This window comes from Suncus etruscus, chromosome 14 (assembly GCF_024139225.1).
Source record: "Suncus etruscus isolate mSunEtr1 chromosome 14, mSunEtr1.pri.cur, whole genome shotgun sequence".
Lineage (NCBI taxonomy): Eukaryota > Metazoa > Chordata > Mammalia > Eulipotyphla > Soricidae > Suncus > Suncus etruscus.
Genome location: NC_064861.1, coordinates 89,700,883 through 89,959,768, shown reverse-complemented (window position 1 = coordinate 89,959,768; position 258,886 = coordinate 89,700,883). Strand labels below are relative to the sequence as shown.

General features: G+C 54.0%; 14 protein-coding genes and 1 pseudogene across 16 annotated transcripts; 11 read left to right on the top strand and 4 right to left on the bottom strand.

Annotated features, from left to right (window-relative positions):
- The first annotated feature begins 5,087 nt into the window (after nucleotides 1–5,087).
- Nucleotides 5,088–39,284, top strand: NOVA2 (NOVA alternative splicing regulator 2). The gene is made up of 4 exons (XM_049787274.1): nucleotides 5,088–5,230; nucleotides 20,834–20,977; nucleotides 27,445–27,611; nucleotides 37,973–39,284. Exons 1-4 carry the CDS (start codon nucleotides 5,146–5,148, stop codon nucleotides 39,077–39,079), a joined length of 1,503 nt encoding a protein of 500 aa, XP_049643231.1. The 5' UTR covers nucleotides 5,088–5,145; the 3' UTR covers nucleotides 39,080–39,284.
- Nucleotides 39,285–60,207: 20,923 nt separating this feature from the next.
- NANOS2 (nanos C2HC-type zinc finger 2) lies at nucleotides 60,208–61,111 on the top strand. The gene has a single exon (XM_049787315.1). The coding sequence runs from the start codon at nucleotides 60,261–60,263 to the stop codon at nucleotides 60,675–60,677; it is 417 nt and encodes a 138-aa protein (XP_049643272.1). The 5' UTR covers nucleotides 60,208–60,260; the 3' UTR covers nucleotides 60,678–61,111.
- A 4,959-nt stretch (nucleotides 61,112–66,070) lies between these two features.
- On the top strand, nucleotides 66,071–75,510 carry MYPOP (Myb related transcription factor, partner of profilin). 2 transcript variants are annotated; one of them, XM_049787292.1, is made up of 3 exons: nucleotides 66,071–66,105; nucleotides 66,871–67,439; nucleotides 74,305–75,510. In XM_049787292.1, exons 2-3 carry the CDS (start codon nucleotides 66,926–66,928, stop codon nucleotides 74,901–74,903), a joined length of 1,113 nt encoding a protein of 370 aa, XP_049643249.1. In that variant the 5' UTR covers nucleotides 66,071–66,105; nucleotides 66,871–66,925; the 3' UTR covers nucleotides 74,904–75,510. The 2 variants fall into 2 exon arrangements, with proteins under 2 accessions (XP_049643249.1, XP_049643250.1); XM_049787293.1 differs by lacking the exon at nucleotides 66,071–66,105 and having other exon boundaries at nucleotides 66,682–67,439.
- A 3,612-nt stretch (nucleotides 75,511–79,122) lies between these two features.
- IRF2BP1 (interferon regulatory factor 2 binding protein 1) lies at nucleotides 79,123–81,446 on the top strand. The gene has a single exon (XM_049787264.1). It carries the CDS (start codon nucleotides 79,166–79,168, stop codon nucleotides 80,987–80,989), a length of 1,824 nt encoding a protein of 607 aa, XP_049643221.1. The 5' UTR covers nucleotides 79,123–79,165; the 3' UTR covers nucleotides 80,990–81,446.
- Nucleotides 81,447–89,621: 8,175 nt separating this feature from the next.
- Nucleotides 89,622–101,004, bottom strand: FOXA3 (forkhead box A3). Its single transcript, XM_049787295.1, has 2 exons — nucleotides 100,857–101,004; nucleotides 89,622–90,611 (listed from the first exon to the last, which is right to left on the bottom strand). The coding sequence occupies exons 1-2, from the start codon at nucleotides 100,923–100,925 to the stop codon at nucleotides 89,637–89,639; spliced, it is 1,044 nt and encodes a 347-aa protein (XP_049643252.1). The 5' UTR covers nucleotides 100,926–101,004; the 3' UTR covers nucleotides 89,622–89,636.
- Nucleotides 97,208–97,301, bottom strand: LOC126029205 (uncharacterized; annotated as a pseudogene).
- A 1,076-nt stretch (nucleotides 101,005–102,080) lies between the features above and the next one.
- SYMPK (symplekin scaffold protein) lies at nucleotides 102,081–126,058 on the top strand. Of its 2 annotated transcripts, XM_049787239.1 has the most exons (27): nucleotides 102,081–102,220; nucleotides 105,175–105,297; nucleotides 105,389–105,454; nucleotides 106,091–106,144; nucleotides 106,234–106,307; nucleotides 106,479–106,605; nucleotides 107,191–107,440; nucleotides 110,477–110,647; nucleotides 111,281–111,520; nucleotides 112,228–112,382; nucleotides 113,255–113,405; nucleotides 115,728–115,932; nucleotides 116,948–117,098; nucleotides 117,727–117,962; nucleotides 118,832–118,913; nucleotides 119,020–119,133; nucleotides 119,487–119,634; nucleotides 119,977–120,137; nucleotides 120,983–121,091; nucleotides 121,171–121,271; nucleotides 121,481–121,571; nucleotides 121,822–121,923; nucleotides 124,474–124,661; nucleotides 124,930–125,106; nucleotides 125,187–125,282; nucleotides 125,403–125,741; nucleotides 125,837–126,058. In XM_049787239.1, the coding sequence occupies exons 2-27, from the start codon at nucleotides 105,193–105,195 to the stop codon at nucleotides 125,999–126,001; spliced, it is 3,858 nt and encodes a 1,285-aa protein (XP_049643196.1). In that variant the 5' UTR covers nucleotides 102,081–102,220; nucleotides 105,175–105,192; the 3' UTR covers nucleotides 126,002–126,058. The 2 variants fall into 2 exon arrangements, with proteins under 2 accessions (XP_049643196.1, XP_049643197.1); XM_049787240.1 differs by lacking the exon at nucleotides 125,187–125,282.
- Nucleotides 126,059–126,232: 174 nt separating this feature from the next.
- On the top strand, nucleotides 126,233–135,760 carry RSPH6A (radial spoke head 6 homolog A). The gene is made up of 6 exons (XM_049787529.1): nucleotides 126,233–126,813; nucleotides 129,927–130,164; nucleotides 130,977–131,747; nucleotides 132,630–132,774; nucleotides 133,451–133,568; nucleotides 135,488–135,760. The coding sequence occupies exons 1-6, from the start codon at nucleotides 126,233–126,235 to the stop codon at nucleotides 135,723–135,725; spliced, it is 2,091 nt and encodes a 696-aa protein (XP_049643486.1). The 3' UTR covers nucleotides 135,726–135,760.
- Nucleotides 135,761–137,953: 2,193 nt separating this feature from the next.
- On the top strand, nucleotides 137,954–144,816 carry DMWD (DM1 locus, WD repeat containing). The gene is made up of 5 exons (XM_049787252.1): nucleotides 137,954–138,406; nucleotides 140,135–140,317; nucleotides 142,308–143,621; nucleotides 144,081–144,155; nucleotides 144,378–144,816. The coding sequence occupies exons 1-5, from the start codon at nucleotides 137,954–137,956 to the stop codon at nucleotides 144,423–144,425; spliced, it is 2,073 nt and encodes a 690-aa protein (XP_049643209.1). The 3' UTR covers nucleotides 144,426–144,816.
- A 1,014-nt stretch (nucleotides 144,817–145,830) lies between these two features.
- Nucleotides 145,831–154,950, top strand: DMPK (DM1 protein kinase). Its single transcript, XM_049787253.1, has 15 exons — nucleotides 145,831–146,106; nucleotides 147,634–147,725; nucleotides 147,871–147,954; nucleotides 148,053–148,148; nucleotides 148,475–148,623; nucleotides 148,771–148,864; nucleotides 149,492–149,698; nucleotides 149,781–150,044; nucleotides 150,765–150,850; nucleotides 151,838–151,964; nucleotides 152,243–152,550; nucleotides 152,644–152,741; nucleotides 152,874–152,920; nucleotides 153,231–153,320; nucleotides 153,885–154,950. Exons 1-15 carry the CDS (start codon nucleotides 145,947–145,949, stop codon nucleotides 154,035–154,037), a joined length of 2,055 nt encoding a protein of 684 aa, XP_049643210.1. The 5' UTR covers nucleotides 145,831–145,946; the 3' UTR covers nucleotides 154,038–154,950.
- An 871-nt stretch (nucleotides 154,951–155,821) lies between these two features.
- On the top strand, nucleotides 155,822–159,875 carry SIX5 (SIX homeobox 5). The gene is made up of 3 exons (XM_049787251.1): nucleotides 155,822–156,642; nucleotides 157,481–158,250; nucleotides 158,651–159,875. Exons 1-3 carry the CDS (start codon nucleotides 155,822–155,824, stop codon nucleotides 159,247–159,249), a joined length of 2,190 nt encoding a protein of 729 aa, XP_049643208.1. The 3' UTR covers nucleotides 159,250–159,875.
- A 42,658-nt stretch (nucleotides 159,876–202,533) lies between these two features.
- FBXO46 (F-box protein 46) lies at nucleotides 202,534–224,770 on the top strand. The gene is made up of 2 exons (XM_049787262.1): nucleotides 202,534–202,598; nucleotides 222,811–224,770. The coding sequence occupies exon 2, from the start codon at nucleotides 222,881–222,883 to the stop codon at nucleotides 224,768–224,770; it is 1,890 nt and encodes a 629-aa protein (XP_049643219.1). The 5' UTR covers nucleotides 202,534–202,598; nucleotides 222,811–222,880.
- Nucleotides 224,771–230,918: 6,148 nt separating this feature from the next.
- QPCTL (glutaminyl-peptide cyclotransferase like) lies at nucleotides 230,919–236,929 on the bottom strand. The gene is made up of 7 exons (XM_049787289.1): nucleotides 236,510–236,929; nucleotides 235,962–236,093; nucleotides 235,240–235,521; nucleotides 233,365–233,517; nucleotides 233,184–233,283; nucleotides 232,677–232,793; nucleotides 230,919–231,249 (listed from the first exon to the last, which is right to left on the bottom strand). The coding sequence occupies exons 1-7, from the start codon at nucleotides 236,720–236,722 to the stop codon at nucleotides 231,104–231,106; spliced, it is 1,143 nt and encodes a 380-aa protein (XP_049643246.1). The 5' UTR covers nucleotides 236,723–236,929; the 3' UTR covers nucleotides 230,919–231,103.
- A 518-nt stretch (nucleotides 236,930–237,447) lies between these two features.
- On the top strand, nucleotides 237,448–243,095 carry SNRPD2 (small nuclear ribonucleoprotein D2 polypeptide). Its single transcript, XM_049787318.1, has 3 exons — nucleotides 237,448–237,514; nucleotides 241,316–241,495; nucleotides 242,852–243,095. Coding segments are annotated over exons 1-3 (357 nt in total). The 5' UTR covers nucleotides 237,448–237,512; the 3' UTR covers nucleotides 243,027–243,095.
- Nucleotides 243,096–246,028: 2,933 nt separating this feature from the next.
- Nucleotides 246,029–256,447, bottom strand: GIPR (gastric inhibitory polypeptide receptor). The gene is made up of 13 exons (XM_049787528.1): nucleotides 256,376–256,447; nucleotides 255,383–255,482; nucleotides 254,902–255,009; nucleotides 254,368–254,471; nucleotides 252,899–253,002; nucleotides 252,362–252,506; nucleotides 249,808–249,967; nucleotides 249,533–249,593; nucleotides 249,153–249,222; nucleotides 248,915–249,003; nucleotides 248,687–248,825; nucleotides 246,316–246,357; nucleotides 246,029–246,232 (listed from the first exon to the last, which is right to left on the bottom strand). Exons 1-13 carry the CDS (start codon nucleotides 256,445–256,447, stop codon nucleotides 246,029–246,031), a joined length of 1,398 nt encoding a protein of 465 aa, XP_049643485.1.
- Nucleotides 256,448–258,886: the final 2,439 nt, after the last annotated feature.

Sequence of the window (258,886 nt, the reverse complement as noted above, 5' to 3'; positions counted from 1 at the left end):
TCAGGGAACCATGGGATGCCAGAGATTGAACCCTTTTAAGCGTGCAAGGCAAACATCCTCCCTGATACTCCTCCCCCCAAATTCTGCACTCCCCACTGTCCTATCTCTCCAGCCTCTCAACCAGCATTTGGGGGGGGGGGTTGGGCCACACTCAGTGGTGCTCAGGGGTTACTCCTGGCTCTGCGCTCAGAAATTGCTCCTGGCAGGTTTGGGGAAACATATGGGATGCCGGAGATTGAACCCAAGTCTGTCCAGGGTTGGCAGCGTGCAAGGCGAACACCCTATCGCAGTGCTATGGCTCTGGACCCTCAACTAGCATTTTGAGAGAGAAGATCAGAGTCTGTGTACAGCATCTAGACATGGCCCACATGAAGGTTGTCCTGGAGCTTCTATTCCTGCCTTACAGAAAGCATCCACTCATGCGGCAGGTTATTTTTGTTGTTATTTGGGGGCCATATTCTGCAGTGCTCAGGGGTCACTCCTGGTGATGCTGGGGATGGAACCAGGGTCAGCCACACACCAAGCAAGCACCTTTCCGCTGTGCTATTGTTCAGTCCCTATACAGACTAATTTCTGTATGTTGGTTGGTCAGGTTTGGGTTTGGGGGGCCACACCTAGTAGTGCTCACTCTTGTGCTTACTCTTGACTCTGCACTCAGAAATCGCTTCTGGCAGGCATGGGGGACCATATGGGATGCCAGGATTTAAACCACCATTCATCCTGGATCAGCTGTGTGCAAGGCAAACGCCTTACCACTGTGCTCTCTCTCCGGCCCCCACTATAGGCTCTTTTTCATTTCTTCTTTTTGGGTCACATTCAGCGATGTTCAAGGCTGCTTGGCTCTGCTCTCAGGAATCACTCCTGGTGGTGTTAGGGGACCAGATGGGGTGCAAGAGAGCAAACCCATATTGGCTGAATGCAAGGGGATGCTCTACCTGCTGTATAGTCTCTCTATTCCTCCTACACATCCTTAGAGCTGGTAAAATTGACCCACACAGGCTCCCGTCCATCCATCCTTTAAAGCCAGGGTAGCCTGGTTGGCTCATAGTTATATCAATTCAGGTTTAGGACAGTTTTCTTGTCTGCCTCTCTCTCTCTCTCTCTCTCTCTCTCTCTCTTTCTCTCTCTTTCTCTCTCTCTGCTCTCTCTCCTCTCTCTCTTCTCAATCTCTCTCTCTCTCTCTCTCTCTCTCTCTCTCTCTCTCTCTCTCTCTCTCTCTCTCTCTCTCTCTCTCTCTCTCTCTCTCTCGGTTCCCAACCAAAACAGTCTGGCCCACTCTGGCTCCGGGATACCTCACATTACCCACACCCAAAGCACCACTATAATATGTTGCTGATAGATGGAACACTGAGGCTCAGGCTGCCTGGGCTAGATTGCAAAGAGTAGGGCTGGAGTCCCACCTGAAGTCAGTCCTGAGCTTGCTCACCAGCCTGCCCCTTGTCTGTCCCCCCAATCTACTCCCTACCTGCATGGAGTGCTCCACAGGTACCAACTTGTTCTCTGAGGCCCTAAATGCAGCCTATACCCAGCCCTGCTTCCCTTCAGCACCCAAGTCAGCAGGATAGTTCCAACTCCTATTCTTTAGGCTTAGAAAACTTCCCTAAAGATTAGAAAACGGGGGTAGAGCAATAGTACAGTAGGGTGCTTGCTTTACACAAATTTAACCAGGGTTCGAGTCCCAGCATCCCATATGGTCCCTAATTGCTGACAGCCAGGAGTGACCTCTGAGAGCAGAGCCAGGAGTAACACCTGAGCACCCTTGGGTGTGGCCCAAACACACACACGTAAAAGCATACACCCCAAACAAATAACCAAACACCCCCCAAAGATTAGAAAATGTTACCAGCCCCATTCTAGTGCCCTTCTCGAAACTCTCCCCTTTGGAATGTAGGAGAGAGAAATGTCTCAGGATGAATATCTGCATGATTCTCAGGCTGCAAACGGCCAGCTCTGTGTCTCTCAGTTTCTTTCTTTCTTTTTATTTTTGGTTTTTGGGTTACACGCAGCTATGCTCAGCGCTTACCCCTGGCTCTGCTCTCAGAGATCGCTCCTGGTGGGACTCAGGGGACCAGATGGAATGCCGAGGATTGAACCCAAGTTGGCCACTTGCAAGGTAAGCACCCTCCCTGCTGTTACTCCAGCCCCAAGCCCTCAGTTTCTTAGGAATATCTACCCACTCATTGGGCCATGTCGGTGGCTGAACTAGGAAGAAAGAGCATTTGAGAGGGGGCTCTTGTTCTAGCCTGGGTTGGGGGGCTCTTATATCCCTGGCTCTCTCCTACAAAGGTGGCAGCCCCCCTGAAGGTTCTGGACTTGGGCTACTGGGATGGTTTGGATGATTTCAGGGGGTACCAGCCCCTTCCACTGGCCTCTGATTGGGGCTCCGTGATCCCCCAGGATTTGATGCTTAGAAAGCTGACGTTGAGTTGCTATGGCAATGGGTTTGGGGCGGTTGCCATAGCTGCAGAACTAGCCTGGGTTTAAAAATATCTAGGAGGAGGTTTGTGTTTGCGTGTGAGTGTGCGTGCGTGACCGACCATGCTGTTGTGTGTCCAAACTGGAGGACTTGGGCAGAGAGTGGGGAGTTAGGCCCGGGCCATAATATGACTTTTAAGTGGGGGGGGGGGTGGCAGCTGCTGAGTAAGGATGCAGGATTCCATGTGTGTTAGATGTGTCTCGAGGGAACTCAGAGTCCCAGGTACATGCAAGATGGGCTGGAAATGGTGATGTTTAAGATCATTCCCTCCCTAGCGAGGGCCTGAGGGGTGTGTGTCTTTCAGTTCTGTCCACATGTCATTGGCATGTATGTCTTATGTAACATAAAACGGTGTAGGCCTGTGATCGTGTCCTCGTAAGTTCAGGGGTGTGTGGCCATGAGTGGAGGAGTTTGGGCTGAGTCTATGGCCCTGGGACCATCTCCAATGTTTGATGTGTGTCTATTTCCTCTGAATGTGACATCGTGGGGTGCGTGTGTGCATCTGGGCCCAGGGAAGCAAAGGGGTGAACTTTCTGGCTGTGGTGATGCTGTACCTGTGTGGTGTGGGCGAATGTGACTGGGAGGGTCCAAGGTGCGGCTCTCTGGCTGACCTTGTCTCTGCCTGCATCCCGCTTGCCTCTTCTCGTCTCCATGGAAACCAGCTCCTCAGCTCCCTCCAGGAAGATGGAGGGGGCGGATCCAGACCGCAGTGGACCACAACCCCTTCCCATCCCCCTGGGCTCTGGGGACAATGGGGGGGAGGGACAGATGGGCGGTCACCCCCTCCACCCCAGGCCATCTGCTCCTCTCCCCATCTTTGGCACGTGAGTGGCATGGGGGCAGAAGGAGGGGTCCCTCAGCTGCTCTCGAGACCCCCATCCCTGCCCCCTCAGGGAGCCTAATCTTGCCGCTGGCTGGCCTGACCTGGAAGGGAAGATTTTTTTGCAGAGGAAAATGGGTGGATGAGAAAGAGTGCGGGTTAGCAATGATCCAATTTAAGGAAGGACCCCCCCCACACACACACACACACTTCTAACAACTTCAGGCACTGAAATTGGGTTCGTGTTGCATTCACATTCCTGGGTCCTTGCACCCTCTCCACCATTGCCACACCATCACCTGGTCACCGGTAACTCCCCCTTACTTCAATATGGGAAGAATATGGCTTGCCTACCAGGGCCAAGACAGCTTTGTTTTCTGCTCCCCCAGTGTTTGCACTTAGTAGGCGGTCCCTAAACTCTGTTGGTTAAATGGAGTGCCAGTTGTGTGCCAGGCTCGGAGCCATATGCTTTATTTCCCTCGGGTGCTCCCTGAATTCACCAACCCCTCCCACCCCAAACAGCCTAGCCCTCGCAAATAAACCCTGCATGGATTCATTCTACAAAAACAACCGGTGACAGATGAGTAGGGAAACTTCCCAAGCACTCAGAATTGGGAAACACAGAGACTCTGTCCTATTCTATAAAATGGGGGAGACTAGGCTTACCCCCCTCAAGTAGTACTTACTCTGGGGGGAGGAGTAACTGGGACAACATTGGAGAAGTTTTCCCTTAGGACCAGCCCTGGGGCAAATAGTAAATGCTGATGAAACGTAGATGATTGATGAGGGGCGGGGAGGGAGGGGAAAAAAAAAAGAAAGAACCTGGGGTCCTTTTCCAGCGGGGGAGAAAAAAGGGGGGACCTCATAGAGTGGACACTGCGTGTGCGCCCGTTATAAGGGATGGAGGGGAAAAGCCTTCAAACTCTCCCTGGAGCGGGAAGGGGGCGTGGTCACGAAAGGGGCGTGGTCACTCCAAAGGGCGTGGCCCAGGCTTCAAAAACCGACCAATAAGAGCCTCCGAGGGGCGGGGCCTCCCGAGTGGGCGGGGCCGGGCGTCAGTGGGAGCCTCCGGGAACAAGAAGAAGAAGAAGAGAAGATGCTCGGGCCGGGCCGGCCGCCACCGCCTGCCCCGCCGCTATTATAGCCGCTCCCCCGGGGGGCTCCCCAATCGCGGCCGCCTCCTTCCCCCCATCTACCGCCAACAAACTCCTCCGGCGTCCCCACACCCCCAGGCCCCGATCAGGGTCTGGGGGGGCTCTGGCCCTGCGCCTGGGAGATCTCGCCCAGATCGGGGAAGAGGGGGGTCCCCCTACCCCACGCCTTAGTCGGGGATCTCCGCGATCCAGGCTAGGGAGACCCCGACCGGGCGACCCCGTTGGGCGCGAGGGATCCCCGCCGCCGCTCACACCCGATCGCTCGCTCGAGAGGGCGCGCGATCGCCGGCTCGCCCCAGCCCCTGTCACTCTGTCACCCCCCCCCAGACACACAGAGACACACAGACACCCCGGCTCCTTCCCTCCCTCCCGCCCGCCCCCTCCCCTCCCCGCGCGGGCGCCCTCCCTCCCTCCCTCCCCTCCCCCACGCCGCGCCCCCTCCCCCTCCCCGCCCCCCCACCATGAGGATGATGGCCGCCGGCGCGGTGCACGGCCTCTTCACGGCCTCCGCGGCCCCGCAGCCGCCGCCGCCCCCGCCGCCGCCGCCGCCGCCGCAACCGCAGCCGCCCCAGCAGCAGCCGCCGTCGCCGCCCCAGCAGCAGCACCCGCCGCCGCCGCCCCAGCACCCGCCGCCGCCGCCGCCGCCGCCGCAGCAGCAGCAGCAGCAGCAGCAGCCGCCGCCCCAGGCCCCCCCCATGGAGCCCGAGGCCCCGGATTCCCGCAAGCGGCCCCTCGAAACGCCGCCCGAGGTGGTCTGCACCAAGCGCAGCAACACCGGAGGTGAGCCGCAGGCCCAGGCCCGCCCGCGAGCAGCCCCGGGGGCCCCGGAGAGAGGATCGGATCGGGGGCCTCGCCTTTCTCCAGCCAGCGCACCCCCAGACGCGCACACACACACACACACACACACACACACACACACACACACACACACACACACACACACACACACACACCGCCGGAGCTCAGCTCCCCGCGGCCGGGCGGCAGGTGCCGGGGGCTCCGGGAGCAGCCCGAGGGGCGTCGGGGCCGGGGGTCGGTTGCCACGGCCGGCGGGCAAGTGGGGTCCCCCCAGCCGCCCTCCCGGGCCGCGCCGGGCCCCGAGCTTTGTCTGCGTGCGAAGGGGCTGCGGGTGGAAAGGGAGGTCGGTTGTCCTTGGCGAGGGGCGCCGAAGATCGGGGGCCGCCGGGGTGCCCCGATCGGCGTCTCGGTGTCCTTGAAGGCGAGTGTGCGCGGTGACCCTCGGGGCCAGGGGTGTTCCCCCTGGGTGGGGGAGGGGAGGGCGGAGCGAGCGAGCGAGGCCCGTGGCCCCGGCTTCCTGCCCCGGCTCCCCGACACTGTCATCACCCCACACCGCCACCCCGGGATGCCCCGAGCCGGGGTTGGCCCCGCTGGCCCGCTCGCTCGCTCGCTCGTGGGACGCGTGTGTGGGCCCCCAGAGCGCGGTGCGTGGGGCCGAGCTTGGGGACCGTGCGTCGGGGGCGGTGGGGGGAAGGAGGAGAAGGTGGGTGTGTGGAGCCGGTGGGAGAAGATGGGGACACAGACAGGTGCGTGTCTGCTGGGGCCAGGGTGTATTTGGGGCGCTCTTGCGTGGCCCGGCCGTCCACCCCACACACCCCGGAGCTTTAGGGATCGTGGCTGTGACAGGGAAGAAGAGGGTGTGTTTTGGGGGGACAGTCATGCCAGGTGAGAGAGGCTGGCCAGGGGACTGTGTGTCTGTCCCTTCTGTCGGTGGGTGTCTGACAGGCAGGGATGGAGGGCTGAGGGAGCCCTCCGAGGGGCTGTGACAGGAAGGCAGAGGTGGGGTGTGCCTCCCAGCGCCTGACCTGGGGGGGCACACATGGAGGTGTGCGGTGATGACATCAGGGGGCGTGTGCGACGGGGCAGTGGGGGGAAATGAAATGAGGGTGTGTCACGGGAGGAAAGGGAAGCCAGGGACCCAGGGGGACAGGCGGTGACCGAGGGGTGCCTGTGTGGGACCCCAGATGTGGGGATCTGTGTCAGCTTGGGGAATACCCCCAAGGGAGGTCGTGTGTGTGTGTGTGTGTGTGTGTGTGTGTGTGTGTGTGTGTGTGTGTGTGTCGGGAAGGAACTCTTAAATCTGGGGCGTGCAGTTACCGCCCAAAAATGGTGGGGTTTGTTGGGGTCCTCAGAGCCCGGGATCTCTGCAAGGAGGGAGACCCCAGAGCTGACAGCCCTTCCTGGCGGTCACCTTGGCTGAAATCTCTGCTTCTTCTGGCTGTTTCCTCCGGATGGGGATGGGGAGGGATGGGCCGACCAGGGAATACCTTCTGCCCATCTTGGTGCAGGACCTCAGGATGCAGACTTGGGAGAGGTGGAACCCTTTACCGCCTCCCCTCCATGCAAGCCCAATCTTTTCTTCCCTCCTTCCAGCCACCCACTCCATCAGGTAGGAACAGGAATAGGGACACCCCCCCCACACACACCCAGGCCAGCTTCTGAGGGTGTCCAGCAGAAATTGGAGGAAAGGGAAGTGGGGGGAGGGTGGGAGGGAGTTTCCTGTCCTTCTTCCTGCTCCCCCACCCCCAGCACGCACTGGAGTCTGTCCCTGTGGATTTCCTTTCCCTGTCTCTGCCCCACTGCCATTTCCAAACCTGCCAAGGCTGGGGGTGGGGGGGCAGAACCCCTGGGCCCCAGGGTCCCTGTGCAGTCAGCCCCACCCATCCCCAGTGGGTGTGGGGATTCCGTCCTTTTCTTAAAGGGGCCCACGATGATGGCCCCGACCTCACCACGGGGAGGCTGCCAAGGACATGTCCTCGTCCAAGCACTTGGCACCGACTCAGTCAGGCGCTGAGATATGGGTTAATCTCCCAACACGGTGGCTGGTGGCTCTCCGGAGAGATGATGCCTCCGACAAGGAAGAGAGACGGGGGTTCAGGGGAACGCAGCCACTTGCTGAGGTCACCAGGGAGGTTCTGAGGAGCAGTGGAATCAGTCCTGGGGTTCTGTGTTTCACCACCTGGGAATCTCAGCTCTGTCTTCTTCCCCCATCGCCCATGGGGAAACTGAGGCCTTCAGACACACAGAGTCTTCTCCCCTTCCTTTACAGAAAATCCTTGGGATCAGAATGGGTTGCATGTGGGATGTGCAGTCCTAAACTACAGGCTCCTTCCACTGAGGGTGCCAGGGTGCATCCCACTTCTCTTTTTTTGGGGGGGAGCCATACCCATTGGTGCTCATGTCTTACTACTGGATCTGCATTCTGGAATTACTCTTGGTGGACTCAGGGCACCCTTTGGGGTGCTGGGGATTGAATCCTGGTTGGCTCAGTGCAAGGCAAACGCCCTCCCTGCTGTACGACCGCTCTGGCCCAGAATGATCAGTTCCAATCACGGTTGATGGTGACAGCGTAGCCCATGAGATTATGGAACTTGGCTTTCAACCTAAAAGTGAGGCCCAGAGAGGTTCAGGAACTGGTCCCCGGTTAGGCAGCTGGGAAAACACAGCCGAGTTATGGCTTTGAACCTTGCTCAAGGGGACTGCACATTTTTGGGGGATGTGTTGGGCAATACTTGGGGCTTACTACTGGCTCTGTGCTCAGGAATTACTCTCTGCGATCTTGGGGGACTCTGGGATGCTGATGATCGAACCCAGGTCGGCTGCATGCAGCCAGGCGAAACAGTTTTTGTACTGTTGCATCTGCCCTGAAGATTACTTTCTGGTGGGTATAACGGGACTCCAATTGTCAGTGGACTTGGCCAGCCTGCTGGGGATCAGGAGGGGGTGCTGGTGTGACCACATGGAGTTCCTGGGAAAGGAGGAGTCTGCTGTGCTCAGGAGGGTTGGGCCCAAGAATTGGGTGGAGGGACCAGAGTGATAGCACAGCGGTAAGGCATTTGCCTTGCATATGGCCTACCCAGCACAGAACTTGGTTTGATCTCTGGTATTCCAGGTGGTCCCCAAGCCTGCCAGGAGCAATTTCTGAGCACAGAGCCAAGAGAAACCCCTAAGCACCGCCGGGTGTGCCCCAGCCCCCCTCCCCAAATTGGGTGGAAACCCAGCTTGGGAACCCCTGGGAGAAGTGATGCTCCAGGTTTGGTGGGACAGTAAGTGGCACTCCCCAGGAGTATGGATGAGAACTTTTTTCATGGGGGGGGGTTTTCTCTCCTAAGCAGGAAGGCCTGGGGGTCTAGGGACCACTTCTGGTCATCCTTGGCTCGGCTCTTGTACCCCAATGGTCTGGTGTTCTGGCTTGGTCTTGTGACACTGCTCAGACCTCTCTGTACATGGGGCCAGCAGCACTTCCCCTACAGTGCTTAAAGGGGGGCTGCCTTAAGGATTGAATTTCAGGATTTATTTTGTTTTTGTTTGGGGGGTCATACTGGGCCATGCTCAGAGGTTATTCCTGGCTCTACACTCAGGAATCTCTCCTGGTGGTGCTTAGGGGACCATCTGGGATGTCCAGGATCTAACCCAGGTTGGATGCCTGCAAGGCAGGTGCCCTCCCTGTTGTATTATTGCTCCGGCCCTGAACTTCAGTTCTTGCACAAATGAACCGTGAACTCCAGCTGTCAGATCTCACCCTGGTCCAAGAAACAAGAGACTTTGGTTTTTTTTTTTTTTTTTTTTTTTTTTTTTGAGAAGCAGGGAGCCAAAGCGCAGCTCTGAGAGTTTCACAGTCAGCAGTGCTCAGAGACCAGGTGATAGCAGGGATCAAGTGCGTCTGGCCACATACTAAGTATGTGCCTTAACACTCACACTATCTCTCTGACCCTCCCATGAACACTCAATGGCTCCCATACTTCTTGTTGTAGCTCCTCCTTTGTCACCTGTATAGGGTGACAGGACTAGCAACTCACACCCACCTACCCAAACGTAACACAGCCAACCATGTCTTGCTCCCAAACCCTTTTTCGGGGGGGCAGGGGGGGTACTTGAGGGCACATCTAGCAATGCTCAAGATTGACTTTCAGTGGTGCTCAGGAATTGAACAGTGCCAGAGATTGAACCAGGGGGGGCTGCATGCAAGCCAAGTGCCCTGCCTGCTATCTTGTCCCCCCAGCCCCTTGCGAACTTGTACAGACAAGTCTCCTGGGTATGAAGATCCCAGAATTAAACAATCCCGTTCCTGTGGAGGATGTGGGACCATCTCCGGCAAATTATTTCATTGCTTTGGGCCTCATTCTTTTCTGCAGCAAACGGGGTTCCTAAGACCTAGCTTCGGAGTGTGTGTCTCTGCGAGCTTGTGTCTGAAGGGCATTGCACCTAGCTGGAGTTGTGGAGAACAATTGTTGCAGTTATTACTATTATTATTATTATTGGGGTGAGGCATATCCAGTGGTGCTTCTTCCGGGCTTATTCTTCACTCTGTGCTCAAGGATCCACTCTTTGCTGTGCTGAAGACCATGTGCAGTGCTCGGGACTGCAAGGGGAAGGCGGGTGGCGTTCAGTGCAAGTCGAGCATTTTAACAAACCCTGTGCAGTCTCTCAGGCCCCATCATTACTCTTCCCCGTGCTGCTGCGGATGGCAGAGTTGCAGCTCAGTCGCCAATGCTCCCTCCTTCCCCAACCGCCTTTTGTCTCACCCGGAGACAGTGTCACAACTCCTGGGCAGGGTCACACCTCCACCCTGGTGTCCCTGCACCAGCTCCAGTTAGTTGTATTGCGTTTCTCACACCCTCGGGGCCAGACTGTACATGCTGACATCACCTGCCCAGAGGACCACGCCCCCAACTCGATCACGCCTCCATGTACACCACGCCCCCCCGCTGCCCCCTGGCTCCTTCCCACTTTACAGCTTCCTCCCCAACATGGACCACAAGTCCCCTCCTACTGCCCCTGGACCAGAGCAGGGAGTGTGCAGCTGCACCCCAACTTTGATTGTCTCCCTCAGATAGACTGTCACTTGGAGACAGTCTCCATTACTTACCCCCCCTGAAAGTTTTTTTGGGATAAGTTTCCCCCCCCCTCTCTTTCCCCCTTCCCCCCTCCAGGTCAAAAGCACCACCTCAAATCTGTCAGTGATGTAGGACTCCCCGTGTTTTATGTTTGGTTTACTTTTGGGGCCACGCCCCCTCGGTGCTGAGTGAAGGGGGGGTCACTGTCAGATGTGCTCTGGGGTGTGCTTGGCAGGTAAAGCTTAGTTCAGCACTTTGGGCCATCTCTGCATTGGGAAGGGGTCCTCGGTGGTTGCTTCATCTCAATTCCCACCTTCCCGGAAGCTTTCCTGAGGTGTGTGTACAAAAGGTGGGGGAGCAAGAAGACAAAGGGGGCAAGATCACACATGTGGAGGGAACTGGAGTTTCAGCTTTAGTTTTTTTGGGGGAAGGGTCTATTATGAGTGATCACAGTGGAACATACACCCCAGCAGCAGGGCTGCTGGAACCCAGAGGAAGCCCCATGTGAGGGCAGGAACATGGCAGTGCTGGCCTGAAGAGAGGCATGAAGAGAGGCAAGAGGAGAGGCTGGGTGGGCTGGACATAGGGTCAGGTTCTAAGTTTGGGGGTCCTGGGTTCTGCCAACATGTGTGGGCTCCTGGTTGCAAGGGAAGCTGGGAAATCGAGGCCAGGTGATACACATGAAAGGAAATGCCCCAGAGAAGGAAGGACTGACTGAAAATTTAGAGAAAACCAGACATTAAAGAAACCCAAGTTCTGGACTGCTGCAATGGAGATCCCTTGATCTCTCTCGGGGAGGCCAGTCTAGGGGGTATCCATGAGCTGGTGACAGGGGGGCCCTGACACTCACGGAGAGGTCAGCACAACCAGAAGGTGGAGCAATAGCATCGCAGGAAGGGTACTTGCCTTGCAGGAGGCCGCCCCAGGTTCTATCCCTGGCATCCCCTATGATCCCTTGAGTACCACCAGGAATGATTCCTGAGCCCAGAGCCCAGAGTAACCCCTGAGAACTGCCAGGTCTGTCCCTTCTTGTGGAAGGGAGGGTCTCCGTAGCAGTGCTTATAGGACCATGAGGCCACTCCTACAACCCTTTGCCACCTGGGCTGGGCAGTTCAGTGCTCCACCCCGAGGACTCGGAGCTGTTCAGATCCTGAAGTGCTCAGGGAGCCTTCAAAGCCACACCAGCAGTACCTGTGTGTGTGTGTGTGGGGGGGGGTCCTTATGGGGCTGAGGTTCAAACTCATCATATGCTCCTGGGCCCCGGCACCGCGCTACCTCTCCAGCCCAAGGACAAAATGTTTTTTTTTTTTGTATTGAATTTGGGGTTTGGGAGGCCACTGTGGTGCTCAGGGTTCAGTTCTGGCAGGGTCCATGGAACCCTACATGATGCTGGGGATCAAAAAGTGGGTCACGTGTGCCAGAAAACGCCTCACTCCTAGACTATCTGTTTCCAGACAGACTCTTACTTTTTTTTTTACTGTTGTGTATTTATTTTGCCATGTTGGGGTGGTGAAGGCAAAACTAATTATAAACTATCATTCATAATTGTTTTCCATGGGACTGGAGTGAGAGCATAGCTGTGGGGCATTTGCCTTGCATGCTGCCGATCCTGAAAGGACCTTGGTTGATCCCCAACCTTGTGGTCCCCCAAGCCAAGAGCAATTTCTGAGCTCATAGCCAGGAGTAACATCTGAGCATCACCAAGTGTGGCTGAAAAACCAAACCAAACAAACAAACAAATAAAAACAAAAAAAAACCATAATTGTTTTTCTTGGTTTGGGGGGCACAATGAGCAGTACGGAGGGGGCTGTTTCTTTGTTTTGTGCTCTGGGACTTTTGGGATGCATTACTGAGGATCATACCGGGCTGCCTGCTGGAAAGCATGTTCACAGAGGTTGTTCACTTGGGGTGGGGCACCCCTGGTTTGGTGCTGAGTGAGTGTGGGGGCCCAGGGCCTCACCCATACCTTGCATGTGCTCTATCATTTGAGGGCCCCCCTTACCCTCCAATGGCTCTGAAACGCCCTCTTTTTTTTTTTTTTTGAAACGCCCTCCTGAAACAAATGCTTTTACATTTTCAAAGTGAGTGGGTTCAATGCTGGAATTTATTATTTTTTTTTCTTTTTTCCCTGTCACATCCCATCTCTAAAAGAAGATCTAGCACTTGATGGGTTGATCAGGAGAAAGGGAGGCACAAGGGTGAGAAGGAAGAAGGGAGGGACTGTACAGAGAGAGACAGGAGACGAGAGAGATGAAAGACAGGATCAGGATAACTGATTTTTAGAGCGTGGCTGGCTGGCTGGGACTGGAGAGATGGGACAACATAGTCCAACCTAGGTTTGATCCTCAGCCTAAACCTCCCCTGAGCACAGAGCCAGGAGTAAGCCCTGAACACTGGGATGTGGCGAAAGAGAAAGTGTCATTCATTGTTAATGAGAATGTTGTCAAATTCCTGTCTCTGCAGAAAGCAAAATAGAAATTTCTCAAAAAATTAAGAATGGAAAGGCCAGAGCAATAGCATAGCTGGAAGGGTGTTTCCCTGGCATGTGACCAAGCCAGGTTTAATATTCAGCATTCCATATGGTCCCCCAAGCCTGACAGAAGCGATTTCTGAGCACAGAGCCAGGAGTAATGCCTGAGCACCACCAGGTGTGACCCAAAACAAAACAAAACAAAACAAAACAAAAAAAGTAAGAAGGAAATTTCCATATAACCTAACCTTTGCTTTCATCTAACTCCAACAACATGAATGGAAGAAGGGATCTGCACGCACCCCTGTTTATTCAGGGTTGAGCGCTAGAGAAGGGGTGTGGAAACAGCCCCAATGACCAAGGACAGGGACCGGAGTGACAGCACAGCGGGAGGGCACTTGCCTTGCACGTGGCTGACCTCAGTCCTGCCAGAAGTGATCCCTGAGTGCAGAGCCAGGAGTCAGCCCTGAGCATCTCCGGGTGTGGCCCCCACAGAAGAATTTTATTAGTGTCTATAAGTGGGGGGCTTCAAGGATGAGTACCTGGGAGACTATGCTCAGTGGACTGAGCACAGGCTTTGATTTGCAAGGCTCAGAGTTCCATCCCTGGCACTGCATGGTTCCCCCAAACCCAGATAATGATAATAAGAATCACCGTCGTGAGACTGAGGATGGAGCATTGAACATTTGTCTGATGTTTCTGTGTCCTAAATGTGAGGCTCTCAAATGCAGCTCTGGGGCCGGAGAGATAGTACAGTGGGTAGGGCACTTATCTATATGCAACCGACCCTGGTTTGATCCCCACCATCCCATTTGGTTCCCTGAGTCCTTCCTGAGTGCAGAGCCAGGAATAAACTCTGAGCACTGACGAGTGTGGCCCAAAAGCCAATAAAAGAACAAATAACCAAATGCAGGTCTGTGTAGGTATGTGCACTGGGGATGTTCATGGGGAAAGGGTTGGAAGGGGGTACAGGAAACTGTTAAAGGTGGAGAATGCAAAACCCCAGATTGTATCCCTGGCACGGCCTGGTCCCCAGTACCATTAGCTGTGACCTCTCCCCACCCCAAGTTGGAAAGTTATTTCTCTCGCCCCTGCAAAGTGTTGGACGGTTTATAACCAAACCATCAGTAAAGCCCATGAAAGTATGTTCTAGGAAGAGGGGAGGTTTAGGGAGGGGTCTTCACTTGCCCAAGGCTACACATCCTGTTGCGACTGAAGGCACATTCCGTCTGGGCCTGCTGCTTCCTTTTTGTCCTCAGGCAGTACCTGGGGAGAGCCTGAGGGAACCTAAAGGTTGAGTGGGGACCCAACAGAGGCTGGGGGTGCAGTTGGGGGTCGGCGTTGAGATAGTACAGCAGCAGAGAAGGTGATCGGTATCTCGGATGGTCCCCTGAACCCTAACACCAGTGATCCCTGAGTACAGAGCCAGGAGTTAACCCTGTATACCGGTGGATATGGTCCCAGAATCAAATAAAACGTTTTGTTTGGTTTGGTTTGGGTTTTGATTTTGGTTTTTGGGTCATACCTGGCAGTGCTGAGGGATTATTCTTGTGCTCAGAAATTGCTCCTGGCAGGCTCAGGGGACTATATGGGATGCCAGAAATCAAAATGGGGTCCATCCTGGGTTGGCTGCTTGCAAGGCAAACACCTGCTGATGTGCTATCACTCCAGCCCCCAAATAAAATGTTTTAAAGAGATAACTGGGATCAGAAAGATAGTATAATGGGAGGGCATTTGCCTTGCATGAAATAGTCCTGAGTTTGATTCCCAGAATCTCATATGATGCCAGGAATGATTGCTGAGTGCAGAGCCAGTAAGCCCTGAGCACCACTGGGTGTGCTCCCCCCAAAAAAGAGATAATGGGGGCAGCTGGAGAGATAAAAAGGGTTAAGGCTCTTGCCTTGCATGTGGCTGACTTAGATTCAATCGTCAACATCCCATGCATTGCCCTGAGTTCCTCCAGGAGTGATTCCTGGGTTAAGAGTCAGGAGTAATCCCTAAGCATCACTGAGTGTGGTCCAAAAACCAATAAGAAAAAAGCAGACAGGCCAGAGCAATAGCACAGCAGGGAGGGCTTTTGTCTTGCATGCAGCCAGCCCAGGTTTGATCCCCAGTATCCCATATCCAAGTCTGCCAGGAGTGATTTCTGAGCACACAGCTAGGAGTAACTCCTGAGCACCTCCAGGCATGGCCTCAAAATCAAAACAAAAAACTATGGCTTCACTTAAAAAAAAAAAAATGAGAGTGAAGATGGGGGTGGGGGAGAATGATCCATACCACCTCCTTCCCCATCTTTTTTTGTTTGGTTTTGGTTTGGGACCACATCAGATTGTTCTCAGGTCTTACTCCTGTCTCTGCACTAGGGGACCCCTCATAAAATCGCTTGGGCGGACCTTTGGGTGCTGAGGATTGCAAGGCAAGTGCCCTAGCCACTGCTCTATTCTATCTGGCTCCTCTCTCTGTCTTTTTGAACTTTACAGAGTTGGAAAATTGGATTCCCCATTTCTGTGACAGGTTTTGGGGGGCAGGGCCAGGCCAGGGGCACCTCTGTGAGCAGGGAAGAAAGTGAATTGGTCAGGATGAGAATGATTGATGGGAAGACACGGGGGGTAGGGTGGCTAAGGATCTAATGAGCTTATTCTGTGGATAACTATAAGTGGATTGTCTGAGGCTAAGAACAGCCCCATAATGCTGCACTTCTGTGTCCAGTCCTGTGCCCCCCCCCAATCTAACACCTCAAGGATCCCCAAAGAGATCAAGAGGAGATTGGAAGAGCGTCTAGCACCCCTCTGCCCCCACTTTTTTCTGATCAGTTGCTCCGTGATCCGTTCTATATGTAGCTGTGTTAGAGGATTGTGGGTTGTTGGTTTTGTTTCTTAGTTTGGGGTTACACTGGGCTTGATGTTCAGGGAACCATGTGGTTTTGGGGAGCAAATCTGAGACTCCCTCATTAAAACATTTACACAAGTCTTTGGAGCTATCTTTCTGCCACAGCCTGATTTTTTTTTTTTTTTGCGGGGGCGGGGGGGATGTTTAGGTCACACTTGGCAGTGATCAGGGGTTAATCCTGGCTCTACTTTGGGATCACTCCTGGCAGGGGACCCATTGCAGTGCCAGGGATCATATTAGGATCATTCTGGAGTCATACTAATGTTGGCCATGTGCAAGGCTATCTGGTTTCTCCAGCCCCAACTCTTTCTTTCCATGTCTTTGAAGGGAGGGCACAGTACTCAGAGGTTACTTCTGGCTCTGTGCTCAAGAACTGCAGCTTGTAGGACCATTTGGAATGTCGGGGATCAAACCTGCATTGGCTGCTTGCAAGGCAAATGCCCTCCCTCTGTACTGTTACTCCAGCCCCAGTCCCAACTTTTTGGTTTTTGTTGTTGTTGTTTGTTTTGGGGCCATACCCGGTGGCACTCAGGGGTTACTCCTTGGCTTTGGACTCAGGAATCGCACCTTGCAGGCTCAGGGGACCATATGGGACGGCGGGGATCAAACCCAGGTCAGTCCTGGGTCAGCCACATGCAAGGCAAACACACTAACCACTATGCTATCTCTCTAGCCCTCAACTTTTTCTTTTTTTTTTTTTTTTTTTTTTTTGGTTTTTGGGCCACACCCGGCAGTGCTCAGGGGTTACTCCTGGCTGTCTGCTCAGAAATAGCTCCTGGCAGGCACGGGGGACCATATGGGACACCGGGATTTGAACCAACCACCTTTGGTCCTGGATCGGCTGTTTGCAAGGCAAATGCCGCTGTGCTATCTCTCCGGGCCCCAACTTTTTCTTTTAAGCAAATAAACTTTTTGTTTATTATTTGGGGTTACACCTGGACTTGCTCAAGGGCTATTCCTGCTGCTCCCTCCTCTCTGTGCAGGAGTGACCCTGGTTGTGCTCAGGGAACCATACGCAGTGCTGATGATTTTTGTTTAATTTTGATTTGGGGATGCACCCGGCAATGCTCAGTTGTTACTTCTGGCTCTGCACTCAGGAATTACTCCTGACAGGGCTCAGGGGATCGTTTGGGTCAGCCATTGCAAGGCCAGTGCCCTTCCTGCTGTACTATTACTCTGGCCTCAATACTGGGGACTTAAATCAGGGTTGGTCACATGCAACATAAGCAACTTACAGCTTACACTATCTCTATGACTCATTAAAAAATTTTAGGGGGGCCCGGAGAGATAGCACAGCGATGTTTGCCTTGCAAGCAGCCGATCCAGAACCTAAGGTGGTTGGTTCGAATCCCGGTGTCCCATATGGTCCCCTGTGCCTGCCAGGAGCTACTTCTGAGCAGACAGTCAGGAGTAACCCCTGAGCGCTGTTGGGTGTGGCCCAAAAACCAAAAAAAAAAAAAAAAGATTTTAGGGGGGGCCAGAGAGATAGCACAGCGATAGGACGTTTGCCTTGCATGCAGCTGACCTGGGACGAATCCGTGTTTGAATCCCAGCATCCCATATGGTCCCAAGAGCCTGCCAGGAGCAATTTCTGAGCAAAAGCCAGGAGTAACTCCTGAGCACTGCTGGATGTTGCCTAAAAACCAAAAAAAAAATTTTTTTAGTATCTCACAGGAAATGCCAAAATATAGGCTGAGGAGATGGCACAAGGTCTCAAGGATCTTTTAACATCACACACTGCCCCCTGCTCTGCCCCCAATACTACTGGGTATAGGCCTGGTACAGAACAGCAACAACAGTCCAGGCAGATGGGGTATCCCCAGACCCCTAAAACACTGCTCAGGAGTAACACAGACACACACACAGAGGGGAAAATAAAGGTTTGGTTGGAGAACCTCCCCATTGGTTTGTTTTGGGGACAATATCTAGCAGTGCTCATAGCTCACTCCTGACTCAGGGATCACTCCTGGTGGGTTTTAGGGACCATAGGGGCCCAGTCGACAGTACACAAGGCAAGTGTACTTTTTTTTTTTTTTGGTTTTTGGGCCACACCCGGCAGCACTCAGGGGTTACTCCTGGGTATCTGCTCAGAAATAGCTCCTGGCAGGCACGGGGGACCATATGAGACACCGGGATTTGAACAACCACCTTAGGTCCTGGATCGGCTGCTTGCAAAGCAAATGCCACTGTGCTATTTCTCCAGCCCCGCAAGTGTACATTAAGGAGGACCTTAATGAATGGGGGAAGGACAAGAGGAATTTATTAGGAGGGGACATTCCAGACATGGAGAATATGCAAAGGCCCTGAGGGTGTGTGTGTGTGTGTGTGTGTGTGTGTGTGTGTGTGTGTGTGTGTGTGTGTGTGTGTGTGTGTGTGTGGCCTGTCTGTCTGTCTGTCATAGCCTCTTCAGAAAGATGAGGATTTACTGGAATGGTAGATGAAACCAAGTTCTAAAGGTTCTACGGACAAGACACCAGAATATCCATCCTGGATGGGTTTGGGGCCAACTATTGGAATAGAAGGTAAACTGAAGGGCTAGGCGCAGGGGTCCTCAAACTTTTTAAACAGGGGGCCAGTTCACTGTCCCTCAGACCATTGGAGGGTCTGACTATAGTAAAAACAAAACTTATGAACGAATTCTTATGCACACTGCATATACCTTATTTTGCAATGAAGATACAAAACAGATACAAATACAATATGTGGCCCTCGGGCCATAGTTTGAGGACCACTGGGCCAGGGGGAGGGAGATGCAGAGACTCAGAACACAGGGTTTGCATGCAGCAGCCTTAGGTTTGCTTCCTGGCACCACAGAGTCCCCTTAGCACCACAGGAAGTGAGCACTGGCGGGGGGGGGGGGGGTAATCCAGCATCCTCAAAAGGAAAATGAAACGGGGGCCAGGGAGATGCTCAAAGGGTTGGGGCACACGCTTTGTAGTCCAGAGCCTTGGCTCGAGCCCCCAAGCACTGCTGGGTGTGACCAGAAACCCAAAGACACAAAGAATAAAAAAGAGGCCAGAGCGATAGCACCAGCAGGTAGGGCGTTTGCCTTGCATGTGGCTGACTCGGGTTCTATCCCCGGCATCCCATATGGTCCCCCGAGCCTGCCAGGAGTAATTTCTGAGTGCAGAGCCAGGAGTACCCCTGAGTGCCTCTGAACTTGGCCCAAAAACAAAAAGATAAAAATTAAAAAAGAGCTTTCTGCTGCCGTAGGGCCCAGAGATCCCGGCTTGCTGAGGACATCGGCTTATCCTCCCCTGAAGATCCCCCCACACCCCAGTAAAATAAAATGCTTTGATTTGAAAAAAAAAATTAAAAAAGATATTAAGTGTCAGTCTTGGTATCCAAGCTGCACTATTCTAAGGTACTACCTCACGCCTTTGAGCTGGTTAGACTTTGGCCATCAGCTTGGGTCCCCTAAACAGGGGAGAGCCCAGAATGGGGCACAATTACAGTTGGGTCTCAAGTCCCACAGCTGGTCCTGGTGCCTGGGAAGGACCAAGCAGACTGGTGCCCTCGTGCCCTCATCTTCCATTAGGTAAAAGCAGAGCTCACACGGCTGGAGCCAAAGCACAGCGGGCAGAGCATTTATTTGCCTTGCGCAAATGTGGGTTCGATGCTGGGTACCACCTATGGTCCCTTGAGCCCTACCAGAGTGATCCTTGAGCACAGAGCCAGGAGTCAGCTGAGCACAGCCGGGTTATGGCCTATAAATCAAAGAAGAAGTGGAGCTCACTCCTCCCACCCCAACTCCCTGGAGGTGGGGGGAGAAAGTGTGTGTCTTGCATGTTTTAGACTAGAGCCTTCCTGCACCTCCGCTGCATCCCAGAAGCTGTACAGACCCTTCAGTATCACCCTGGAACACAGTCCAATCTTTCTCTCCACCCTTCCACCGAGCATCATCACTTCGGATTGGCTGTTTTATTCCCTTGCTCTGTGCCCCTATTTCTTTCACTCTTGCTTCTCAAGGTCCATCCCATCAGGTTCCTGAGACCCAGGAGCATGGGGCCAGACAGCCCCCCACAACTTGTACACCTCTCTCCCAAACCCCATCTCTCTCACTCAGCCTCTTCACTGGCCTTCCAACCACCAAGGCTTGCTCTTACCCCAGGACCTTTGCACAGGTTCCCCCCACCTTTTTTTTTTTTTTTTTTTTTTTGCAGTAGGAACTTAGGCATCTTCCTCACCTTTATTCCCTCATTCACAGAATATTTTATTTCCGGGGTCAGAGAGATAACATGACGTTAGGGCGTTTGCCTTGCATGCAGAAGGATAGTGGTTCGAATCCTGGAATCCCATATGGTCCCCCGAGCCTGCCAGGAGCGATTTCTGAGTGTAGAGCCAGTAGTAACCCCTGAGTGCTGCAGGGTGTGACTCAAAAACCAAAAAAAAATTTAATAATAATAATATTTTATTTCTGGGGATGGATGTCTGGGTGGGTGAAGGATGCCGCCTGGTGGTGCTTAGGAACCGAGGGCCACACCTGGTGATGCTGGGGGCTGAACATGTGTGCAGGGGCTCAAACCCAGGTCCATCCCAAGTTGGCCATGTGCAAGGCAAACGGCCTTCCGCTGTGCTATCACTTTAGCCCTCTCTTTTCTATTTTTCAAAGCACCTCCTAGTTAGTTAGTCTGGGTTAAAATGAGAAGTCCTGGTGTTTGGGAAGCACTTGGCTGAGTTGGGCTGAGCAGAAACATTTGCTCAGTAAACATGAGTCCCTTGCATTCTTTGGGGGAGCTGTCTCCATCGCCCCATCTCCCACTACAACCCCTGTCTCCCCAAAATCCTTTGCAGTTCACTCTGTGTGTGTGTTTGTGTGTGCGTGCTTTCACAAAACATATTGCCTGGCCCTGCTGGAAACGATGCAGCTTTTGGCTGAATCACCAAAAACCACTTTGGGCCTTGTGTGTGTGTTTGTGTGTGTGTTGTGGGGGGAACTGGGCCCCAGGGAGGACACCCAATCTGGCTTCTTGGTGGTTCCTGGAAGCGTTGCTGGGCACATAGTCTGCAGCAGGAAGGAGGGAAGGAAGAGCCAGGCTGGTCTTCTTTTCCTTCTCAACCCCTCACACTCTTGGGGACCCTCTGTCCATCCCTTCCTGTGCCTCCCTGGCTGGAGGGGGACACCTTGTCCCACTGACGGTGCCCCCTGTCCACTCCTTGTACTCACAGAGGAAGGCGAGTACTTCCTGAAGGTGCTGATCCCCAGCTATGCGGCAGGCTCCATCATCGGCAAGGGCGGCCAAACCATCGTCCAGCTACAGAAGGAGACGGGCGCCACCATCAAACTCTCCAAGTCCAAAGACTTTTACCCAGGTGAGTTCCGTGTCTGTCTGTCCATCCCTGCCACTTGGGCCCTCCGTGAAGGGCAGGGCCATGATGGGGGGCTCCCCTCCCCCAAGTGGACAACGCTACCCTCAGCCCCAGGGGCCAGGCCCAGAGCAGATGGGGGGTGGTGGAGGCAGGGCCAGACAATGGGATGTTGCATATTTATGAGGTCATTTGCATGATGCTCCGACAGATGTGCCTCTTCCCATACACCTGCCCCTGGGCGGGGGAGGCAGGAGGCAGGAGTCAGTGTGTCCCTCGGGGTTGGGGGCAGCAGTCACATTGTGGCACCCTCCCCTCCCGCTGTCTTCCTTCCACCCGAGGTGGTTATGGATTCTGGTGTTTGACTTCCACTGCCTCTGTCCCTCCCTCCCTCCCTCCCTCCCTCCCTCCCTCCCTCCCTCCCTCCCTCCCTCCCTTCCTTCCTTCCTTCCTTCCTTCCTTCCTTCCTTCCTTCCTTCCTTCCTCCTCCTCCTTCCCTCCTCCCCTCTGTTTCTCTTTCACCCCTGTCTCCTCTCTCTCTCTGTCTCTCTTTCTTTTTTTTTTTTTTTTTTTTTTTTGGTTTTTGGGCCACACCCGGTAACGCTCAGGGGTTACTCCTGGCTATGCGCTCAGAAGTTGCTCCTGGCTTGGGGGACCATATGGGACACCGGGGGATCGAACCGCGGTCCGTCCAAGGCTAGCGCAAGCAAGGCAGGCGCACCTTACCTTTAGCGCCACCGCCCGGCCCCCCTCTGTCTCTCTTTCTCTTTCCCTTTTATTCCTCAGTCCCTTTCCTCTCTCTCTCTCTCTCTCTCTCTCTCTCTCTCTCTCTCTCTCTCTCTCTCTCTCTCTCTCTCTCTCTCTCTCTCTCTCTCTCTCATTGCCTTTTTTTGTTTTTGTTTAGATTTGGGGCCACACCTGGCAGTGCTCAGGGGTTATTCCTGGCTCAGTGATCAGCAATCACTCCTGCACTCCAGGCAGGGGCTCAGGAGACCATATGGAATGTCAGGGATGGAACCCAGGTTGACTCATGCAAGGCAAACACCGACCTTGCTGTACTATTTTCCTGCCCTCTTATCAACATTTTGTTTTGTTTGATTTTGGTTTTGGTTTTGGGGCCACACTGGGAAGCACTCAGGAGTTAGTTATTCCTGGCTCTGCGCTCAGAAATGACTCCTGGCAGGCTCAGGGGACCATATGGAATGCCAGGGATCGAACCCAGGTCAACCACTTGCAAGGCAAACGCCTTCCCCGCTGTGCTATCGCTCTGGCCCTGTCATCATCCTTTTGACCAGAATTTAGCAGCAGCTTCTGGGGTCAATCTTGCTCAGGAAAACCCTCTTTTCTGGGGCCGGAGAGATAGCATGGAGGTAAGGCGTTTGCCTTTCATGCAGAAGGTCATCGGTTCGAATCCCGGCGTCCCATATGGTCCCCCGTGCTTGCAAGGAGCGACTTCTGAGCATGGAGCCAGGAGTAACCCCTGAGCACTGCCGGATGAGACCCAAAAACCAAAAAAAAAAAAAAAAAAAAGAAAAGAAAACCCTCATTTCTGTCTGCTGCTGTTTCCCCATGTCTCCCTTTGTTGTTTCATCTTTCTCCAAAGACTCAGTTCCCTCGTGGGGAACCACCCCAAACCAAGCCCTTTCATGCCTTTTCTCCAGCTCTCAAGTACGGGTCCATGTACACACACGCACACGTTTTCTAGGATCCTTGGCCCTCAGAACCCCTCTCTGTCTTTCCTGTCCCAAGACCCGTGCCTAAACTCGGACCCAAGAGTCCATGGGACACGCTAAATCCAGATGCTGGTTCGAAGCTCATCCTTAATCCCTTTGGATTTTTCTAGGTCAAACACTCAAGGCTTCAGCCAGGCTCGGGACATTCGTTTTGATTCTCTCCTTTTACTCCCCCCCCCCCCCCGTCTCACTAAGCAGCTTTGCCAAGAGGTTTTAGAGAAAAAATAAAAATCCAGAGAACCAGGCGTGCATTCTCTCTCTCTCTCTCTCTCTCTCTCTCTCTCTCTCTCTCTCTCTCTCTCTCTCTCTCTCTCTCTCTCTCTCTCTCTCTCCCCTCTCCTGGCTCAGTCCCCATTCCCACCCACTTCTTTAGCCCCCAAAATCTGTGTAAAAATCTCTGCTTGGGGCCCGGAGAGATAGTACAGCGGTGTTTGCCTTGCAAGCAGCTGATCCAGGACCTAAGGTGGTTGGTTCGAATCCCGGTGTCCCATATGGTCCTCTGTGCCTGCCAGGAGCTATTTCTGAGCAGACAGCCAGGAGTAACCCCTGAGCACCACCGGGTGTGACCCCCCCAAAAAAAAATCTCTGCTTGAGGGGACAGAGCCATAGCACAGTGGGGAGGTCATTTGTCTTGCACGTGGTCAACCCGGGGTTCGATTCCCGGCTTCCCATATGGGAACGAACCTGCCAAAAGTAATTTCTGAGTGCAGAGCCAGGAGTAATTTCTATATGCCACCAGGTGTGACCCAAAAACAAAAGTAAAACCCACAATGAGAAGCGCCCCCTTCCCCTCTGTTGCTGATCATACCCTGACATTTGAGTCCTACCTCCGACTTCCGGACCCACTAGAACATGGAGATGTGACTCCTTAGGCCAAAGACCCCTCTGCTCCAGGCTGACACCCTTTCATTCATTCATTCATTCATTCATTCAGTGGCTCAGATGTCTCGGTCTTGTTCTCTTAGATGTCAGAGCTGTGTTGAGGAGACAGACCAGACATCAGTGACCCAGCACATCTAGAGGTGTCAGCTCTGGGCCAGGGAAGCCCAAAGGACAGTGGGATCTACCCTGGCATCTAGCCCTGTCCGGGGAGTCAGGAAGGGCTTCGTGGAGAAGGAGGCAAGGTCAGGAGCATGAGGGAGTTGGGTACAGCTCACAGAGCCCGACTTTGATCCCTGGTACTGCACAGCCTCCTGAGCATTACAGGTCTGACCTTGATGGGCCCAGGCATCGCTAGGTGCCAGTGGCATGCATTGGTTACCAGGCCTGAGCATGGAACCTAAGGCCAGGCTGGCCAAGTCTCACTAGGACTTGCCCCAGGCCCCTAGACATTGCTTGGGAGGACCCGAAATCCATACATTTTAGTGATCTATATTTTTCATTCTGGGACCACATTCAGCAGTGCTCAGGCTTACTCCTGGCTCTGTGCTCAGGGATCACTTCTGGCCAACTCGGGGGACTCTATGAGGTACTGAGGATTGAACCCAGGTTGGCTGTGTGCAAGGCAATCTTCTTGTCCACTGTATTATTACTCCAGCCCCCCAAATCCCTTCATTTTAATAAGACCTTGAGGGGGGCTGGGGCCCAGTGATCCTGCACTTCTCTTACTTGTGGAGTGCCCTGGGTTTGATCCCCACACCATCACAGGTGGGTACAGTGGCCTCACAACAATAGGCAAAGAACTTGGGGGTGCCCCCAAAAGAGGAAATTTGAATCTCACATGTTCAAATGTGAGGTGAGGGAGATTATTTGTTCAGTGTGGCTCATGCTTAGAGAAGAGAGGCCTGGGGCTGGGGAGGTGGGGAATGTTTTCTCTAGGTTCCAGACTCACAAGCACATATATTTGGAGGCCAGAGCAATAGCCCAGAGGTGAAGGCATTTGCCTTGAATGTGGCCAATCGATCCCTGGCATCCCACACTGTCCCGTGAATCTGCCAGGAGTGATTCCTGAGTTAAGAGCCAGGAGTAACCCCTGAGCAATGCCTGGTGTGGCCCAAAAACCAAAACATTCACACACACCACACCCCTACGCAGATATGCAGAGACAGAGCCACTCACACACCCAACACAAACTGACACTGATGTACATATTTATATACAACACTCGTTTCCTAATGAATACTCAGACACGCATTCACACACTGCTACACCCAGGACATACGTGTACATCAGACACATCCACTCACACACAGACAGTCACATGCAACATACATACCCACACACCTGTGCATGTAACATTCAGCACATCTCCTCTCAGGCACACACATTTGCTCACACTCTCACAGTTCCTCACAGGGAAGGAAACCCGGATCTCTCTGTTCCTGCTGAAAGAGCATAGTAGCCCCCATTTGTCCGTGCCTCAGTTTCCCTGGCAGTAAGGAGGGGTAACAGCATGTAAATCTCTGGCGTGGTGTTACAGAAGAACCAGCTGTGGTATTGGACATTCCTCCCGGGCTTTATTGGGACACCCCCCAAACCTGTGTGTGTCTCCTGGCTCTGAGCTCCAGCACGAGGGGGTGACCCATGCCCACCTGTGCCACAGGAAGCCTCACAGAGGCCATCAGTCTGGCAGCTCCGGGCTCTCCCTTGGACCTCCCTACCCTCCATCCGGCCCCCCCAGACGCCACCATGACCCCACCCCTTCCTATTTACACCCAGACGGAGGCCGTTACTCCCTGACTCACTCTTGGCTCCAGCTGAGCCATTGTTCTGGGGGGGTGGCAGTGAGCAGAACAGACAGTGGCCTGGGGTGGGAGGGCACTCTGGCAGCTACACACGTGCCCTGGGCCATGCTGATCCCGAAGACTCCCAGAGGGAGGGAGTGCCCAGGCTCTGTGGAGACCCAGGGACCAGGTCCCAGACAGGCCTGTGGAGCTGGCAGGTATCCAAGAGCTTTCAGAGAGGCTGGGCTCATGGCCCTACCCTGCAGAGTCTCTCTCTCTCTCTCTCTCTCTCTCTCTCTCTCTCTCTCTCTCTGGCCCTACCCTGCAGAGTCTCTCTCTCTCTCTCTCTCTCTCTCTCTCTCTCTCTCTCTCTCTCTCTCTCTCTCTCACACACACACACACACACAAACATTTTATCATGCCCAGCTCACCTGTCCTAGGAGAGTTACCTCTGACCATAACACATACACTCACATAGACACATACAGACACACACTTAATATACATTCTCATAAACACACACTGACACCTTTTCACAAATACTCACACACAATGACACACACACATACACACGTCAGTTCTCCAGATGTGTACACACCTGGATCTACCTTGAGTGTCTTGTCTGCTCCTTGAATCAAACACATACACACACACACACACACACACACACACACACACACCAGCAGAGTCTTTCTGGGGCCTGGAGCAATAATACAACATCTAAAGCCTAGCATATAGCCCACTTGGGTTCAATCCCGCACCTCACAGGGTCCCCTGAACCCCTCTAGGAGTGGATCCCTGAGTGCAAAGTCAGGAGTAACCCTGAGCACCACTCAGGCTTGGCTCTCCTTTACTTACACACACACACACACACACACACACACACACACACACACCCTTAATCTTAACAGAATCCTGTTACTACACAACCTCAGTGCTCATTGTCAACTGCCACATCCGGGCACTCCTCATCCTCACACATTCCCACCAAAGGTCTCCATAGTCTTGGTTGTCACAGCCACGCCTCCAGGCCAGATCTTTCTGGCAAGCAGCTGGGCCTCCCCAGCATCTGGACTGGGTCACTCTGCCAGGCTGCCTGTTCCTAGCTCTGTCCCCTGCCCCTGTGTGCTCCCAGGCACAGATGAGAAGGCATCTGGACAGCCCCCTCCCCCTCTTGGCACTCATTGCTCTCCCCAAAAAAGCCTCCGGAACAGACACATGACACCCAGACCCCCCCCCACCTACCTCCCAGCTTCACCCCACCTCACGCACATGGAGTAATAAGAAAGATATCCAGATCTCCCATTTCTAGAGAACCTACTACATAAGCCCTCCCCTTTCATTTTGGGGCACCCACTCCCACTCTTCTATGAATTGTCTTTTACCCCCTTTGCTGTCCCACAAGCACACACACACACACCCCTGCAGCCCCGCCCTGTGGTCCTCCATCTGGTGGGTCGAAGCAGGCGGTCTAGACCCGCGTGCTCCTGGCTCCCCATCCCCCAACTTCTCCCCATCCTTTCCAAAAGCCCAGAGGCCTTCGCTGCAGGCTTTCAGGAGTTGCCACAGCAACGGGGCCTTGTCCCTCGTCCCCCTGGGGGTGGGCTGAGGACCTGGCCAGCCAGACCCGATAAGGGGGTTCCAGTTACTGTGGCAACCGTTGCAGGCCTGAGCTCTCCCTTCTGAAAGGGGGGAGAGGCAAGCGAGTGAATGGTTGCCAAAGCAACCGGGAGCCAGCAAAGCACTGGAAAGTGGCAGCTGAGCCCTGTCTCCCCTGCCCGGGCTGTTGTGGGCATCGCAGAGCACTGAAGCATCATTCTTGCAACCCCTGCGGTGGTTCTCGGAGAGGGCCGTGCAGTGCTGATTGTGAAATAATGATGCCAAGTACTTGCCCAGTTAGCAGCCTCGGCCTGGTAGCCTCTGCCAGCTGGCCCGGGCCTACCTGGTGATCTCTGGGCCCTCAGCTTGCTCTCTGCCACTGTGTTCTCTTTGCCATGAAATCGGGCTACTCTCTCTCTTGCTCTCTTATCCCCCCATTCCATCTCATCATATTCTCTATCTCTCTCTCACTCAACAGGAACCACGGAGCGTGTATGCCTGGTGCAGGGCACGGCAGAGGCCTTAAACGCCGTGCATAGCTTTATAGCTGAAAAAGTCCGAGAAATCCCCCAAGCAATGACCAAGCCTGAGGTGGTTAACATCCTTCAACCCCAAACCACGATGAACCCCGACAGAGCCAAGCAGGTCAGCACCGGCGAGCAGCCTTGGGTGTCAGTGGGAGTGACTTGCTGTTTTTTTGTTGTGTTTTGTTTTTTGTTTTTTTTGCCAGCAAAAACATATATGACCATGGTTGGTATTGTTCGGGAGACACAGCCCTGGGGGTGCATTTGAGGCAGAGAGTGAATGGATGTGAGGTAGGCCCAGAGCCCCTGACTTTCTTCCTCCGTCGGGGATTCTCCAGGTGCAGGCCTGCCTTCCGCCCATTCTCTCCCATTGTCTCCGAGGCACCTGCTCCCACTTCCGGTCCCCACCGGAAATGACCTCAGGGGCAGCCTGACATCCCCAAACAAGAGGCCTTGGCCATGGCCTCTCAGAAGCCCTCTGGCCAGGAATCAGAGCGCAGAGGCACCAGTGGGAAGAAAATGACGGCGGGAGGGGGGGGGCGGGCGCCGCTCCTAAATTGCCCCCCAACAGGAGGCCAGGCTCTTGGTTGCCTGGGTTACGGGGGAAGCGGTGACGACGAGGGGCGTGGCCTAGAGCGGACCAATGGCTGCGTGGTCCTCTCCCGTTGCCATGACAATGGTACGCAGTGATGCAGGTGGGCTTGCAGAGATGCTCCGGGGCCGCGCTGCCTTGACCCAAATAGGGGGCAAATGAGCGAGGGGGCCCCCTGCAGAACTGGCTGCGTGCTCACTGCCCTCCCCCGGGAATGTGCAAACTCCAGGCCAGGCAGGGGACCAGATGATCCTCTTCTAGGCCATGGTGAGGCCCCCCACTAGAAGCAAAAAAGGACAAGGGAATCCCTGTAGAAAGGAGATGGGATTTAGGAGAATGCTTGTTACTAAGAGGAGAGAGGTGCCCCCATCACCCAAATTCCCGGAGAAACGGTGGTCGAAAGCCCTTGCAAGAATGCTGCTGCTGAGTTTCTGGTTCCCCAAAATGCGCTCCAGGCTCAAGGGCGGAGCTCGGGCGCTGTCCGCGGTGCTGAAGCGGCGGAGCGCCTCACGCCCGAATTTCTTCCCACCTGCGTGCTGCTCATTGCCCCACTTTTTTCCAGGGCTGTCTTACCTCTTCCCACCACCTTGGTCGCACTCATGAGTGGCAAGGGGTCTTCAACAACTTTTACTTGCTACAGGAAAATGGGGCCAACACCTGAGCCTGAACTTCTCTCTTCTCCTTAATCCAGCAGCTCTAAGATAAATGGGGTGATGGAGAGAACCAGGATTTATCCCTGACTACACTTTTGGAGGGGAGTCCAGAGAGAAAGAGATAGAGAGATGGTTAAAGGGTCATGTTTGTGTTAGATATTGAGTTGAATATTTTTGGTTTGTTTTTAAATCACATGTGGCTTACTCCTGACTCTGCATTCAGCAGTAACTTCTGGAAGGCTTGGGGGACCATGTGTGATGCCCGGGGTCAAACCTGGATCAGTGTCATGCAAGGCAAGCACTCTGCCTATATTGTCCTATCACATGTGCCCTCACTCTGATTACTTCTATGTGCCCCTTGGCCTATGGTACCCTAAGATGTTCTAAGGGGGAATCACAGATGATAATTATATTAATGGGCCTATAGCATGAGACTGGGGAATAACTGATAGGATAGGTTGGTGGGATACAAGAAGAAAGCAAAGTGCTCGCTTTGGCAGCACATATACTAAAATTGGAACGAAAGCAAAGTTGAAATTTGGCATGGTTGGAACACTGGTTGAAAAATGTTTATTAGAATGAGTAACTTTTTGTTGTTTTGTTGTTGTTGTTGTTGTTTGAGAGCCACATCTGGCAGTGCTCAGGGATTACCCTGGGTCTGTATTATAGGGTCACTTCTGGAAGGCTCAGGAGACCATACAGGATGCCAGGAATCAAACCTGGGTTAGCCACATGTAAGGCAAATGCCCTTCCTACTATACTATCGCTTTGGTTCCAGAATGAGTGATTTGATGTTTCTTTCAGCCCCAAATGAGATGCTGACAGGTAGTGAATGGTTAGCATTTCCAGATGTTTAAAAATCTCTTATCACTATGCCTAGAAAGTTTTCTGATGCCTAGAAAGTTCTTGAGAAATGCTGTGCTCATGATGTTTCTTCCCTACCTGCCTGGGATTGACTCTGTTATTGAATCTTCTTCCCTTCCATGAGCCTCAGTTTCTTTTCCTGGTAGTATGGTTGCCAGGCCAAGCCAGAGATGAGAGAACTTGTGCCTCCAGGATTCAGGGACCCTATGGAGTACCAAGGATTGAATCTGGGTTGATTGCTTGCAAGGCCAGCATCTTCCTCTGCTGTGCTATCACTTTGGCCCCAACTTCCCAGCATCTTAAATGAAGCCAGAGATATTACTTTTGTTTCTTTATTTTTGTTTTGGTGCTGTATCCAGAAATACTCAGAACTTACTCCTGGTTTTACATTCAGGAATTACTCCTGGCAATGCATAGTGGACCCATATGGGATGCTGGGATCGAACCCGGGTCGGTCAGGTTCAAAAGCCAAGCACCTTCCCCACTGTAGTTTTGTTCCAGCCCTTGAAACCAGTGACATGAGAAATGAACTGACTTATGGGGTTTGGGGTTTTGTTTTTGAGGGGCTCAAGAAAACATGCCAAGAATGTGCAAGCTCAGAGCTTACTTCTGGCTCTTTATTGAGGGATCACTGCTGGTGGGACTCAGGGGATCAGATGTGGATCAGCTGCATGCAGAGCAAGTGCCCCATACCTCACCCTGCTGTACTGTCTGTCACTCTGGCCCCGAACGTTTTGAAAGATTGACTCTGTTTTCAGAACACTGTGTGGATATAAACTAACCACAGTCTATACGTGACCAACAGTCAGCTCTGGACCAGACCAGAGGGTCCTAGTCCTAACCAATACTTAAATCATCTCTGTAGCTTCACATGCAGATTCCTAATCTCTAATCTGAAGCCATTGAATAGGAATTTCTGGAGATCAGCTCCGGCCCTTAAAATTGGATGCTGGCCTGGAAAACATTTGTGGCTTCACTGCTGAGTGAACTTGAGCCAGTTACTTAACCTCTCTGTTCCTCCCAGTCTACACACTGTGATGAAGACAGTGCCTGGAGCCCGGGAGACAGGGCAGAAGGTTGGAACATGACTTGCATGCACAAGGCCCTGATTTTGATCCTGGCGCCACAGGGTGCCTGGAGCACTGCCAAGGTAGAATGGCTCCCCCAACACCACTGGCTCATAAGAGCACCACTGGGTCACCAGGTAGAGCACAGCACTGTCCCTCCCACTCCCCGCTTGAATCAAGGCTCTCCAGAAGCAACCTCCCTAAGGTGCCTATAGAAATTAGGAAAAAAATTTCTTTTTCCTTTTTTGTTTTGAGGCCACATCCGGAGACACTCAGGTGTTACTCCTGGCTCTATATTCAGAAATCACTCCTGGCAGGCTTGGGGGACCATATGGGGTGCTGGGGATTGAACCCGAGTCGGTCACGTGCAAGGCAAACGCCCTACCTGCTATGCTATTGCTCTGCCCCCCCATATTTTCTTTTAGTATTGTTGCAAACATTAAGTTTGCACTATGCAAGTATTCAAGAGAGCAGCTGGCAGAAGTCTTCTGCTACTGAGATTTCTGCTATTTTATTATTGTTGTTGCTGCTATTGTTGTTGTTGTTGTTGTTGTTGGAAAGTCCTGGGGTCAGAACGATAGCACAGTGGATAGGACATTTGCCTTGCACGTGGCCAACCCAGGTTTGATACCTGGTTTCCCAGATGGTCCCACAAGCCTGCCAGGAGTAATTTCTTTCTCCCTCCAATGTCCTGGATGTGCTTTGTAGGAGGTGCCAGAAAAGTGCTGGTTGAAGTCGTTTGGTGAGGCCTAAGCAGAGAAAGAACAGGAAAGTTACTTTTCCAATTGGAACAATCACCAGTCGCTCCCCAGAGATGCGAGGTTACGGGTGACTGTGGTGGGGGCATCTAGGAAATTTTCCGATGACTTAATAGTGGGGTGGTCAGGGGAGACTTATCTCATGTGACGCATCAATGACAGAAGTCTCTGCATTGACTGGGAGAGGCTGCCACGCCCTCTCATCAAAGCCAAGCCCACTCAGCACGGCCTTGTCCCAGGTATGGCCACGCCCGTTTAGTATGATAACCTCCGAATCCAGCATGGCCTAGTCCTATTGACAGGCCACGCCTACCCAGTAAACCACGCCCTCTTGACATGGCCTTGTCCTAGTGGCATACCACGCCCACCCGGTAAGACATGCTCACTCTACATGGCCACGCCCAACACAGACCAAATTGTTGACAGCCACGCCCATCCGATACAGCCATGCCCCCTCAGCACCACCACGCCCACTTCCTTATACCCTCCTTCCCCACACCCATTATGCTTTGCACTCAGATGTGTTCCGTGGTTCAGGACAGGGATGTCTTCAGTTTGTTCTCCCACCCCCACCCCCCACGAAATGTAGAGCAGGTGCATGCTGCCAGAAACACCTCGGATTCATAAAATGGGACATTTTTAAATCATTTCTAGTCTTTGATCATTCAGGAAGCTTTTACTATGGCTAAATTTTTTTCCGTCCAGTAGGGGGCCACGACTCATAGTTTAAAAAGTTAGGGTCCAGCTGGAAAGAGAAGGCTGTTAAGGGACTGGCTTTGCACACTGCTGACCAAGGTTCCCTGACACTGCATATGGGCCCCCAAGCACCATGAGGGTCACTCCTGAGCAAACAGACCGGTATAGCCCCTGATCAATGCCAGTAGGGTATGACTTCTTCCCTCTACTCTACCAATACAAAGTGTAGGGCCTAGGATATGGTATCTACAAGTTGCTATCTGAAACCAGAATGTTCCTATTTGTATAGTTTGTTTTCTGAGCAAGGGAATGCTAAAAATTTCACTGAAATTTATACATTTATTATCCAATATACATCTAAAATACCTGGAGTAGACTTGGCTGACCCCTGGCTCATACTCAGGGACCATGTGATGTTAGATATGGAAACTGGGCCTTCTGCATGAAAAACATGTGTTTGAGCTCACGGGGAAATTTCACTAGCCCCCCAAAATATTTTGCTTGTTTTTGGGTCACACCCAGTGATATGCAGGGAATCCTGGCTCTGTATTCAGAAATTAATCCTGGTAGTGCTTGGGGGACCATGTGGGATCCTTAGGAATCAACTCAAGTCGGGTGCATGCAAGGTAAACACCCTACCCGCTGTACTATCTTTCAGTCCCCTCCAATTTATTTTTGTTTTTTGGGTCACACCTGGTGGCACTCAGAGGTGACTCCTGGTTCTGCACTCAGAAGTCACTCCTGGCAGGCTCGGGGAACTGTATGGGATGCCAGGAATCAAACCGGAGTTCACCTGGGGTTGGTCACATACCAGGCAAACGATCTACTGCTATGCTATCACCCCAGTTCCCACCCCCAAATTTTCTTAATTTTGCTTTTGGGCCACACCCGGTGGTACTCAGGCTCTGCACTCAGAAATCGCTCCTGGCAGGCTCGGAGAATCATATGGGATGCCGAAGATCAAACCTGTGTCCATCCCAGGCCTATGGCGTGCAAGACAAACACCCTACCACTGTGCTGTGCTTTTACTCCAGCCCCCCCAAAAAATATTTTAACAGTTTTATTGTTTTTTTTAAGCTACAATACACAGAGATGCAGTTCAGCACTGAAAAGATGCCACCAAGGGCCTGAGCAATAATAAAGCAAGCAAATCACTTGCTTTGCACAAAGGCAACCTGAATTGGATCCCTACAAACCCATATGGTCCTCCAAGCACCACAGGAGTGATTCCTGGATGCAGAGCCAGGAATAACCCCCGAGCACCACCACGTGTGAAATCCACCCCAAATAAACATGTGTCATCAGGGTTGGACATGTAATTCACCCATCGGGCTCTTGCCTTCCATGTGGGAGACCAGCATGTTAGCCTTGGCACCTCCAAAACATAAATCAATCAAAACTGAAATGAAGTGTGTGCATCAGTGGCTGTCCTTATATTCAGAACAGCGTCTCACTCTGATGGTGATGGGGCTCAGTGATAGAGCATATGGCTTGCCCTTGGAGGCCCTGGGATCAACCATCAGCACCACAACTACAACGAAGAGAAACTTTGATCCCCTTAGCAATCACCCCTCAACCCACCCAACTCACCACAGCCCCCAACCCTGAGCCACCACCAACCTATCTCCTGCCCTGTAGATCGATCTTGGTTTTTCCCCCCTTGGGGGGGGGCATACCCATTGGCACTCAGGTGGGTAATTCCTGGCTCTGCGCTCAAAAAATCACTCCTGGCAGGCTCAGGAACCATATAGGATGCCAAGGATTGAACCCTTGTCAGTCCCTTGCAAATGCCCTACCTGCCGTGCCTTTGCTCTGGCCCCAGATCAGTCTTGTTATACCTGGCAGAGTGAGGGGGTTGCTCCCAGCTCTGTGTTCAGGGATTGTTCCCAGTGGTGCCCAGGAGACCACGTGGTGCCTGACTCAAATCAGGCCCCCTCCATGCAAATTCTGAGGTCCACGCCTTAGTTTATCTTTCGTTTCCCAAAGTGAGATCCCCCTGTGGGATGCTGAAGGAATAGCAGGGGGCAGGGCACTAAACCCACGCAGAAGTGGATCCTCTTGAATTTGTTTAGTTAAAAGATTTCAGGGCTGAAGCAATAACACAATGGGGATGGGATTTGCCTTGCACGTGGCTGACCCAGGTTTTATTTTTGTTTTTGTTTTTGTTTTTATTTTGGGTCACACCCGGTGATGCTCAGGGGTTACTCCTGGCTGTCTGCTCAGAAATAGCTCCTGGCAGGCACGGGGGACCATATGGGACACCGGGATTGGAACCAACCACCTTTGGTCCTGGATTGGCTGCTTGCAAGGCACACGCCGCTGTGCTATCTCTCCGGGCCTGACCTAGGTTTGATCTCTGGCATCCCATAGGGTCCCTGAGCTTGCTGGGAGTGATTTTTTTTTTTTTGGTTTGTTTTTGTTTTGTTTTGGGGCCACACCCTGCGACACCCGGGTTACTTCTGGCTCTGCACTCAGAAACACTCCTGGCAGGCTTGGGGGAACCATATGGGATGCTGGGGGTTGAACCCGGTCCTTCCCAGGTCAGCTGCGTGCAAGGCAAATGCCCTACTACTGTGTTGTCACTCTGGCCCCAGGAGTGATTTCTGAGCATAGAGCCAGAAGTAACCTCTGAGCAATGCCACATGTGCCCCCCCCCCAAAAAAAAAGGAGGGAAATTTCTAGACTGGAGAGAATATATAGGTCAGGGCATTTCCTTTGCACTCAGCTGACCTGAGTTCAGTGCCCAGCACCCACATGGTCCCCTGACTACAGTCAGGAGGAAGCCTTGAGCACTGCCAGGTGTGACCCTCCTCTCATAAAAAGGAGGTAGATTTCCATGGTGGTGCTGAGTAATTTTTTTTCCCTCTGAAAAGGGATTGGTTAGGGGCCTGATTGATAGCACAGCGGGGAGGGCTTTGCCTTACACACAGCCAACCTGCTTTCAATCCCTGGCATCCCATGGGGTCCTGAGCACCGCTGGATATGGCTAAAAACAAACAAAGAACTTGGTTAGATGTAGTAAACTGGTAGCCTCTGTCCTATATTCTTCCATCTGGAGCCTTCCATTCATGATGTGCTCTCTGACCTTCCAAGCCTGGCCACAGTCACTCAGCTCCAGGTTCTTTGGTTTCATCGGGTGGTGTCTTGGAATAATGCGTCATTTATTTAAATTGATTGCCAAATAATATTCCTTTGTATGGGGCTGGAGAGCTAGTACAGGATTTAAAACTCTTGCCAGGCATGGAGCTGACCTTCTCCAATGTCCAGTAGATATGGTGCTCTGAGTGATTCTTGGCTGCAGACCAAGGAGTAAACTCTGAGTTTCACAGAGGGTGACCCAAAACAAAATGAAACAAAATTTAAAAAAGAAAAAGAAATCTGGTGAGGGAAAAATAAGAGTACAGCAAATAAGTGAATACTTCCCTACAAGTAGCCAACCAAGGTTTTTTCCTTAGGAACAGAGCCAGGAGTAAGCTCTAAGCACCACTGGGGGTGGTGCCCTCCTGTCCCCCCAAAATCAGCTGGAGAAAAATAGTTACTAAGGGGCCAGAGTAATAGTACATAGTACATACAGCTGGTAGGTAGGGCGCTTGCTTTGCATGCAGCTAACCCGATTTGATCACTGGCACCTTATGTGGTCCCCTGAGCACTGCCAGGAGTGATTCCTAAGCAGAGACCCCCTCGAAAAAAGTGAATGAATTAATTTTTTTGAAAGATGAGGCAGGGAGCCAGAGTGAAAGGACAAATGAGGCTTTTTTCTTGCACGCAGCCAATGTAGGTTCTATCGGAGCATCTCATTAGGTTCTCCGAGCGCTGCCAGGAATAATTCCTCAGTACAGAGCCAGGAGTAACCCCTGAGCATTACCCAAAAATTTAAAAAAAAATAATGATAACATTAGGGTTGGTTGCTAGTCACATTCTGGCCGTCAGTGGATGGACTGATTTGCTTTCTCCCACCATCTCTCTCTGGCAAAAGTGGGTATCTGTCCTTTCCCATGGTTCATCTGCGCATGCCTGTAAGCACTTTCCTTTTGGGTTTGGTTTGGTGGTGAGCCATGGGGATTCTCAGCTTAGCTCTCAGAGTTCCAGGGAGAAAGGTTTCTTCCAGTGCTGCTGGGGGACCAGGCAGTGACAGGAGCCTCACAAGGGGAGCAAAAGCTCTAGCATTTGAGTTACCTCCCCAGACCCTTATTTCTTTGTTGCTGCTTTTGAATCACACTGTTGATGCTCAAGGTTTACTCCTGGCTCTGTTCTCAGGAATTTTCCATGTCTTACTCACTATACAATCTCTTCTGACTCAAGTACCTTGTTTTTGTTTTCTGTTGTTGGTTTTGGTTTGGGCATTCAGAGATACTCAGGAGTTATGAGCTCAGGATTTACTCCTGTCAGTGCATAGGGAACCATATGGGATGCCAGGGATAGAACCCAGGCTGGCCATGTGCAAGGCAAGCATCCTACCCACTGTATTATTTCTCCAGCCCCTTGTTCTTTTGATTTCTCGTTCTTTTGGTTTTTGGGCCACCCCTGATTATACTCTGAGTTTGCTCTTGGTTCTGTGCTTAGAGGTCACTCCTAGTTGGGGCCGGGATTTTGGGACCCAACTCAGGTTTGCCACATGCAAGGTGAGTGTCTTACCCACTTTAATCCAAGGACTATGATTTTTGTTTGTTTGGGGCTCACACCAGGCCATGATTAGGTTTTACCCCTAGCTCTGTACTCAGGCATCACTCCTGACAGTGCATAGGGAACAATATTGGATGCCAGGGATGAAACTCTGGCTGAGTTCAAGGCAAGCACCCTCCCTGCTGTACTATCTCTTCAGTCCCAAGTACCATGATTTTTCATATTTTCATTTTCGGGCCATACCCTGCAATTCTCAAGGGTTACTCCTGAATCTGCACTCAGGAATTAGTCCTGATGGTGCATGACGGACCTTATGGAATGCAGGGGATGAATCCTGGTCAGCCACATGCAAGGCAAACATCCTCCCTGCTGCTCTATCTTTTTATTTTTATTTTTTTTAGCTCCAAGCATCATTGGGGCTTTGATTTTCAGCATACCAGGCTCAAACGCAGGGTCCCCATACATGCCAGCCTGTGCTCTGGCACTTCTGTTTAGTCAGCAGTTGCAGTCTTTGGCTGTTCTGACCTACTTGCAGGCCCACAAAGGGCCTAATACCGGGATGTCATGGTTTGGGGGACCACTCAGGACGGGAAAGGGAAGTTGGTGGAGAGAAAGAGCCTCGTCTGCCTTGTGTGCCTCTTAGAAGCCCTCTCTCTGCCTGGGGCTGGGGTGATAGCACAGCGGGGAGGACATTTATTTGCTTTGCATGCAGCAGACCCGGGTTTGAGCCTGAGCATTCATTCCATAGGGTCCCGTGCCAGGAGCTATTTTTGAACGCAGAGCCAGAAGTAATCCCTGAGGGGCCAGAGAGATAGTACAGCTGTAGGGCCTTTGCCTTGCACGAGACCAACCCAGGGGATGGTGGTTCGATTCCCGGCATCCCATAGGGAACCCCGGAGCCTACCAGGAGCTATTTTTGAACGCAGAGCCAGAAGTAACCCCTGAGCACCCTCGGGGGGGGGGGGTGGCCCCAAACCCTCAAACCAGAGATCTCAAAGAAATCCTTTCCCTGGGACCGGAGCGATACCACAGCGGGGTGGACATTTGCCTCGCATGTAGCAGACTCGGGTTCGATCCCCGGCATCGCATAGGGTCCTCCGGGCCCGCCAGGAGCGCTTTCTGAGCGCAGAGCCAGAAGCCAGCCACCCCTGAGCACCCTCGGTGGGTGGGGTCCCCAAGCCCCCCAGACCAGAAAAGCCCGAAGCAACCCGCTCCCTTCTCTCCCGCAGGCCAAGCTGATCGTCCCCAACAGCACGGCGGGCCTGATCATCGGCAAGGGCGGCGCCACGGTCAAGGCGGTGATGGAGCAGTCGGGCGCGTGGGTGCAGCTGTCGCAGAAGCCCGAGGGCGTCAACCTGCAGGAGCGCGTGGTGACGGTGAGCGGCGAGCCCGAGCAGGTGCACAAGGCGGTGGGCGCCATCGTGCAGAAGGTCCAGGAGGACCCGCAGAGCAGCAGCTGCCTCAACATCAGCTACGCCAACGTGGCGGGCCCCGTGGCCAACTCCAACCCCACCGGCTCGCCCTACGCCAGCCCGGCCGACGTGCTGCCCGCGGCCGCCGCCGCCTCGGCCGCCGCCGCCGCCGCCTCGGGGCTGCTGGGGCCCGCGGGCCTGGCCGGGGTGGGCGCCTTCCCTGCCGCGCTGCCCGCCTTCTCGGGCACCGACCTGCTGGCCATCAGCACGGCGCTCAACACGCTGGCCAGCTACGGCTACAACACCAACTCGCTGGGCCTGGGGCTCAACTCGGCCGCCGCCTCGGGCGTCCTGGCCGCCGTGGCCGCGGGCGCCAACCCCGCCGCCGCCGCCGCCGCCAACCTGCTGGCCTCCTACGCGGGCGACGCGGCCGCCGGCCCGGCCGGGCCCGCCGCGCCGCCGCCGCCGCCGCCGCCCGGCGCGCTCGGCTCCTTCGCGCTGGCCGCCGCGGCCAACGGCTACCTGGGCACGGCCGGCGCGGGCGGCGGCGGGGCCGGGGCCGGGCCCGGCGCCGGCCCGGGGCTGGTGGCGGCGGCCGCGGCGGCCGCGGGCGCGGCGGGCGGCTTCCTGACGGCGGAGAAGCTGGCGGCCGAGAGCGCCAAGGAGCTGGTGGAGATCGCGGTGCCCGAGAACCTGGTGGGCGCCATCCTGGGCAAGGGGGGCAAGACGTTGGTGGAGTACCAGGAGCTGACGGGCGCGCGCATCCAGATCTCCAAGAAGGGGGAGTTTCTGCCCGGCACGCGGAACCGGCGGGTCACCATCACGGGCAGCCCCGCGGCCACGCAGGCCGCTCAATACCTCATCAGCCAGCGGGTGACCTACGAGCAGGGCGTGCGGGCGTCCAACCCGCAGAAAGTGGGATGAGGCGGCTGCCGGGGTGCGCGCCCCCGGCCCTCCTTCTGGTCCCCCGGCCCCCTGCCTCCAGGTCCCTCTGCGCCTCCTCCTCCTCCTCCTCCTCCTCCTCGCTCCCTTCTTCTCCTGACCTCCGCTCTTGGGGACAGGCCTCGCGGCTGCACCCCATCTTCTGGTAGTCGTAGGCAGGGATGGATTGATTGAGTGCTGGCTGGGCTCTGGGGTGGGGGACCTCGCCTCCCCGTTTCCAGCCTGGAACTGCCCCCCTTCTCCCTCTCCCTCCTTCCTTCCCTCCCTCCCTCCCGCTTGACTGGGCCAGCTCTCTCCCACCCACCCCATCCCAGGGGCCCAGGTCTGTGTGATATTTGTATATATTGCATTTTGTTGATTTTAATAGAAAACAAAGCGTTATTTTCTCTTTCTTTCCCTCCTTTTTGTTTTTGAAAACCAGGAAGGCTTTTTTGGGAGGTGTTTTGTTTTTGGGGTGTTTTTTTTTTTTCGGTTTTGGTCGGTTTTTTTTTTTTCAGTTGGTGTTTTTTTGTTGTTGTTGTTGTTGTTCTTGTTTTTATTTTTTTGTAACCTGCCCTTTGCTAAGTTTTTTTATTATTATTATTATTTTCCACTTGGGAGGAGGGGCGGGAGCCCGTGGTCACCTAGAAGGAGGTGGCCTCCCCCTGGACACCCCACCTCTCCCGCTTAGAGCTGGGTGGCTGGAGCAGAGACCCAGAGCTCCGAGTGTTTCTCAGCTCCCCTCCTGGCCCCCATGTTGCAGGGTCCCTTAACTCTCCTTGTCAGGCTGTGATGGGGGGGCTCGGAAGGGTGTGTGCTGGGCCTAAGGCTGGTGGCTTGGGGAGGGGGGGCTAGTGGGAGGGGAAAATATACCCTTTTGAGGCTGGACAACTTCCTGTGGCACACCTCCTAGAGAAATGGGCACCCAGTGCCCCAGGAGGATGGCACTGAGTTGCGACCTTTTTCTGAAACAATTGCCTCTGGCCTTCCTGAAGTCACCGGAAGTAGTTCCCCAGAGGTGACTTTCTGGGATGCTCGGAGAGGCAGGTACTTCTTCGGAGGCCTCCAAGAGCCTTCCCTTAAAAGTCACTTCCATGACATCCTGGGGACACAGACTTCCAATGGCATCTCCAGGCCACTTCCGGTGAGGCCATAGGTATGAAGCAGGCACTTCTGGTATTGGGCCGATGGTCCAACCCCTGCCCTCCTCCTCCACCCACACCCCGCGTCGAGGGTGGGTGGAGGGACTTCCTAGGAAGAGAATAAGGAGAAGGGACCCCCAGATTGGGGGAGTCCACGATCTCCCCTGCTAGAGATGGAGCTAGTGAAGATCATTGTACCCCACCCTGCCCGCCCCGCCTTTTGTGTGCATGCTTGTGTCCGCGTGGCTTTGTGTCCTTGAGTCTGGTCAGGCCAGTGCAGGCCGGAGTTGGGGTTCAGGGAGCCATAGGCGGGTCCTGTGGTCACGGTGTTCCCATTGGTCATGGTCTAAAGGGTGACCTTGGTTTGGTGGCTACTAGCCAGCTGGAGGCCCAAAATGGCGTCTGCTGGATCAGAATGTCTTGGGGGGCTTTCAACATGGGTTCCGAGGCTCTAGAATATTCTGAGAAGAGCCTGTGAAGCCAGGCAGCCCCAAGAGATGTTTTTGGGGACCGAGGGGCTCCCGGAGCTCTGCAGCCGGGGTTAACTCTACCGAGGTGCTGGTAGACTAAGACTTGAGGGCCCCGGGCCCTCTGAATTGAGGCTAGCAGAAAGTCACCGTGACCCCCACCCATCTTCCCGCCCCCGCGGAGGCCACGTCCACATCCTCCCACTCAAAGCAGGGCACCTCCCATCCCCACCTCCCACCCGGTGCCCTGACTGTCCATCATCAGCATCTCTGGGGGAGGGTCACCCCAGGCCCACCCTCTCCCTCAGTTGCATGTCCCCCTTCCTCGGTCTTCCAGACCCCTCCTTCTCTTCTTGGCTTTGGGAGAATCCTGCATCCTCATTTCTCTTCCCCCCATAAATAAAAGGGAGGAAAAGAAAGTCAGAGACAAATCTCATTCCCTAAAGCCTGGGAGCCGCCATCCCCTTGCTAGAGAGCCACCCCCAAATGAAAATGTGAAATCCCTAGAAAGCAATAGCCTTCAAGGTACCGTGCACTGAATTCTCCCCCCCAGAGGGGGGGTCCTGGAGCTGGGGCACTCTATGGTGACTTTTCCCCATGTCCTTGGTGGCATCTCCAGGGTTGGGGGCATAGGCCCCATTTCCCCACCCGCCCCCTCCCCGTCGCGATGCCCGGACCCCTGATCTCCTGGCTGAGCCCCGAGAGATCTGAGTGCCAAATCGAGTATGCACTTCACTTTGGATGCATCTTCTGCTGGTGGGGCGACGCCTCTGCACCTCTCAAATGGACCATACAGTATTTCACACTCTCTTCACCCACATGTGGGTGCTGCAGTATCTAGCTGGAGGATCCCTTTAGGATTCCCCCGATTCATCAACCCCCCAAGCCCAAGCCCCCAAGAGAAGGAAAAGGAACCAGAGAGAGAGAGACCCCAGGAAGGTCTGGCCAAGGAGGCGGGGCTTCATGTTTCTCATTTGCATTCCCTGCCCTGGGCTTGGCAGATGTTTTTGGGGCAGGAGACCCCTTGATTTGAGAGTCTGGGTCTCACACAGACATGTCTCTAGGGAGGCTGGGCCTCCTGGAAGGTGTCCCCTTGGGGAATCTGTGACATCCCCTCCCTGTTCACATTTGGGATGGGAAGAATGAGGGGGCCCTACCCCACCAGCCAGGGCTATGAGAAAGGTAGTTTGCTAGCTCAGAGCTGAGCCTCACTCATTACCCCCATCCATCCCCTTCTGCAATCGGACCTCAATCTTTTGTGCTGCGGTTTGTCCAAAAGGGACACCCGACAACCAGTGGGGTCAGGGATGAGGGTGGGCCTCCTTGGGGGAGGGAAACACCTCTTTCATCCCACCCTTCAAGCCCCATTAGCCAATCAGATCTCAGAGACTGAGTGGCCTCCTCCCACCCAGCTCTCAGCACCCAATCGGTGCTTAATCAGTGTTTGCTGCAATGTCTCCCATTTCCTTCTCATCTGCCTTCCAGCTCCCCAGTCTCCCCTCTTTTTCATCCGCCTCCTCCAAAGCATCCTCCTTCATCCCCTCCAGCAACCCCGTTGTGTGACCTGTCCTGTCTGTGTCTGTCTCCCCCTTCTCAATTCTACCGCCTCCCCACAACTTCATTTCCCCATCTAGTAAAAAAAAAAAAAAAAAAAAAAGAAGTGCCAAACTTCCTTGGAACTGAGCCGCTCTGGGGAGGAGGGAACCTCAGCAAAAGGAGGGGAACCAGGCAAACGGGACCCTCTCCCTCTGAGGAGACCCCCAAGAGGCATTGCAAAGGTCTGTGGACACTTAGCTCAATTAGGTGCCCCTCCTCAGTCCTTCTCACCCCCAAGTTTTTCTTAGAATCTTTGTAAGAAAAAAGAAAAAAGAAAAAAAAACTTTCATTCAGCTAATTCCTAACCTTTGGATTCTCCGAATTCCACCAGCCGGGGAGAACCCCATTCATCCCCTTTAGGCAAATCTATAAGAATTGGGGGGAAAGGAGTAGAAATACATTCAACTCCTCTGCTCGTGAGGGACGGTGCCAGCTGCATTCCAGAGAAGACCCCCCCAAAGCACTTAAGAGATGGGTTTCAATGTGCCAAATTTACCTTTTTTTCATCCCCGTCTCAAGGGGGGGCTCTGAGCCAACCTCTCCCAACTACCTGATTTGGTCAGTCCCAGCCATCTCTGCTTGGGCTGGGTAGGGGGGGTCCTCACTGCAATAATTCTTAGGGAACCAGAGGTGGACCTGCCATCTTGTTCTGCCCCAGCTGGAAGTGGGGTGAGCGGTATTTATAGACGGAATTGTTAAACTTGTTAAACTTAAGCATCGACTGGGAGCTGCTGGGGCGCCTATATTCGGAACAATACGGTACCACTTCCTTCTGGGTGGTATTTCTTCTTTCCCTTTCTTACCCCGCACCCCTTAACCTTCCCCTGTTCCATTGCTCCACCTGCACCCCCATCTCTCACCTCCTTGGGGGTGGGTGGGTAGCCTCCCATTCCAGGAAGTGAGAGGGGTTAGTGGTTTGGTGATGGTTCTTTCCAGGTGAGAACTGGACAGAGCTGTTGGTGAGGCGGATGGAGATTTGGGCATCCAGGGGGAACCCACCTGGGGGGGGAGTGGTCCTCCACTCCCACTCGCACAGAACCTGGACCTGACCTCCTGTTGGGGTGAGAAGAAGCTCCAGTGTGTCTGGAGTTCAGTGGACCCCAGCCTAAACTGGTGGAACTGGACCCCCAGCCCTGCTGAATGATTTGGGGGGGCAGTGGGGAGGCCCAATTCAGGGGGGTCCTTCTTGTGGCTGGGAGGGTGGAAAAGTCGGCTGGTTTTTAACCCCCTTCTCAGCCAGCCCAGGACACACTTGTCTCCCAGAGATATTTGGGGGGGGGCCGTCTAACCCCCTTCCTTCCCCCTTCCCCGCCCCCTTCCCCCACCCCCCAAAACCACCAACCTTTCATCTTCCAAGTGACTCCATCACCACCGGCCACCTGGACCTGCGGCCTCATTGCTCCAGCCCGCACCCCTCGACCGTCAGACTCTCATGAACTCTTTTTAATTAACCCTTTCTGTGTTCATCCCACGGAAAAGTGTGTGTCGGGCGGGGGAGGGGAGGGGGGAGGGGAGGGGCAGAGGCTGCCTCTCCTCCATCTCCTCCCCCCACCCAGCCTCCCCACCCGCACCCCATCCCATGCCCCACCGCCTCCCTTCACCCTCTTGGGGGCTCTGTCCCTTCCTGAGGGATAGAGGCCCATTAAGAACTCTGCTATTTGGCTTTGGACCTTTCAAAGGGGGGGGCCAGGGACCCAGCCTCCTGCCCCTGGAGTGCTCCCTCTGGCCCCTCTTCTTTCTGTGACCCCCTCACTTCTCACCTTTCATTGTAAATACTCACTTTTGTACTGGGTTCGAGCCGGGGACATGGGGAGTCATTTTTTCCCCCTCTGTGTTGGCATTTCAAGGCTCCTGGAGGCATGGCCCACATCCCGGTTTGATTTGGGAGAATCCCAAGGTGGGTCCACCAACCCCCCAACCCCCGCTGCTAGGGACTCTGACTTATCAGTATTACTCCTGAAGAGATGGGGTGCACAGACCCGGCCCCTTGGCTGGGAGCAGAAAAGAGGATTAGAGCGGATGGAGAGTCAGTTTGCCTCATCTGTGAAATGGGCTATTCTCCAAATTTTCCAAGGAGACTAGGTGAGATCATGGGAGAGGCAGGGAGAAGTGGGGAAACAGTCCCCAAATCCTTTGACTCTCCCCACTTTCTGTGGGATGAGCAAATGGAGAAGAAAGGGGTGGCAGAGCAGGGAGAGGCCAGTGAGGAATGCTTTGAGAGGACCAAAGGCCAAGTCCTTGTTATACTTGTGCTCTGTCCCTTGGACCCGAGAGAGACCCTCGGAGGACCACTGGGGTCTTATGGGCATCCACGGCCTAGGAGGACCAAGCCCAGGCCAGGCCCCCTGCCTGCCGCCCCTTGCCCATTTCTCTGACCCAGACCATCGAGGTGGGGCCATGCCTCTACTGCCTCCATCCAACCCCCTAACTGGTTCCTTCCATCTGCGACCAGCGACGCTGCCCCCACCTCCAGGAGCTCCGGCCGCCGTCCTCTCCCCCCTCCTCCCTGCATCGCCATGCCTGGGCCACGCCCCCAGTGTCCGTGTGTGACCTAGCGCACCCTGTATTAGCTTCCATGGCCCCCCCGGCCCCCCACCCCGCCTCCCTCGGTGACTTCACCTTTTTTTGCCGCGATAAACGCCATCCTAGCATCTGTGTCTAATGTTGTCTTTTTTGCTTGGACATCACACAGTCCTTCTTAACCCATTCCCTCCCCCAGCCCTCCTCTCCCCCCACTCCACCCTCCTCCTCCTCCTCCTCCTCCTCCTCAATTCTTTCCTCCCCACCCAACCCCAGGACTATGGGTAGGTAGGGGAGGAGGGTGGGGGGTAGCCCTGGGGGCTGGCCAGAGCTGCTCTTGTCTCAGGGAGCCCCAGAGTTTGTGGGTTTATCTGTGTCTCGAGGAGCAAGTGGGTTGTGGGGGGGAGTTAAAGCTTCAGTCTACCCTCACAGCAAGAGGATCAGCCGCACGGCCCCCCCACATTCCCCTTGCACAGCACTGCAGCTTTACCCCCCCCCCAAGTCAGCCCAGGGAGTCAGGTGGGCCCAACGCTCAGCTGAGGTTTTGAGGTCTGGGAGTCAGTCAAGACTGTTATTTCTGGGGCTGGAGAGAGAGCACAGCCGTAGGGCATTTGCCTTGCACACAGCTGATCCAGGACCCAGGTGGCTCGAATCCCAGCATCTCATATGGTCCCCTGAGCCTGCCAGGAGTGATTTCTGAATGCAGAGCCAGGAGGAATACCTGAGCACCAATGGGTGTGAACCAAAAACTAAAAAAAAAAAAAAAAAAAAAAGTCTTATTTCTGTAGGGGCTGTTAGCATAGGAGAATCCAGCCTCTGAATAGTTCTGATGGCCTGAGAAGGGATCCTGGGGCTAAAGCACTTGCTTTACAAGTGGCTCCCCCCAGTTTGATCCCCAGCACTGCCTAGGGTCACCTGAACACCACCAGGAGCAACCCTGGAGCACAGAGCCAGCAATAAGCCTTAAGCACTGCTCTAACCTCCCACACACACCAAAAATATCTACTAATAAAAATTACTGAGCACTGGGCAGGAGTAAGAATACAGGGGTGTTGGCACTGCCTTGCTCATAGCCGAGGTCGATGCTGGCACCATATGTGGCTGCCTGAGTCAAAGCTGCCAACAGCCCTCGAAGCATCGGTGAGACCCCAAAATGAACAGTCTTCCAGAGCCAAGTGTCAGGTACTCACAAGGGCCAATGAGTCCAAGAGATAAGAATGTAGATGATCCCAATTCGGCCCCTACCTGTACCCCCTTCAGCCTATGGTCCCCATTGGAAATGACTCCTGAGCGCAGAGCCTGGAATAAACCCTGCTGGGAGTGACCCAAAACTGCCCCATCCTCCTAAAACAGGAACTAACAGGTTCAGACCCCAATTCATGAGTACAACCCTCTGGCCTAGAGAATGGATTTTGGGGTCCAAATAGGATTGCTCTGAAAGGGAAGCCACCTGCCTGCCCTCTTGCTTGACCTCAGGTTTGCTGTGAATTTGGGGCCCACTTAAATTTTGGAACCCCTTCTGCAAACTTCCGCTCCAGCTCCTCTTCGAGAAGCTCTCTGGGATGTTTGTAAGATGTCCCCACCATATCTGCTCTGCTTGGTGGTGGTCCAGGCCCGGCCTCCAGGGTGCTTGGGGCCTTGTACCCCAGTGGGAAGTGGGTGCTGCTGAAAGGCTGACCTTTGTGAGGGGAATGGGGCAGGCTATGCTTGGAGTGAAGACCAGATGTGAGGGCTCCTCTTCCTTCTCCTTGGGAGTCTTAATCTCCACACCTAAAAAACACCCTCCAGCTGTTTTGACATTCTAGAATTTCCAGAAGGATTCCAATCACATCACGGACCCCCCGACACAGAAGAGCTACTCAGCGCAAGGAGGTCTCTGGAGAGACACCCCCTTCCTATCAAATAATGACAAAGGATGGGCTCAGAGCCAGGAGTAACCCCTAAGCACTGCTGGGTGTGACCCCAAAGCAACAACAAAGTGACTATGGTCAAGAAGGTCGGAAAAGGGATGGGGCAGGAAGAAGCAGGAGACTCGGGGATTCCCCCCCACTGCCTGAGGTTGTTCATTCATTCATTCGTTCATTCATTCATTCAGCAGCGACCAAGCCTGGTATACTCTCGGGGCTAGAAACACGGCTGCAAGTGTCCCCCCATAAGTCCCTGTCCTTGTGTTTACATCCCTCGAACCACCTTCCCAGCTCTTAGCATTTGGTGATGGTTCCAAATGTCCAAGATACCACAGGTGCTCTCCTGAGTGGGGAGTTATGGGGGAGTAGGCCTCAAGAGTGTCAACCAGCAAGAGGTGTTTCAGGAAGCGTCTAGAATTTTCCACCAAGAAGCGGGCAGCTTGGTGGAGTGATGGTTCTGTCCTGCTGTGTGACTCTGGGAAACACGCCTGACCTCCGAGCCCCGGAAACGGAAAGGATCAGAGATGGGGTGAGTATGCGAGGGAGTCATGGAGGAGTCCCATTTTCGGAAAAACCTTCTGGGGGGAGTATAGAATTTCAGTTGGGGAACCCTCCATGAGAAGGGTGGTGAAGAAGAAAAAAGGGGGGAGTTATAAGGAAAAGAAAGGAGGGGCACCATGTAGGTTCTACTGGAGGGACGCCTGAGCAGTCAGGAATTAAGCCTTGAGCATCACCAGGTGGGACTCCAAATGCCAGAAATAAAGACAGGAATTTTCAAAGGGAAAGACAATAGAGAAGATGGAAGAGGACTGACCTCAGGAACTGGAACAGAACACTGGGGTAGAAACAGGAAGGAGAGGGAGGGTCAAATACAAGAGGGAGGCAGGAGAGGGAGGTAGGCACTGGGAGTGATCCCTGAGCACAGAGCAGGAATAAGCCTGAGTACTGCAGGGTATGGTCTGCAAAAACAATACCCAAAAAAAGACAAGGAGGAAGGAAGGAAGGGAGGGAGGGAGGAAGGGAGGAAGGGAGGGACGGAGGGAGGGAGGGAAGGAAGGAAGGGAGGAAGGGAGGGAAGGAAGGAAGGAAGGGAGGAAAAGAGAAAGAAAGAAGAAAGAGAGAAAGAAGGAAGGAAGGGAGGAAGGAAGGAAGGGAGGAAGGAGTAAGAAAGGAAGAAGAAAGAGAGAAAGAAAGAAAGAAGAAAGAGAAAGAAAAAAAGAAAGAAAGAAAATAAGAAAGAAAGAAAGAAAGAAAGAAAGAAAGAAAGAAAGAAAGAAGAAAGAGGAAAGGAGGAAAGAAGGAAGGGAAAAAGGAAGGACAAGAGCAGAGAGATAGTTCAGGGGGAAAAGTTCTTGCTTTGTATCCCAGCCAGCCAGGTTGACATTCTCTACACACACACACACACACACACACACACACGAAAAGTGGGACCAGAGTATTTGCCTTGCATGTGGCTGACCCAGGACACACTGAACCCTGGTTCGGTTCCCGGCATCCTATATGGTCCCCTGAGCTGTCAGGAGCAATTTCTGAGAACAGAGCCAGGAGTAACCCCTGAGTGATGCCAGATGTGGCCCCAAACCCAAAATAAATAAAATAAAACAACCAAATCTATTTTAAAAGGGTGGGGACGCTGGAGCAATGATGCAGCGGTAGGATGTTTGTCTTGCACATGGCTGACCCAGGACCGACCGCATTCGATCCCCTGATGTCCCAAGTCAGGAGTGATTTCTGAGCACATAGCCGGGAGTAACTCTTAAGTGTCATCGGGTGTGGCTCAAAATAAAAAAATAAAAATAAAAACAGAGAGAAAAGAAAGGAAGAAAGAAGAAATTCCTCCATGATTCACATGGGCCCCCAGCATCCCAGGGGTTACTCCAGACTCCTAAGCACAGAGCCAGGAATAACCCCTGAACACATTGGGGCCAGGAGAGGCCCCAAAGCAAACAAGGATGTCCAGGATTTGGAATGAGGCTCAATCCCTGTGCCACAAATAAACAGATATATCCAGTGGGACTTGAAGTTCAAATTTAAAAAATTTTATTTCTCCCGGAGAGATAGCACAGCGGTGTTTGCCTTGCAAGCAGCCGATCTAGGACCAAAGGTGGTTGGTTCAAATCCCGGTGTCCCATATGGTCCCCCGTGCCTGCCAGGAGCTATTTCTGAGCAGACAGCCAGGAGTAACCCCTGAGCACCGCCGGGTGTGGCCCAAAAACCAAAAAAAAAAAAAAAATTTTATAGTGGGGCCGGAGAGATAGCACAGCGTTAGGGCGTTTGCCTTGCATGCAGCGAACTCAGGATAGATGGTGATTCGAATCCCAGCATCCCAGATGGTCCCTGAACATGCCAGGAGTGGTTTTTGAGTGCAGAGCCAGGAGGAACCCCTGTGCGCCGGCAAAAACCAAAAAAAAAAAAAAAATTTATTTTTGTAGGGCCAGAGCATTAGTACAGCATAGATGTAGAGCTTGCATATGGCCAATTCAGTCCTTAGCATCCCATATGGTCTCCTGTGCACCACTAGGAAAAATTACTGAGTATAGAGCGAGGAGTAACTCCAGAGCACTGCTAGGTGTAGCCTAGAACTAAAAAAAAAAAAAAAAAAAAAAAAAAAGGTTTTTGCAGGGGTCTGGTATAGGTTGGGAGCTTGCCTTGTCAATCAGAGTTTGATCTCTTGCATCCCATACAGTCTTCTGAGCACTGCCAAGAATAACCCCTGAGCATTACCAGGTGTGACCCAAAAACTTTTATTTCAGGCTGTAAAGATGGTTCAGTGAACTAGAACATATGCTTTGCCCACAGGAGGCCTGGCTTTGACTCCTGGCACTCCAAGATCCCTGGGGCACCGTCAGGAGCAACTCCAAGCACTGTCAGATGTGGCCCTAAACCTTTTCAAAAGAATAAAATGGAGGCCCGGAGAGATAGCACAGCGGCGTTTGCCTTGCAAGCAGCCGATCCAGGACCAAAGGTGGTTGGTTCGAATCCCGGTGTCCCATATGGTCCCCCGTGTCTGCCAGGAGCTATTTCTGAGCAGAGAGCCAGAAGGAACCCCTTAGCACCGCTGGGTGTGGCCCAAAAAACAAACAAACAAACAAACAAAAAACAAAAAAAGAATAAAATGGGACCACAACAATAACACAGTGGATAGGGTATTTGCCTTATACACAGCTAACCCAGGTTTGATCCCTGGCATCCCATATAGTCCCTGGAGTCTTCAAGAAATAATCTCTGGGGGCCAGCGAAATACATGGAGGTAAGGTATTTTGCCTTTCATGCAGAAGGATGGTGATTTGAATCCCGACATCCCATATGATCCCCCGTGCCTTCCAGGGGCGATTTCTGAGCGTAGAGCCAGGAGTAACCCCTGAGCGCTGCTGGTGTGACCCAAAAACAAACAAACAAAAAGAAATAATCTCTGAACACTGAGCCAGAAGTAATCCCTGTGGACCAACAAGCAAAACAAGGACCAAGGGCTGGAGAGATAGCACAGTGGTAGGGTGTTTGCCTTGCACAAGGCCGACCCAGGACTGATGGTGGCTGAATTCCTGTCATCCCATATGGTCCCCCAAGCCTGCCAGGAGCAATTTCTTAGCTTGGAGCCAGGAGTAACTCTTGAGCACCACCAGATATGGCCAAAAACCCAACAACAACAACAACAAAAACCTCCAAATAGAACTACAAATTCCAAATTTTTGGGCTGAAGTGATAGCACAGCAGTACAACATTTGCCTTGCATGCAGTCAACCTGGGACCAACCCAAGTTTGATCCCCAGCATCCCATATGGCTCCCAGAGCCTCTCAGGAACGATTTCTGAGTGCAAAGCCAGGGGTAACCCGAGTGCTGCTGGTGTGCCCCCCCCCAATAAAGAGTTTCATATTCTATCTGGAACCTACGCAGTGAAGAACAAGGAAATTAAAGGGTAGCCTGTAAAGACAGCATGGGCGGGGGGTGGGGGGTGGCTCTGGCCTTGCACATACATGGCTGACCTGGGTTTGAGTCCACACACAACATGGGTTCCACAACACTACCATCAGTGATCCCTGATCACAGAGCCAGCAGTAAACCCTGAGCTTTGCTGAGTGCGACCTGCCCTGCACCCCCCTGAAAAAAAATAAAAAGAAAAAATATAGGAGTAACAATAAAGCCACAAGCAAATCAGAGATCCCAGCCATTCACACCATCTGATCCCTAAATCTGGAGTCTGCCCCTGGGTCTCCCCTCTCTATGCCCACTCCTTTTTCTCCTCTCCCCCTCCTCACGCCCCAGACCCCCACTCTGTTCCTCAGTTCCCCTCCCTTGAAAGCCCCTCTCTCCATTCCCTTCTCTTCAGACTGCCACAACCCTCAGCAATTGTCCAACAGCCAAAGTGTTGCTAATCTTGCTTCCTCCTGTGGAAAAGCAGAGACTCTTCTTTTGGGGGTGGCGAGGCGGGTGCCGTCAGGGAAAATATTACATCTGTGCCTGGGCCCAGGTGATTCTGGCCAGCCTAGCCCCCCCCCCAAATCTCTTGCCTCTAGCAGCCTGGCACCCCCCCCCCAAGGAAGGTTCCCTCTCTCAAGAGTTATCTCTTCTGGCACCCCAAATCCAGTTTTCTGGGTCACTGTTTCTGGCCCCAGCTGTCACTCCTCTCTGACTTGGTTTTCCTTCTGCGTTTCTTGATCATCATATTTCATTCTCCTCGCCCCCCCCCCCCCATAACTCTCCAGCACTGCAGTTGGAGGTGGCTCCATCCCTGCAGGGACCTCAGGTTTCCTGTTCTGTTTTGGGGGCACCAGCGGGATATGAGAGATCTCAGATCACTTCCCTCTTTCTGCCCATCTGTGGACACATTATTGCTCGTGGAATAATCAGAAATGGGTCCAGAGTTGTCAGGACAGACACAAGCCAGAGACTCTAGGAAGGGTCTCCTGGGCATCCTTATTGTCCACCACCTACAATAGGCTGCCAGGACCCGGGGCCCTCCCAGCAGCACCAGGAAGTCGGTGGCCCAGTCCCTAAGCAGCTTCATTTCCTCCTAATTTAGGCTTTTCATTGGTGGAAACTCTTGCCGCGCGGCATTCTGGGAATTGCAGTTTTTCCACCAGCCTCTGCACTCCCAGGGAGAATGGATGAAATAGAACTAAGGGAGGGACCGGAGAGGAGAGAAAGCACAGCAGTAGGGCGTTTGCCTTGCAAGCAGCTGATCCAGGACCTACAGTGATTCGAATCCCGATATCCCATATGGTCCCCCGAGCCTGCCAGCAAGGATTTCTAAGCTCTGAGCCAGGAGTAACCCCTGAGCAATGCCAGGTGTGGCCCAAAAAACAAAACAAACAAACAAAAAATTAAACAGAGGCTGAGGGCTTCTTTTTCTCTCCATGATCACTCACACTCTGGCCATCTTTTTCTTTCTTTCTTCATGTGCTCCTCATTTTCCACTCTGCTTCTTGCCCTGTTTCTTCTGCCTGGGGACCCAGTGATAGTTGACACCTTCACCTTCATATCTTCTATGCCCTCTCTTCACCTCTTGCTGCTGAACAGTCAAGCCCTCGATTCACCTGACTTTGGACCAGTCTCATCTGTATTGTAGGCTCTGAGCTGGGAAGGAGGGAAACATGAGTGCTTCCTGGTCCCTGAATAAATCAGGAATAAAATCTACACACTTTCTTATCTCAATCCCTCTCCCTGAAGGTGGAACAACCAAAACTAAGAATTGGTTGGAGTTGCAGCAAGCATAGAAGTCTTAGATCAGGGAGTCCACAGAGGCCTGCTAAAGGTCTCTGGCCTCTGTAGGGACCAGAGAGATAGTGGTTAAGGCAGTGGTCGGCAAGCCTTGGCTCAAGAACCACATGCGGCTCTTTCCACTTTTTTTTTTTTTTTTTTTGGTTTTTGGGCCACACCCTGTGACGCTCAGGGGTTACTCCTGGCTATGCGCTCAGAAGTTGCTCCTGGCTTCTTGGGGGACCATATGGGACGCCGGGGGATCGAACCGAGGTCCGTCCTAGGCTAGCGCAGGCGAGGCAGGCACCTTACCTCCAGCGCCACCGCCCGGCCCCATAAATTTCTTTTTGTTTGTTTGTTTGTTTGTTTTTGGGCCACACCCGGCGGTGCTCAGGGGTTACTCCTGGCTGTCTGCTCAGAAATAGCTCATGGCAGGCACGGGGGACCATACAGGACACCGGGATTCGAACCAACCACCTTTGGTCCTGGATCGGCTGCTTGCAAGGCAAACTCCGCTGTGCTATCTCTCCAGGCTCTTTCCACTTTTTAATGCGGCTCTTCTGTGTGCAAGGCGACCGCTCCAGGAGTCAGGACTCTGCTCCTAGCCTCTGCCAGTGCGCGCCCTGTGTGGCTCTCAAAATAAATTTTGTTTTGTTTTGTTTTGGTTTTGGTTTTTGGGCCACACCCGGCGGTGCTCAGGGGTTCCTCCTGGCTGTCTGCTCAGAAATAGCTCCTGGCAGGCACGGGGGGGGGGGACCATATTGGACACCGGGATTCGAACCAACCACCTTTGGTCCTGGATCGGCTGCTTGCAAGGCAAACGCCACTGTGCTATCTCTTCGGGCCCTCAAAATAAATTTTAATCGTGGTTTTGGCGAGATTTGGCTCAGTTGAAAACAAAGGTTGCCTACCACTGGTTAGGGCATTTGCCTTGCACTTGGCCTACCTGGGTTTGATCCCTGGCATCCCATATGGTTCCCCTAAGCCCTTCCAGGATTAATTCCTGATTGTGGATCGAGACTTAACATCTAAATATCACAGGGTGTGCACCTCCCAAAAAGTAATTGAACATAATGTTTGCTGTCCCTCCACTTTGGCCTTCACTGCTCCCTTGACCAGAATCTTACTACTGGGAAATGGGACCCCATTGTTCACTGGAAACACATGGTTATTCAAAAGAAAATACAGTCTTATGCACGTACTATGTGTCACGAACTATTGGGGACACTGGAGTACAGAAAAACAAACAATGAATTTCCCTCTCCCGATGAACAAATGCCCCACTTTGGAAAACAGACAATAAAGAAGATGCATAAGTGGGCCCAGAGAGATAGCACAGCGGCGTTTGCCTTGCAAGCAGCCAATCCAGGACCAAAGGTGGTTGGTTCGAATCCTGGTGTCCCATATGGTCCCTGTGCCTGCCAGGAGCTATTTCTGAGCAGACAGCCAGGAGTAACCCCTGAGCATCGCCGGGTGTGGCCCAAAAACCAAAAAAAAAAAGGAAAGAAAAGAAAAGAATGCATTCTATGAAGAAAAATGAGGCAAAGAAGGAACACTGAAATTTTCATGACAGTGAGGAGATGGAGTTTACTGAAAAACATGGTACATGAATTAACATCTACTTTAAGAGGCTGAAGCGAGCAAAAAGAATGGGGGGGGGGAGTGCATTCAAAGCAAAGACTGTAAGTGCAAAGGCCCTGGGATGGAAAGTGCTACTGTGTCTTTAGGGTCCTCGGGGGACTAGTAGAGAATTTTGAGAAAGCAGCCTAGGAAGGGGTCTGGCTTGGTTGTAATGGTCTCCCTCTAGTGGCCATGTGGGAATCATGAATGTCGGTGGCTTAGAACAGAGAAAAACAAGCAGAGACAGGTCAAAGAGAATAAGGGGAGTCCTCAGAGCCAGGGAAAGATGCAGAGAACTCAAGGACAGGGCCTCGAGGGAGTAGGGAACTAAGATAGAAAGAAGTAGAGAGAAAGGACAGACACGAGACAGGGAAATATAACAGATGGGGGACAGAGACCCAGAGATCAAGAAATCATGGAGAGAAATAGAAGGAATAGCACAGCAGGGAGGACGCTTGCAAGACCTGGGTTCAATCTCTGGCACCACATATGGTACCCCAAGCCCACCACGCTTGATCATTAAGCACAGAACCATGAATGACCCAACCCCCTTCTCTCCACTCCAAAGAATAGAAGGAAGAGATTTCTATAAGGGTGGGAATCGGAAGACGAGATTTAAAAGGAGAGAAAGCCAGAGGGCAGCGGCAGGAAGTGGCACTTAGACGGGTGCCTCCTATCTCCCAGTGATACACAGATACAGTTCTTGTTTGTTTTTGTTTTTTTTTTCCTTGTGCTGAATTTAGCAGAGAAAGTCAGATCTTCTGTTTCTTCCTATTTTTGTTCATCTGAGTTTGATTTAGGGAGGGGCATACCCAGCAATGTGCTTAGGGTTCCTTTCTAGCAGGGCTCAGGGGAACCAGGCAGGGCACGGATCGAACTCAGCCTCCTGTGTGCAAACTCTGCGCTCCAGTTGAGCTCCCTCCAACCCCTTCCTGTCTGCTTTTGAAGTTTCAGAGAAGATCATGGAAGCCTCCCAAATTCTGACCTTTAAAACAAAACCACCAGAAACACCTAGAACCATTACTCTCGAGCTATAGGCCCAAAGTGGGGAGAATTACTGAACTAACTCATAGGAGAACAGGAGTAAATAAATCGCATTCAGCAATGGGGTCTCCCCCACATCACTCCAGGTGCCTTCTGTTCAAGATCATCCCTGGGGATGTTTTTGAAAAAATCATTTTCAGACAAGGCAGATGTAGAGGGGAGGTTGGCTGAGTCTCTAGATCTAGAGACTTGTCTCTTGAGTAGAGTGTACCCCGCCAAACCCACACAGCGAGACCTTTTCGCACTGACAAAATAAAATCTCCAAGGTATGGATGCACGGACTCTGGCCTGGGACGCTCCAGAGGGGGAGGCGCTAGACCACCGCAGGCAGGAGGTGGAGCCACACTGGGGAGCGGAGAAGGCGTGGCTAGAAGGGACCAAGCAGGAGGCACGGCCTTTGTGAGAGGAGAGGATTGGGCGTGCCCTGAAATAGACAGTGGGCGTGGTTACGCGATATGACGCTCGCGATTGGGTGAGCCATGAAATAGACAATGGGCGTGGTTACTGGATTTGAAGCTTACGATTGGGCGAATCCTGAAATAGCAAGTGGGTGTGGCTACGTAGTTTGAAGTTTGCGATTGGGCGAGCTTTGAAATAGACAATAAGCGTGGTTAAGGGGTTTTGAAGCTCTCGGGGCCGGAGAGATAGCATGGAGGTAAGGCGTTTGCCTTTCATGCAGGAGGTCATCGGTTCGAATCCCGGCGCCCCATATGGTCCCCTGTGCCTGCCAGGAGCAATTTCTGAGCCTGGAGCCAGGAATAACCCCTGAGCACTGCCAGGTGTGACCCAAAAACCAAAAAAAAAAAAAAAAAAAAAAGGGGTTTTGAAGCTCTCGATTGGGCGAGCCATGAAATAGACAATGGGCGTGGTTACGGGGTTTGAAGCTCGCGATTGGGAGAGCCATAAAATAGACAGTGGGCGTGGTTACGCGATATGAAGCTCGCGATTGGGCGAGCCATGAAATAGACAGTGGGCGTGGTTACGCGATATGAAGCTCGCGATTGGACGAGAGAAGGAGGCGTTAACTGTGGCAAGGGGCGTGGCCATAGGCCTTCTGGGCGAGACTAATGGTGAGATTTGTTTTTTTGTTTTTTTTTTTTTTAGTTTTTGGGTCACACCAGGCAGCGATTAGGGGTTACTCCTGGCTCTAAGATCAGAAATCGCTCCTAGCTCTGGGATGCTGGGATTTGAACCACTGTCCTTCTGAGTGCTAGGCAAATGCCTTAGTTCCATGCTATCTCTCCGGCCTGCGGTGAGATTTGTAAAGTAGCTAATGCTTTCCTGTTAACGACATTGAGGGACCCACAAAAGCAGTTCTTCCGACAACAGATGGGTTTGTTTGGACAGATACAGCACAAGGAAGCCCCTAGAGATAGTAAAGGGAATAAGGCTCTTGCCTAGCTGTTAACCAATGCTGATTCGCTCCCAGCATCACGTAGGGACGGTCCCCTGAGTACTACCAGCTGGGCCCTGTGCACGTCCCTGAGCACCAAGGGGTGTGGCAAAAATAACTCTAAAATTTAAGAGCAGACAGATCTGAGAGCGTGTGCTCAAGGAGAGCCCTGGAACTCTCTTAACTTCTAAGGGACTCCACCCTCAATTCAGCTGCTGGAGAAAGCAACCCCGAAGTTGTTCTGGACACCTTACTTTGGGTGCCTGTATGTTATTGTGGGGTGCAAAAGAGACCCTGGCTCACTTGACCTTCTTGTCTTCTGCCTCTTGGACAGTGGAGACCATCAGCCTTGGCTAAATCCAAGAAGTCCCAGTTCCTGATGCAGAATATGGAGAATGTCAAAAGCAAATCTGCGAGGACAGAACATCACACTGAGCAAACGGGACCAGCCATTCCCAGGGAGTCTGGTTTCTGCATGTTTTTGAAAAGGAAGAAAATTGGGATCGGAGCTACTACAGAGGATAGGATGCTTTCCTTGTGTGCAACAGACCTGGGTTCGATCCATGGCATCTTATATGAGCACTGCCAGGAGTGATTCCTGAATGCAGAGCCAGGACTAAGTCCTGAGCATTGCCAGGTGTAGCCCTAAGGCAAAATTAAGTGACAGACATTATAGACATCCGGGCTTTTGGCTTCCATAACCTCTCCTGGCTTTTTCTGCAGCCTCAGTTCCCCGAAGGCTCTTCCAGAAAACCTTCCTCTGCCTCTTCAGTGCCTTCTAGAACACTTCCTTCAGGGCTGGGGAGATAGTGCAGGAATTAGAACTGTGTCAAAGGACTGGTTTCTGGGTTGTTTTTTCAGAAGAGTGCTAGCTCTGGATCTTTGCATGACTGTTACCCTCATACCCCTGGTCTAGGGCATTCTTCCCACACAAGTCTCTGAGGTTCCCTTACTCCCATTTTTTTTTTTTTTTTTTTGGTTTTTTGGGCCACACCCGGTGGTGCTCAGGGGCTACTCCTGGCTGTCTACTCAGAAATAACTCGTGGCAGGCACGGAGGACCATATGGGACACCGGGATTTGAACCAACCACCTTAGGTCCTGGATCGGCTGCTTGCGAGGCAAACACCCCTGTGCTATCTCTCCGGGCCCTCCCTTACTCCCTTTCATAGGCTCCTCAAGAGTGGCCAGAGAGATAGCTCAGCGGTAGGGCGTTTGCCTTGCACTCGGCCAACACAGGACAGACCCCGTTTCCATTCCTGGCATTCCATATGGTCCCCCGAAACTGTCAGGAGCTATTTCTGAGCGCAAAGCCAGGGTATGACCCAAGAATCAAAAAAAAAAAAAAAAAGCTCCTCAAGAGGCCAGAGCAATGGCACAGCAGGGAGGGGGCAATTGCTTGCACAAAGCCAACTCACATTTAATTCTCAGCATAGGGTCCCCTGAGCCTGCCAGGACTGATCTCCTAAGAACAGAGCCAGGAGTAAGTCCTGAGCACCACTGGGTGTGAATTTTTTTTTAATTTGAAATTAAAAAAAAAAAATCAAGTTCCTCAAGAGCTGAAACACAAGCCTAGAATCAAGGACATGGGATACGATCCCTGGCACTAGATGGCCTTCTGAGCCCTGTAGTGTATAATCCTAGTGCTCCCAGCAAAAACATGCTTCTCAAATGCCACATCTTCCAGGAAGCCAGAGAGCATGGTACAGAGGGCAGGGTGCTTGCTTTGCACCTTGTCTCAGGAGGGTTCGATTCCAGACAGGCAACATTGTCCCTGAGCACCTCCAGGACAGATCCCTAAGCACAGAACCAAGACTAACCCCAAAGCACCACCTGGCTTTCCCTCCCCCCCTCAAAACAACAACAAACTTTTCTCTTTTTTTTTTTTTTCCGCCCCACCTTCTCCTCTCACTCTTACCCCTCCTCATCATGTCTGGGACCCCCACCCTACAGGGTGTGGTCCACCAGACCTCTGGGGGAGAGAAACTCACAAGTAAACAAGGGTGTCTATTCTGCAGAGGACCCACCCCCACTGTGTGGGAGGAGATGGGGTGCTAAGTGTGGTAAACAGGCTGGTGAATTTCACATTGGTCCCATCCCACCGCTGCCCTGGGGCTCTCTGCCCCTCCATTCTTGCCCATCCAGTAGATCTTTGGGGGAAGGGCAGCCATAGTCCCCAAATAAACAGAGTCCTGGGGGAATAAACAAGATGGAAGATTAAAATAAAAGAAAGCACGGGGGCAGGTGAGAGTCTCCAAAGGATTCTTTAATATATTTTTTTAATTTATATTTACATCTATCTTCTATCTCTGTGCTCAGGGATCAGTCGTCTTGGTGGTGGTGCTATAGGATCATATGGGATGCCAGGGATCGATCCGGAATCAGCTGTGTTCAATGCAAGTGCCCTCCCCGCTATACTATCGCTCCAGTCTGAATGTCCCAACAATTTCTTTTTCAGGGTGACAGGTGCTTCTCCCTGGCTCAAGACACTTTAAAGAGCAAGAGCATCTGCTTTGCCTTCCACCTTTTAGGCACTCCATGGTTCCCCAAGCACTACTGGGCATGCCCCCCTCAAAAAAAAAAAATGGAGGGAAGAGACAGGAGAGCAGCCTGCCCTAAGTTTTTCAGATCTTTAACTAATGGCCCTGGGTCCCTGGGCCCCATCCTGCTGCATGCAGGGACAGGTGCCACCTAGGCTTTTGAGTGCGAAGATCAACACATCTGTCCTGGTTCACAGCCATACTCTGGGACTTGGGGACTTCCAGTGACCCATCCTGATCTCTGGGGCCTTCAAGTGAGTTCAGTGACATCAGTGCTTACTCTAAAGATCAGACAAAGGAAAGGGCCAGCACCATCTGTGGTTCCCCCAAACCTGCCAGGAGTGATCCCTAAGAATAGCACCAGGAGTCAGCCCTGAGCACTGCCAGGTGTGGCCCTATGAACAGAAATAAAAAGTAAAAATAAAATTAACCTTCCCAGAGCTGGAGCTAGCACTGGGGAAAGGTTGTGTATCCAGCTGGCACTTGACCTGAGTTTTAGTCCCAGAAGCATATGGTTCCCTCAGTACATTGCGTGGTGACCCATATAATCCCCAGCATTGTACCCTTGGGCCCTTTCATAGAACTTCTTTTCGGTGGGGTCCGCAGGAAAATGTCATTTACTTGCTGTCATTGAATGCAGGAGGCCTGGGGATTCCAGTCTGAGCCCCAATGAGGGTGGTCCCAAAAACAATAACAAGGTTTTGGTTGCCTTTTGGTTTTGCAATCACCCCTGGTGGTGCTCAGAGGACCCTATGTGGTACCAAGGATTAAACTCTGCAAACCAAGTAATTTAACCCCCAATAGTCTCTCTCCAGCCCATGAGAGAACCCCGAGGCACTGATGTCTGTAGAGTTGATACAGACAACAGGTTGCCCCTATCTTGGAGCCTGGGAAAATGGAGTATATGGGGGACATTTGCAACCACGGAGCTTGCTGGCATATATGGGGAAACTGAGGCCAAGAGGGAAAAGGTCAGAGGTCATAGAGAACTTTGAAGGCTCAGCAGGCCTGAGAGAGAGAGCTCGCAAAGGAACATTTCCAGTATTCTGTGGTCCATACAGATGAGAGGGAAAGTCCAGGTCAGGGAGCGGGCCCTTTAAATGGTAAGCTCCACCTTGGCTTAGAAGGGGCTGGGGGGGAGTATAAAAGATGGGGTGCAGCTCTTCCCAGCTCCAGATATTCTCCTCCTATTGCTGCCCATGGGTGCCTCATCTCTGGCCTCTCTCTAGCTGACTCTCAGCCCTGCCAGGGGTTCCACCATGCAGCTGGCCCCATTTGATATGTGGAAGGACTATTTGAACCTGAACCAGGTTCTGCTGGATCTGATCCAAGGTCGGAGGCTCAAGCCAGAGGCCCAAAGGGCTGAGGATGAGTCAAGGGCCAAGGCAGGAGACGTGGGTGTGAACGGGGGTCCCAGCGAGGACCCAGGTACCCACTGCAACTTTTGCAAACACAACGGGGAGTCGCGCCATGTCTATGCGTCCCACCCACTGAAGACCCTGGAAGGTGTGGTGGTATGTCCCATCCTGCGGCACTATGTGTGTCCCGTGTGTGGGGCCACCGGTGGCCAGGCACACACCCTCAAATACTGCCCATTCAATGGTGACCAGAAGGCCCTGAAGTCCCTGTGCCGCCGCAGCAGTCGGAACTCAACTGGCCACAAGGTCAAAGCCTGAAGACCTACGGGGGTCCTACCTTTCCCATCCCTCCTGCCTCAAGGCCCGTCAAGTTCCCAGACGCCCATACTCCAGCCCCATTGAAGTCCTAGCCCTGGGGAATTCTGGGGTCCAGCCAAACCCTTTCACTCTGCACCCTAAAAGTTTCTTTGGGGTCCCCATGTCCTCTGCATTGCCAAGTCCTCAGGCCTCTGTTTGGTGTTTTCATGCTTCTGGGACATTTGGGGGACACTCTGCCCTCAGCCTCTGCAGGCAGATGGGGAGCTTTGTTCCGACTGGACGGTGCCCTCCCAGGGTGGACTCTGCATTGGGGGGCAGAGAGCAAGACTGGTTCCGACTCTCCAGCCCCCCGAAGTTCAGTATCTCAGCATGAGAACGTGGCTCCTGACTGGCATTCTGAACCCCAGGATGTCACCTGCGAACAGAACATGCCGATGATGTCACCGTGGACCAGCTGGCACCCTGAGGCGTCCTGTCCGTGGAGAAGAGGGGAGAAGTGCTCAACGCAAGGACAGTCTACAGAGTCTTCTCAGGGGGGCCAGAGAACTTTGGGGTGAGCTGACCACCTTCACTCCTGACTCCTTCGCTCCTACCCCAATCCCAACCCCCACAAAAGGGTTCTCTGCCCCCGCCCCAGAGAGGGGGCAAGTATCTCCCAGACACCTCTTCCAAAATCACCATAGTTTGTTCAAAGACTTTAGTTTTCTTCCTCCAGCACATAAACCCTTGAAGCTCCCTAGAATGGTGCCCGGATGAGAATGGAAACCCCCAGATTTTACATTAGCAAAAGGCAGACCTTCAGTTAGTTAGTTGGGGGCTCAGGGATTAGACTCTCTCAAAAAATGTTGAGCCCTGGTGAATAAAGAGCATTTTGGTTACTTTGGAATAACTGTTTGGCTCTGTTTTTCCACCAGGGTGCCACAAGGGGGGTGGGGGTCCCCCACATTGGCCTATCACAATGGGAAATAGGATACAGACAGGAGGGGATCCTGGTGCCTCTCCAGATGATAATGTTCCCCCAACATCCAGTGCCTCTCCCTAGTCCCTATATTGATCTCATAACCACTCCTTTTTTTTTTTTTTTTGCCTCTTTTGGGCCACACCCATTGACACTCAGGGGTTACTCCTGGCTATGCGCTCAGAAATCGCTTCTGGCTTGGGGAACTATATGGGACACAGGGGGATCAAACCGGGTTCGTCCTAAGAGTATGCAAGGCAAATGCCCTACCGCTTGCGCCATCTCCGGCCCCTCATACCCCCCCTTCTTTTATTTATCTATTTTTCTATTTTTTTGGTTTTTGGGCCACACCCAGTCATGCTCAGGGGTTACTCCTGGATATGCGCTAAGAAATCGCTCCTGGCTTGGGGGACCATATGGGGTGCCAGGGGATCAAACCGCATTCTATCCCAGGCTAGCACGTGCAACGCAGATGCCTTACTGCTTGGGTCACTACTCTGGCCCCTCATGCCTCCCCCTTTTAAAAAATGTTTGAGTTACATCCAGCTGTACTTGGGGGCTTACTCTGGCTTTGCACTCAGTAATTACTCTTGGGGGTGCTCGGGGGATCATATAGGATTCCAGTTCAGAGTATCTGCTTGTTCTGTGCTTGGGGTTCCCACTGGTGGGGTGTAGAGGCCTGGATGGGAAGCTTTGGATCTACCAAAGTAATTTTTATACAAGTCAGGTTACCCAGTGCTGTGTCTCTGGTCCATAGAAGATTCTGAGTTTTGCAGGCCCTGATGAGAAGTTTGCTGTGGCTTTTGTTTTGGAACTATATCCAGCAGTGTGGCCAGGTTACTCCTAGCTCTGCTCTCAGGAATCACTCCTGGCAGGCTAGGAGACCATATAAGAGGCTGGCAATAGAACCCAGTTTGGCCCCATCATGCCCTTCCTGCTGTACTATCTGTTCATCCCCTTATTTATTTCATTTGGGGGGGTCACACCCGGCAGTGTTCAGGGGTTCCTCCTGGCTGTATGCTCAGAAATCGCCCCTAGTAGGCTCGGAGGACCATATGGGATGCCAGGATTCGAAGCACTGTCCTTCTGCATGCAAGGCAAATGCCTTGCCACTGTGATGTCTCTCTGGCCCCATTTATTTCATTTTTTTGGTTTTTTTTTTGGGGGGGTCACACCCAGCAGCGCTCAGGGGATATTCCTGGCTCTACACTCAGAAATCGCCCCTGGCAGGCTTAGGGGACCATATGGGATGCCGGGATTTGAACCACTAACCTTCTGCATGCAAGGCAAGCACCTTACCTCCATGCTATCTCTCAGCCCCTATTTCTTTTTTTTTTAAAAGAATTTTGGGGACGGAGAGATAGCATGGAGGTAAGGCGTTTGCCTTTCATGCAGAAGGTCATCGGTTCGAATCCTGGCATCCCATATGGTCCCCCGTGCCTACCAGGAGCAATTTCTGAGCATGGAGCCAGGAATAACCCTGAGCACTGCCAGGTGTAACCCAAAAACCACACACACACACAAAAAAAAGAATTTTGGACCTCACTGGTGATGTTTGGGGCTACGTGTGACTCTGGGCTTGGGAGTCACTGTCAGCAGTGCTTGGAACAACTGTCAGTCACATTTGAGATGACCCATTCTTTGTCACCAGTCCCCCAAGACTCCAGTTAAGAACCTCTGCTCAGGGCCGAAGTGATAGCAGTGGGTAAGGCATTTGCCTTGCACGTGGCCAACCAGGGATGGACCCAGGTTCGATCCCTGGCATCCCATGTGGTCTCTCGAGCCTGCCAGGAGTGATTTCTGAGCACAGAGCCAGGAATAAGCTCTGAGTATCACCAGGTGTGGCAAAAAAAAAAAAAAAAAAAAAAAAAGATGAGATGAGGGAAGCAATATCAGGAATTGAACTTGGATCTCCTGGATGTAAAGCAAGCAACCCCACTTCTCCCCCCTCCACTTCCACTTTTGTGTGTGATAATGGTGGATAAGGGTGGATGTTACACATTAGAAAATGCTCAAGTGGGAAGGGGGCTGTCACATATGTTGTGACTCGAAGCATGGCAGTGGCTGTGCTTACAAGAACGGCAGCCAGAGACATGAGTGCTGCTGGGGACCCAACTGAAGGTCTCCTGCCCACAAAGCAGGGACCCTGGTTTTCTGTTTTTTTTTTTTGGGGGGGGGGACCAAATTGGGAGATGCTCAGAGCTTACTCTTCACTTGAGCTCATGAATCATCCCTGCAGTGGTCAGGGACCACATAGGATGCTGGTATCCACCTGGGTCTGCCTTGTGCAAGGTAAGTGCCCTCCCTGCTGTACTATTACTTTGGTCTTATTTTCTATTTCTTTTTTTTTTCTCCCCCTGGCAGGCTCGGGGGACCATATGGGATGCCGGGATTCGAACCACCGTCCTTTTGCATGCAAGGCAAATGCCTTGCCTCCATGCTATCTCTCTGGCCCCTCCTCCTCCTCTTTATTGATTTTTTAAGAGGAGATAGGGACTTGACTTTCTTTTTTTTTTTTTTTCTTTTGGGCCACACCCGTTTGACGCTCAGGGGTTGCTCCTGGCTAAGTGCTCAGAAATCGCCCCTGGCTTGGGGGGACCATATGGGACGCGGGGGGGGGGGGGGATTGAACCGCTTGTAAGGCAGACACCTTACCTCTAGTGCCACCTTCCCGGCCCCGGGGCATGACTTTCAAAACAATGCTCATGGACCATCCCAAGAGCCCTGCATAGTTCCATGGTCCCATCCGGAGCTCAGACATGTCTCACTTTAAAATTACACTGGGGGAGGGTGGGGACAAAAAATAGCACAGCAGGGGCCTGGAGAGATAGCACAGTGGTGTTTGCCTTGCAAGCAGCCGATCCAGGACCAAAGGTAGTTGGTTCGAATCCCGGTGTCCCATATGGTCCCCCGTGCCTGCCAGGAGCTATTTCTGAGCAGACAGCCAGGAGTAGCCCCTGAGCAATGCCGGGTGTGGCCCAAAAACAAAAACAAAAACAAAACAAAACAAAACAAAAAAAGCACAGCAGGGCGGGCATTTGTTTTACATATGATCCTGCAGACTGCCAGAAGTGATTCCTGAACAAAGAGCCAGGAGTAACCCCTGGACATCACAGGGTCTGGTCCCCAAACAAAACTAAAATAAAATTAAACAGAAGCTGGAGTGATAGTACAGCGAGGAAGATGCTGGCCTTGCACGCAGCTGACCTAGTTTCATCCCTGACATCCTCAGGGTTCCCTAAACACAGCCAAGAGTGATTCCTGGGTGCAGAGTCAAGAGTAAACCCCTAAGCATGCCCGGGTGTGGTCCAAACGTGCACACACCCCTAGAAAAATCACACTCCCAACCCTTGTCTTAACTTCTCAGTTTGCGGCACTTAACACTTTCTCACACTAAGCTAGCTCATTTTGCGAATTTTTGCCACCAGTGAGATCCACCAGGATACAGAGCTGTCTTTCGGCTTTGCTGCGATCTGGATGTGCGTGTGGGTGGTCAATAAATATGTGAGGAGCCAAGGCACAAGGTTTGACCTTGAAGATGGGCTCTGGATGCTAAACCTCTAGTTTCTCACCTCCGACCCATCTGTAACCCCCCCCCCCCAAATCCTCAAGACTTTCAGTTCACCCAAACTATGCTCTGGTCTCGCTTCTGCTGCCTCGGATCTGCTCAACATCCTATAAGCACTCGGATAGCCCACCCGACCCTCTGAGCGCTCCTCCTCCTGGCTCCCTGCTGCAAAGGTGTTGGGGTGCGTAGGTGTATTTGGAGACCACTAGGATTGCCAGGTTGACAGTTGTCATGGTTACGGTTCCCGCCAGAGGTGGAGAAAAGCCCCCAGGTATGTCCCCATCACAAAGGGCAAACGCGATCATCTCCATGAGGGATGATCCTGGTACCCAGGATGCTGGTACCCAGAGCATCCCCGCGGTTGCCATGGAGACGAGGCCTTTGTCCTCCAGCGCCACCTTTCTGCCCCGTCCCTCGGAATAAAGGACAAGCGTCTAGTTAGAGGTGGGGCTGGATGGGCAGCAGAAAGCCCAAGAGCCATCACGAGATGCCACCCCGCTTTGCATCCTCGCCCAGCTCCCCCGGGCCCTGCAGAGGCAGGGACTAAAATCCCGGCTCCGGGGATGCTCGGCCCCGCGGCTGGCAGAGGGCGAAGATTGCGCATGCGCCGGACCAAAGTTTGCGCGTGCGCCGTAGCGTTGTCCCGGGCCTCGGCGCTAAGTCAGCGCTTGCGCAGCCGCAGAGGGAGCGGAAAAACCCGGGCAAGGGCCGTTCTGCGCTTGCGCCGGGGGCGGGGCGGGGCGGGGCGCGCGCCCCTGGCTGTCAGTTCCCTTTGCGCCTGTGCCGGGGCGCTCGGAGAGGCCGGGGGCGGGGCCGGGGGGCGGGGGGGAAAGGTGGGGGGAAAGAGACCGCAGGAACCCCGAGTCTTGACCGACGGGCCGGCGGGGGCTGCGGCGGCGCCGGTGAGTGACCCCGCGGCCCGATTCGGTGTCCCCCTCCAGCCCTCCGCGGCCTGATTCCTCTCAGAGACACCCAGCCCCCCAGAGTCTCCTCAAGTGCCCCCCTTTTATTCTAGGATCTCCCCTATCTTCCCTCCGCTCGCTCCCTGGTATCCCCCCCAGTGCCCCCCACAATCTTTGCAGACCCATCATCACCTCCCAATATAGCATAGCCCCAATGTTGCACCCCCACTCCCAGGACCCCTTCTGAGGCTTTCCATTGCCCGAGCTCACCCCCAACCCAGCTCTCCATGCTCCCCCTTTTTTTGCTGCACGTCCCCTTGAGCCTCCCCTGCCTCCCCCCTGCTTCACCTCCATGCCTTCTCTGCTCCCCAGACAGCCCCCCATTTCTTTCTGCTGTCTGCATCCTCCCCTCACCCCTATTTCCTGGGGTGCAGCAGCCCCTCATCTCCACCTCGCCTTGACCCTTCCCTAGTGGCCAGCAATTTGCTCCCCAGAGAAGCGCACGCTGCGCCCCGCCCCGGGTCAGCTATTAATAGGCGCCGGGGACCCCCCCCCAACACACCCCACCCATCGCACTGGGACCTCCCTACCCACCCCACACATCCCACCCATCCCACCCCACTGCACCCCACCAGGCCCCGGGGACCCAGGAGCCCTAGGAGCCGCTGTCCGGGCAGCCGGGGTGGGGCGCACAGGCCGGCCCAAGGATGCCCGGGGGTGCCACCCCGCCAGCCCCCCAAGCGCCCTGCGCCCTGTGCCCCGCAGCACCGGCGGCGCCCCCCATGCGCCAGGCCAGGCGTGGGCGGCGTCGGGGGGCGCCATGGCCACGGCCCCGGCGGGTGAGGCGGAGGAGGCCACCCGGCTGCGCAAGCCCCGCTTCTCGTTCGAGGAGAACCAGATCCTGATCCGCGAGGTGCGCGCCCACTACCCGCAGCTCTACGGCGCGCACAGCCGTCGGGTGAGCGTGGCCGAGCGGCGGGGCGTGTGGGACGGCATCGCCGCCAAGATCAACGGCATCACCAGCTGGAAGCGCACCGGCCAGGAGGTGCAGAAGCGCTGGAACGACTTCAAGCGCCGCACCAAGGAGAAGTTGGCGCGCGTGCCGCACTCCACGCAGGGCGCGGGGCCCGCCGCCGACGAGGCCTTCTCGGCGGAGGAGGAGACCCTCTTCGCCATCCTGGGGCATGGGGTGGCGGGGCCCGGCCCTGGGGCTGGGGTTGGAGCCCAGCCGCCCCCCGCAGCCAGCTCCGAGCCCCCGCCCCCCGCCGCCCCAAGTGCCTGCGCCCCGCGTGCGGGGTGCGCCGAAGACCTGCGCAGGGAGGAGAGACGGCCAGGTGAGCCCCCTTAGAGCCACTCTGGGTGCCTGGGGCGCCTCACTACTCGCCAGGCAGGTGGGCTCGGCTTTCTTCTATTCTCTTCTTTATGTATTTTTTATTTTTATTTGGGGCCACACCAGGTGATGCTCAGGGGTCACTCCTGGCTATGCGCTCAGAAATCGCACCTGGCTTGGGGGACCATATGGGACCCCAGGGGATCGAAGCTTGGTCTGTCCTGGGTTAGCACATGCGAGGCCAACGCCCTACTGCTTACGCCACCGCCCTGGCCCCTTTCTATTCTGCCTTATTTGGGGGGGACACCCCAATTGTGTTCAGGGATCACTCCTGGCAGGCTGGAGTGGTATCAGGATAAGGGTGGGCTCTGGAGATCAGACAGTGGGCACTGCTATTTATTTTTATGTCTTTGACCTAGGGAAGCTGAGATTCAGAAAAGTGAGGTGATTTGACCCCAAGTAGGGTCAGGTTTCATGTCCACACAGGGAATGGTCCAACACCCTCACTCACCCGTTAAGCACCCCCTAGGATGGAGGTCCTGGAGGTGGAAATTCCAAATATAGCCTCACCCCACACACATAACATAATCAGGGACTGCAGGAAAATGGTGAGGTGGATCTGGGGTCTGGAGGTACCTCAAAGGGTTGGGGTGCAAGCAGGATCCCCAACTCTGAACCCAGACCCCTGATTCTAGGGGGAACCCCCCCGAGTAATATAGGGGTGGCCCCATAGCAACAAAAAATTCAAAGTTGGGGCCCGGAGCAATAGCAGAGCACGGGAATGGCATTTGGCTTGCATACGGCCAACTTGGGTTCGATCCTTGGCATCCCATCTGGTCCTCCAAGCCTGCCAGGAGTACGTTATGAGCGCAGAGCCAAGTGTAAGCCCTGAGCGCCGCCACGTGTGGCCCAAAACCAAACTAAGAAAAACTTCAAAATAAAATGCTTCGAACTGTATCTCAGTCCCCCTGGGGCTGCCCTGGATCTGCTCACTTACTCGGGTTCTGTGGTTCCCGGGTCACCATGTGGACACTCAGAGATGTTTGGTCATTCCCAAGGTCATATCCCCAGTGGAGGAGGACACAGGCCCTAGAACCAAGTCCCGAGACTGGTCCGGCCGGGCTCTGGCTTTTTAACACCCCCCCCCCCTTCACCTGTCCTATATGGAGGTACTGTTTTGGAGCTTTCCTCAGCCTTCCTAGGGATCCCAGATTCAATGAAGCACATGCACGCTGGCACAGTGGCAACCCAGGGTTGGCCTTTGCCGTGGGAGTCCAATGTGGAGGAATTACCCCATCTCTTCTTCCTGGAAAAGTCTAGGAGGGGCTACCTGCACCACCAAGTGGAAGAGGCAGAGGAGCGGGGGGAGTTAGAAGGACCAGTCTGGGGGCGGACAGGGAGGCTAGAAAGCTTGGACAGTTCAGGGAACTGAGCAAAGTTTCTCAGTTGGGGTGGGGTGTATGTTGGGGGGAGGAAGGCCAGGCAGGGAAAATGGAAGGACTGGGGAAAAGTGATTTCAAACAAGGCAGGAGAGCACAGTGGCCTTCAATTGGGGCCTTAAATAAATTGGGTTTTTTTGAGTTGGATTCTAAGTGTGTATGTGGGAGGGGTAGAGGTGTCACGGAAGAGTCTGGAAGAGAGCCTGGACCTCTGGGCCTCATCAAACAAGGCACCCTAGGCTAAGCCCTTCTGAGAAGCTCATTCATCCAGCCGAGTCACACCTCAGGTATGTGCTTAGCTGTTCACCAAGTCCAGGTTGGGTTCGAATCAGAGTTTAAGGGGCCAGAGCATAGCATGGTGGGGAGGGGTAGCCTGGCAATGAGAGGCTTGAGTTCTATCCCAGAAACTTCATAGGGTCCCCTGAGCCAGTCAGGAAGGATCCCTGAGCACCACCAGGTGTGGCCCCATAACAAAACAATGAAACAGTATAGGGGCCTGAGAGATAGTACAGTGGGCAGGGATGCTGGCCTTGCATGTGGCTGACCCGGGTTCGCTCCCCAGCATCCCTGAACACTGCCAGGAATAATACCTGAGTACACAATCAGGAGTAATCTCTGAGCATCACCAAATGTAACCCAGAAATTTAAAAAAAAAAATGCCAGTACAATCTACAATCTCATTTTCACTCCATTCAGTATCTTTTTTTTTTTTTTTTTTTTTTTTTTTGGTTTTTGGGTCACACCGGCAGCACTCAGGGATTACTCCTGGCTCCATGCCCAGAAATCGCCCCTGGCAGGCACAGGACCATATGGGATGCTGGGATTCGAACCACTGTCCTTCTGCATGAAAGACAAACACCTTGCCTCCATGCTATCTCTCCGGCCCTGTCATTCAGTATCTTAAAACAGGCATTCAGGCCCATGTGGGAAACTGGCACAGAAAAACACATTTGCTTTTTTTTGGTTTATGGGGCATACCCAGTGGCACTCAAGAATTACTCCTGGCTCTGTGCTCAGAAATTATTCCTGCCAGGCTCAGGGGACTCTATTGGATGCTGGGGATCGAACCCAGACCAGCTGTGCGCAAGGTAAACACCCTCCCCGATGTGCTATCACTCCGACCCCAAAACACCTTTTCCTGATGGAGCTGACATTAAAGTTACAAACTCCAAACAAGCTACACCTCAAACAGACCATATCCCAGGAGGTGAGAAGAACTCAAGAATAAAAGAAAACAAAGGGTTGGAGTGAAAGCACAGCGGTAGGGCGTTTGCCTTGCATGTAGATGATCTGGGACAGACCCAGGTTCGATCCCTAGCATCCCATATGTTCCCCCTAGGCAGATGTGATTTCTGAGCGCAGAGCCAGGAGTAACCCCTAAGCTCCATCGGCTGTGGCCCAAAACAAACAAAAATAGAAAACAAGGGGCCGGAAAGATAGCACAGCAGTAAGGCATTTGCCTTGCATGCAGAAGGACAGTGGTTTGAATTCTGGCATTTCATATGCTGGGAAAGGAAGGCCTTTCTGAGGTGGTTCTTTCTGAGGTTCCATCTGAGTGGAAACCTGAGATCAAAGATTGTGCCAGGTGGAGATGAAAGGGTAGAGGAAACTCAACTTGACAGTAGAAAGAGCCTGTGCAAAGGCCCTGGGGAAAGAATGATGTGTTTCTAGAGTAGAAATTTCCAGTAGGGACTGCTCAGAGTCGGAAGCAGAGGGTCTCTGGGGGCAGCCTGGGGTGACTCAACAACACTGGCTAGACTGCTAAGCACTGTCACCGCTGGACACTAGGTTTGTTTTTGTTTGGGGACCACACCCATTGGCACTCGGGTTACTTCTGGCTCCGTGCTCAAAAATCACTCCTAGCAGGCTTGGGGGACCATATGGGATGCAGGGGATCGAACCCAGGTCCATCCCAGGTCGGCTGAGTGCAAGGCAAACACCCTACACTGTACTATCACTCCGGCTCTCTGGGCAGTAGCTAAAAGAGCTAGATGCAGGGGTCTCAAACTCAGTTTACCTGGGGGCCGCAGGAGGCAAAGTCGGGGTGATCCTTGAGTGCAAAGTCAGTCAGTAGTAAGCCTTTAACATTGGGGGGTGTGACGCAAACAACTAAAACAAAACAAAACAAAAAAAGATTCCTCTAGGGCAGGGCCACACAATGTTGTACGGAGGGCCACAAACGGCCCTCGGGCTGCGAGTTTGAGACCCCTGAAGAGTAAAAGTACTCTGGGCCCTTCCAGTGTACTGGGCCCAGGTCCACCTCCTGCGCTCTGATGGTGAGTTCCTCGCTCCTTGTAATACTCCACAGGGAGGGGCTAGAGCCATAGTACAGCAGGTAAGGAGCTTGCCTTGCATGCAGCTGATCTGGGTTCGATCCCTGGCATCCTATATGCTTCTCCTAAGCCTACCAAGCTTGGTTGCGAGCACAGAGCCAGTAATCACCCTTGAGCACCTCCAAGTGTGGCCCCAAAGCAAAAAAAAAAAAAACATTGGGAGGTGTTCCAGGACTGCTTCTCTTGGTCCAACTCACACATGTCTATTATACCCAAGGTGGGGAAACTGAGGCCCGTTGTGGACTCAGAGGGAGGACCCCAAGAGGATGGAGCAAAACTGCATGCAGGACTCTGGATGTAGCCCTGGCCACCGAATGGTTCCCGCAATACCAAGCCAGGAGTAGCCCCAAAATAAGCAAAAGTAAATGTCAGGACTAAAGACCAGCAGGGAGAGTGTTTGCCTTGCATGCAGCCAACCCAGGTTCGATTCTCGGCATCCCATATGATCCTCTGAGACCGCCAAGAGTGACTTTTTTCCCTGACCCCGAACTTTCCCCTACCAAATAATCCTGGAGCACTGCCAGGCATGGCCAAAAAATAAAGGGCTAATAACAATTGGACCCAGCCCACCTTGGGGCTGGAGGGGTGCAGCCTTTTTTGAGCCCAAATACAGAGAGCCTCAATTTCTACACAGGAGTCCAGGTGGGAGAAGGGGGGTGAGAAGCAGGGACTATGGTAGGGAGGGGTGTGGAATTGATAAGAGGCCGAATTTATTTGTGTGTGTGTGATTTTTTGGGGTCACATCTGGCAGTGCTCAGGGCTTATTCATAGCTCTGTGCTTAGGGGGTATATACCAGTGCTGGGGATTGAAACAGGGTCAGTTAGCCCCCCCCCCCCCGCCTAAAGGCCCCTGAGGTTTATTTTATTTTATTTATTTTTTTCTTTGGGTTTTGGGCCACACCTAGTGGCGCTCAGGGCTTACTCCAGGCAAGTTTGGGGGGCCCTATGGGATGCCAGTGATTGAACCCATGTCATCTGCATGCTGTGTTTCTTTGTCTCTGTCTCTTGTACACACACGGGTGGCCAATTTTTTCCTTTTTGAGCTCAAGGGGGTTTGTACACACCAGGCTCAGGAGCTGCCCTGGCGGTGCATGGGGGGACCATGCAATGCCGGGCTTAAACAAGCTTGTCCTTCAGTGCCTGCCTGTAGGATCTCTCCAACCCAGATCCAGTCTCTTTGGATTTGGGACTACGCCCTGTGGTGTACCCAGAGTTCCACACCTGTGCTCGGGCCTCGTGAGCTGCTATGCCTGGTCCAGCTGGAAGGCAGAGCCAGGGATAATTTACCATGGAGCGAGTCCTGGGGGGAGAAGGATGTAGCTGCTGTCAGCAGAAATAGGGGTGCCAGGGGCCGGGAAGGTGGCGCTAGAGGTAAGGTGTCTGCCTTGCAAGCGCTAGCGTAGGACAGACCACGGTTCCATCCCCCATATGGTCCCCCCAAGCCAGGGGTGATTTCTGAGCTATGCCAGGAGTAACCCCTGAGCATCAACGGGTGTGGCCCAAAAACTAAAAAAAAAAAAAAAAAAAGAAAAAGAAAAAAAGAAATAGGGGTGCCAGAGGAGAAGCAGGCGAGGTTGGAGGAGGCCCGGCAGCGTTCTCAGGGATGTTAGAAAGTGAGCTTCTGGGGCCCGGAGGGATAGCACAGCAGCGTTTGCCTTGCAAACAGCCGATCCAGAACCTAAGGTGGTTTGTTCGAATCCTGGTGTCCCATATGGTCCCCCGTGCCTGCCAGGAGCTATTTCTGAGTGGACAGCCAGGAGTAACCCCTGAGCACTGCCAGGTGTGGCCCAAAAACCAAAAAAAAAAAAAAAAAAAGTGAGCTTTTGGGTAGGGCAGACTGGCTGCCCCAACATCTGGAGTCTTGAAACACCAATTTTTCTTCTGGTTTGTTTTCTGCCCCAATATCCTCCCCCCCCCCAAATCAAAATATCCGTGCCAGGGCCTGGAGTGATAACACAGCCAGGAGGGCATTTGCCTTGCATGTGGCCAAACCCGGATGGACCCTGGTTCGATCCCCAGCATCCCATATGGTCCTCTGAGCCTTCCAGGAGCAATTTCTGAGCACAGAGCCAGGAGTAACTAAATCCTGAGCATTGCCAGGTGTGGCCCAAATACCAAAAAAATAACTTCTAACTGCAGAGCTAGGGTAACCCCAAGTTCCACCGGATGTAGCACCAACCCCCAAAAAATATTTGTGAGAGAGGAGATGGAGGATTTGGAGAGACAGTACAGCCTTGCCTTGTATGAGATGGATCAGGGTTCAAGCCTCAGCACCCCATATGGTCCCCTCAGATTCCACCAGGAGTGATTCCTGAGCACACACACACACACACATTCAAAAACCTGGGCTGGAGCTATAGCACAGTGGGTAGGTCGTTGGCCTTGCACACTGCCTACCAGGGACCAACCCCGGTCAATCCCCACATATGGTCCCACTAGCCTGCCAGGAGTGATTTCTGAGTGCAGAGCCAGGAGTAATCCCTGAGTGCCGCCCAAACAAAAACAGAAGGGTCAGTCAGGCAGTCCTGTTGAGTGGAGATGAGACCCTGCCATCCTGAGTTCCAGCACCCCAATTCTCACACTCCTGAAACCTGCCAACATGCCAGCCCTCCCACCCCTCTCCTGAGTCCCTCGGACCTCCCCAGGACCCTGGAAGAAAGGGGGCAATTCCCAGTGCTTCAAAGCCTTATGTATTTTGTTTGGGGGTCACACCCGTAGATACTCGGGTTACTCCTGGCAGTGCTGGGGGACCATATGGGACGTCAAGGATCAAACTCTGATCTGCCATGTGCAAAGCCAACCCCCTCGCCGCTGTACTACCTCTCTGGTCCCTTTCAGAACCTTATGTTGATTCTCGCTATGAAAGAGAAGACATGGCCTTGTGGTGGCACCCCCAATCTGGCCTCGGCCTCCCCCCTTTATCACCAAACAATTTGGGGCTCCATCCCAGGGACCATCCTGTCATCTGGCACTGGGAGGTCTGAGCCGAGATGGACATGCAGGGTTTGGGTGGGGGATGCCCCCCCAGAAATGGAGAGAGAACATCATTGTGGGGGGTCACTCACGCGTCCCTTCCTGTCCTGTCTTGTTTCCACAGATACCCCAGCTCAGAGCAAAGGGGGGTGCAGGAGCCCCGATCCCTGGGCACGGCCCACCGGCAAGCCGAGCGCACTCATCAAGGAGCGTGAGACCCCGCCCCCCGCCGCCCCGCAGTCCCCACCGGGCCCGGCAGCCCCGCACCCGCATCTCCAGCTACCACCGGGCCCCAGCCCCCCGCAGCCCCCCGACCCTGCCCTGGACTTGCTGCGCGCGCAGCAGGAGACGGCCGATGCCATCCGCGAGCTGGCGGGCACCTTGCGCCAGGGCCTGGCCAAGCTGAGCGAGGCCCTGAGCGCCCTGCTGCCACTGCTGCCCGGGGCGCCGGGCGTCCCCCAGCCCCATCACCCACCGCCACCTCCTCCCCATCTGCCGGCGCCCCCTCGGCCGCCCCTCCCACCTCCGCCGGTCCCCAAGGTGGAGCTGAACCCCGAGCCCGTGTCCCTAGTGGCTGCCAGGGGGGTTATCGTCTCCCCGAGGGGCGAGGACGCAGGGGCGCGGCCCCCCCTGGCCCCTCTGCCGCCTCCCGACTCGCCCCCCTGCAAGAGGAGGAAAGGGTTCCCCACGGGCAAACGGCGGGGCCGGTGGAAAGCACCCTGAAAGGGGTCCCCGGGGGTCCAGCATCCTTGTGCCCACCCCCAGCTTGCGCACAGCGCCCTGGAGGAGCGTCGCCCCCCATCCTGGCTGCACCCCGGCTCCCTGCTGCAGGGGCGCGCTCGCATCCGCTCCCTGTCTTAGTTAGTGCCTGAATCTTGGGGGGGTAACTGCTGGAAGAGCCCCCTGGTCGCCCCCTCTCCAGTACAGCGCTGCCCGCCTAGCTGCTTTCCCGAACCCCCAAACTTCGAAGCCATGGATTTGATGTTATTTATTACTGCCCGTCGCGGGTTGCACAGGGGACCCCCATTCGGGTCTTGCACACATACAAACACATATCCCCACTCTTACGCCCCTCCCAACAAGCTCCTGGCCTTGACTTGAAGAGAATCTCGATCCGGGGAGGGGTTTAATTTGGGGGGGGCTGCCCCACCTCTGGACTCCAGGAAGGAGGAGTTGCTAGACAAAAAGGAGACTGGGCAGGGCTTTCCCTCTTCCCCCCAAAAAAGAGAAAAGCCACTCATCTGGGGGGTTGCCTCCCCCTACTCCCCAAGCTCAGCAGCCTTTCTCCCACCCAGTGGTAACAAGATCTCAATAAACTTATTTTTCATAAGATCGTTTGGGGGCGCTGCCTGGATTCCCCCGCACTATTTAGCCAGCGCCCCCCAATTTCCTCCAGAGTTTCTGAAGGAGCAAGTAAGTGCCTTATACTTGCTTCTGCTAGGTCTCCCCCCATTTTACCCGAAGATGGGGAGCCCCACCTGCCAATTGGTTGGCAGTGATATAGGCAACACCTACCCCTCTGCCCAGGACCCCCACCCAAGTTGTGTGATCCCCTTGGGCCTCCCTTTACTCATCTGTGGAATGGGCACCAAGATCCAGGTACGCTTCCTGCCTCTAGGAAGATGCTAAATCTTCTCCCTGATCTTTTGCTAGTCTGGGCTCTCCCCGGCCCGCGAAAAAGTTAGAAAGGATGATCTAGCCCCACACAGGAGAAAGGGGCTGGCCTTAGGATGAAAGGACATCTAGGGGCCCGAGAGATAGTACAAGAAGCCTCATCCACGACCGAGGCAGGTTCGATCCCTGATATCCTAGATGCTTCACCCAACACTGCCAGAGTGATTCCTGAGTGCAGAGCCAGGAGTAAAACCTGAGCACCGCCTGAAAACCAAAACAAAAAAAGAACAGGGGTAAAAATACAGCTCCCATGGACACCTGTATGCCTCCTGGCCGCCGAGCATGGTCAAGCTTTTGACAGTGGTATTTGTATATTAAGGCATTCTAGGGTTTCCTCCCTCCCTCTCTCCCTCCCTCCCTCCCTCCCTTCCTTCCTTCCTTCCTTCCTTCCTTTGTTGGACCATACCCTACAGGTAATCAGTAATCAGGGATTACTCCTGGCTCTACACTCAGAAATTTCTGGCAGGCTCGGGACCACATGGAATGTCAGGGATCCAACCTAGGTTCACTATGTGCAAGGCAAATGCCCTCCCCATTGCTATGGCTCCCTCGGGTTCTCTCTCTTTTTTTTTTGTCACACCCATTTGGTGTTCAGGGGTTACTCCTGGCTAGGTGCTCAGAAATTGCCCCAGGCTTGGGGGGACCATATGGGAGCTGGGGATCGAACCACGGTCCTTCCTTGGCTAGCGCTTGCAAGGCAGACACCTTACCTCTAGCGCCACCTCTCCGGCTCCAGGTTCTCTTTTTACTGTTCTGTTGGTGTCAGGGATCAAACCCAGGACCTCACACATTGATGCAAGACAAGTACCCCTACCACTGAGCTATATCTCAAGTCCGTATGATTTGAGGGCCCAGATCCAGTAGTGCTTTGGGGAGTCTTCAGCCTTTTAAATCATCTCCCAGACCCTTACTTGGTGCCACAGTCCTGGCCTAGAAGATTTTCACCTGCCTCAGCCCCTGAAGTTTCTGGAATGGCCTTAAACTTGTTGGGCACAATCCAGTTCACCTGAGGCCAGCTTCTGGGGAACTTTATTTTTTTGGGGGTGGTGGCACCCAGCAGCACTCAGGGATTACTCCTGGAAGGCTCAGACTCAGGGGACCTTATGGGATGCTGGGGATTGGGTCAACCATATACAAGACAAACACCCTTCTTCGGTGCTATGCTCCGGCCCCCTAGGGCAATACTTATCTCTCACCAGTGATGCTAAACAGAGAGGATGGGCAATTACTGAAAGATCAACACTTGAAAGATCAACACTTAACGGGTCTATTTGAAGCCACTTATTTCCCGCAGTGTGACGGGTACATGAATCCCCTGATTCTGCACCTAATGTCTCCTCAAATTGGCGAAAAATCCCATCTTTGGCACAGTGGTTCAGTTTGAAGGAAGATGTGTCCGGTCTGGGACGTGGCTGGGCAGGAGTGACCATGCATGAGGCCCTGTGTGAGGTTCTGGATTCCACCTGCAGCAGCAGGAAACCCCAGACAGGTGGCAAGTCAACTTGCAGAGTTAAAATCCAAGTGGGGCAAAGGGTGATTAGAGCCAAGACAATGGTAACCACCTGGAGGGGTGAGGGGCCGGAAGGGGGGTGATGTGGGAGGCAGGTAGCCCCTAATTATTTTGATAAAAACGCTTTAGCGATTGCAACCTGACATTTCCCAAGTAACTCCGGACAATTCACAAAGACAAGAGTAGAGAAGGGCTGATGTGGGGTTTGAACCTCAAAACCCCGCCTCTACCCCCGCCCCCTGCAATGTTAGGAACCCCGCCTGGGAGAATAAAAACTGGGGGTGCTTCCAAGCCTCCTTAGGTCTATCAGGTGGTTAAGACTCAAGTTTGGGGGGGGGGTATTCCTGCCTCTTACACTCCCAGAAAACGATCCCTAATCATTTCTGACCTCCCAAAAGGGCTGCGGGGAGGGTGAAGGCTGAATCCCCTTCATTTCCATGCTTAGAAAACATGGGAAGACCCCCCCCCTTGAAAAATTTGGGGGTTAGGTAGGTAGTCTAGACAGCGGGAATAGGGAAGGCCTCCCCACCCGCCCCATCGGCGGAAGTGCGTCATCTCGCCCTCGCCGCCGAGCATCTTGGGAAATGTAGTCCAGAGGCGGAGGGGGCGACAGGAGAAACCCAGCGAGTAACCCTTTGGAGCCTGCAGAGCGGGAAGCGAAGTCTGGGCGCTGGACCCCGTTGGCCAGCGAGCAGCAAGCTGAGGCAGGGACCTGGGCCGGACGGACGCCTCGGGCCTCTCCTCTTTCCCGCAAATCTGAAGCCGACCTGGGGAGGGAGGGAGGGAGGAAGAAAGAGGCGCCTAGCGGAGCACCCGCAGGCCAAGCTGAGCTGACAGCTCGCCTGGGATTCATCCAATCAGGGTCCCCCCCGGCTTCGCCAACCACTTGCCCGAATTGCACGGAGGAAAGGGACTGAGCCTTCAAGAGCACAAGCAAATAAAATGAAAGCACAGCAAACCCAAGTTCCAAGTGGGTTCCTGTCCATCCAGGACCATTTTTTAATTTTAAAATAAAATTGAACCTGATTGATGGATTGATTGGTGTCTGAGTCACACCCAGCGGCGCTCAGAGACCCCTCCTGGCTCTGCACTCAGAAATCTCCCCTGGCTGGCAGGCTGGGTGGGTGGGTGGAAAGACCCCGGGCCTATGGGGACGCCGACATTCGACCCTGGTCCCTCCCCGATCGGCCGCACCGTCCCATACCATTTCTGCTCCTCGGATTGCTCGGACCCTCGGGGTCCCCCCCCCACCCCTTCCAGCGGCGCCTGCGGGCGTCTCGCGGCCCCTTTAAGGAGCGTCCGCGGCGGGACTACACCTCCCAGAAGGCCTTGCCGCGTGTTATGTAACTTTCCCTGCGAAGCGGCCTCCGGGGCAGAAGGAGGCGGCGGCGGCGGCGGCCGTTGGGCTTGCAGGAGCGGCGGCGCCCATCGCGGGGATCCGGAGCGGCGGCGCCCATCGCGGGGGTCCGGAGCGGCGCGCCCGGAGGCCCGAGGCCGGGCCTTGCAAGCACCCGGAGCGCCGGGGCGGTGGGTGGCGCCGCCGAGCCTCCCCGCAGCCGGCCGCCCAGACGTCTGCAGGAGGCGGGAGCGCAGTGAGCGAGCGAGCGAACGAGCGAGCCAGCGCGCCTCTGGGCCCAGGGGGCGGGGAAGGGGGGCCGGGCCTGGATCCGGCGGCCGGGGAGGCCGAGCCCGAGCCCGAGGCCCGCCCGCGGGGGTCCCGGGGGTCCCGGGGGCTTCCAGATCGCGAGGCGGCGGCGGCGGGGAGCAGCCGGGGGCCCCCGCAGGGCTCGGCCGGGCCAGCATGGCGTCGGTGCAGGCCTCCCGCCGCCAGTGGTGCTACCTGTGCGACCTGCCCAAGATGCCCTGGGCCATGGTGTGGGACTTCAGCGAGGCCGTGTGCCGCGGCTGCGTCAACTTCGAGGGCGCCGACCGCATCGAGCTGCTCATCGACGCCGCCCGCCAGCTCAAGCGCAGCCATGTGCTCCCCGAAGGCCGCTCGCCGGGGCCGCCGGCCCTCAAGCACCCGACGCCCAAGGACCTGGCCTCGGCGGCCGCCGCCGCCGCCGCCACGCAGGGCCCCCCGCTGCCGCCCCCGCAGGCCCAGCCGCAGCCCTCGTCCGGCACGGGCGCCGCGGGCGGAGCGGGCGCGGGAGGCGGCGGCGGCCTGTCCGGCCAGGACCGCTACGACCGGGCCACCTCCTCGGGCCGCCTGCCCCTGCCCGCGCCCGCCTTGGAGTACACGCTGGGCTCGCGCCTGGCCAACGGGCTGGGCCGCGAGGACGTGGTGGCCGAGGGCGCCCGCCGGGCCCTGCTGGGGTCCATGCCCGGCTTGGTGCCGCCCGGGCTGCTGGCCGCCGCCGTGTCCGGCCTGGGCAGCCGCGGCCTGACGCTGGCCCCGGGCTTGAGCCCCGCCAGGCCCGTGTTCGGCTCCGACTTCGAGAAGGAGAAGCAGCAGCAGCAGCAGCGCAACGCGGACTGCCTGGCCGAGCTCAACGAGGCCATGCGCGGCCGGGCCGAGGAGTGGCACGGGCGCCCCAAGGCCGTGCGCGAGCAGCTGCTGGCCCTGTCGGCCTGCGCGCCCTTCAACGTGCGCTTCAAGAAGGACCACGGCCTGGTGGGCCGCGTGTTCGCCTTCGACGCCGCCGCCCGGCCCCCGGGCTACGAGTTCGAGCTCAAGCTCTTCACCGAGTACCCCTGCGGCTCCGGCAACGTGTACGCGGGCGTCCTGGCCGTGGCCCGCCAGATGTTTCACGACGCCCTGCGCGAGCCGGGCAAGGCCCTGGCGTCGTCGGGCTTCAAGTACCTCGAGTACGAGCGGCGCCACGGCTCCGGGGAGTGGCGGCAGCTGGGCGAGCTGCTCACCGACGGGGTGCGAAGCTTCCGCGAGCCGGCCCCGGCCGAGGCCTTGCCCCAGCAGTACCCCGAGCCGGCCCCGGCCGCCCTGTGCGGGCCACCGCCGCGCGCGCCCTCCAGGAACCTGGCCCCGACCCCGCGGCGCCGCAAGGCTTCTCCGGAGCCTGAGGGCGAAGCGGCGGGCAAGCTGACATCCGAGGAGCAGCAGCAGCGGCACTGGGTGGCCCCCGGCGGCCCCTACCCGGCCGAGGCCCCCGGCGTGCCGTCGCCCATCGCGGCGCTGAAGAACGTGGCCGAAGCCCTCGGCCACTCCCCGAAGGACCCCGGCGGCGGTGGCGGTGGTGGCGGCGGCGGTGGGCGCGCTGGAGGGGCCAGCCCGGCCGCCTCCGCCGCTGCCCCGCCGCCCACCCCGCACCGCCTGGTGGCCCGCAACGGCGACACCGAGGTCAGCCCGACGGCCGGGGCCGAGGCGGTGAGCGGCGGCGGGCCCGGCACCGGGGCCACCCCCGGCGCCCCTCTCTGCTGCACCCTCTGCCGGGAGCGCCTGGAAGACACCCACTTCGTCCAGTGCCCCTCGGTGCCGGGACACAAGTTCTGCTTCCCCTGCTCCCGGGAGTTCATCAAGGCCCAGGGCCCCGCCGGCGAGGTGTACTGCCCCAGCGGGGACAAGTGCCCGCTCGTGGGCTCCTCGGTGCCCTGGGCCTTCATGCAGGGCGAGATCGCCACCATCCTGGCCGGAGACATCAAGGTGAAGAAAGAGCGGGACCCCTAGGCCGCAGCCCCCCTCCACCCACCGCCACCGCGGATAAATTATTCCCTGCCCTGCTGCCCCCCTGTATTTGCCCCCCGTCCTGTGTACATACCCCCTTCCTCAGTCCCCCTGGGGTCCCCTGGGGTAGATGCATCAGAGGGTGGGGGGAGAGAGAGAGAGAGACAGAGCTTGTGGCTTCTGGCCGAGGGGTGTGATGGGGTCCCCCAGCCCAGGCCCCTCCATTTTCCCCTTCTTCCCATCCCTCCCCTCCTTGGCTTGGCTTGGCTGCTACTTGTAGTTGGGGGGACAGGTGGACCACCCCCCCTATTCCTCCTGGAACTGGGGGAGGCCCCCCCCAGAAATCTCACTCTTTATAAACGAAGCAAAAAGCATTTATTTCCCCATCCTCCTTCCCCAAAATAAAACCCCGTACACCGCTCCCTTTTTCTTCCTTCAATAAACCGAAAGATGGTTTGGGTTTTTTTTTTTTTCTTCATCTTTTTTATCTCTCCTTTCCTCCCTTGGGTCCCCAAGTTGTGTGAGGAGCGGTGGCGCCCCCTGGGGGCCGGGGCGGGTCCTGCGGGTGTGAGGGAGCGCGGGCGTCGCTATACCCCCGCGTGGCCGGCAGGTGGCGCTCTCCGCCCGCGCCACCTGCAGCCGCTCCGACCCCGTTTGCCAGATGTCAGAATTGGGGTTCCGGGCTTGGGAAAGCTGGGCAGAGGGGGGCGCCCCGAGGCTTCCGAGGAAAGCGTGCTGGGGGCTTTTGGGGGGGTTGCACGATGGCCTTAAAAGGCTCCCCCAGGGCCCGGAGAGATAGCACAGCGGTATTTGCCTTGCAAGCAAAAGATCCAGGACCTAAGGTTGTTGGTTCGAATCCCGGTGTCCCATAGGGTCCCCCGTGCCTGCCAGGAGCTATTTCTGAGCAGACAGCCAGGAGTAACCCCTGAGCACCGCCGGGTGTGGCCCAAAAACCAAAAAAAAAAAAAAAAAAAGGCTCCCCCCAGGGGGCCGTATAGATAGCGTGGAGGTAGGGCGCTTGCCTTGCGTGCAGAAGGATGGGGGTTCGAATCCCAGCATCCCATATGGTCCCCCGAGCCTGCCGGGGGTGATTTCTGAGCGTAGAGCCAGGTGCGACCCAAAAACCAAAAAAAATAAATAAAAAAGGCTCCCCCAGGGGCAGGCGGAGGCAATTGGCCTCCTGGGGCCCCCTTTCCAAAAACCCCGCGCGCCCTGGCCGGCAGCATCAGAGCCGCGCCCCCCGCGGCCGCCGCCGGTGCAACGCGCGGCCTTGCCCCGCACCTGTCGCGGCTGATGATTAACCAGGACTTCCTGCTGCTGGCGTCACGGGGCGGGGCCTGGGCGCGCTGCGGGGAGGCAGGGGTTAATAGGGAGGGGCGGGGTCCTCAATCGGAGGCTCTGGGGTGTCTCTGGAGGGGGGGGGCACCTCGGCCAGCTGCTGGGTGGAGGTGGCGGCACCTGGCAAGGTGCGTCCTGCCCACCCCCCAGGGCACCCGGCTGGCCTCCAGGTGTCCCCAGGCCAGGTGTTCCCCCGGCTGAACCCCAGCGGGGAGAATAAAATAACGACCGACCGACGGAGCCTGGCCCCCTGTCTCCCCGCCACCACCACCCCCAAATGCCCGCCCCACGTGTCTCTCTCTCACAGCTGCCAAGCGTTGGAGGGACAGGACCCAGGTTGGGTTCGACCCAGGACATCCCCTAAGGTCCACCAAGCGCTGATCCCTGTGTGGCCTCCCCCCCCCAAGTGCCAAATATTAGGGATAACTCCAGGACTTGGGGATCCCCCAATCTGGGGGTCTCCAACTGCTGAAATCACCTGGTTCTTAAAGGAAAATGAGGGTCTCTGTTCCTTCCCCTCCTCCCCGCTCTCCTGCCACCCTGGCACTGCCAGCCGGGGCTCTGGGCAGGGCTGGGAAAACCACCCCTGATTAAATACAGCAGGCGATAAGGCTGGCTTGAGGGAGCCCTGGATGGAGCCCCGGACACGGGCTGCCCTCCCATCTGGTGACCTCTGCTGACCGCTGGCTCCAAAACCCCCAATCCCCGCCCCCAAAAGGGACCCCCTTTGTCCCCTTCCTCTGGGGCTGGAAGCCACATCCCAGTAAAACTTTGGCCCAGATTAGATGGTCCTTTAACAACAGCTGGTTCAGGGGGAGCAGGAGTCACCCCCAACCTGGTTGCTGTGTATTCTAGATAGAGGCAGGGTTAACCATTAACCAACACGAGGCCCCGACCTGTGTAGGCGTGAGGGGCTCCCCGCCCCCTCCCCCCAAAGCCTGGTGGTGTTCTGGAGAGGAGAGGGGGTCCTGGCTGTATTTGGGGATGGGGAGGAGATGGAAGAGGCTTGGGAACTGAACTCGCCAAAATGGGTGAACAACCTTCCTTCAAACTCCAAACTCCTTGCGAACAGAGACCAGCGTTCTGCCCAGTGTGTCAGTCATGGTGGCCTAGCCTCAGCTGAGCTCCTACCTCCTCCAGGAAGCCCTCCCTGGTCCTCCCAGCTGTGTCACCTAGGTGCCTCTCTGAGTTCTCCCAGCCTGACCTCATTGGGGTTTATCACAGAGCACTGGACATTGAGTTTTATGAGGGTTGTCTTGGTTACCATTGCATCTTGGGGCTACCACCGGGCCTCCACTGCAGCCCTTTCTCTCATAGAGCAGACCCGACACATGTGATGAGTCAGAGTAGCAGCAAGCCTAAGGGGGGGGGGACGACAATAAACCGAGAAAGGTGGACAGGCCAGGAAGAAGTAACTCTTGGATTAGAGCCATTTTTAATGGGGACCACTCACATACTTGGCCCTCGAGTTCTATGTGAGGGGGTCTCGGGAGGGAGCAAGGCTGGGGATCGAACTCGAGGCCTCACACACCCCAGGCCAGTATTCTTATCATTCCAGCCACATTCCTGGGCCCTGAGGTTGCTGAGGAAGTCTGAGAAGAGAGGAGTGGAGGAGCAAAGGCGAAGGGACCCATTGGGAACAGCTTATGTGGGTTCCTCATGTGGAAGGCTTATATTTTGTTTTAGACACATCCTGTCCGTGTTGGGTTGGGGGGACGGTGTGAAGGGGTGAGAAAAATATGATCATGAGGAACTCTGGAGAGCCCAGAATTCGTTTTGGGCCATACCTGACATTGCTCAGGGCTGACTACTGGCTCTGTACTCGGGATCACTTTCGGAGGTGCTCAGCATGGGATGCTGAGGATCGAACCCGGGTTGCCCACCGACAAAGCAAGCTCGCTCCCTGCTGTACTATCACACAGCTCCAAGTGTGCTTTTTTTTTTTTTTTTTTTGGGTCGGGAATGGCTCAACCTGGTAGTATTTGGAGGCTGGCTACTCATGGCACAGTGCTCCCTTGGTGGTCCAAACCCATGCAAAAACCTGTGCTCCCTCTGAGCCCATGGGCCAGCTCAGAGCTCCGGATTTTCTTTGCAGGGGGACACAATGATGGGTTACAAGCCCGGAGTGAGAGAAGTTGGGGCAGACGCAGAGACCTTGTGGGCGAGGTAAACTCCATTCTCCGTGGGCCCAGGACCTGGCACAAAGTGGCTACTGCGTGGGCGCCAGCTGGTACACCCCAAACCCACAGAGAAAGCCGGGTGTGAGGCTGCCAGGGAGAGAGACACAGGCAGACAGCAGCTTGCTGAGCCCCGCTGTTCATGGCGCTGCCCTTCCCCGCCCGGAAAGCATCCGTGCAGCTGGAAAAGTCTCCCAGGGCCCCCCTGCCCGCCTCGCCCGTGGCGTACCCGCTCACACCTCGGGCAGAGGAAGCTGGCAAAGCCCACAGGAACCTTTCAGTGGGGGGAGCAGGGCGGGCGGCGGCAGGGACGCAGGCGAAGGAGTGGCCGGCAGGCCGCGCTCCGCCGCTACACAAAGGCCCCAGTGTCTGCCCCACTGCCCTGGGACAGATATAAATAAGAAGTATATATACCTTTATAGATATACCGGCGGCTGGAGTGGCCGGGCCAGAGCACCGCTCCGGGGGACACTGAGGGGCTCAGAGACCCGCAGAGCCATCAGCCAGGCCTGAGACCCAGAAACAGAAAAAAATCACCAAGGGCCAAAGAGAGATGGAAAGAAAGAAAAAACCTAACCCGACCCCAAGAAAAGGGGCTGCAGAGAGTGGAAGGGGGAAGAAGCCACTAGTCATGGGCACAGCCAAGCCAGGTTCCATTCGTAGCAATGCATAGGGTTCCCCCCCCCCCCCACCGAGCCTTGCTGAGAGGGGGGGTGACCCCTGAGCACAGAGTCCTGAGCCACACTGAAGCAAAACAAAGAGGTGCAAGTAGACAGGGACTCAGGCAGGACAAAGGCCAGAGGAACCCCAAACCCAGCTCTGCAGAGGAGAAAAAAGCCACAGCTGGGCCAAGGGTCCCGGACACTAGCCAGGAACCTTCCAGACAGATGTGCGGGGACAGGGCGGGTGGTGGCTTGCTGGGGACCAGGAGGTTGGCGACCAGGTTGGGCCGAGGGGTCAGGGCTGGGGAGGGATGTGGAGGGACCCAGGGCGGGGCAGGCGGCCTCAGGGCCCCGCCGAGGTGAGGGAGGGGCCCGGGGCCGGATCTTGGTGTTTACCTGGGGCTGGCGTGGCAAACAGGAGCCGGGCCTGGCCCAGGGCAGCGGGCGAGGGTGGCATGGGCTGGGCCCAGCGCTGGCACCAGGGGGCCGGGCACACCCACCTGCGGCCTGGGCAGTGAGTAACACGGTGACACCTGGGGATGTGTGTGACACATAGGGACCGATATAGGCTGACCCGGAGAGAAGGAGTCACAAACACTTTCAGAGCCCCGGGGATGACAGAGGCCCACTGTGACTGACTGTTGCAGACAAGCACAGACGGCTGGATGGATGTCAGGACAGGGCCCAGACAGGCACGTGGGGACAGACGCGGGGACAGTGACCCCTGTGGCCATGCCCCCTCTGTGGCACTGTTGGGGACACACCGGCTTATATGCATCTTCCATCCGGAAGTCACCCCAGAACATCCAGTGGCAGAATCCCGCACCCCTAAACCACACTCCCAGAATGCTGGCTTTGGGGGGTGTTCCTTCCACGGGGCTACCGAGGGGAGGACTTCAGTGCCCAGGGGTGCAGGCTGAGATTCTGGGGCTCTCTCACTCAGCGTGTCCCCGAATCAGCAATAATAGAATGAGGGTGGTGAACCCCAAGACCTGGGCCATTGCTTTCTTCGTGGTCAGTCTTCTCAGGTGCCTCTTGATGCACACAGACCTCGACCTCACAATCCTGGGGGACCCTACGATCCCATCCGTGCCCCCCAGGCTGTGTCCAGCTCTCTCTGGGTGTCCCGGGCCGCCCGCCACGGCCCGGCCCAGAGCCTGGGCGTCCCCTCCACGCGCCCCACGTCTGCCCGTGGTACTTTTCCACGCTGGTCCTGTGCCGCCTGTCCCCGGGGTGGGGGGTCACACCTGCCCACACCAGCAGCCACCAATCGTGCGTGTGTGTGTGTGTGTGTGTGTGTGTGTGTGTGTGTGTGTGTGTGAGGGCCACCCACCCCACTGGCCGGCCACCTGAGGTCCCCACTGGGGCAGCCCCCAAGGCCCATGCCCGGGGACAGGAGGCCCCAGGCCTGGCCGCCCTGAAAGCCTCTTTCAGCCTGTCTCCTCCCGCCGCCACCGGCTCCTCCTGCGGAATAATATTTGGGCTGTTGGCCTGGGGTGGGGGGGGCGGGGGCCAGATCCGGAGGCCGCGGGGAGCAGCCAGAAACCACAGCGGCGCTTCCTGCCGCGGCCCCGCTCCGGGAGAGACCCCAGGCCCCAGGGAGGGGCGGGCGCCCGGGGAGACTGAGGGCCTTTCTCTGGGCCCAGTTGTTTTTTCCAGGAACCAGGAGGAATTCCCCGGCCTGCCCAGGACAGCGAGGCTGCTGGTGGGACGGGCCGACAGGGCCTGGGCGGCCTGGGAGCCAGCATGGCTGGGGGGTTGGGGTGACACGCGGCTGGCAGGGCAGGGCGGGCACAGGACAGAAATAGAGGCCCTGGCGGCGAGGTGGCAGGTAGAGACCGGAAAGCCAGGAGCCAGGGGCGAGCGGAGAGGGACAGAGGCCCCTTCTGAGCAGCAGAATGAGCCAGGCCCCACGAGAGGAAGAATCCAAGGAGCCCCACACGTAGCCCAGTGGGTAGACCCGAGTTCGATCCCCGGCATCCCATATGTTCCCCTGTGCACCGCCAGGAGTGATTCCTGAGCGCAGAGCCAGGGGGAAGCAAGCCCTGAGTATCGCTGCGTGTGCGGGTATGGCCCAGAAACTAGGAAGAATCCAGAGTAAGGGGAGATTAAGCCAGAAGAGGGGTGTGGGAGAGACAGGTTATGGGGGAGACCAGGTGAGAAGGAAGTGCGGAGAAGAAATGGAGCCTCTTGGGGGGGGGGAATCAGTGGGCAGAAAAGATAATGAGCCAGAGAAATGGAAACTCTCTCTCTCTCTCTCTCTCTCTCTCTCTCTCTTACACACACACACACATATACATGAAATACAAGTGTGTACATACATCTGCATGGAAGTCCACATGTACCCTATTTGGAGCCGGGCGCACGCACAACTAAGACAACTTTGGTCTTTACACTCAGAAATTTTTCTTGGCAGGCTTGGGGGACCAAATGGTATGCGGGAATCAAACGTGGGTTGGTTGTGTGCAAGGCAAACACCCTATCCACTGTGCTATCACTCTGTCCCTCTTATTTAAAAAAAAAAAAAAAAAAAGGATTTTTGGGTCACACTCGCGGGTTCTCATGGTTTATCCTGGCTCTGCACTTAGAAATCACTCCTGAGACCGGAGAGATAGCACAGCGGTAGGGCATTTGCCTTGCATGCAGCCTATCCAAGGTTCGAATCTCGGCATACCATATGGTCCCCTGTGCCTGCCAGGAGCGATTGCTTAACCCCTGAGCACCACTGGGTATAATCCAAAAACCAAAAGAAAAGAAAAGAATCACTCCTGGTGGTGATCTGGAAACTATGTGAGATGCCAGGGATTGAACCTGGATTGGCTACATGCAAGTGCCTTCCTTGCGAACTGTCACACCAGTCCCACAATTTTGGTCATGAGTGACTAAATATTCCCAAAACCTGAAAGCACAGCCGAAGGCAAAGCGGGAATAGCTAGTGGTGGAATCGCCCAGCGCCCACCTGCCCAGTCCCTTCCGGGGATTTCTAGTCTGTGGGGTGAAGGGTGAGTCCCTAGCATAGCAGTCTCTTTTTTTGGGGGGGGAGTCACACCTGGCACCACTCAGGGGTTACTCCTGGCTCTGCATTCAGAAGTCACTCCTGGCAGGCTCAGAGGACCATATGGGATGCTGGGGATCGAACCCAGGACCGTCCCAGGTCAGTCGAGTGCAAAGCAAATGCCCTATTGCTGTGCTATCTATACTCAGGCCCCTTTGGCAGATTCTTGAGTCTCCCAATGGCAGCCACAAGCCAGGGTCCCAGACTGTCCATCCACACATATGCACATGAAAGCATGCATACGTAGGACTGGTGGACCTCAGACAGGTGGAAGACATGAACCCACATACTCTGAACAAGGCCAAGAGCCAGGATGCATGCGTGTGAAATATGCCCTGCTGTGCCCAGATGTGAGCAGATAGGACACGTGGCTCAGAGGGACCCTGGGGCAGGTTGGGGAGCCTCAAAACCAAAGATGCCTGTGGGGTTCTGCTCATGTGAAGGTGCATGGAGAGCCAGAGGGTCAGAGACTGGGGGCCCTCACCCCTCCGCTGCAGCTCATAGGCTGTATCCCCTCATCTGACACTGCCTCTGTCCCGCCACTCTGAGACCCAGAGCTGGGGATGTGGGTCTGACCCTGGGGACAGGGAGATGGCCTTGGTCCCCTGCCCATTCCCCTTCCCCCGCCGCCCCCCTGCTGCGGGGGCTGCTATCGGTTTAGCAAACTGTCCCCAGGGTCAGGGACAGACACCAGCCAAAGGTCAGGTCGATGCCTCCCCAGCTCCTCCCCCTGAGCCGCCAACTCTTGGGGGCAGGAAGAAGGGCCAGAGTGGAGAGTGGAGAGCAGAGACCAGGGGGGTTCAGGCCCGCCCCCCCGAAACCCCTCCAGGCCTCACCTGCCAAGGACAGAAGACATTTGCTAAGAGGCAGACATGGTGCTTTAATGAACGGTTGGCCACAGCCCGTGTCAAAACTTCAGTAGAAATTCCCCACACCCGAGCCAGCCCTGGTTTCTCCTGGAAAGAAAGAGGGTGCCGGGCTCCATGGAGCAGCAAGCCCTGTGGGGATCCCCCACACTCCTAACAAAGCGACTGACGATCAGGCCAGGCCGGCGCTATTTTTTGGGGGCGTTTCAAGGACTGTCGTGGTACATAGGCACACTGGCTCCAGCCCCCAATTCTAGCTCCAACCTAATTCTGGGGTGAAAGATGGTGACCCTGTTGGCTTTTCTGCCAAGTCCAAAAGGGCACAAAGCACCCCAGATGCAGTCAGGGGACACACCAGACACACCCACCAACATAGCCGCCTTTTTGGGGTGTACATACAGTACCTGGGCACTCTGCCCGCTGGTACCTCCCCACCATGGTGTTATCCCAGGGACCCAGTTCCCAGGGCTTGAGGTAGGGGTTCCAGGGAGCTGAGGCCACAGCCCTGAAACACCCCCGGAGCCAGCAGCACCCCACCCCACACCAGGCCTGCTAGGAGGCATTGAGCAGGGAGCGTGAGTAGAGGCTCTGGTAGTACACCCCAGGCTCGGCCCCCTCAGCCCCATAACCCCCAAACCCCACGTCCAGTTTGGGGGGCGCAGGCGTCTGCTCAGACATGAGGTTGTTGATGGAAAAGGGGTGATTGAAGTTATAAGGAGGGTCCAGCTTCAGCTCACCGGGGAGCTCCAGGCCCGGAAAATAGGGCGTGGAGGCAGGCGGGGAGCCGCAGTCCAGAGCCCCAACTTCCTCCCCAGTGGTGGCCGGGGTGTCAGGCTCTGGGGCAGGAGGCTGGGGAGGGGAGGTGACGGTCACCACGGCAGTGGCCCCAGCAGCGTCGTTCCTGGCAGCGGCGGTCCCCTTCTTGGCTTTCTCCTCCAGCTTGAAACGCTTCTGGCGACGCAGGTAACAGCCGTTCTCGAACATATTTCCAGAGCTTGGGTGCAGGGCCCAGTAGGAGCCTTTGCCCGGCTTATCGGGGGACCGGGCCACCTTGACGAAGCAGTCGTTAAAGGACAGCGAGTGGCGGATGCTATTCTGCCAGCGTTGCTGGTTCTCCCGGTAATAGGGGAAAAGGTCCATGATCCACTGGTAGATCTCGCTCAGGGTCAGCATCTTGCCTGGGGCCTGCTGGATGGCCATGGTGATGAGCGAGATGTAGGAATAGGGGGGCTTGGCGTGGGCCAGGGGCCGCCGGTACCCCTTGGCCATCTCCTTCCCGGGCCCCAGTCCGGCTCCCGGGCCCCCGTACCCCGAGCTGCTGCTCCCACCGCCGCTGCCACCACCCAGGCCTGGGAAAGTGGGACCCAGGGGGGCAGTGGCTGCTGCGGGAGCTGGAGGAGCCAGGGGTCCTGAGGGCAGGGGAGATGCCGGGAGCCCCCCAGGGGGGTAAGGAGAGCTCAGAGGGTTCAAGGTCATGTATGAGTTGAGGGGGGCCATGGTGGGCACAGGAGTCACCGGAGAGTAGACCTATGGGGGGGGGGGGAGAGAGAGAGAGAGAGAGAGAGAGAGAGAGAGAGAGAGAGAGAGAGAGAGAGAGAGAGAGAGAGAGAGAGAGAGAGAGAAAGAGAGAGAAATGGGAGAAAGGTGAGTGAATTTCCATGCTGTGTAGCAGAGTCCTGAATCAAGTCCCTGTCTCCCAGTTCCTTCCATCCTCCCAGTAAATCTCTCTCCCTTTTTGTGGGAGAGGTTTTTTTTTTTCTTTTTCTTTTTTTGGTCACACCCGGCAGCGCTCAGGGGTTCCTCCTGGCTCTATGCTCAGAAATCGCTCCTGGCAGGCTCGGGGGACCATATGGGATGCCGGGATTCGAACCATCTACCTTCTTTTTTTTTTTTTTTTCTTTTTTTTTTTTTTTTTTTTTTTTTGGGGGGGGGGCCACACCCTGTGACGCTCAGGGGTTACTCCTGGCTATGCGCTCAGAAGTTGCTCCTGGCTTCTTGGGGGACCATATGGGACGCCGGGGGATCGAACCGCGGTCCGTCCTAGGCTAGCGCAGGCAAGGCAGGCACCTTACCTCCAGCGCCACCGCCCGGCCCCGAACCATCTACCTTCTACATGGAAGGCAAACACCTTACCTCCATGCTATCTCTCCAGCTCCATGTGGGAGAGCTTTTCATTCAGCACCCCACCCCCCATGCCCGGTGGTGTTCAACCCTTTTTTCTTTTTTTTTTTTTCAGGTCACACCCAGGGGCTATCAGGGGTTCCTCCTGGCTCTGTGCTCAGAAATTGCTCCTAGCAGGCTGGGGGAACCATATGGAATGCCAGGAATCGAACCTGGGTCCACCCCGGGTTGGTCGCATGCAAGGCAAATGCCCTACCGCTGTGCTATCACTCTGGCCTCATCAGCTCTTCATTCTAGTTCAGGGATCATTCCTGGTGGGCTTTGAGAGGCCCTATGCCATTGCCGGGCAGGGATCGAATCCAGGTCTGCTGCATGCAAGGCAAGTGCCCTCCCCTTCGTGTTATCGCTCCGGCCCCTCGATCACTCTCTCCCCCTCATTAGGCATCTTCTTCCTGGCCCCCATATTCTGGGGGTTCTCCAACTATGGCAGGCCACCTGGGGAGTCTCCTTTGACCAGCTCAAACAAGTTTCGGTCAGAATGGTAAGATCTCATTAGGGCTCCTCTCTCCTCTCTGGGGCATGCTGTGGAGTTTTCCAGAACCTTCCCGGCTTGAGGTGTTACAACCACAAAGGCAGGAAGTAGCTGGGAGTAGCCAAGGGCCCACGCACCCCCCCCCCTCACCGCAGGTACTTGCGGAGATGGATAATGTCCCTCCCTCACACAGTCATAGCAGAGAGCAGAGAGGAGCCAGGTTTGATCCCCAGCACCCCATAGGGTCCCCCGAGCCTGCCAGAAGTGCTTATTGAGTGCAGATTCAGGAGTAACCTCTGAATATCGCCAGGTGTGGCCCCAAAACAAACAAATAAAAAATACACACCAAAGACGGTCATTGTAATAAGAATACATTTTTCAAGGACCAGGAAGAACCAGTGGGTGTGGCCCCCCAAAAGAGATTAGTTTAGGGGGCAGGGTATGTATCCCATGATTAGAACAATGAATAAAACCCTAGGTTTCACCTTGGGCACAAAAAGATTTGTATAAACAAATAACTGCTATTTAAAATATACATATTTTTCTCAGCATTAAGGTTTGCTTTTTTTTGGGGGGCGGCGGCCTATACTCAGAGATGCTTAGGGTTCACTTCAGGATCTGCGCTTAAGAACTACTCCTGGCAGTGTTTCTGGGACCATATGGGATACTTGATACCATATGGGGCTTGACCCTTGGGCAGACACATGAGAAGCAAATGTCTCATGCGCTGTAATATCTCTCTAGTCTGGCTCATTGCAGCTTCAAATTTTGTTTATTTGGTTGGTTTTTGGGCCACCCCCAGCAGAGCTCAGGGGTTGCTCCTCTTTCTGTGTTCACTCCAGGCGGTGCTCAGGGGAACCATATGAGATGCGGGGATTGAACCCCGGTGGCTGTGTGCAAGGCAAGCACTGCCCACTGATCTCTTCAGTTTCTCACCTTTAAGGTTTTTGTTTTGGGGTTACCACACCCAGCGGTGCCCAGAGATTACTCCTGGCTCTGTGCTCAGAAATCACTCCTGGCAGGTTTGGGGAACCATACGGGATGCCAGGATTTGAACCACCATCTGTCATTTATTGGCCACGTGCAAGACAAATGCTCTACCACTGTGCTATCTCTCTGGCCCCAAAGGTTTTTGTTTCGAGGTCACACGGACTCTGGGATTGCTTCCCACAATGCTCCGGGAACCTTGAGCTGATGGGGATTGAACCCAGACCTCCTGCATGCAAAGCCTCTGTTCGGTTTTCATTATTACTCAGGCCCCGAAACTTTATTTTTTAGGTCACACCCAGAGATGCTCAGGGATTACTCCCTAACCTGCACTCAGGAGTCATTCCTTCCTGGTGGTGCCTGGGGGACCATATGGGATGCTGAAGATTGAACCCTGGTCAGCTGTGTGCAATGCAAACAATCTACCCACTGTGCTATTGCTCCAGATCAAGAAGAACTTTTTTTTTTTTTTTTTTTTTTTTGGTTTTTGGGCCACACCCTGTGACGCTCAGGGGTTACTCCTGGCTATGCGCTCAGAAGTTGCTCCTGGCTTCTTGGGGGACCATATGGGACGCCGGGGGATCGAACCGAGGTCCATCCTAGGTTAGCGCAGGCAAGGCAGGCACCTTACCTCCAGCGCCACCGCCCGGCCCCAAGAAGAACTTTTAATTCTCTTAACTTTATTTGGTTTTACTTCTCTTGTTTACAAACCTTTCTTTTTTTTTGTTTTTTTTTTTTTTTTGTTTTTTTTTGGTCACACCCGGCAGTGCTCATATTAGTATTCTTAAAAATAAACTATATAGGGGCCGGAGAGATAGCACAGTAGTAGGACATTTGCCTTGCATGCAGAAGGATGGTGGTTCGAATCCCGGCATCCCATAGGGTCCCCCTAAGCCTGCCGGGGGTGATTTCTGTGCATACTGCCAGAAGTAGCTCCTGAGTGCTGTCGGGTGTGACCCTCCCCTCAAAAAAAACTATGTAAAAATTTATAAAAAAAATATAAAAAGTATATTTTGGGGTATATATAAACTAAATTAAAATATATATAAAACATAAAAAGTATATATATTTTGGGGGTGTGGAGAGAACTGGGGCTCAAATCCAGAATCTCTCCCATGCAAGGCAGGAACTCTACCACACAGCTATATCAAGGACATGTCTGGGTTTCTTGTTACTTTTGTTTGTTTTGGGGCCAAACCCGATAGTGCTCAGGTATTATTCCTGGCTCTGCATTTAGGAATCACACCTGGAGGGCTCAGGGACCATATGGGCTGCCAGGATTGAACTGGGGTTGGCCCTGTTGAAGGCAAATGCCCTCCTGGCTGCTGCACTGTCAGTGGCCCCCCCTGGATCTATAACTTTGAACTTGTGTTTTGTTTTGTATTTTTGGTCTTTTTTGGGTCAGACCCGGTGATGCTCAGGGGTATTCCTGGCTCTGAGCTCAGAAATTGCCCATTGCAGGCTCTGGGGACCATATGGGATGCAGAGAACCAAACCACCATCTCCTGGGTTGGCCACGTGTAAGGCAAACACGCTACAGCTATGCTATCTCTCCAGCCCCTGTAACTTTGAACCTCTAAGGTTGCAATGTAGAAACACAAAGGGACACACACACACACCCAGCAGGGAGGGCGCTTGCCTTACATGCAGCTAACTTGGTTTGATCCCCTGTATGCCATATGGTCCCCTGAGCACCACCAGGAGTAATTCCTGAGCACTGGTGGGTGTGGCCCCAAAATAAAAATTAAAAAAAAAAAAAAGAAGGAAGTGAGGGAGGGAAAGAAGGAAATAAGGAAGGGAAAAAAGGTAAGAGAAAGGAAGAGAGGGCCCGGAGAGATAGCACAGCGGCGTTTGCCTTGCAAGCAGCCGATCCAGGACCAAAGGTGGTTGGTTCGAATCACCGTGTCTGCCAGGAGCTATTTCTGAGCAGACAGCCAGGAGTAACCCCTGAGCACCGCCGTGTGTGGCCCAAAAACCAAAAAAAAAAAAAAAAAAAAGAGAAAGGAAGAGAGATGAAAAAGAAAGGAGGTGGAGGAAGAAAGGGCTGGAGAGGCATTACAGTAGGGAAGGCACTTGTCTTGCACGCAGCCAATTTGACGTGGATCCCAGATACCCCATATGCTCTGAGCTCCTCCAGGATTGATTCCTGAGCTCAAAGCCAGGAATAAACCCTGAGCATCAACAGGTGTGGTCACAACCCCCCCTGCCCAAAAAAGGGAAGTTCTTTGAGGGTCTGAGAGGGGAATGCCAGGCTCTGGGGTTTGGGGTGTGAGAATCGAACCAAAGCCCAGGACTCAAGACCTCAGTTCTTAAATTTGGGGCCTTAGGGGCCGGGTAGGTGGCGCTGGAGGTAAGGTGTCTGCCTTGCAAGCGCTAGCCAAGGAAGGACCGCGGTTCGATCCCCCGGCGTCCCATATGGTCCCCCCAAGCCAGGGGCGATTTCTGAGCACATAGCCAGGAGTAACCCCTGAGCGTCAAACGGGTGTGGCCCAAAAACCAAAAAAAAAAAAAAAAAATTTGGGGCCTTATACCCACCGCTCAGTGGCGACCTCTACAGGTTGCTCACAGCCATAGATGGTGTTGGGGATCGAACCTGAGTCAACCTGTACAAAGTCTTTGGTTCTCAGTTCTTTTTGTTTTTGTTTTTTGGCCACACCCTGGTATACTCAGGGGCTACTCCTGGCTCTGATCTCAGAAATCACTCCTGGCAGGCTCGGGGGACCATATGGGAAGCCGGGATTTGAACCACTGTCCTTCTGCATGCAAGGCAATCACCCTACTGCTGTGCTATGTCTCCAGCCCCCGGTTCTCAGTTCTTAATTTTATCTTGTATTTATTGTGAACTAACATTAGTTTTCATTTTTGTGCCACAACTGGTGGTATTTAGAGCTTGCTTACTCCTGGGATCACTCCTGGTACCTGGTAGTGCTTGGGGGACCCTATGGGATGCTGGGGATTAAACCAGGGTTGGCCACATGCAAGGCTATCCACTGTACTCTCTCTCTCTCTCTGGCCCCCCAGTTCTCAATTTTTAAGAATGGTGGCTGGGGAGAGAACACGAAGGGCTGGAGTTCAAACTTCCACACGGGAGCCCTGGATTCAATCATCGGCCTATATCCCCTTCCCAAAATGATAAGGGGTGTTCCCCACCAAAAGATCATTTTTAGAGTGCCAGGAAGGGGTTAAGCATATTGCTTAGGGCCAGAAAGATAGTGCTGCAGGTAGAGCGCTGGCCTTGCACATAACTGACCCAAGTTGGATCTCTCGCAGCCCATAGGGTCCTGCAAACACCAACAGGAGTGATTCCTAAGTCCAGAGCCAGGAGGAAGCCCTGAGCATCATCAGGTGTGGCCCAAAAACAAAAACTGGGGTGTGTGTGTGTGTGTGTGTGTGTGTGTGTGTGTGTGTGTGTGTGTGTAAGGCTATGGAATGCCAGGATCAAGCCCGATCGGCTATGTGCAAGCAAACGCCCTCCTTGCTGTGCTATTGCTCCGGTCCCATAAATATATATTTTTAAGTGTTCAAGAGGTTTTTATGGAGAACCTCCTTTGCACTAGGAAACTGTACTACGGAACAGACCTATTTGTACAGCTGAGTCAGCTGGGCCCAGAGAGCTTGTCCAAGTCCCCTAGAAAGGCAGAACGGAGCTAGGGCTCTGTGTGCAGATGGTTCTAATTATTGTGGGGTACATGCTGGAAAAGTGAGATGCACGGCCCGTGTACCTGGAGCCGACACCCTGGTATGGTCCTACAAGGACCACCAGGAATGATCCCTGAATGCAGAGCCAAGAGTCTAGCAGGGAAGGAGAGGCCAATAAGGCCTTGGTGTAGTGATTTCTCTTCATGGCATTTCACTGCCACCCATCAACCTCTGCTGTCCCCACATGGGCCGAGAGACCTGGCATGAGCCACCTGCCAGGCTCTGGTGTGTGCCTGTGTGCCATGGTGTGTGCATGCTCTGTTCTGCCAGCATCTGAGGGTCTCGATGTACAGAGCTAAGATGAAGACAGTATAGAAATGCAGCCGACCCCAGTGCGGTCCCTGGCAGCACTGAGCTAGGGTCCCTCCAGGAATAAGCCCCAAGCACTGATATGACACCCCCCCCCCGCAAACAAAATCCCAAATTTGAAAACAAATTAAAGAAGAAATCCGAGGGGGGGGGCTGGAGAGATTAGCACAGCGGTAAGGCATTTATTTATTTGCCTTGCATGTGGAAGGTCGCTGGTTCGAATCCGGCATCCCATATGGTCCCCCGAGCCTGCCCGGGGCGATTTCTGAGGGTAGAGCCAGGAATAACCCCTGAGCATTGCCTGGTGTGACCCAAAAACAAAAACGAAAAACAAAACAAAAAAAAGAAATCCGACCAGAACGATAGGTAGACAGGTAGGGCGTTTGCCTAGCACAGGGCCAACCCGAGGCAGATCCAGGTTCGATCCCAGGCATCCCATATGGTTCCTTAAGCCTGCCAGGAGCGATTTTTTTTTTAAAATATGGAACACTTCACGAATTTGCGCAGGGGCCATGCTAATCTTCTCTGTATCGTTCCAATTTTAGTATATGTGCTGCCGAAGCAAGCACCAGGAGCGAATTCTGAGCAGAGCCAGGAGTAATCCCTGAGCGCCGTTGGGTGTGGCTCAAAAACAACAACAACAATAATAATAATAATAATAAAGAAAAATGAAATCCAAGTAGCCAGACCAGTGGCTCAAGCGGTAAGGCATCTGTTTGCCTTGTTCATGCTAGCCTAGGATGGATGGCGGTTCGATCCCCCAGTGTCCCATTATGGTCCCCAAGCCAGGAGTGATTTCTGAGCACAGAGCGAGGAGTAACCCCTGAGCATCACCTGGTATGGCCCAAAAACCAAAAACCAAAAACCAAAAAAAAAAAGAAAAAAAAAAAAAGGAAAGAAAAGAAAAGAAAAGAAAAAGAAATCAAGGGGCCGGGAAGGTGGCGCTATAGGTTAGGTGTCTGCCTTGCAAGCGGATGGACCGCGGTTCGATCCCCCGGTGTCCCATATGGTCCCCCAAGCCAGGGGTGATTTCTGAGCGCATAGCCAGGAGTAACCCCTGAGCGTCAAACGGGTGTGGCCCAAAAACCAAAAAAAAAAAAAAAAAAAAAAAGAAAAAGAAAAAGAAATCAAATCCAAGATGCACAAAGCTCCAGGAACTGGCTGGAAGCGGAGAGTGTCAGGGACACGACAGCCAAGCCCCGTTTCTGATCCCCATGATACCCCTCTTTTCCCTCCTGGCTCCCCATGTCTCCATCCTTCCACCACTGTCTCCTCCTCTCCCTCATCTTTCCTGCATCTCTGGTTTCCCTCCAGTCCCTCTCCTTGGCCGACTCTCCCCACACCCCAGAAGTCTGGTTAGGGGGAGACTCTGACACCCCAGCTATATACCCCTTTCCTCCAGGCACTGCACTGGTGAATAAGGAAAGGGGAAACGTTCCTGGGGCTTTCCCTGCTGTGTCCAGCTGAATCAGACTCCAGGCTATCATGGGGAGGCCAGACTCAGATTCGGGGTGGGGGGCCCCTAGACTTTCCGGGCTCCACGCCCACCCGGAAGTCCTCCTTGAGGTCTGCCCTCCAGCTGCCCTAATCCACTCTCACTGTGGCTTCCCACGCCCGCGGCTGGGATGAACCCCCAGTGTCCGGGTTGGAGCCGGATCTCCCCTGCCAGGGCGGAGGACGGGCACCCCCACCTCAACAGCCAGGAATTTCTCCCTTTTCATTTCCTTATTGTTGCTGCCCCGAGGAGGGTGTGTGTGTAAGAGAGAGAAAGTGAGGGAACTCATGGCAGGGAGCAGGCAGGAGGGAGGAGGGAGGAGGGAGGTGGGCCCTTTCCATGACCAAGCAGCGCCCCCCCCCACCTCCCCAGGCAGTCCCCCAACCCCTCCCACTCCTCCTTGTTTCCAAATTGGGGAAGCAGCTGGATCCACTGAACCCCAGGAACCCGAATACTGGGGATGCCCCTCAGGTGAGAATCCTCCAATTTCCTCCCAGCCCTGGGGGGTGTCAACACCAAGCAGAGACCGAACAGTAGGTGGGGGGCAGGTGGGGGGCGGCGAGTTGGAAATCCTCCGTAGAGAAGGGAATGAGCCATTTTAGTTCCTGCTTCTCTGGTCCAAGGGAAGGAGGTGGTTGGGAGACCCCCACATTTCTATCTCTAGTTTCCATTTCCAGCCCCTCCGCAAATCACAAATCAACGCTTCCAAAACCACCCCCATATTCCCCAATGCTAATCATTTCTGAACTTTCCCAGGGCCCCCCTAACCCATCCCAGGCTGGAGCCCAGAACCCCATCTCCCCCCTAGACAATACATGATTCTGTAAGTGGCTTCCTAAGCACAGAATCCAGGGCCCCCACAAAGACAGCATCGTGAGGAGGGTGCCTGCCTTGCACACAGCCCTCCAGGGTTCTATCTCTGGCACCCCATATGGTCCCCCAAGCACCACCAGGAGTGACACCTGAGCACAGAGCCAGAAGCCCTCGATTTGCCGGGTGTAGCCCCCAAAACAATAATAGTAAACAGCACGGGGTATGACCCCCCAGTACTACCCTCAATAAACTGCTTTCTGATAGAATTTCCACAACAAATGAGCCCCAATTTGACTGAGCTCCCCTAATCACAGCGCCTCCATCCTTCAATTTCACAAATTTACTTCTTAAGATGCCTGGGGAAACATTACCTCTGATTAGCCAGGGGCTCCCCGAAATCATGTCCCTAGACTCAGGACTGTCCATGGGCGAGGTAGGATCCCCTCACACCCCTTAGGACCTGGGTGCCTCCTCTGTGCTCACCCCACTTTACAACAGACACCTCTAATCCCTGCCAGGCCTGGCCTGGCCTACCCCCCCCCCACCTGCACCTCACACCTCCACTGGCCTGGCCGGGGCCCCTACAGGGCGTCTTGCCAAACTGGGGGGCCCTGGGAATCCAGGAGTTCCACCCTCTGGCATCCACTCTGAGGCTGGGTCTCTACCTCTTTGGAAAATTGTCCCCCCCCCCAAGATCCACACCCTACCCGAAGTCGACCCACCAGAAACTCCAGAGCTCAGACCCCTCCCAAATTCTTTCATGGGGACCCCACATTTCTTCCCCCAGTGCTCCTCATAAATTCCAATATTTAAAGCAATTGCAATGAGAGACTGGGCAGGACTCTAAGACTTGGGTGGGGGATAGAAGAATGTGGATCACCCTCACCCCAACTTCAGGGCCGCCAAGGAAGAGGGGGGGACTGGAGAGGGCAGGGTGGAGGCGAGAAATCGACAGCTCTCCCCTCCCCCAGTCAGGGGGACCCCTGCTGCGGGTTCTAATAACAATTAACCCCCTGAAGTTCAGCGGCCAGGGTGTGAGGGTCAGGAGTAAGAATGGTGGGGGGGACGGGCTGGCTGGCGCAGCTGGACCCCTCCTGGGGCTAAATGCAAAACTGTGGATCACGTGTCCTGCTCCCCAGCTCAACCCCCTCTTCGGATCCCCACGGCGCCCCCAACCTCAGGGAGCCCCAATATCCAACTCACCTGTTGTTTCAGGTTCTATTCCCTAAGCACCTCTCTTTCTCATCTTGGCACACCAAATCCCCCATTTTGGACCTCACCTGAGATCCACCACCACGCTGGACAACTTCACGCTGAACCCCGATTCTGAACTAATCCCTCCGGAAGCACCCACCTTTTTAGAACACGACACGAACAACACTCCAGTCCCCAACTCTAGTCTTTTCCTTGTCCCGTCTCTTCTTTCCACCCAGATCTGAACCCCGTCCCGTCTCCTCCTTCCCCAAACTCCCCTAACTGGGGCGCTCTGGCTGCCTGCATCAGTTTGTAAATTTTCCCTCTCTTGGGTTGGGATCCCCAACACCCAACCCATGACTTTTTTTTTTTTGGCCAAACATCCCGACTCCCAAGTAATAGCAGCGGCAGCCTCGTTCTCCGGGGTCCCCTCGGTCCCTCCCTAACTTCCACACCTGGCCTCCCTTGCGTGCGTCCCGCTCCTGCGCTCCACTTCCATCTGGGGCGCCCTTGGGCGCGCGCACCGCGATTCTTGGGTCCCCCAGATCAGCCCGCACCCCGATCCCTGCCCGCACCCACCACCCCATTTCCCGCTCTCCGCCGTCCCCCGTGGTGGACACACCTCGCCCGCCTCCGGGTAGTAGCTCCATTCGGCCAGGTCGTGGGCCTCCATCTTCACCGAGCCCAGCATCCCCCGGGCCTGCGCCCCCAGCTGCCCCCCACTTCGGCCCCGGGGGTACCGAGCGCTTGGGATCTCTGGCTCCCAGGCCCGCCCGCCCGTCCAACCGTTGCCCGGGGTCTCCCCAGCCGTCCCCAGCCGTCCAGCGCGGGAGGTGGCCACGCTTTATAGCCAGGACACCCCCCCACGCCGGGCACCCCGCCCCGGCCACCCCGCCCGCCCGCCTGGTCCGCCCCGAGGGAGGCGTGCTGGGGTGAGGCCGCCCCCTGCAGGACGGCGAGGAGAGAGACAGACAGACAGGTAGGCAGAAGGACAGACAAACGGACAGGCAGAAGGACGGACAGACACAGACTGACAGGTGGACGGACGGACAGACAGACATAGACAGACACACGGGCAGACTGACAGACGGACGGACGGACACAGACAGACATAGACACAGACACACAGACAGACAGACACACACACACACAGACAGACAAAAAGACACAGACACACAGACAGACAGACAGACAGACAGACAGACCGGCAGGCCGACCCTAGGCGGCGGGCGCCCCTCTCCAACCCGCGCGGGGATGGAGGCACCACTTTCTTTCCGAGTGGTGGTGGGACCTCGGGGGCGAGACCCTGTTGGCAATGAGGAACCCCAATGCTCGGAGGTCGCCGCGCTGACCCCCACGATCGCGCTTTCCCTTCCGTTGGAAGGGCTGGAAAAATGAAGTTTTCCGACAGCTGGAATCGCCCCCTCCTGTGCAAATAGCGGGTGCGCAAGGCGGAGGGGAGCGGGGTCCCCTCTGCGCTCAGCCCCCCACTGCAGAGGACACGTCCAACACGCAGGAGTCTCCCCGCGCCAACCCACGGCTCCCTAACGCAGCCGTCCAGGGGGCTCGGTGCACCGGGAACTCCATTTCCCAGAAGCCTCGAGGCCCAGTAGTAGTAGTAGTAGTAGTAATACCATGCGGACTCCATTTCCCAGAAGGCTGTACGCACACGCCAGGCCTACGCGCCGGGACTACATTTCCCACAACCCTCAAGGGGAAACTACACTTCCCAGCAGGCGTTGCGCACTCGTGGCGGGCGTGGACTAAGGGGACGGCCCCTCCGCCTTCTGGAGTCCGGAAGTTCGCTTGCGCGGGCCAGGTAGAGGCGGGGCAGGGACGTGAGCGGACTACATTTCCCAGCGGCCCCCGCGAGCGGCGCATGCGCAGTAGCCCATCCCGGCGGCGAGCGGAAGGTGATGGCGGAGGCTTCTGCGCCAGTGAAGAGACGCTGCTGAGGGGGCGCGAGGGTCCGAGGTTCAGGCCGCGGTGAGCGGGGCGGGAGGCAGGGATGCAGAGCGCGGCTTGGACCCCGGGCACGACGGGAGGAGGCGCTGCAGAAGAGCCCCCGAGAGGGCGGGAGGTGGACGCCGTGTGGTGCGGGACCCCCACTTTCTTTCCCTAGTTCCGGATTCTACTTTCCCCGCGGCTGCAGTTCCCGGGTGCCGGGCCCTGTTTCCCCAAAGCACAGAACTCTCGCCGCTTGCTCCGCCTCGCAGGTTGCACTTGCCCTTTGGGTTCCGTCAACCCGCCCGGCGCCTTCCCGCCGCCCCTTCTTTCGGCCTAGCGCCCCATTCATCTTGCTGGGCTCGGCCCTACGTCACTTCCGCTGCGGCGACGAGGTCTCGCCCCAACCGGAAACTCGTTCTCATAGGCCCTGGGGCCTGTCAATCACGTCACGGGGGTGCTCATTGGTTGATGAGGCCCCGCCCCCGGGATCGCGTCTGCGATTTTTTTTTCAGCTGCGCGGGACCTTGCACTGCAGGTGTGAGGGTTCTCCCTGAAGCCCCTCGCTTTGCTTTTCGTGGGATGATCCAAAAGCTCAGTCTTGGGACTGGTGTGTGCACCCGAGGCGAGCTTGTGGGCTCTCAATCTCAGGCAGTGTGTGTGTGTGTTTCCCCAAATCTCAGACATTGTGTGTGTGTTTGTGTGTTTCCCCAAATCTCAGGCATTGTGTGTGTGTGTGTGTGTGTGTGTGGTTTCCCAAATCTCAGGGTGTGTGTGTGTGTGTGTGTGTGTGTGTGTGTGTGTGTTTCCCCAAACCCTGCTAGGAGTTCCCCAAGCACGGACTCAGGGGTCAGCATTGATCACCAAAATAATAGTAGCTACTACTTTACTCCAGAAGGGTGCCCCATGTTCATCACTGCTAGGGGTAACCCTAGCCCTAAATGAATCACCAGCTGCCCTCATTGGCCAGCTCTCGAAGCGAGTGGCTCCTGACCTCCTGAGCAATTTCTGAGCATGGAGCCAGGAGTAACTCCTGAGCACTGCCGGGTGTGACCTAAAAACCACACACACACACACACACACAAAGAAATCGCTCCTGGCAGGCATGGGGGACCATATGGGATGTTGGGATTTGAACCGCCTTCCATCCTGGATTGTCTTCGAGTAAGGCAAATAAATGCCCTACCGCTGTGCATCTCTCCAGCCCTTTTTTTTTTTTTTTTATTGTGACCAATTTGAATTACAAGTCTTTCACATTATATTTAAGGTACAGAATGCAGAATGACAGTGCGTTGGGGCCATTCCCACCACCAGTGTTGTCCTTCTTTGCCCCCTGGACTGCTAGTGAAATAGGTCCACTTTATATATAACTTGTAGGTTGGGTATGCTGATTCTGTTGTCATTGACTTTGGGTTTGGTATTTAGGTCTGATCATTTTTTTTTTCCCACTCAATGTTCATACAACTGTTTTCTAGAAGCCCAATTTTTTTTTTTTTTTGATTTTTGGTTTTTGGGTTACACATGCCAGCGCTCAGGGGTTACTCCTGGTTCTATACTCAGAAATCGCTCCTGGCAGGCTCGGGGGACCATATGGGATGCCGGGATTCGAACCAACGTCTTTTGGCATGCAAGGCAAATGCCCTACCTCCATGCTATCTCTCCAGCCCCCTAGAAGCTCAATATTTTTAATTGCAAAACCATACGAATTTAAGAAAAGATGTGTGTTAGAATTATTAGTATTGAAAAAAAAAGAATTGTTAGTATTGGTAAATACTGGTTATGAGTTAATTGATTTTTGGGGGGTGGCCACATCCAGGTATGCTCAGAATTTACTCCTGCCTCTGTATTCAGGGATCATTCCTGGGGGGATGATATGGGGTGCTACTGGGGCTAGAACTCTTTTTTTTTTTTTTGGTTTTTGGGCCACACCCAGCAACGCTCAGGGTTTACTCCTGGCTATGTGCTCAGAAGTTGCTCCTGGCTTGGGGGACCATATGGGACACCGGGGGATCGAACCGCGGTCCGTCCAAGGATAGCGCAGGCAAGGCAGGCACCTTACCTTTAGCGCCACCGCCCGGCCCCAGGGGCTAGAACTCTTTTTTTTTTTTTTTTTGGGCCACACCCGGTAATGCTCAGGGGTTACTCCTGGCTATGTGCTCAGAAGTAGCTCCTGGCTTGGGGGACCATATGGGACACCAGGGGATCGAACCGCAGTCCGTCCAAGGCTAGCGCAGGCAAGGCAGGCACCTTACCTTTAGCGCCACCGCCCGGCCCAGGGCTAGAACTCTTTTTTTTTTTTTTTTTTTTTTTTTTGGTTTTTGGGTCACACCTGGCAGTGCTCAGGGGTTATTCCTGGCTCCAGGCTCAGAAATTGCTCCTGGCAGGCACAGGGGACCATATGGGGCGCCGGGATTCGAACCGATGACCTCCTGCATGAAAGGCAAACGCCTTACCTCCATGCTATCTCTCCGGCCCCAGGGCTAGAACTCTTGATGCGACCTTTGTAAACCAAGCGCCCAACCCATTGTACTTTAGCTCTGGCCCCTAAATATTAGTTTTGCTTTTTTATTTTTGATATCTAATTTAATTTCATCTCTGTGAATTGCCAAATTACAAAGTCATTCATGATCCACATTGAAGATTTCCTGTTAATATTTTTCCTTCTGTGGTTTTGAGTTCTAATGCTGCATCACTGGCCATGGTGTTTCTTGGAGCCCTGTTAACACAATCCCTGGTGGAGAGACAAGGAATGCCAAGAGCCCCGGAATCATCCCTCAGTGCTCCTTCAGCCTGTGTGTGATTGGGCTCGAGAGGAGACACCCGCCTCCCCACCATGACACCCCACACACACTCACCCTTACACCGCCCGAAACTCTGGAGTGGGTTTCAGAAGACCCAGCACCGACTTCCTCTGGCCTACAAAGGAGGGATGAGGCCTGCAGCGGTGCTGGGTGCCTCTCTCTGCTGTGCCCTGAGCTGGATCCTGTCTTTTGTAGGAGGAGCCAGTGGCAGCCATGGCAGGCAGCAGCGGGGACAGCGTCACACGGCGTAGTGTGGCCTCACAGTTTTTCACCCAAGAGGAGGGCACAGGCGTCGATGGCATGAGCACCTCCGAGCGAGTGAGTGTGGAGAGCGGGGTTCTGGGTGGTTGCCTTGTGGGAGACAGTCAGGCCGGCCTCCTCACTGCCACTTCCACCTCCCATTTTCCAGGTGGTGGATCTCCTGAACCAGGCAGCGCTGATCACCAATGATAGTAAGATCACAACGCTCAAGCAGGTGAGGGCTCTGCTCCCCCCCCCCTCACATACTAGGGGGGCTCAGATATCACTGTGTTAGGAAAGAACTTGTGGGAGGGGGCAATATTGCTGAGCATAGGCATTGCATGCGGGAGGTTTGGGTTCCAGCCTCAGTCCTATAGGGCCTCCCCCCACCCCAGCATGGTCAGAAACCAGAAAAAGGGACCGGAGCAATAGAACTGGGATAGGGTATTTCCCTTGTATGCAGCCTACCCAGGTTAGACTTCCAGCATTGGAAACAGCTTACATGGGGGCTTCAGGCAGCTTCTTTGCCAGTGGGCATCAGGCTAGGTGAGCTCTGGCTTTGTAGTGTGGGCAACGCTCTTTGTGGGGAGCCAGGATGGGGCCTCAGGGGGCTCAGATATCTGCCCTCTCTGTCACCCTCGATGCTCAAACTCACTTCATTGCCCACCACTTCCACCCAAAGCACTTTCTGAACCGAGAAATGGTGCTGTGAGGGGCACCTGAGGACCCCCCTATTTTAGGGAACAGGAGGCTAAGACCCTGTGAGGGAGGGTGGGGGCCATTGTATATGTGGGTGTCCTTGCCGGCTCCCATTTCCTCTCCCTCTTGATGTACCTGGCTCAGGAGCCTCCTGCTCTCTCTCTCTCTTCAGGTCCAGGAATTGATCATCAACAAAGACCCCACCTTGTTGGACAACTTCCTGGATGTACGTGAGTGGAGAGAAGGGGGTAGGGACCGGGGGCTGGGGGGCCACTCCTGGCTGCAGACTGACCCACCTTCTCCCGGTGTTGGAAGGAAATCATCGCATTCCAAGCCGACAAGTCCATCGAAGTGCGCAAGTTTGTCATCGGCTTCATTGAAGAGGCCTGGTAGGGACACACGCTTGCACACACACATTCGATTGGCACCCCGAAGCCTGGATCCCTTTCCTGCTCCCATGGGCCCATCCTTCCCACCTGCTAATGCGGTGCCTGGTGCCTCTCCCAATCTCTGCTCGGGGTCAACCCTGAGTCCATGTCCTCTACTCCTCTGTCCCCCAGTAAGCGGGACATCGAGCTGCTGCTAAAGCTGATCGCGAACCTGAACATGCTGCTGCGGGACGAGAACGTGAACGTGGTGAAGAAGGCCATCCTGACCATGACGCAGCTTTACCGGGTGGCGCTGCAGGTGCGGTGGCTCCATCCTGACCATGAACAGTGTATAGGGGGGGGTGGTGCCCTGCAGGTGGGAGATGCAATCTTGGGAGGCCACCCACGTGAGCTGTTACCCTCCCTGCCCACCCCATCTTTCTTCCATAGTATCCACCTGCCTTGTCCAGTCCCTCTCTAGGCAACACTGGGCCATGCTGCCTTCAAGGAGCCTGTGGTTCAGTGGGATGGCCCCCTGTGAGCACAGGGAAAAGGATACCCTAGGGGGAGACAGTTTCTGTCATATGCAACCAATCCTAGTTCCACCCTTGAGACCTACCAGTTGGGTCCCAAATCTTCTCCCCAAATAAAAATCAGACAGAGCACCCTGGGGTGAGGGTCTTGGGCAGAATGGAAAGAAATGAATGAAAGCCCGGCTCAGCAACACACCTCCATAGGAGCATTAGAGCGCCCCCTTACTAGCTGCCACTCTGCCTCTCTGGGCTTCAGACACCTGGGTTTAGGGACCGTGGGAGGCCAGACTAGACCTGTCCCCAGGGTCACCCAGCTCCAGACAAGGAACAGAGTGACCCCCAGTCAGCAGGATCCTGTACCTCCCCCGCAGTGGATGGTGAAGTCGCGTGTCATTAGCGAGCTCCAGGAGGCCTGCTGGGACATGGTGTCATCCATGGCAGGGGACATCATCCTGCTGCTGGACTCGGACAATGACGGCATCCGCACACACGCCATCAAGTTTGTGGAGGGCCTTATCGTCACCCTGTCGCCACGCATGGCCGACTCCGAGGTGCCCCGGCGCCAGGAGCACGACATCAGCCTGGACCGCATCCCCCGTGACCACCCCTACATCCAGTACAGTGCGTGTCCGCGCTCCTGCCCTCCCCTGCTTGTTCCCCAGGTTCACGAGGGAGGATCCCAGAGGCCCTACCCAAGCTGTGCGTGTGCTCGCTGGACCGACCATGCCAAGAGGAGCCGATACCCTTTCTTTGTGGGTTTGGGGGGCCGGGAACTCAGTGAATGCATGCTTGGTGGGGGGTTGTTGGCTGCTTGTGACTGCTAAGTGGATTCTGCATACAGGTATGACAGGAGAGTGGGGTGATAGCAATGAGGACTCATAGACGAGCCGCCTCTCCCCAAACTGCTTTCCATGCAGGGCGTCCAATCTTTCTAGGCCTTGCCTGTGGATATACAGGCTCACCCTTGTCTGTTGTCGGTAGCCCTCAGGACAAACTCCTGGCTCTGTGCTCAGAAATCTCTCCTGGCAGGCTGAGGGGGGACCTTTTGGGATGCCAGGGTTTGGACTCGGGTCGGCTATGTGCAAGACAAACACATTCCGTGCTGTGCTATCACTCCAGTTCCAAGGATTGGGGCTTTTATTTGCTTTCCTTGTGGTGAGGATGATGCGGTGATCAAATCCAGGATCTGAGCCATGTAGGGCAAGTGTTCCTGCCCTGCCCTGGTCCTGATTGTGGCCTGTAGGGTGTGGCGTGGGTGCGGACACGGTGGTGTTGGCAGAGAAAGTACATTGGCCTCTGGCGTGGCCACACATAGGAGCTGTTTGATGTGCCTGAACCACATCTTTTTGGCGTTTGCTTTTGGGGGTGCTCAAGGGATTCTTCCCGCTCTGAGTTCTGGAGGTCTCTTCCAGGAGTGCCGGGAGCAAACACACACCTGCACATGAATCCTATGCTCAGCCGTTTAAAGGGGTAGCGGGGTGCTGCTCTTTCCAGGAAACTCCATGGGATCGGAGCTGGCGTGATAGTATAGCAGAGAGGGTGTTTGCCTTGCATGCTATCTGGTACCCCATATGGTTGCTGGAGCTCACTGGGAGTGACCCAAGTGCAAAGCCAGGAGTCAGTCCTGAGCACCACTGGGTGTGGCTTCAAACTCCAAAACAAACAACCCCTTCCCTCCAGTCTGGTGAGGTTCAGGCTGATTCCTAGTGGCACGGGTCCCCCCAGTACTGCTCGGAGTCATTCCCAAGTTGAGCAGGGAGTAACCCTGCAAGCATTGTCAGGTGTGACCCGCAAACCTCCAAGAAAGAAATGAAGTTCATTTGCTTTCCAAGTACTCCATAGTTTGGCAGTAACTATTTAAGCGTTCTTCATCCATGGAGTTTCTCATTCCTGACTTCAAGTAATTTTGTATTCTTTTGTTTTTGCCATGAAAAATGTTAAGATCCAACAGCAATGTTAGGAGTTAACGTTGGGGAACTGAACAACGGAAGGTGGAATGAAGACCTTTGAATTTTGGAATTTGAAGTTTCTTTTTTGGGGGGGCCACTCGTGTTACTTCTGTTTCCGCAATCAGAAGTTACTCCTAGCAGGCTTGGGGATCCACATGGGATGATGGGGATTGAATCCATGTCAGCTGCCTGCAAGGCAAACACTAACTCTTTGGCTTCTACCATTTATTTTTAGCTTGTGGGCCACACCCTTTGTGCCTAGGGCTTACTCCTGACCCAGTGCTCTGGGATCACTTGTTTGTTTTTGGGCCACACCTGGCAGTGCTCTGGGTTTCTCCTGGCCCTGAGCTCAGATATTATTCCTGGCAAGTTCAGGGAAACCATAATGGATGCCGGGGATTGAACCACACGAAAAGCAAGTACCTTACCACTGTGCTATCTCTCCACCCTCCAGGGATCCTTTTTATTTTGTTTTGTTGTTTTTGGACCACACCCTGTGACGCTCAGGGGTTACTCCTGGCTATGCACTCAAAAATCTCTCCTGGCTTGGGGTACCATATGGGATATCGGGGGATCGAACTACGGTCTGTACTAGGTCAGACACGTACAAGGCAAACACCTTACCGCTGCACCACCGCTCTGGCCCCAGGGATCCTTTTTTTTTTTTTTTTTTTTTTTTTTGGGTCACACTAAGCGGTGCTCAGGGGTTACTCCTGGCTGTCTGCTCAGAAATAGCTCCTGGCAGACACGGGGACCATATGGGACACCGGGATTCGAACCAACCACCTTAAGTCCTGGATCGGCTCCTTGCAAGGCAAACGCCACTGTGCTATCTCTCCAGGCCCTCAGGGATCCCTTTTAGTGGGGCTAAGGGAACCCTGTGTAGTGCCAGGTGTCAAACTAGGGTTGATGGCATGTAAGGCAAGAGCCTTACTTCCTGTACTGAAGTGTTCCGTTCCCTTGAAGTGGGGTTTCCTTTTCCTTACTGGATAGGGGAAGCAGATAATGAGGGTATTAAGAGGGTATTAAGAATTGCTTAAGCGGGCCCGGAGAGATAGCACAGCGATGTTTGTCTTGCAAGCAGCCGATCCAGGACCAAAGGTGGTTGGTTCGAATCCCGGTGTCCCATATGGTCCCCCGTGCCTGCCAGGAGCTATTTCTGAGTAGACAGCCAGGAGTAACCCCTGAGCACCGCTGGGTGTGGCCCAAAAGCTAAAAAAAAAAAAAAAAAAAATTGCTTAAGCAATTCACCAACAAGCCAGCTGCTCCACTCAAGGAGCTTACAAGCCTACAGGAAGAAACCTGCTCTCTCAGCTACCTGCCCCCCATTTGTTCAGCTCCAAACTGCATCCCTCCCCCAGGGATACAAGTACTGAACAGATACAAAAGTGAACTATGACAAATACCTCTATGTACCTCACATAGTATGACTTCAGCTTGCCACCCATCTATTTGGAATAGGGGAGGCCCAAACCCGGCACCACGGAGGCATTGCTCCTGGTTCAGCACTCAGGGGTTACTGCTGGCAGTGCTTGGAGGACCATGTGGGATGCTGGGGATCGAACCCATGTACACCTGCTGTATTGTTGTACTGCTGTACTATACTACTCTAGTTTCCTCTTTTCAAATACCCTTCCACTGGTACCATAGGTGCCCTCTGAGGGCCGGGGTGTCGGCTTCTTCCTGACCAGTTCTCTCCTCCATCTAGATGTGCTATGGGAAGAAGGCAAGGCCGCCCTGGAGCAGCTGCTCAAGTTCATGGTGCACCCAGCCATTTCCTCCATCAACCTGACCACCGCGCTGGGCTCCCTGGCCAGCATCGCCCGCCAGAGGCCCATGTTCATGTCAGAGGTCATCCAGGCCTACGAAACCCTGCACGGTGAGCCCCGCACGGAGTGCTCCCCGAGGCTCCTGCATCCCTCGGCAACAGAGGGAGAGAAAGCGGTTCCTCCCCTAGATTCTAGGAATTGCTCTGAGTGGGTGCTCATTGTTTCTGATTGGCCGAGCAGATTCAGAGCCAGCCTCTTAGCCAATCACAGGAGCCTGGGGAATCTCAGTGTTCTTATTGAGGCCAGCATCCATTCTGCTCATGGATGACTCCAAGCTGGTTCCCTCCCAAGAGAATGGGGGTGTCGTTGGCTGAGAAAAGGGGGCTGGCAAAACCACAGGCATCCTCTTTCCCTCTGGAACAAGAGAGCCTCTCTTGGCCAGGTGACTGTTTTAGGTAGCACAGGGAGGCCAATGTGGACCTGGCGCAGCCATAGTGTACCAGGAACATTCCCAATGTGGAAGTGGTGACTTGGGCCTGCTGGTGGGGTAGCAAATTGGGATTTCCAGCCCACGATGAGGGGAAATTGTGGGGAGAGGGAGTTTCTCCGTTGATAGGAAGGTGGGCTACAGCAGACAGGAACCTACCACAAGCATTTCCAGCAGGAGCTGGCCCCGGTGTGGGGGTGTTTGTCGATGGGTGTCAGGGGGAATCAGCCTCCCATTCCCTCGTTTCTCTCCTCAGCTAACCTGCCCCCTACGCTGGGCAAGTCGCAGGTGAGCAGCGTTCGAAAGAACCTCAAGCTGCACCTGCTGAGTGTCCTAAAGCACCCGGCCTCCTTGGAGTTCCAGGCCCAGATCACCACCCTGCTGGTGGACCTGGGCACCCCGCAGGCCGAGATCGCCCGCAACATGCCCACTGGCAAGGATGCCCGCAAGCGTCCCCGGGACGACTCGGATCCTACACTCAAGAAGATGAAGTTAGGTGAGCGGGCAGGCCAGGCAGGCGCAGGGCCTTGTCGAACTCTCCAGCCTGAAGGTCACTCTGGCAGTGATGTTCCTGGTCACTGGTGTCAAGTCAGGGACTGAGAGTTGGGGAGACCGTGACGGAGTAACAGGAGAGACTTGAAAAGAATGGGGGGGGGTGGAGCAGGCCATATACTTACCTTTTTGTGGTCCACTGGGTTTAATCCCCGGCACCCCCGTGTGGTCCCTAATGCCAGCCAGGAATAGTTTCTGAGCACAGAACAAGGAGTCAGTCCTGAGCACTGCTCGGTGTGGCTCAAACACCTCCATGTCACCTAAAAGTGACAGGTTTATAAATAGCAAAGTGTTGAAATTATCAGCTCTTTTTCTTTTTTGTTTGTTTTGCGGGGGCTGGCATGCCTGGCCATGCTGGGGGTCGGGTTCAAAGGTAGTTTTGCTCACTGGGGGACCATGTGGTGACGGGGATCCTGCCCCAGCCCTCTGCTACTTCTCCCTGGGCCCTGACTGTCAATCTTCCTTCTCACACTGGGTAGGTTCCTATGGGGCCCGAACCCCATTTCCCAGTAAGAGCTGAGGCTGGGTTACAGGGTGCTCAGGGCAGACCGAGAGCTGTAATCCAGACCTGTCCCATCCATGCTGCTTCTACTGGCGAGGACCCCCTCAGTACAAGGGAGTGGCTCCAGCGCTGCTTCCGTTTCCCTGCAGAGCCCAACCTGGGAGAGGATGATGAGGACAAAGACCTGGAGCCAGGCCCGTCGGGGACCTCAAAGGCCTCAGCCCAGCTCTCAGGCCAGTCAGACACGGACATCACTGCTGAGTTCCTGCAGCCTCTGCTCACGCCCGATAACGTGGCTAACCTGGTGAGCATTGGGGGGGGGCATCTCTCCCCACTGGGGGCACCCCTTCTTGGAGCCCCACTCGTTGGCACCCTAGCACTTCCTCTGTCAGGGGGTTTAAGCCTGTCCAAACCCATATTCTTGCCACTTCCTTGAAAGTGGGGTGGGGGATAGCATCGGTGAGCTCAGGAGATCATATGGGGTGCCAGGGATTTTACCTTTTTGTGGTCCACTGGGTTCAATCTCCAGCACCCCCATGTGGTCCCTAATGCCAGCCAGGAATAGTTCCTGAGCACAGAACAAGGAGTCAGTCCTGACTCCCGGGTCGAACCACTCCCCCCACCCTACCCCCCGGCCAGGCAAGTGCCCTCCCTTCTGTCCTGTCTCTCTGGCCCCATCCGTATTGTTTTGCAAGTTCAAAGCTTGCCTTATTAATGTGCCCTGGCATTGACATTGGGGAGCTGATTTTCTGAGATCTCGTTTTAGCCACATCCCACACATTTTGAGTAGATGGTTTCGTGTTCTCTTTTTTAATTCTCCTTTAATTTAATTACTTGGGAGTATATATGCCCTGAAAGTTCCAAACACGGAGACAGTTTCAAAAAGGCATCGCTAAGAGAAAGATGAATTTTCCTGTTTCCTCTGGGACTCTGCTGAATCTCCTTCCACGGAGCTGGCTCCTGTCCCCTCAGTTCTCAGGCGTGGTGCCACTGGCCTAGGGAGCCAGAAGAGTCCCTGGCCCTCCTGGCCTGGGTCCCAGCCCCTTTATTCCTTTATTGCCTGGGCTCCCCTCTGTACCCTACTCGTACTCTCTACCTTTTCGGGGGGTCCATCCTCCTGTCAGAGCTTGGGGAGCCAGTGATTCAGGACCAAATCGTGTCCTGGTCCTCCCACAGGTGCTCATCAGCATGGTGTACCTGCCTGAGACCATGCCTGCATCCTTCCAAGCCATCTACACCCCCGTGGAGTCGGCGGGCACTGAGGCCCAGATCAAACATTTGGCCCGGCTCATGGCTACCCAGATGACGGCCGCCGGCCTGGGCCCAGGTGAATGAGTGTCCTTTGGAGGACCCCAGCCTCCCGGTTGTAGTGGTGCAGTAGAAACCACGTGAGATGTCAGCCACCCATTTTCGGGGTTCTGGAGAGCCATTGAGTGTCCACTTGTGTGCAGGCCCTGCCTGGGGCATCTCAACACATCTTGGAGGTCTTGAGAGAGGAATCAAGTGGTGGGGATGTGAACAGGATGGGACTGGACATTGCAGGTCTTGCTTTGCCTGCCTAGCATGGGTGAGGCCCAGGGTTGCCTCAGGGAAAAAAGAATCAAAGAAAGATGGTATCAGCCACTTCAGAGCTGATGGCTGTGGGCAATTTACTTAATTGCTCTGAGCCTCAGGGCTTGCCCTCCTTCAAGATCAGATCACAGGTCGATCACTCACCCTGTGAACCCACAAGGCTCAGCAGCTGCATTGGGGGGAGAGGCTGCTTGCCCCCCGCCCCCCCGCAAAGTACCCGTCCTTGTTCCTTGGCACCCATGACCCCCCCCCATCGCTGTAGTCCCTTTACATGTGCCTGTCTCTGTGGGTTCGCCTTCCTGTTCCAAGATCTGGAGTGCCCAGGCCTGGCACTGTCAGCTCAGCAAACATTTCCCAGGATTCTTCATGCTGCATTTCCTCTCCTTTCATTTATTTATTCATTTATTTTGCTGCGCTGTTGACGCAATCTCTTTTCTTTTCTTTTTTTTTTTTTTTGTTTGTTTGTTTTTTTTGGGCCACACCCTGTGACGCTCAGGGGTTACTCCTGGTTATGCGCTCAGAAGTTGCTCCTGGCTTCTTGGGGGACCATATGGGGCACCGGGGGATCCAACCGAGGTCCGTCCTAGGCTAGCGCAGGCAAGGCAGGCACCTTACCTCCAGCGCCACCGCCCGGCCCCGCAATCTCTTTTCATTTCTTACTGTTCAGCAATCCTTCTTTTATGAATAGACAATCACGTGCTTTTCCACTTGACACTTCTTGGGCCCGGAGAGATAGCACAGCGGCATTTGCCTTGCAAGCAGCCGATCCAGGACCAAAGGTGGTTGGTTCGAATCCCGGTGTCCCATATGGTCCCCCGTGCCTGCCAGGAGCTATTTCTGAGTAGACAGCCAGGAGTAACCCCTGAGCACAGCCGGGTGTGACCCAAAAACCACAAAAAAAAAAAAAAAAAAAAAAGACAGTGGATTGTCAAGAAGTGTCTTTTTTTTTTTTTTTTTTTTTTTTTTTTTTTTTTTGTTTTTGGGTCATACCGGGCAGTGCTCAGGGGTTATTCCTGGCTTCAGGCTCAGAAATTGCTCCTGGCAGGCATGGGGGACCATATGGGATGCCGGGATTCGAACCGATGACCTTCTGCATGAAAGGCAAATGCCTTTACCTCTATGCCATCTCTCCAGCCTGGACAATCCACTGTTTTTTCTTTTTGAGCCACACCCAGCTGTTTCAGGGGGATCCCTCCTGAGGGGTGCCAGGGATCAAACAGAACTTGACCATGTACAAAATAAGCTCCCTACTACCTATTGCACTATAGCAGTGGTCGGCAACCTTTTTTTTCAACGGAGCCAAATCTCGCCAAAACCATGATTGAAATTGCACTGACAGAGGCTAGGAGCAGAGTCCTGACTCCTGGAGCGGCCATCCGGCACACAGAAGAGCCAAATTCAAAGTGGAAAGAGCCGCAGGTTGCTAACCACTGCACTATAGCTTCAACCTTCCCCATGTTTTTTTTATTTTTATTTTTGAGGGGGTGTTTGGATGGCAGTACTCTGGGGTCATTCCTGGAGTTGGTCAGGAGAAGTTTGGGGGTGCCACAAATCAAACTGGGGCCCATGCAGGCAAGGCCAGCACCTTTCCCTGTCCTCTCTTTTCAGCCCCAGCCCACCAATTTTCACATTGGGAACCCTGCTACTAAGGAATCAATGCAGGGGGGTTTCTGCAGGGCTCAAACCTCCATTTCTAGAGTGTGTCCACATCCTGCAATTGGGCAGCTAGTAGGTGTAGGAAAACATTGTCTCTCTGCTGGGGGCCTCAGGTGAAAAAACAATTTAGTGAGGAGCTACAGCCTGAGACTTGGGGGAAACTAATAGGACGTGGGGGGGGGGCAGGTAGGGGAAGCATGGGAAGGAAATGAGGTCAAAAGGGGCCATAGTTGGATGAAGCTTGCAGTGCAGGGTGTGGCCCCAAACAGAAGAGAACAAAAAAAGACTATTACCAGAGATGCCGGTAACAGTCACCCCTGCACAGACTAGCCTGTCCAAGTGCTTGTCATTTTTGCCGTCCTGGGGCACCCCTCTGCCCCTCCTGAAAGGCCTGGTGCTGAATTTAGTGCCTCCCTGGCAGGTGTGGAGCAGACCAAACAGTGCAAAGAGGAGCCCAAGGAGGAGAAGGTGACAAAGCCCGAGAGCGTGCTCATCAAACGGCGCCTGTCGGCTCAGGGCCAGGCCATCTCGGTGGTGGGCTCGCTGAGCGCCATGACCGCCCTGGAGGAGGAGGCCCCCCAAATCAAGAGGAGGCCGGAGCCCATAATCCCAGTCACGCAGCCCCGGTGAGCCCCCACAATTCTTAGTCCTCCCAGAAACAGGTCTCAGGCTGGGTGGGGGGAGTGGGCAGGCCCCCAGCACAAAAGGGGGAACTAGGTCGCTCCCAGGATGCAAAGCGCCCGCTCTCTGAATGAATGAGGTTCCCAGCCTGGAGGGGAAGCTGGCTGAGTCTCCTTGCGGATCCCCCAACTCCAGCCACACCCCCTGCAAGACTTTGTAGTGAGGCCCTAGCTGTGTTTTCTGCCTCCTGCTGACTGGTCACACTACCTTTGCCTGGCTGAGCTGAGACCTCTGTGGGGGCCACTCCTGACTCTGATAGGGCATCACTGCCAGCAGCAATACCAAGGGACCCCGTGTAGCACTGGAGTTTGAACTGGGGTTAGTCCCATGTGAGACAAACACTTACCGTGTGCTGTTTGTTGGCCCCCGAAGTCTACTAGCTAAGATAGCATCCTGGGGCTGGAGTGATAGCACAGCAGCTAGGGCATCTGCCTTGCCCGCAGCCGGGCCCCGTTTGATCCCTGGCATCCCATATGGTCCCCTAAGCCTGCCAGGCCAGATTTCTGAGCGCAGAACCAGTAATCCTCTTTAGTACTGTCAGGTGTGGACCCCAAAACAAACAAAAAAATAAGTCCTTGTTCCCTGGCCCTGGGTGGGGTGGTACTGGACTGGACTGAATTGGACTGGACTGGGCTGAGTGGGCTGAAGTACCAACTTTCCTGGAGTAGGAAAGACTCTACATTTTTTTGGGGGGGGGTCACACCCGGCAGTGCTTGGGTTCCTCTTGACGCTACACGCAGAAAGTGCACCTGACAGGCTCAGGGGACCATATGGGGTGCCGGAATTTGAACCACCGTCCTTCTGCATGTGAGGCAAACGCCCTACCTCCATGCTGTCTCTCAGGCTCCAAGACCCTACATTCTTGAGTCTTTGTCCAGAGGAGCCATGTACCAGTGGGGTCACCAGGGAGGCTGGGGGCTCTTGAACATGTTCCAAGCCTCTCCCTGCCCTGGCTTCTAGACTGGCAGGTGCTGGTGGGCGCAAGAAAATCTTCCGTTTGAGCGACGTGCTGAAGCCGCTGACAGACGCGCAGGTCGAGGCCATGAAACTGGGGGCTGTGAAGCGCATCCTGAGGGCTGAGAAGGCCGTGGCTTGCAGTGGGGCAGCCCAGGTGTGCCCTGAGTCCTTCCCGTGTCCCCATTCCATGGCCCTCCCCCTGCTTGTCAACCCTGAACTTGCCACTTCTGTCTTGGAAGTTTCTTTCTGGTCCACCAAGCAGCCTGTAGCACCCCTTACTCCGACAACTATACCAGGTCACACGAACATCCTGAGTCTGGGCCTTCACCTACCCAGCCTCTTCCCTGAGGGACCCCATGTACCCGTTGGTGGAATTCTTCGAGCTGCCACCGGGGTGGTATAGAAGCTTTAGAAACTGAGTTGGGGGCCCGGAGAGATAGCACAGCGGCATTTGCCTTGCAAGCAGCCGATCCAGGACCAAAGGTGGTTGGTTCGAATCCCGGTGTCCCATATGGTCCCCCGTGCCTGCCAGGAGCTATTTCTGAGCAGACAGCCAGGAGTCACCCCTGAGCACTGCCGGGTGTGGCCCAAAAACAAAAAAACAAACAACAAAAAAAAAGAAACTGAGTTGGACTCAGGACCTGATTGCTTCCCACCCTTCACCTTTCCCCACATAGATGCTCCCTTATGGGACCCCAGGTCTACACTCCCCACCCCTGGCCTGGGCCAGGTGAGAGACAGGACACTGTGTGGGGGCCCCTGACCCTCTTGCTGTATGGCAGGTGCGCATAAAGATCCTGGCCAGCCTGGTGACGCAGTTCGATGCCAGTCTGAAGGCGGAGGTCCTGTCCTTTATCCTGGAGGATGTGCGTGCCCGGCTGGACCTGGCCTTCGCCTGGCTCTACCAGGAGTACAATGCTTACCTGGCCGCGGGCACCGCGGGCTCCCTGGACAAGTACGAGGACTGCCTCATTCGCTTGCTCTCTGGGCTACAGGAGAAGCCCGATCAGAAGGACGGGTGAGGATCAGCTCCCCTGACCTCAGGAGGAGCCCACATTCCTGCTTGCTGGTCTCCCTGTCTCTCCCTCACCACCCATCCGTCATCCATTCACTCACCCATCTTCTCATCTGACCATCTACCTACCCAACCACCTTCTAATCCATCCATCCATCCATCTACTCACCTATTCATCCATTCTTCCAACCCATTCACTCTTCTGTCCATCTGCCCATCTGTCTGTCCCCCTATCCACCACCCATCCATCCACCTCCCCACCCATCCATCCACTCTCCTTCTGTCTATCCATCCATCCTTCTTTCAGATCCCTACTCTGAGCTCTGTAGCCATGCAGGGTTAGCACCAGGCATGCTCCAGGTCAGTCTCCTGTGCCCTTTCATAGCCAGCCCACTTCTCCCAGCTGTTGGAAAGCCGTTGTTCCCCCTCAAAGATGTGTTTTCCTAGAGACTCTTGGCTTCCCTCTCCCGGAGGCTCGCCTGCAGTTTCTCCCACCTTCTCTCCATGGCATCCACTAGTTTGCACCCATGCTTCATCCTGGTCCATAGTAGCTCATGTTGCTGTGTGGCTCGTGGCTGAGGCACTGCCCTGCTGTGGCCGAGCCCTGTGCGCGTGTACATGTGCCCACCCTGCACCTGCCTCTGCAGCGACTGGCCACTCGGCTACCCACTTTGCCTTTGGTTACCCCTTTGCCACCATGTAGGGCCACCAGTAGCTCTCCCATCTGCATTGGTCCCTAGTTGTTTCTGAGGGCTCTTGGGCAGTGATAAAGTCTTTAATGCCCACAGCTCCTTTGGGGTGCAGAGACAGGGAGCGCCTAGCTCCTCTGCGACCCTCCTGCAGCGCCCCCTCCCTTTCTCCTCTCCCGGCAGAGTCTTCACCAAGGTGGTGCTGGAGGCGCCATTGATCACTGAGAGCGCCCTGGAGGTGATCCGCAAGTATTGCGAGGATGAGGTGAGTTCTAGGGCCCGCCAGGACTCCTGTCACAGGCTCAAGGGCCTGGGGGATGACCTGGTAGGCGGCGCAGCCCTGCTAAGGTTGGCCCCTGCACCCCGTGCAGAGCCGCACCTACCTGGGCATGTCCACTCTCCGAGACCTGATCTTCAAGCGCCCATCCCGCCAGTTCCAGTACCTGCACGTCCTGCTGGACCTCAGCTCCCACGAGAAAGACAAGGTGACCCTACTGGCCCGCTGTTCCTCACTGCTGCACAAGGAGGGGCCCGTTTCGTGTTCCCCTCCTTTGTGGCTGAGCTCCAGCTGGGCCCCTGCACTCCTCAAGGCCTGTCCACCCCAGGGTGCACCAGCAGCAGACATAGCCTGTGAGGGGCGGCTTGAGCTTGGGGGACACAGCAGACACCTGGTGTGGGTGTCTCACCCCGCCAGCAGGGTCATTCATGGGGGGTTGTCAACTGGGACAGGGCAGACCTGGCCGGCTCGGGTTGGTGGCCTGGCAGGGAGAGGCAGTGGGGGCTGGGGTTCCCCAGGGTGAGCTGTCCCAGGACCCAGGCGCTCCACCTTCCGGCTCAGGTGCGCTCCCAGGCGCTGCTCTTCATTAAGCGCATGTACGAGAAGGAGCAGCTGCGAGAGTACGTAGAGAAGTTCGCGCTCAACTACCTGCAGCTGCTGGTGCACCCCAACCCACCCTCAGTGCTCTTTGGTGCCGACAAGGACACAGGTCTGGGCCCCCTTATCCCCTGGCCCCGGGAATAATTCTAGAGGCAGGGTTGGGAGGCCAGGAGAGCTCGTGTAGGGGGTTGAGGTCGGGACACACAGGGGAGCTCCAGATCAGGCAGGATTGTAGGGGGCCCTTTCCCTCAATAGCACCGTGAGTGGGGGACCCAGAATTAGCAGTGGAGACCCTAGGGCACATTTTGTTTTCATGGGAAGATTCAGGCAGGGCTGGGAAGGTTGCACAAACCGGAGGATGACAGGGAGGGTCAGGAGCACAGGCTGGGGGTTCCTGGAGGCCCAGGCTCATGCCCTTATTGGGCATAACAACTCCTTTGCCCACTCACAGAGGTGGCGGCACCCTGGACGGAGGAGACGGTGAAGCAGTGTCTCTACCTCTACCTGGCACTCTTGCCCCAGAACCACAAGCTGATTCACGAGCTGGCGGCCGTCTACACTGAGGCCATCGCCGACATCAAGCGCACGGTGCTGCGGGTCATTGAGCAGCCAGTGAGTGCGGCCAGGGGCTCCGGGTTCGGGGTGCCCTGTGCCGGACTGTCACAGGGCCATGTGTCCCTGAAAACCGAAAACAGGAGGAGAGGCCTGTGTCCTCCCTGTCCTGGCAAGAGCCTTTGTGAGGCCTCAGTTTCCCTCAGTGTCCTGGGAACAGCAGCCTCACACTGTGGTTCACAGATGCCTGGACATGTCCTGTTTTGAAACTTTTATTTTCTTGGTATTTGGGCCACACCAGTGGTGCTCAGGGCTCACTCCTGGCTCTGCACTCAGGGATCATTCCTAGTGGGGCTCAGGGCATGTGAGGATCGTACAGTGTGGGATCCTCAAGTAACCCAGGAAGGAGCTGACACTCGAGCCCAGGCTGTGCCCTCCCCGCCATATTATCCCAGTATCTGCCACAGTAACAGGAGGAGGGGGTCCCCCTGAGATGGGGCTGAGTCCTCTGCAGCCTGCTCCCCTCCCTGGCACTGGGTTCCACTCCAGTCTTGGCTGGGCAGAGCATGCTGGAGCCCTGGGGGCTGTGGGCAATGGTGCAGGTGCCTGTGCCAGGGCTCTGGGGCTACCAGACCGTTCCAGCCAGGTGTGTGGGATGCTAGGAGGGGAAGGCCTGCACAGTCTGGGCAAGAAGGCATCATGAGATGCCTCCTCGATCCCAAATACCCCCCCGCTGACATTTCAGGGCTGTCGCTGCAGGCAGAGGGCACAATGGCGGGTGGCTTCATCAGGAGCAACTGACCACATCAGCACTTGGCAGGGTGCTGACCCTGTGTCCTAGTGGTGGGGACATTTAAGGCCCTGTCCGCAGTCTGCAGCCTCACCCCTACCCCGTGTGCCCGCAGATCCGGGGCATGGGCATGAATTCGCCGGAGCTGCTGCTGCTGGTGGAAAACTGCCCCAAGGGCGCCGAGACGCTGGTTACGCGTTGCCTGCACAGCCTCACGGACAAAGGTGCCCAAAGCCCCATCCCTTGCCCCCACTTATCCCCCTTTCCTCCATCTCTAACCCCTGTCCCCGGTTCCACCTGCAGTGCCACCCTCCCCAGAGCTGGTGAAGCGGGTGCGTGACCTGTACCACAAGCGGCTGCCTGACGTTCGCTTCCTTATCCCCGTACTCAATGGGCTGGAGAAGGTGAGGGAGCAGAGAGTTGTGGGAGCCAGGGTCCCCCGACCCCTCTTCACCGCCAGCCTCTCCTCCTGGGACCTTTGGCTCCCCTGCAGGCACAGACCCACATAAACGCCCACACCCATGTCCACATCCATTGGGCTCCCCCTCCCTATGTATGACCTGAAGTGCTCCTCCTCCCCGGCCACACTGAGCTGTCCCTTGCTCACCCCTAGAAAGAGGTGATCCAGGCCCTACCAAAACTCATCAAGCTCAACCCCATCGTGGTGAAGGAGGTTTTCAACCGGCTGCTTGGCACCCAGCACGGTAGGCACCACCAGCTCCCCTCTTTTGGGGTGGGGTTGGCTGCACTGAGTGCAACAAGAAACAACCGAGAGAATCATCACAGCTCAGAGGATGGGGCCCCACCCTGCCCTAAAACTGGCACACAGGGAGGGGGGAAGATATTGTGACACCTGCCTGTCCTGTGGCCGCCTTGTCCATCCGTCTGCCCTTCCTGGTCTGTCTCTGGCTTCCGAGCAGTGGCACCTTGTCCGCATTCACTCCACCCCTGCAGGTGAAGGGAACTCGGCCTTGTCCCCGCTGAACCCCGGGGAGCTGCTGATCGCCTTACACAACATCGACTCGGCCAAGTGCGACATGAAGTCCATTATCAAAGGTGAGGCCCCCATACCCCTTCTGTTCTACAGGCATGCACCCACGTGTGCGCCATCTGTCCTGCCTGGGAACACTCATGCACACAAACATACATATACATACACCCTCAGATCCCCGCCACTCCCACCAGCCACTGAACCCCACTTTTCCCCGCACATCACTGTGAGCTCCGTCCTGGGGTGTGCCCGCTGTTCCCCCGCCTGCCAAGGGCCTGGAGCTGTGCCTCAGAGGCTCCTGCTCTGCTATCAACTCAGGGTCTGTAGCCAGGTGAACATCACCTGAAGCCAGGAGAACCTGGTTTCACCACCCATCATCTGCCCTCACTTCTGACAGAGACCAGCACACTTGGGCCTCCTCTCTCTTCCCCCCCTGCTTCATGCCAGCCTGAGAGCTATAACAGGCTTCACAGCCCCTCACCGCTCTCCTAGCAACCTAGTTCTAGGGTGTGCTTGCCTCAGATAGGCTTCTCACTCAGACAGGCCACAGCACCCCCAGCTCTTGACTCTCATCCCCCAAGTAACATTCAGGGACTTAGTCCAGGGCAGAGCAGATGACTAAGTCCCTGAATGTTACTTGGGGGATGAGTCCAGGGCAGATGCACCCATCTTGCAACCCTCCCACCTCAATGTGGTCCCTGGCCCTGCAGATGGTCCTCCAGGCCACCAGGAGTCACTCCTGGAATAGTGTCAGATGTGACCCCATTCAGTCCCCCTCAATTCCCCAAGTTTACAGGACTCTGCTCACCCTTTATTTCATTCTTTTTGAGCTACACCAGCAGTGTTCAGGGATCTTTCCGCGTTCAGGGGCTGTGCAGGAGTCGAATCTGCCCTGCTGATCTGTCTCTCTGGCCTCTGACTCCTATATCATAGTGATAGAAACAATCTAAAATGGCACTGCAGCCTGACCACTCACTCAGAGATGACGGTCAGTCCTCTGGAGAGATAGGCCAGGCCTCCAGAAGCCTCTGGGGCCAAGTCTCATCCCTGCCCTGCACCCACCCTGTCTATTCCAGTTGTGCTTCTTTTTTTTTTTTTTTTTTTTTGGATTTTGGGTCACACCCGGCAATGCTCAGGGGTTACTCCTGGCTCTATGCTCAGAAATCGCTCCTGGCAGGCTCGGGAGACCATATGGGATGTGGGGATTCGAACCACCGATCTTCTGCATGCAAATGCAAATGCATTACCTCCATGCTATCTCTCCAGCCCCCAGTTGTGCTTCATGTGGTCAGCTTACTTCTGGCATCTGCCCCTTCTGCCCCTTCCTCCCCCATGATTCAGAAATGAAGGCAGTTCCCAGTGACCTGTGTCCTACCATCTCAGTGTCACCAGACTGCCCCAACAGTGATCAGGCAGGCGGGGGGAGGCCCGAGGCATTGTCTGACTGGACATGGAACATCAGGGAGGGCTTTTTGGAAGATCACCTAGCACACCACAGAGAGAGCAGTCCCATTACCTGCTTGTGAGACAGGGCTGAGCTGGGATTCATTTCAGGATTGGGAAGAACATCTAGATAAGTCAGGCCCAGGGGCCCAAGAGATAATAGAGTCAAGGGCATGCACCTGGCACATGACTGACCTGGGTTTGATCCCTGGCACCCCAGTATGGTCCCCTGAGCCTGTGCCAGGTGAGGCCCCAAAGCCAAAAAAGAAAGCCGGGCTTGGGCCCTGCGTACAGCTCAGAGGTGAGTATGGTTTGGGCTGTGTTATCTCAGGACGTCTATGGGGCCCTGGGGAAGATTTGAACTGGGTGGACCCAACAGGCAGCCTGGCTTGTCGGGGGCCACTGCTGTGGTCACCCTGGAGCTGGAGTCAGTAGCCAAGCAGCTTAGTGCGAGGGGACCTTTGGTGTCAGGGTTTTGTTTGGTTGGGTTTGGGGCCACACCCAGAGGTGCTCAGGGGTTACTCCTGACTCTGTGCTCAGAAATCATTCCTGGCAGGCTCCAGGTACCATATGGGATGCTGGGACTCGAACCTGGGTTGTCTGTGTGCAAGACAAACGCCTTACCGCTGTGCTATCACTCTGGCCCCTTTGGTGACATTTCTGTCCTGCTGACACCCTAGCTGACTGTGACCCTCTCCCATGGAGCCTCTCCCTGTCCTCTGGGTTCCCAACCTCGGTCTTTAGCCTTTCCAGAATTGGGGGTTGGGGTCTTCTGGCTCAATAAAGACTGGTTGATGCACTCCCATCGCACTTGGTGTTTAGGGAAGAAGGGGGTTTCTGAGTTGAGTCATTACTGGGGTCTTCCCTTTACACAAGCCTGCTAGTCATGAAGTGAGGGGCATGGCACTGGGGGTCTCTTTTCTCCCTCCTCTTCCTACTGCTGGTCTCCACACAGCCCTGGCCTAGCGCCCTGCAGCTAGTAGTGGCCCTAGACCCGTGCCTGGATCAAGGCCGGGGCTGTTGGGCATGAAGGACCATTACCCACACCACCGTGGGTATTGGAGCACTTTGGGCAAGTAAAATGGCTTTGGGCTGCAGTTGGGGCTGCAGGGGTCCAGCGGGGAGCCACAGGGTGCTCAGGACAGGACCCCTCTCCGCCTGCTCCCCCGCAGCCACCAACCTGTGCTTCGCCGAGCGCAACGTGTACACGTCGGAGGTGCTGGCCGTAGTGATGCAGCAGCTGATGGAGCAGAGCCCACTCCCCATGCTGCTCATGCGCACTGTCATCCAGTCCCTCACCATGTACCCGCGCCTGGGCGGCTTCGTCATGAACATCCTGGCGCGCCTCATCATGAAGCAGGTGACCCGAAAGTGGTTCAGTATGGGGGGATAAAAGGGGGACACATGCCCTCTGTTCCTGGCCACCCGCTGATAGAACTTGCAGTTCCAGAGAAGTTAGGAATTGGGTGTTCACACTCCCCGACTGAGTCTCTGGGCCCCTTCCCTCTCCTTGGTCCAGTGGCCCTGGGGACCCAGTCACTTCAGCAGGTGGTCAGGGCTGTGTGTTTTGGGGGGACCATCGTGTGGGCAGTGCCCTGCCCCTCATGCCCATCCTTGGCCCCCCGCAGGTGTGGAAGTACCCCAAGGTCTGGGAGGGCTTCATCAAGTGCTGCCAGCGCACCAAGCCGCAGAGCTTCCAGGTCATCCTGCAGCTGCCGCCACAGCAGCTGGCTGCCGTCTTCGATAAGTGCCCGGAGCTGCGCGAGCCGCTGCTGGCCCACGTCCGCTCCTTCACCCCGCACCAGGTACCTCTGCGGGGATTGGGGGGGGGTTCCCACCCTGCCTGGAGCCCATTGCTCATGACCCACGCATGCCCACCCCGCAGCAAGCCCACATCCCCAACTCCATCATGGCCATCCTGGAGGCCAGCGGCAAGCAGGAGCCCGAGGCCAAGGAGGCACCCGTGGGGCCCCTGGAAGAGGTGAGGCCTGGCCCCATCACCCCCACATCAGCCCTGGGCTCCCTCTCCCGCGGGGACCACGTGTCCCAGCCCTCCCTGAGCCGCCACCCTGTCCCCCAACTCGACCCGATCCCTCCGCAGGACGACCTGGAGCCCCCGGCCCCGCCGCCCCGACCCCCGCAGGACCTCATGGGCCTGCGGCTGGCCCAGGAGAAGGCCTTGAAGCGGCAGCTGGAGGAGGAGCAGAAGCTGAAGCCCGGGAGCAGCGCGGGAGCGGGAGCGGGGCCTTCCGCCGCCTCCACCTCCACCTCCACCCCCGCAGCCCGGCCGGGCCCGCCGCAGCCGCCCGAGGAAGCCTTGGATTTCCGTGAGGAGGGCCCCGAGTGCGAGACCCCGGGCATCTTCATCAGCGTGGACGACGACTCGGGGCTCACCGAGGCCGCCCTGCTGGACTCGAGTCTCGAGGGGCCGCTCCCCAAGGTAGCAAGGGGACGGCGGGGTGCATGCAGGCGGGGTGGAGGGCCAAGCGGCCTGGACGGGATCCCACCCACAGCCTGCCCTGTGTCCCCCCCCAGGAGGCAGCAGCGAGCAGCCTGGCCTCCAAGGAGGAGCGGAGCCCCCAGACGCTCACGCCCGCGGCGGAGGACCCCGCCAAGACCCCCAGCCCCGCTGCCACCACTGCTGCTGCGGAGGAGGCGGCCTCGGCCGCGGGGGACCCGGAGGCCAAAGCCAGCAGTTGACAGGCGGGCGGGGGCGGGGCGGGTGGGTGGGCGGGGCTTCGGCTGAAGTTATTAAAAGAGGCGGGGTCGGGTGTCTGCGCCTGCGCACCAGCCTTTTCTTCTCGCCCGCGCCCCGCCCCTAGCAACGGCCCGCCCCCTCGCCCTTAGAAACCGCGCCTGGTTCCCGGGCGGGCATCCCGCTTTGCCCCGTCCAGGCTGTGAGGCCCCCAGGGCCCAGGTCCCTCCCGAGCCATGGCCGAGCCCCCGTCGGACCCCGAGTCCCACGACTTGTCGGGCCGCCGGGTCTCCCAGGCCCGGGAGCAGCGCCCGAGTCTGCCCGCTGAGGAGCCGCAGCCGCCCGAGGGGGCCCCGGCCGTCCCGCAGCAGCCCTGGGGCCCCGAGGCGGGCTTCTTCCCCGACCTGGGGGAGCTGCCCGAGTACCCGACCTTCAACACGCTCTACTACCCCCAGGCCATGCCGCCCTTCGGGGACGAGCTGGCGGAGGAGGAGGAGGGGGACGACGAGGGCTACGTGCTGCAGCAGCTGCAGCGGGACAGCCAGATGTTCCAGCAGCTGGAGGCCGCCTACCAGCCGCCCACCTCGCAGCTCCTCAGCGAGCTCACCAGCCTGTACCAGCACGACGACGTGCAGTACAGCCAGGACACCCCGCACGGGCCCTACCTGCGGGACGACCCGGCCCTCGGCTTCTCCGCCTCCGAGCTGGGCTTCATGCCCTACGGCGCCGAGGTGCCCGAGCCCGAGCCCCGGGAGCTGGCCGTCCAGAACGCCAAGGCCTACCTGCTGCAGACCAGCGTCAATGGCGACATCAGCCTGTGTGTGAGAGGGGCCGGCTGGGTTGGGGCTCGCTCCCGCAGGGGGGCCGTAGGGTGACCCACTGGTTAACAGCAACAGTAGGGCCCCTCCATCCGCACCTGACAGTCACCTGGGCTTCTTGCCAGTATCACTGCAGCACAGGACGGGAGTAGCTCTCGGCTATTGCCAAGCATAGCCCCAAGTCACCTCCACCATCACCCCAACATACACACACACAATGTAAATACAAAATAAATGGGGTGAGGGCCAGAGCGACAGCACAGCGGTAGGGTGTTTGCCTTGCACCAGACAGGCCTGGGTTTGATCCCCGTTATCCCATATGGCCCCCCGAGCCTGCCAGGAGTAACCCTTGAATGCCACTGAATGTGACCTCCAGAAATAAGTGGGGTACAGAGGCTGGAGCATTAGTACAGTGGGGAGGACCTTTGCCCATATCCCACCCAGCTTCAATCCCCAGCATCCCATATGGTTCCCCAAGCACTCCAAGATTGGTCCCTAAGGAACTGGAAGTTTGGGCAGGAAAGGGCTAGCCGGAGATGAGGTGAAACGGGGAACAGGCCTTGCTTTTCACGGACCACTTCCCCCCCCCCCCCCAGGGCTGGGAGCTGGGAGTGAGCAGAGCTGTACTCAGCAAGACGCTAGAGATCGGACCCAGGGTCCTGTGATGCCAGACAGGGCGCCCTGTCTGTGGAGCTGTCTATCCTGTCCCCAAATAATTGGTCCTGCATAAAGTCACCCCGTTCAGAGCCTGCAGGGCCTCCCAGAACCCTTGGGAAGAAGGTTCCTACTCTCCACAACAGCCTTTTGTTTGGGGGGCATGCCCGGCCATGATTTGGGACTACTCCGCCATGGTGTTTTGAGGTCTTGGTGCTGGGAGCCTCAGGAAGTGGGTCAAACAAGCCACCTGCACTCCTAGCCCTTTCCGACAGCCTTCTGGGCCTCATCTGACACCACATTCACCAACTCCCCCGTCTTCCCATGAGCTCCTACTTCAGTCCTTAGTAATAGGAGTGGCTGGGGGCTGGAGCTCAGCGGTAGGGTGTCTTCCCTTGCACGCAGCCGAACCAGGACAGGCCTGGATTTGATTCTCAGCATTCGATAATGATCCTTAAGCCTGCCAGGAGCAACTACTGAGCACAGAGCCAGGAGTAGTAACCCCTGAGTGCTGTGGGTGTGACCCAAAACAAAACAACCAACCAAAAAAAAAAAAAAAAGTAATATGAGTCAGAATCAAACTCTGGGCGTCCCTAGACAATTCCCAGACCTCAGGGCTCCACTGTCACCTCATAACCAGAGAGCATCAGGACCTTCCCAACTGGTGTCTGATCCTCTGCGGCCAGAGTATTCCACACTGCTTTTGAGTTTCCAGCACATCACCACTGCACCTCTCACGAGCCCTCTGCTTATTCTCAGCCACACTCCAAATGTCAGACATACCTGCAGCTGCACCCTAAACACATTGTCTTTTGACTGAACAAAATTACACACTTTAAGAGCCAGAGATACGGGGCCCGAGAGATGGCTATAGGACGTTTGCCTTGCATGCAGAAGGATGGTGGTTCGAATTCCATATGGTTCCCTGAGCCTGCCAGGAGCTATTTCTGAGCGTAGTAGAACCAGGAGGAACCCCTGAGCGCTGCTGGGTGTGACCCAAAAACAAAAAAAGTGCCATGCTAGGTCCCTGAGCCTGCCAGGAGCGATTTCTGAGTGTAGAGCCAAGAGCAAACCCTGAGCACTGCCAGGTGTGAGCCCCCAACCCCCCCCCAAAAAAAAGAAGCCAGAGATAGGACAGCAACGGGTCTGGGTTTGTTCAATCCCTATGACTCCATGGTCCCAGGAGCTGGGAGTAGCTCCCAAACTGCTGGGCTTGTCCCCAAATAAAATATTCAAAGGGGGACCAAAGACTACAATGCATAAGGTGCTTGTCTCGCATGCAACAAACCTAGATTTCACCCTCAGCACCACATACTGTCCGTCGTGAGAGAACTCTTGAATACATAGCTGGGACTAAGCACTGAGCACCAGTGGGTGGGACCCCCTAACACCCCTCAATATTTTTATATGCTCCAGCACCTCAGGGGTCATTCTTGAGCCTTCCAGTATGTTCCCAATGCCACAGGCAAAAAAAAAAAATTAAAAAAAGGGAGGGTCCGGCACGATATTGCCAAGAGCAGTTTCTGAGCAGAGTCAGGAGTAACTGGACCACCACCAGGTGTGGCCAGAAAACAAAAAATAGGAGGGCTGGGCCGGAGAGATAGCATGGAGGTAAGGCGTTTGCCTTTCATGCATGAGGTCATCGGTTCGAATCCCGGCGTCCCATGTGGTCCCCCGTGCCTGCCAGGAACAATCCCTGAGCACTGCCGGGTATGACCCAAAAACCACAAAAAAAAAAAAAAAAAAAAAAAAGGAGGGCTAGAGAGAATATATTGGATAATGTTCTTGCCTTGCTTCTAGCTGACCTGAGTTTCACATATGGCTACCGAGTACTGCCAGGAATAATTCCCAGCCCTGAGTACTGCTGAATGTGGCCCAAACCCCACACCCTCAAAAGAAAAAAAAAAAATCCACAAAAGGGGCCAGAGCGATAGCACAGCGGTAGGGAGTTTTGCTTTGCAAGCGGCCAATTAAGGATAGACCCTAGTTCAATTCCCAGCATCCCATATAGTTCCCCCAAGCCTGCCAGAAATGATTTCTGAGTGCAGAGCCAGGAGTAACCTCTGAGCGCCACCAGAAGTGACCCTCCCCAAAACCCAAAAACAAATAGACAGTCTCTGAGGCTGGAGTGGCAGCACAACAGGTAGGGCGTTTGCCTTTGCACATGGCCAACCCAGGTTCAATCCTCGACATCCCATGTGGTCCCAGAACCCTCCTGAGCCACCGCTGGACTTGGCCAAAAAAAAAAAGAGAGAGAGAGAGATAAAAGAAATGACCTTCCCCTCTGCACACTTGACTGGTCTCCCACACCCAAAAAACTTGCTTCCTCCAAGGCAAGGGGGCCCTTTGTGTCTTCTATGTCCCCCAGTGCCAGTTTAGCACCCCACTCCCAGCAGGGAGATCCGTGTGCTAAATAGAGCACCCACTGTCCCCCCACCCTCCCCCTGGCCGGAGGCAGCTACGAACACCTGGTGAACGTCATGACCAAGATCCTGAACGAGCGGCCGCAGGACCCGCTGTCCATCCTGGAGTGGCTGAACCGCACCACCCGCACCGAGTGGTTTCACCCCAAGCTGGACACTCTGCGGGACGAGCCCGAGACGCTGGCCACCTATGAGCTGGCCGAGAAGCAGAAGGCCCTGTTCCTGCGGGGCAGCGGCCTGGGCGAGGGGGAGCAGGAGATGGAGGAGGAGGTGGTGAGTGCAGAGACCCAGGAGCCCCCCTGCTGAGGGACTGGTGTGTGATTTCCAGACTAGCCCCCCTGGACATCGATCGCCCCCCCCCAGGAGCAATCTGTGCCTGGGGCCACAGCCATAGCACAGAGAGGAGGGGGATGGCCTGACATACCACAGACCTGGGTTCCATCCCTGCCATCCCATTGGGTCCCCTGAGTCCATTTGGAGTCATTCTTGAGTACAGAGCCAGGGTGACTGAGCAGTCCTGGGTGTGAGACAAAAAATTATAAAGGAGGAAAATAGGGACAGGAACTAGACTTGCTGGAGTCACTGGGAGGGAGAGAGGGAGGGAGAGAAATAAAAAGGGAAGAAAGGAGGAAGGAGAGAGGCAAGAGGGATGGATGGAAAGGAAGGGATGGAAGGAGAGAAGGAAGGGAGGGAAGAAAAGAAGGGAGGCAAGGAAGGACGGAGACAGACCTCAGCTCTCAACTGAGCAGAGAAAAATGCCTTTTCCTTGCATGCTGTCCACCCAGGGTTCGATTCCTGGCATTGCATACATTCCCCCTGACCTGGCCAGGGGTCAGGGTGCGACCTAAACCTTGCTCACAATGAAAGAAAGAGAAAAGATGGGCCCGGGAGCGATAGCAAAGTTGACGGGTGCTTACCTTGCCCTGGTGAACCTATCCCGGTTCCACCTACCATCTGGGGCCATCTCAGTGGGCTCCCTGGGCCCCACCCGGAAAGTGAGCCCTGGGCACCCCAGGCTCTGTGTGTGTGTGTGTGTGTGTGGTGTGTGTGTGTGTCCCTCCCCTGCAACCCTGCGTCCTGTGCAGGGGGACACAGCGGTGCCCAACGTGATGGAGACGGCCTTCTACTTCGAGCAGGCCGGTGTGGGCCTGAGCTCCGATGAGAACTTTCGCATCTTCCTGGCACTGAAGCAGCTGGTGGAGCAGCAGCCCGTGCATACTTGTCGCTTCTGGGGCAAGATCTTGGGCACCCGAAGAAACTACCTGGTGGCCGAGGTGGAGTTCCGCGAGGGGGAGGACGACGAGCTGGAGGAGGAGCTGGAGGAGACGGCAACAGTCGACCAGGCCGAGCCCCCCGAGGGCCACGATGACGAGGAGGCCGAGGACGATGAGGACAAGGCCGCCGACACCCTGCCCAAGTCGGCCTGGAAGCCGCCCCCCGTGGTCCCCCGCGAGGAGAACCGCAGTGGGGCCAACAAGTATCTTTACTTCGTGTGCAACGAGCCGGGCCAGCCCTGGACGCGACTGCCACCTGTGTCCCCTGTGCACATCGTCCAGGCCCGCAAGATCAAGAAATTCTTCACCGGCTATCTGGACGCGCCTGTGGTCAGCTACCCGCCCTTCCCGGGCACCGAGGCCAACTATTTGCGGGCACAGATCGCCCGCATCTCGGCTGCTACGCACATCAGTCCGCTGGGCTTCTACCAGTTCGGAGAGGAGGAGGGCGATGAGGAGGAGGAGGGTGGCGGGGGCCGAGATTCCTTCGAGGAGAACCCCGACTTCGAGGGCATTCCCGTGCTCGAGATGGTGGACTCCATGGCCAACTGGGTGCATCATGCGCAGCACATCCTGCCCCAGGTGAGGCAGGCGGGCACCCCCTGACCTGGCTGGCCTGTGGGGAGGAAGCAGAGCCAGCCAGCCAGCCTGGAATTGAACTCAAATTAGCTGTACCCTAAATCCCACCCGCTACTAGAGCTAGGAGTAAGCCTTGAGTACAGGCAACTGTTTTGTTTTGTTTTGTTTAGTTTTTGGGTCACACCCGGCGGTGCTCAGGGGTTACTCCTGGCTGTCTGCTCAGAAATAGCTCCTGGCAGGCACGGGGGACCATATGGGACACCGGGATTCGAACCAACCACCTTTGGTCCTGGACCGGCTGCTTGCAAGGCAAACGCTGCTATGCTATCTCTCCGGGCCCAAGAGTACAGGCAACTGTTATCCAAATTCTTGGATGCCAGTCTCAGCATCCCCCTGGGGGTTCACCCAGCACTGCCAGGAGTCATTTCTGAGCACAGAGCCAGGAGTAAGCCCTGAGCACTGCCAGGTGTGGCCCCCAAAACTAAATAATTAACATGCAACCTATTAATAGCAACTGCACATCCGCTGCAGGTCAGAAAATTGGGGAGAGCTACGTGGGCTGAGTGCAGGCATGGCAGACAGGAGGTCCAGAGTTCAGTCTTTGACAAAGCATGGTTCCCTGAGCACTGCTCTGGGAGTCATCTCTGAGCACTGCCAGAGCACTTTCCCCAGAGTAAAATCAAAAGAAGGAGCTGCCCAAAGAGAGATTAAGGAATGAAGGGTGACCCCAGAGAGCCCTCAGCCAGCAGGGGGCAGCTGTGGGTCCCTGAGAACTGGCTAGTTCCAAATCCTTCCTGGCCCTTGGCTTCTTCTCCTGGGGTCCCCATGGGTGAGGAAGCCCAGAAAATTTTGCCCCTCAGAGTTGCTTCCTGACCCCGACTCTAGGGCCGCTGCATGTGGGTGAACCCCCTGCAGAAGTCAGAGGAGGAGGAGGAGCTCGGGGAGGAAGAAGAGAAGGCCGACGAAGCCCTGGAGGAGGTCGAGCAGGAGGTGGGGCCCCCGCTGCTGACCCCGCTCTCGGAGGACGCCGGTAACACCCCCATCCTGCTAGTCCAGCGTGGGGAGCCGGGGGTAGGGTGTAGCTGGGCTGCGGGATACCCCCAGAGCCTGGTTCATCTCATGGGTGCCCAAGGGGCCTTGGAAAGGCTCCTGCATGCCAAGCTGTGTCCAGAGTTGGGGAGGGGGAGCACTTGAGCAGGAGGATTGTGACTGTGTCCCCAAGGGTTCTCTGTATGCTGGAGGCCCGAGGTTGGCCCTGCTAGGTCAGTTCTCATCAGGAGCATGCCAGACCCCACACACCTCACACACTGCGCAGCAGGTCTGGAGAAGGGCAGACAAGGACCTTTCCAGAAGTTGGGGCTCTGGACTGCCGGAGTTGGGGGCAGAGAGTGGTCAGGGAGTGGTCAGCTTGGAAGGGAACCCATTTCCATGCATCCCATCTCCACCCTTGGTCCAGGCTGATGCCAACATGGAGGGAGAAGTTGGAGGATCCAGGGCTAAGCACCACACTGTGAGGGGGGACAGGACTGGCCCCCCCAGGTCACCTGAGGCGATTCTCTGGGGCCACATTCACGGGATGATGTCAGCCATAAGGTCCCAAGTCCAGGCTGTTTCCTCAGTTCTCTTCCTACCCAGCTTCCTTCTCTTCCTCCCCCTCTCTAACGGGTTGGGCCTCTAACTGCCCTGTCTCCCCAATTTTCCTGCAGAAATCATGCACATGACTCCCTGGACCGCCCGCCTATCTTGTAACCTCTGTCCCCAGTACGCCTTGGCGGTCGTCCGCTCCAACCTTTGGCCCGGAGCCTACGCCTACGCCATTGGCAAGTAAGTCATTTTGGGACCTTCCTAGCAGGGGGATCCCCTGGGTGTTGGTCCCACCGGGTGGGAGAAACTAGATAGCCAGGACAGAGATGGGCAAGGCCCAGCTGAAGGGTAATGGATGTGAGTGGTGGATCAGAGAAGTGAAGGAACTGACCTGGAGGTCACACAGCATCCTGGCCCAGCTCTTAACCTGAGCCCATGGAACTCCATGCCATGAAACTCAGACTCAGACTCCTCTGGAGGGCCAAGTCTTGTTTCAGGGAGGGGTGGGACGCTGCTAACTTCTCTGGGGCCCTCAGGACAGGTCCTCCAGTTGGAAGGATCTTTGGCTTCTGGGGTACCACAGAATCTTCCCCACCAGTGACTCACAAAATATTGAATGTGAGTTGGGGTCCGAGAGATAGAACAGTGGGAGGCCACTTGCCTTGCACAGAGCCGACCCGGGTTCTATCCTTAAACCCCAGAGTGTCCCTTGAGCCCTCCAGGAGGGACCCCTAAGCGCAGAGCCAGGAGTGACCTCTGAGCACCGCCCCGGTGTGACCCAAACCCTCCCCCAGAAAAAAGATAAAGGTCCCAAGCTTCCGACCTGACAGCGTTTTTGCTCAGCCACTAGAGGGCACTCAGCGCGAGTGGCCGCAGTTACCAGCTACATCCACAAGATGACAGCATTTTGTTTTGGTTGCTTTTCCTTTTCCAGCTGTACTAAACCACCTAACCACCGGCTTGGCAAATCTCAAATCTCATTCTTCCTTTCTTTGGCAGATGTTTTCTTTCTTTTTCTTTTTTTTCTATTTTTTTTTTTTTGTTTTTAGGGCAACACCATTTGATGCTCAGGGGTTACTCCTGGCTAACCGCTCAGAAATTGCCCCCGGCTTGGGGGGACCATATGGGACGCTGGGGGCTCGAACCGCGGTCGCGATCTTTCCTTGTCTAACGCTAGCCAGGCAGACACCTTACCTCTAGCGCCACCTCGTCGGCCCCAATCTTTTCTTTCTTTCTCTGTTTCTTTCTCTTCCTTCCTTCCTTTCTTTATCTTTCTTTTTTCTTTCTCTTTCCTTCCTTCTCTTTCTTTCTCTTTCCTTTCTTCCTTCTTCCTTCCTTCCTTCTTTCTTTCTTTCTTTCTTTCTTTCTTTCTTTCTTTCTTTCTTTCTTTCTTTCTTTCTTTCTTTCTTTTCTTTCTTTCTTTCTTTCTTTTCTTCCTCTTTCTTCCTTCTTTTTTCTTTCTTTTTTCTTTTTCTTTCTTTCTTTCTTTCTTTCTTTCTTTCTTTCTTTCTTTCTTTCTTTCTTTCTTTCTTCTTTCTTTCTTTCTTTCTTTCTCTCTCTCTTCTTTTCTCTTCTTCTTTCTTTCTTCTTTCTTTCCTTTCTTTTCTTTCTTTCTTTCTTTCTTTCTTTCTTTCTTTCTTTCTTTTTCTTTCTTTCTTTCTTTCTTTTTTCTTTCTCTTCTTTCTTCTCTTTCTTTCTTCTTCCTTCCTTTTCTTTTTTTTTCTTTCCTTTTCTTTCTTTCTTTCTTCTTCCTTTTCTTTTTTCTTTCTCTTTCTTTCTTTCTTTCTTTCTTTCTTTCTTCCCTTCTTTCTTTCTTTCTTTCTCTTTCTTCTTTCCTTTCATTTTCTTTCTTTTTCATTCTTTCTTTCTTCTCTTCTCTTTCTTCTTTCTTCTTTCTTTCTTTCTTCTTCTTTCTTTCTTTCTTTTTCTTTCTTTCTTTCTTTCTTTCTTTCTCTTTCTTCTTTCTTTCTTTCTTTTTCTTTCTTCTTTCTTTCTTCTTTCTTTCTTTCTTTCTTCTTTTCTTTCTCTTTCTTTTTCTTTCTTTCTTTTCTACCTTGCTAACTTGGCAGTCTCATCCAGGTCCCTCCTTCAGGAAAAACCCCAGCCAGGGCAGATGATGAGGCAGATTTCACTATATTTCCTCCCTCCCCACCTTGCAGAAAGTTCGAGAACATTTACATCGGCTGGGGCCACAAGTACAGTCCGGACAACTTCAACCCCCTGCTGCCACCGCCCATCCAGCAGGAGTACCCCAGTGGCCCTGACGTCCTGGAGATGAGTGACCCCACAGTGGAGGAGGAGCAGGCGCTCAAGGCGGCACAGGAGCAGGCCCTGGCCGCAGCGGAGGAAGAGGAGGAGGATGAGGAGGATGAAGAGGATGATGAACAGGATGACTGAGGCACTAGAGGAAGCAGCAGCTTTTAATAAACAAATGTTCCTAGGGCATTTTGGCCCATTATTCTTATTTTCTTGTTTGTGTTTTTATTTTAGGGGGTCACATCCAGAGGTGCTCAGGGTTTACTCCTGGCTCTGTGCTCAGAAATCGCTCCTGACAGGCTTGGGGGATCATATGGGATGCTGGGGCTCAAACCTGGGTCCATCCCGGGTTGGCTAACTGCAAGGCAAACACCCTACTTCTGAGCTATCTATCTGGTCCCTTGGCCCTATTATTCATTGTCTTTTCTTTTTTTTCTTTTGGTTTTTGGTTCACACCCGGCAGCACTCAGGGATTACTCCTGGCTCTAGGCTCAGAAATCACCCCTGGCAGGCTCGGGGGACCATATAGGATGCTGGGATTCGAACCACCATCCTTCTGCATGCAAGGCAAATGCCTTGCCTCCATGCCATGCCTCCATGGCCCCTATTCATGGTCTTTTGAAGTCCTCTGCTTTCTTCCTTTTTATTTATTTTTGGTTTTTGGGTCACACCCAGCAGTGCTCAGGTGTTATTCCTGGCTGTGCACTCAGAAATATCTCTGGACAGGCATGGGGGACCATAAGGGGTGCCAGGATTTGAATCACCCTTAGTCCTGAATGGGCTGCATGCAAGGCAAATGCCCTACATTTGTGCTATCTCTCTGGCTCCTCTTTCTTTCTCTTTAAAGAATCAGAATTTTTTTTTATTTTGGGGGGTGCTCAGGGATCACATCTGGTGGGACTTGGGTGGTGCCAGGGACTGAACCTGGTTCAGCCACATGCAAGGGAAGGGCTTTACCTCTGGACTGTTTCTCAGGTCCCTGGAGAGAATTCTGTTTGCTGGCTTACTTGTTGGCAAAACCTGACAGTGTTCAGGGCTTACTCCTGGCTCTGAGCTCAGGGATCCCTCTGAGATGCCAAGGATCAAACCCAGGCCAGCTACTTGCAAGGCAAATGCCCTCTTCACTGTGCCGTTGCTCTGGGCTCCTACCTTGGAGAGCTCTCTTGGCTATTTTGGTTTTTGGGCCACACCTGGTGTGCTTGGGGCTCCTCTTGGCTCCGGGTTCTGGAATTTCTCCCAATAGTGTTGGGAGTATGGCTCAGCGCCAGGCCAGGATGAACTCAAAACTTCCTGTACTCCCTGAAAAAAGTACAAACATTCTTGGGACCCTGCAGTGCTCAAGGCCCACCTGTGTCCTTTCAGGTGGTTCCTTACCTCAGCCTCCTCCTTTTGGACACTTAGCACCACACACTAACTCCCCAAACCAGAGCTGGTGAGAAATGTGGTGTATTTGGGGCTAGCGTTGGTGAGTAGAGGTCAGACAAGGTCTTTGGCATTGTATAGTGAGTCTGAATATCAGGAGGATTTGGAGGCTTGTGGCGTGTGGGGGAAGGTGGTTGAGTGTGGGGAGGAGGTGTTGAAGGAAGAGTGGGAGATGCTCAGGGGCGTCACGGAAACAACAGCCAGAGGGCAGGCAGGAGTGAATGCTGGAATCTAAGGAGTCACTAGGCTCTGGGCAGTCTGTGATGGCTGGGGAAGGCCAGTATATGAAGGAAGCCTTTCTTTGGGGGGTGGAGGAAAGTACCCAGAATGCTGAAGCCAGCAAGACAGTATGAAGGTCAGAAAGTCAAGTAACACTGGGGAAACGAACCTGAGATTCTGCAGGCCAACCATGTGTCTTTGCCAGCCCTTTGGCAAGCTGTTTCTTTCTGCCCCAGGAGACCCCCAATTTGTGTGTGTGTGTTTGTTTATTTTGGGGTCACGCCCGGTTCCTCCTGGCTCTGCGCTCAGAAATCATTCCTGGCAGGCTCGGGGGACCCTATGGGAGGCCGGGATTCGAACCACCGACCTTCTGCACGCAAGGCAAACGCCCTACCTCCGTGCTACGGGGGTCCTTCTTCCAGTCCCAAGCCCGAGCGCGTTCGAGAGGCCACGCCCCTTTCCCACACGGGCCACGCCCCATCACTCGACCAATCGCCGGCCTCGGCGGCGGAGGCCACGCCCTCCGCTCTCCTCCCCTCCCTTTTCCTCCCTTCCCCGCGCACCACACCCACCGCGCCGGCGCCGTTGCCCTAGCGACAGCCCGGCTGGTCCCACCCACCCGCCAAGCCGGCAGCCAATAGAAATGGCGTCGCCTAGGCAACAGCTCCCGCCTCTTCCGGCGCGGCGCGGCGGCTTCCGGCAGGGGCCCGGCGGCGGGGGCGCCCAAGATGGCGGCGGGCGGCGCGGAGGGTGGCTCGGGCCCCGGCGCCGCCATGGGCGACTGCGCGGAGATCAAGTCGCAGTTCCGCACCCGCGAGGGCTTCTACAAGCTGCTGCCCGGCGACGGCGCTGCCGCTCGCAGGGCCGGCCCGGCCGCCGCCCAGGCCCCGGCGCCGCCGCAGCCGCCGCAGCAGCAGCCCCCGCCTGGGCCGGCCTCCGCCGCCGCCGCCGGCCCCGGCCCCGCCTCGTCCCCGCCGCCCCCCGGCCCCGGCCCCGGGCCCGGCCCCGCGCTGCCCGCCGTGCGCCTCAGCCTCGTGCGCCTCGGGGACCCCGATGGCGCGGGCCCCGGGGAGCCGCCCGCCACGCCCGCCGGCCTGGGCGCGGGGGGCGACCGCGTCTGCTTCAACCTGGGCCGCGAGCTCTACTTCTACCCCGGCTGCTGCCGCCGCGGGAGCCAGCGGGTGAGCCGCGGGCCTGGGCCGAGCCCCGAGAGGGGGACCCCGAGGCGATCCGGCCAGTGACAGGCGCGGCCTCGGCCCGTGGAGGGCCCCCTCCCTGCCTCCCTGCACCAGGCAGGCCTCCAGGATGCCAGGATGCAATGGGGCCTCCCTCCCTCCAGGCCCCAGGGGTGATCCTTTTTAGCAGGACACTTAAGAGGTGATGCAGGAAGGCATCATGCATGCGGAGGGACGGTGGTTCCAACTCCTGCCTCCCATAGGGTCCTCCCCAACAACTCCCCGAGCCTGCCAGGGGCGATTTCTGAGCGTAGAGCCAGCCAGGAGGAACCCCTGAGCGCTGCCAAGTATGATCCAAAAAAACAAAAACAAACAGAAAAAATAAAAAAGAGGGTCCTTGGGGCCGGAGAGATAGCATGGAGGTAGGGCGTTCGCCTTGCATGCTGAAGGACTGACGGTGGGTAGGATCCTGGCATCCCATATGTCCCCCCAAATGAGCCTGCCAGGAGCGATTGCTGAGCGTAGAGCCAGCCAGGAGGAACCCCCTGAGTGCAGTCGGGTGTGATCCAAAAGACAAAAAAACCAAAAAGAGATGATGCAGGCTCTCCCCTGGAGGTGCACAGGATGGACCCCGAGGTCAGGTGTGGTCCCCTTCAGTCACTTGGGGGTTTGGTGAGGTTCGCGGGAGAGATGGAGAACCTGGATTGCCAGAGGGATCTCGGGGCTTCTAGGTGGTGATGTGTGTGTATGTGTGGGGGTGCCCTGCAGGTAAATCATGAGGTGATGGGGGTGAAGGAGAATCCAGGGAATGTGGGAGGGGAGAGTCTGGGGGAGGACAGAGGCCAGGATGGTTCTAGAAAGGCTGGGTGGGTTTTTTTTGGACTTATTGAGAGGTGAGGGGTGTCTCGGATGTGAATGAGATTCTTTTTTTTTTTTTTTTTTTTTTTGTGAATGAGATTCTTAAAACTTCCCCTGGGCAGCGGAGATGGGGAGAGCCAGAGGCATGGATGGGGCTCATCTCTCGGGGTTCTTGGAGTTTCGGCAGGGCCCTTCAAGTGTTGACAGGGATCCTGAATGCCCCAGAGGTAATGAAAAGATCTCAAATGTAGGTAGGACCCAAGGGCCGGAGTGATGGCACAATGGAAAGGCATTCACACATGCTGACCCAAGTTCGATCCCTGCCATCTCATAGGGTTCTCCGAGCAGTGATTCCTGAGCACAGAGCCAAGAGTAACCCCTGAGAACAATCGAATGTGATCCCCAAACAACCCCCCCCCAATGTACCACTCATTTAGGCACACTCCGTAAGCTGTGAAGGGCATCCTGAGGTCTAGGGATTTCAAACTGAAGGTGACCCCCTGGACCTTTCTCAGAGCCCAGGGCATCTGGATGATGCTGAGCTTTGGGGTGCTTTTCAAAGAGGATGGTCCAAAATCCCAGGGCCTATGCTGCAAAGCCAAGGCCAGCCAGACCAAGAAAAGCATGCTCAGTGAGGGAGGGGTGTAGACTTCAAACCTAGCTCTTGTGGCAGACTTTGGGGAGGACTTATCTTTGGGGTGCCATGGACTCAAGAGGTCTCTTTCTGGGACCTTTTATCTGTTTTGCATCCCTCTTCCTGTCTGTGGTCGCACCCTCTCTGCCCGCTGTCCAGGAGGAAAGGCCGCTTCCTTTGGGGGGGGGGTTCCCCCAACCTCAACACCCACTTCCTTTCTCTCCTCTTCTCCCGCCCTCAAGTCCATCGACCTCAACAGGCCCATTGACAAGCGCATCTACAAGGGCACCCAGCCCACCTGCCACGACTTCAACCAGTTCACGGCGGCCACCGAGACCATCTCCCTGCTGGTGGGCTTCTCGGCTGGCCAGGTGCAGTACCTGGATCTCATCAAGAAGGGCACCAGCAAACTGTTCAATGAGGAGGTGAGTTGGGGCCCCAAGCGGTGCAGCAGTGACAGTGGGGGGTGGGGGGCCTGAGGGGCAGGATGAGGGTGACAAGGGCTGTCCTGACAGCAGGGAGGAGGGGGCTGCTACTGACTTCATATGGCTCCTGCGGCTCAGGCCCCAGGCTGAACCTTCCCGAAAGTTCTGTGGTCTGAAGAGGCCACATGCCCAGTTTTCATATTACGGAACTGAGGCCAGTCACTGGTAGGAACTGGTTTGCATCCAGAGCCCCAATTCTTCCAATTCTGGGTGCTCTGGGCATTGCATGCCAGTGGGGAGCTGGCTCAGTGGGCTGGTGCAGGCGTGGGGCAGAGCCGAGGTTCAAACCTTGGCACCTCATGCACTTTGACTACCCAGCCAAGGAGTAGATCACTGTTAGGTGTGGACCCCTGCCTCCCCCCACAAAAAAAATTCATAAGTTCCAAGTCCTTGTTGCCTCTTTTATTCAGTTGCTTTGGAAGATGCAAAGCTCGAGCTCTCTGCAGGCCTGAGCTTTCCTCTCTGCAGATGGGGTGCCCCTGCACTGACCCCCTCCACTGCTGACTATGCTAACTTTGTCCTGGGTGGATTTTTTTGTTTGTTTGTTTGTTTGTTTTTGGATCACCCCGGCAGTGCTTAGGGGTTACTCTTGGCTCTGTGGTCAGAAATTGTTCCTGGCAGGCTCGGGACCATTTGGGAGACCAAGGATTGAACCTGGGTCTGTCTCGGGTTATCTGTATGCAAGGCAAATGTCCTACCGCTGTGCTATCACCCTGGTGCAATCCTGGGTAGATGTGGTACTCGAGAAATGCTGCCATAGGCAGAGGCTTTCCTGTCTCAGTGAGTGTCACTCCAAGCTGGAGGAGGGACCGAGAGATGCAGGACAGGTCAGAGCCGCCAGTGCAGGGACCCATCTCTTCCTGGAGTAGGATGGGCCCTGGGGGGGGGGGGGTTTGGGCCACACCGGCGGTGCTCAGGGGTTACTCCCGGCTGTCTGCTCAGAAATAGCTCCTGGCAGGCACGGGGGACCATATGGGACACCGGGATTCGAACCAACCACCTTTGGTCCTGGATCGGCGTTTGGCTGTGCTATCTCTCCGGGCCCGAGGGGGCCTCTTTCTAAGGCGAGGGGACCTGGTTCTTTTTTGGGGGGACCACACCCAGAGGCTTTCAGGGGTTACTCCTGGCAGGTTTGGGGGGTCATATGGGATGTTGGGGATCGAATCCAGTCGGCAGCATGTGAGGTAATATAGCCCCATGGTGGGGCCTGATTTTAAGCGGGGAGGGACCTTGCTTTCAGCGGGGCCTGGAGCTGCACACTCGGAAGTCTTCACTCTGGGGGGATGGAGGTCGCTGCAATAGGACTCGGGGTCTGAATTCACGTGAGCGAAGTGCCAGCTTGGCATGCAGGATGCCAGGATTTGGTCCCCAGCACCACATGAGTGTCTGAGCACTGCAGGGTACAACCCAGAGTATAGAAACACTGACAAAGAAAGAAGGTCCAGGAGGAGCCGGAGAAGCTCAAGCAAGTCGCAGAAAAGTTGAGGGCCAGTTAGCTCTGGGGGTGCACAGTAGGGGGTAACAGGGCTTCAGAAATAGCTAGAGACCAGCAGATGATGTTGATTTGGGGGGTTCATCTGAGGCAGTGAATGAGTCACCCTGAGTTCTCTGGCACATGAGGCACAGCTTTACCTCAGGGAGGGTCTCAGGGCGCAGGTGGGGTCCTGGCTCAAGGTTCAGTGCCTGAGAAACACCTGGGCAATGGGGGCTCCCCAGGGCCCCCGACAGTGAGTGTGTCTGTATGCCTTAGGCCTGAGGGGTTGGGCATGGAGAGATGCAGAGGGCCTTCTGGAAAGTTCCGGGCGTCCCGGTTCTGCCTGCTGGCGCAGATGGGGTGGCGCCCTCTCCTGTGTTTGGGGTGGGGTGTTGGTGCTCGGGGCTCCGAGGCCTGCTGTTCCACCGGCCCCTCCCCTTTGTTTTGGCCCGGCAGCGGCTCATCGACAAGACCAAGGTGACCTACCTGAAGTGGCTGCCCGAGTCCGAGAGCCTGTTCCTGGCGTCGCACGCCAGTGGCCACCTATACCTGTACGATGTGGGGCAGCCGTGCGCGTCGGCGCCGCCCCAGTACAGCCTCCTCAAGCAGGGCGAGGGTTTCGCCGTCTACGCGGCCAAGAGCAAGGCGCCCCGAAACCCGCTGGCCAAGTGGGCAGTGGGCGAGGGGCCCCTCAACGAGTTCGCCTTCTCGCCTGACGGCCGCCACTTGGCCTGCGTGAGCCAGGACGGCTGCCTGCGCGTCTTCCACTTTGACTCCATGCTGCTGCGGGGCCTCATGAAGAGCTACTTCGGGGGGCTGCTGTGCGTGTGCTGGAGCCCCGACGGCCGCTACGTGGTGACGGGCGGTGAGGATGACCTGGTCACCGTGTGGTCGTTCGCCGAGGGCCGAGTAGTGGCCCGTGGCCATGGCCACAAGTCTTGGGTCAACGCTGTGGCCTTCGACCCCTACACTACACGGGCCGAGGAAGCCTCTGCGGGTGGGACCGGGCGGCCCGGCGGGGAGGAAGAGGAGGAGGAGGAGGAGGCACAGAAGCAGCAGCAGCAGCAGCCATCCTCGGGCCCCGGCTCGGCCCCGCTGTCGCCGCTCCCCAAGTCGGGCGCCGTCACTTACCGCTTCGGCTCGGCCGGCCAGGACACGCAGTTCTGCCTGTGGGACCTCACGGAGGATGTTCTCTACCCGCACCCGACGCTGGCTCGCACCCGCACCCTCCCGGGCACCCCGCCACCACCTGCCACCAGCAACAGTGGTGGCACCGCACGGGGCTCTGAGCCGGGCCCCGGGCCCCTGCCCCGCTCGCTGTCCCGCTCCAACAGCCTCCCGCACCCGGCGGGCAGCAGCGGCAAGGCGGGCACCCCGGGCACCGCCACCGAGCCGGGCACACCCTTCAGCATCGGCCGCTTCGCCACCCTCACGCTGCAGGAGCGCCGGGACCGCGACCGGGACCGGGACCGCAGCGACAAGGAGCACAAACGCTACCACAGCCTGGGCAACATCAGCCGGGGCGGCGGGGGCAGTGGAGGCAGCAGCAGCGACAAGCCCAGTGGGCCGGCCCCGCGCAACCGCCTGGACCCCGCCAAGGTGCTGGGCACCGCGCTGTGCCCCCGCATCCACGAGGTGCCGCTGCTCGAGCCGCTGGTGTGCAAGAAGATCGCGCAGGAGCGCCTGACGGTGCTGCTGTTCCTGGAAGACTGTATCATCACCGCCTGCCAGGAGGGCCTCATCTGCACCTGGGCGCGCCCCGGCAAGGCGGTGAGTGCGGGGGACCCCCCAGACCCTCTCAGCTCTCCATGTCATGCCTGATCCGGGCCAGTGACCACTCACAGGACAAACCCTGGGTCCAGGCAGCCCACCCCGTGCACTCGCCCTCACCCTGCCTTCGACCCTGGGCATGAGAGTTTAGGGGGTTCAGTTTGCAGCACAGCCCCGCAAGGTCGAGAGACGAGACCGAGGCTGGGGACCCGGCAGGTGATGGTTCCCTCGGGGCCCTCTGTCACTTCTTAGCACAGGGAAGATTGATGTATGGGGGGCTGGAGGGTTCAGGAAGTTTTGTGGGGGAACCCCAGACCTCAGCAGGGGCCCTGGGTGCAGAAGCCAGAGCTGTGGGGAGCACAGGGGTTTCTTTGCCTGGGCCCCTATGGGAGTGTCATCATCTCAGAAGGGGGAATTAGAGGTGGCAGGCCCCTGAGAAAGGCTCCTCTGTCCCCCTAGTTCCGAGACGAGGAGCCGGAAGCCCAGACAGGGGAAGGAAGCTGGTCCCGGCCAGCCAGCGAGTCAGTGGGAGAGGTAGGATCGGCTCAGGCTGCACCCCAGAATCCCAGACCCCCCTCACCCTGCCTCTCCCTGCCCAGCCCCCCCTAGTCTCAGCTGGAGGACGGGGGTGATGGGGGCCAGCTGCCGGGACAGGGACAGGAGTGTGTCCGATCGAGCTGGACTGCCTGGAAGGTGCGGAGGGGTGTCAGCCACAGTGGGGGTGTCGGCCTAACCCGTGTCCCCTCCTCTTCCCAGGGCATCTCCTCCCAGCCTGGCAACTCCCCAAGCGGAACAGTAGTGTGAAGCTGATGTTGGGGTCCCGGTGGCCCCCGCCTCCTAGCCATAACCCTCCCTGCTGACCTCACGGATCACTGTTATTAACAAGACTAACTATGAAGGAAGGACCCCTCCTCCCGCCCCCTCGCACAAATCTAGGGGTGCAGAGGGTCACCAAGATTGGCCCAGACCTGGGGGAGCGGCCCTCACCACTGCCAAGTACTCCGACCCCCTCGTCCTCGCATCAGTGTCCCTGAACCCGCATGCCCCTTGCCCGCCCTGCTGTGTGCCTCTAGCCTGGCAGGGCAGGGCCGCCCCATCCCACCCTGTGCGTGTCTGTGCATTTGAAGAGTGTTAAATTATGGCCGCCCTTGGCCCACCCCAGGACTTGTATTTATACTAAAGCTCCCCATTTTCACCGAGTCTCTGTTCCTCCGCCGAGCTGTTTTGGGGGGCGATGTATACTTTGGCCCTGTCCTAGGATCTGGGCAGGGTCCCCCAACGATAGCCCCTCCCTGACCCCCACTGCACCCCTACCTGGCCATTTTTTGGGGGATGTTGCTCAGGGCTTACTCTGGACTCTGAACTCAGGGATCACTCCGTGCAGTGTTCAGCGTGTGCTGGGGATTGAACCCAGGTTGATTGCAGTGCTATTGTTCAGGCCTCTCCCTGGCCTTGTAACCCCAGGAAAGGCCAGGACAGGAGGAGCAGGTGCCTGGAAGTGGTGCCATAGCCCTGAGGAGGGAGTGAACCCCCTTCACCCCATCTTCAAAGGGCAGAGCCATCATGGCAGCTGCGGAGGGTCCAAACCAGTCACTCTGACCCTTGTGTTCCCCCCCCCCCAGCACCTGTGAGGGGTCTCCTATGGCTGTTTCCAGAACTGTCCCCCAAAGCCCGGGGCCTGCCCTCAGCCCCAAAGGTTCGTTTCTAATCCTAGCCCAGGCAGGAATGTGGCTGTGCTGCCCAGGGCCAAGGAGCTATTTTGGGGGTTCCTCTGCCTCCCCAGGCTTTGGCTAGCGGGTCACCCCTTCCCAGACTGCTGCCAAAAAACCATCCCCTTAACAGAGGGCCCGGACTAAATTTAAACCTTCCCAGAGTCCAAGCCAGCCCTGAGGCTGAGTCACTGCACCCCCCACCCCCCAACCTCCATTGGCCCATCTGGGGGTGGGAGGGCCCCAGTCAGGTCTGTCCGACTTGTGGATACCTCCCTTCCCCGCCTTGGGGGGGAGCCCGAGGGGGCTGGGAGCTGAGATTCTCCACCCTCATCTCACACTGAAACCCTCTGGGGGCCCTCGGAGGAGGGAGTTGGGGGGCCTGGCTCCTGAGGGGTTAAGCCTGAGAAACAGGCTGGAGGGGGCCGGCCCAGGGGTGGGGAGACCGGGAGGAGGCAGCGGAGGCCCGCAGAGAAGTGGCCAGAGAGGGCCTGGGGACAGCCAGGGACGCTGGACACTCGGCCAGGGCCCTGGGGCCTGCGGAGGCACCAGCGGGCCCCGTGAGGGCGACCTGAGCCCCCGGGCCGGGAGGGGGCCATGGTGCAGCTCTGCCGACATGTCAGCCGAGGGGCGGCTGCAGCGGCTCCGGCAGCTGGTGCTGGACCCCGGTTTCCTGGGGCTGGAGCCTCTGCTGGACCTTCTCCTGGGCGTCCACCAGGAGCTCGGCGCCTCCCAGCTAGCCCAGGACAAGTACATGGTCGACTTCTTGCAGTGGGGTGAGTGCTGCCTGCTGGTTGCCCCTTTGGAGGTACAGGGGGGGACAGTGGGTAAGCTTCAGCCTCGGGTCGGGGCACATGCCACTCATCTCAGCTGGACTGGGCATAGCCTGCCAGATTCCTCCTAACCAGCTCCCCCCGTCTAAGCCTAGGAACACACTGAAACCCCCCAGACACCCTTGCAGAGTCTGGTCCCGGGGTGCAGGGCAGGTGCCAGACCGCAGCTGAGAGCAGGTGCTGGGCTTCAGCCACCCCACAGGTGCCCGGATCCCCGGGGGGGCCCCCATGACTCAGGCTGGTCTCAGGGAGACCGGCAGGCGGGCGCCACACTGTACCCCTCCAAGAAGGCTGGGACTGTGGGTGTGAACTCTGGGTTCCTTGCATTCAGCACCCCTCCAGTATGCCCTGCACCTGTCAGCCCAGGCCTGGCCTGGGAACACAATCATCTCCAGGATTTGGTGTGTTGGGGGGTCTCCCTCAGTCTCCCTCTGTCCCTCTGTCCTGCTCTTGGACACAGGGTATTGCTCTCCGGGGTTGCTGCCTTGGGGTGTCCCACCTTCTGCTCCCTCTTTTCTTCCCTATACAGCTCAGGCCATCAGCTTCCCTCCCATTTCCCAGGTGGAAGGTGGAGGCTGCTGCTCAGACCCCAGAGAGGGATTCTGAGGCCCGGGGAGGGGGGCAGGGGTCCGTGCTCCCCAGGGAGCACTCCTTTTGTGGCCTGAGCTGCATCTCCACGGCCCCTCCCCTGCTAGGCCGCCTGGGGGAGGGGGCCCCCTCTTCCCGCTGCCTTAAAAGGGCTCAATGCTTTGGCTCTCCGCTCCCTCCTGCAGGCTGGGTTCTGGCTGCTCTGGCTGGGCTTTCCAGGCTGTGGGGGGCCCATCTCCCCCCTCGAGCCCATCTCTTTTCCCTCTCCTGCTCCTTGCACTGGGGTCCAGGCCTCCCAACTGTCTTGTCCCCCAAGACTCCCGTCTCCATCCCAGCTGCCCCTTCCCATTCTGGCCTCTTGCCCATTGGCCTGGGGCCCCCCACTTGGAAATGAGGTGCCTCTGGAAGGAGACAGGAAAGGGAGGGCCGGTATCTATGTACCTGCCCCCCGGTTCTTGAACCTGCTCAGATCTGGGCAGGGCCTCTGTGCCACCCCAAACCCAAGGAGCACCTTGTTGATGTCCCTGTGCTTCAGGGCCCCTGTTCTCAGACTTGTTACCCTCCCTAATGCCCCTGCCCATAGCTTGGACCCAATGCCCGCTCTCCAGAGGTGTGCCCTCACTTTACAGTAGTCAGCCTTCATGATGCTTATGTGGGCAAATCTTGGGCAGCAAGGCAGGGAGAGCATTTGCCTTGCACACGGCTGACTCGGGTTCCATCCCTGGCGGCATCCCATATGGTCCCCGGAGCCCACCAGGAGCCAGGAGTGAAACCCCTGAGCCCCGCCAGGTGTGGCCCAAATACAACCCCAAAAACGGGGCCTGGAGGGTGGGACTTCCTGCTGGCCCCGTGACCCTGGGCTCTGGCCTTCCCCGTCCCCAGTGGAGCCCATCGCGGCGAGGCTTAAGGAGGCGCGACTGCGGCGGGATGACTTTGAGATCCTGAAGGTGATCGGACGCGGGGCGTTCAGCGAGGTGAGCCGCGGTGGGCGGGCTTGGGCTTGGAGGTGGGGCCTTAGGGATTGATGAATGAGCCCAGAGCCTGGGCCCGCCCGGGGGCCTGGCCTTGGCCATCAAGGGGCGTGGCTATCTAACCCCACTCACTCCATTGGGTATCCAGGTGGCGGTGGTGAAGATGAAACAGACCGGTCAAGTGTTTGCCATGAAGATCATGAATAAGTGGGACTTGCTGAAGAGAGGCGAGGTGAGCGCTGGGCTGAGTGTAAAGTGCGGGGTGCTGAGGCTCCCCCACGTCCTCCTAAAGCGTCCCCCTCTTCCCCTCCACCCCCACTTCGCTCCCAGGTGTCATGTTTTCGGGAAGAGAGGGACGTGTTGGTGAACGGGGACCGGCGCTGGATCACACAGCTGCACTTTGCCTTCCAGGATGAGAACTACCTGGTGAGCCCCCGTGGACATGCCAGTAACTGGGGTGAGGGACTGGGGCTTAGGCCCTGGAGGGAGCCGCCTCGAAATGACTTAGGGCCTGGGGGAAGGTGGACAGGATCCTGCAGAGGATGGCCTCTCCCCAGATCTCTCTGGGTTCTTTCTCCCTGATTGCAGGGAGAATTGTTTTTTATTGGGGGGGGGGGGGCGGTGTTTTGTGCCTTTGGGGGACCTCTTGGGCCTGGGACTGCGGGGTCTCTGCCCAGGGTTGGGATTTCCCCTGGCTGTCAGCCATTGGCGACTAGGGGGGCTACCGACCCCCCATGACACGACCCCTCCAGTACCTGGTCATGGAGTACTACGTGGGCGGGGACCTGCTCACGCTGCTGAGCAAGTTTGGGGAGCGGATCCCGGCCGAGATGGCGCGCTTCTACCTGGCCGAGATAGTCATGGCCATCGACTCGGTGCACCAGCTGGGCTACGTGCATAGGTAGGTGGGCATCGCGGGAGCGGCACCGAGCGGCAGGCAGGCAGGCTGGAGATCCTGGAGGGCGGTTTGGCCAGGGCTGGGGGGCCGTGGCGGCTGCCCAGGGGGAGCCTGAGGTGGGCGCACAACTGTCCCCGCTCCTCTGCCCAGGGACATCAAACCTGACAACATCCTGCTGGATCGCTGTGGCCACATCCGCCTGGCCGACTTCGGCTCCTGCCTCAAGTTGCAAGAGGATGGAACGGTGAGCCGGTGCTAGTTTTGGGGGGCTGTGATGGGGAGGGAGGGGCTTTGACGCCTGGAATACAGGGGAATTTGACCCGGGGAGGGGCGTGGTCAGCCATCGGGGCGTGGCCAAGCGACAAGACAAGATCAAACGGGGTGTGACCAATGAGGGTGTGACCAAACATGGGGCGTGGTCAAACGGCAAGGCAGGTCAAGCAGGGGCGTGGTTAATTAAGGGGGTGTGACCAATCATTGGGGCGTGGCTAAGCCTCAAGGCATGGTCAAACGCAGGGCGTGGCCAGGTGATGAGGTGTAGCGAACCACCAAGGCAAGATCAACAATGGGGCGTGGCCATTTGAAGGGGTGTGGTCAAGCATCAGGGCAAGGCTAAGCCTCAAGACATAGTCTGACATGGGGCGTGGCCAATCGAAGGGGTATAGTCAAAATTGGGGCGTGGCTAAGCCTCAAGGCAGGGTCAAATGAGGGGCGTGGCCAACCACCAAGAGGTGGCCAACTGAAGGGCACACAAACATTGGGGGCGTGGTCAGGCGTCCAGGCCAGGCCAGGCAGGGGTGTGGCCAAGTGACAGGGCGTGGCCAGAGCGCGATGGGCGGGGCCGAGCCCAGCTCTGGTCCATTCGGCTCAGGTGCGGTCACTGGTGGCTGTGGGCACCCCAGACTACTTGTCCCCCGAGATCCTTCAGGCCGTGGGCGGAGGCCCCGGCCCGGGCAGCTACGGGCCCGAGTGCGACTGGTGGGCGCTAGGCGTGTTCGCCTACGAAATGTTCTACGGTCAGACGCCCTTCTACGCCGACTCCACGGCCGAGACCTACGGCAAGATCGTGCACTACAAGGTGAGAGCGCCCCGGCACCCCCCTTCGCGCTGCGCCCACCCCCAGGCCAATACCCCCCACCCTTTCCCTCTCCACTGAGCAGGAGCACCTGTGTGTGCCACGGGAGGACTCGGGGGTCCCGGAGGAGGCTCGCGATCTCATCCTGCGGCTACTGTGCCCCCCGGAGGTGCGGCTGGGCCGGAACGGAGCGGCCGATTTCCGCAAGCACCCCTTTTTCCATGGCCTCGACTGGGAGCGGCTCCGGGACAGCGTGCCCCCCTTTGCGCCAGATTTCGAGGGCGCGACGGACACATGTAACTTCGATTTGGTGGAGGACGGGCTCACTGCCATGGTGAGCGGGGGCGGGGTAGGTACCTGAGCGATGCTCCGAACAAGGTGCTCCACCCCACCTTCCTGCTCTTCTCCACCACCCATCGGGGATTCCCGAAATCATTCTTTCTCTAGAGCACCTAGATTCTCAGTGTCGCAGGGCTCCCAGACTTGTCCCAGACCCGGGTGCCTTAGGATGAAAAAATCCTGGATGGCTTCCTGAAGGAAGGAGCTATCTGAGCTGAGACCTAGAATGAGCAAAGGGGAGCAAAGAATGAGACAGGGGAGCGCCACAGAGGGGCCTCTCTCAACTGTTGTCTGTGCTATCCAGGAGTGTTACTCCGTCTGGTAGCCCTATTCTGGGTACCCCAGTCTTGGCCCCATTCTTTTTTTTTTTTTTTTTTTTGGTTTTTGGGCCACACCCGGCGTTGCTCAGGGTTACTCAGTGGCTGTCTGCTCAGAAATAGCTCCTGGCAGGCACGGGGGACCATATGGGACACCGGGATTGGAACCAACCACCTTTGGTCCTGGATCGGCTGCTTGCAAGGCAAACGCCGCTGTGCTATCTCTCCGGGCCCTTGGCCCCATTCTTATGTGCTCTTGAGACTAGAGAAGGGCGAGGCACATGGAGGTGTCAGTGAGACAGATCCCCCAGCTGGCTGGACAGGGCCGAGGCGTTTCATCCTAGACAAGGAGGGGTGCAGCCGGTCCTGAGTATGAGTGCAGGGACCCTCACTTCCATGCTTGCCTTAAACAGGAGACGCTGTCAGACATGCAGGCGAGCATGCCGCTCGGAGTCCACCTGCCATTCGTGGGCTTCTCCTATTCGTGCATGGCTCACAGGTAAGCTCAGCTTCTGCCCATCTATCTGCAGAGGCCCCATAGGCTTGGAGTGCTGCATCCCAGCCCTGCCTTGCTCCCAAGAACTGCAGGACTAATCTTGGAACTGTTGGCTCCTCTACTCTTAGAGAAGCCTGTGTTTTCTCTTGAGCACATATCTTTTGTTTGGGGGCCACACCTGGCAGTACTCAGAGGTTACTCCTGGCTTTTCACGTAGGAATCACTCCTGGTGGTGCTCAAGGGTCCATATAGGGTGCTGGGGACTGAACCCAGGATGGGTTCATGTAAGGCAAACACCTGCTGTGCTATCTTTTTTTTTTTTTTTTTTTTTTTTGATTTTTTTGGGCCACACCTGGCAGTGCTCAGGGGTCACTCCTGGCTGTCTGCTCAGAAATAGCTCCTGGCAGGCACTGGGGACCATATGGGATACCAGGATTCGAACCAACCACCTTTGGTCCTGGATCGGTTGCTTGCAAGGCAAACGCCGCTGTGCTATCTCTCCGGGCCCTATCTTTTTTTTTTTTTTTTAACTTTATTGATTGATTGAGTGATTGAGTGATTGGTTTTTGGGTCACATTCAGTGGTACTCAGGGATTACTCCAGGCTCTACACTCAGAAATCATCCCTGGCAGGCTGGGGGACCATATGGGATGCCAGGAATTGAACTGGGTCCCTCCCAGGTCGGCAAGGTAACCTCTCTTCTAACTCTCCAGCCCCAAGCACATAGCTTGATGCACCTTTCTCCTTACCTTCTTTATTTCCTAGGAAATTATTTATACTGAAAAAAATAAAAAATAAAAAAAGTTGTATAACTTATGGCCAGTGACTTTTTAGATTCCAGAGCTGTAGGCCCTGACGCACCAGCGGACAGGGGGCTCCTTTTGCTCTGCCACTCCATCATGTCTCAAGTAGTCTTTGGGGAGAGCGTCTGCTCCATGCCCACCAGCTCCAGAACCCAGGCTCGGAGGCTCCTGGCTCTTTCTCTCTCAGGGATGCTGAGGTCCAGGTCCACACGCCCATGGAGTTGGAGGCTGAGCCCGAGCCTGAACCTGAACCTGAACCTGCTCCTGCTCCCAGCCTGGGGCCTCCTGCAACAGAGATCACTCCAGAGGTGACAGTGAGTGTTCGAGCCCTCAGCAGTCTCAGACCACAGAAAACAAAGAAGGACGAGGTTACTTTGGTCGGAACATCGCATCGAGTATATATGGGGGGGGGGGGGTTGTCTGAGAAGGGGAACCTCGAGGTAGAGGCTGTGGGGAAGGACAGGAGCCTGAAAGTAAGTGGAGATTGTGTTATAAAAGTTGCGGGATTCCAGAAAGATCTAGGTGCCAGAAAATGAGGGTGGGTGGAGGACTAGGAGGCTCCCAGGACTAAAGGGGGTGCTCTGGTGTGCAGCAGGCCAGCACCAAACCTGGGCCCCATGTACAGGCTACATCAGCAGTCCCGGAAGCCATCGTGGCTCAGGCTATCCCGGTAGCGGCTGTGCCCGCAGAGGCCATGGCGGAGGCCTTCCCGGCAGCGGCCATCCCCATGGTGGCCGTGGCAGAGGCTGTGCCAGCCGTCGCTATGGCAGAGGCGGCGGTGGCGGAGGCCGAGGTGACCCTGCGCGAGCTCCAGGAGGCCTTGGAGGAGGAGATGTTGACCAGACAGAGCCTGAGTCGGGAGCTGGAGGCCATCCGCGCCGCCAATCGCAACTTTGCCAGGTGGGCACGGCACCAGCAAGGGGTGTAGGGGGATCCCGGGCCACCTCCCGACCTCCTGCCAGTGTCATCACCTCCCTGCCTCCTGCCCCGCAGTCAACTCCAGGAGGCCCAGGCCCGCAACCGGGACCTGGAGGCGCTGGTGCGGCAGCTGCAGGAGCGGATGGAATTGCTGCAGGCCCCGGGAGCAGCAGGCGAGTCTCTCCTTTGAGCCTCTCCCCAGGGCGCCCAGGGGCGGTGGGACAGGCACCGGGGCAGGGCGAGGGGCCCAGGCTGCGGCACGCCTCGCCACCCACGCGCCCTATGCCTCTCTCTTCTCCTTCCAGCTGTCACGGGGGTCCCCCCACCCCGGGCCACGGATCCACCTTCCCATGTAAGACCCCTCTTTCTCCCCTGCCTCAAGCCTGCTTCAATCCCCTCTGCAGACCCTGCCTCCACCTGGGCCCCCCACTCATCAGATTCGGGGTTCAGCTGCCTCGAGGAGGCTGCGGCAGGCAGACACCCTCCCTGCAGCCCCACCTTGGCCGCCTCACCACCGGCTGCTCATCAGATCCCCTTTGGGGGGGGTCTCCCCAGATTCCCTTCCCCTCACTCTGGCTTCTTTCCCTAATTCCCCCCCCCCCAGGGCAGCCGGGCAGGGCTGAGTGGGCTCCGATCGGGTCACCTGTCCCTTCTCTCTCCAGCTAGATGGCCCCCCGGCCGTGGCTCTGGGCCAGTGCCCGCTGGTGGGGCCAGGCCCCCTGCACCGCCGCCACCTGCTGCTCCCTGCCAGGGTATGTCCTGCTGCTCACGCCCCCACCCCACCCCGCCTTGGCTCCGCCTCCCTGAAGCTTATGCTTAGCCACGCCTCCTCCGGAGGGAGGATTGCCCTGCGTGCAGCCAATCAGCGCAGGCCGCTAAGACGGCAGCCAATAGCGAGCTCGGATGAGACTTGAAGGACTCACAGGCCGGCCAATCAGAGCTACCCTGCAGGGGCGGAGTGCAATAAGATAGACCCTCCCTTTGTAGGCGGGGCTAACATCACGAGCCAATCGGATGCCGTGGCGCTGCTCACGCCCCCTCCCGCCTTTGCTCCGCCTCCTCGGAGCCGCTTGTGCTTAGCCGCACCTCCTCCCGGGGGAGGGAGGATTTGCCCTAGCAGCCAATTAGAGCGGGCCGCTAACACAGCAGCCAATAGCGAGTTCGAATGAAACTTGAAGGACTCACAGGCTGACCAATCAGAATTAACCACGGGGGGGCGGGATAAAATGAGAGATCCTCCCCTTATGGGCGGGGCGATAGCCGCAAGCCAATGGGATGCGGCGGCGGCGCTGATCCCGCCCCTGTCGCCTTGACAGGTCCCTGAGCTGGGCCTACCGGAGGCGCCTTCCCTGCTCCTGTTCGCCGCTGCTCTGGCTGCTCCCGCCACCCTGGGCTGCCCTGGGCTGGTGGCCTCCACCGGCCAACTCGCCCCGGTCCGGCACCCCCCGGGAGCCGTCTTCGTCCCCTGAACCCTGAATAAGCCCAGTTTGTCCTCGACTCCGCGATCCGCCGGGGGGATGGCTGACCCGGCCACGGCTCTCCGGTCCCTGCTGACGCCCAGTGATCCGGGCCTGCCTCCCTGGCGGCCGGGGAGGGTAGAGCCGGGCTCTCAGCCGGAGAAAGGGGTTTCAAGGGCGGCTTGAAACTGAGATCGCTGCTACAGCTGGGAGAATCGCGCGATTCCTTCTTTTCTACATCACGGCGGGGAGGTCCTGCCTGCCGTGCCAGGGCGAGAGGTCTAGAAGAGACAGACCAGGGCTCGGCCTGCCCGTCCTCCACCCTCCATGCAACAGCCCGCACGTCCACGGATTTCTTTTGTATGAAGGCTCTGCTCACCCGGGAGATCGTGCTCTTGTCTGGCGCGAGCTCAGCCTGCTTTCTTAAAAGGCTTTTTGTTTTGTTTTGCTTTTGTTTTGGGGTCACACTGGCAGCGCTCAGGGTTTCCTCCTGGCTCTGCACTCAGAAATCGCTCCTGGCAGGCTCAAGGGGGGGGGAACCCTGTGGGATGCCGGGATCCGAACCACCGTCCTTCTGCATGCAAGGCAAACGCCCTACCTTCAAGCTATCTCTCCGGCCCCTTGGAAGGCTTTATTTTATTTGTTGCCTGCCCCGCTTTTTCGGGGACCCCGCACCCCCATACGCCTTCCTCACATGCCCTGCTCTCCCTCCCGCCTTGCCAATTTGGATATTTATTAACCTGTCCTCTGAACTCGCAGACAGGCTCCTGGCCAGGAAGGACCCCGGCACCCTAAAAACAAACACACGTTTTTTGATTGCACTGAGATCCCCCCACCCCGACATTCCTCGGTATTTATTGTCTCTCCCCACCTCGTCCCCCACCCCCGACCCTCGCCAATAAAACGCCCAGCTTTGGTCCAGGGGCCCGGAGAGCTCCAGCGAGCGTTGACGTCACGGGGGCGGCTGCTCGACGAGCCAATCAGCGCGCGGGTGGGCGTGACCAACGGCTTTGGCGGGGAGGCAGCGGGACGCCGGGAGGACCAATCAGGGCTGGAAGAGCCGCCGAGAGGGCGTGTCCCGGGGCGCTTCAACCAATGGGAGTGCGCACCGCCCCTGGTCCAGCTGTGGCCCAGCTGTGCGGGGCCAGGCGCGGACTCCGCCTCCCTCCCGCCGCACTGCGCCTGCGCGAGCCACGCGCATCCGTTCCAGGCAATTCAGGGCCCAGGAAAGTTGCTGCAAAACTTTCGGGCTCGTTGCCTCCGCCCTCTTCTCCCAGCCAGACCCGCCCCAGCTGCGGAGCCGGGAATTCCGAGGGGCGGAGCGCGTGCGGACCGAGATGGGGCGTGGGGGCCCCCGCAGAGGAACCCTGGAGGAGACTCGGAGGCATGCAGCGAGAAGGGAGGCGCGCCCTTCGGAAGCCAGCCTTACCTTCCTTCCCGGGCCGGGCGGCCCCGTTAACTTCTCCATGGTCCCGATGGGGAAACTGAGGCCCTGAGCACCCCCCTACCCCGGGAGGCTGGCAGAAAGCGCGGCTCGAGGCGGAGGGAAAACAAAGGGAGAAAGAAAGAATCCCGGGCCGCCGGGCAGGCAGGGAAGGAGGGAGAGAAGGGGGCGGGCGGGCGCACACACACACCCCCAGCACCCCCGGGGACCTCTCAAGACCCTTTGCTGGAGAAGGAGGAGGAGCCGCGGGCGACGATCGGGGAGCTCCGAGGGGAGATCGGAGCCGGGGGCCGGCCGGGGGAAGCCCGAGGGAGGTGGGGAAGGAGGGAGGAACTTCCCAAAGTTGCAAAACATGGCTACCTTGCCTGCGGAGCCAAGCGCGCGGGGGCCCGAGGCCGGGAGCGAAGAAGAAGAAGAGGAGGAGGAGGAGGAGGAAGAAGAAGCGCGCCAGCTCTTGCAAACTCTGCAGGCGGCCGAAGGGGAGGCGGCGGCAGCGGTGGCCGGGCCGGGAGCGGGCGAGGCGGCGGCAGCAGCCGCAGCAGAGAGAACGCAAGGCCCGGAGTCCCCGGCCACCCCCGGGTCGCCCCCCGAAGCCGCCCCCGAGCCCCCCACGGGCCTCCGCTTCTCGGCCGAGCAAGTGGCGTGCGTGTGCGAGGCGCTGCTCCAAGCGGGCCACGCCGGCCGCCTGAGCCGCTTCCTGGGCGCGCTGCCCCCGGCCGAGCGCCTACGTGGCAGCGACCCGGTGCTGCGCGCCCGGGCCCTGGTGGCCTTCCAGCGGGGCGACTACGCCGAGCTGTACCGGCTGCTGGAGAGCCGCCCGTTCCCCGCCGCGCACCACGCCTTCCTGCAGGACCTCTACCTGCGCGCGCGCTACCACGAGGCCGAGCGGGCCCGCGGCCGAGCCCTGGGCGCCGTGGACAAGTACCGGCTGCGCAAGAAGTTCCCGCTGCCCAAGACCATCTGGGACGGCGAGGAGACCGTGTACTGCTTCAAGGAGCGCTCCCGCGCCGCGCTCAAGGCCTGCTACCGGGGCAACCGCTACCCCACGCCCGACGAGAAGCGCCGCCTGGCCGCGCTCACCGGCCTGTCGCTCACGCAGGTCAGCAACTGGTTCAAGAACCGGCGGCAGCGCGACCGCACCGGGGGCGGCGGCGGCAGCGCGCCCTGCAAGAGGTGAGCCCGCTCGGGGGTGGGTTGGTTGGCTCCCGGGCAGCTCCGCTCCGCACCCCCTTCCCCGCAGCACTCAAGGCATAAGACATCGGGGGCCCCCTACACCCCACCTGGCGCCCACTCCCAGTGCCCGCCGCGCCTGGAGGAGAGGAGGCGGTGATGGGCCGGGCGCTGGCCCCGACTCTGTCTCTCTGTCTCTCTCCCCGAGCTTCCTCCGTGCGCTCCTTCCCAGGTCCCATCCGTGGCCTGCGGAGAAGGGGAGCGATCTTGGTCCCCCCACTTCTCCATCCCACCCGGCCCCGGGCAGCTTGCAGGTCCAGCTTGGCTGCGGGGCGCGTCCCAGACCGTTACTCGGCCTCCCCCTCGGGGCTCCTGCAGCGTGGTCGGTCGCTCGTCTTTGTTGTGAAACGTGACCCTCCCCGGCTCCGATTTCCCTGTAACCCTAACCCTTCCCCTCCCACCCGGCGGCCGGCCTCCTGCTCCGCTGCAAAGTCTAGGGAACCCCGCGCAGCCGCTGCCTCTGCCTCCTGCGGTCTGACCCCAGACATCTGACCCTTCCCCCCCCCCCCAACCCTCCCAGGTGTGGGGGGGGGCTTGGCTTCTGGATCCTGGGGTTCAGACTGTGCAAAGAGGGACTCCTGACCCCAACTCTGGCTTGGCTCTCTAGGCAGGGGTATCCTTGCAGGGTTTATAGAGCTTCTGACATTGCGAGGCCCGGTGGTCCCAGATAGGTTTTTCCACCGGCCTGAAATGTGGGCCAGAGGAGGAGCTGGGAGACTTGGGGGGACCCCTGCGTCTCAGCTGTTTGCAGCGCCCACAACTCAGTCTTCTCTCCGGACAGCGAGTCTGATGGGAACCCCACGACTGAGGATGAGTCCAGCCGCAGCCCGGAGGAGGCACCGGTCGCTACCGAGGTGCCGGCCCAGGGCTCCATATTCCTGGCGGGGTCCAGCCCCCCGGCCTCATGTCCTGGATCCTCCTCCATCCTGGTGAACGGGAGCTTCCTGGCCACTGGCAGCTCCCCAGCGGTGCTTCTCAACGGCAGCCCCGTCATCATCAACAGCCTGGCTCTGGGAGAGGCCTCCAGCCTGGGCCCCCTGCTGCTGGCCGGGGCCGCCGGGGGCACCCCTGCACAGCCCAGTCCCCCCAGCACCAACGAGCCCAAGACCTCGCTGGTCCTGGATCCTCAGACTGGGGAGGTGCGCCTGGAGGAAGCTCAGCCTGAGGTGCCCACGGAGACCAAGGTGCAGGCTTCGGAGGAGGTGCCGGGGCCTCTGCCCCAGGTGGTGCCAGGCCCCCTACCAGCCGCCACCTTTCCAGTGCCCGCAGGCCCGGTGCCTTCGGTGGCTGCGCCCCAGGTGGTGCCACTGTCTCCACCCCCTGGTTACCCCGCGGGCCTGGGCCCTACCTCTCCGCTGCTCAACCTGCCCCAGGTGGTGCCCACCTCCCAGGTCGTGACCCTGCCACAAGCTGTGGGGCCCCTGCAGCTGTTGGCAGCCGGGCCGGGTAGCCCCGTGAAGGTGGCAGCTGCGACGGGCCCTGCCAATGTGCACCTGATCAACTCCGGGGTGGGCGTCACGGCCCTGCAGCTGCCTCCAGCCACCACCCCAGGTACTGCCCTTCCTGGCTGGGGGCCAGTGTTCAGGGAAGGGTGGGCAGGCGGTGGTGTGAGGGGCCAATGCTCTGGTGTGTCTCAGAACCTTCTGGCCCTGAGGTTTTTTTTTTTTTTGGTTTTTTTTTGGGCCATACCCGGTAACGCTCAGGGGTTACTCCTGGCTATGTGCTCAGAAGTTGCTCCTGGCTTGGGGGACCATATGGGACACCGGGGGATCGAACCGTGGTCCGTCCAAGGCTAGCGCAGGCAAGGCAGGCACCTTACCTTTAGCGCCACCGCCCGGCCCGGCCCTGAGGTTTAAGCCAGACTTGCTTAAGGGGCTCGCTGGTTTTCACGCAGCCTCCCTTGTGCCCCCCGCCAGCTGCTGCCCTAACCTGTGCCTGTTTCTCCCCACAGGAAACTTTCTCCTGGCCAATCCGGTGTCCGGCAGCCCCATCGTGACCGGCGTGGCCGTGCAGCAGGGCAAGATCATCCTCACGGCCACCTTCCCCACCAGCATGCTGGTCTCCCAGGTGCTGCCCCCCTCGTCCAGCCTGGCCCTACCCCTCAAGACAGAGACTGCCCTCTCGGGGCCCGAAGGAGCCCTCCCGGTGGCCCCCAGCCCCAGTCTCCCCGAGGCCCCTGCCTTGGGCCCACTCACAGTGCAGCCAGCCCCGCAGCCCCCCGCTGCCCCGACCAGCCTGCCTTTTCCCCCCGACTCGGGCCTCCTGCCCGCCTTCTCAGCGCCCCCGGCCGAGGGGCTCCTTCTGTCGCCTGCTGCTGTGCCCATCTGGCCCGCCGGCCTGGACCTGAGCGCAGGCCCCGAGGGGCTGCTGGAAGCGGATAAGGCGCTGGCCACAACGCAGGCCCCGCACCATGTGCTGCGGCTGCCTGACCCCGAGGGGCTGCTGCTGGGCGCCACCGTGGGGGGTGAGGCAGACGTGGGACTGGAAGCCGAAGCCAAGGTCCTGACCCAGCTGCAGTCGGTGCCCGTGGAAGAGCCCTTGGAACTGTGACCCAAGGCTCTGCGCCTCTCTTGACAATGGTGCTCGAGGTGCCGGGGGGGGGGGGGGGCCCGCCCGCTGCCAGCAAGACCCCACACCGTGCCCTCCCCAGCCTCCTAACCTCGCCAAGCCTGGGAGTTCCTGCGGCTTGCCCAGCCCAGGGCCCCATCTCTCTGGACTGGAGGACTCTGTTACAGTGCCCCCCCTTTGCCCCTCATATATAAGGAGAGATTGGGGGCTCTGACTTAGGGGCTCTCCCCGCCTCGACCTGGTACTAGCTGTGAGCTGAAAACCTGGCCCAGTGTCTGGATTTCATCCTCTGAAGCCCTCACCCTCTTCTTCCCTGAAACACTATTATTAGCACCACAGACACCCGGGTTCTCGGAACTAAATGGAATCCCCGGTGCCCTGGGCCCAGAGACTGATGGGACCAGACCTCCAAACAGGGCCCTTTTGGTGGAGGAGGCTGGCGGGATCCTCCGTACCGGCCCTTCTTCCCATGTCAGCCCCAGACCAAAGATGCCTCATCCCAGGTGGGGGTGGGGCCAGCCCTGTCCTTTGTGTTTAGTTTGTACCTTAAATCTTTTATTTTTCTAGGATATGTCATACCTCCATTTCAATTAAAATAAAGTTAACAGACAACTAGGGCCTCAGAGATGTGGGGACCCACAGATACTTGGGGGTTTGGGATTGGGCAGGTGTGCAGAGGAACTTCCTTCCCAACTCTAGACCAGCCGAGGGAACACTAAGGGCTGAGACAGGTGAGGGAAGCTGCCCTTTGTCTCTCTTGCTGACTATAAGGACACCACTTGCTTTATTCTACAGAAAACAATAAATATCTATAAATAAAATGAGGGTCAGTGGGATAAACAGGATCGAAGCCATTTGACTCTAGGGGAAAGGAAGAACCAGGAACCGCTTGGCACAAACTCCCCCTCCGTGCATTTCATCTGCCTCACACAAGGCAAAAGCATCTTGGGGTGTGTAGTGGGGAAATCAATAAATCGGGCACCCGGGCCCGGAGAGATAGCACAGCGGCGTTTGCCTTGCAAGCAGCCAATCCAGGACCAAAGGTGGTTGGTTCAAATCCCGGTGTCCCATATGGTCCCCCGTGCCTGCCAGGAGCTATTTCTGAGCAGACAGCCAGGAGTAACCCCTGAGCACTGCCGGGTGTGACCCAAAAACCAAAATAAATAAATAAATAAATAAATAAAAATAAATCGGGCACCCGCACTGGCTGCCGGTGGGGTGAGCGGAAGGAGTACCTCTTCAACTCTGAAAGCATCTGAGGAGCTGCCAGGTGGGAGGAGAAGCTGGGTAGGGCACACTCATTTCTGGGGTATAGATGCCTCTGAGGGGTTCTCTGAGGACTTCTGGATCATCTGAGTCTTCTCGGCCAGCAGCTGGTAAAAAGGCTTGGGGGTGCTGCAGTTGTCATCGCTGCTGGAGTCGACTTGCTTCACATTCCTGTTGTGCTGGCGGCTGTACCTGCGGGCTTTGATGCTGGGGGGTGTAGAGGAGGGTACAGGATCCTCACTGAGTGCCATGCACCTGGGCTGCCCAAAAGGCCCTAGGCAGAGCTGAGGGGTGGCCGGGATGGTCAGGCTGCTTCCCAGGATGAGGTGGCCAAGGCTCTTGGCTGAAGCCCTGTGTATTTCAGGGGTCAATTATGCCTTGAAGGCTTCCAGGAGGGATGGAAGGGGGGGCCCAAGTGACCAAGAAATAAGGCTTCGTGTTTCCTGCTCTAGCAAACTATAATTTAGCAGGGTCCAAAACTCTTATTAAGCTATCTGCTCTCTAAACTTTAAAGGCAGAACACCTCTCTACCTCTCAACACCCCTAAATCATTCATGAACGTTTGCAGTCACACCCAAAGCAACCATTCCCAGAAACATGCTGCCAGTCTGCAATGCTGAGTTAAGGGCTGTGGGACCCCTTGGAGTACCCTGTTTCCCAGCCTGCTACCCTCCCACTTGCTGGGCTCACCGGTACGGTTTCTGCTCCTGCTTGGTCATCATGCGCCAGAGTTGGGCGAGCTCCTTGGTGGCAACTGTGGACGAGATCCCAGGACAGGCTCTGGGACAGAAGGGGGAGGAAGGAAGGTTTGGCTGGGTGAGCTCTGAGTTTGGCTGGGGTCTACCCATTCGAGCCCAGAAGTGTCCCTCAAAGGTGTCCCAAAAGCCAGGAATTGTCCAAGAAAGGGGATTATGTGGTCGGTTTTGTTTTGTTTTGTTTGTTTTTGGAGGGAGGGGAATTTGGGCCACCTCATCTGTGAGCAGAGCTCACTCCTGGCTCGGCATTCAGGGAATCACTCCTGGTGGCTCAGGAAACCATGTGGCATGCCAAGGACTGAACCCAGGTTGGACATACAAGATCGATGCTTTACCCACTGTACTATCTCTCTGGTCCCAGGCTCAAGAATTACTTGAGCCTTAGGTCTTCTCCCACACTCCTCCAGGCTTAAAAGGTGGAGGGCCGGATCTCTAGGGGGACGACACTGCCCGCACAGCCCAGCAGCTGGAAAAGAAGCTGGATTAAAAGGGTTGGAATCCACAGCTGTGGCCGTGCATGAATCCCCATTCAGCTGATCAGAAGGTATTCTACACTTTCCTTCTCCTTTCTATTTTTGGTGGTCTACCCAGTAGTGTGTGCTCAGGGGTCATTCCTGGCATTACTTGAGGGACCATAAGGAGTACTGGAGATGGACTCCAGGTTAGCTACATGCAAAGAAACCACCTTCCTTCCTTTACTATCCCTCCAGTCCCTCTTTCCCTTTTTGCAGCTCTACAAACGAACACAGCTTTTTCTGAAGTCTGAGTTGAGGTTCACAGCTTTAGCTCACAGAACCTGATTCATGCCATAGAGTCAGGCCAGAGTCTGTCAAGGAGGGTCAGTGAGGGTCTGAGATGCAGCAAATGGGTGTTTGACGGCACTGAGGACCTGCTGTAGACATGGACAATGAAGGAAGGGTCCAAGCCAGCATCAAAGAGGATGCCCACCCACCGGATATAATGCTTCCGGTTCATCCTACAGAACATGATGTAGCCATTGACACACTTTTTCTTCACCAGGGATGAGCACTTTTTCTTGTTCTCCTTGGGATCCCTGCTCCCCTGTTCCTTTTTGACTTTCCTCCTGGCACTGGGGCTCAAGGTATAGTCTCCATCTTTGCTGGAGGAACGCAGGCCCTTGGACTCCACTGGTGCATCCTAGACAGGGAAAGCGTGCTAAGAGGGGCCCTCGGTGGTGGGAGCCCTGCTGCAACCGCACCCTCCTCACACCTCCTGCTGCCTCCACACCAATCCTGTGTTGGTATCCCCAGAGTTGGAGTTGGACATTGTCTTCTTGTTGTCATCTGGCGTCAGGTAGCAGTGGTCCAAGGACACGGAGAAATAAAACTTGTTCTTGATGTCCGGAGGGTCCTCAAGGGTTTGAGGGGGTGTGTTCTGGTGATTGAAAAGGAAAGATAGGAGGCAGCAGAGGGGAGACAGCCTTGGGCCTGTCTGTTCCTGCTTAGTGCTTTCCTGGGCTGTAACATGAGCAGCAGAAATAACTGAGTGCCAGAGAAAGAGAACAGGAGTAGAGTGTGTGTCTTTCATATGGCTGACCCGTGTTTAATTCTGAGTCACATATGATGTCCCTTTACCCTATCTGAGCACTACTACCAGGAGTAAGCCCTAAGCATAAAACTAGTAAGCCAGGGGCTGGCGTGGTGGCACTAAAGGTAAGGTCTCTTGCCTTGCCAGTTCTAGCCTAGGATGGACCGCGGTTCAATCCCCCGGCATCCCATATGGTACCCCAAGTCAGGAGCGACTTCTGAGAGCATAGCCAGGAGTACCCCCTGAGCATTACTGGGTGTGGCCCCAAAACAAAAAAAACAAAAACAAAAACAAAAACCTAGTAAACCAGGGGCCGGAGCGGTGGCGCAAGTGGTAAGGCCTTGTCCGTGCTAGCCTAGGACGGACTGCAGTACAATCCCCCAGCATCCCATATGATCCCCCAAACCAGAAGCAATTTCTGAGCACATTGCCAGGAGTAACCTCTGAGTGTCACTGAGTGTGGCCCCCAAAAAACCAAACCAAACCAAAACAAAACAAAAAAAAACACTGGTAAACTAGCATAAACCTTGAACATGACCAGATATAGTTCCCCTTGCCCCCCCTAAAAAATAGTCGCTGGGCTGGAGCTATAATACAGCAAGGATGGAGTTTATCTTGCACTTTGGCCAACCCAGGTTCAATTCTCAGCATCCCATATGGGTCCCCTGAGCTTGCCAGGAGTAACCCATGAGTGCAAGTGGTTGTGGGCCAAAAACAAACCAAAAACTCCCACAAAAATAGCTGGTGTCTTGAGAGACATGCAAATAAATGTTCTCACATTCCCATAGGAGTTTGAGAATGTGGAGCATCTGTCTCCTATTTGCAGGAGCAGTTGAGGCTACACCTGGCAGTGCTCAGGGGCTATTCCTGGCTCTATGCTCAGGAGTGACCCCTGGCAGTGCTCAAGGAACAATGTATAGAGGTGGTAGATGACCCGCAAGGCCAGAGCCTTCGCTCCAGTACCAACTCTCTTCCCTGCCTCCTATTGAGAAGTAACAACCGTCACCCCATCAATTAAACCCCTCAAGAAGTAGAAGGAGCCAGATGCCCTGGGCAGGTCTCATTCCTTCCAGCATGAATTTTTCCTACATGAAACTGTCACCTCATGCCCCTTGCTGGGTGGAGAAGCATCTAGTACTGTGCCCAGTGCTTACTAAGGTCTGCTGAAGGTGTTGAGCTTTTTTTTTGTTTGTTTGTTTGTTTTTGAGCACACCCAATGACACTCAGGGGTTACTCCTTTACTATGTGCTCAGAAATCACCCCTGGCTTGGGCGACCATATGGGATGCCGGGGGATCAAACCGCGGTCTGTACTAGGTTAGTGTGTGTAAGGCAAACACCCTATCGCCTGTGCCACCTCTCCAGCTCCAGGAGTTGAGTTTTGAGTTTCCTGCCAGCTCATCTATTCAATGAGGCATGGAGGGGAATTGTTTGAAGATCAGAGCTCAGGGGTGAGGAAGCTCCTTGATAGCGGACACAGAGACAAGCCCAGGCTCTGGGAGGGAGGTTGCATCCAACTGAGGATCCTGAGCTGACTCCCTTGTTCTGTTTCTGGTACACAGGAGGGCCAGCCTCACATAGCAGGTTCGACATCTGACAGGGACCTGGCTGGTATTAGCTTTGATCCTTTTTTTCTTTCTTTCTTTCTTTCTTTTTTTGGGGGAAGGGCACATCTGGCAGTGCTTGGGGGCTATTCCTTGCTTGGTGCTTGGGGTTGCTCCTGGTGGTGCTCAGGAGCTGGAGATCAAATCCAGGCCTCCCCCAGACACAGCTTACACTCCAGAACTTTGTGTTCTCTCCCAGATCTCTCATTTTTCTCTTGTACCTGGGATCAGACCCAGCATCTCCCACATGCAAGACAAGTGCTCCAGTGCTGAGCACATTCCTGCTCGGCTTTCATCCTCTGGATCTAATGAGTTCCTGGTGGCCACCTCAGTGAGGACTGGTGGCCAGTGTGAGTACTCCGAGGAGGGTGTAGACAGGACTGAGTCTCTGGAAGCTGAAGAGACACGAGCAAAAGAGTGGGTGAGAGGGAGTCACAGGCAAGCGGAGGGGATGGATGAACAAAGCAGTGAAGCCAAGGGAATAGCGACAGGACAGGACAGACATGTCTATGGACAGTGGAAAGTCAGATACTTACCTGTGGCTCCTTAGGTTCACAGGTCAACGGCAAAATCTCAGGATCGAATAACACATCTTCAAAGAGAGCTGGCCAATGAGAGATATTGGGGAGTGAGAGGGACAAGGTCTCTTTTCAGACCCAGTCTTGGCCCCTAGCCTGCCTGCTCAGTGCTCCCTCCCCACCAGCTTTCTGCCTCAAGACCTCCTAGATTGGCCTGAAGGTCCCTCTCTGGGGCCTTCTACCTGGGGGCACCTCTATCTCAGCCCAAGCAGGTGAGCTCCTGGGCTTTTCATCTCGTGCTTGCCAGGGCCAGCTGGGATCACCTGGGGATCCAGCTCCGGCAGCCCAGGTGCACACCAATATTTGCTGGTCAGAGTAAGTGTCACAGCCAGCCCAGACTTCACCTTGGTTCTGGAAATCATAGTCGTCTTCCAGCTGTTCTGGCAGTAATTGCCCCAGGTTGCTGAAGAGAGAAGGGCTAAGGTTTAGGATCTTCTCTGGGTTATTCATTGCACTCCAGTCATCAATCTGAGGAGACCCAAAGTGGGTCTCTTTTTTCTTTAGTGGGCTACCTGAAGAAAAAAAATGTATCAGTTGTAGGGTCAAAGCTCACTGTCTCCCCCAACATAGCAGCAAGTTCTGAGGAGACAGTGTAAGACACGGGGGAAGTGACTTTTCCTGTCAGTTCCTCACTGTGAGGACTCAGTAGAGGAAACAAATGGGCATGATGCCTGCTATTATGTCAGAAATCCCTTCCCCCAAACAAACCAACATATACCACATCATAAAATCTTTGTTTGGAGAGACTGATTGCAGCTTCCTGGAACTCTGTTAAGCAAGAATCTGAGGGGATCAGGGACGTACCTCAGCAGGAAAGCGTATCTTACATGTTCCAGAGCCTATAGGGTTCATCCCTACACTGCAAACTCCCAACCTGCTACCCCCAAAGAAATAATCTGAGGAACCAAAGTTTTTTTTTGTTTTTGTTTTTTGGGCCACACCCGGCAGTGCTCAGGGGTTACTCCTGGCTGTCTGCTCAGAAATAGCTCCTGGCAGGCACGGGGGACCATATGGGACACCGGGATTTGAACCAACCACCTTTGGTCCTGGATTGGCTGCTTGCAAGGCAAACACCGCTGTGCTATCTCTCTGGTCCCGGAACCAAAGTTTTGAGGCTTTATTTGAATAGCTGTGGTTGAAGTGGGCACGTCTGCCTGACAAGGAGGCCTGAGGATGGGGTACTGCCAGGCACACATGGGGACTCTTCCCTGTGCTCAGCACACATATCCCTTGCACTCCCCACCTAAGCCCATTGGGAAGTGAGACAGCTCCAGTCACCTTCGGGGCTGTCTACAGGGGTCCAGGTGGGAAGCCAAGGATCAGCATCTGGAAACTCCCTTTTCGCCTGGTCCCTCGAATCGCAGTGCATCAGCTTCTGCCTGCAAGAAGAGGATTCAGATGGACAGGGCATCCTGGTGAGGACTGCTGAGCATCCTGGGGTGAGATGTCTCCCCAGAGGTCTCAGTGCTACTCCCCACCACTAGCAGTTGGGGTAACACTAGAGGCAGAAAGTTTAGTCAGCTGAGGTCCTCAAGTGGCTGCCAGGTTGGTGAGGAGGGGCAAGCATGATGGGTGGGTTGACCTAACAAACAGGGAGGGTTGCTGGAAGGATCTAGGGTTTTAGGGAAAGCAAGGGCAGGCAGGCAGAAGCACAGCATGAAATGTCCTTTGGAGAATCAGTGGAGGCTTCCAGATGGACCACGAGTACAGACTTCCTAAAAAGAGGGACCAGAGTGTGAAAGCACAGAGAGGCTGTGAACCTGCCTTACATAGGAAGCTACAAGTATTTGGTGGTGCTAAAGTTAACCAGTGAGCCCTCCCATAGGTCAGAGCAAGAATACAGTGAATAGGGCACCTGCATTGTAATCAGCCAACCCGGGTTCAATCCCTGGCATCTTATATGGTCCCTGAGCTGGTCAGGAGTGATCCATGAGTGTAGAGAGCCAGGAGTAATCCCTGAGCATCCTCAGATATGGCCCCAAAACAAACAAAAAAGCTAACCCTTGGGGCCAGAGCAGTGGCACAGAGTGGTAAGGCATGTGCCTTGCTGGCGCCAGCGTCCCATACGGTCCCCAAAGCCAGGAGCGATTTCTGAGTGCTTAGCCAAGAGTAATCCCTGAGCATCACTGGGTGTAGCACGAAAAAACAAAAAATAAACAAACGAAAAAGCTAACCCTTACCAGTGAGGTAGACAGAAAGCTCAGAGGATTGGAGTACATGTTTTATGTATAAAGGACCAGAGTTCGATCCCCAGCACAATATAATTCCCAGATCACTGCTGGGTGTAGCTCCTGAGTACTGCACGGCCTGAGCAGAGTTGAATCACAGGGCCTAACACTGAACCATCAGGCCTGCACGGCTGCCCCTAGGATTAGGGCAGTGCTTCTCAATTATTTTCTGTCATGCCCCACTAGGAAGAAGAAAACATTTTTTGCGCCCCCCACGCAACTGTAAATAGTATTTTTATTAAAAAAAAAACTTTAGGGGTCGGAGAAATAGCACAGAGGCATTTGCCTTGCAAGCAGCCAATCCAGGACCTAAGGCTGTTGGTTCAAATCCTGGCGTCCCATATGGTCTCCCGTGTCTGCCAGGAGCTATTTCTGAGCAGACAGCCAGGAGTAAGCCCTGAGCACTGCCGGGTGTGGCCCAAAAACCAAAACCAAAACCAACAACAACAACAAAAACAAAAAACAAAAAAACTTTAACCTGTAAAACAAAAACATATAAAATAATTTGAGCTGATATTTTAATCAGAGGTGACGTCTGGATTAATGGCTACAATGAGCACGTTTTGCAATGCATAGCTTTTCGAAGCGAGGTTGGAAGCAGGACACAGCAACTCTCAGCTCCAGAGACATACAAAGACATAAACATGGGGCTTAGCTTGTTAGGACAGTGTTTGCTGAGGTCAAATGAGCCCCCCTTTATGGATCCTTGTGCCCACCCCCGGGGGGGCGGTGTGCCCCACTATTTGAGAAGCACTGGATTAGGGGGACGACTCCCAGGCCCACAAAGTTTAACTGGGAGAAACTTCCAGACGAATTGGGCTGGGGAGATGGTTTAAAGGGTTGGGGTGCATATGTTTCATGCCAGGGCCTAGGCTTCAGTCCCTAGTACATGATACCCTGGACGCTCAGGATATAGTCTCTGAGCACAGACAGGTGTTCCCCCTCTAAAAAAAATTATCCATAGGTATAGGCTGGGAGGGAAGGCAGCTTATAACACAGATCATGTGCTCCATACACATGAAGCCTTGGTCTGATCCTTGGCACTGCAGAACCTCTCATCAAAACACCACTGGATAGAAGTGTCTTCCCTAAATTTTTATGGGTGTTTTCCCAAAAAGATTCATAGGAGAGAGGGCTAGAAGAATGAGCTGGGGCTCAAGGAGTTCTCAAATTACAGTTAGGGTATTAAAGCTCTGCCCTATGGGTATGGGTATGTCTATTTTATTTTGGGGTCCCACCTAGCAGCGTCAGGAACTCTTCCTGGCTCTGTGCACAGGACTGGCACCTGGTAGCTGCACAGGGGACCCTTTGCAGATGGAACCATGGACAGATACATGCAAGACAAACACTTTATTTCTGAAACTATCTGTCCCGCCCACTAAGGGAGCTCTTTAAGTGACAAATTGACGAGCCAAGTGCTATGTATCAGAAGGGTCAGCTCATCCACTGAGGATGGGCTGGAAAGGGAGCCGGAAGGAGGGAGACCCAAGAGGAGGCTACACCCTAGCCCAGAATACAGAGAAGGGTTATCTTCCTTGAAGTTTACCATAATTGGAAGAGCTAGTCCCTCAGCAATATCTTCTCATCAACGGCAGCACCAGCAACAGCAGTGATAGCACAGCCGGCAGGTGTACTTGCACGTGGCTGACCCAGATTCAATCCCCAGCATTCCCTCTGGTCCTCCAAGCCCCTCCAGGAGTCACCCCTGAGCACAGAGCCAGAAGTAAGTCCAGAGTGCCACCGGGAGTGTTCCAATAAAATAACCAACTTAACCAACAAGAAACCCCAGAAGCAATAAAAGAGGTAAACCAACCTCGGTTCTCACTCCCCCACAGTGACTGCAAACACTTCAGCCTTCCTGCTTCAACTGCTTGGGGTTACTTTACCTGTGACAGTGCTGTGTTCTGGTGAGGAAGTAGATGCTGTCAGCCCCATGCTGGGCCTCCGAGCTAGGGTGAGACCATTCAGACAGAGGGCGGGTTTGGCAAATGCAGCCTAAGGAGAGGAATTGGACCATCAGTGAATCCTGTTCTGGCCTCAGGGTTTACCATAGGCTCTTCCTCCATCTAAGGGCCCCATGTGAGGTTCAGGGTCACCACAATTCACCCTCTGGTTTCTAGAATCTCATATCCCTATTAGAAGCTATAAGATAATATTTGTAAGTTAGGGCTGTGGAGACAGCTCAAAGGGCTGGAGCACATGCCTTGCCCATGTTAGATCTTGAGTTTGACCCCCTCCTGCCAGTGTAGCTGAGGCGGAGTCCAGCATTGCTGGGCCCAAGCAGCCACATCACCAGACTCAAACCTAGCAGGCAGGAAAGTATCCCTGCGAGCCACTACTCCCAATCATGTGAAATAATGACAATGAAAACTATGAGTGAAAATAAAATCATGGTGTTCCCCGTGACCAGAGAGGCATCAATCATCCTCTGTCCTATTCAGTAGCACTTTGTGAAGATATATGATTTTACTCATGATTACAGCAGAGAAATAGAAGACATAGGCAATCAATTTGTCTAAGGTCATGGTGAGAAATCACTTCCGAAGAAGGCCAAGTGCTTCATTGGGTTCTTTCACAACCTCCTGTGCCCCCTCAGAAATTAGAACTAACTAGGGTCTGGCATGCCTCCGGGCAGAAAGACATGTTGAGAGAGGACTGAATGAACAGTCCTACAGAGTGGAGCAAGGCCTCGCTGTCCAGTCACCCCACCCTGAAGGCACGAGGAGTCCTTCTGGGAACCCCTACCCCAGCTCCAGATCTGCAGCCCCCAACAAGGGCCACAGTATTGGGACCACCCAAATATTCACCTCTAAGCCTGCAGGGAAAAGAAAGCCAGTGAAAGATCATAAGTCAGAGACAGCATCTCTTCCCATTCTAAGCTCCCCATGACCCCCAACTTCTCACAATGTGTCTGGGCTAAGGTGGGTGCCCCAGAAGTAGGGTGTGAATAGGCAGTTCAGGGGAGGAGAGGGAGGAAGCCCACCTGAGATGGTGCAATGGACCTTGTTCTCAGCCACATCTGGCGGCATCATCCAAGATCTTCCTTCATTTCTGTCACCTGGAAAGAGAGAGACAGTGCAGTTGTGGGGAGACAGCAGATGGTGGAGCAGCTTGGAGGGGTGGTGGGTCCCGTGATGCTTCCTCCCTGCTGGTCTAGGCATGAGAATTCTTGCTTCTGGGGCTTTCCCAGAACCAAGCATCGGCGAGGGTTCTGGGCCTGGGTCTGATGCTCTGGGGAAGGAAAGCGATAGCTGGGCCTGGTGCCACAAGATGGCTTGGTGGGGGGGTCTTCTTTTCTTGGAGCCAAAAACCTGTTTCTAAACCTTGCCTGGTGGCCCACTACCAAGTTCTGCAGGAACTCTCTCTGCATCCCACTTTAGACTCACCCTAAGTGCTCTGCAAAGATGCTCTGATATGCAGGTCCCAGCCAGACCCAGGAAACTGGACTCATGAGAAGGTGGTACAGGTATAGACATTTCCCCCCCTTTTTCTTTTTGGCAGTACTGGGGATTGAACCCAAGTCATATGGTCCTGCATGCATGTTACCATTAACCTACATCCCTTGTATAGCAATTTCTGAAGCGCCCCAATAGTTCAGATGCACAGTAAGTGCTGGAAGCTAATGCTTAGATTCAATTCCCAATTTAAAGACATAGAGGGACCCGAGGGATAGTAGGGGCCAGCAATGCTGATGGGGCTCCTAGGGGAGGAGACAGTCTGAGAAAGGGAGCTCCTTCCATCAGACTGTCCCTTCTTGCCTCATTCAGCGGCTTGTACCTGATGCGCGGATTAACTTCTTTTTCCGAGGTTTAAGTCCCCAGAGATGGGACTTAGTAGAGCTCGAAGGTGTGGTGTGTCTGTGTCTGGTTGAATGAGCAGCTGAGTTCTGACCCAGCTCTGTGCAGGATGAAGAAGACAGGTGAGTTCCCTCTCCCACATCACATCCCACCCCTCCATCCCTCATCACGATGGCCAGTCTGGTTTTGAGCATTTTCCCTACGATACACTTTGCTGAAGGGTACATGATTATACTCATAGCTGAGTAAACTGAGGCATTGACGGGTCAAGTAACATGCACATGGTCATGTGAAAACAATGTTTCCCAGTCCTAATGGTGGCGAGCAGTCATGGGTCCCTGGCTGACTTTATAGAAATGGCCAGTGAGATAACATGAAAGTAAGGTGTTTGCCTTGAATGCAGAAAGACAGTGGTTCGAATCCCGGAATCCCATATGGTCCCCCCGAGACTGTCAGGAGCAATTTCTGAGCGTAGAGCAAGGAGTAACCCCTGAGCGCTGCCGGGTATCACCCAAAAACAAAAACAAACAAACAAAAAAAGGCCATTGAATTGTCTGAGGGTTTTTTTTTTTCTTGTAGTTTTTGGGTCACACCTGGCAGTGCTAAGGGGTTCTTCCTGGCTCCAGGCTCAGAAATTGCTCCTGGCAGGCATGGGGACCATATAGGACACCGGGATTCGAACCGATGACCTCTTGCATGAAAGGCAAACGCCTTACCTCCATGCTATCTCTCCGGCCCCGAATTGTCTGAGGTTTAACAGCCAGGTGGCAGAAGTTCAGATTGAAAACTTGGGCTTCCTCAGAGTTATTCTGGGCCTTGGCCAGGAGGAAAAAGACTCAAGCCTTCCTGATGCTTACCCATCCCAAATAAATCCTTCCTGGAGGGCCCTACTACTCAGCTGGGGCTCCGAGGATCTCCCTCAGTTCTCTTGATTCCTCCTAATTAACATTCCCTATTATCAACCCAGGCTGTGTGCCAGCTTAGCTACAATACCACACTGGGCATCATCACTGCTTGTCTGAATCTGTCCTAAAAGGCCCTTCCCCAAGCGCTCTAAGCCCAGTTTTACTCTAGAATCTGTCTTCCACACTAGCTATCAGGGGCTGCCTCCTGGGATGCTTTCATCCTGGTTTTCCCCTGGCTCAGCCCTTCAATCCTCCATCTCTTGACTCAGGAGGTGCTCAAAGCCCTTCAGAACCTTGTCTCGGACTATTTTGCTGTGAATCTACACCCACATGTGTGTGCATCATACATCAGTGACAGACCCCTAGCACCTGGATGCCCAGCATGAAACAAACACTGCTTCAACATTTTGTGTGCAAGGAGCTTACTTAATCCTCATGACAAACACATAGAGAAGTTCGAGCCCTGCTCTGAGGTTGCAACTGAGGAAACTGAGGCAGAGATGTTAAGGTGACATCAATGTTTCTGAGTCAGAGTCTAGCTGATGAGCCTGTGCATGTCACACCTAGGGTCTGCTCCCCACATTCCATACATGTCTTCTCATGCCCACACTCTCCAGTTAAAATGTTTGGTTTTTGGTTTTTGGGCCACACCCGGAGATGCTCGGGGGTTGCTCCTGGCTCTGCACTTAGAAATCACTCCTGGAATTGCTTGAGGAATCATATGGATGCAAATGATGAAACCTGGGCCTCGTGCAAAAAAAGTGTCCAACATTGCTGTGCTATTGCTCTGGACCCTCAGATAGTTTCATTACTTGGCAGATCTTTCCATCCACTGTCCTAGAGGACCCTGTTCCCAGGCCTCTCCCTGCCAGTCTCAAAGATACCCTCCTCCCCTTCTTGTGTTTATATCCTCTTGTATTTCCCTCTGTTATCCTCTACCGGGCCTTGAGGGTGGCTGGGAGGGTCTGGTCAAAACTGCTCAGTGTACCTTGCCACTGGGACAATACATGGAGCAGGCATGGAACACTTAACTCCATTGGCTGTACTTACCTCCCTTCGCATCCTCTCTACCTGCTGTGTAGACATTGAGCAAACCCTTGGCCACATTGATGCTTCTTTGCAGGAATTTAATGTAGTGCAGGATATACACCAGAATGTCCTTCTGCTCCCAAAACAAAGACAGGGTTAACACAGGAGCAGAGCCCAAGAGGCAGACAGAAAGGAGCCCTGTTACCCTGTCCCAGCCTTCTGCATGCAAGGCAAATGCCTTACCTCCATGCTATCTCTCCGACCCCGGCCATTTACTTTTTATAACTGTATTATATAGCTTACATTGAGTATATAGGTTATGTCTTTGTTTGTGTGTGTTTTTTCTTTGTTTGTTTTTGGGTCATCCGGCGGTGCTCAGGGGTTACTCCTGGCTCTAAGCTCAGAAATCGTCCTGGGAGGCTCGAGGGACCATATGGGATGTCGAGATTCAAACCACTGTCCTTTTGGATGCAAGGCAAACATCCTACCTCCATGCTATCTCTCCGGCCCCAAGTTTTGTCTTTTATAACTTAGAATCTCCAACATCATATTAGCACATTGGAGGGACTTTCTAAGCTGAAGGCTTTTTTGGTTTGCTTTGAGGCAACATCAAGCAGTGCAGGAAGCTATTCCTGGCTCAGTGCTTTAAGGTTTCTTCCAGAGGTGGTTGGGGTACCATGTAGTATCAGGGAACAAATATGGGGCTCTAGTATACAAAAAGTGCTTTCCAGTTCTCTGTCAAGTTGAAGCTTATAAACTGCAATGTAAAAGTGATTTTCAATAGTCAAAAGTTTTATGTGTGGATCAGAGATGCTTGACATGTTACTGACCACAGTTCAATCCTTGGAACCCCATATGATCCCCCAAGTGCCATCAAGAATCCCTCCAGGGAACAGAGCCAGGAATAATAGTGCCTGCGCACTGCTAGATGTGACCCAACTCTCATTAATTTTTTGTTTTGTTTTGTTTTTTGGTCATACCTGGAGGTGCTCAGAGGTTACTCCTGGCTCTGCACTCAAAAATTGCTCCTGGCAGGCTCAGGGGACCATATGGGATTGCAGGGAATCAAGCTGGGATCCATCCATGGTTGGCAGAGTGTAAGGCAAATGTCCTTACCACTGTGCTATTGCTCTGGCCCCTCATTAATTTTTTTTTTTTTTTTGGTTTTTGGGCCACACCTGGTGACACTCAGGGGTTACTCCTGGCTATACGTTCAGAAATCGCTCATGGCTTGAGGACCACATGGGACACTGGGGATTGAACCTAGGTCTGTCCTAACCAGCTGTGTGCAAGGCAAACACCTTACCACTGTGCTATTGCTCTGGCCCTCCTCATTAATTTTTTTATTTAAAAAATTTGGTGGCTGGGGCCCGGGGAGGTAGCACAGCGTGTTTGCCTTGCAAGCAGTCAATCCAGGACCTAAGGTGGTTGATTCAAATCCCGGTGTCCCATATGGTCCCCCGTGCCTGCCAGGAGCTGTTTCTGAGCAGACAGCCAGGAGTAAGCCCTGAGCACTGCCAGGTGTGGCCCAAAAACCAAAAAAAAAATTTTTTTTTTTGGTGGCTGGAGCATATTACAGAGAGTTGGGCATTTATCTTGCATGTGGCTGACCTGGTTTTGATCATTCACATCCCATATGTTCTCTGAGCCTGCCAGGAGGATTTCTGAGTGCAGAGCTAGGAGTAACTACCGAGCACCACTGGGTGTGACTTCAAAACCAAAAAATGAAACTAAATATTTTTGTTTGTTTTAGAGCCACACTCAATACTCAGGGCTTATACTTGGCTCTGTCTTCAGCACTCACTCCTATAGGCCCTGGGAACCATATGGGATGCCAGGGATCAAACCTGGGTTGGCTACATGCAAGGCAAACATCCTCCCCACTGTACCCCTTCTGACCCCCCACCGGTTTTGTAAAAATAAAGATTTTATGCAGAAGGCAATTGGACATCATTCTCCCAATTGTCCACTTTCAGGACTGAGGCTCCATAAGAGTGACACAGGAAGATCTTTTAAAGGGGAGATTAACAAGTCATGTCACAATCCCCATAGAGGGGGTTCATCAATTTAAGAAACATCTTGTGAGCAGCAAGTTCTAGAGTAAATGTGGGGGCAGTGTCTGGAATATGGCACAGCTTACTTTCCCTCTCACTCAACCATTAGCCAGCTGGGTCTCAGCAAGACAAACCCTCCTGCTTGTTTCCTCTTCTCACAAGCCTGAGATGGGAGGATTAAACAAGATCATGTATGTAAACCACTGGGAACTCAGGGTCCTCCAGTTATAAGTCTCCATTAGTTGAGAGCAGTTGTTACTTTTTTGTTTTTGTTTTTTGGGCCACACCGGTTTTTTTTTTTTTTGTTTTTGTTTTTTTTTTTTGGTTTTTGGGCCACACCCGGTAACGCTCAGGGGTTACTCCTGGCTATGCGCTCAGAAGTTGCTCCTGGCTTGGGGGACCATATGGGACGCCGGGGGATCGAACTGTGGTCCGTCCTAGGCTAGCGGCCACACCGGTTTGATGCTCCTATGTTGGGGACTGACTTGTTTGAGGACATTTTGCTGTTCTCTCTGCCATAGCCCAGCTTTTCACCTAAAAGCAATATGCAGTCTTGCTGTAAATCTCTGAGCTAAGAGAAAAGAATGTAGCTGCAGGACTTAATTTAGCTATAAGCCCGGAGGAGAGAAAAAACCGCCTGGTCCAGTTATCAGAAACTAGGCCCCATTCCTTAAGACCACATTCCGGAGTAATTTAGGCTGTTATCAATAAGTATATGCTATATTGTCTGTTCAAGATCACTTAGGCAAGCACATATTGCACCATTTCCTGATAGTCAAGCAATTAGGAATGCAGCTAGAAGGACACTAGAAGTTTCCATTGAAACAGCACGTTCAGTATAGCTTAAAGGTCATCCAGCCCCTAGCCCACTGCCCACTTCCTTATGAGCCTTCGCGCCAAAAGTATGATTGACATCACCTTTGTACTGCCCCTTTTCTCCTTCACTATTTAAGAAGGAACTGTAGCCAATAAAGACACCCTTGACCAGTGAGACGCTGCCTTGGGTCTTTATTATTAACCTCTCTCAGATTTTTTACAGTGTGGTTGTTCTTCTACTCAGCAAAATAGGAGTGCAGTCGTCTGAGAAGCCTTCCCAGCTAATTCCTGCTGGCCGGGTCCCCCCTGGGGGGCTTCTGGACCCTGCATTTTGGCGCCCAACGCTGGGCTCGAAGATCACCGCCACACTCCGAACGACTACAGGTCGGCGAGTCTAGAGCTCCTTCGTAAATCGCGGAAATTACCTCATCAGGGTAAGCGTTGAAACGAGTTAGCCTTAATCAAAATATTTAAACTGCAGTTTTCCAGTCGTTCTGATCGCCGCCCCTGATTGGCTTTTGGGGTTTAGCCCATAGGAGACGCTACCATGGGTAATTCTTTGAGTACTGAACTTAAATTCATTAAATATATACAGTCTGAGTTGAAAGCCAGACATATAGAGGTTACCAAAAAAGATATTTGTAATTTTTTAATGTTTGTTCATGATGTTTGCCAGAAATCTAGTGTTCCTGGGCTCCCTCTCGCTCTGACTCTGTCTCTCAGTTTCCTTCCTCTTCTGACCCTTCATCTTTACTTCTGCCGCTGCACCCTCTGTGCAAAATCCTAAACAGCCCTTCACTTCCCTAGCTTCAGCTCCGTCCCTGTTCCACCAACTCCCCTCCTTAACCAGCAATTGCAACAATACAAAGCCTTTAATTGGAAAAGCCTCACAGCTGTTTCAAGCCGTGTGACCCCAGCCCCTTACACGCTCTCCTGATTGAAATCTATTGGGGGCGGCGCTGTCTCCCCCGCTGAAAAGCTGAACTCTTGCAAAGTTAACTTTTTCTCCGCAGTAAAATCTTTCCTTCCAGCAAGCAAGCACAGATTCTAATCTCTGAGCTCATCGCTGGCTTCACCTTAAAGGGACAGCGCCCATTTTCCAAATCCCAGCTTAAACCCGGTTCCACACGCGGCAACAAACTTTTGCTACTCCCCCCCCCCCCTCCTGGCCATGCGGCCGCTTCAGCAATTTTAGCAAGCAGGGCGAAAACCTCCCTTACAATACAAATGCCTATCTTCCCTCAGGCTTTTATAATTGTCTCTCTGGTGCTACAACTGTTCCCTTTTCCTGAGTTGGGATGCCTAAGTTGAAATGTTTTTCTAAGTATAAAGGCCACAGTTGGTAAAATTAAAAAGTCTTAAATGTGTTACAAAATGTCATAATAAGTTTAACCTACGCAAAGGTGACGTACCTGTTTTTAAAACTAAGTTTCTATGTAGCTAAAATGCAAAAAAAAAAAAAAAAAAAAAAAAAAAAACAAAAAAAAAAGGCCCGCCGTTTTTTTTTTCTCTCTTCCCTGCGCTGTAAGCTCGGCCTCTAAGCTTTTAAAGGCGCAGTGTACATTTTCCAAACCCTAGCTTGTCAGCAGCTCTGTGCCTGAGTCACTCTCCAAAGTCTGTGTCACAGCAACAGGAAAATAACAGCAATAAACACCCTTGTTCATGCCTCTCAAAAATTTTAAAGTAAGGTCATAATTCTGTTACTTGTAATAACAAATTATCAGTAAACAAAAAACCTTTTCGTGCTTTAAAACTTAAACAAACACACAAATATTAAAATTTAAGTCTTTTTTAAAATTATTTTTAATCTTAAAAGTATATGAAGTTTGTAAAATAGTTCATGTCATGGGCATTTTTTAGTAGCTTAGGCTCCTTAATCTGCATTTAAATATTTCTTATATTTTGTCTTTTTAATTGCTCTTTCCTTCCCATGTTTGCCATTCAAATCTAATAGTTAAATAACATTTTGTAACATTTTTAACTTTGTTTTTAAGAACCTCTGCATTGGGAAAAAAAGCAAAACTCCTTTGTTAAAATTACTGCACATGTTTAGAAAGTTAATTTTTTAAGAACTAAAATAATACAAGTGAGCAAAATAAGTTGGTCAGCTTTCCTTAACAATAATGTATAAACATTCCAAAACTCTAAGCTAAGCCTAAGCTCTTTTGAATGCATATAAATATAGCAAAATAGCATTGCCATTTGAAAAACTTAAACCAAATAATCTAAACCTTAAAAGTGGTTAGGCAGTTCAAATAGTGGCATAAAAGCCATTTCAATAACAAAAACAATATAATAACTAGTTAAATAAATTTGTTCATAAATTATTGTTCATAAACTTAAACCTTAAGTAGCTTTATTTCTTTTCTTAATTTCAAGCTTAATTTTAAACTCAAAGGTAAGTACAAATAATTTTGCATTTTCCAAGTTTAATCTTAAGTTGTCTCTGTTCATGTTGTGGTTAGCCCTTTTTAAAATAATATTGTTAATTAGTATCATAAAAGTAACTAAATTTTATAAGCAAATTAACAAGTATTAAAAATAATTTTGGTCTTAAGCTCTAGGTGTGTAAATGCATCAAATGTCTTTAACTATATTTTATAATGTCTAAACATTTTGTCAATTTGGTATCTAATATTTTTTACAAATTATTCACTTTAAGTCTTCAAAGTAAAAACAGTTGTTTTTTAAAGTCAGTTTTTTATACCTTTAATAATCATAGTTCATACTCTTGTGTTTAATCATAAAAAATTTTAACACTTTATTACAGCTGTCTTACTATTCTACTGTAAAACCAATTTATAACAAACCTGTTCCTTTACAGCAAATGATATCATACTTCAGAGTGCAGACTCCTTCTACAGTGCTCACTAAGCAATTTACTTAACAAAATTTTAACTGCTAACATTTTACTTTATGTTTTCAACTTTAAATTACAATTGTTTTAAAAATGTTTTGTGTTAAAGCTAAACCTTAAAATTTATTTTCAGCAGTTCCACTCCAGCTTCGTTAACAATTTTTTACAAACATGCCGGCTAAATATTTAAAAGCGCTTGTCAATTTTTCCAATGCAAATTTTGAATAAGTCCTCTTGTCTGTTCATGTGTGTGTGTTATGCGTGAAAGTGGCCACAATGTTGTGTTTCGTGTTTGTTCTGTCTGTCTATTTGTTATTTTTGCATTTCATATAAATACAATTTTTAAAGCCTTATCCATTTTTAAAATTTCAATTAATTTTTTACCTGGCTTAGTCTCGTCATCTATAAACTGTGAAATCCTGCCAAAAATCCTGTGCTCAGCTAGCTTTGTTCTATCAGCATGGCAAAAAAGGTAGGGGATGGTAAACCCCAAAAATTTCTCAAATGGCCATCAGGAATAACTTTTTCCTGGAGAATTTCTGGACTTTGCAATCCCCAGTTTTTCTGCTGTGTGTAGTTAAGGCCAATACTATAAGGCCAAATGTGGCTAGAAAAAGAAGCATCTAGCTTTAAAATAATAACTAAGAAGTTTAAAAAAAAAAAAAAAAAAAAAAAAATCATTTAAGTTCAGTTTAAAGGCTTTTGAACAATTGGCTATCATTAATTATAAGATTTTTTAAAAGTGCTAAAGTCTGGCAAAAGTCAGAAGGCATTCCTGTGGCATTCAAAAATAATCATTTTACCTCCTGCCAAGTTGTTTTCTTATAGACCTCCTACAGCTTCCTGCAGTCCTGTCCTCATTCACTTCAAAAAAGCCTGCCACCCCACCTGCTAGCTGCCATTACTGCGAACCTGTTTCTAACTGACTCTGCCTAAAGAAAATGCTGAAATTGGTACTCTGCCTGGCTGCCACCAACCACCCCCTTCGAACCAAGGCTTCATTAATTTGTTTGCTCCACTTCACTCCCTTGCAAGACAATGGCAACACCTCTGGTTCCTTCCCTTCCCCTTTTATGGTGCCGCATACATAGCCAAACCCCTCCCACGCATCCCCTAACCCATCCTGGAAGTAGCCCTTTGTGCCCTCACCATGGGTGCTAAGGAAGAGTGAGCCACCCCCAATCAATTTTGCCACAACCTGGCCCATTCACCCATTCCCCAGGACACACTGGCTATGTCAGCTCAACCTCTCCCATGCCCTGAGCTCTTCAGGACTCTGCCGGCTTCCCCACCCTTCCAGCCCATGCTGTCCTCGGGACCCCCCCTCCTCTTCTCAGCTCATCCTTGTCATGATCAACGCTTCCGCCCTCCGCCCAGATGCAAACGCCTTCGGTACCTGCTATTCACCCACCTCAAACCTCATCCTACAGCTGGTCAACGCCTCCACCATCACCGACCCTGCCTGCTTTGGCAACCTCCTGCCTGTCTCTGACCCCTTCGCTCTGCAATCCAGCCCCAAGCCTTACTTCAGCATCACCTTGGAACAGATGGTGAAACTTATACTTTGCCTTTTGGTACCCAATATGATTCCCCCTATTGAAAATTGTAATCAAATTCTTGTCATTAATTCCTCCTTTTAGTTCATAATTGCCCCCAATTTAACGTTTCTTGCCTGTTTCACTGGTTTATCTCCCCACATTGTTTCACATTTGTTTTTTCAGTCCTAAAACTACTGTGTTTTCATTGTTTTAATGCCTAACTTACCTGTCAAACCTGCTCTCACCCTAGCCTTAATCATAGGCCTGGGTGCTACCGCTGTAAGCACAATAATTTATTCATTGGTTCATACTCTAAAATCTGTCAATGCCTTAAGTATAACTGTTGTTAATAATGTTTACAAACTTAAACTAAGTTTACAACACTTAAAGCACATTGTTAAATCCCTAGCAAAGATAGTGCAGCAAAACCACCATGCCTTAATTTGGTTTCCTTTTTTTTTTGAAGAAAGGGGGAGTCTGTGTAGCCCTTAAGGAACAATGTTGTATTTTTAAAGACAAAACAGGTTTAGTTAGAGATAGCGTTCAACACATTGGTGATGGTATAAAAGATTTTGAAAAACATTTCGATGAAGAACAAGGTTGGTACCAGGATTGGTTTTTCTCTTCCCCTTGGTTCCACACAATCTTGTCCACCGTTGTGGGCCCTCTTATTAGCCTCATGCTGCTCTTTTCTCTTGGCCCATGGATTTTCCGCAAAATTACTGCCTTTATTAATAACCAGGTAGATGAAAAGGCAAAAACCTCTATTCAGGTTAACTACCAGCGTCTAACCCCGCGTGACTCCTGTGAAAACTTGGCTCTAGTCACCAAGCCGCCTATCCAGCCACTAAGTTTCCAGGAGATAGAGCGCATAGCTAACAGACGGAGCTCGCTCCGGCACTTGTGCTCTCGGCTGTGGAGACACCTACGACGGGATTAGCAAGGTCCCAGTTAGGGCACGGCCCTAAAAGGCTACAACGTATAATTCGGATCTCTGCGCACACCCACGGCGTTTGTAGCCACCTTTTAAATGCGGCTTTGGCCGTGTCCGACCTGGTCAAACCTTGTATGCCTAAGACACGGTTCTTCCACCCGCTCACGACTTTCCTTCTTTTATTAGAAGAGAAAGGGGGAGATGTTGGGGACTGACTTGTTTGAGGACATTTTGCTGTTCTCTCTGCCATAGCCCAGCTTTTCACCTAAAAGCAATATGCAGTCTTGCTGTAAATCTCTGAGCTAAGAGAAAAGAATGTAGCTGCAGGACTTAATTTAGCTATAAGCCCGGAGGAGAGAAAAAACCGCCTGGTCCAGTTATCAGAAACTAGGCCCCATTCCTTAAGACCACATTCCGGAGTAATTTAGGCTGTTATCAATAAGTATATGCTATATTGTCTGTTCAAGATCACTTAGGCAAGCACATATTGCACCATTTCCTGATAGTCAAGCAATTAGGAATGCAGCTAGAAGGACACTAGAAGTTTCCATTGAAACAGCACGTTCAGTATAGCTTAAAGGTCATCCAGCCCCTAGCCCACTGCCCACTTCCTTATGAGCCTTCGCGCCAAAAGTATGATTGACATCACCTTTGTACTGCCCCTTTTCTCCTTCACTATTTAAGAAGGAACTGTAGCCAATAAAGACACCCTTGACCAGTGAGACGCTGCCTTGGGTCTTTATTATTAACCTCTCTCAGATTTTTTACAGTGTGGTTGTTCTTCTACTCAGCAAAATAGGAGTGCAGTCGTCTGAGAAGCCTTCCCAGCTAATTCCTGCTGGCCGGGTCCCCCCTGGGGGGCTTCTGGACCCTGCACTCCTAGCTAAGCGCTCAGAAATTGCCCCTGGCTTTGGGGGAACCATATGAGACGCCGGGGGATTGAACCAAGGTCATTCCTTGGCTAGGGCTTGCAAGGCAGACACCTTACCTCTAGCGCCACCTTATCGGCCCCTGTTATTTTTTTTTAGGGGGGGGCCATACCCAGTAGTGCTCAGGGGTTATTCCTGGAAGGCTCAAGGGACCAAATGGAATGGCGGGGATCTAATCTGGGTAGGTAGTGTGCAAGGCAAGTGTTCTATCTTCTGTGCTATCCCTTGCGGTTGTTATTATTATCTCCCCTACCCTAGTCCCTGAGAGCACTGGGGAAAGAAACTTATTTATGTCATACAGATTTATCTGTGTCCTTATCAACACAGAATTCTACATTGCAAGGCCAGCGACCAGGATCTATAAGGACTCATTTACATACATGAGTCCCTGGGTTTGATCCCAACATTGCATCCCCTCTCCCCACCCAGTACTATTGAGTGTGACCCCCAAGAATTCCCAGATGTGAAGGGAATGGAGTAAAAGTATAGTGAGTAGAGGAGCACTTGCCTTGCATATGACCAAACAGGGCTTGATCTCTGTACTCCATATCCCAGACCCAGAGCATGCCAGGAGTGATCTTTCAGTGCAGAGTTAGGAGTAAGCTCTAAGCACTAGAAGGTGTGGCCCCCACTTTCAAAAAAGAGAATTCACAGGTGTAATAGTAAAAAGGTCAGAAATCAGAAAACGGGGTGAGAATATTTGAACACAGGTAGGATATTTGTCTTGTACATGGCCAGTCCCCAGAGCCCATCAGGACTGATCCCTGAGTGCAGAGTCAGAAGAAATCCCTGAGACCAGAGTAATAGCACAGTAGTAGGGTGTTTGCCTTGTACGAAGCAGACCCTGGACAGACCAGGAATAGATTCCCGTCATCCCATCTGGTCTCCTGAGACTGCCAGGAGCAATTTCTGAGCCTGGAGCCAGGAGAAACCCCAGAGCGCTACTGGGAGTGGCCCAAAAGCAAAACAACAGAAAAGCAATCCCTGAGCTCTTTGGGGGTGTAGCTAAAAACCTATAATAATTTTTTAATCAGAAAATAATCACAGTATGTAATATGCAGAGAGCTTTGATGGTCATAGGGAGGAAAAGTCAAAGTATTACACAGGGCCATGGCCTGGTTCCAGGGTGATGATGAAGGAAGCTTTGCAGTAAACTTCCTCCCGATTCTCAAATTAAGGTTTGAAGAGATTACAGATGGTCAGGCACTTACCTTACAAGGAGGCCAACCCAAATTCAATCCTTAACACCCCATATGGTTTCCTGAGCCCTACCACAAATGATCCCTTAAATTAGGAGCCAGAGTAACCCTAGGCACAGCCAGGTGTGGTCCCAAAACAAAACCCAAATGTCAAACTCAAGAGAAGCAGCACATCACAGCTCCCACTGATTAGCTGAGCCCTGGCCTGAGCACTCATATGGCCCTTGGAAGAGAAGACAGGATGCACTTCCGGGAAACTAAGTTGGGTATGGTTGGGAGCATTGAGTAGAGGTGGAGCAGGAGGCTCAGGAATGAACTGCAACTGAAAGAAGGACGAAGCTGGGGAATAGGATTATTAAGGCAGCAGAGAATCGGGCAGAAAGGAAGTAGGGAGAGGCTGGGGAATTCTATGAGGTGGTCAGTGAGGAAATGTCCAATCCTCCGACCCTGGCTAGACAGGCTGTCATTCCTCCAGAGCAGGGACAGGGTCGCTCTCAAGAGCTTATCGCAACACCTGTGCATACCAACTACTCCAATATTTGCAAAGTGAGCACAAAATTCCTTAAATATTTGTGGGCACTGTGGCGGGCTAAGCAATGCCTCTCAACAAAGACCTCCATGGGCTGGTCCCCAGAATTCATAAATTATCTGCCAAAGGAGCAGACAGACAGGTATGATTAAGAAAGACTCTGGGGATGCAGGGATGATTTTAGATGATCTGTGAGGACAATATCACAAGAGTTCTCACAAGCAGGAGGCAAGTGAGTCAGTCAGAGAAAGAGAAGTGATGGAAGCAGGTGGGGAAGGAGGAGATTTACAGAGGCCACAATGTGGAACCTGAGAGAGGGTTCAGAGGCCAATAGCACATGCTTTGCATACTGAAGTTTCCTGGGTTCAATTCCCAGGATTATGGTTCCCTGAACCAAGGACATCTGGGAATAACCCGAAGTACTGAGCTGAGAGTACCCACTAATGTGACACTCAAACCAAAGAATTATTATTATTATTATTATTATTATTATTATTATTATTATTATTATTATTATTATTATTTTGGCCACAACCATCAGTGCTGAGGGGTTACTCCTGGCTCTGTGCTCAGAAATTGCTCCTGGCTGGCGTAGGGGACCATATGGGATGCCTGAGATTGAACAAGGGTCCTCCACATCTAAGGCAAGTGCCCTACCTGCTGTGCTATCGCTCCAGCCCCCCAAACCAAATCATTCATTTTTTGAGAGGGGGGGTTTGAGCCACATCTGATGATGCTCAGGGGTTATTCCTGGTTATGTGCTCAGAAATCGCTCCTGGGGCCGGAGAGATAGCATGGAGGTAAGGTGTTTGCCTCTCATGCAGGAGGTCATCAGTTCGAATCCCGGCGTCCCGTATGGTCCTCCCGTGCCTGCCAGGAGCAATTTCTGAGCCTGGAGCCAGGAATAACCCCTGAGCACTGCCGGGTGTGACCCAAAAACCACAAAAAAAAAAAAAAAAAAAAAAGAAATCGCTCCTGGCTTGGGGGACCAGATGGGACGCTGGGGGATCGAACTGAGGTCCATCCTAGTTCAGCCACGTGCAAGGCAAATACCCTATTGCTGTGCCACCGCTCCAGTCCCAAAATCATTCTTTTTTTAATGTTAAATAACAGCCAAGACATATGGGGCTGGAGCGTTGGTGAGACGTCTGTCTTGCATGCGCTAGCCTAGGATGAACCGCGGTTCAATCCACTCCTCTGACCCTGTCTGAAGATGAGCTGCATATTCCAGTGGGATCAACTACTTCTGTGTTCCAACTTTTCTCCGCCCAAGCACATCTAAATTCTGAGAAGATAGAGCTGAGTCTCACATGTCTTTGTCTCCCCTGTGGCACTCAAAAACTTCTGATTTGCCCACAGTCATGGAATACAAGTGCCAATGAATGAATAAGTGACCAAATGATAGCACTATTGCAAGAGAACAATCACACCAAGTCTCTGAGACCTCAAAGTTTGCTTTCATCACCAGGGACAGTGAAAGCTTTAACTATACCCACTTTTTTTTATTTGTTTTTGAGCCACACCCAGTGTTGCTGGGGGTTTATCTTAACTCTGGGCTCAGAATTTCTCCTAGCAGGATTCAGGGGACCATACATGGTGCTGGGGATCAAACCTGGGTTGGATGCATGCAAGGCAAGCACCCTATTTGTTGTACTATCAACAAATATTCGGTCCTAGGTACACTCACTTTGTAGAATTAGTCCCAGGTCTTAAAACAAATGATTTGAGCAGGAAGCACATTTACTCCGGCCTGTTTTGCTCTTATATAATTTTGGATTCCTAAGCATTTGGGGCAGTAATTTTCAGGTCATTTCACAGCTGAAAAACTGGAGACTCGGGACACTAAGTAACTGAGTGACCTGCCCAGGGGCCTGCAGCTGTGAACTGGAAAGTTCACCCACACGGCTGCGTGGCTGCCAGAATGATGACCTTTCCCAGTCCTCTGCCTATTTTCCCAGGCCCACAGATCCTGCTGTAGGTCCCTACCTTGGTGAGCTTCTTGATATTAATCTTCAGGGATATTGGCAGCAGCAATGCCAGTTCGTGCAGTTTTTTGGTGTGATTTTTCCTCTGCTTCCTGTTTTAGAGCAAAAAGCTGGTATTGGTTAAATGGAATTTTGGCAGATTATTCCCAAAACTCAGCAACCCCTTCTCAGGGACACCCCAAGAGCCTAAAACAGAAACCCAGGCATCATATAGACTTGTCACATTCCCTTTTCTTTGGTCCATTTTGTACCCAAATATTTCCCATTGCCCCTTTACTCCTCTTTAGCCCCACCCTGCCCTAATCCATGCAATGCAGCACCCTTCTGGCCTCTCCCAATCCAATCTCCCTGCTAGAGACTGTGAATCAAATCTGACCATCGTTTTACTCTGTGCAATTAGCATGGAGATGTTCATTCAGGTTTTAAAAATAACCAAGAAGGCTGAAAAATGATTGTGTATTAAAGAGCCACAAAGATAGAAAAGGAGGTAAATGCTTGCCTTGCACATGGCCCACACTAGTCTGATACCCAGCACAATAGGGTTTTCAGAGCACTACCAGGAGTGGCCCCGGAGCACAGCACCAAAAAGTTTCTAAGCACACAACCTCTCCCCACCACCAAATATTAGTGTGTGTTAAATCATCCAGTACAGAAACTGATATACTAGTTGCCTAAAGAGTACCTGAAGCCTCTCGATGCTATTCAATTATTAAGGGCCTAGATTTTTTTGTTGTTGTTTGTTTTGTTTTGAGGTCCACACCCAGTGGTGCTTGGGGGTCACTCCTGAATTTAGACTCAAGGAATCACTCCTGGTGGGCTTGGGGGACTATATGGGATGCCAGAAATTAAACCTGGGTCAGCCGCAGGCAAGTCACACACTTTACCCACTACTATCTCTCTGGCTCCTAGAGTTTAGTTGCTAAGGTCATTTTCATTTTCTTATTTTTTTCTAAAGGACAGGTTTTCTTCAGTTCTGAAGGACTTAATTCCTCATGTGGGCTTTCACAAAAGTCATGGGGCAACACTCAAAGTTCTACATTGTGGCTGGGAGGTGCTGGAGATATGGTTTGAAGGTGAGCACAAATGTGAAGACCTGGGCTCCATAAATATCATTACAAACACAAGTAATTAGATGAATAACACTGTGTCATTTGGGCCAGGAATAGGGCTCAGTTGTAAAGCACCTGTCCTGTGGCAAAGGGCAGAGAGTTTGGTCTCAAGCACCACCCCACATGTGGAGGCATAGGACTCCCGTTTCCTTTGTGATCCTCCTTGCCTCAGTGAAGTTCACAGAGTATGGCACATTGCTACGAAGTAGGTGGAAACACAATCAAAGTGTATAACCCTGTGAGCACCATGATAAAGTATGTGGGCACCACATCTTATTTCCCTGAAGGCTGAAGCTGCTCTTGTTTTCAATGACAGACATAAAGACCTTGTTCTCAAACACACATCAGGCACTGTATGTGCCCAAACAGGTCCCCATTGTCACAACCAGTGTTCTTACTCTTCATGGCTGTCTTGGAAGTAAAAACCAAAAAAGAAAGATCGAGTTTATATCCTTCATGTCTCTTGCATGCCTCTAGCCTGGCCCAGCTAACCATCTTGTCTCCTTTCTCACTCCCTTTAGTTCTCTCCCAAAAGCTGACCCTCATTCCTTGGGGCGTGTGAGGGGCCTCTGTTCAGGTCTTTAGCTCTTGTGTTTACATTTTCCTGGGATTCCTGCAGTGAGATGTGAGCTCGGAAGAGGCACCACTGTGTTTCTAGCAGCTAGACAAGCCTGGCACATGTCCAAAGCATTCACTGAATAGTTGGTAAATGAATGAATAAAATAGGGGCATGAAAGCAGCTGACAGCAGAATTTCCGGGACTGAATCCCTAAATTCATAATTTATCATTTGGCCACGCACAAAACACCTCTACCCATCTCTCCTGACAGATGGAGACACAAAGGATTTGGTACTGCTCCCAGATTACACACCACACCACTGGTGCGGCTCATCTAAATTTTTGGGGGGTGTCCAATCACCCCAGTTTCTACAAGTCCTTATATCATCTTTCTTCCAGCCTAGTCCAATTGCTCGAGAAAGTCTCTCCCAAGCCTCCCTTGCCCTTCTCCCCAAATGTCCTTGGCACTTTGTCTACCAGCAGCCCAGCCAAGCTAAAAGCACTCTTGATTATGGATATATATTTAGTTCCTGCCCACACCCGATGAGCAGACACCTCCTCTTTTCTTGGCTTTGTGTCCGTGGAAAGGGACAGGGGTCAGAGTCACTGCCTTGAAGGAGGGGAAATAGCAGCGTGGGTGGGTGAGTCTTATCTTCCAAACTAAAACCCTGAAGCCCTAAAAGACACATTGACACATTCTCAAGACTGGAAAGATAGTACAGAGAAGGCACTGGCCTTGTAGGCAGCCAACCCCGGTTTGATCCCTCACATTGCCTGTGTCCTCCTAGCACTGTCAGGAGTGATTCTTGGTCACAGAACCAGAAGTAGTCCCCGAGCATCTCCATTGTGGCCCCCCAAACAAAAAGACACTTTCATTCTCTCCCAGCAGTTACTATGCTATTACATAGTTCCTACTGTATGCCAGAAACTATCACAGACAATGATAAAACATATAATAAAAACAAAACAAAACAGGGCCAGAGAGATAGCATAGAGGTAAGGAATTTGCCTTGCATGCAGAAGGACAGTGGTTCGAATCCCGGCATCCCATATGGTCCCCTGAGTCTGCCAGGAGCAATTTCTGAGCATAGAGCCAGGAGTAACCCCTGATCTCTGCCGGGTGTGGCCTCCCCAACCCCCCAAAAAGAAAAATAAAACATATAAGAGGGCTTGGGCCTCATATAAAGGAAGGCTGGAGAGACAGTATGAAGGTAGGGCATTTGCCTTGCATGCAGAAGGACGGTGGTTCAAATGCTGGCATCCCATATGGTCCCCTGAGCCTGCCAGTAGCAATTTCTGAGTGTATAGCCAGGAGTAACCCCTGAGCACTGCTAGGTGTAACCCAAAAACCAAAAATAAATAAATAAATAAATAAAAATAAAAAAAGAAAGGAGGGATTGGGTGTGGTTCAAGCACTTGCTCTGCATAGGAGAGTCTTGGAGTTCCATTCCTGGCACTGTGTGATCCTTTTTTTTTTTTTTTTTTGGTTTTTGGGCCACACCCGGTAACGCTCAGGGGTTACTCCTGGCTATGCGCTCAGAAGTTGCTCCTGGGTGGGGGACCATATGGGACGCCGGGGGATCGAACTGTGGTCCGTCCAAGGCTAGCGCAGGCAAGGCAGGCACCTTACCTCTTGCGCCACCGCCCGGCCCCACTGTGTGATCCTTTAAGCAACACGAAATATGATACCAGTGCCTCACTCCATCACTAGCAGTATAGTCCACACAATACTGAGATGAAAGTATAAAAGTATATGATCATGGGGGGCTGGGTAGATAGCACAGCAGGGAGGGTATTTGTCTTGCACACAGCCAACCCGGGTTTGATAAGCTAACATCCCATATGGTCCCCCGAACCTGTCAGGAGTAATTTCTGAGTACAGAGCTATGAGTAATCCTTGAGCATCACTGATTGTGCCCCCCCCCAAAAAAAAAACCCAGAAAAATAAGTGGTTACTTATTTAAAAATTAAGAATTTCAAGGTGGGGGCCAGAGAGATAGCATGGAGGTAAGGCATTTTCCTTGCATGTACAAGGACAGTGGTTTGAATTCCCATATGGTCCCCTGAGCCTGCCAGGAGCAATTTCTGAGTGTAGAGCCAGGAGCAACCCATGAGCGCTGCCGGGTGTGACCCAAAAACCAAAAACCAAAAACCAAAAAAAAAAAAAAAAAAAGAATTGTTCAAGGTGGTGAGAGCAGAGCATTAAACCATGCATCAGGTTCTTCGGCACATAAATTGAAGAGGTGATACTTGGTGTTATGAAAACTTATGTAATTTTTGGGTGTGCCCCCACAACATCTCTCAAAATGCTCCAGGGACCATATGGAGGGCTGGATATTGAATCCAGGTCAGATGCATGCAAAACAAACACCTTACCAATTATACTATCATTCTAGCCTGGGAACTTCTATTTTTTGTTTGTTTTTGGTTTTAGGGCCACACACCACATAGCTCAGGAGTTACTCCTGGCTATGCACTCAGAAATTGCTCCTGGCTTGGAGGACCATATGGGATGCAGGGGACTGAACTGCAGTCTGTTCTAGGCTAGTATGGGCAAGGTGCCTTACTACTTGTGCCACTGCTCCAGCCTTAGCCTGGAAACTTCTATTTTTTTTTTTTTTTTGGGCCATGCACGTTTGATGCTCAGGGGTTACTCCAGGCTATGTGCTCAGAAATAGCCCCTAGTGCTACCTCTCCGACCCCAGAAACTTCTAATAAGGATTTTTCATCTTTTTTGGGGGGGTCATACCCGGCAGCACTCGGGTTACTCCTGGCTCTATGCTCAGAAATCACTCCTGGCAGGCACAGGGGACCATATGGGATGCCGGGATTTAAACCACTGTCCTTCTGCATGCAAGGCAAATGCTTTACCTCCATGCTATCTCTCCGGCCTTGGAATTTTCATCTTATTAATGAGATCTTTTTGTTTTTGTTTTGGGCCACGGTGCTCAGGGCTTACTCCTGGCTTTGCACTCAGGGAACAGTCCTGGCAGGTTTGGAGGACTATATGGGATTCGAGGAATAGAATCCTGGGAGGCCTACCCCATGTACTATCTTTCCTGTCCCCCAAAATGGTGTCTTCTCTGAGGAAGTGAATTTGGCCAGAATCTGCTATGAAGAATGAGAGGCAAATATAGGTAAGAGGCAGAGAGAACACTTTAGATCAGGGATGGTGAACAAGTTCGACACAAAGAGCCAAAATTTTAAACTGTGAGAGTCAGAGAGCCACACTACGCAGTGACCTGCCAAAGCAGACAAACACTCACACAAAAGCATATAATTTTAACAATAATCTATTAAACACATATTGCATTTTGCCATTTTGAGTGAGGGTCAAAATCCTGCAGTGATGGTGAGGGTGTGCTGCGTCCTCCACACTAAGAACTAACGGCAAGTTGTGACACAACATGTGACACACGGATTCTGCCCACCCCTGCTGGCCCATGCAGTTGTTTCCGAGGGATGGGAGATGTGAGGACACAGCCTGGGGGCGGGACTACGCACTCAGAGATCTCTCCTCAGAGGTCCCTCCTCAGAAGCAGCAGAACAAAACCCACACTTAGCAAAGAGCCACAGTATACAAAATAATGATAAGAGGCAAAAGAGCTGCATTCATTTTGGCTGGGGCAGCTCGAGAGCCACGTGTTCGCCACCCCTGCTTTAGATAGAGGAGATATATGCAAAGGTCCTGTGGCACTACGAAGCACCAAGGATTTAAAGAAAATAAAACCAGAGGGTCTGGAGCAAGAGAACAAGGAGTCTTGGAAGAGATGACTTTTGTGACAAAGGTTAGAGGATTTATAGGTTCATAATACAGAAGAGCTTTGCCTTTATCCTATAATAAATGAAAATCATTAAAGAGTTTTATGAGGGGAACTGGGGAATTGGCTTAAAGAGTTGAAGCTGAGGATGGGTGGAGAGATATCATAAAGGTAAGGCATTTTTGTCTTGCGTGCAGAAGGAAGGTGGTCCGAATCCCAGCATCCCATATGGTCCCCCGAGCCTGCCAGGAGCGATTTCTGAGCATAGAGCCAGGAGTAAGCCCTGAATGCTGCCAGGTGTGACCAAAAAAAAAAAAAAAAAAGAAAAACCAAAAACAAACAAACGAAAAGAGTTGAAGCAGATATTATGCATGGAGGGTTCCAGGTTTGAATCCTAGCACTTCGTGGTCCTGTAAGCAACACTGGAAGCAATCCCAGCACTAGACTGGAAATAATCCCCTAGCATCATTGGGTGTGGCCCAAACAAAACAAATTAAAAATGAAAATAAAGGATTTTATGCAGGAAATTATGTAATTATTTCATCCTCTCAAAACCACTATGAGGGGCCAGAGTGACAGTACAAGAGGTAGGTACTTGCCTTACATGGCCGAACCAGTTCAATCCCTGGCACTAAATAGTTCCTTGAGCCTGTCAAGTGATCCCTGAGCACAGAATCAAGAGTAAGCCCTGATGATTACCACTAAGTTTAGTCCCCAAAGCAAAACAAACAAAAAAACCACTATGGGGGCCAGAGCAATAGCACAGCACAGCGGTAGGGCAGTTGCCTTGCATGTGACCAACTAGGGATGGGCCTGGGTTCGATTCCTAGCATCCCATATGGTCCCCTGAGCCTGACAGGAGTGATATTTGAGGGAAGAGCCAGGAGTAAACCGTGAGCACCAGCGGGTATGACTCAAAAAAAAAACAACAACAAAAAGCACTATGAAAACAGGAGATTATACTATACATATTAGCCAACTGAATAAGGGACTGAAAGAAATGAATCTATTTTTCTTGTAGAAATCACAGCTTTAGGGGCCGGAGAGATAGCATAGAGGTAAGACATTTGCCTTGCATGCAGAAGGTCGGTGGTTCGAATCCCGGCATCCCATATGGTCCCCTGAGCCTGCCAGGAGCGATTTCTCAGCATAGAGCGCTGCTGGGTGTGACCCAAAAACAAACAAACAAACAAACAAAAAAATCACAACTTTGGGGGCCAGAGCCATAACACAGCAAGCACAACCAGTAGAGCATTTGCCTTGCATGTGGTCAACCTGAGATTGATTCCTGGCATCCCATATGGTTCCCTGAGCCTGCCAGGAATAACCCCTTAGCACTGCCGGGTGTGTCTCCAAAACAAAATAAAACAAAAGAAATCACAACTTTGTGGGATAAAGTTAGATGTTAGAGATCTAACCTCAGAGAAAAGCTGGGTTGGCTGACTTTCAAAGCTTTCTCTAGCCTGATATTGTTTTCATAACACTTTTCATGAGCCTTGGAAACCCCAGCAAGAAATTACACTGCAAGGAAGAAAGAGTGCCCAGGTCTAGTCAGGGCAGCTGTTATTTGTGTCAAAGAAAAGGAGTTGGATATCTCCTGTAGTTTCTGGGTTTTGCAAAGCACCAAAAGAAACTTCAGCGCCAACAGCAAAAAACAATTGCAACTCGCAGAACTGTGAGTAGGAATCAAAGCCCAGCCGCCCCGGTTTGAAAGTTGCTCACAAGGGGCCTCCTTTCTCCCCAGGTCGTTCTGTGCAGGATGGTTCTAGTTTGAGCAAAGTTCTGTTCTCAGAGTATCTAATTGCCACCTTCTAGTCCCAGTTGTGCCCTCTCAGTCTGTAGGGAACAGGTCAGTTCCAGTCACATGGGTACTTTTCCTACTTTCTCAAAACTGTCAAGTTTAATTCTGCCAATGGGCCATTACCATTCCTTCAAACTGGAATGTTCTTCTGGCTCGATTTCTGCATGACTGGGTTTTTTCTTTGCTACTCAGTGCTTTACACAAAAGTAACCTCCTGGGAAAAAAGGAGGGGCTGAGAGCTGACTCAACAGGCTAAGCACAGGCTTTGCATATAGGAGGCCCAGGTTTAATTCCCAGCACTGCTTGGTCTCCAGTACACACCCAAAAATGGCCACTAAATACAACTAGGGAAAGCACTCAGAACTGCCAGCTATGGCACCCCAAATATATTCATAAAAGATGTAATATTTTTTGGGGGGAGAGACCATACTGGGTGGTAGCCAGAGGCTAACCTTGGCTCTGTGTTCAGGGATCACTCCTGACAGTGCTCAGGACACCTTACTGGTGCCAGGAATCAAACCAGGGGCCGGCTGCACTCCAAGGCAATCATTTTAACCTGTATACTATCTTTCCTTCCCTCTGCTTTGCCTTTTTAGAGGGGAAGGTCATATTCGAAGATCAGAGGTTACTCCTGGCTCAGAACTCAGAAGAACCAAATGGGATGTTGATACAAGACAATGAACTACCCACTCTACCTTCCTCTCTCCGTTTTTTGTTTTTGTTTTTGTTTTGTTTTGTTTTGAGGGGGGGGGGGAAGGATCGCAGCCAGTGATACTCAGGGATTACTCCTGGCTATGTGCTGCCTTGTGTGCACTAGCATAGGACAAACATTGGTTCGAGCCCCTGGGGTCCCATATGGTCCCCCAAGCCAGGAGCGATTTCTGAGCACATAGCTAGGAGTAAACCCTGAGTGTCACCATGTTTGGTCGAAAAACAAAAATAAAAATAACAAAACAAAACAAAAAAAAACACGAAGAAACAGATTTCAGATGCTGATAAAATGAGAAAATGACCCAAAAATATAATCAGGCAAGGCCTGTTTTTTCTTTTGGGTGGGGGGGGTGTTATTAAGCCACACCAGGTAGTGTTCAGGGGTTATTCCTGGCTCTGCATTCAGAAATCGCTCTTTCTTGGCAGACTCTGGGGTCTATATGGGATGCTGGGATGGGTCTCAGGTAGGCCAGGTCCCAGGTCAGCCATGTTCTCTGCCCCAAAATTACTTTCAATTATTATTTTGTTTCAGTTCACTTCCTTTTTGGGGAGGCGGGCTGGTAGAGCTTACACTTACATCTAGCAGTGCTCAGGGGCACTAGTATTCAGGAATCAAATGCCAGGTATCAGACCCAGATTCCTGCATGCAAAGCTTGTACTTTAGGGGCCGGGAAGGTGGCGCTACAGGTTAGGTGTCTGCCTTGCAAGTGGATGGACTGCGGTTCGATCCCCCGGTGTCCCATATGGTCCCCCAAGCCAGGGGTGATTTCTGAGCGCATAGCCAGGAGTAACCCCTGAGCGTCAAACGGGTGTGGCCCAAAAACCAAAAAAAAAAAAAAAAAAAAAAAAAAAAAAAAAAGCTTGTACTTTAATTCTGAAAAGGTGACTTTTGTTATTTAATTTAATTTTATTTATTTTGGGGGGGTTGTGGACCACACCCAGAAGTTATCAGGGGTTACCCCTGATTCTGTGCTTAGGAATAACCCCTAGTGGGCTCAAGGGACCATATAGGATGGTCCATATAGGACCATATAGAACCTGGGTTGGCTGTGTGCAAGGCAAATGCTCTATCTTCTATATACTATTGCTCCAATCCCTTATTTTATTTTGTTTCTTTTTGGGGGGAACCACACTCAGTGGTGCTCAGGGGTTACTCCTGGCATGCACTCAAGAATTATTTCTGGGGGCCGGAGAGATAACATGGAGGTAGGATATTTGCCTTGCACGTAGAAGGGCGGTGGTTCGAATCCCAGCATCCCATATGGTCCCCTGAGACTGCCAGGAACAATTTCTGAGTATAGAGCCAGGAGTAACCCCTGAGTACTGCCGGGTGTGATCCAAAAACCAAAAACTGAAAAAAAAAAAAAAAAGATTTCTGGTAGATTTAGGGGAACCATATGTGATGCTGACCATTAAACCTGGGTCAGCCATGTGCAAAGTAAACACAAACTAGCTGTACTACTATTCCAGTCTCCCCCGCTTTTTGTTTTGCTTTGTTTTGTTTTTGGGCCACATCAGCTGACACTCAGGGGTTACTCCTGGCTGTGTGCTCAGAAATCGCTCCTGGCTTGGGGGACCATATGGGATGGCAGGGGATCGAACCTCGATCCCTCCTAGGTTGCGCATGCAAGGCAGATGCCTGACGTTCTGCACCACCGCTCTGGCCCCCTGTTTCTTTGTTAAAAGCTCAACAAGGTGGGACAGAGAATAGTGCATAGGGCACTTGCCTTACACATGGCAGTTCTGGGTTAAATCCCCAGCACCCCTTTTTTTTGGGGGGGTCACACTTACCGGTACTCAGGGGTTACTCTGTGCTCAGAAAGGCTCACGGGATCACATGGAATTTAGGTCAGCTGCATGCAAGGCAAATGTCCTACATGCATGCAGAGTCACAGATTTTTAAATTAATTATTTTGTCTTTTTAATTAATTATACAAAATACTTTGCAAAGGGTATAACCAGGGGCCGGCGAGGTGGCGCTAGAGGTAAGGTGCCTGCCTTGCAAGCACTAGCCAAGGAAAGATCGAGACCGCCGTTCGATCCCCCGGCGTCCCATATTGTCCCCCTAAGCCAGGGGCAATTTCTGAGTGCTTAGCAAGGAGGAACCCCTGAGCATCAAATGGGTGTGGCCCAAAAAACAAACAAACAAACAAACAAAAAAGAGTATAACCAACAGTAACTGCTCGGTGAACTGCTATCATTAATCCAAGTAGGAAGGAGCTTTTACCTGTCATTGAGACTCTGGGTTCTGGATCGCTCAGTGGAGTGCAAGAATTTCCTGGAATCCCACATCTGTAAAGAGGGAGAAAAAAAGAACAATATTAGTAACTTCATTTTTTGGGGGGGGGAGGGGGGAGCCACACTCGGATGTGCTCAGGGGTTACTCCTGACTCTTCCCTCAGAAATCACTCCTGGCAGACTCAGGGGACCATATGGGGTGCCGGGATTCGAAACACCATCTGTTCTGAGTCAGCAGTGTGCAAGGCAAACGTCCTACCATTGTGTTATCTCTCTGGCCCCTTTATTAGTAACTTCTCCAAGAGTCCAAGCAGAATGATGGACAGTCTTTATTGTCCCCTTGGGGCATCTTTGAGACCTCAGAGATTCTAAAATAGGGTCCCCAAAGTCAGAGACAGTAAAGGGATTAAGGCACTTGCTTTGCGCCCAGCTGACCCCAGTGTGAATCCCAGCCCTGTATATGCCTCCCCTGCCAGCATCGCCAGGAGTGATCCTTTAGCACAAAGCCAGGACTAAGCCCTAAGCACCACAGGTGTCCCCACTCAACCCTGCCCCTCAAAAAACAGAATCCCTATCCCCTACAAATAAGGTCAGAGCCCAAATTAAACCCCTGATATCCTACACTGAAATAAATTCAGAATGTAAACTTGATTCCATAAATTATCATCCAGACCTGAAATGAAAGGCAAGAGCTTGTTAAGTCTGGATTCCAAAACATCATTCTCAATATTGGGATGTAAGGCCCTGAGATGGCAACCACCAAGTCTAAAATCTGTGACCGGGGCTCTCTAAAGAACAATTATGAAGATACCATAAGTGGATGCCACGGGGTAGGAGAGGTGAAGGCATGGGGCTGAATCTCTCTTTGATCCTGGGCCCCACAGATGGTCATGGTAGGGCTCACTCCTGAGCACAGAGCCAAGAAAAGCTTCTGACCCCCCAACCCTACTCCCCCCAAATACTAACACTCCCCAGCACTCAGGGTAGGCTGGAAGGTACAAGCTCTATAGCAGGGGTGGCGAACAGGATTTTGACCCTCACTCAAAATGGCAAAATGCAATATGTGTTTAACATATTACTGTTAAAATTATATGCTTTTGTGTGAGTGTTTGTCTGTTTTGGCAGGTCACTGCGTGGTGTGGCTCTCTGACTCTCACAGTTCAAAATTTTAGCTCTTTGTGTCGAACCTGTTTGCCACCCCTGCATAGCATTACCCCAGGATAGCAGTCCTTAGGAACCAGCCCATACAAAACCAAAATTTTTTTAAATCAAACCAAAAATTAAAAAAAAATATAGTGCTCTCCTAGGTGAAAAGAAAGATTAGATCCCCCCAAATTGTTCATTCCTGACTCCCAGATTTGTGCCAAGCCAAATATCACAGACCACAAGCCACAACTGCCTCGACCCTGATAACCCGAATCGAGGCTTCTCCCCTGCAAATCTGGCGCCCCCAACTGGCGGCAGAGCCCCCAAGAAGACAGGGAGACCCACCAACTTCTCCTTGGAATCCGCCACAAGTGACTGCACCCCCCATCCTAAAACTGAGCTGACCTGGGGGGCCCTCCTCTGAGACCCCCGATATTTCAAGGGGAAGCTCCCCACCTCACTATAGGAACGCCAGACCCCTAAAAATCCATTCTCGTGGGGACTCCCCTGTAACTCCACACCCCAAACTTTGCTCTTCAGACTCTCCTCTAGAAGTTGCTTCGCTTCCGACCTATCCTGAGGCGTCAATGCCCCCCCAAATTAAACTCTAGATTCCCTCAAATCTATGCTGTGGAGGGGTCCTGAGCGCTCAAGACGAGGGGGGGGCTGACATCTCAAAACCGGTTGGGAGCCCCCAATTAAGGTCACTAGATTCTGGGCAATGGCTTCTCCTCACAACTCCACACCCCACACCCCGTTTTAGGTCCCCCCCAAACTAGTTCTATTCAGACGCAGATTCTCCCCGACCCTGAGATCCCCCCCAGATACTAGCTGAGCTCCCGATATTAGTCAAATTAATCCTTAAGGAACCCCAAATGGAGGCAAATCTCAACCCCCCCGAATTTCTTCTCGCGCCCCCACCAGCACCCCAAAAGGCGCTGGGAGTGAAGAGAAGCCTCAGTGGCCAAGGGGGGCCCTTCCAAGCCAGCTCCCCCTTAGCCTTCAGCACCCGCCTCAGGGCACAGAAAAAACGGGGTGCGGCCCCCCAAATCCCCCCTTTCTGGTTCCCCTCCAGTTCCAGACGGGAGGAGACAGGGGAGCCCTCGGATCCGACAGCTACGCGCTGGTCCACATCCTGGACCCCAAAAAAGCTGTGAGGAGCGCGCGGGCGACCCGAGTCACCTCGGCTTCCACAGGGCGAAGCGCGAAGCGAGAGGCTCCTGCACCCCCTCAGGGCTGGGGAGGTGACGGAGCCGGCGCTCCCGCCTGAAGCCACGCCCCCAGTACTTCCCGCCAAAGCTGCGGGGCGGGGGGTGCCCGCCACCGCGCACGCTCCCATGGCCCCCAGAATCCGGGTTGAGTGCCGGAGGGGAGCCTCGTGCCTCCTGACAGCACTGTCGCTAGCACAGCATGCGGCAAATGCTGACCAATCAGCACGCGCCATTCTTTGCCGCCTTTTTTTCGCCGGCCAATCCCAGGCCGCGGCTTACTCACGCCCCCTGTAGGCCACGCCCACCATTCGCTCCGCCTCCCTGGCTTTGGGATTGGTGGGCCCGATGGAGGGGCGGGGCTTCGCCTGGCGCCAATTTTCAGAGGCTTGAACTATGTGGCGTCTGAGGGCCCCGAAATGCAGCCCTGGGGCTGGAGAGATAGCACAGCGACAGGGCGTTTGCCTTGCACGCAGAAGGATGCTGGTTCGAATCCCGGCATCCCATAGGGTCTCCTGAGCCTGCCAGGAGCGATATCTGAGTGTAGAGTCAGTCAGGAGTAACCCCTGAGCGCTGCCAGGTGTGACCCAAAACAAAAACAAAATATAAAAAAAGAAAAGAAAAAGAAAAGAAATCCATTTCTCCTCTCTCTCTATCTCTCTCTGTCTCTGTCTGTCTGTCTGTCTGTCTGTCTGTCTGTCTGTCTGTCTGTCTCTGCAGGGGAGATAGTACAGCAGATAGGGCTTGCATTCAGCTGACCTGGGTTCGATTCCCCAGTACCCCATATAGTCCCCCATGCACCACCAGGAGTAATTCCTAAATGCAGAGCCAGGAGTAATCCCTGGGCACTAGAGGATGCACCCCTCACAAAAGCGCCCCTCTCCACCATCTATAGTAGAGAGGGCCTGCTGTGGGCATACAGGAGGCTAAAATTTTGGAATTTGGCCTTTCAATACAGTTGCAAAAGCTACTTTTTGCAGGGCCCCCAAATGGCGAGCCTTAAAGATTGAGTGACAAGACTGGTATACTAGGACCTAGAGAGTGATGAATTCTGAAACAGGTCATGGAGGAGAGTCCTTGGAATTGAATTGAATTCCATTAGATGCAAATTCCATAGAAGAAAATTTACATTTTATTATTATTATTATTATTATTATTATTTATTTGGTTTTTGGGCCACACCCGGAGGCGCTCAGGGGTTACTCCTAGCTCTGCGCTCAGAAATCGCTCCTGGCAGTCTAGGGGACCATATGGGATGCCGGGGATTGAACCTGATTCTGTCCTGGGTCATCCGCATTCAAGGCAAATGCCCTACTGCTGCTGTGCTATCATTCCAGCTCCAATGTTTACATTTTGGAGCTTTCATTCTCACTGACTGTGAGGATGGAAATTATAGCTCAAGATAAGAGATGGACACCCCCCCCCAAAATGATAAGCGATGAGGAACTATCTCTTATAATTTTTTTGTTATTTTTCTGGGGGAGTACCTGGCAGTGCTCAGGGATTCCTCCTGGCTCTACGCTCAGAAATTGCTCCTGGCAGGCTCTAGGGACCATATGGGATGCCAGGATTCGAACCACCATCCTTCTGCATGCAAGGCAAATACCCTATCTCCATGCTATCTCTCTGGCCCCAAAGGAACTATCTTTTATATAGTAGTTATTAATAGTTGGTATTAATGTCCAATACATTTCAGTCCAAATTACTGTTGCTGGGGTTGGAGTGAATGCACAGTGGTAAGGGATTTGCCTTGCATGCAGCTGACCCAGAATAGACCCGGGTTCAATCCCGGCATCCCATATGGTCCCCCGAGCCTGCCAGGAGCAATTTCTGAGTTCAGAGGCAGGAGGAACCCCTGAGTGCTGCCAGGTGTTGCCCAAAAAAACAAAATAAAAAGTATTGTACTGTTGCAGTGTGGCTTTGGTGAAGAGACTTAATTTCTTTATGCCCTTGATTTTTTTGTTTTTTGTTGTTAGGGGGCAGTGGTTTGAAATACCTTAAGTAGCCCTCAGGGTTTACTCCTGGTTCTGTAGCCAGGGATGACACCTGCCTAGTGCTGGAACCATAAATGGTTCATAGAGGGTTCAAACTTGGGCTGACAATATGCAAGGTTCAAGGTGGATGCTCTACCCACTGTACTATCTTTCTGGCTCACCTGACTTAAGTTTATAAGTAAAGGGTGGTCAATTTTATTAGAGATATCTTTAGGGAGCCTGCCATATAAATTAGCATGCAAAATAGTCAACATTAGGGGCCAGAGTGATATCACAGAAGGTAGGGTGTTTGCTTACAATGACTGATCTGAGTTCCATCTCAGGCATCCCATATGGTCCTTGGAGACAGCCTGGAGTCATTTCTGAGCCAGAGCAAGGAGTAACCCCTGTGTGCCCCCCCCCCAATATCTACATTAGGGGCCAGAGTGATAGTCAGCGAGTAAGACATTTGCCTTGCCCATGGCCAACCTGAGTTTATTTGCAGTATCTCATATGGTCCCTGAGCCATGGAGCAATTTCTGAGTGCAGAGCCAGGAGTAGCCCCTGAGCACTGCCAGCTGCAGCCTAAAGAAAGACACAACAAGAAAGAAAGGAGAAAGAAAAGAAAGAAAAGAAAGAAAGAAAGAAAGGAAGGAAGGAAGGAAGGAAGGAAGGAAGAAAGGAAAAAAGAAAGAAAAAGAAAAAAGAAAGACCCAACTTTTATTTACATTGTTCTGAGAGTATAAAAATGCATGAAGATAGCTAAGCTTCTGGGGCTGTTTCATCTATGCTACAGACTAGTTCCTAGTGCATCAGTTTTCCAACATCCTCTTAAGTTTTTTTTTAATTAATTTATTTTATTTTATTTTACTTTTTTTGGTTTTTGGGCCGCACCCGGCGGTGCTCAGGGGTTACTCCTGGCTGTCTGCTCAGAAATAGCTCCTGGCTGGCTTGGGGGACCATATGGGACACCGGGATTTGAACCAACCACCTTGGGTCCTGGATCGGCTGCTTGCAAGGAAAATGCCACTGTGCTATCTCTCCGGCCCCCTAAGTTTTATTTTTTCATGCACAAATTAGGTGCTAGTTGGGGCCAGAGTGATAGAACAGTGGGTAGGACTTTTGTCTTGCATGCAATTGACCAGGTTCGATCCCTGGCATCCCATATGCTGAGCACTACAAGTGTAATTTTTTTTTAAAGAACAAGTATATTTTGCTTTTGTTTTGTTGCTGTTGTTTTGGTTTTGGGGTCATATCTGGCAGCACTCAGGGTTTACTTCTGACTCTATGCTCAGAAATCGCTCCTGCAGGCTCAGGAGACCATATGGGATGCCGGGCCGGGATTTGAACCACCATCCTTACCTCCATGCTATCTCTCCGGCCCCCACAAGTGTAATTTCTTCTTCCTTCCTTCCTTCCTTCCTTCCTTCCACCTTCCTTCCTTCCTTCCTTCCTTCCTTCCTTCCTTCCTTCCTTCCTTCCTTCCTTCCTTCCCTCCCCCCCTCCCTCCCTTCCTTCCTCTCTTTCTTTCTTTCTTTCTTTCTTTCTTTCTTTCTTTCTTTCTTTCTTTCTTCTTTCTTTCTTTCTTTCTTTCTTTCTTTCTTTCTTTCTTTCTTTCTTTCTTTCTCTCTCTCTCTCTCTCTCTCTCTCTCTCTCTCTCTCTCTCTTTCTTTCTTTCTTTCTTTCTTTCTTTCTTTCTTTCTTTCTTTCTTTCTTCTTTTTTTACAAGAGCAACCAGGAGTGTGGGTTGTGGCCCCAGAACAAACACAATTAAAAAAAATTAAATTAGGTGATAGTGCTAAGAACACAAAGTGGGAAGTGTAACAGATAACAACGTGAGAAAATCCAAGGACTAATAATTAGGTTAATCAAGATACATCCATCAGTAAACCTGCCCTGTCCCTAACTTCCCAGCCCTTCCTAAGGAAGGCCTCAGGGAATTCTGCTCTCTGCTTCAATTCCCTTTTTAAGGGCCTTGGGCCAAATGGAGCCTGGACCCTATCTCCAGCGCGCCTCCTGGGGGCGCTCTCTGCGCATGCGTTGCCAAGAGCCCGCTGGCCGCCTCCCGGGGAGTTTCGAGTCGCTCTTGGCCTCCTCCTCCGCCGCCGCCGCTGCCGCCGCCGAGCCTGCCGCGCTGCCTTCTGGGAAGTGTAGTCTCTCGCCAGCCGAACTCCAATTCCCAGCGGGCCTCGGGGCGGGAACCCGGAAGGGGAGGCTGGAAAGCAACGAGTGGGGGAAACCCGCGTAGCCGAGGGAGCTGCAGCGCGGGGAGATGGTGAGAACCCGGAGCTTGTGGGGGATCTCGGGTGGCTTCAGCACCAGGGTCGGGGGTGTGGCGACCGGTTGGCGAGGGAGAGGAGGCTAGAGACTCAGAAGAAGGCGCTGGGCGAGGGGCGATCGCTTTGGTGGGGGTGCGTGGGGGTGGGAAAGAGATGGGGTGGAATGGAGCTGGAGGGAGTAGTGGAAGAATGGGGGGCTGGGGAGGGGATCTGGGAGGTGGGAAGCGAGTCGAGCTTTTGGGGGTGGATTAGGAGGGGTGCTGCGAGCTGGGGAGAGGCCGGGCATCTAGGCAAAGGCCCTGGAAAGGGGGTCCTCTGGGGAGAAGGTGGAAAGACTTGGGGCTCATGGCACGATGAAAGTGAGCAAGATCTGGAGACTCTGGGGGAGAGTCCAGCTCCTGGGTGCAATGAGTTGGGGTGAGGGGGGGCCTCCGGATCGAACTGGGGATAGGAGGACAAGCTGAGCTGGGGGAAGAGAGGAATCAATGTAAAAGGCTCCAGGACTGGGCGTGGGGTGGGAGCCGGAGACAGGGACCTGGGTCCAGGCAGAGTTTGTTTGCTGTGTCGCTCCAGACACCTGACAACTGGACAGTTCCAGAGCTGGAAGAATAGTTGGCCCAGAAGGGCCCCCCCCCCCTTTTTTATTTCTCATTTTTCCAGAGAGACTTAGGCAAGTGTCTCTATCGGCTTATCTGCATGGCCAGTCCAGTACTCAGGTCTCTTACTCAGCCACTCCTTTGAGACCCAGGCTATTCTCTTGCTCCCTTTCCAGAAGGGGTGGAGGAGAGGGGCGCTTATCAGTCCTGTGGGAACAACATGCCGCCAAGCCAAGGGGAGGCGCCTTTGGGCCCTCCTGTTGGTGGCAGAGCCCTGGCTGGCAGCAAGGTGTCCTGAGATGATTCCTTCGGTTTCAGTCCAGCCTTGTGGGGGTGATTTTCTCAAAGGGCTAGTAGGGATGGAGGGCCCACCCCAGCTCAGAGGCATGTAGGGGTTTCACAGCAGCCAGTTACACTGAAGGCCTGACCCTCTTGCAAGGCATGCACCCTGCCCATTGAACTATCTCTCGGGTCCCCCTATGATTCACATGGGAATAGTTTGTTTCCTTCGCAGTGAAGTTTCTGGGGAGTTGATCTTGTACAGGTTCAACTCCTTGAATTCCAACAATACCCTTAGGCTGTAGATTATAGGTGTGTTTCTGCAGAGAGGCACAGAGAAGTTTGGTGGTGGTTCCAAAGTCACCCAGCATTAAAGGGTCAACTTTGGGATGGTAGTCCAGGCGGCCTGGCTCAGGATCTGGGCTTTGACCACAACAATTGAGTCACCATTCCTGGTACTGAAGGACAATGACCTGAGCAGGGTGGAAACTTGAGAGCTGGATAGTCTTGGTTTGAATTTGACTTCTCTTTGCTGCATGTGTGACTCTGGGGAAGTCTTTTGATCTCCTCAGCTATTCTGTGCAGGTCCGAGGGTGGGTTCAGGGGGAGAAAGTGAATTAAAAATGGCTCAGAATAAGTCCAGTGTGCAGACCCAAGAGAGAAGGCGGTAGGGAGGGACCGTGAGAGAGGCAGGCGTCAGCTAGACTGGCCCCTGGTCATTTTTCAGGGCTGGCTCCTGGCTCTGTGCTCTTGGGTCACTCCTGGCTTGGAGAGGCCTTTGGGTGCTTAGGGAACCCTATGGGGTGCCAGGGATTGATTGCAAGGCCAAGGGCGACTCCCAGAGGGAATGCTCAGAAACTCAATCAGCTCTTTTGCTCATCTCTGTCCCCAGCCAAATATAAATAATTCACTTGCTGTGGCCGAGCCTGGACCAAGTCCAACGCCATGTCCGTGAAGAAGAGAGATTTCTAACCACTCTGGGTGTGCCATCCCTCCTCCCCAAACCTTTTGGTCAGATCCAGTCCTTGCTGGGCAGTTTGGCAACTTTGTGATTCATCTTTATGTTGTTGGGGTGAGGGGGCCACACCCTGTGGTGCCCAGATCTGCATTTAAGGATCACTCCTGGCAGGAGGGATGGTGGACACTATGGGGCACTGGGATCTAACTTGCAAGGCAAGTGGCAAGTGCCTTACCCATTGTACTATCTCTCTGGCCCCAATATGTTTTATCTTGAAATAGTTTGTTTCCTTTGCAGCAAAGTTTCTGGGGAGTTGATCTGGAAGTGTCCAATAGACTCCTTTGAGAATGTTGCTAGTAAAAGGCCTTGAATTCAGAGTTCAGATCCAAAGCTCTCTTGTGTGCCCTTGGCCTGGGGCTGCTCTTGGTTTGTTTTGGCATCAGTTTCTTCATGTAAATGAGACCATGTTTCAGGTATGAGGAGGCATGTATAGAACACTCAATAAGTATGAGAATTTCTTATCTTTTACTTCTTGGGCCACATCCGGTGATGCTCAGGAGTTACTCCTGGCTCTGCACTCAGGAATTAACTCTAGGCAGTGTATGGGGGACCATATGGGGATGCCAGAAATTGAACCCAGCTCAGCTGTGTATAAGGCAAACACCCTCTCTGCTGTCCATTTTCAGTGTTTGCGTCACAATCAGCAGGGCTCAGGGATCACCCCTGGCTGGGTTCAGGGGACCCTATGGGGTACCAGGAATTGAACCAGGATCTGCCCAGTGTACAAGGCAAGCACCTAACCTCCTGTACTACGTTTCTGTTCCTCTTTTCATTTATTTCTTAGTTTCTTTTATTCTTTTTTTCAACTTGGGAGCCGTAGTCAAACTGATGGTTACTTAGGGGCTACCCCAAAACGGGTACCAAGGGGTGCCAGGGACCAAACCCAAACTTCCTGTGTAGGAAGCAAATGCTCGAGCTATTTGGCTGTCAATGCCATTGATATTTTTTGATCTTTCCAGAAAGTTCTGTGGGAGGGTTCTGGAGCCAGAGCATCCGGCGCCTTCCCCCATCGTCTGTGGGACTTTGCATGAGCCACTTCACCTCTCTGAATATCAGTTTCCTCTTCTGCAGAATGGGGGGGGGGGCTGTATTCCTCAAGTCACCCAGAATGTTGTTAGAGCACCTCCTCTGTGCCCAGGTCTGTGCCCATTGCTGCCAGATTCCCTGCCTGGCCTGCCCTACCCAGGGTGGGGGTGTTGTTCATTGCTGTCCCAGTGCTGGGTGGCAAGGTGAAAGGGTGGGCCCTCTTTTTTTGTTTTTGTTTTGTTTTTTGGGCCACACCCGGCGGTGCTCAGGGGTTACTCCTGGCTGTCTACTCAGAAATAGCTCCTGGCAGGCACAGGGGACCATATGGGACACCGGGATTTGAACCAACCACCTTAGGTCCATGGATCGGCTGATTGCAAGGCAAACGCCACTGTGCTTATCTCTCTGGGCCCTTTTTTGTTGTTTTTTTTTCTTTGGCCATACCCTATGGTGCTCAGGGGTTTACTCCTGGCTCTGAGCTCCATGGTCATTCCTGGCAATGTTCAGGGGTCCATCTGGGATGCCAGGGATCGAACCCGGGTCTGTTTCTCGTTGGCCACGTGCAAGGCAAATGCTATTCATGCTGTGTTATCACTCCAGCTCCCTACACAGGTGACTTCTCTGTGTTTTTCAGGACTTGATTTTTCTGTGACAGTTTTGTTGTTGGGCCCTTATGCCAAACTTTGCTTGTCACTCACAACTTTCGTGTACTTTTTTTTTTTTTTTTTTTTTAGTTTTTGAGCCACATCTGGTGATGCACAGGGGTTACTCCTGGCTATGTGCTCAGAAATCGCTCCTGGTTTGGGGGACCATATGGGATGCCGGGGGACCATATGGGACACCGGGGGATCGAACTGCAGTCCGTCCTAGTTCAGTGTGTACAAGGCAAACGCCCTACTACTTGCACACCGCTCCAGCCCCAACTTTTTTTTTTTAGCATTTCTCTAGCTATTGGGAAGCATTCTGGAAACCGGTTGGTTTAGAACAGGGCAGAAGTTTCTAGCCCCTTTCCTGTTCCAGCACTTATATGTTAGCTTTGGGCAGATGGAGGCGAACCCCCAAACACAGAACTCCCCAGTTCTGTGTTAATCTTCAAATATGTCGGCTTTTCAAATATTGCCCCCCAAAAAAAGTCTTTTGTTTTGGGGTCACATCTGGCAGTGCCCATAGATTACTCCTGGCAGTTCTTGGGGGATCATATGGGATGCTGGGGATCAAACCTAGGTCAGCTGCATGCAAAGCTAGCTCCCTACTTGCTGTGCTATTGCTCCAGCTCTGGTTCCAAATTTTTTTGTTTTGTTTTTGGTCCACACCTGGTGACTCTCAGGGGTTACTCCTGGCTATGCGCTCAGAAATCACTTCTGGCTTGGGGGTCCATATGGTACACTGGGGGATCAAGTCACCATTCGTCCTAGGTTAGTGCGTGCAAGGCAAATGCCCTACCGCTTGCACCACCACTCCGGCCCTCATGGTTCCAAATATTTTTAAATGTATTCTTATTTGAGGCTGATCCATACAGAATGATCCTGTTAATGGTTTCACTGGATTCTTTGTAGCTGTTGGCTTATTTAAGCTGACTTATTCACCAAAGCAGGGACTTGAGGTATCTAAAAAGATGAGATTCATCTTTTTTTTGTTTTTGTTTTTGGGCCACACCCGTTTGACGCTCAGGGGTTACTCCTGGCTATACGCTCAGAAATCGCCCCTGGCTTGGGGGGACCATATGGGACGCCGGGGGATCCAACTGCAGTTCGTTTGCAAGGCAGACACCTTACCTCTAGCGCCACCTTCCCAGCCCCGAGATTCATCTTTTGTTCATCATGATCCCCAGGGGTAAGACGACCAAAAGCCCCTAAACTCCTTAACTTGCTCCTCATTTTCCTTCTTGGAGTCACTACCTTGAAACTACTAGATTGGGGTCAGAGCCATAGTCCAGCAGGGAGGGCATTTGCCTTGGACATGGTCGACATGGGTTTGATCCCCAGCATCCCATAGAGTCCCCTGAGCCTGTCAGGAGCAATTTCTGAGCACAGAACTAGGAGTAACCCCTGAGCACTGCCAGGTGTGGTGGTTTAAAAAAAAAAAAAAAAAGCCTGACTCTATTTATTATCCTCTTTCCAAGGGGTGTGGCAGCCCCATAGGACAAGGAAGTCTAGTGGATTCACTGAATTTTGCTTCCTACCATTTCCCCTCAGTAGTTACCCAGTTAAGAAGTGAGACTCATGGCTGGAGCGATAGCACAGAGGGGAGGGTGCTTACCTTGTGCTCAACTGACCCGGTTTGATATCCGGCATCCCATAGAGTTCTCTAGCCTGCCAGGAGTGATTCCTGAGCTCAGAGCCTGAAAGTAACCATGAGCACCTCTGGGTATGGCCCAAAACCCAACCCTCCCTGCATCCCCCAAAAAGGAGTGAGACCCATGGGGAGGTTGGTGGCTCAGAGACAAAATACATGCCTTGAATGTGTGAGTCCCAGGGTTCGATCCCCACCACTGCAAATTTTTAGAAAAGAAAAGAGGAGGGACAGAGCTGGAGAGATAGCAGAGCAGTAAGGCTTTTTGCATTTGCAAACACAAGGGGCAACTCACCATACTCTGAATCCGGGTCTCCCCTCGGAATGTCTCAGTGCATGGTCAACCCACTTGGGTCGGTTATTATCTGAGTTTTACAGCTGGAGAAACTGAGGCACGATGGGCTAGACATCCTGCCTGAGCTCTCACCTCAGTGAGAAATTGGGGCACTTGTCTGGAGTTACTCAGTATATTTATTCCTATTGTTTCTGTGGACTTGGCTTGTTTTTTTCTTTCAAGCACTTCCCCTGCCTTTTGTTTGAGGAATGGATTCTTCCTGGCCCTGTCCCAGCAGGGTCCACCGTCCTCCCTCTCCCTCATTTGGACAGTCTGCTGACCTGTCTCTAGGTCAGATTAAATTCCCCGGTTCCCAGAGCTCCCTTTTCAAGGTTTGCCCTTTTTTGGGGGGAGCACACCTGGCAGTGCTCAGGAGTTACTTCTATCTCTGCACTCAAAAATCAAAAGCTCCTATGGGGCCAGACCAGTGGCGCAAGCGGTAGGGTGGTGGCACAAGCAGTAGGGCGTTTGCTTTGCATGTATTAACGAGGACCGTGGTTCGATCCCCTAAGCCAGGAGCTATTTCTGAGCACATAGCTAGGAGTAACCCCTGAGCATCACTGGGTGTGCTCTCAAAACAAAACAAAACAAAATGAAAACAATCACTCCTGGCAGGCTCTGGGGACCATATGGGATGCCAGGGATCAAACCCAGGTGGGTCTTGTGCAAGGCAAACGCCCTCCCTGCTGTGCTATCACTCCCAGTGAAGCATATCCGGTATTGCTTTCCTAAAAGGCTCTCTGACAGTATCTTGGGGTGCAGCTTTGAGTTGGGGGTGGCCGACATGTGCCTGCAAGGAGGGGAATGGAAATCTTTGGTGTTTGGAAATCTTGAGGAAGGTAGTAGAAGGCCTCTCCTAAACCAGCATACCGAGAGGTGTGCTTTGGAGTGGGACTCCCTAAGCCTTTTGGAAACCTGGAGGGTGAAGAAGGACAGATCCTCATCTGAGGAACATTGTGAGAAAAGGAGGGGAATTTTGGGGGACTGTGGGAATGTCCTAAAGGCAGCTGCACCCTGCTGGGATCTCAGTGGCATAATCCCATGCTGGGTTGGGATGGGACCAAGTGGATCCCCAAATGGATGTGCCAAAGCCATCCAGTACAGCAGGGGTGGGGCCTTCCTGCATCTGCTGGAGTGAAAGTGGTACAGCCGCCAGTGGCCCAGGGCCTGACTTCTGGAGCTCAAGATGGTGCCCACGGTCCTCTCAAGCAAAGGGCTGCCACCTTTCACAGCTGCCAACCAACCCTTAGCTAAGGACTAACCATCAGTAACAACTGGCAGTTGATTCAGAATTTTATTTCCTTTTGGGGGGGTACATCCGGTGGTGCTCAGGGGCTACTCTTGGCTGTGCACTCAGATATTACTCCTACAAGGCTCAGGATTGGATGCTGGGAATCAAATCCGGGTCTTTCCTCTACTAGGCAAAAACGCCTTACCCCTTGTTATGGGCTTTGGCCTCAAGGGATTTTCTTTGTTTATTTGTTTTTGGGTCACACCCAGAGGTGCTCAAGGATCACTCCTGGTACAACTTGGAAGAGACCATATGGCATATTGGGGACAGAAACCAGATCTGTCACATTCTTTTATTTTTTTTTATTTTTGGACCCCACCCGGTGACACTCCAGTTATTCCTGGCTATGCGTTCAGAAATTGCTCCTGGCTTGGGGGATTGAACTGTGGTCCATCCTAGGTCAGCCGCGTGCAAAGCAAATGCCCTACCGCTTGCGCCACAGCTCCAGCCCCACTCTGCTGCATTCTTAGCTGCTCTACAATGGCTCCAACCCTGTGGGCACATTCTCATGCAGTTGGCAGAGGGCAAGGTGGGGTTTGCATTCGTCTACTCTTCCTTGGTGCTTTTCTCAAAGCTGGCCATGAAGGGACCAGGAGATAGTACAGCAGGTAAGTCTTGCACATGGCAGACTCAAGTTTGTTTTCATGTATGCTCTCTGGTTTCACATGTGCCAGGAGTGACCCCTGAGCACAGAGCCAGGAGTATGCCTTGAGCACTGCTGGGTGTGGCTCTGAAAGCAAAATAAAACAAGAAAGAAGAAAATAAAACAGAGGGCCTGAGAGATAGCATGAAGGTAAAGGCATTTGCCTTTCATGCAGAAGGTCATCGGTTCAAATGCCTGCCAGGAGCAATTTCTGAGCATGGAGCCAGGAGTAACCCCTGAGCACTGTCGGGTGTGACCCCCCCCAAAAAAAAAAAAAAAAACACAGAAAATAAAACAGAACAAGCACAAGAGGGAAAGGTTTGCATGTAACTGACCCACTTACTTAACAAATGAGGTTCAGTGAGTGTTCAGTAGTGAGGCATGCTGAGGAGAGAGCAAGGGATCCCCAAAGGAGAAAGGTGGGTGTCTGTCTGGAACAGGACTGTCGCTTAAAAATCAAGGAAGGGGCTGGGCGGTGGCGCTAAAGGTAAGGTGCCTGCCTTGCCTGCGCTAGCCTTGGACGGACCACGGTTCGATCCCCAGGTGTCCCATATGGTCCCCCAAGCCAGGAGCAACTTCTGAGCACATAGCCAGGAGTAACCCCTGAGCGTTACCGGGTGTGGCCCAAAAACCAAAAAAAAAAAAAAAAAAAATCAAGGAAGCTGGGGCCGGAGCGATAGCACAACTGTAGGGCATTTGCCTTGCTTGCAGCCAACCTGGGATGGACTGGGTTCGATTCCTGGAATCCCATATGGTCCACCGAGCCTACCAGGAGTGATTTCTGAGTGCAGAGCCAGGAGTAACCCCTGAGTGGCCCCAAAATCACACACACACACACACACACACACACACACACACACACACACACACACACACAATCAAGGAAGCAGGCTCCAAAGTAATAGCACAGAGGGAGGGCCTCCTGGGTTTGATCCCCAGGATGCATTCCGGGCATCATTCAAGCATGCCAGGAGTGATTCTGAGCACAGAGCCAGGAGTAACTCCTGAGCACCGCCGGGTGTGGTCCAAAAACAATAACAGAAAATTGAGGAAGTGGGTTCAAGCCGTGGGACAGTGGGTAGGGTACTTGTCTTTCCCAAATCCCACCCAGGTTCCACCCCCTGCACTCGGCATCGAATATGGGTCCTGTGGCCCCAAAATGAAATCAGTGACAGTCTGGACTGGAGAGAACTTGGCTTTGCAGGCCAGAGCCTTGAGTCACATCCCCAGTACTGTGAGGTCTTCTGAGCACTGAGCCAAGAGTAGCCCTCGAGCATTGCCAGGTATGTCCCCAAAGCAAAAAAAAAAAAAAAGAAAATCAAGGACTGCTGAGTTTTTTTCAGCATGGGGGTGTGGGAGCACCTGCGTGGGTTCCTAGGAAGCTCATTCTCAAAGGGTACAGAGTGAGACGGAGCAAAATGATCCCTCAAATGCTAGGTTTGCTCAATAAAGTCGTTTGTTGTTTCATATTTAAAAAAATGTTTTTTTAAATCAGGGCCAGAGTGATAGCACGCAGGAGGGCATTTGCCTTGCACATGGCCAGCCAACTTAGGTTCAATCCTGGCATCCCATAACATTCCCTGAACCTGCCAGAAGTGATTTCTGAGTTCAGAGGCAGGAGTAAACCCCTGAGCGCTGCTTGGTATGGCCCCCCCAAAAAAAGAAAAAAAATTTTAAATTTTCTTTTGGAGGAAGAAGGGCCACACCCATCGGCACTCAGGGATTACTCCTGGCAGGCTTAGGAAACAATATGGGATGCCGAGGATTGAACTCGGGTCGGCCTTGTGCAAGGCAAACTCCTTCCCAGCTGTGTTATGACTCTGGCCCCCACCCCCTGCTTTATTTTTTATTTTAATTTTTTAGCCACACCCAGCATGCTCAGAAGTTACTCCTGGCTCTGTGCTTAGGGCTTACTCCTAGCAGTGCTCAGGGGACCCTATGGGATGCCGGGGATTGAACCCAGGTTAGTCACAGACTAGGCAAGCGCCCTCCCTGCTGTACAATCTATCACTCCAAGCCCTTTTATTGCTCCCTGAGTTCCTTGTGCGCAATGCTTCAGAGCCCCAAAGTGTGTCTGAGGGCAATTTCATTTTGTTTGTTTGTTTTGTTTTGGGGTCACACCGTCGGCACTCAAGGGTTACTCCTGCAGAAATCACTCCTGCCAGGCACGGGGACCACATGGGATTCCGGGATTCGAACCACCACTCTTTGTCCTGAATTGGCTGCTTGCAAGGCAAATGCCCTACCACTGTGCCATCTCTCCGGCCCCTGAGGGCAATTTCTTTGTTGTTGTTGTTGTTGTTGCTTTGGGTTTTGGGGTTATACCCAGTGGTGCTTACTCTTGGCTCTGAGCTCAGGAATCAGGTTCATGGGCTTGGAGGGACCATATGAACTTCCGGGGATCAAACCCTTGTTGGCCATGTACAAGGCAAGCATCCTTCTGGCACCATCATGGTCTCCCCAGCACAGTTTCTTAGCCCTCAGGGGCCTTCGTTCCCCTTCTTTGAATTAGCTGAACAAGGGAGTGGAGCCAGAGGAACGCCCGGAGTTGACATCTGGAAAGGCCCAGAACAAAGCTCTGCTCACACTGAGGGGAGTGTTAATAGCCCTAGAATATCATTTTCTCACTAATAGATTCATGTTGGCGAATCCATTGTTTATGGGGACGCCCGCCTTCCTTCCCACGAGCCCTTCCCTGGCGAGCTCTGTGTCATCTCTGTGTCCCTAGCTCACAGGAGGGCCTCTCAGTGCCAGAGGAGAGTCTTGCCAAGGCTCTGGATTCTCTCATGGTCAGGACCAGAGCAGTAGGACAGTGGGGAAGTGTGCTTTTTGGCCCCGCACACACACACTGCTGATCCAAGTTCGATCCCTGGCATCCCATAGAAGCCCCTGAGCCCAGCCAGGGGTGATCCCTGAGTGCAGAGTCAGGAGTAAGACCTCAGCATTGCTGGGTGTGACCCCCCCCCAAAAAAAATATATGTAATCTAATTGTCAAGAACTTTCATTGTGGGGCCGGGCGGTGGCGCTCGAGGTAAGGTGCCTGCCTTACCTGCGCTAGCCTAGGAGACGGACCGCGGTTCGATCCCCCGGCGCCCCATATGGTCCCCCAAGCCAGGAGCGACTTCTGAGCGCATAGCCAGGAGTAACCCCTGAGCGTCACCGGGTGTGGCCCAAAAACCAAAAAAAAAAAAAAAAAAAAAAAAAAAAAAAAAAAAAAAAAAAAAAAGAACTTTCATTGTGGGATTGTATGGGTTTAGGTTCTGTTTTTTGTTTGTTTGTTTTGGGGGCCATACCCGTTGACCCCTCAGGGTTATCCATGGCTATGCGCTCAGAAATCACTCCTGACTCAGGAGACCTTATGGGACGCTAGGGATTGAACCCAGATTCGTCCTGGGTCAGCTGTGTGCAAGGCAAACGCCCTACCACTGTGCTATCGCTCCGGCTTCTTACTTTTGGGGGGGGGTTAGGTTCTTTTTTTTTTTTTTTTTTGGTTTTTGGGCTACACCCGGCGGTGCTCAGGGGTTCCTCCTGGCTGTCTGCTCAGAAATAGCTCCTGGCAGGCACGGGGTGGGGGGGGGGGAACCATATGGGACACCGGGATTCAAACCAACCACCTTTGGTCCTGGATCGGCTGCTTGCAAGGCAAACACTGCTGTGCTATCTCTCCGGGCCCACTCATTTATTTTTGCAACTGATCTCTTATGAAAAAAATAGGGAAATAAATTGATGCCGGATTTCGGGCCATCCCCGGTGGCAATCTGGACTGACTCTCAGCTCAGTGCTCAGGGAACTTCTCCAGATGCAGGCGTTGAACTTGAGTCAGATGCGCTGTACTGTCTCTCTGGCTCTTGCAGAAATATTCTAAGGAGTTTTCCCAGGACTGGTGGATTTTTCAAACTGTGCTTCTGTTGTTTCTGGTTCTGAGCTGGTCATGTTGTGAGACACATACGTTGAGCACATTTTTTGTTTTAGTTTGGTTTTGGGGCCACACCCAGCAGTGCTCGGGTTACTCCCGACTCTGCGCTCAGAAATTGCTCCTGGCGGGCTCAGGGAACATATGGGATGCCGGGACCGAACCTGAGTCGGCCTGGGTCGGCCGTTTGCTAGGCAATGCCTTACCACTCTGCTGTCTTTCCGGCCCCCTGTTGAGCACTTTTATAATCAGGGAGTTGGGGCCACACCTGATGGCACTCAGGGTTACTCCTGGCTTTGTACTCAGAAATCTCTCCTGGTAGGCTCAAGGGATCCTATGGGATGCCAGGGATTGAACCCGATCGACTATATACTGGGGAAATGCCCTACTCACTGTGTTCTCACTCTGGCCCCCTGTTGAGCATTTTTGTTGTGTTGGTTTGTAGACTCTTGCCCTCAAAGACCTTTTACTTTTTGCTTGTTTGTTTGTTTGTTTGTTTGTTTTGGGGCCACACCCGGCGATGCTCTGGGGTTACTCCTGGCTGTCTGCTCAGAAGTAGCTCCTGGCAGGCACGGGGGACCATATGGGACACCGGGATTCGAACCAACCACCTTTGGGGATTCGAACCAACCACCTTTGGTCCTGGATCAGCTGCTTGCAAGGCAAACGCCGCTGTGCTATCTCTCCGGGCCCAGACCTTTTACTTTTGTCATGTTTTTCCAGTCATGTCACTCCACTACTTGTCCATGGTTGGTGGTTTTACCTGGGCTGTCTTTCCTCTCTCTCATCTTTCTTTTTTTTTTTTTTTTTTTTTTGTTTTTTGGGTCACACCCGGCGGTGCTCAGGGGTTACTCCTGGCTGTCTGCTCAGAAATAGCTCCTAGCAGGCACGGGGGACCATATGGGACACCGGGATTTGAACCTTCCACCTTTGGTCCTGGATCGGCTGCTTGCAAGGCAAATGCCGCTGTGCTATCTCTCCGGGCCCTCTCTCATCTTTCTTATTGCCAATCTTTCTGGATATTTATTTTGAATACAGGTCTCCTCAAGGATTTTTGATTTTTGGTTTTGGGGCCACACCCAGCAGCGCTCAGGGATTACATCTGGTTCTGAGCTCAGAATTTACTCCTGGTGGTGCTCGGGGGACCATATGGGATGCCAGGAATTGAACCCTGGTCTGCTGCTGCAAGACAAATGCCCTCCCTGCTGTGCTATTGCTCTGGCCCCATGAAGGAATATCTGAAAAGACTATCCATGTCCCGCACAATTCTGGGGTCTGGTAGGTAGAATGGGAATATTCAGTTCCAGAGCCTGGAGTGATAATAGTTGAGGGAGGATGTAAGCCTTGCATGCTGCAAACTCAGGTTGGATCTCGGCATCCCATATGATTCCCCGAGCACCACCTCGAGTAATTCCTGAGTGCAGAGCCAGGAGTAAATACTGGGCACCATTGGGTAGCACCCCCCCCCAAAAAAAAAGAATATTCTGGGACCGTAGCAATAGCACAGGGTCCCCCATGCCTGCCAGGAGTGATTCCTGAGTGCTGAGCAAGAAATAATCGCTGAACACTGCTGGGTGTGGCCCAAAAATAGAAAAGAAAGAAAGCAAGAAAAAAATATTCTGCCCCAGTGACCCTGGGGTGTGAAACAGTTTACATAGCCAGGCGTGGGGCGGTTGGGAACTCGGAGTCCCAGGGAAATGAATTCTAATCAACATTGATTCCTGGCTTGGGTTCCGCAGCTCAGGACAAAGCAAAACTGTTAACCCTGGAACCCCTGGGAGATCACAGTCCAGCAGAGGAGATGGGGATGAGTCTATCCTTATAGGCAATGACTCAAAAGTGGGTGGGGTTCTGACAGGAGCCCCGAGATGGCCCTTCACACAGGTGGGGCTTGCCAGGAAGAGAACTCATTTGAACCAGGACTCGAGTAAAAAAATATGGTCTGGGGCCTGGAGAGATAGCACAGCGGCGTTTGCCTTGCAAGCAGCCGATCCAGGACCAAAGGTGGTTGGTTCGAATCCTGGTGTCCCATATGGTCCCCCATGCCTGCCAGGAGCTATTTCTGAGCAGACAGCCAGGAGGAACCCCTGAGCACCGCCGGGTGTGACCCAAAAACAAAAACAAAAATATGGTCTGGAGCTGGAGCGGTGGCACAAGCAGTAGGGCGTCTGCCTTGCACATACTAACCTAGGACGGACTACAGTTTGATCCCCTGGCATCCCATATGGTCCCCCAAAGCCAAGAGCAATTTTTGAGCGCATAGCCAGGAGTAACCCCTGAGCGTCACTGGGTGTGGCCCAAAAACCAAAAATAGAACATAGTAATCTGGAATTACATACCTAGAATCACTTATCTCTGCTCCTTCTTGCCATATTTGGGGGCTGATTCAGCCTCAGTTTCTTCTTCGTTCATACAGTGACATTCGGGCAGGACTAGAGTTTTCTATTCCTAGAAGAGGAGTTGGGGCACACCAGCCCTGCTAAGGGCTTAGTCCAGTCTCTGCACTCAGGGATTACTCCTGGAGGGCTTGGGGGGATCATATGGTACCAGGGTGGAGTTTGGGTCTGCTAGGTGCAAGCTTAGTGCCCTCTCCTCTTTTTTTTTTGTTTGGTTTTTGGGCCACACCTGGTGGTGCTCAGGGGTTACTCCTGGCTGTCTGTTCAGAAATAGCTACTGGCAGGCACGGGGGACCATACGGGACACCGGGATTCAAACCAACCACCTTAGGTCCTGGATCAGCTTTCAAGGCAAACACCGCTGTGCTATCTCTCCGGGCCTCTCCTCTTATACCATCTATCCAGTGTTCTTAGTGATGCTGCCAATTCCAGGTGCCCACCTGAACACAGGGTCAGAGATGAGTGTAAAGAGGGAATTTCAGAGACATTGCCAGTAATTAAACCTATCTCAGCTGCATGCAAGGCAAACACCCTCCCTTCATTGTGTTTGCTTCTGGCCCCACCAGAATTTTTTGTTTGTTTGTTTTTGTTTTGAAGTCACACCTAGTAGTGCTCAAGGGTTCCCCCTTGCCCTGTGCTCAGAAGTTGCCCCTGGCAGGCTTGGGGGACCATATGGGATGCCAGGATTCAAACCACCATCCATCCTGGATCAGCTGCGTGCAAGGCAAATGCCCTACTGCTGTGCTATTTCTCTGGCCCCACTAGAACATTTTTTTGACTTGTTTTGTTTTGTTTTTTCGGGCCACACCTGTTTGATGCTCAGGGGTTACTCCTGGCTAAGCGCTCAGAAATTGCCCCTGGCTTGGAGGAACCATATGGGATGCCGGGGGATCGAACCACGGTCGCGATCTTTCCTTGACTAGCGCTTGCAAGGCAGACACTTTACCTCTAGTGCCACCTTGTCAGCCCCCCACTAGAACATTTTTGTTTTTTTTGTGGTTTTTGGGTCACACCCGGCAGTGCTCAGGGGTTATTCCTGGCTCCAGGCTCAGAAATTGCTCCTGGCAGGCACGGGGGACCATATGGGGCGCCGGGATTCGAACCGATGACCTCCTGCATGAAAGGCAAATGCCTTACCTCCATGCTATCTCTCCGGCCCCCCACTAGAACATTTTTTAAGCTGTGTTGATTGGGGTGACTGAAGGCAGATGAGACTCAGCAGGGCTGTGGATGGGTACGCGTATCAGACAAGTACCTAGTGAGAAACACCTTGGGCATCCCCGGAACTGGCCATGTGGGTCATTAAAAATGTCCCTGTCCACATGTGTAAAACTCAAAAGAGGTGAAGTGAATTCTGAATATTTCTCTGTAAGTGATAACCTTGGCAAGAACAGTAGTGCGGCAGGTAGGATGCTTATCTTGCACGCCCTGATCGGGTTCAATCCCCGGCATCCCATATAGTTCCTTAAGCCCTGCCAGGAGTGATTCTTGAGCACGGAACCGGGAGTCAAGCTAGAGCATTGCCTGACTTGATTAAAAAAAATATTTTAATGATATTCTAAATCAGAGATATGCATCAGTGGTTAAATAAAGCACATGCTCTTTGAGGCCCTGGATTTAATACACTTCCCCCCCCCCACATACACAACACCCTAAAAATGATCATTTTTAGAAGCAATATTTGAAAGTCAGTATTTCGGATTTCTCGGATTCTTTTCTTGCAAAGTCAGAATGAAGAGGCCCCTCTGAGCACATATCCTGAGCCTTCTTGAAGGCCAAGGCCAGACAGAGACTTGGGGTGACATCAGCTCATTTGATTTTCATTAAAAACAAGAAAAAAAACCTTCCTAGCCCAATTCCATCCTCTTGCACTTATTTATTATTTTTAAAATTATTTTGGTTTTGTTTGGGGTGAGGTCTTTTATGCCTGACTCTGCTGCACTCTGGGATCACTCCTGGCGGGGTTCAAGGGCCTTCTGGGGTTGCTGGGGGGGGCTGTCTACCCGGCTGCTTGCAAAGCAAACGCCCTCCCCACTGTGCTGTCTATCGCTCAGGGGCCCCCTTGAACGTCCCGTAGCCTCTAGGCTTCATTCGTGCGTTTAGCAGCAGGTTGGGAATTGTTCGACGCTCTCTTAACTCTCGGCCCTTGCCACGCCCCCTCCATCACCTCTCGCCTACTCCCTCTTTGGAGTGGGGCCCCTTCGGCCCAGCCACTTCCTTTTATGGGCATGGCCCCGAACGGCAGGCGCTGATTGGCTGTGAGCATCACGCGCGCGTCTGTCAACAAAGGGGCGGAGGGAAACTGGGCCCGGGGCTGGAGCGAGGGGGCGGGCCCGCGCGCTGGCTCCTCGTGCGCATGCGCGCCTCTTGCTCCACGCGGTGCCACTGCAAGGGGCGGGGCTGGCCAGTGTGGACCCGGGAGGGGCGTGTCTGGGCCTTGGAGGGTGGGAGGGCTCCTTGCCGAATTGGGGGCGCTTGCAAGAGCGTGCCCCCCTGGTAGGCAGGAAGAAAATGTGTGGGCTCTCTTTGCCTGTAACCTTTGGCAGCCCGAATGTGGACTTGTTGCGTGGGTGCAGCGGGGACTTGGAGTTCGGGTCTTTTGTAATGTAGGAAGGTTTGGGGGTGGTGATGGTGGTGGTTGTGGGGGGCCTGTTTGTATGGCTGTAGAATTTGGGGAGCTCTTGCAGAGACTTGGAAGTCAAGTAAGGAATCCCAGAGTTGGAACCGAATTGGAAGCCGGAATGTTGAAGCTGTGTTTCCCATTCTTTGGACTTATCTGAATTCCAAAAGCAGGAGTCTACCTTTTTTTTTTTTTTTTCTTTTTTTGATCTGGTGGCTCATCTGGAGATGGCACCCAGGACTGTCTGCTACAAAGGCTCCCGGGAGGATTAGCAAGGACTTGTTAGAACAGTACCCCGTAAGAACCCCAGTGTTCTCTGCATGAAGCCAGCGTCTGGTGTCGCAATACTGGGAATCTATTTCCCCAGTGTTTCTGGGGGGTTCCATTGGGTTTGAGAACTAGAGGGTTTGGGGTTAGTCGTCATGTGTTAGGGAGCTTTTATAGTTTTCAACAGCTCTTTTGCAGCTGGGGTGCTTTTGAGAAATTGGGGAACACTCAAAGTTTTGAAAGAGTTTGGGATCATTGGGGGCCTGGAGGATAGACACAGTAGGAAAGGTATTTATTTGCCTTGCATGAGGCCAACCTGGATTCTATACCATATGGTCTCTGGGCACCTCTAGGAGTGATTCCTGAGCATAGTCAGGTTATAGGACTTGTTTATTTTTTGGGATGGGGAATGGACACCTCGATGTTCAAATGATTAGAAATTAATGAAGTGGGGCCGGAGAGATAGCATGGAGGTAAGGCATTTGCCTTTCATGCAGGAGGTCATCGGTTCGAATCCCGGCGTCCCATATGCCCATATGTCCCCTGTGCCTGCCAAGAGCAATTTCTGAGCCTGGAGCCAGGAATAACCCCTGAGCACTGCTGGGTGCGACCCAAAAACCATAAAAAAAATTAATAAAGTAAAAAGAAAATGATCGTGATTAAGAGAGCCCTGAATGGAAAGGCCCAGGAGCCCACAGTCAGGGCCTGGTTCTGTATGCCAACTTCCTGTGAACCTCAGTTTCCCCAGGTGCCACATGTGGACACTGGAGTAGACAGGCCTGCGTAGACTGGTCACACAGGACCCTCGATTGTGAGAAGGGTGTGACTCCAGTGCCTGACTGGGGGTGTGTATTTTCCTCGAGGAGGAACCAGAGCCTTTGGAGAGTCTCAGAGTCTGTGGCCTGATGATCAAGTTGCTCAAATTTGTTTTTTGGGCCGGACCACACCAGGCAGAGGCTGGACATGGGGTCTCCCATCTAGCAAAGCTGACTTTGCAGGTGTTTAGCCTGTTGGGTATCATTCCAGATTGTCTTTTGGGGGGTGGTAGAGGACCGCCTAAGCAGTAGCACGGATGCCTGTTGGTGCTAGGGATTCCCGGGCCTCTGCTGGTGCTGGGGGATCTCCAACGCTATACCTAGTGATGCTCAAGGGAGCATATGAGGGCGGAGAATCTAACCAGGATTGGGGATGTGTCAGACATGTGCCCTAACCACTGGACTGTCTCCCAGCTCCCCCCACCCTCTTTCATTTTTTTGTTTGGTTTTTGGACCACACCAGGCAGTGCTCTGGGGTTGCTCTGGCTCTGTGATCAGAAATCACTCCTGGCAGGTTCAGGGACCATATAGGATGCTTGGGATCAAATCCAGGTTGGCCCCATGTAAGGCAAATGACCTCTCTACTCTGCTATGGCTCCAGCCCCCTTTCTCCTTTATTCTCTCTCTCTCTCTCTCTCTTTCTCTCTGTCTGTCTGACTGTCTGTCTCTCTCTTTCTCCCACTCTCTCCCCTCTCTCTCTTTCACTCCTTTCATTTTTTTGGGCCACACCCAGTGAGGCGCTCATGGGTTACTTATGACTATACACTCAGGAATCACTCCTGGTGATGCTTAGGGGAACATGTGGAATGCCAAAGACCAAAGCCCAGTAGTCCACATGCAAGGCAAACTCCTTACCTGCTGTACTATTTCTCCGGTCACCCCCTTCTTCTTTTTTTTTGTTTATGTTTTTGTTTTTGGACCACACCCGGTGATGTTCAGGGGTTGCTCCTGCTATGTGCTCAGAAATCGCTCCTGGCTAGGGGGACCATGTGGGACCCTGGGGATCAAACTGAGGCCTGTCCTGGGTCAGCTGCTTGCAAGACAAAACACCCTACCACTGCACTATCGCTCCGGGTACTCACCCCCTTCTTTCTAATAAAAAAAAATTTTATGATTTTTGGGTCACACCTGGCAGCGCTCAGGGGTCACTCCTGGGTCTATGCTCAGAAATGGCTCCTGGCAGACTTGGGGGACCATGTGGGAGGCCGGGATTCGAACCACCATCCTTCTGCATTCGAGGCAAACGCTCTACCTCCAAGCTCTCTATCCGGCCCCTCTAATAAAATTTTTTTTTTTTTTTGGTTTTTGGGCCACACCCGTTTGACGCTCAGGGGTTACTCCTGGCTATGTGCTCAGAAATCACCCCCGGCTTGGGGGGACCATATGGGACGCTGGGGGATCGAACCGCGGTCCTTCCTTGGCTAGCGCTTGCAAGGCAGACACCTTACCTCCAGCACCACCTACCCGGCCCCTAATAAAATTTTTTATTTAGAAGCCAGAGCCTGGGGCTGAAGAGGCGGCGCTAGAGGTAAGGCATCTATCTGCCTTGCAAGCGCTAGCCTAGGAAGGATCACTGTTTGATACCCCGTGTTCCATATGGTCCCCCCAAGCCAGGGGCGATTTCTGAGCGCATAGCCAGGAGTAACCCCTGAGTGTCAAATGGGTGTGGCCCCCCAAAAATCAAAACAAACAAGAAAGAAGCCAGAGCCATAGTACAGCGGATTGGGTGCTTGCTTGGTACATGTGGATTGGAGTTTGATCCTAGGCACCCCAAATGGTCCCCCTGAGCCCTATCTGGAGTGATCCCTGAGCAGAGAAGCCAGGAATCCACCCTGAGTACTACCAGGTATGGCCCCAAATTTTAAAAAACACAATAAATTTTTATTTACTTTTGTTTTCTAGAAGTCACCCCAATAGTCTCGGAGACTATATGGGGCCCCTCCTAAACCTGTGCTGACCACTTGAGCCATCTCTTGATATTCCTCTGGTGAGTTTTTCTCTTGAAAGACACAAAAAAAAATCTTTGCTGCTTTTTATTTTTGTTTGTTTTGTTTTGTGTTTTGGGTCACACCCGGTGATGCTCAGGGGTTACTTCTGGCTCTGCACTCCTGGCAGGTTTGGGGAACCATATGGAATGTCCGGATTCGAACCGCGGTTCGTCTTGTATTGGCTGCTTGCAAGGCAAATGCCTTATCACTGTGCTATCGCTCTGGCCCCTTTGTCTGCTTCTTTTTATGTTTCTTCTGGAAAGTGGGTTTCCTTAGTGCCCCAACCTCAGCCTTTCTCCCCCTGCCCAGTTCCTCTCCCCCACATTCTGCCTCTGTGGGCCCCAGCGGCTACAGCTGTGGGCTGGGAATTCCTGGCTTTTCAGGAACTGGCCACTGGGCAAGCAGCAGAAGGCGCTCTCTGCCGTTGGCACCTTCTCAAAGTTTAAAGGTTACGGCAGCCAAAGGCCACGGAGTTGGCAGCCTGGGCTGGCAGGCTGTGCGTGGAGTTTGATCTGGGAGGTTGGATCAGGCTGCCAACTCGGGGTGTTCAAAGAGCGAGCCTGGGACCTTCTTCAGCGCCTGGTCTATTCCTTAGTGCTCTGGGAGAACAGGAACCGTTCTTGGAACTTTAGGAGAGGTGGAGGTTGTCTTTAGTGGGCTGCAGGGCTATGGTACCAGGGCAAAAGGAGTGTCGCCCGCAACTGTTCAACCTGCTCTTCCCTGTGTCCAGGTGGCCGGTGGAGCATCCCATCTTCCTCCAGATCCCGCCATGCAGTGAATCCTCGCAAGCCTGCCCCAGGATGGAGCGGGGCAGCCTTTTGCCTTTCCAGCTCTGGTGCCCTCGGCCCTTTGGCACCTATTCACAGAATCAGCCACGAACACCCGCCGCAACGCTCAAGCCACCGGCCTGCCCGGAGCCGAGCAGCGGGGCTGAGCCAGATTTGGGCCCGCCACTGTCAGAGAACACGCCGCCCACCCTGGCCTCGGAGGTCCCAGGGTCCCAACCCACCCCTCTCCTCTCAGCCTCGGGTGCTGGTGACGAGGGTCGGGTCCTGCTGGACACGTGGTATGTCATCAAGCCAGGCAACACCAAGGAGAAAGTAGCTTTCTTCGTGGCCCACCAGTGCAGTGGGGGCAGCCGGGCCAGCTCCATGAAGGTCAAAGGCCACTGGGGCAGCGACAGTTCCAAAGCCAAGCGGAGGAGACGCTGTCTTGAGCCTACGAAAGCTCCCCCTGACCCTGGGGGCCAAGGGGGCCCCCCAACTGCAGAGGGACACCCTGGCTCGGCTGTTGAGGATGTGGACTTGCTCTCGGTGGCCGAGATGGTGGCCTTGGTGGAACAGCGGGCCGCCCTGGCCCTGCAGAGCTACCCACGGCCCGGCACTCCAACACCCGTGGTCTACGTGTCTACAGAGCAGAGCGGGCCGGCCAAAGGCCTGGGTGCTGAGCGGCGCACCGGAGGCCCAGACTGCAGCCGGGTGGCCGAAGCTGTGGCCCATTTTGAGGCCCAGCGCGACAGCCCTCCGGCCAAGGGCCTCCACAAGGAGGAGCGGCCAGGCCCAGGTCCGGGCGAGGTACGAATTGCCTTCCGGATCTCCAATGGCCGCGAAGCCCGTGCTTCCGATGGTGCTTTGCCCAACGGTGGTGCAGGCCGGCCTGGTTGTGCCTACCCGGGCAGCCCGGGCCCTGGTGCTAGAGCCAAGGACAAGATCACCTGTGACCTGTACCAGCTTATCAGCCCGTCGCGGGACGCCCTCCCCAACAACGTAGAGTTCCTGCTGGCCCGCGCCGATGAGGCCAGCGAGGGCCAGAGCCCGCAGCCATCAAGGCCTGAGGATGCACCCCCAGCACCCCCACCACCCCCGGCTCGGGACTGTGGTGGCGCTGCAGGTTTCCACGTGGACGTGGTGGTGACGGGCGTGGTGGACGAGTGCGTTTTCTTCGGCAAGGATGGCACCAAGAACGTTAAGGAGGAGACGGTATGCCTGACGGTCAGCCCCGAAGAGCCGCCACCACCTGGCCAGCTCTTCTTCCTGCAGTCCCGGGGCCCCGACGGACCCCCCGAGCCGCCCTCCACTTCTGCTTCTGCTGCTGCTGCCGCTGCCGCCGCTGCTGCCGTTGCAGCTGCTACTCCAGCAGGTTCGCCTGGACCCGACGAGGCCGAGACGCCGCCACAGCCGGCAGATGCGTCCCTGTGTCGCCTGTACCGGCATGTGTCGCATGACTTTCTGGAGATCCGCTTTAAGATCCAGCGACTGCTGGAGCCGCGACAGTACATGCTGCAGCTGCCTGAGCATGTGCTGGTGAAGATCTTCAGCTTCCTGCCCACCCGTGCCCTGGCCGCGCTCAAATGCACCTGCCACCACTTCAAGGGTGTCATCGAGGCATTCGGCGTGCGGGCCACGGACTCACGCTGGAGCCGCGACCCGCTCTACCGGGACGACCCCTGCAAGCAGTGCCGCAAGCGCTACGAGAAGGGTGACGTGTCGCTGTGCCGCTGGCACCCCAAACCCTACCACCACGACCTGCCTTACGGACGCTCCTACTGGATGTGCTGTCGTCGAGCCGACCGCGAGACCCCGGGCTGCCGTCTGGGGCTGCATGACAATAACTGGGTGCTGCCCTGCCATGGGCCGGGGGGCGGCGGTGGAGGGGGTGCAGGCCGGGCCGGCCGGGAGGAGGGCAGGTGAAGCCAAGGGAGGGGGAGGGCCGTGCCTGCTACCGTGCCCACCCCCTCTGATCTGCCCTGGGAACCCAGCTTCCTGTGTGCCCCCCATCATTCCCGGGGTCTCCAGCCCTCAGGCCACTTTCCAGCGCTGCTCGCCCTCCCTCCAGAACTGAGATGGGCTTTTAAGGGGGTTATCCCCAAAACACTGTTGGCCTGATCTCTCCCCCCCAACTTGATACACACGGGTTTTCTACTCAGCAGACCGTGGCCCCTCCAAGGAGGGCATTTTTGTATCAGCATCTCAATTTCTTCTACTGTCAGTTTTGAAAACACACACACACACACACACACACACACACACACACACACACACACACACACAACTCCCTGCCATGCTTGAACCACCCCCCCTCTCAGCCCCCAGGGACCCGCCAGCAGGGAGCAGACGGCAGCTACTTTCAGTCCCGAGGACCCCCCCCCCTTCTGCCCTAGACTCTACCACCTCTGTTCTGCCTCTTTAGAGCCTCCAGGTCGGGGGCGTCTGTGCTCACCTGCCGTCCCCAGGCTTCACCTCCTCTTAGGGAATTGTAGGGGAGAAGCATCATTGGATCCCAGATCAAACGCTTCCTGAAAGCTCTCGCCTTTCTCGATGTCTCCAGCGCTCTAAAAATAAGCCACTTTCTCTCTTTCACCTCAGGCGCTCAATCTCTGCCCCAAGGGGCAGAGAACAAAGTTGGAAATAGATCCTCATTCTCCCATTATTTAAACCATTGCTGTCTCTCCCTCCACTCTCAAAACAAACTGTGAAGCCCTTTACCTCGCTCCCAAAAGTGTGGGGGGGCCAGTGGACAGGGACTGTGGGCTCTGGGTAAACTTTCTTCTACTCGGAGTTTAGGCAGTGGGGTCTTCTCGCCCCCGGGCCAGGAGTGTGTTTCTTTAAGAATCTTTGGATTAGCTGAGACCTAGATTTTTCAGGCAATTTGGCCTGGCGTCTTTTTGTTGTAATTTTTTTCCCCTTGTGATCCTGGAAACTTTTAATGTGTGCATCTGACCGATTTTAAATTGGTTCTTTCTATAAAATCAATATTTATAAGGTTGGGCCTGGACTACTTTGTGTGTGTTATTCAGGGAAGGTCAGAGCAAAAGGGGACTCTGGGGTATGAGGGAAGAAGAGTCAAAGACTTTATGGGGAGGGCGTTTGCCTTGCACGCAGTCGATCCAGGATGGATGGTGGTTCGAATACCGGCATCCCATATGGTCCCCCAAACCAGCCAGGAGTAACCCCTGAGCACCACCGACCGGTGTGATGCCCCTCCAAAAAAAAAAAGACCCTTTTTTTTTGGGGGGGTCACACCTGTCAGCACTCGGGCTACTCCTGGCTCTATGCTCAGAAATCACCCCTGGCAGGCACAGAGGACCATATGGGATGCAGGGATTCAAACCACCGTCCTTCTACATGCAAGGCAAATGTCCTACCTCTGTGCTATCTCTGGGGATCAGGGAACTTGGATGCTCAGGGGTTATTCCTGGATCTTTGCTCAGAGGTGCCCCCTGGTGGTGCTCAGGGAACCAGGTGGTGGTGGGGATTGAACCCTCAGCATGCAAGGACACTTTTTTGTTTTTGTTTTTGTTTTTGATCCACACCCGATGACATTCAGGGGTTTCTCCTGGTTTTGTGCTCAGAAATCGCTCCTGGCTTGTGGGACCATATGGGATGCCGAGGGATTGAACTGTCCATCCTCAGCAGCACGCAAGGCAAACGCCCTACTGCTGCACCACCACTCCGGCCCCCTGCAATGACACTTCCTCTTCAGCCCAGAAAAGGGTCCTTAACAGAAAATGGCTCTTGACTTTTTTGTTTTGGGGGCCATACCTGGCATATTCAGGGATTATTCCTGGCTCTTTCACTCAGGGATTACTCCTGGTGCGGCTCAGGGAACCATATGGATGCTGTGGATCAAATCCGGTTTAGCTGCATGCAAGATAAATGCCTTCCCTCCCGTACTGTCTCTATAATTCATTTTCTATGTGACAATTTGGATTTGAAAAACCTCAAAGTGGTAGTTTCAACCACAAAGCTGCAGGTTTGAGAAACCGCTGATTTAAGCAAGTGTTTATTTCTGTAGAAACCCAGAATTAGGCCAGAGGGTTTCGAGATAGCCTGATGGGTTGAGCACCTGCTTTGCATGCAGGAGGCCCAGATTCGATCTCGGACAACACAAGGTCCTCCAGCACCGCTTGGCAGTAGTCTCCAAGCACAGAATAGGAGATGGCCCCGCACCACTGGGTCTGGCCCTTTCCCCAAAAATGTTATATGGAAGTGGACAGGCACAATGACCCTGAAGTCATCAGAACATGGACTCCTAGCTTACTGTTCATAGACAGGGGCCCTTGCCTTCATGGCACAAGTTTCCTGTGAGACCTCCAGCCCTCCACTCTTAGAAAAACCACATCACGGGCCAGGTAGGTGGCGCTGGAGGTAAGGTGTCTGCCTTGCAAGCGCTAGCCAAGGAAGGACCGCGGTTCGATCCCCCGGCGTCCCATATGGTCCCCCCAAGCCAGGGGCGATTTCTGAGCACATAGCCAGGAGTAACTCGAGCGTCAAACGGGTGTGGCCCAAAAACCAAAAAAAAAAAAAAAAAAGAAAAACCACATCACGGGCCCGGAAAGATAGCACAGCGGCGTTTGCCTCGAAGGCAGCCGATCCAAGACCAAAGGTGGTTGGTTAGAGTCCCTGTGTCCCATATGGTCCCCCGTGCCTGTCGGGAGCTATTTCTGAGCAGACAGCCAGGAGTGACCCCTGAGTACCACCGGGTGTGGCCCAAAAACCAAAAAAAAAAAAAAAAAAAAGGAAAAACCACATCACATCCTCCTAGAAACGCTATGTACACAATATGCTACAAACACTCTAGTATGGTGTATGGCTCACTGTACTCAAGGGAAGGAAGAGGGACTGCAAGGGAGGCTGGGAAATGTAGTCTTTGATCTGGGTCTAGTGTGGCCAACAAATTCAACTAAAGATCCCTGTGGTTAAGATACAAAGCATGGGGCTGGAACCATAGCACAGCAGGCAGAGCATTTGCCTTGCACGCAGCCGACCCAGGTTTTATTCCTGGCATTGTATATGATCCCCTGAGCCCACCAGGAGTGATTCCTGAGGATAGAGTTAGGAGTAACTCTCTAAGCACCGCCAGGTATGGCCCAAAAAACAACCCCCAAAAACGATTGCGCTCCAGTAGAGGGCCAGATAATTTGGAATCTAAAAAAAAAAAAAAAGTGAAAAATGATACAAGTGTTCAGTAGTCAGAGAAACTATTGAGGCAAAAATACTGAAGGGGAGATTGAAGAAAAAGCTATATACCCCCCTTTGCAGATGGGAATGAAATTCCTATATCTCCCATAGTAGGAGCAAGTCATAGTCAAGGTGTTCGACGTTGGGGGTTCAGTCTGCAGCAACCCATATGATCATCCAAGCACCGCCAGGAGTGTTCCTTGAGTATGTAACCCCTGAGAACTGCTGCATGTGGGGAGGTGGCAGGGAGGTAAGTTGGTACAACACTGGACTGGGATCCATCCCTGGCTCCAAAAAATAGGAGAGGGAGGCTGGAGCGATAGCATGGCCGTCAGGCATTTGCCTTGCATGCGGCCAACCCAGGATGGAATCTGGCTCGATTCCTGGAATCCCATATGGATCCCTGAGCTTGCCGGGAGCAATTTTCTGAGCGCAGAGCCAGTAGTAACCCCAAAGCACCACTGGATGTGACTCAAAAATTGGGCAAGTGGAGCACGGAGCCCCGATTACGCTTTGTGGTCCCTGGTACAGCATGCTTCTCTGAGTGCCCCCTGGGAATGGCCCCAGCATCACTTAGTGTGCACCCCCCTCCAAGGGAAGGAAAGTAGCAGACAGACGAATTCTTGAGTAAAGGGGAGAAAAACACAAGGCAGTTTGCTTGTACTACACTCCACTGACCCTGTTTAATCCTGGTACCACGCAGGGTCCTTTACGCACCACCAGAGGAAATAGGAGAGATTACCAAGAAGAGTCTTGAGACATTTAATTGGCATTACAGAATCACCCAGGAGAGAGGGTGGTCAGTGATGGCTTGCTGGCTTCTCAGAAGCTGTGCCCTGGATGAAATGACCCACCGGTCCTCAAAACACAGATGCAGAGGCACCCACCCCCCTTGTCACAAGACCAACCCTCTTGCTCATCAGATATACCTGATGTGATGTTTGGCCTCCCCAATAAACTCTAGGGGATCCCAGAGTCTGGGGAACAAAAGAGAGCTGGAAAAACACCCTTTGGTTCATCCGTGAACAGTCCTGAGTGTCGGGGCTCTGGCGAGCTGTTGCTTCTGGGTTGACTGTGCCGCCCAGAGTGCTCGAGAACAAACACTTCTAGTAACTTCCTTCTTGGTACTGAGCCTGGACCAGCGGCCCTCCAAAAGGCCTGCAGGCCTCCAGGCCGCTTGAACAAGCAGCAATCATCCCAGACCTCATGCTACTTTGGGGCCACTCAGTTGTTCCAGCCCAAGCGAGTTCATCGATGTTGGGGTCACACACTGGGCGGTGTCGGCCGGGACTTCAGAGCTCTGGCTAGAGCACAGGGAACCAACCAGGCCTCTTGTGAGTTCTGAGAAAGGCAGTGGGGACATTGAAAGGGGCTCCAGCACACTCTTGGGCTTTGGCGGCCTCTGGGTTGTAATTTCAGCCCTGAGGGTATCTCTGCAAAATGAGAATGTGTAATACCTGTGGGGCAGGAGCGTAACACTGGGGGAAGGGGGAACTGCCTTGTGCACAGCTGACCCAGGTTCAATCCCCAGCATCCCATCTGGTCCCTAAAGCTCCCCAGTTGTGATCCCTGAGTGCAGAGCCAGGAGTCAGCCCTAAGCACAGCTGGATATAGCCCCACAACCAAAAAGGAAGAATTAAATAAAAGAAAGTTGTATCTACTCCAGGTTTCAAGGAGAGCCTAAAGAAGTTAGAGACTCAATTAAAAGTAGGTGCCAGGGTCATGGAGAGAGGTCAAAGGGCAAGTGTACCGACTGAAGCTACAAGTTTGATGCCCAGAACCACATATTCCCTGAACTATTGAGCCTGGTGTGTCCCCCAAGACAAAGGGCTGAAATAGGAGTATAGGGATTAAGGCAGATGGTTTGCATGGGACTATTTCAGGGTTTTTTGTTTGGGGGCCACATCCACTGCCAATCAAGGCTAATTCCTGGCTATGGGCTAAGGAATTACTACTGGTGGGCCTAGTGACCATTTGGGGTGCTGAAGATCAAACTCAAGATGGTAGCACGCAAGGCAAGCACCCTATCCTCTGTGCTATCTCTCAGGCTTGCGTCTGTTTCAATCTCTAGCACCACAGGGTCCCCCAGCATTGCCAGGTTCCAAAATGGAGGCCCCCTAGTACCATTGGGGTCTGCCCAGCACCACAGAGCACCCTCACTGAACTGTCATAAGAGCTGGGAGAGTGCCTGAGCACTGTTGGGAGCCACTCTACTACACACACACACACACACACACACACACACACACACACACACACACACACACACACACACACACACACACACACGGTGCCAGTGAGTTCATGCCAACTTCTACTTCTACCACATTGCTCTCATGAGGTTTGCCAGCCACTGGGGCCACAGCAAAGGGCATCTGGACAGCAGGCAATGTGTCTCCCTGCTCTGATCCTTTCCCACTCCTGATTCTGGAGCAGGACAGGGAGCCTGGAAGGGGAACCTGGGTGTCTTCATTGTTAACAGACACCCCAGGGGAGGCCGGCAAGTCTCTCACCCTGAGGGAGCCGTGCATGGCTTTCACCCAGCTGGGGTCACAGCTCCCACCTCACAGGAAAGGGGAAGGCTGGGGTGGCGTCGGCCTCACCAGTGAGCAAAGCCCCACTGGTTCCTCAAGGCTCATCAGTGGCCCCTAGTTCTGAGATGATGTCCAGGAAGAGGGTACCCTGGAGGGATAAACATTTGCCTTATCTCTAGAACATTCCATGTTGCCTTGAGGAGACTTGAAAGCTGACTTTGGCCTCTGCATCCCATCTCTGGCATCCCTCAGTGGCCCCCACTGGCCAGTACATGGTCCCCACTTGGTGGCCCTGGCACCTGGGCACCTCTGTGTGGGACTTGGCCGTGGTCTGTTAGGGAGGTGTCCATGTAGTCCGCATTGGTCCCTCTTTGGTCCCATGAGTTCCCTCAGAACATGGATCCCACTCTCAACCCTACAGCTCCCCACCTCTCAGGCTGCTTTGAGGAGAAGCAGTTTGAGAGTCCACAGGTCCACCCCCAGGATTTTAGAGGCTGCTTGAGGGTACTCCTGGGAGTCAGCAGTGGGGCTAGAGGCCCAAGTACTCGGCCAGGAACACGGCGAGGATTCGGCTGAGGTTGTGGACTGTGGGTGGATGCAGGTTGGCCTCCGAATCCTGGACTGTGTGCCAGACGGCGGGGAAGGGCGTGGAGATGAGGTGCAGCACCGGAACCCCTGGGGAGAGAGGCATGGTCAGGCTGGGCCACTCACTGGCTTCCCTCGAACCTAACAAGACCCTCTCCTGGGGCTGGAGAAATAGCAAAGTGGTAGGACATTCGCCCTGCACGACCAGGGTCTGACCTGGTTTCAATCCCCGGCATCCCATATTGTCCTGAGCCATCCAGGAGTGATTTCTGAGATTACAGAGCCAGGAGGAATCCCTGAGTGCTGGCATGTGTGACGCCCCCCCCAAAAAAAATAACCCCTGAGCATTGTAGAGTGTGGCCCCGAAATGGAAGGAAGGAAGGAAGGAAGGAAGGAAGGAAGGAAGGAAGGAAGGAAGGAAGGAAGGAAGGAAGGAAGAAGGAAGGAAGGAAGGAAAAAGGGAGGGAGGGAGGAAAGGAGGGAGAGAGGGAAGGAAGGAAGGAAGGAAGGAAGGAAGGAAGGAAGGAAGGAAGGAAGGAAGGAAGGAAGGAAGGAAGGAAGGAAGGAAGGAAGGAAAGAAAAAGGGAGGGAGGGAGGAAAGGAGGGAGGGAGGGAAGGAAGGAAGGAAGGAAGGAAGGAAGGAAGGAAGGAAGGAAGGAAGGAAGGAAAAAGGGAGGGAGGGAGGAAAAGAGGGAGGGAGGAAGGAAGGGAGGAAGGGAGGGAGGGAGGAAGGAAGGAATGAAGGAAGGGATGGAGGAAGGAAGGGAGGGAGGGAGGAAGAAGGAAGGGAGGGAGGGAGTAAAGGACGGAAGGAGGGAGGGAAGGAGGGAGGGAGGGAGGACCCGGAGCGAATAGCACAGTGGGTATGGTGTTTGCCTTGCATGCGGCCAACCCAAGCCAACCTGGGTTCGATCCCCAGCATCCCATATGCTCCTGCCAGGGGCAATTTCTGAGTGCAGAGTCAGGAGTAACCCCTGAGCACTGCTGGGTGTGACCCAGAAACCAAAAATAAAAAAGGAAGGAAAGAAGACAGACAAGACAAAGGCTCCAGATTGTGGTTCAGCAAGCCTGGAATGTGACAGGGCCTTTCTGAGAACTCTTGGGTGCTTCTGTGGGGCTACCTCGGCTCAAAAGGCGGGAAGAAGAAACTATAACGTCTGAGGCACCAAGATTCCTGACCTCTCCATGCCCGAAGGAATAGAGCACTGTCCAAAGGGTTGGGGTCACACCTGACAGTGCTCCAGGGGTTGATTCTGGTGCTGCTCAGAGGAACTTATGGTGCTGGAGATGGAGCCTGGAGCACCTGCGGGCCAAGCCTGCACTCCCTGATCTCTGTCCAGACCACCACCTTCAACCCCTCCACAAAGCTGAACCAGGGGCCAGGATTATCCCCACTTTACAGATGAGAAAACTAAGGAACAAAGGTGATACATGTTGTCCTGGCTTTGAGAAAAGCTGAGCACAATTTTCTTCCTGGCAGCTTCCTGAGGATGCCCCATCCCGGTAGCCAATAGTACCTCGGCGGAGAAAAGGGATGTGGTCGTCCTCCACCAGACTCAGGGGCTCCCCGGGCTGGAAGTACATCGTTTCCTGCGGGTGGGACTGCAGCAGTTTCAAACGGTGCAAGCGCTTCTCTGGAGGCGTTTGTGGGTGGTAAGAGAGAAAGAAAGAGGGGAGAGAGTCAGAGAGTCATCCTTTTGGGGGGTCAAAGGTCCCCCCACCTGCTACCAAACAACAGGCAAATCCACTGGGTCCCCCACCAGAAACAAGGGCGCATTGGTTCTCCCTGCCCTGCTTTGCTGCCTCTTGAGCATGGCCATCATATCCATTTCACAAAAGGAAGACTAAGGCCAGGAGGGAAAGGAGGGAAAGGAGAGAAAGGTGCAAAGAGGGCCCATAGGTGAGCAGGGCCATCAACTACTCGAGTAGCCTCAGTGGAACCTTTTTGTTTCTGCTCTAGCTCCTTTGAGAGACATCAAGGAGCCCTAAAAACAGGGGGTGCTGCCTATCCCCCCATCTCTTACCGATATTCCTTAGCCGGTGGAACCAGCGGGCCGTGCGTGGGAAGTGGCTGTAGAAGGTGGGGTAGGGAGCGCCCAAGAGGTCAAGGAGCACGAAGAGCTCCTGGGGAAAGAAGTGGGGTTGCAGAAACATGACGGGCAGCCATCAGACCCCCCCACCCCCGCACCTGCACCCCTGTCTTACGATGGCCTGGATCCTAGTGGGGCCGGGGCTGTGGGGTTCGGCCTCCATGAGCTTGGCCAGGTGCCGGGAGCCATAAAGGGAGTCCAGGGGTCCCCACTCCCTCAACGCCTCTTCACCATCCAAGAAGAGCAGTTGCAATGTCACGGGGTCCGCCTGTGTGTTGGGGGGCAAGGAGGCATCAGGTAGCCAGAGGACTAACACCAGGTCCTTCTTGTCATGGCTGAGGACAGATGGAGTCAGAAACCTGCATTCAAAAATCTGCTTTGGTGTCCTTATTTATTGGGGTGGTGGTGGTGCCCACAGCCTTGGGGATCCCCCAAGGCCACTCCTAGAAATACTCAGCCCAAAAATGAAGGTTTGGTGGTTCAGGTCTTGGATCTGGCTGTGTTTGGGGGTCTCCTGGGCTATACCCAGCAGTACTTAAAAAAAAAAAAAGAAAAGAAAACCAAGTGGGACTGGGAGCAGACACCAGTCCCCCAAACTCTCTCCAGTCCCCAGATTGAAGCCCAAAAATCATGGTTAAGTTCCTACAACTTTGATTTACTGATGAGAAAGAGATGAAGATTAGGGGACCAGAGTGATAGGGGTAGGGTGTTGTCTTGCACACGGCTGACCTAGATTCAATCCTAGGCATCCCATATGATCACCAGAGCCTTCTAGGAGTGATTTCTGAGTGCAGAGCCAGGAGTAAGCCCTGAGCACTGTTGAGTGTGGCCCCAAAACAAACAAACAAACAAACAAACAAAAAAGACAAATTATTTTAAATAATAAAAGAGATGAAAATTGGACCAGAGGAGGCAGAGAATGTTCCTGAACAGTTTGGGAATGGTGGGGTGTGGTAACTTGTATATCTGCTCTAAAGGTTAAACAGGTTGGGGGCTGGCGAGGTGGCGCTAGAGGTAAGGTGTCTGCCTTGCAAGCGCTAGCCAAGGATCAGGACCATGGTTCGATCCCCCGGTGTCCCATATTGTCCCCCCCAAGCCAGGGGCAATTTCTGAGCGCTTAGCCAGGAAAAATCCCTGAGCACCAAACGGGTGTGGCCCGGAAAAAAAAAAAAAACATAAAGGTTAAACAGGACTGTAACTCTAATTAAAAGCAAAAATGGGAGGCCGGCATGATGGCGCTAGAGGTAAGGTGTCTGCCTTGCCAGCACTAACCTAGGGCAGACCTCGGTTCCATCCCGAGGCGTCCCATATGGTCCCCCAAGCCAGGAGCGACTTCTGAGCGCATAGCCAGGAGTAACCCCTGAGTGTTACCGGGTGTGGCCCCCCCCCCAAAAAAAAATGCAAAAAAGAAGGGGGTTGCCCACACTTCTGAAATAGACTCAGGCTCAAATCGGGCCCCCTGTGGGCTCTACACAGGGGTTCAGGCACAGGTTTTGGGGACTGGCAAGAACAGAGCAGGTAAGGTTCCCACCTTGTATGCACCCACCCAGGTTTAATCCCTGGCACACCTTTGAGTCCTACCAGGAGTGATCCCTGAGCACACATCCAAGTAAGCCCAAGCACTGCCAGGTGTGGATTCCCCCCCCAAAAAAAAAAAACCACAAAAACAAAACAAAGTTAAAGGTGCTGGACTTGCACCTGGCCAACCAGGGTTCAATGACCAACTACCACCAGATGTTCCCTTAGTAATACGTGTTACTCCTGAACACTTCCAGGTGTGGTCCCCAAACCCAATTCAAACCACCACCCCCCACAAATAAGACTAGGCTTATGTTATTTCTGTGGAAATAATGGGAGGATTAGGTGCAGAGGAGGGGAACCCAGTCTGACATTCAAGAGGCAGATAGTTTGGTGTGTGGTGGTGGGAAGTTGGGAATTTAGGCCACCCTGGACCCCCAACTTCCATTTCAGCCCTCCTCTTTCTCCTCACCCGCTCCTTGGCTTGGCTCAGCTCCTGGTCCAGGGCATGCGCCAGCTCCAGTAACAGGGCACAAGGCACGGCAGAGTCCGTGGCCCCTACGAAGGGAGTCCCCGCAGACTGCAAGAGCTTGGAGTCGTAGTGGCAAGCAAGGGTGAGGTGGCGCGCGGCCCCGGGGTCCAGCGTGGCCACCACATTGCCAAAGTCCAGTGGCCCCAAGGGAGTTGACGCTGTGAAGGGGTCGAGCTCCACGTGCCAGCCCGCTGCCAGAGATCGCAAGGAGGTCTCCAGAAACTAGGATGAGAGGCAGGGGGGAGGATAGGGAGGGTTCAGGAAAGGTTGGCAGGACACTGAGACCTGAGCCAGGCCAGGGGTTGTGTCGACTCTCATGTCCCACGTGCTTTATCTAGTGATCCCTGGACTAGGGCTGGAGCAACAGCACAATGGGTAGGGAGTGTGCCTTCTACACAGCCATCCTGGATTCGATTCCCAGCATCACATATGGTTCCCCAAACACTATCAGGAGTAATTCCTGAGCGCAGGGCCAGGAGTAACCCCTGAGCATCACTGATGCTTGTGCCCAGCGAGCAGATGGCAAACTTTTGGTGGGGGTAGCAACTCAGCCCCGGTGGTTCTCATCAAAGCTCCAAGCTCGGCCTCTGGGCTAATGAGGGAATCCCCTGCAAAGTGGCCCCTAGCTTTTCCAGAGAGATGAATCCTGGGCCCCTGCGTACCTTTCGGACTTGAAGATTACCCGGGCTGCCCGGCGTCCGCACGACCAGCAGGGGACGCAGGTAAGTGTTCCAGAGCCGCTCTGGGGCCAGTAGGCCCACGACTCTCCGCAGCTGTTCTTCAGGGAGCGGGGTCTGCAAAGGAGATTAGGGGACGGAAAGTGAGAACAATGCAAGTCACCCCTAAAGCAGTCCCGACTCGTCTTTGGTAATCGCGGCCTCTCCACTCCGCGCCCAGCATCCAGGACTTTGCCAGAAGCAATTCTACACTGGGGGAAAGTTTTCTTTCTGGCCCCATCTGGTGCAGCCCCGACCCCACTGGGGGAAATCGAGGCTCAGGGAGGAGGAAGGGACAATCTTTCCAAATAGTTGGGCTTTGGGATTGAGAATCCGGGATTCTGTTTCAGGACTCTGGCCCGAAGCCTCATTTCAGGTTGGCAAAGAGCTTGAGTTACCCAATCGGTGGCGACCTGAGTTGCTGCCCAGGTACTCCCCCACTCCCAGGGAGTGAGAAGAGGTGACTCCCCAAGGCCCGCACCCCCGGGTCTCACCCTGGGAGCCGGACCCCGAAGCAGGCTGTCCTCCGTCTGGCGGAGCCAATTGCTCCAGATGATATACCCGACCAGCAGGGTAGCCAGGGCCAGCAGCAGGAAAGGCAGCAGCTGCGCCCGCGGGAACAGGCGACGCTTCACCGGCGAGGGGGGCTGCAGGAGGCCTCGTTCCGAGAGCCGAAGCCGGGATCGTCCGCGACCCCCGGAATGCATGGCAGCAGTGCCTCAAAAACCGGTCCGGGGAGGGAAACCGGGAGGCCGGTTAGGCCCTGCCAAGTGCCACCGGTTCGATGAGCATCGGCACGCGCCCTCCTCTCGTGTCCCTGAGGTCTGAAGCGCCCCAAGTTTTGCACCACCGCAAACGGAGTGCAAAAGTAGCGGATCGGGCCTGGAAGCCAAGGGGAGGCCAGACTGAGATGCGTAGGATGGGGGGGGGGGGAGAGAGAGAGAGACACACTCCACTTCCGGCACTTCGGCCACGCCTCCTTCCCAAGGCGTCCCGTGATTGGCTGCTCGGAGTCTGGCGTGAAACAGACACGTCGACGTTAGGAGCAGCGAGGGCGCTGGTTGGCTAATCGGAGGCCACGCCCTCTACAAACCGGTCCGGCGGGCCTTTGGAAAAAGATGTTCCCTGGCCTTCTTCCGGTTTGTGCCGCTTTCTCACAAAAATGGCTGCAGCCCAACCAAACTTCGTTTTCTTTTTTCTTCCATCTTCACTAGCGTCCACAGCGAGGATCGGCCCTGTCTTTATAAAAACCACTACCACCACTCAGGCGGGTTCCTTCTTCCACTTTCTGGAACGAGCGGCGGCAGGGCGGGGAAATCACTATGACAACAGGCCACGCCCCTTCAACCTTCCGCAGATACGTGTCTGCGCATGCGCTGCCGGAACTGAGCTCCGCCGGAAGCGGAAGTCCCGCCTATCTCGAGCGCGCGCTTCCGTCGGCGGCTGCAGCAACGCGGAGGAGACTGGGTTGATTGGAGAAATCTTGCCCGCGCCACCATGTGAGTCCCGGCTGGATCTGGGCCGCGGGATCTGGGGTTGGGGCTTTCAGGGGGCCTGTTGGGGAAGGGATGGGGCCTGATGGGTAGGTGGGTGGGTGGAGGCAGGGTTCTTTTTATGGGGGAAACTACAGATCCTTTTCTCGCAAAGGGCCTTAGAATTGGGGGGCCCCAAATTATTTAATTAATTGTTTGGTTTCAAGGGGGATTTTTTTTTAATAAATGTTTTTTGGTTTTGGGGCCACAGTGAAGTGTTACTCCTGGCTCTGCTCAGGGATGATGGGATGCTGGGGATCAAACCCGGGTAGGCCCCATGCAAGGCAAACAGCCACCCTCCCCCTCCCCTCTGTGTTATCGCTCAGACCCCAGAATATATTTATTTATTTGTTTGTTTACTTATTTATTTTTAAATGAATGAGCTCCAGGGAAAAGGGAAGGGAGGCCTCTTGGGAATGACAGTTTGGAGATCAGGGGTTTTCCCCGCATCCTTAGGGTTGGAGACAAGATGAAGGTTGCGATGCGATCGAGGGTGATTTTTTGGGGTTTTTGGGGTCACACCCGGCGGCACTCAGGGCTTCCTCCTGGCTCTGCGCTCAGAAATCGCATCCTTTTGGGATGCCAGGATTTGAACCATCGTTCGTCCTGGATCGGCTGCGTGCAAGGCAGAACCCCCTACCGCTGTCCTATCTCTCAGGCTTCTATTGTATTTTATTTTATTTTATTTACTTTGGTTTTTGGGTCACACCCAGCAGTGCTCAGGAGTTACTCCTGGCAAGCTCCGGGGACCATAGGGGATGCGGGATTTGAACCACCGTCCTGCATGCAAGGCAAATGCCTTACCTCCATGCTATCTCTCCGGCCGTTTTTTTTTAAAGACATGGTAACCTCCCAGCGTGATTTTTTGTTGTTGTTCATACAGCAGCGATGGCTCGTGTGCCCATGTATAACAGGCGCAGCTTTAGGTTCATAGCACAGGAGAGAGACCACCTCACCCGCTCTGGCATAAAAAATTTCCCCTCCTGGGGGCTGGAGAGATAGCACAGGGGTCTGTCAGCAGCCAATGACCAAAGTAGATGTTTCTTTTGAAGAAACAAACTATAGGGGAAGGTCATTATCATGGGTGGATGTCAATTGGAGAAACAGTAATTTAAGAAGTAATTAAGTGGGCCAGCTGGGGAGCCCCGGCACCTCATGGTTCCTGAGTTAGGAGTAACTCCTTGAACACTGCCAGCTGTGGCCCAGAATTTTTTTTTTTTTTTTTTTTTTTTTTTTTTTTTTTTTGTGGTTTTTGGGTCACACCCGGCAGTGCTCAGGGGCCACTCCTGGCTCCATGCTCAGAAATTGCTCCCAGCAGGCACGGGGGACCATATGGGACGCCAGGATTCGAACCGATGACCTTCTGCATGAAAGGCAAACGCCTTACCTCCATGCTATCTCTCCGGCCCCCCAGAATTATTTTAAGGAAAAAAAGAAATACTGAGAAAGCCCCAGAGAAAGTGAAGGATTCCAGGATTTCAGCAGTTAGCTGAAGCTGTTGGCTTCAGGCAGAAGCCCAAAGAGCCTGTCTCTGGGCTCTTGACCTGTCCAGAAGACTAGAAATATAATAGTTCATTGGAAAAGGTTTTCGTTTTCAGAAAAACAGGAAAGTAAAAAGTGAAGGAACCATAGAGATAGGGAAGAGGTGGAGAGACAGTATGGAGGTTAAGCAGTTGCCTTGCATACTGAGGACCACATTCCCATCTTCAGGTATCACCTGGATTGATGACACCCCCTCAAAACAAACAAACATGGGCCCAGAGAGATAGCACAGCGGCATTTGCCTTGCAAGCAGCTGATCCAGGACCAAAGGTGGTTGGTTCGAATCCCGGTGTCCCATATGGTCCCCTGTGCCTGCCAGGAGCTATTTCTGAGCAGATAGCCAGGAGTAACCCCTGAGCACAGCCGGGTGTGGCCCAAAAACAAACAAACAAACAAACATGGAGGTGTCAAAGTAGAATAACAAATGCAGATGCTCAAGATGTAAGTGTGATGTCTGAGGTCCTGCCAGTGTGGAACAGACTGGGGGCGGTAGACGAAGTGCCCAGTTAAATGTGGACATTTAGGGGTCTTTGTATTACATACAATAAATAGGACATTTGCCTTGTGGCCAATCCAGGTTCAATTCTCAGCATGTCTGAATGAGCCGAGACTAATTCCTGAGTGCAAAGCCAAAAGTAAGCCCACAGTATTGTCGGATCTAGTTCTCCCTCTCCCCCAAAAAGTGGGCATTTAGGGCTAGGGTGATACTCAGTGAACTGTAGCTTTACATGCTACAGTCCCAGGCTCAATCTCTGGCACCAATGAGAGTGAGCACCATGCCAGGAGCAGCCCCCAAGCACAGCCAGGTGTGGCAGGAAGGAAACTGAACATGGCATGTGTGGGTTACTGGCCTGCCTGCATGGTGTGTACGCACACCTCACCTGTATCTCCCTGAAATGTGGACTTTCATGCTTGGATGCTTTAACGCTGGAATATCCACTGGTACGCCCTCTCATAGGCACTTAACTCTGTTATTCTCTCTCTCCATTCGTTCCTCAGATTTCCTTTTTCTTTTGGTTTTTGGGTCACACCCGGCAGCGCTCGCGGTTTACTCCTGGCTCTACTTGGGGGACCATATGGAATGCTGGGATTCAAACCATTGTCTTGGCATGCAACGCAAACGCCCTACTTCCATGCTATTTGTCCGGCCCCCTTTTGTTTTCTTTTCTTTCTTTTTTTTGGGGGTGGGGGAGGCGGGTCACACCTGGCAGTGCTCAGGGATTACTTCTGGCTCTGTGCTCAGAAGTTGCTCCTTGTAGGCTCGGGGGACCATATGGGATGCTGGGATTCAAACCGAGGTCTGTCTGGGTTGGCCGCATGCAAGGTAAATGATTTACCCCTTGCTATCACTCCAGCCCCTCCTCAGAATTTCTAAATTAAACCATGTTTACTGCAAAGAAAAACCAGGGGCCGGTGCAGTAAATAATACAGCCAGTAGACCATTTGAGCCTTGCATGAGGCTGGCCCAGGTTTGATACCTGGCATCCCATAGGGTCCCCTGCAGCTGCCAGAAGTGATTCCGGACTATAGAGCCTGGAGTAACCCTTGAGCACACCCTGCTGGATGTGTCCCAGAAACCAAAAAGAAAGAAGACAAAAAAAAAAAAAAAAACCAAAGGCTTGGAAGTTTATTTTGGACACTGAGTGGGAGGGTCTTGAAGCCTGAGATGATGTCCTTTTGGTCCTGGCACAGCCCAGGCCAGCCCTGTGGCAAGTGGGGAGATTGGGTGCAGGTTTCAGCAAGTAAACATTCTGGTACATGGGTACATGGATGAGGGAGAAAGCTCCAAGGGCAGAGCACAGGCGTGTTACACGGGAGCCTTGATTCATCCCCCAATGCTGAGTGGTCCCCCACAATCCTAACAGAGCCAGGTGTGGCCCCAGCACCAAAAGCAAATGAAGTGCTTGAGGCTGGAGATGGAAGAGGCAGGTGGGCCGCGCAGCTTGAGGGAAAGGGACTGACATCCTAGCTGGAGCTCCTGCCAAGAGGAGCACGGGAGAGCGTTTGCCTTGTATTTGGCCGACCCGGGTTCGATCCTGGCATCCCATAGGGTCCCCTGAGCACAGAGCCAGGAGTAACCCCTGAGCATTGTGGGATATGCCCCCCCCCAAAAAAAAAAAAAAAGATTGAGGAGAGTGGAGGAGCACTGGGCAGGAAGGAAATGTTCTGGGGTGTGGTGGGGTTCTGAACACCTCTGGGGTCTCCTCTTGCACCCCCCCCCCCCAGGAGTCTCCTCAACAAGCCTAAGAGCGAGATGACGCCCGAGGAGCTGCAGAAGCGGGAGGAGGAGGAATTCAACACGGGCCCTCTCTCCGTGCTCACACAGTCGGTGAAGAACAACACGCAGGTGCTCATCAACTGCCGCAACAACAAGAAGCTCCTGGGCCGCGTGAAGGCCTTTGACCGGTGAGTGCCCAGGCTGCCTGTCTGCTGTGGAGGCTGGCAACCAGTGCCTGTGCAGTGCTGGGCATCCAGGGAACTGTTTGTTTATTGCATTTGCTTGCGGGCACACTTGGCAGTGCTCAGACATCACTCCTGACCCAGTGCTCAGGTCCCTTTGTGGCGCCTGGGATGGCACCGGGGTCAGCCGCATGCAGGTCAAGTGCCTTTTGTTTGTTTTGTTTTGTTTTGTTTTGGGGCCACACTCACCAATGCTCGGGTTATTCCTAGCTCTGCACTGAGAAATTGCTCCTGGCAGGCTCAGGGGCCATATGGAATGCCAGGGATCGAACCTGGCCTGTCCTGGGTCAGCCACATGCAAGGCAAATGCCCTGCTGCTGTACTTTCTTTCCGGCCCGAGTCAAGTGCCTTAATACCTCTATGACCTCTCTGGCCCCATCATATTTTGGAGATTGGGGGTGGTACTCAGTAGTGCTCTAAGGGCTTACCCCTGACAGCTCAGGGGACCCCCTGCAGTTTGATCTAGGATCAAAATCCAGGCCAGTCGAGTATAAGGCAATAGCCTTACCCCAGTACTGTCTCTCTAGTCCCAGAGTTTTAGTTACGGGGCCACACCTGGTAGTACTCAGGGCTAACTCCTGGCCATCCTAAGTTAGCCACATGCAAGTCAAACGCCCTACCACTTGTGCTGCTGCTCTGGCCCATTTTATGTTTTTATATTTATATATATATATATATATTGGTTTTTGGGTCACACTCAGCAGCACTCAGGGGTTACTCCTGGCTCTATATTGGTTTTTGGGTCACACTCAGCAGCACTCAGGGGTTACTCCAGGCTCTATGCTCAGAAATTACCCCTGGCAGGCTCGGGGGACCATATGGGATGCCGGGATTCGAACCACAGACCTTCTGCATGAAAGGCAAACGCCTTACCTCCATGCTATCTCTCCACGCCCCCCCCCCCCATTTTGCTTTTTTTTTTTGGTTTTTGGTTTTTGGGCCACACTCGTCGGTGCTCAGGGGTTACTCCTGGCTATCTGCTCAGAAATAGCTCCTGGCAGGCACGGGGGACCATATGGGACACCGGGATTCGAACCAACCACCTTTGGTCCTGGATTGGCTGCTTACAAGGCAAACACCGCTGTGCTATCTCTCTGGGCCCCCCATTTTGCTTTTTAAGTTTGCGCCAACCTCCCCACACTAGGGCCTGTTCTAAGGGACTGATTTCATTTTGCTTCTCAGCAGCCCTGTGGGGTTGGTATGTGCCCTCTCCCCCTCCCCCCAGTGAGCTCCAGTATAGAGAGGAGGAAGCTGGCAGGGTGAGGGAAGGGTGATCCCATGCTGCCTGGTTCCTCCCCCAAGACACTGCAACATGGTGCTGGAGAATGTGAAGGAGATGTGGACCGAAGTCCCCAAGAGCGGCAAGGGGAAGAAGAAGTCCAAACCCGTGAACAAGGACCGCTACATCTCCAAGATGTTTCTGCGCGGGGACTCGGTCATTGTGGTCCTAAGGAACCCCCTCATCGCCGGCAAGTAGATGCCGCCCCCGCCCTGAGACCTGCCTCTGAACCGAATAATAAAACCTTGTTTTTCTTTTTGTTCTTTTTTTTAACCTAGTGACATCATCTATCTGTTCCCAGGGCCTGGTGGGAGCGTGGTTGGGCAAGGGGCCACCAAGAGGAGGCCCCACCACTTCCCCCTAGCACACCTGGAGGTGCTGTAGTTGGACCGAGAGCTTTTGCTGTTTTGTCTGTTTTCCGTGTTTCCTCCCCCATGTGTCTTATTGTGTGTCTGTGTATGAGCGTATGTGTGCTTTGCTGGGACTCGAACCCCGGTTCTCTTGGACCAATTAACTTTTTTTTTTTTTTTATTTTTGGGTTTTTGGGTCACACCCACTGGTGCTCAGAAATAGCTCCTGGCAGGCACGGGGGACCATATGGGACACCGGGATTCGAACCAGCCACCTTTGGTCCTGGATCGGCTGCTTGCAAGGCAAACGCCGCTGTGCTATCTCTCTGGGCCCCCAATTAACTCTTTTTTGCGGGTTGGGAGACATTGACCCAGAGCTTGGGAGACCAGACCCAGTTCACATGTCAGCCCCACTTTTTTTTATTTTTTTATTTTTTTTGGTTTGTGGGTCACATCCAGTGCCACTCAGGGGTTACTCCTGGCTCTGCACTCAGAAATTGTTCCTGGCAGGCTCAGGGAACAATAAACCAGTGTCCGTTCCAGATTGGCCCCGAGTTCAAGGTAAACACTCTCCAGCTGTGCTATCTTCCACCCCCAGCCCCACTCTCTTTTTGAGGGGCACACATTGCAGTGTTAAGAGCTTATTCTGGTTCTGCACTCAGGAAACACTCCTGGGAGGCTCCGCTCTATATGGGATGCCGGGGATCAAATCCGGATCAGCTGCATGCAAGGCAAGCGCCCTCCCAGTCCCACTCTTTTTTTTGGGGGGGGGGCACACCCGGCGTTGCTCAGGGGTTACTCCTGGCTGTGTGCTCAGAAATAGCTCCTGGCAGGCACGGGGGACCATATGGGACACCGGGATTCGAACCAACCACTTTTGGTCCTGGATCAGCTGCTTGCAATGCAAACGCCACTGTGCTATCTCTCCGGGCCCCCAGTCCCACTCTTGGTGAAATCCTTGGGAGACTTTTTTCCTCGGAAAATTGGAGTATGTTTTTCCTGCCTGGCTGGCGGGCTGGCAGCCTAGATTCTCGCCAGAGCAACCTCTTGACACCAGCCTGAATTGGCAGACCAATTACCAATTACCTCTTCCTCCACCACTGCCCAAACACTTGTTTTGGTTAGGTCTGGGGACATACTAACCAACAGTTTTCAGGCACCATTCATGGTGGTGCTTGGGGTCTGTAGGCCAATCCAGGGGTGGAACGAAGGTCAAACATGCACAGGGTGAGCACCTTATCCCCTGTACTGACTTTGCACACACACCCACTTTCTGATCGCCTCTTCCTTGGGGCAAAGTGAAGTGAGGGTCTCAGGAAGAGCCCTGGCCATGTCCCCCTCCCCCAGTTCCCAGCCGTGTTAGAGAGAACCACTAGGGCCTCTCTGCCAACCCAAATACACTGGACCATCACCTCACCTGGCTTCCAAAAGTGGCAGCCGGCACTGAATGATCGGGAACTTACCCCAAATCATCCAGCTCACGAGTGACCAGACCAAGACATATTTGTGGCCCTATCCACAAACTACACTGTCCACATCTTGCTTTCCTGGGGCAGCAGCAACCCACAGGTGACTCACGATTGCAAAGTATCGGGAGCCGGAGAGATAGCAGGAGGTAAGGCGTTTGCCTTGCATGCAGAAGGACGGTGGTTCGAATGCCGGCATCCCATATGGTCCCCTGTGCCTGCCAGGGGCGATTTCTGAGCGTAGAGCCAGGAGGAACCCCTGCGCGCAGTTGGATGTGACCCAAAAACCAAAAAAAAAAAAAAAAATTGCAAAGTATCCTCTACTTAGAGTGAAATGGCTGGTACGCTTGCAACTGGTCCCCACTGGGGACTCTCTGGCAGAGGGGGAACTGTGGCTGCCTGGTGTCCCTGCGACCCCCCTCAGTCCTTGCCTTCTCAACTGCCTAAGATTCCTGCCCCACAAACACAAAAACCGACAATGTGTCTTAGAGTTTATTTACACGGGACCGGCCCCCACAGAACCCATGGGAGGCCTATGTGCTTCAAGGACCAAGTTCACCGCGGTACAGTGTCAGTACCCTGTGCTGAGTCTCCGTGTGTTGGGAGGTGGGGGGCTTACAAGTGTAGAGGTGGTTTAATCAAGGGCAGATTGACTAGAGCCCCCAAATCCCAGGGTCCGCCCTTGGAGGGGTGAGAATAACCTCAGGCCTGAGCAAGCCCTGGTTCTAGCCTCTGTCTCTTAACACCTTGCACCCCTGCGTTGATACTGCCGTCTCCAAGTCCTCTCTAGGCCCCAGTGCCACATATATTTCCATCTTCATCCTTTTCTCCAGCACTCCAGACCCTTAGTCATGGCTTGATTTAGCCAGAGAACACCTCGGCTCTCTCCCTGGAAGCACATCCCTCATCCTATCGTCCCTCAGTCCCAAGCAGGGGCCACTTTGGTGCATCCCCCCCCCCCCCAATCTTCCATCAGCAACTCCTCAGCTGTACCCCTGCAGCATTGCCCTAAATACTGGCCTGAGTCATCTACCTGGACTCCTGGCTCCCACTCCTGCTCTAAGTAATTTGTCTCCCTACACAGCAGTCAAGGCCAGTTTCAGATGTGAGTTGAGACCACACTGTTGTCCCCGCAGGCCTCCTCCGGTCATTAGACTGGCCATAGCCAGGCCCTTCCTTTCCTGGCCCAGGACCTTTGCATACGCCCCACCTGCGTCTTCCCACCCGGTGTAGTTACTTGAAGTCACTTTGCTGATTCATTTCCCCCACGTACTCCGTTATGATCTTTCCAAGACCTGGCAAACTTTCCTTCTGCCACTCTCCCCAGCGCTTGCCACACCGGGCTTGGTATACCTCCTGGCACTCAGTCTTAGCAGTGCGAGTCTTAGCAGTAACTGTCCACGACCCGGCTGGCCTCGTCCTGAGCGGGCTTGGGGAGTGTGCCCGGGGTCAGGACGCTGCCAGGGGGGACCGGGCTGAGATCCAAGGGCAGGACCACCGAGGCGCGCTCCGAGGGCCGGCGTGGCCCGTCCCCGAGGCCTCGGCGCAGGCGACAGCGATGCCAGGCGCGGCGGATCTCCGACTGCACCTGCCACCAGAGACCGCTCAGAGGGGCCGTGGGCCCGCCGCTCCCCACAACAGCCGCCAGGGGGCGCGCGTCGCTCTGCCTACCTCCTTGGTGACAAAGCAGTACAGGACGCTGACCAGGAAGCCCTGCAAGAGATTTGGGGTCAGAGCCCACCCCTGGGCCCGGGCACCGCCTCCTGCCAGTGAGCCCCCCAAAACTTGCAAGCACACCACCACCACCTGGCCTGCCTTCATCCTGGTTCTAGGCACCTCTCAGCCCCAGTCTCTTACTAGTGAAGGTGTCTTTGAAATTGTCTTAGAAATTCTTTTTTTTTTTTTGGTTTTTGGGCCACACCCAGTGACGCTCAGGGGTTACTCCTGGCTATGCGCTCAGAAGCCGCTCCTGGCTTGGGGGACCATATGGGACACCGGGGGATCGAACCGCGGTCCGTTCAAGGCTAGCGCAGGCAAGGCAGGCACCTTACCTCTAGCGCCACCGCCCGGCCCCTATCTTAGAAATTCATAGGCTTGACTGCTTAAGAAAGGGGATACACGGAGACATAGCACAGCGGCGTTTGCCTTGCAAGCAGCCGATCCAGGACCAAAGGTGGTTGGTTCGAATCCCGGTGTCCCATATGGTCCCCTGTGCCTGCCAGGAGCTATTTCTGAGCAGACAGCCAGGAGGAACCCCTGAGCACTGCCGGGTGTGGCCCAAAAACCAAAAAAAAAAAAGAAAGGGGATACAACCTTGTCGGTTATGGGCCACACCCAGCGACCCAGGGGTTACTCCTGGCTCTGCACTCAGGAATTACACCTGGTGGGCTCAGAAGAGCATGTGGATGTGGGATATTGAACTCGGGTCAGCCGCATGCAAGGCACACACTGTATACTGTCTGCTGTGCTATTGCTCCGGCCTCTGGCCTCTGTCTCGTTTGGGGTCCACAGCTGACAATGCTTGGGGCTTACTCCTTCCTGGCTCTCTGCTCAGGAATTACTACTGGCGATGCTCAGAGGACTTTATGGGATGCTGGGGATCAAACGTGGGTCAGTCTTGTGCAAAGAAAGCGCCCTACCTGTTGCATTCTCTCCCAAGTTCCAGATCCTCTATATCTATATCTTTTCTTTTTTGGGGGGAGTAAGGGAAAGGGACCACACCTAGGAGTGCTCAGAATCCACTCCTGGTTTTGTGCTGAGATCACTTCTGCTGGTGTTCAGAGGACTATATATATATATCCAAGTATCAAACTTGGATCGACCACAGGCAAGGGATCTTTCTGGTTCTTTTTTTGTTTTCTTTTGCTTTTTGTTTTGGGTCTACACCTGACAATGCTCAGAGTTTACTCCCGGCTCTATGCTCAGGAATCTAAACCAATTTGGTCACATGCAAGACAAGCACCCTACTCCAGCCCTCTCTCACTCTTTTTTCTTTATTTTTGGGCCACATTCAGTGGTCCTCAGAATCAGGAGCTCTGAATCCTGGTGGGATTCAGAGTATCATATGAGGATCGAACCTCATTGTCCCTGTGCAAGGCTCACACCTAACCCACTGTACTACCTCTCCATTCCCAAGACTTATTTACATCTATCAATTTTTTTTTACTTATATGACTTGTTCTATATAGCAACATTTTTATTTTTTGGTTTTGGGTCATATTTGGTGGCATCTCAGGGGTTACTCCTAGCTCTGTGCTCAGAAATCGCTCCTGGCAGGCATGGGGGCCATATGGGATGCCTGGAATCGAACCACCGTCTGTCCTGGATTGGCTGTGTGCAAGGCAAATGCCCAACCGCTGTGCTATCTCTCCGGCCCTATAGCCACTTATTTCTACCTACTTAAACAGCTTACTTATAATAGCTTGCTATATAAACTACACTTTCCTTATAGCTTGTTTTGTGTCCCCATAGGAGGGTAGGTAGGGACCTTGTAGTTTCAAAGGGGAGAAATTTGGAGGAGGGCTTGATACGAGCCATGGATATGTGGCAGCCTGGTGAAGGGGGCCTAATTTTGTCCCCACTTTGGGGTTGGAAAAACTAAGTCCAAGAAGGTAAAACAGGAAGAGAACTAGAGTAGGATAAGCAAGGGTATTCCCTGATCATCTGTGGGGTGAACACCTTAGATGTTTCATCCCAAACAACTCATTCACATCCCCTAAATTTCAACCCTGCAGTAAAGGCGACAGTGCTGGGAGGTGACCATGCAAATTTGACCCAGCCGGGTCAGGTAGTCAGGCCAGGGCTCCCCAGGATTACCCACCCCACAACCACCTGCAAGTTTCTTATTTTGTGTAGAATGAATGAACCGGGTTCTGGTCTTACATCCCAGAGTAGCCATACCTGAGGCCACACCCACATTTCTAAAGCCATGCCCACATCACCTATGCCAAGGCCTCTCCCCAGCCCCTGGTTCTGTCCTCTGGCTAGTCTCGGGCAGAAAAGTTCCAAATTAAAAGTCTGAACCCTAATACCATGGAAGCACCTGGAAAGAGCTGAGGAAGATCTCAAAGGCCAGTTTGGCGAAGCGCAGGGTCCCCTGAGCTTGTTCCTCTGTCACTGGAGCAAACACCACCTCGTGGACCCCGAGCAGGGGCACTAGAGTCAGCGTGGAGCGAGCCAGCCTGGGGGTAAAAGGTGGTGGAGATGCCCCAGCCTCCTCCCCACTCACCCCTCATTATCATGCCCTGCTCCCCTTCCTCCCCTCCCTCACCTCAGGCGGTAGTCTGGACAGCGCATCTGTCTGGTCCTCAGCTTGGAAATGAGGATGCCAAGGATGCGGATGAAGATGAGAAAATTAATCTACAAGAGAGCGAGAGGGGAGGTTGAACCAACCTCGATCCTGGCTTGTGGGGGTGCGGGCAGATGATGAAAGCTGTCACCGTTCCAGGTTGGTTTCCCAGGATGGGAAACCCTGGAGGACAACCTGCAGGAGACAGGATCGTCCGTACCAAGATGGTCAAGAGGATAGGAGTGCGGATGATCCACCAAATGGCCTTGACGTCGTTTCGCTCCCAGCATCTGGGTGTCGGGAGGAATGGGTAGTGCTAGAGACAGAGAAACTCCAAAATTCCCTGGACCACGCCTTTCCCCAACCAGGCCCATCAAGAAGAAAGTCACGCCCACTTGTCATTAAATCCACTCCCATGTTTATTAAAACCATGCCCACGTTTCTAAAGTCGTGCCCACTTTCCCCGGGCCACGCCCGCTGCTCTGTTCCTGGGTTCACTAGGCCCTCCACCTAGATCCCCTCCATCCAGCCCCCAGGAGCCATCAGAACCTTCCCAAAATCTCCATCACGCCCCCCGCGTGCCCAGACCCCACGACTCACTGCGTGTTCTCGTACAGGTACCTGACGATCACCCAGGGAATGACGAAAAGCGCGGGGGCCCCTGTGCAGACCCCGCCCCCCGCCCCCCACCCCGCCGCAGCTGTCAGCGCGCGTGGACGGGCACCAGGCCAGGCCCGAGACCCGCGTGGACTTGTCCCCGCCAGAATCAGGGGCAGGGTGCAGGTGGAGAACCTCCCCTGGAGAGGGATGGAGGCCTCCCTGGGGGTGTCCAGCAAGGCAATCTCAGAGGGGGCAAGTCCCAGCTCGGTGCTCACCCCAGCCAAAGAGCAGGTAGCCCCGAAAGTGGCCGCCCTCGGAGCCGCCCGCCAGCACCAGAAGGCTGTGCAGGTAGGCGCCCTCCACCAGCAGCCATGTGTAGTTGGCGCCCACGCAGTACTGGGTGATGATCTGGGCCATGCGGCAAGCAGCGAGGGCCTAAGGGGGGGTCAGGCCGGGGAGAAAGCAGTCAGGACCTCTAGGGGTGAGGGGTGTCCACCTCCTGCCTTCCTCTGCCTGCTCAGCCAACTTAACCTCAAATAGTCTCCCATCCTTTCATGGAAGGTCTGGTAGTGGGGACAAGGTTAGTACATACACTGGCTAATCCTGGTTTTGGGGCACCCTCTGGCCCTCCTGGACAGAGAACCAGAGACAGAGGCAAATACCAGCCCATACCCTCCACTGGCGGTTCTCTGGATCTACTCCTACTCTGTACTCAGGACTCATTCCTGGCATGCTTGGAGGACCATATGGAGTGCCTCGGCTCAAACCCGGGTCTGCCACATGCAAGGTATGCATGCACCTTACTGGGTGTACTACCTCTGGAACCCCTGGGAGGTCATAGTCCAGCAGAGGAGATGGGGATGAGTCTAGCTTTATAGGCTAGTGTCTTAACTCCTGTACTATCTCTTCAGATGAGATAGAAAGGTTCTTTTCTCAAAAATAATAGGGTTCTCGGGGGGCCAAAGTGATCACACAGCGATAGGGTGTTTGCCTTGCAAGCTACCAACCTGGGATGGACCTGGGTTTAATCCCCGGCATCCCATAAGGTCCCCCTGAGCCTGCCAGGAGTGATTTCTGAGCTCAGAGCCAGGAGTAACCCCTGTGTGGCTCAAACCCCTTGGGGGAAAAAAAAAAAAAAAGGTTTGAAGGGCCTGGAGCAATAGTACAGCAGGTAGGATACTTGCCTTAGCCTTGCATGCAGCCAAACCAGGTTCTATCCCTGACATTCCATACAGAGACCCAAGCACCATCAGGAGTGATTCTCTTGTTTTGTTTTGGTTTATGGGCCACACCCGGCGGTGCTCAGGGGTTACTCCTGGCTGTCTGCTCAGAAATAGCTCCTGGCAGGCACAGGGGACCATATGGGACGCTGGGACTTGAACCAACCACCTTTGGTCCTGGGACGGCTGCTTGCAAGGCAAACACCACTGTGCTATCTCTCCAGCCCCAGGAGTGATTCTTTAATAAAGAGCCCTAAGTACCTCAGAAATAAGCCCTTAACACTGCCAGGTATGGCAAACCCTCCCCCCAAAAGACCTGGGGGCTAGAAAGAAAGAAAAAGGTTTGATCCCTGTTACCTCATATGATCTCCTGGGCACCTCCAGGAGCCACAGAGCCAGAAGCAAGCCTTGAGCACCTCTGGATGTGGTTCCCAAGGAAAAAAAATTTTTTTTGTTTTTTGTTTTGGTTTGTTTTGGTTTGGGGTTTTTTTTTTTTTTTTTTTTTTTTTTTTTGGTCATACCCGGCAGCACTCAGGGGTTACTAGTGGCTCTAAGCTCAGAAATCTCTCCTGGCAGGCTCAGGGGACCATATGGGATGCTGGGATTTGAACCATTATCCTTCTGCATGCAAGGCAAATGCCCTACCTCCATGCTATCTCTCCGGCCCCCCAGTTTTGTTTTGTTTTGTTTTGACAGAATAAAATAAGAGTTTGGAGTGCTGGGGCCGGAGAGATAGCATGGAAGTAAGGCGTTTGCATTGTATGCAGAAGGACGTTGGTTCAAATCCCGGCATCCCATATGGTCCCCAGGCCTGCCAAGAGCGATTTGTGAGTGTAGAGCCAGGAGTAACCACTCAGCACGGCCGGGTGTAACCCAAAAACAAAAACAAAAAGATTTTGGAGTGCAAAAAAGATAAGCCACTTGCTTTGCATGGTTGGTGAGATCCCTGGCACCGTGTCTAGTATCCTATCCCATTGGGAGTCACTCCTGAGCACAGAATAACCCCTGATCACCACCGATTATGGCCCAACTTTTCCCAAATAAAGTTTATTTTTTCTTTTTTTTTTTTTTTGTGGTTTTTGGGTCACACCCGGCAGCGCTCAGGGGTTATTCCTGGCTCCATGCTCAGAAATTGCTCCTGGCAGGCACGGGGGATTCGAACTGATGACCTCCTGCATGAAAGGCAAACACCTTACCTCCATGCTATCTCTCCGGGCCCAGTTTATTTTTTCTTCCCGCCACCTCTTTCCACCAGAGAAACCTCCCATTCCATCTTCCACTTTGCTATGGCCTAACCAGGGAGATCTAAACCCCTTTCATTCAGCCAATCTCTGTCACCTCCTCTACCTGGAATAAACTGGCACCCACCCAGCTTTCCCACACACACACCCTGGCCGACTGTTCCTCTCCCACCACTCATCTCTAGCAGAGATTGGGGGGTTCCCTCCTGGCTGGAAAAGCCTAAATGTCCAACTACCAGAAAGTGAGAGGAAAAATCCAGACAGAGAAGTGATGGGACCAGAGAGAAAATGGCTTGAATTGCATGGCAGCCCTTTGCCCCATCAAAGGACACAAAACACCCATTGACAGAAGCTGACATGATGCATACCTGAGTCCTCAGGCTTGGGGTCCGGTCCCCAGTGAAGGGACCAGGTGAAGAGAGAAGCCGGTCCCGGGACAGGATGGCGGCCGCTCGAAGCATGAATGACACAAAGAGGTTGATGTGGATGTAGTTCCGAGTACAGCGCAGTCTCCTGGGTGGGGAGCAGGATGGGAAGGGGGTGGACACCGAGCTGGGGACCCCTGAGATTTAATTATGGCCTTAGAGAGATCCCCTTAAGTCCCATGGCACCTCTGGGTGCCCCATTACTACTGGAGTGTCACCAACCCTTTGCTCTTCTTTTTTGTTTTTTTGTTTTGGTTTTTGGGCCATATCCAGTGATGCTTGGGTTACTCCTGGCTATACGCTCAGAAATTGCTCCTGGCTTGGGGGACCATATGGGATGCCGGAGATCAAACCGCAGTCTGTCCTAGGTTAGCGCATGCAAGCCCTAACGCTTGTGCCACCACTCTGGCCCCAACCCTTTGTTCTTATGCAAACTGAGGTCAGTGTTTGTCACCCCAGTGCCCAGGCTTGGGATCCCACCTGAAAAAACTTAAGATGATCAGGGCGAGGAGCAGCGTGACAAGGGACAGGGAGTAGCCGACCGTGTACATCACCTGCAATCGCTCCAGGATCCGCGTTTGGTCCTTGGGAGGAGAAAGGAGAAAAACGGGACAAGGCTTAGCTGGTTCCAGTTCCCAGTTTACTCTTCTGGAGTGAAGTGATTTTTCCATTGGAGCTCAGAGACTAGACATGGCCAACCAATCAGAGCTGCTTACCTAACATTCTTCCACCTACATAGTCACAGGATTGGTCCAGGACTCACTAAGGACCCAAGCTAAACCAATGAGAGCCAACCCTGGGATTTTAGATCGGATTTGTTTGTTTGTTTGTTTGTTTTTGGGACACACCTGGACGTGCTCAGAGGTTACTCCTGGCTCTGTGCTCAGAAATCACTCCTGACAGGTTAGGGGGATCATATGGGATGCTGGGGATCGAATACAGGGCTCTCCCAGGTTGGCAGCATGCAAGGCAATGGCCCTACCGCTATGCTATCTCTCTGGCTCCCTATGTCAGAATTTTAAGAATAAAAATGGAAATGTGAACCTGGGGTTCATAAAGTTCACTTTTCCACCCTACCCATAAGATGAAACTAGGAGGCTGGGGTGATAGTACAGTGGGCAGAGCCTTTGCTTTGCAAAGCAGGGTTAGATCCCCAGCACCTCACGTGGTGCCCTAAGCCCTGCCAGGAGCACAGAGCCAGGAGTAAGCCCTGAATACAGCTTATTCCCTTAACTTATTCCCCCTCTCCAACTATGAAACCAGCACATGAAAAATTCAGGGTAGGGCTCAGAGAAATAGCGCAGCGGTGAGCATTTGCCTTGCAGGCGGATGACCCAAGACAGACCTGGGTTTAATCCCTGGCATCCCATATGGTTCCCCAAGCCAGGAATGATTTTTTTTTTTTTTTTTGGTTTTTGGGCCACACTCGGCGGTGCTCAGGGGTTACTCCTGACTCTCTGCTCAGAAATAGCTCCTGGCAGGCACGGGGGACCATATGGGACACCGGGATTCGAACCAATCACCTTTGGTCCTGGATCGGCTGCTTGTAAGGCAAACACCGCTGTGCTATCTCTCCGGGCCCAGGAATGATTTCTGAGCACATAGGCATGAGTAGCCCCTGAGCATCACTGGATGTGGCCCCCCAAAAAAATAGAAAAAAAAAGAAAGTTAGAAAGAAAAATTCAGGGTAGAATGGGGTGAGACACAAAGAGATTTTTAGCACATATCTGAGCACCTACATCCAGCTGTGCCTGAAGCTGTATATTTATACTTTCCTTCCCAGAAGTCAACACACATATATTGTTCGTTCACCTTTAAACAGTTGAAACTGAGGTTCTAGCTCTGGTGCCCTGAGCAATTCTGAATAGTACAAAGGGAGAATAAACCCAATTCGATGCTTTTTACCTCCTTTTATGGATCCTAAACTGAATCTCTCCCCTTCTTCTTACCTGAAAGGCTCCATTCTTCTCTGGGTTCTCACACTGGGAATGGTCTCTCCAAGAACCCCACTGGCCATCAGTGCCACACTGGCGGAGAACAAAACCTGTGGCCACTGTGTGGGAAAGAGAAAGGGAATCAGAGGCGCAGAGATGGTTAGAGGAATGATCAGAGAGATAGTAACTGAGTCTATTTTCAAGTACATTGGAAGAATTGAAGCATTCTTCTTTCGTATGAAGCATCCTATTCTAGATTTTAATTGTGAAGGACCGAGATACCCAGAGACACTTAATAGAAAAAGTGAAAATAAGAATCTAACACATCCCAGAGAGATAAAAAGTAAGAGAGAGACAGAGACAGAGAGAAACATGGAGAGAGAAGGATGACCCAGGCCAGACCAGCTAGACAGAAGAACCCCAACCTTCCGCCCCAAAGGAGCGAGAAGCCAGGTGTAAGGGAAATAGATGCTCAGGAACCAGCCAGCGCCTGTGGCAGGGGTTAAGAGCTCTATCCACTGGGGTTGCAAGATCTCTGGGACAACTCACCATGGCGGTGCCAGGGCAGGTACCATGGGCAGGATGCCCGGGCAGTGGTGTTGGGTGCAGTGTAGTTCCAGCAGACATACATATCAAAGGAGCCATTGCAGGCAAGCCCTGTGGGTAGGGGTTGGCATCGAACCCACGTCTCTGCCTCCGGCTGTCAAACCCGGCCATCGCCCCGCCCACTGGTGTGGCCTACTCACCAGAAGCCACGCCCACAACTCAAACCACGCCCACACACGAACTAAGCCTGCCCAGCCGCACTCTGCTCCATCCAGTAGGCTCCGCCCTCCCAGTAGCCCCTCCCTTGACTCCACCCAAACCACGCCCCTTAACCACAGGCCACGCCCACAACCCTCTGATTTCCGGCCATTTGCAAGATCTTAGGCATCTGAGACCTGACCCACAGCTACCCCAGATGTCTCATTTTAGGCCCTCTCAGCCCCCCATTCTGCCCGTGTCCCCCAACCCTGACTCCCAGAGCAACCTGCTGCAGGCTCGGTAGCCTCCAGAACTGCCTGGCACTCGCTGCGGTAGCGTTCCCAGCGCAGGTATAGCTCCCCCGCCGTCTGTCCCTCTGAGTCTGTCTAGGGAGACACAGAGGGAGGGTTTCCTTTTGCACCCCAAAACCCGACTCCCAGGCAGCATGGTTAGAAAAGTGCTCCAGGGCCAAAGTGATAGCATAGCGGTAGGGCGTTTGCATTGCACGTGGCTGACCCAGGACAGGCCTGGGTTTGATCCCCAGCATCCCATATGGTCCACCGAGCCTGCCAGGAGTAACCCCTGAGCACCGCCGAGTGTGGCCCCCAAAAACCAAACCAAAACAAAAATAAGTACTCCATTCAAAGGGACTGTCCTATTTTGTCTTGAACACGGGTGTGAAACCTCTTATCTTGAGGGGTGTCCGAAGCAACCCAGAGGAACTGCTAAGGGAGCCAAAAATAACTTCAGGAAAATTTGGGGAGGGGGATCACTGATAATCCACTAAAGAATTTTTGACTGGGGTTGTACTAGTTCTAAAGAAAATCTGAACACAATCATTAACACTTGACTGTAGGGGAACCACAAAGATATGGTGGGTAGGTTGTCTACTATGTGGCAGACTGGGGTTCTGTGGTCCCCAAGCCTTTCAGGAGTAATCCCTGAGTGCAGAACCAGAAATAAGCCCTGGGTACAGCCGGATGAACCCCCCCCCCCCAAATAAAGCTCTTTGTCATGGTGAAAACTTAAAAACCACCCCTCTGGGCCCAGAGAGATAGCACAGTGGGGAGGGTGTCTGCCTTGCACGTAATCAACCTGAGTTTGATTCCCAGCATCCCATATCTCATATCCCTGAGCCTGCCAGGGGTAATTTCTGTGTGTAGAGCCAGGAGTAAGCCCTGGGTGCCGCTGGGAGTGGCCCAAAAACGAAACAAAAATAAAACATCCCTTCAAAACCTCCCTCCAAACCTCCGACCCCTGATATCCCTCTGATCCTCACCTCTGCTCTCTGAAGCACGTGCCCCCACAGTAAGAGCAGCTGGAACAGCCTCCAGGGCAGAGCGTCCCCCATCATGGGATGCAGGGTGCGAAGAATTTGGTCACTCAGGGGAAATCGGACCTGAAGTTTCCAAGAGTAGAACCAGGTGCCTTCACCCTGTCACCCCAATCACACAGCTTCCACATCCAAGGACTTATAAACAACCCCCCAGCTCCCATGTGTGATGAATTGCACAGAGGCAAAGCGTGAGATTTGACATTCAGCACTTGATTCTTGGGGCCACCCCCAACTGGAGCTTACAAAGCAGTGGGGAGAGCATTGCCGAGGGCACAGTTACCCCCAGAGCCTCGCTGGGTGCAAGCATTAATGTCACCCAGAATCTAAACCTAAACACTCCCAGAAATGTAGGGACCCACCGTCTTGGAGAGAAGGAACCACCGGAAGCCGCAACCATGGAGCTTGACTTCCGCAGCCTTGAACAGGAACCTCCACCTCATACCACTCTCCCTGCTGGGGCCAAAATTCCAGGGAACAGCACCCCAGGGCTCAGGGAACAGAGGGGGTACAGACCCTGGGAGGAGAGAATCTACAGGGGAGCAGGTTCCAGGAAATCGGACTCTGCTCCAGTCCCCATCATTCCACCCTCTACATGTCAAAATGTAGGTAAATGGCTCAGACTGAGCCCCACGACGATGACATGAAACCAGGGATGATGCACCGGGCAGCAAGAGGCTGAGACCCACCGGTGAGACCCTCAGAGATCAGAGCAACAGAGAGATGTGAGCCAGGACAGAGAGGAGAGGGAGACCCGGAGAGACACGGAGAAGAGGAAAGAGGAAGAAGGGACCCCAAGCATAGATGAATCAACAGGCTCAAAAGAGTAAAGCTTGACATGGGACAGAAAGACAGACACCAGAGAGACAGACAGAAATCAAGATACAGGCTAAGGTACTGGGGGGGGGGGTCCAGAGATTGTGAGGAGGGGGAGGCTCAAGGACAGACAGGAAGCGGGGACCCTCACCTGCCCCCAGCTGTGCTCAGATCCCAGGTCCTAGCTGGAGTCGCTGCATCTGTGAGCTCCCTTATCAGTCTGCTGGAGCTTGGGAGAAGTGACAGCCAGGAGGGGCGTGGCCACAACGGATGGGCGTGGTCATTGATGTGTGGGCGTGGTCTACGGGGAAGTGGGCGTGGTCACGGAACAGGCGAGAGGGCGGGGAGCTCAGCATCCAGGCTCTTAGCATGGGGGAGGCAGGGCCTGGGAAAATTCCAGGCATGAAGATCATGTGGGAGGGCTGTCTTGGAGTGAGGGTCCTGATGGTCCCCCCTCCAGGACTGGGAGTCTCCCACCAGTCCCCCCATCACAGCACCCAGCTCTGGAACCCTGGACACACTTTGCAGAAGTCCATCCAGGTGCTAAAATTCATAGGCACAGCTGGATGTATCCCTCTGGACAGCCCATATGGTCCCCCCAACCACTGTCAGGAGTGATTCCTGATCTTAGAGTCAGGTACAACTCCTGAGCACCACCAGGTGTCCCCTACAAAGAAACCAAAAAAAAAATGCAGGAGGCACTAGAGTTACTGGACAGTGGGGAGGGCTCATGCCTTGCACTTGCAAATCTGGGTTCAATTCCCTGGCATCCCAAGCACAACCAGGAGTAATTGCTTAATGCAAAGCCAGGTGTATAAACCCTCATTACTGATGGGTGTGGTGCCCCCAAAAAGCAAAACCCACAGGCACAGCTGCTGTGTCACCCACAGGTGACAGCCGTCTGCTTGGATACATAACACTCCACAGTGCCAGGCACCCTGTCTTCACACACACCTTCTCAGTATCACCAGATTCCAGCCCCTAGGAGGCCCCCTGACACCCTACTGGCCTGGATCCCTCAGCACAGACTGGAGCATAGGGGAGGCAGGTTGGTAATACGGCCATTCATCACTTTACAGCCCCCTGAACTTCACAGCACTGCCCTTCACGGTCCCCACTCACCCAGCCACACCCTAACCCCACTCTGCCACTCACACAATTGCCCCCACATCACACATCAAGCAGTCACACCATTGACCATAGCCATGGTCACACACACACACACACAATCACACAAATGCACAAAAGCCACATCCACACATATCTCATCCACTGACACCAGCATCCCACAGACCTGTGAGATTCTACAGCCATCATGTTTCCCCCCAAAGCCACCCCTGAAACCCTTCCCTCACATGGTCAGCCACTGGCTCCCACAGCCCCACACAATCTCTAATTCCACTCTCTCCCTTAGCCCTAAAATGGGGGAGATAATGCAGTGGCTGATTGTACGCCTTACATGCATGGGTTTGAGAACCTGCACCCCTTAAAATGTGGGGGAAGGCTTGTTTTTGTCTGGGGGGGTCACATCTATCAGTGCTCTAGGGTTACTCCTGGCTCTGCATTCAGGAATCACTCCTGGCATTACTCTTGGGACAATATAGACTTAAATTCAGAATAGCGATGTGCAAGGCAAGAGCC

Excerpts from the sequence above, each read along its gene's own strand:
- RSPH6A (XM_049787529.1), top strand. The coding sequence starts at position 126,233 with ATGGCCGAGCCCCCGTCGGACCCCGAGTCCCACGACTTGTCGGGCCGC. Across the intron at positions 126,814-129,926 it reads GTCAATGGCGACATCAGCCT|CTACGAACACCTGGTGAACG; the intron begins GTGTGTGAGAGG and ends GGCCGGAGGCAG. Across the intron at positions 131,748-132,629 it reads CGCAGCACATCCTGCCCCAG|GGCCGCTGCATGTGGGTGAA; the intron begins GTGAGGCAGGCG and ends CCCCGACTCTAG.
- NANOS2 (XM_049787315.1), top strand. The coding sequence starts at position 60,261 with ATGCAGCTGGCCCCATTTGATATGTGGAAGGACTATTTGAACCTGAAC.
- SIX5 (XM_049787251.1), top strand. The coding sequence starts at position 155,822 with ATGGCTACCTTGCCTGCGGAGCCAAGCGCGCGGGGGCCCGAGGCCGGG. Across the intron at positions 156,643-157,480 it reads GGCAGCGCGCCCTGCAAGAG|CGAGTCTGATGGGAACCCCA; the intron begins GTGAGCCCGCTC and ends CTCTCCGGACAG. Across the intron at positions 158,251-158,650 it reads GCCTCCAGCCACCACCCCAG|GAAACTTTCTCCTGGCCAAT; the intron begins GTACTGCCCTTC and ends TTCTCCCCACAG.
- NOVA2 (XM_049787274.1), top strand. The coding sequence starts at position 5,146 with ATGGAGCCCGAGGCCCCGGATTCCCGCAAGCGGCCCCTCGAAACGCCG. Across the intron at positions 5,231-20,833 it reads CAAGCGCAGCAACACCGGAG|AGGAAGGCGAGTACTTCCTG; the intron begins GTGAGCCGCAGG and ends TTGTACTCACAG. Across the intron at positions 20,978-27,444 it reads GTCCAAAGACTTTTACCCAG|GAACCACGGAGCGTGTATGC; the intron begins GTGAGTTCCGTG and ends CTCACTCAACAG.
- DMWD (XM_049787252.1), top strand. The coding sequence starts at position 137,954 with ATGGCGGCGGGCGGCGCGGAGGGTGGCTCGGGCCCCGGCGCCGCCATG. Across the intron at positions 138,407-140,134 it reads GCCGCCGCGGGAGCCAGCGG|TCCATCGACCTCAACAGGCC; the intron begins GTGAGCCGCGGG and ends CCCGCCCTCAAG. Across the intron at positions 140,318-142,307 it reads GCAAACTGTTCAATGAGGAG|CGGCTCATCGACAAGACCAA; the intron begins GTGAGTTGGGGC and ends TTGGCCCGGCAG.
- MYPOP (XM_049787292.1), top strand. The coding sequence starts at position 66,926 with ATGGCCACGGCCCCGGCGGGTGAGGCGGAGGAGGCCACCCGGCTGCGC. Across the intron at positions 67,440-74,304 it reads CAGGGAGGAGAGACGGCCAG|ATACCCCAGCTCAGAGCAAA; the intron begins GTGAGCCCCCTT and ends TTGTTTCCACAG.
- FBXO46 (XM_049787262.1), top strand. The coding sequence starts at position 222,881 with ATGGAGCGGGGCAGCCTTTTGCCTTTCCAGCTCTGGTGCCCTCGGCCC.
- DMPK (XM_049787253.1), top strand. The coding sequence starts at position 145,947 with ATGTCAGCCGAGGGGCGGCTGCAGCGGCTCCGGCAGCTGGTGCTGGAC. Across the intron at positions 147,726-147,870 it reads GACGCGGGGCGTTCAGCGAG|GTGGCGGTGGTGAAGATGAA; the intron begins GTGAGCCGCGGT and ends TTGGGTATCCAG. Across the intron at positions 148,149-148,474 it reads TCCAGGATGAGAACTACCTG|TACCTGGTCATGGAGTACTA; the intron begins GTGAGCCCCCGT and ends CGACCCCTCCAG.
- SNRPD2 (XM_049787318.1), top strand. Across the intron at positions 241,496-242,851 it reads CGCGTGAAGGCCTTTGACCG|ACACTGCAACATGGTGCTGG; the intron begins GTGAGTGCCCAG and ends TCCTCCCCCAAG.
- GIPR (XM_049787528.1), bottom strand. The coding sequence starts at position 256,447 with ATGGGGGACGCTCTGCCCTGGAGGCTGTTCCAGCTGCTCTTACTGTGG. Across the intron at positions 255,010-255,382 it reads GGCTACCGAGCCTGCAGCAG|GGCTTGCCTGCAATGGCTCC; the intron begins GTTGCTCTGGGA and ends CCCTACCCACAG. Across the intron at positions 254,472-254,901 it reads CCTGCCCTGGCACCGCCATG|TGGCCACAGGTTTTGTTCTC; the intron begins GTGAGTTGTCCC and ends TTTCCCACACAG.
- QPCTL (XM_049787289.1), bottom strand. The coding sequence starts at position 236,722 with ATGCATTCCGGGGGTCGCGGACGATCCCGGCTTCGGCTCTCGGAACGA. Across the intron at positions 233,518-235,239 it reads TGAGCCAAGCCAAGGAGCGG|GCGGACCCCGTGACATTGCA; the intron begins GTGAGGAGAAAG and ends CCCAACACACAG. Across the intron at positions 233,284-233,364 it reads CCACTAGGATCCAGGCCATC|GAGCTCTTCGTGCTCCTTGA; the intron begins GTAAGACAGGGG and ends TTCTTTCCCCAG.
- IRF2BP1 (XM_049787264.1), top strand. The coding sequence starts at position 79,166 with ATGGCGTCGGTGCAGGCCTCCCGCCGCCAGTGGTGCTACCTGTGCGAC.
- SYMPK (XM_049787239.1), top strand. The coding sequence starts at position 105,193 with ATGGCAGGCAGCAGCGGGGACAGCGTCACACGGCGTAGTGTGGCCTCA. Across the intron at positions 119,635-119,976 it reads TGGTGCCGACAAGGACACAG|AGGTGGCGGCACCCTGGACG; the intron begins GTCTGGGCCCCC and ends GCCCACTCACAG. Across the intron at positions 121,272-121,480 it reads TACTCAATGGGCTGGAGAAG|AAAGAGGTGATCCAGGCCCT; the intron begins GTGAGGGAGCAG and ends GCTCACCCCTAG.
- FOXA3 (XM_049787295.1), bottom strand. The coding sequence starts at position 100,925 with ATGCTGGGCTCGGTGAAGATGGAGGCCCACGACCTGGCCGAATGGAGC. Across the intron at positions 90,612-100,856 it reads ACTACCCGGAGGCGGGCGAG|GTCTACTCTCCGGTGACTCC; the intron begins GTGTGTCCACCA and ends CCCCCCCCATAG.